This window comes from Thamnophis sirtalis, unplaced genomic scaffold, assembly GCF_051295495.1.
Source record: "Thamnophis sirtalis isolate CommonGarterSnake01/CBP01778 unplaced genomic scaffold, rThaSir2_p1.2 scaffold_5, whole genome shotgun sequence".
NCBI lineage: Eukaryota > Metazoa > Chordata > Lepidosauria > Squamata > Natricidae > Thamnophis > Thamnophis sirtalis.
In genome coordinates, this window is record NW_028261385.1 from 68,557,600 (window position 1) to 68,845,957 (window position 288,358).

The following is a 288,358-nucleotide window of genomic DNA, read 5'->3' on the forward strand; positions in this document are numbered from 1 at the left end:
TCTGGCTTTCCTATTGACTTTGCTTGCGAAAAGGTCACAAAATGTAGTCACATGGCTCTGCGACCCTGCAACCGTTATAAATATGAGTCAGTTGCCAAGTGTCTGAATTTTGCTCACCTGACCATGGGGATGCTGCAACAGTTATAAGTGTGAAAAACAGCCTTAAGTCACTTTCCGTGCTGTTATAACATTGAATGGTCACTAAATGAACTGTTGTAAGTCAAGGACTATCTACACAGGTAGTTCTCACTTAGTGATCCTAATTGGAAATTGAATTTCCTAAGCGAAACTGCCCAAACTTCACATGATCACAGTGCTTACCAATGGCAGTTTCAGAGGTTCCAGTTATGATATTTAGGCAAGGGCTGTGTGATTGTTAGTCCAGGAGCTCACACTTCTCCTTCAGTCACTTCTTGCTGCTGGCTTTCTGAAAGCTTTCCGGAAAGCTTTCAGGGGACTTTTCTCTGCCTTGTCGTGGGGAAGTGAGTCGTGAGTTGCTCCATCAGTGGGCAAGACAAGACAGATCGTAGCTCCCTGGGCAAAGGTGGAGGCTGTGAGGAAGAGGCTGTTCAGGGTAGTTGCAGAACTAAAGAAAATGGAGGATGAGGGCTTCTCGGAAGCGTAGTGCATGCTCTACAACTCACATTGGAAGCAGTCCTGGAGAGCCAGCCTTCAGGGCCAGCAGTGGGTTGGAGGCGAGCCCAGCACTGACTGAACCTATTCACATACACGGCTTGTTCTTGCCCTAACCTGCCTCTTGCCCTAACCTGCAAAATGTGGACAGGCTACAAAACATCCATATTTTGATTATGTGACCACAGGATCACATGCAACAGCAAGAACTTTGAGGACCAGGCATAAAATCATATGTTCAGTACTGTCCTAACCTAGAACGGTGGCTGAATGATCATTAAGCAAGAACTATCTGTATTCTGTATAGAAATCAATAGTTGTTTTGGTTTTACTCATATTTAAAACTTCTAAAAATAAGTACGTATTTTTCGGAGTATAAGACGTACCTTTTTCCCTCAAAAAAGAGGCTGAAAATCTGGGTGCGTCTTATATACTGAATACATCATGTTTTTTGTCTCCCAAAACCCCACCCTCTTTACCAAAATGGCCGTGCAGAGCTTTAGGAGGCTTTCAGAGTGCTCTTGGGGGCTGGGGAGGGCAGAAATGAGAGAAAAATGACCCAGTTTTTTGCTCATTCCCCCCCCCCCCCCAGCAGCACTCTATAAGCCTCCTAAAGGCTATGCATGTCCTTTTTTTTTGGACAAAAAACAGGCCCATTTTTGCAAAAAAAAACCAGGCCTTTTTTTGCTCATTTGTTCCCCTCTTTACCCCCCCCCCCCCAGGAGCACTCTAAAAGCCTCCTAAAGGCTATTCATGCCTTTAAAAAAAGGGCCAGTTTTCACAAAAAACTTTTCTTTTCACAAGGTCTGCAGAGTGTAAAAGCTTTTTTTAAAATTTGCGTCTTCAAAATCATGGTACACCTTATACTTATACATTGCGTCTTATACTCCGAAAAATACAGTATATCTTTATTTCAGTGCTTTAATATATACACAGACATGCTATGATTTTTTTTTTAAGGAAACACACGTCATTCACCCCTTCAAGGAAGACTTTTATGGGGAAGTCCTCAGCATAATCATTGTTGGTTATATAAGACCAGAACAGAACTTTGATTCTTTAGGTAAGTCTTGAGTATTTGAGTATTTGTTTGACAAATGATAATGACTACTCATAAGAACAGGTATTCAATATCATTACTCTACAACAGGAGTTCTTAAAATTTAGGTTGCTGATGCAAAGAATATTAAAGAATGTTATATCTGTATTAGTTTGGATGAAATTGTAGATCAGAAATCTTTTCTTCTTGAAGAAAATTTACATTTTCAACATCTGCATATGGTGCACATTACATACAATTGGAAAAGTATGGATAATTGCAATTATCTGGATGTAAAAAGTACTATCCAACTGATCAATCTCAGTTTGAGTGATAATTGCATTGTACTGGAAACAAGAAGCTGGAAGCTAACATCTCTCAGCCCAATCTACTTCACAGGGGTTGTTGATGTGCTACAAAATCCATCTTGACTTTCTGGAGAAAATATATAAATTGTGTTTATAATAACACAATGTCATGATTTGACATTATGTGAATAAGACTCATGACATTTTCTTTGCTCTGTTTCTACTTCCTCTTTGGCAACATATGAGTTATGCAAACTATAATTGGAAGCTACATTGTTTTGAATTCTTTTAACTATTTCCTCAATTCTCACCTTTTCTCCATAGAAAAAGCAACAAACATAGAGGCACTCTCACTCTGTTTAGGTCAGTGGTTCTCAACCTGTGGGTAGGGACCCTTTGACCCTTTCACAGGAGTTGCCTAAGACCATCGGAAAATACATATTTTCGATGTTCTTAGGAACTGAGACACCAATTTTATGGTTGGGGGTCACCACAACATGAGGAACTGTATTAAAGGGTGCAGCATTGGGAAGGTAGAGAACCACTGGTTTAAGTGGTATGAAAGAAACTTGTAGACAGCAGATACTTAAATGTTTCATCTCGAATCAGTCATTTATCAGTATTATATACTTTGGAATTTTACTGCCTGTGGGCCTCATTTGATTCACAGGCGATCCGGGTTTTGCCCATGACGCGTGAGACAATAACAATGTTGGGGCAGGGCATTGGCAATGGGGTAGCAGTGACAGCCTCGGGGGTTGGGCAGTGGCATCATTGGGCAACTCTGTGACCTTCCGCAACAATCCCAGTTTATCATGTGGTCCCTTGAGAAAATCAAATGCCCAACCCTGCTTTAGGAGTAGTTAATGTTTTATTTTTCCCCCTCTACAGATGCACTTATAGCTGCTATTCAACATGACATTGATGAAGCTAAAAATCTACTTGATTTGCCAGAACACCAGAAGTTTAAAGATGACAACTTCTTTCATAGAGCAAATGTCAACAGTATGACTAATGGTCATTAAATATTTCCCTTTCTTTATTTTCACTGCAGTTATTTAAATTGAACTGCTCTTAGCCGGTTTCTTTTTAATAGGGAAGGCTGCTCTGCTCTTTAGGATTGTTATTCGGTTAGCATTACATTAAAATGGTTAGTGATTCTCTCAAAGTAACACTATTTTTGTTTTTTCAAAAAAAGGGGGCAATGTAACTTGACAATAGAAAGTGCAATCTGTCACATGTTGTTGGTGGCGTCTAACTGCAGACAAAAGTTTGTTTCCTAAATGTTTCTAAATATTTCTAATGATTGCTATTTATTTAATTAATAATGCCCATCCTGGATATTTTTATAGTGAAAGATTTCCAATGGAAAAGTAGAAATGGTATCAGTAATTTTACTGCCTGAATTGTTGTCCTAGGGGTTTTTAATTGTTCATTTGAAACATTAGCTGGATTCATTTGAAGCCTTTTTAATCCCTTTAAACTAGGATTTAAGCCCTCTGTGAATGAATTATGCTATTAATTTCAATGGGAATGAAAGCATAACTTAATTTTTTCTGCCTTCAATTGAGAATTCCTAGATATTTATAGAGCTTATTTATTTCACTATTTTATAGTACAGAATAGAATGGAAAGCCTTGATCTTAAGAGAGGCATCTGAACCTGGAACGGAACAAACCTTTATTTTTGCAAAAATCTCCTTTACTTTTGATGCAACTTTGTTGTTACAAAGCAGCCTTTCATTTGATTAAATGCTCCTTTAATTTACTTGGGAAAAACTGTGATGAATTTGGGTCTTTGTGTATATGTCCAGGTAGGCTTGACTGAGAAACATGATTGGGACCAGAATACGTCATTGAGCAGAGTGGTTGTCATGTGACTGCTTCATTTAACCACTGTAATTGTAGCATTCCCAGTCATGGTCATTAAGCGATCTCATGGGTGGTTAGGTGGACTGAGTCACAAGGAGCATGGGGGTATCTCGGGGTAACAGAGGCCCTAGGAGGCTTTGAACAGGCAGTGGATGAATTGGCTGATGCTGCAGGGCAATGTATAGCCAGAGGTAGAAGCTGTAGTCACCATTGGAAGACACAACTGTTAAATGCTTGCAAAGTTGCAAGACAGCCACCCCTCATACATGAACGGCTGAATACACAGTGGTGTACAAAGCAGTCAACCTGTGGAAAGTGCCCATTAGAGGGAGCTAGGTTGGTAGTTGGAGTTGCAATGCCCCTGCAGTCATAAGTACCAATAAGTTGTCAGGTGTCCACAAGGACAGTGCAATACCTGTAACTTCAGGCACAGGTCACAAGTCCCTTTATTCAGTGCTATTGTAATTTCGAATGGTTGCTGAACAAATGGTTGTAGGTCGGGGACTACCTGTATGTATATGTTATATATCTGTGTATGCACACATACACATATATGTATCTACAGTCAATTCTTGTTATTCACAGAAGTTACATTCTAAAAGTAATAAATGCTGATTTACTAAATATTGAGCTATTGCTCTATTCCCCAAAAGCAAAGTACTTTTATAGTATGGGAGTTGAAATAAAAAGGCAAAGTATCACTTTATCAGCCTCAGTGGGAACATGCATGTCAGCTGACACACATTTTTCACTGCTCTGAGCCTGTCTCCAAATGATTGCAAAACTGCATTTGACATTACATACACATTTCAATGTGTAGGTGAAATTGTAAATACGAAATCCGCAAATAATGAGAATAAACTGTGCACATATATGTATTTGTGTCTGTATGCATGGCTTATCAGCTGCTATAAAATGTATATGTCTATATGCAGATATGTGCGTTAGGATGTAACTAGCATTCCTAACGTTTCTATCGTTGCAGCTTTCATAGCATCTCTGTCAATATAGGGATTTTTTTGTCCGAGGACATTTATATGCTCGGAAAAACAAAACACCAAAAGCTTATTACCAAATTATGTTTCTTTCTGCTTATATTTTTCATTTTGATACATGTTTATATGTAAATGCAACAAAAATTCTTTAATTAAATGTTATTTGGATTGGTAAATATGATAATTACATGTGCATTTAATCGAAAAGTCTAGTCTGGAAATGTGTACACTATGTTATGCAGAATGAAGTGGGAAATTCAGTTGATTGTATTTTGATAATTTTATAAATGCACTAATGGGTACAAGCTTCTAGGGATTGTGTAGAACATTTGAATCTTATTTATCTGTAGGAAAAAGCTCACATTGAATATATGTAAATAAATGCATTGGGAATGATCACCCCAATTATATGTTCGCTGCAGGAATATCATGAATTGGAAGTCTTGTGTCCTTCATTTCAGAGGCCCCAGATTGTTCATTTGCAAGGAATCCCGAGTTCTGGTTTTCATGGTTTAAATGTTTATTATTTCATACTTTATGTTACCATTAATTTTTAAAAACCTGGATTTCACTTATTTTTATCTTGGTAAAGTGCCCATGTTTTCTCTCTTTACCCACTCTGCATATGCAGTCCTAGCAGTACCAAGGCTTTATAGATAGTCCTCAATTTATGACCATTTGTTTGAGGTTACAATGAAAAAAATGACTTAATTTGCTCTTCTTTGAACTTAGAAAGCATTGCAGTTCCCCCACAGTCATGTGATCAAAATTTGGATGCTTGCCCACCGGTTTGGATTTGTAATGGTTGCAACATTCTGTGGCCACATGATCACCATTGCTTAAATATTTGCTTAATGACTAGCAGAAAAAGGTAAAATGTGGTGTGACTCATTTATGACCACATCGCTTAGCAACAAAAGTTCTGGTCCCAAATGTAATCGAGGGCTACCTGTGAATATTTCTTTGTAGCTTAATACAATCTAGGACTGCCATTCATTTCAACTTGTGTGCCAAAAAAATGTCTTTTTCAGACTGCTGATGGGCTATGTACATACAGGTGGTCCTCAATTTACAACAGTTCATTTAGTGACCGTTCAAAGGTACAACAGCACTGAAAAAAGTGACATGACCATTTTTCACAATTGTGCCGTTGCAGCATCCACATGGTCACATGATTAAAGTTCAGATGCTTGGCAACTGACTCATATTTGTGACGGTTGCAGTGTCCCAGAATCATGTCATTGCCTTTCTCAACTTTCTGACAAGCAAACTCGATGGGAGAACCTGATTTGCTTACCAACCATACTACATAACAACTGCAGTGATTTGCTTAACAATTGGGGCAAGAAAGGTCATAAAATGGGACAAAACTCACTTAACAAATGTGTTGCTTAGCAACAGAAATGTTGGGATCAAATGTGATCAGAAGTCGAGGACTACCTGTATAGCCACTAGGCCTCATGCTGTTACGGCCATCTCGAAAATGTTTCAGTGCAAATAGAAATCTTTTTAGCTGGATGGGATGTCTTTGTGTAACATTTTGAATCTTGAAACTCTTGCAGCACTTTTGTTCAGTAATGAGTAGAACAGGGGGAGGGATTTCTTGCATAAGCAAAAAAATTGAAGTTGTTGTCTTGTAAGCAATTTGGGACCACAATAATTGATAATAAAGTTAACAGATTTTCAGCACTGTTGTTTTTCCCTTTTCCTCTTCGTGCTCAGCACTACTAGCTCCATAAATACGAATTTTAAGAGATCCCAGACATAATAGCATATACTGTTGGCAGTGTATATTTGTCAATTGTTTTGTTACTTTAAAAAGTGCCTTCTGACAGGGTTACTTTGTGAGATAAATGGCTAACCTATCAATCATGACATGTATATACAGTACATTATTGTTAAAAAGAATGTGTCACTGACAAAACAGGAGCCAAGGTGGCGCAGTGGTTAAATGCAGCACTGCAGGCTACTTCAGCTGACTGCAGTTCTGCAGTTCGGCTATTCAAATCTCACCGGCTCAGGGTTGACTCAGCCTTCCATCCTTCCGAGGTGGGTAAAATGAGGACCCAGATTGTTGTTGGGGGAAATATGCTGACTCTGTGAACCGCTTAGAGAGGCTGAAAGCCCTATGAAGTGGTATATAAGTCTAATTGCTATTGCTAAAACAGAGGGTTTTGGAAGCAGCGAGTACAAACCAGAAATTGAATATATTAAACGGTCCTGGTTTTTAAACAGCATATGGAATCGAATGAATATGTATTGAATTTTGCCTTTTTATATATAGAGATAAGATTTTAAATTTATCATTGTGATTTTATTAAGTTTTATTTTTCTATTAATTTCAACAAATAAAAAGAAAAAAAAGCTATATGTTTTCTATTTATTTTTTTCACTCCACACAAATCTGAAAAATATCAAATACCATTCTGTTGTAATAAAACCAGAAGCAACTTTTGGATGACTGCCAATTTAAGGTTGTTGGTTGTTTTTTTTTTAAAGGTAAAAAGAATATGATAGAACCAGTTCGTTGTAATAATTAAGGTAGCAGATTAGAAACTTAGAAACTTGTTTTAGTCATAACTTTGACACAAAGCCAATTAGGCATTCTTGGACCTGTTACTGTCATTCAGATTTGCTCACAGCCCTCTCCTAGAAAGGAGGCCAAAGCAAACTATTGCAAAATCTTACCAAGAAAACTTCAAGGACTAGTTCAGGCAATTGCCAGGAATCATTGCAGATTTGGAGAGCCTCATTGTACTTAAGAGACCTCTCAGAATTTGAATTCCTATTTTCTTAGTTTCCTCATAAATTACATGGAAAATCCCCATTGGGCTGGAAATCCAGTCAGGGTTAAGGTTAGAAATCAAGTTAGGCTTAGAGTTTGGCATAGCAATCCAGTTAGATTTGGATTTAGGATTTAAATTAAGAGTAAGGATTAGGCTTGAGGTTAGGGTTACACTTTGCGTGAAAGAGTTTGGATTAGGGTTAGGATAAGGGTTAGTATTAACGTTCTGGTTACTTTTAGGATTAGCATTAGTGATGGGATCCAAAAAAGGTTTGCGTTAATCCATTGTGAACTTGGAGTATAAAACCATGATGAGTTTATTCAGAGACTTGTTATGCTTAAGAGGCCTCATATTTCCAATCCCTCTTATTTTCAATTCATTATAAAGCCTACAATAAAATCTTATTGGGATGTTGGTGCACTTTGGTTTGGGGTTAGACATTCATGAACTCAGAACATCCCTAAAACATTAGTAGTTTCAAAAGCCTTAATATGCTTAAGAGGTCACTAACAATTCTAGTTCCATTTGTATTTTTCTTGAAAAGTATAAAAGGTTAGGGTTAGCAGATTGAATTGGAGTGTAAAAGAAGTTTCTTGTTTCTAATCACCCTTATTTTTGCTTTGTTATGAAAAGTACAGTAACATGGATCAACACACACTTTGGGTTAGGCTTAGGCATCCGTGAACTCCGAGAGTAAAAATAATGTCACTAGTAGCATAATGAGTAGAGCCTCATTATGCTTAAGAGCTGCTAGCGATTCTAATCCTTATGGATAGGAATAGAAGGGATAGAAATCATGTTTGGGTTAGGGTTAGAATGGTAATCCAGTATGGGGAAGATTTAGGGTGGAAATCCAATTAGGGTTATGGTTTATATTAAGTTGAGGGTTAGATTTTGCATTATGGTTAGGATTGGGTGCTTGGGGATATGTTTAGGATTAGGGTTAGAGATGGAAATTCAATTAGGGTGAGGATTAGGTTTAAGGTCAGGGTTAAAGATGGATATCCAGTTAGGTTTAGGATTAGATTAGGGTGGTGGTTAGTGTTATGGATGGAAATGCATTTAGGGTTAAGGTTAGGATTATTCTTAGATACTGAATGGAAATCTGGTTATGGTTTGGCTTTCTTCCATTCCATTCCATTTATTAGACTTGTATGCTGCCCTATTCCCCGTAGGGACTCAGGGCGGCGAACAGACATATGGGGAAGGGGACAATACAAAAATGAATGAAACAAGACAGGATACAAAGACAAATTAAAAACTACACAACAATCAGCAATTCGAGAGGGGCTGGGAACTCATCAGCCCCAGGCCTGCTGGAACAGCCAGGTCTTAGCGGCTTTGCGGAAAGCTTGAAGGGTGGTGAGGGTCCAAATCTCCACGGGGAGATCGTTCCAAAGGGCCGGAGCAACCACAGAAAAGGCCATCCCCTGGGGAGTCGCCAGTCGACATTGGCTGGCTGATGGTATCCGGAGGAGGCCTAATCTGTGGGATCTGATTGGTCGAAGGGAGGTAATTGGCAGGAGGCGGTTTCTCAAGTACCCAGGTCCTATACCATGTAGGGCTTTGAAAGTAACGACTAGCACCTTGAAACGCATCCGGAGTCCAATAGGCAGCCAGTGCAGCTCGTGGAGGATAGGTGTAACGTGGGTGTACCGGGGTGCACCACAATCGCTCGCGCGGCTGCATTCTGGACAAGCTGAAGTCTCCGAATGGTCTTCAAGGGCTGCCCATGTAGAGCGCATTACAGTAGTCCAGTCTTGAGGTCACAAGGCCGTGAGTGACTGTTCTGAGGGCCTCCCAGTTCAGGTAGGACGCAATTGGTGCACCAGGCGGACCGGGGCAAATGTCCCCCTGGTCACAGCCGACAAATGGTGTTATAAAGTCAGCTGTGGGTCCAGGAGGACTCCCAAATTGCGAACCCTGTCTGAGGGGCGTATAATTTCACCCCCAGCCTGAGAGATGGAATACAAGGCCAATTTTGATGTCAGGGCTTCTAAAGTCAGGGTTAGATTCACAGAGTCTTTTTCAACACAAAGGTAAGATTTTAAAGCAATTTGCACTTATCATATGCCTGCATTGAAATATAATTCAAAATGTTATTTCTTTGGAATTATATAGAGCAACCAAGGTCTTTGTTTCTATGTTGGACTAAACAATCTGTAGTTAGTTTCATGGAAGCAAAATCATCAATAAGGCAAAGGTCCCCCTCACACATATGTGCTAGTCGTTCCTGACTCTAGTGGGCAGTACTCATCTCCGTTTCAAAGCTGAAGAGCCAGTGCTGTCCAAAGATCTCTCTGTGGTCACATGACTGGCATGACTAAATGCCGAAGGTGCACGGAACGCTGTTACCTTCCCAACAAAGGTGGTTCCTATTTTTCTACTTGCATTTTTACATCCTTCGAACTGCTAGGTTGGCAGAAGCTGGGACAAGCAACTCACCATGTTATGCAGCGCTAGGGATTCAAACTGCCGAACTTTTGATCAACAAGCTTATCGTCTGTCACTGAGCCATTGTGTGCCTTTTTAAAATCTTCAATGTGTTTTATTAATTTTTTTCAGCTAATATTAGGATATTAGGCTAAATCATTGCATAATTACAATTGGAATTGTAAATTGACAAGCCCTAAATAACTGAATTTAGAAAGTGGAAATAGAAAGTTTCAACTGATCCCAGGGTTCATTGCAGTTCAGTCTTGCAATACTAAACCAGGTTTTATTGATGTGTGCAAACCAGATATTTCTCATTGTTTGATAAATTGGTCCTACTTATTTCACTAGAAAAACAAAAAACCCATGAAATTACTTAAGAGCTTTCTCTATTCATTTGTGCTGCAAAACAGACTCCTAATCCACCAAGTTAGAAATATGTATGGTATATTCTTACCAAATAGACAAATTCCTTGTGTGTCCAATCATACTTGGCCAATAAAGAATTCTATTCTATTCTATTCTAAATATATATTTTGCCATGGGAAGAAGTTTCGGAAGACTGGATTATATAATAACCCCAAACATTTCTTTGAGAATTACCAAACCAGTGAGGTGAACAAATGACACTCTCCACATAATAGGCAGCTTTTTCCTTTTATTACATTCAGTTGTTCATATTCATGGGTTAGGCTGTTGCATTTATTCATTTTTCAGTTCTACATAGTCTGAACCCATATTATTCCTTATTTCATCACTGTATTGGTACGCAACACAAGAGGAAGTTAAAACAGCCCTGCATCAATGGTGCTATTTTGTCCAATGTTTGAAAAGTGGTGGGCAATTTAATTCAAGAAATTTCAATTTTATTAGAAACATTTTGTCTCAGACAAGTGCTTCATGATTTGAATGATATAATTTTAATATAAAAATGCAGGAAGAAACATACTTGAAACATGAATGAGTGAATACAGACAACCATTTACTAAAAGTGATACTCTACCATGGTTTGCGTATGATGGAAGGATGATTGCGTTGTTCAACCAAATAGTGAGGAAACACGATACCACAGTATTTGCAGATATACATTAAGTGGTTATTTTTTATCATTTAAGTGAGATTCTGAACTTGTACTAAATTTGCATACATCTTCTGGTAACTTATTCAGCAAAGCATTACAAGTGCAATGACACTTGTACAAACACTAGGTTATGTAAAGGAGTAACTTTCATCATCATATTCCAGCTCATCTATGTCATCCTCTTCCAGAAGTCCATATTTAAATTTACGATAGACAGTGCCATCACGGCTCATATAGACAATATCGTTGTCATCTTCATCGTCGTCATCATCATCATCCTCCCGATCCTTGTATTCATTCACTTGATTTTCTGGGTAGCTGGTGCTCTGGTAGTGATTGCTCTTGAAAGAACTGAGGGCCTTTGCATTGTCTGCCAACTTTTTATATCCAGCCTGGTAAACAGAGATAGGCCTGGCTCGCAGTCTTCTCCATATGAAAACAGAGGCCCCAATGAAGACACTCAACAAAATGAATAATGCCACTGTCAAAGCCACAGCTTTGCCTCTGATATTCTCTGGCAAATGAGGAATGACCAATATACACTCATCTAAAAAAGAATTACAAACACATTTGTGATATATTAATGGTCGTGGGAAAACCAAACATAGCCTGTTCTCTACATATTGCATAATGTGGCTGAAGATGCTGCACACTATCTCTGTGCCAATTTTCTCTCCGATACTTGCATTCTCCCCATTTCCCCATCTACATATTGGCAGAGAATTTCCCATAGTGCCCTCTTCCTTGTAGTCTGGCAGCATTTCGGAAATTACCATTGTCCTATGATCAGAAGATCTGGCTTTGCCACAAGTCATTTGAAACAACTTTTCTACCTTACTGCCACCATTATCATGACTATGATGATCATTATCATCGTCACCACCACCACCACCACCATCATCACCACTATCAGCGGCAGCAACAGCAGCCACCATTGCTCTTATGGGACAGCACTAATCCTGCTGGTTTTATGGAGTCATGGTGAGAAGAACATTACGGTAACAGTGGTTTTAAGATCAACCTACTTTGCTTACAATCTTATCCCTGTGATGTGGAGTTAGCAGCAAGGCAAAGGGTTCTCCACAAAATTTTGCCAAATAACAAAACTGTCTAATTATTTAGACATATTTAGACATAAATATCAACACTAAACTATAAAGTTGGGTGACTGCCTGTCTAACTTTATAATTATAGTTGTTGCACAGTGAACCAATTTCTTCGATTTGGTATTTTTATATTCACATATCGAGTCCGTCTCAAGAACCAGAAATAAGCAGATGTCGTGGTTTGATGGTCTGAAAGGTATCGTCCCAGGATATAGGTTGTTCCAGGTAAAGCTGCTTTTTGAAATTGACTGATTTTGTCAATGCTTTCAAGTGGTGCTCCAGTTGTTTTGAGATTGCACCCAAGATGTCTATTACTAGTTGTACTATCTTGACTTTCATTGTCTATTGGCATATGCTATGCACTGCCAAGCCAAAGATAGAGATTGAAATACTGTCAAGAAATCAGATTAGAAAAATTTCTTGGAAGAGATATATAAAATAATGATGAGATTATTACCTGATGTTAAAGTGCAGTTACAACATTCCTGAGTTTCCATCAAACCAGCAACCTTACAGCATGGCACACATCGATATTCATCAACATATAGTTGTGTGTTAAGATGACATGAAGTACAGTTGAAGGGACCGGGTCCCTTGCACTGCATACAGGAATCATGGCATTTCTCACATTTTGATGGTTTTACCTTGCATTCAACAAAGAACAGACAGAAAGGTGAGCTTTGGTTAATGTTTTCAGGGGAAATAGACAATGCTATTGCTGAATTAGCATATTGCATAAAGTTATAGGATTTATTTAATTTTGTCTTAGCAGCTTGTATATATCTGCTCATTGTGAGCTGTAAATTGTAATTTATGGCTTAGTTGTATGTATGAATCAATTATGGCTTAATTTTTTAAAAAGCAATTTAATAAACATTGTCATAGCACAGGGTTAAAACCAGGGGTGGATTCCTGCCAGTTCTAACCTCTTTTATAGAAGAGGTTCCACAAATCTACAGTGCCGTTTAGAACTGGTTCCAGCTCCCTCGCCCCACCCGTTTGCACATCATCAAGATGAAGAGCGAGAGGAGGAATTCTGGGAATTGAAGTCCACAAGTCTTAAAGCTATCAACTTTGAATACCCCTGGGGTTTTTTTCTAATGGGTTAGGGATGCAAGGGTCTTGTAACTTGACAGCTTTAAGACTTGCGTGCTTCAAATGCCAGAGTTTCTGAGCCAACATTTTGGTTGCTAAGCAAGAGCATTGCTAAGTGAGTTTCACCACATTTTACAAGTTGGCCATGCCCACCCAGTCACATGGCTGGCAAGCCACTCCCACCCTGGTCACATGGCTGGCAAGCCACTCCCACCCGATCACATGGCCAGCAAGCCACTCCCACCCGATCACATGGGCCACAAGCCACTCCCACAAAGCAGGCCATACCTATAGAAGAGGTTCTAAAAATTTTTGAAACCCACCACTGGTTAAAACCCAGCCTAGCTGCCCAAAATATGCAACACTGGATATCTTTGTGTACATAAAGCCCTTCCTATTATTTTTAAAAAACAGCCTTATAGTAGGAAAAAATGAAAGCAAACACCATCTTCATCACCAGCTATCATATTAGGACCTATTTATTAAAGTCTGTGCAACTATGACTCATAAGTGTTATTTATTTTATTTATATCCCGCCTTCATTATTTTTATAAATAGCTCAAGGTGGCAAATGCATACAATACACCTTCCACCACCATTTTTCTCCATGCCAACAACCCTGTGAGGTGTCACAGGGTTATCGTCATGGAGAAAATTGGTAGTGGAAGGAATATTGTATGCATTTGCCACTTTGAGCTATTTATAAAAATAATGAGGGCGGGATATAAATAAAATAAGTTGGGATAAGAGAGAATGACTGGCCTAAAGACACCCAGCCGCTTTCAGATCTAAGGCAGGACTAGAATTTATGGTCTCCAGCCTTAACCACTAAACTAAAACCTGGATCTTAATTCTATTTTTAACACCAGGGATACTCACAGGAGTGTGAGCACATATTTCTGTGTCAAATGTTACCTGTTTTTTGGGGGGGGATATTTTCCCCACTTAAAAGCGGTCTTACAATATTGACTAATGCTGCAATTTTTCTCAAAGTGACATATGAAAATGTATAAACTGCTCTGTTTTTCTAATAATAAAGACCCCAACACCTGAAAATAGGAACACGATGCCATTTTGTTCAATGATGCACTGTTTTTTCCCCAGAAACTTACATCTGTTTGGAATAGCATAATTAATTTTGTCAGAAGGAGCTAAAAGATGTTGCCTGCTCAAACTATTGTAGAAATATGCAGACATCATTCTTTTCTATTATTAACTTTGTGCTAAAGGTGGAGAAAGATACCTATGAAAGCAGAAAAGTTGAATGATCTTCATGCTACATTGCAACAATAATTGGAAGCTAAATTCTACCTCTTCTTAAATCTAATTTCAATTTCTCAGTTTGTCATTTTATATATTAAGAAGCAGAAATATGAAAGTTGAAAATAATTCAAAGAATGTAGAATACTTTTTATAATGTTTCAGAATGAATGCTAAAATTCATGTTTATATTATTGTATTAAATCAAAGTTTGCATTTAAAAAAAAATCTGTGTAGAAAGTACCTCTGAGTCTTGATACTCTCCAAGTAAGCAGACCGAGTTGCACAATCCAGCTATGAAATGATAACTTGTTACGCAGGTTGTGCATTCAAATTCTCCCTTCCCTTAAAAATAATAACATCATTAAGAAATACAGTTTGTAGAAAATTGTCTAATTCATACTGGAAATTCCTTTCATTTAGAAACTTTTGACCTTTGCAAGTGTGGAATCCTTCTACTCCAAACGTGTTTGATATCCTGGACTATATAAAATTTGTGGGGGTTGCAGTCCCACTGGAGTAGGAAAACATTAGTTTGGGGAAGCCTGGACCCTAACATTCATCTTTTGGTTGAAAACCAGTGGCTCAATCTCTCCATTAAAACAAATGGCATTGATCGTTTCAATTCTGAATATGCTAAAAATAATGATGGTAATAATAGGATTATGATGCAGTGGATTTAAACTGTGATGCTAAAGACAAAAGGTTTATGGAATTGATAGAAGAAAATATTTATAGTCCAGGATTAAACTGTGGGGCCCTAGGTGTTCTCTGAGCTTGGTGGTTTTCTTGCAGACATTTCATTACCAAACTAGGTAACATCATCAATGCAAATGTCTGCAAGAAAGCCACCAAGTTCAGAGGCTGCCAAAGACCCCAGTTTAAGGAATTTCAGAATGCTAAACATTTGAAGATATGCACAAATAATTATACAGATGATTGACTACTTGGGACTAATCACTAACTAAATAATTGGTGTGTGATTTCATTTGTTTGGATATCTACAAGGCAACAAATGCCAATTGTTGTACTGCATTCTAATTCAATAGAGGGAGTTCTTTCCTGTTTGTATTGTTCTCAAGGAAATTATTTTAAGAATTAAAATAAAGTATGACTTCAGCCTTTATATGGCTCTGACCCCAAACTTACCTGTGCAAGTGTGACAAATTGGATGGCACCGTTTACAAGTCTGAGTATCAAGATCTGCATAGTAATATTCAGGGCAGGAAGAGACACATTGGCCAGAAGAGTGCAGCAGGAAGAAATTGTCCATGCAGGATAAGCATTCTTTAGGTGCAGGTCCCAAACATTTCTGGCAGCTTGTGTGACATGTCTCACAGGTCCTGGTGACACTATTGACATAATACCTGTACCAATAAAATAGTAAAGTCAAGCTGAGTTGAGAACAATTATATTGTAAATAAAGAGATAATTTATTTCAGAGCATTTTGTACTTTGCAAATCTTTGTTGTTAGGTAATGGGATGGGTCGGAGGTGGGTTCCTACCAGTTCGCACCTATTCGGTAGAACCGGTTCGTCAAATCTACTGAACCGGTTAGAAGAGGTTCCACCAGTGGACCCAGAAAGCAGGCCACACCTACAGAAGAGGTTCCAAAAATTTTTGAAACCCACCACTGGTCCTTGGATATGATTATTCTACACTATCATGCTCATATTTATAAAACTCAGTGCCTCCGTGAAAGGTAAGGATGACTACTGCATTTATGGTGCAATCAGAACATTGCGTGTGTTGAAGTTGTTTTAACGCAAACCAAAGATGCCTTTGAAAAAACAAGTTTACATCATATTCTTATGCATGCTAGTGCTGTGTGTGAGGTAATTTAAGGTGGTTCTGACAAGTGTCATCAGCATCTTCATATCCGGTCACATGGGTGGCAAGCCACTCCCATCCAGTCACAGGGGTGGCAAGCCACTCCCACAAAGGAGGCCACATCCACAGAGTAGGTTCAAACAATTTTTGAAACCCACCACTGGGATGGGTTGAGAAGATGGAGGTTGCATCTGATGCCCATCTTAGTAAGGAGTCCTCCAAGCTTAAGAATTGTTTGTATGTAGCTTGCCTGAGCCCTGTCCTCAGCTGATATTCTAACCCCTTTCGGATAGCTGTCTGTCAAAGCCTTAATCTCTTCGCTGTTTTGTATCTCTTTCTTACTCCATGCCATTTTGTTCATCTCTTCCACGATACTTGTCCCTTTTCAGGATCTTACCCAGCTGTACAGTTCTGGACACACCGCTCTTCTTGCTTGTACCGGTTTGGAGGGCAGAGAAGGCAATGGGTGCTGTGTTGCCCATTGCAGGTTTTACAGGTTCTGTGACAAGGGTGGCAGTGGGAGTTAGTATCTTCATGGTACCCATCAGGACAGGAACCGACACAGGTTGTATCTATAGCAAAATAGCAAAAGACAACCTAATGTTTGGGATGACAAAGATTTAATACAATCTGTAGTAGGGACATGGGGAAAATCCAAGCAACCTTTCTACATTTGATCAATGACTGAGTTGTCACCTGCTCTTCTGAATGTGAATAATCAGATTCCTTGAAAGGAGCAATGCTTTAATTCTATAAGATATTCTACTACTGGACCTTTGTAAGATGAAATCTAGAATTGTGCAAGTCAACTTCACACAAAATAATCCCCTTCTCTCTAGCAGATTTTGAGAATGCAGGAGAAGCTATAGAAAGAAGGGTATTTCTTCATCATATTGTGTCTGGGTTTATACTATTGAGTGTTGCTGTGTTTATTTGTGTCTATGTGAATTCATTCAATGTGATCTCTAAACTATTATAGTTGGACACATTGTATGAACCTGTAAACTCTGCCTATTCAATATGTTAAGGAAACCATGTTTACAATAGTATGTTGTATATACATGGCTTATGAATGGAAATTGCTTTGAGACATGGCAATTTACGCTTTCTCTATAGAAATTCTGAGATCTTGGATTCACACATTGTGCTAAGCAGTCGTCCTGGGCCAAGAACAAGATTGACAAATACTGGATGGAGTATTCACCCTGCCCCTTAGGAACATGCACAAAATGACACCAAACATACAGAAGGGTGTGCATGGCAACACCCCATCTTCTGCATTACTGATCTGATACCGCTGGTTTTAAGCCCTTATTTTTTGTTTAGTGTGGTGGGTGAATCCAGTAACTGTAATGTGTGAACCATGTTTTATGACTTCATTTTATGTGTTTCTCAGCTTTTGTGTCTGTTTAAGAAAGCAAAGTTAAAATTAACTACTGCTTAGCAAGATGTGTAACCCCAGCTATCAAACAATGGCAGGTATTCATCGACAGCAGGGGTGTCAAACTCACACCATCACGAGATGTATCAGGACTCCCCCCCTTCCCTAAACCGAGAGTGGGCATGGCCAATACGTAACACATCTGGCCCATGTGCCGGGAGTTTGACAGCCCTGATCTACAGAGATTTTTTAAAAAAACCAAGGCAAATACTTACTGAGAAGATGCAAACCACTTGGGCAGCTGAGACACTGAAAGTTGCCTGGTCCTTTGCAATGGAGACAGTTCTTATGGCAAGGCCTACATGCTCTACTCTCTTTGTCATAGTACTGATTGGGCAAGCAGTACTGAGGGATTACACAGAGGCCACTGCTGGTCATCAACAGGCCTTCTTGGCAGGAAATGCACCTTGTGCCAGATGAACAAGTTCCACAGGTCTCGTTGCAGGCTAAAAAGTACCAAAGCAAAAAGGTGCCACCATTTATTTTTTTTGAGTGTTTTCTTCTCAATGGAAATTCATATCTGCAGAATACGATTTATGCAAAAGGAATATGCCACTCAAATGAGTTTCATGCCATGTGAGGCCCCAGTTACTGCTGTCATCAACAGGTGACTGAAGCACATTTCTTAATAAACTCTTCCTCTGTATTTAGCTTAGCTTTGAAAATAGATGTGTTCCATAAATCAGAAGGTGGAAGGTAATCTAATTAAGCTTAAACTTCAAAGTTACATGTTTTTCACAGACTAGCAGCAATATCGACACAAATATTAATCACACTTATGATCTTTACCTATGCTTTTCTCTATCTTTATTCAGAAAGTATTTGGTTTGATAACCTCTTGCTTTTCTGAAAAGTCTGACTAATCAGATGACCATCGAATATTGTTCTCTGCTGGTCATGAAATCCTATTAACAAGAACTGCATCTAAAGCCTAGTTATTTCTTTCTGAATTATTATAGGAAGTATGCAGAATCCATCCCACATATATTTTGAAAAATAGTTTTGGAATAGTTTTGGAAAAGGTAATTTATTTTTGAGATTTAAGGGTACATAAAATATATATATATACAAAGATTTTGATGCAACTTAATATTCCAACTTGTAGCATGTCATAAGCATTTAATAAAATATAAAATGGCACTGATCAGCCTGAAGCCTGGGGAATGCAAATATCCACATCAGAACTGAGCAAGCATTCTAGGAAGAGCCCCCAGAATTACCTGCTATCAAAAATGTGAAAGTCCCACATTGTTGCAAAGTTAAAGCAAGAGATCTTGGACAGCGCACATGATTCTGTAAAACTGGTTTAGGATTAAAGGAATGTACCAGCTAGCCACACCCAAGCTAGACTTATGGTGAGAACAAAAGACAAGGCCAGATCAGATAACCACTTGAACAGCATGACACACATAAGAAGAAACTCATTACTAGGAGAAAAAGGACAAAAAAGATGATGTGCATTAAATATGTATGTCCTGTTATATACTTGCCCAAGCAAAGAAAGGAATACTCTGATTTAAATGGAAATGCATCTTCCTTTTGTAGGAAAGTTTGTGTCTGGAGAACCTTGGAAATGTTCAGTTATAACTTCAAAGCTCCTTTCTCTTCTTACAATTGTTTATTATTAAACTGATCAGCTCTTTAAATGAAGGACATCTTTAGGTAGAGAGCAGTCCTATGAAAGGCAGAGAATTGGTGACTCCAACAATTTACATTGCAGGAGTTCTTGGGGGTTCAAAGGATCATTTCACTATTGACCACAGTTTTCTGATTAACTGACAGCTATATTTGGATCTTCTGGAATCTCTGACCAAAATTGGCTGGGATGTCTAGAAGACTCATTTTCAATACATCTGTAGAATCTCTCAGTGGCTTTCAATATCATTGAACATGGCACCCTTCTAAACCCTTTGTGGGATTGCCTGGATCTGAGGATTACCTTTTGTTCTGGATGGTTTACCCTTTTGTACATGGGGCTGATGGATAATGTGGAAGGGTCCTCCTAAAAGAAGATCACTGCAAAGATTGATGGTGGACCAGTTATGCCCTCCTCACATCCCTTATGCCTTGGCCATCTTGTGTGTGGATTATTGCAACACTTCCCACATACCAGTACTCCTGAAGAATTTTGGTTTGGAATGTTGCCCTTTATAACAATTTTCCCATAAGCATTTAAATAGCTCATTTTCTGTCCTTCTTCAAGCAAATCTTAAAGATCTGTCTCTCAACCCAGGGCAAAAGCTAAGGCTTCTTTGGGATGATTGTGGGTTGTTCTTTATTAACTATTTCTTGATTAATTTTTTATGGAGAGTCTCAATCATCCAGGTCATGGTTGTCCCTAAGGTGCTGCTCAAAAGCCAACTGGACTTTCTTGGTTTTTTCCCTGAAAGTGTTTTATTTCTCATCCAAGAAGCTTTGACGGGAAATAAAGAAAAAAAAATTCTGCATGAGAAGTGAAACATTTCCAAGGAAAAAGAAACAAAGTTAAGTTTTGAATAGCACCTTTGGGACATTCTTGATTAATTATTTTTATACTTGGTTTTTATTGTTCACCACTCAAGAGTCATCTGAACTCCAGTGGCTTTATAAATCTGATTTAGCTAAACAGGCAAATAAATGTGCTGAAGACGAGTGTCTCATGTATGGCAGATTCTTATATTACGGGAGAGGATTAAAAGAACATGTCTAAAACATAGAGCTGCAGGGAAATTTTAATTTAAATGTCATTTGACTGAAGTGTCTGAATCAAATGGACTTTCTGAATCTGGATAACCAAATGAACTGAAAAAGGAATACCTTTGCAGCTGCTGGTCTCTTTTTCATAGTAAGTGCCATCTGGGCAGTATTCAAAACATCTGCCTTTGAATAATGCATAGGAAGTCTCAGGACAGGCAGTGCAGTCATCATCTTCTGGACCTTCACATTCTCTGCAGTGCTCATGGCAGGAGAGGCAGTGGGTGGAGAGAGAGTAAAAACCAGAGGGACAATTCTGCAAACACTGGCCATTGTGCAGATGGAAGGGAGGAACACACCCTTTCAAGAAAAAAAAAGATAGAGCCAATCAACATATGCAAAAGAACACAACTACCTTGGTTTGTATATAATAGGTAGACACAATCCTCCTTCTCCCTTGGACATATGGTGGGTCTTATTTAGATGTACAGTAGATGGGATTTGATGTCGAGTTTCACTTTGTGGAAAAACTCTACTCTTTATCTACTCTAAAAATAGATGGAGGTTATATGGTCTGATTCTGGAACAGTTACGTTAAACCAGTTACTTTGCAATGATGATTTTAAAGGATTTTCAACAACTTCTGAAAAAGTTGTCTTAACCTAACATGTTCTCAGTGGCGTTACAATCAACTCAAGCATGTTTTGAGTGTGATAAAGAGCGGTACTGGAGCAGTGGTTAGAATGCAGTAGTGCAGACTACTTCTGCTAACTGCTGGCAATTTGGTAGTTTGAATGTCATCAGGCTCAAGGTTCACCCTTCCATCCTTTCAAGGTTGGGAAAATGAGGACCAAGATTGTTGCAGGCAATACGCTGAGTCTGGAATCACTTAGAGAGGACTGTAAAGCACTGTGAAGCGGTATAGAAGTCTAAGTGCTATTGCTATCCAGATGCCCCCCCCCTCACTTTCTATGAAATCTGTTTATGAAATCAAACCAATGTCAAAATGAAAAAAACCTGAATATTTAAATTTGAAATTGCTGGTATTCCTTATTTATAGAATAAAGAATGAGAATAACAGAATGAAACATCATAAAAATTGTGAAGTTTGCTTCTTTGGAGTTAAAGTTAATTGATTAACATATTTTATTCTGAGTTTATTGGATTCCTTAAAGAATGAATTGGGAAGAACAGATTCTAGATTTTCACTGTAATAAATGAAATATGAGTCTATATCAATGAATACTATTTAGTCATATCTGGCTTGATGTGGAGAGTTGGAAAAATATTACAAAAATATTAGCAATATTATATATTTATTTGTTTATATGATTTATATAGTGACATCAACAGTGACTCTTAGTGTTACAAAGTTTAAACCCTAACCGTCTAAAAATCACAATGCCTGGATTTGATCGATATAGGGAAAAATATTTTCAAGTTTAAAACATGAATGTAGTATTGAACTATAACTCCAAAATCATGGAATCCAATCATTTTGAGAAATATTGCTTGTATCAAACATGGGGAACACTTAAGATAATCATTTGAGAAATTAGAAAAGTACTAATCAAGTTACACATATCAAGTTTGAATTCAAGAAATGTGTAATTATTCATTTTGAAAGAAACTATTTTTCTCACTAATAAAAATAGCATATTAGCATTTGGCATACATTTAATAATATATTACAAGAAGAAATAAAGATTAATGTGAAGTTTTATATATTGCTCTTAAACAATTAAATGAATATGCAGTGTGTTTAGGTGGTTTATATTGTGTTTTATTGCTTCTTTCTACTTGCTTGCTTGTTTTAATTTATTTTTATTGTATTTTTGTTTGTCTTGGTATTATCACTGTGTAACTAATTCATTGGTTGAATATGTATATACCAGAGGTGGGTTCCTAACCAGTTTACTACATCCGGAGAGAGGATGTTTTGTGCACATGCAGTTGCTGCGCATACTCAGTTTACTAAAAACTGATCTGCGCATGTGCAGAAACATGCTGGCGATGGGAGAAGAGACCGGGTAACTGGTTCGGGGGCGTGGCAGGCCTGGGTCACTGCCTGTTCCAGCGACCCAGCCCAGAAAACCACTACCGGTTTGGCTGAACCAGTCCGAACCGGTAGGACCCACTTCTGGTATATATCACTGTTCTTTGTTTCTGGATATTGTTTTCCTGGTATTTATTTTTATAAAATACAATAACATGATAGAAAAACAGAAGAAGATGATGTATCTCCACCTATACAGATGTGCAAAAACAAAGCATCTCTCCCTTCTTTGGCTTCAGCTGGCTGGCAATGGCTTTCAGATTGGGATGTTTGTCAAGATATTTTCATCATTAACTTCTGGATTTTGAGTGACTGGGTCTCATTGCTTTGCTTCTAACTGAAACTTATTAAACAGTCACTTGGGAAGTTGTTTTATTTTCTATGCTTAAAAGATAAAGATGCCAAGATGAGCTTTGAAGGACAGAACTGAGCTTGATGCATTCGGAAGAAGTTTCTACAATTTAGACGAATGGAAAGGTTGAAATTCTGCATGGCTCACTGGATTCTTGGCTTACCTTTGCATTTGCTTTGATTAATACATTCCTGACACATCTGAGGACAAGCTTCACAGCCTCCATCGGCAGCAAAATGCCCCTTGGAACATTTAGATTTGCATCTGAAGCCCTCTAGCAGTAAGGGACTTTCACAGGAGAGGCATGTGGTGGCATTTTTTCTGCATGTTTTGCAAGGCGGGCTGCATTCCCCGCACTTCTCATCTTTAGCAAAAAAGCCCCTGCAGCAAGAGAGGGGGAAAAAAAACCCCATCAAATGAAAGATTACATTATAATTCTCAGCAAAAGTACTCCATAGCTTTCCCCTTCTAACAGCACCCCTCAAATTTCCTTTTTCCCTGCTCCTTTCTCCTTTTACCTCTTAATTTTTCTGTTCTTGATGTTTTATATGTTATAGCCTTTTGAAATTTAATAAAGTTCTATTTAAAAAAATATTGAGAGGATGAGTTTAAAAGTATTTACAGTGGTACTTCACTACTCATCATTAATTGGTTCCGGGAGGTGCAATGAGTACCAAAAATGATGATCATCAAACAAATTTTTCCCTTAAGGAATAATGTAGTGAGTCACAAGGCAGCTGATAAGGTATATTGAGTACCAAACAATAAGTACGGGGACAAAATGTTTGTGTCAAAATGCATTGGGTATCAAATTTGATGAGTTTCAAGGAGGATGAGTACCAAGGTATTGTAATTATGTACTTGTTCATTACTGATCTTTGATTCTGAAATGGTAAGTTTCCTATCACATTACTCTACTAAAATCCAGTTTTTTTGATAATTTTCTTTTCAAGGTAAAACTTAGAAATTCTATTTTATTTTCTCATTCTAAAGAATAAAATTTGCTGGAGTTTATGAGCTAACTTTATGATTGCAATAAGGTGAAAAATATTGCTGTTGTTGTTTCCTGGGACATTTTTCTCCAACATTCTGGAGTCTTCTTGTTTGCCTACATTTCTTGATCTAAAAAATAATAATAGACCTTAGGATGATTTTCCTCTAGGTCTGTTTCCTCGGAATTTATCTGAAAGTAAAAGCCTGGATGGTTGAAGACCACCAGACTCACACAATCCCTTTGCCAAGGATCCTGGATTTCATTCAAGATAATTATACCACCAATTTCTTCTTTGAAGAACAATGGCAAAGCAATTTCATTCCCACCACACTGAAGAACATAACACCAGATCCATGTATTTCCTTATTAAACTATGAAAGCTCAGGTCCTCCAGAAGAACCCCATTTTTTTTTGCATATTTCTCACTTTCTTTGGAAACAATTATACTCCTTATAGATATAAGTTCAATTAATATTAATTCCATTATGTTTTTTTCAAGCTTTTGATACCCTGAATAAAGCAAAAGCAAGCAATACAAGGAATTTGCTCAGAAAGTTTAACAGGTGATTTGAAAGGATCAAAGCAGCAACTTTCATCTCAGTGTTTTTGATCTGGGAAGACAGACTCTATTGGATATGAGGCTATGATTGTAATATGGACTACTTGGCCAATATTGCAGCTGAGTGTCCTTAGATCCCAGTTTTAATGATTGTACAACCTTTAGATAGTCATATATTAGGCACAATCAGCCTTTTGTAACTGCCAAACAGTTCTGAGAAAGAGACAACTGCTTTAAAGCAGGTGCAGACAAGTGGGTTTGCATATTTTTTTTCATATCCTCCTTTCCCATGCACTTCAAAGCCCTTTTTGGAACTGAAACTGAGGCTCTGCGCAAACAAAATATTTTAGAAATAAAATATTAAAATGAATGCCAATAACTCAGTCTTTCTTTGCCCAGTTGCTCATCTGATTCTAAAGTCTCTGAAAAAAGAAGAAAGGAAAATGCTTCAGCAAACAGTATTAGATCCTGTAGGGCCCTCTTTCTGATCAGATGCATCAGATGCTCACCCTGATTCTCATTGTCCTTCTACTTTCTGGCTCTTCATTAGGGAAACCCTGACCTCCGACCAAGGCATCCACCCAGCTGTGTCACTATTTTCTAATCTGTTTTAAATCTTAACATAAGTTTATGCATTTTTGATATTACACATTCATTATTTCTACATACTGGTAGTTAAATTTCAAATTCCATTTCCTGTTTTTCCAATTCTAATTAGCTTCATATCCATATTCAATCTTTCTTTTAACTAAGCATATGAAAATCATTGTTAACTAAAGCCTTCTTCTGTCAGTCGATCTCTTGACTTTATCCTATTTTTCTCCCTCCTGCTGTATTATAATACATTCTCAATAAGTTCTCTGCTCACATTCTTAGAATGTTGGAATGGGAATCTGACTAGGAAACCCACCAGAGAAAGCCAGAGGAATGTATATGTATCTTTGCAAACATTCTGAAGAAGCCCAGGGACCTCATAGCCTTTTCCAAGGAGAAGGTTACAAGTATTGCAATGTAGAAAATGGGGAAGGGGAAATGCTGTACTGAAATGAGAAGACAACCTAGGAGTTTGCAGGAATGAATATAAATGGGTACATACATGGGGCACTCCTGTAAGCATTCGCCTCTGTGCAAGTAGCGTGGTGTGTTTGTACTGGACAAACATTTCAGACAGTGTTGATTTGCTATGCATTCTTCGCAGTCCTTGGTGCAGTTCTCGCATTGTTTTGTCTTTGTATTGCGAAATGTTTGAGGAGGGCAATCGTGGCGACAGGTCCCAGCAAAAAGAAATTGGCCTGAAAAAGAATGGTATAGGTCAGTGGTTCTCAACCTTGGTCCGTGGACTTCTGGGGGAGCCATGATGTGGTCACAGGGGATCCATGAAGGCTTGGAGAAATGTTATGATTTAAATCTTGAGTTAAGTCTTGGGAGTCCTTAGCCATGGTCCATGGCCACAAAAGGTATTTAAAAGGGTTCTATGGTGAAGAAAAGGTTGAGAAACACTGGAATGGTATAAGTTGTGTACCGTATTTTCACGACCAAAAGCCGCACCGGATTAAAAGCCGCAGTATCAATTAACGTTAGTTTTTCAAACTTTTTCCACATATAAAGCGCACCGGGTTATAAGCCGCACTTTTTTTTGCAACATTTCCCCCCACTGCCTGCATTCCGTTTCCTAGCCTGGCTGGCCACTCGTTCATTTCGTTTCCCTCCCTGCCTGCATTCCGTTTCCTAGACTGGCCACTCATTCATTTCGTTTCCCCCACTGCCTGCATTCCGTTTCCTAGCCTGGCTGGCCACTCGTTCATTTCGTTTCCCTCCCTGCCTGCATTCCGTTTCCTAGACTGGCCACTCATTCATTTCGTTTTCCCCACTGCCTGCATTCCGTTTCCTAGCCTGGCTGGCCACTCGTTCATTTCGTTTCCCTCCCTGCCTGCATTCCGTTTCCTAGACTGGCCACTCATTCATTTCGTTTTCCCCACTGCCTGCATTCCGTTTCCTAGCCTGGCTGGCCACTCGTTCATTTCGTTTCCCTCCCTGCCTGCATTCCGTTTCCTAGACTGGCCACTCATTCATTTCGTTTCCCCCACTGCCTGCATTCCGTTTCCTAGCCTGGCTGGCCACTCGTTCATTTCGTTTCCTAACCTGTCTGCCTGTAAGATAATAAATGACAGTAAAAATATAAAGCATAATTATTCTTTTTCTTTGCCATTCTTATATTATTATTATTCCATTTGGAAGGTTATAAGGTATAGTTTAAAATGCTTTGAAATCCCCATTCCCTCCCCACTCCAGGGGTAGGATACTATGAAATCCCCATTCCCTCCTCACTCCAGGGGTAGGATACTATGAAATCCCCATTCCCTCCTCACTCCAGGGGAAGGATACTATGAAATCCCCATTCCCTCCTCACTCCAGGGGTAGGATACTATGAAATCCCCATTCCCTCCTCACTCCAGGGGAAGGATACTATGAAATCCCCATTCCCTCCTCACTCCAGGGGAAGGATACTATGAAATCCCCATTCCCTCCCCACTCCAGGGGAAGGATACTATGAAATCCCCATTCCCTCCCCACTCCAGGGGAAGGATACTATGAAATCCACATTTCCTCCCCACTCCAGGGGTAGGATACTGCAAAATCCGCCTGTGGAGAGAGGGAAAAAGAGGAGGTGTGGGACAGATCGTGGGATCACTGGTTTCTGAGCTTGATGGGCAAAGATCCCCCACCCCACCACCTCTTAGGGAAAGAGGAGGTGTGGGACAGATCGTGGGATCGCTGTTTTCTGAGCTTGATGGGCAAGGATTTCCCACCCCACCACCTCTTAGGGAAAGAGGAGGTGTGGGACAGATCGTGGGATCGCTGGTTTCTGAGCTTGATGGGCAAAGATCCCCCACCCCACCACCTCTTAGGGAAAGAGGAGGTGTGGGACAGATCGTGGGATCGCTGGTTTCTGAGCTTGATGGGCAAAGATCCCCCACCCCACCACCTCTTAGGGAAAGAGGAGGTGTGGGACAGATCGTGGGATCCCTGTTTTCTGAGCTTGATGGGCAAGGATTTCCCACCCCACCACCTCTTAGGGAAAGAGGAGGTGTGGGACAGATCGTGGGATCGCTGTTTTCTAAGCTTGATGGGCAAGGATTTTCCACCCCACCACCTCTTAGGGAAAGAGGAGGTGTGGGACAGATCGTGGGATCGCTGGTTTCTGAGCTTGATGGGCAAGGATTTCCCACCCCACCACCTCTTAGGGAAAGAGGAGGTGTGGGACAGATCGTGGGATCGCTGTTTTCTAAGCTTGATGGGCAAGGATTTCCCACCCCACCACCTCTTAGGGAAAGAGGAGGTGTGGGACAGATCGTGGGATCGCTGGTTTCTGAGCTTGATGGGCAAAGATCCCCCACCCCACCACCTCTTAGGGAAAGAGGAGGTGTGGGACAGATCGTGGGATCCCTGTTTTCTGAGCTTGATGGGCAAGGATTTCCCACCCCACCACCTCTTAGGGAAAGAGGAGGTGTGGGACAGATCGTGGGATCGCTGGTTTCTGAGCTTGATGGGCAAAGATCCCCCACCCCACCACCTCTTAGGGAAAGAGGAGGTGTGGGACAGATCGTGGGATCGCTGTTTTCTAAGCTTGATGGGCAAGGATTTCCCACCCCACCACCTCTTAGGGAAAGAGGAGGTGTGGGACAGATCGTGGGATCGCTGTTTTCTGAGCTTGATGGGCAAGGATTTCCCACCCCACCACCTCTTAGGGAAAGAGGAGGTGTGGGACAGATCGTGGGATCGCTGTTTTCTAAGCTTGATGGGCAAGGATTTTCCACCCCACCACCTCTTAGGGAAAGAGGAGGTGTGGGACAGATCGTGGGATCGCTGGTTTCTGAGCTTGATGGGCAAGGATTTCCCACCCCACCACCTCTTAGGGAAAGAGGAGGTGTGGGACAGATCGTGGGATCGCTGTTTTCTAAGCTTGATGGGCAAGGATTTCCCACCCCACCACCTCTTAGGGAAAGAGGAGGTGTGGGACAGATCGTGGGATCGCTGTTTTCTAAGCTTGATGGGCAAGGATTTCCCACCCCACCACCTCTTAGGGAAAGAGGAGGTGTGGGACAGATCGTGGGATCCCTGTTTTCTGAGCTTGATGGGCAAGGATTTCCCACCCCACCACCTCTTAGGGAAAGAGGAGGTGTGGGACAGATCGTGGGATCGCTGGTTTCTGAGCTTGATGGGCAAAGATCCCCCACCCCACCACCTCTTAGGGAAAGAGGAGGTGTGGGACAGATCGTGGGATCGCTGGTTTCTGAGCTTGATGGGCAAGGATTTCCCACCCCACCACCTCTTAGGGAAAGAGGAGGTGTGGGACAGATCGTGGGATCCCTGTTTTCTGAGCTTGATGGGCAAGGATTTCCCACCCCACCACCTCTTAGGGAAAGAGGAGGTGTGGGACAGATCGTGGGATCGCTGTTTTCTGAGCTTGATGGGCAAGGATTTCCCACCCCACCACCTCTTAGGGAAAGAGGAGGTGTGGGACAGATCGTGGGATCCCTGTTTTCTGAGCTTGATGGGGAAGGATCCCACTATCTTACTATTTTATTTTTCTTTATGTACACTGGTCACCTTACCCAAGGGACTTCAAGTTTGAGCGTAAAATCGGGAGGGAGAGATTTTCGATCTTTTTCCATACATAAAGCGCACCGGGTTATAAGCCGCACTGCCGGTTTTTTGTCAAATTTTAGGATTTTCAGTGCGGCTTATGGTCGTGAAAATACGGTATTTGAAGACAATCAAATGGTACTGTTGCAAATATTGTCTACCTATTATTATTAAGACTTTTCCATCTCTGTTCTCTGGTGCCCATTTTGAAGAATTATAGTTTAAACATCCATTGGGCCCATCATTAAGATCTTCTGGGATATACCATTTATTACATATCCACGGATGTTTAAAGGGTGTTCTTCTTCTAATAGCAGTGCATAGGGACTTACCAAATGATTTTATGCTCTTTTTTAATTCATAGCTTATTGAGTCATTATTAAGGCCAAACTATTGTCAATATATACAGTAAACAGCCTTAGAATGGATAAAGAAGATAATAATGTGGTAGATAGTTTTTGCCTTCAGGGTTTACCTTCAGAGTAAAGTAACCAGAAGTCAAAATATACTGCATATTAGAACTTGGTAGTGTAGTATTGAAAGCTTTGGAAAAGAGACAAGGGAATTCCATGTGACATTTTATGGAAGCAAAAACAGGACTTTGAACAAGCCATAGAGTAAGTGTATTGATGCTTTTGAACTTTGGGACTCTTGACAATATCACGAACCCTCAAGAAAACAAACAAATGGCTTGCCAAATAAATCAACTCAAGAGTTTTCACTTGAGGAACAAATGACCAAGCACAAATAATCCTACTTGAACGTTATATGAAGACCTAGTTCCCTGGAAAGGCTGTAATGCTGGTAAAGTTAGAAGGAAAGAGAATAAGAGTGTTACCAACAGCAAGGGGGATGGACTCAATTAGAGTAGCTATGGGTGAATTGTGGAAAGACCTGAAGAACCAGTTTTGGGACAAATTATTATGGACACAAATCAATTAACAGTCAACATAGACTTGCTGGAAGGTCAATCATCAGTCCAATACTAGTGGATAAAAGGTCTATTATTGTTTTCTGTTGCCTATATTGATTTGAACTGACATACCCTGAAGATAAAGATGGAAGGATAACAATACTTTCTTCCATAAATAAAAATAAATAATATGGAATTATATTTTAACACAATGCCTCTGGGCTCTGTATCAGCCCATAGACATATTTATAAAATGAAAATAGCAGGTCACTGCAATTCAGTGCTTCATTTTGAATTTGTGCAGGGGGAAAAAAGGGATAAGTTATTATAACAAATGTGAAACTTGTCATTTTGTATTTAAGCCAGCTTCTTATGATCAGCATTTTGTGCAAGAATCTTGCTTTCCAAATTCCCAATGTGTCTGCTAACTTGACAAATGACAACTACCCTATCTAGTAGTTTTCCCAAAGAATCTCTCAGTTGTACCTTACTTCAGAGGTGGGTTCCTACCAGTTCAGACTGGTTTGGCTAAACTAGTAGTGGTTTTCCAGCCTGGGTTGCTGGAACCAGCAGCGATCCAGGTCTGGAATGACCCTGAACGGTTCCCTGGTCTCTTCTCCTGTCGCCAACATGTTACTGCGCATGCGCAGAACAGTTTTTATTAAAGTGGCCGGCATACACACAAATGAAGTGAGTAGCACGCATGCAAAATTTTTGCGCAGGCGCAAAACGCCCTCTCTCAGTGAACCGGTAGTAAACCGGTTAGGAACCCACCACTGCCTCACTTTTATAAGGTGAAATTTATGGAAGCGAGAACCTATTCTTAAAACTACACTTTATTCCATCTATTACATAATTGTGGCACTCTTTCAAATGGGCAATTCTATGATTAATATGTTGTTCCCACCATTAATAGTAATAGTAATATTTAATTCTTAAATTTTTAAAATTCCTATGTTTGTGTCTACCTTCTATTTTTTTTTTACGAAGTATCCTTTGTACAAATTGTTGATTGTATTTTTATTTATTTAGAAAATTTATATGGCCACCCAATTCACTCATAGTGACTCTGGTCAACTTACAAAGATAAAACCCCAGTACAAAAAAACAATAAACCCTTACTCCTGGGCCAACCATAATCAATCACCTATTGGGGTCCATATCACTCTGGGGTCACAGGCCCACTGTCAGAACCATGTCTTCACAATCTTGCAAAATAGTGTTAGAGTCAGGACTAATCTCTGCAGGGATGATGTTCCACAGGGAGGAAGCTACCTGGAGAAGGCCCTTTTCTTGATCCACTAGATGGACTTAATCCCATATTGTAGATGCTTTATTGTTGATTGTTACTGTAAAATGCTGAGAGTCTGGAGTTGATTATATGGTATCTTAGTGCAGTGTTTTTCAACCACTGTGCCGCGGCACATTAGTGTGCCGTGACATAGTGTAAGGTGTGCCGTGGGAAAATTACTTTATATATAGTCAATATAGGCACAGAGTTAAATTTTTTTAACATTTTCTAATGGTGGTGTGCCTCGTGATTTTTTTCATGAAAAAAGTGTGCCTTTGCACAAAAAAGGTTGAAAAACACTGTCTTAGTGGAATAAATAAATACCTGCAGGGCATGAAGTACATCTATCCGCAGCTGTTTCACATGTTTTGCAGGAAGGAGCACATGGCTGAAAATCAGTAGCTGTTGCTGCATTAGAAAGAGAGAGAAAAGAAACTAGTTAGTAACACTGGACATCTCTTGATATCCTGGCTGAGTACTTGATTCCAAATATGATTATGATATAGTGTCATTTAGTATCTTCCACAACAAAGGGACAGATGTTCAAGTGATGAAATCCTTCCTGCTACTGTAGGACATTGCAATGCAGATAAAAGAGAAACAGGGCCTGCTTACCCCAAAAAGCATTTCCAAGCTAAATTTATCTATTATTATTTGTCCAGATAATTATCTACAATTGGCACTCTGATTTCAATATGTTCACCCAGTGTCGAAAGGACCAACGCATGCTACCCATTGCACTTCTTTTTCAGAAGCTCAGTTTACAAGAATACAATTATCATAGTTTTGGATTGGGAGAAATGGTGAAAGTCAGACATTATGAAGAAATGGTTAAGTGGGATATTCATACTTTTGTTCTCTCCGTTACCTTGACCAGCTTCTGAGATGCCTAATAAGCTTTGTCTTAGATCATAATGTATTTTCAGCATTCTCTGCAGGATGATGAAGAAGATGCAGTGATATCCAACCCATTACCTACAGTACATCTATCAATAAACAACCAATATTAACTAGCAGCAGAAGCAGAAGCTTTCAAAAACTCAAAGCAGTTACCGACAGACAGTCCTGGTGAATTGGTGTCTTGGATCAGGAAGAGGTAAATAGACATCAACCACCAATTAGTGGAGTGGATGTAGGCATTTTCCAACTTGTTGTTTAATCTTTAATACAACATCTGAAGGTTCTCAATTAAGTGCTTTAAGAACTCTTGCTGAGCTTCCAATTTTAAGTGCTACTACTGTAATACTTCTGAAGTTCCAGCAGAGGGAAACATGTATCAGGAATTGGGAAGCAGATGGCACATTAAATACCGGTAGTTACCAGCTGATAATTCAAACTATCTCAGGCAAATGTAAATTTTTATTAATAGATGCTTCAGAACTGAATTTGACATTGTTCATTGTCAAACTTGCCTTCAAATATTATACAGTTGCCTATTTGCTTTGCTTTTCCTGGGAAAATTTGAAAAACTCCAGGTTGCAAAATTCTTCTAACAGAATGGCATGTACTTTGATGTGCTCAAATATGCATTTGTTTCTTTGTTTAATTACATAGCTATGCTTTACTTGTATCTCACTAAATGCCATATCAGGTCTTCAAAAGCCTGGCAACAATATACACAAAACAGCCCCACACATAGCTTCCAAGGCAGTTTGAATTCTGCAAACAGGTGCTGTAGCCTCAGAGATGGCAAATTGTTAGGATATAATGATAGCTAATGTCTGAACCCTAGCTGTCTTTCTGGATGGTAAATTTGCTGATCAAGAGTTAAATTACAAGTGCAACTGTATTGAAGGACTAACATTATGTATTATATTACATAATATTACATTACATTATGCATATTAAGAGCATTATTAATGTTTGTCTACTTTTTGGTTCTTAAGCAAACATATTCAATTCAACTAAAATAATTATAATTATTATGTTATATTATATTATTATTATGTATCAATTAAAGTAGGGATGATATATTCATTGTATAAATTATAAATTCACTCTTAACTACATAGTACAGTATCTTTACATTTCCACACGCTGTATCAAAATGATAAAATTTATATTCTTGATAAAATTCTATGTTTGCTTACTGAGTGCTACAGGTGTGGGAAGGTTATAGCAGGGGTGGGTTCCTACCAGTTCAGCCCGGTTCAGCCAAACTAGTAGTGGCATGCTGTCCTGGGTCACAAAACTGACCCAGGCTGACCATGCCTCTGAACAACTTCCCCGCAGTCACCGCCACCATCTTGTTTTTGAGTTCTACGTATGTGCAGAACAATTTCTATTGAACTGTGCATGCGCAACCAGCGCTCATCCAGCGTGCTCACAAACGAACCGGCAGCAACGCTGGCTAGAACCCACCCCTGGGTTTTAGCTATTGCTTTGTGCATGAATAACATTTCTCCTACATTTTTTCCTATACTTAAAGCATTTCTTTTTGTTTCCTAAGGCCAAAGAAGGCCTTCTTTTTTTATGAAGCTTAATCATTTATGGTTCTTCAAGATGAATGAACAACCAAAAGTGGTTGTTCATCTATCATCAACAGCTTGTACCTTGCACTTATTAAAGGAAAATAAATGGAACAGTCTCACAGAACCATATTCCAGAATCACTGTAAATATAACGTTATTCCTTTTTTAAAAAATTCAGAAAAAATGTATTGATAAATGAGGGACTGCACAGCAAAGAGATTGTATCGTATAATTTGCAATAATATAACAATAATTTGTGTGGTGAGAATAGCATAAATAAACTTTGCTTTTACATCCACAGGTGGAGTTAGTTTCTTAATCTGTTAATTTTGCAGAACTAGAGTCACCCAGGCCAAGCACTGAACAAGCCTCACACATGTAATATTGTAGTTTTATAATACAGTTTAGTAGAAATAGAAATAGACATGGTATAAATCCTAGAAATTGTGTACTTTTTGGATTCAAGAGATTGATAAAGGTAAGAGTTGTGGAGTAACCCAGACACGTACATCTTTAAATACCTCCCCCGACTTCTACAAATGTAAAGTGTTCATAGCAAAGGCATTTAAAGTTTATCACCTTTTTATGTTAAATGTTCTGCAGAATTCCCATTTTCTATATAGTGTCAGCCCTCAGGCTGCCATTCAGGGGGGAGCCCGTCAATCGCCACGCCCGCTCGGCTGTGCTTACACGCCACCAACACTGCCATGTTGATGTTGACTTTGTGGTGTTGGCGGAGCCTGTAGCTGCATGTGGCTCTGTAAGCTTCCCTCACTGTTCTGCAGAGTAACTCTTCTACTTGGGTGCAACTGCCTCCTCAGAAGTAACTCTTCTACTCGGGTGCAACTGCCTACTCTGGCGTAACTCTTCTGCTTAGATGCGGCTAACCAGGAAGGAGGCTACAATGACACTGAGTGGGGGTGTGGCTGAGGGTGTGGGTCATGGTGATTGGTGATGGTGGTTGGTTTACAATATACAATATACTACAATATAGTTTACAAATCATTGAGAAGCTTAGCTGGCTTCAGAGAGTCTAGCTCAGGGATGGCCAAGAGACCACATGAAAAAGTGGAATTTTTGTGGAAGGCTGAACCACTAGAGTTGTGAAGGTGCACAGCTATGCATGTACGCACAAATGTAAATTGAAACAACAACAACAACCAGACAGCTTCAAAATAAAAGCAATCCACTTGGGCCTGACAGAGACAACTAAAAGTCCAGATGTGGTCCAGGGTCTGTAAAATGCTGGGCTCTCACCTACCTATATAATCAGTCACCATCATTGAATTGGGAGGCTTTGTGGGGTATTTCCATTGGCCTTCAACATACTACTAATCCAAGGGCATCATGATGGTACAGAGCATAGGAAGTGCATGGCAAATATATCAAGAGTTGGAAATAGGCAATGAAAGCACCAATAATTCTCCCTTGCCGTTTCCTAAAGAAACTTGGGCCTATAGAAAACCTAAATGAACCAAATGGAACCAAACCAAACACTTCATCTGAAAATCTGGTGGCTCTCTTTTTCTCATTCTGCATGGAGACAACATTAGAGACCAAGAGTTTGAATCCGAGCCAGATAATTTCCTGCACTCTGAATGCCTGAGAAGAGGACCTGAGCCAATGTCTCTTGTTCCAGATCCTTCTGAACTTGTTTGTGAAGGCATGGTGACTATATATATTTAAAACCTATCAGTTGTGAACAAAACCCAACAATATGAAACAAAATTGGTACTGACACAAAATATGGTTTCAAATTCCATGTTGGGTTTAAAAAAAGTCTTTAAAACATCCCCAGCTGAACACATTGGCACAATGTATTCACCTTATTTTCTTTTGTTTAACTACCCATTTTTATGTGTCTGTGGATTGACGAAAGAATGTAAAAGTTTGGTATTTAACATGTTAGTAATCTGCCTGTTCATACTTCTTAAATCATTCTTCCAGCTGAATTGCTGTGTTAACATGCAGTGAATCAAGGCCCTCATTATTGCCTCTCCTGGCTCCCCAATAACATCATCTGGTACACAAGATAAAATACAGATGTTCAGAGCAACACTTACTGACCCAGACATTTTTTCCTTTTGGATAGAAAAGAAAGAGAAGCTTGATCATTTCAAGTTCATTATTTTAGACTCTGTCACAGTTTATTTGGATTAGCCTTGCTAAGAACTGATTTACTAAAACCGTCCTCTTACTAGTTAGTACATATGAAAATCTGGCATCCCATGCAAAGTGTATGCATGTATGTATATGTGAATTTGTGTGAGTACATCTGTGTGTATGTAAGTATGTGTGGGTTTGTGTGGGCTTGTGTGGGGAAGAGGGGGGGAGTAGACTGAGAGAGAGTTCCAGTCTTGCATCTTCTAGTTTACTATTTTCTGCTTTTCCAGTTGGAAACAGACATTGGAAAAACTATATTCTATGGGGGAAGCAGTTTGCAGGAGATGATCCAACTTTGGTTAAGGAACACTATGGGTTCTTTTTTTTTCTGCACACAACAATTTACAAGTAGGAAAATTATCTGTCTGAAGAAATCATTTGTTTCTTAGGTCTTCACTCTATCAAAAAATGACACCTGCCTGAAATCACGTTTTGAAAAATTGCCAGATTGAGACTAATAGCAAGCCATATCCAAATCATTTGAAATTTATTTCTGTCACAATGTGAATCAGACCCAGCCTGTAAGCAAATGGATTCAATTCATTGGATCATTCAGAATACAGAATAACAGAGTTGGAAGGGTCTTCTAGTCCAAGCCCTGGTCAATGCAGGAGTTCTGTACCATTCTGGACAAATGTCTATCAAATGTCTTCCCAACCTCCTGTGACAGCACATCCCCAATTTCTGGAGACAAGCAGTTCCACTGATTAATTGCTGTCACTATCAGGACGTTTCTCCTTAGTTCAAGATTGAATCTCCTTATTTAGCAAAGAGAAGTGTGTTGGGATATGCCCACCTCTTAATCTGTTTTGGGGAGATTTTAGAGAAGATTTCTTGGTTCACTAAACCACTACTGCATCCCAACTGGGAAACTAAGAACAGATTACTTGGTTTTGATTCAACAAGGAAGCCAAAAACAGTATTGGAATTTGTTACTTGTTTGTCTTCCAATAAATCATAGTATTTGACACTGGATCTGCTATATCTGAACTAGGCCATTCTTTGAAGAGGCTAGAGATGGGGATACTTAACATAATACAAACTTTGGATATGAATATATCTTGCTAATGGGTCCCTGCCTCTATTCTTCCTACTGTCACGGCATATAATCAACCATATGATTAACCATGTAATGGGATTGGTACAGTGGTGGGATTCAAATTTTTTTACTACCAGTTCTGTGGACATGGCCTGGTGGGTGTGACATGGCTTGGTGAGCGTGGCAGGGAAGGAATACTGTAAATTCTGCATTCCCTACCCACTCCAGGGGAAGGTTACTACAAAATCCCCATTCCCTCCTGATCAGCTGGGACTCCGGAGGCAGAGAATAGATGGGGGCAGGGCCAGTCACAGGTGGTAGTTACCTGTTCTCCGAACTTCTCAAAATATCCGCTACCGTTTCTCCAGAACTGGTCAGAACCTTCTGAATACCACCTCTGGATTGGTAATATTTTGAGACTGCAGATAACAGTTGAATTCTCAGTGAAATACCTTTCTAACCATCCTCCTAAGGCACCATCTCCATCGTTTGGGCACAAGAAAGAGAACAATCAATATTTGTGTGCCACATGGCCAGGATTACACTGAGCATGGCTCAGTGGCATATTTAGGAAAACCTAAATATTTTGCAGAATGTAAAATCATTATGGATTGAGTTAGGGACACTTTCATACAATCAGGAGTAAATTTGGACTAATTAATCTGTCATTGCTAAAAATCACATTGGAAAAGTCTCCCAATTTATCACTTTTTAAAAAGAAAGCCTGTATTTTTTTATTGAAATCAACATAGTGTATTAATACCTTCTCCTAAAATCTGCCACCACCACAGCCATTTCGGTTTGTTGAAACGGAAGGATTACTACAGAGGATTTTTGTTTCTTGGGATTATCCAGATGTGTCTACAGGACATGGTCCATGAAATCAAGATGGTGGCAACAATGGAACTTCCACTCATATTTATTTGCACCAGGCATGCAGTTTATGTTAAAACAGGCAGAACTTTGAGCATACCATTGTGACTGCCATCTTGGCTTTTTGGACCATGCCCTATGAACACCTGAGGCTCTTTCACATTGCTGAGATGATATGGTCCCACCATCCTTGGTTAGAAGAAAACTATATTAGCATGGAAGTCGTTGTTCCCATTGCTGTATCTTTCCTTCACCTGTGTGGCCCATGATTGCCAATAACCTGACTTCCCTCTAAGAAGTGGGAGAAACCCTAAAGGTGAACTCACCTTGAGATTCCTGGATGGAAAGAGCCTACTTAACATCATTAGAGCAAAGCATGGAACAACATTTTTTTTTTAAAAGCTGCCAGGATATATTTGTGCCATGTTTAGGCAGGGGGGAAGAAATGGCCTTTAGAAAGGAAACATTTCTCCAGCATCTGTTTGTCCCTCAAGAGGCAAATCAAATGAACAGTACTTCTGTTTGGTGTAAAAAAGATGACAGGCAAATTGAGGGTTCCCCTGTTCCAATTTCCTGATTTTATTTACTTCATCAGAGTACCTGTAACCCAATCTGGATAAGGAGATCCTCCTCCTTCTCAGAAGGAAATGGAATTCTAATATCTTTTTCTAGCTCAATTATTTAGGAATAAAACTTTTGCTTTTTGGGCTATTGGAGCTGGGTTGAAGAAAATGCTTTGCATTAATTGTAAGCACTCAATGGTATTTTTAAAAATCCATGCTTGCTTTGAGATATTCATTCAGACATTTCCCCCCTGTCCCCATATATAAACATACAGAATGCCAAATTATTAGGGGAAAATACAAGTAGTCCTTGACTTATGACCACAATTGGGACCAGAATTTCCATTGCTAAGCAAGTTGTCTGTTAAATAAGTCGCACCCAATTTTATGCCTTTTTGTAGTGGTTGTTAAATGGAACATTGCAATTGTTAAGTGAATCACATGGTCATTAAGTGAATCTGGCTTCCCCCATTGACTTTGCTGGGGAGGAAGCTGGCTGGGGAGCTCACAAACGGTGATCACATGTCCTGGGGATACCGCAATGGTTGTAAATACATGCTGGCTGACGAACACTTGAGTTTTGATCATGGGACTGTGATGGTTGCATGTGTGAGGTCAAAGACACCTTTTCAGTGCCCTTGTAACTTCACACATTCACAATATGAGTGGTTGTAAGTTGAGGACCACCTGTACTAAATCTGCTTGTTGTCCTAATGCAGGCAGGCCATGTGTGCTTACATTTAATTAAATAAGTATCAAAATAGGAGAAGTGAAACACTGTTTAAGTACTGTTTCATTAGTTTGAATGCTGCATTGTGCCAGGATCCTGAGGTAACGATTCTTGGCCATAGGAATTGCTACTCCTTGGACTGATGACTATTACTTCATACCAAATAAGTTTAGCACCAGGATGACTGTCAAATTAAATACTGGATTATTCTCCTCACCCACATATTAACTTCCATATTGGGGTTCTTAGGGAAGGCCCACCTTATCTTACATAGTGAAAAATGAAGTCCTGTCCTTCCCATTTTGGATAGCAATATTTAGAAAAAAAAGATTTGTTTTAGTCTTACATCGCTTCCGGATAACGCTCAGGCTTGGATTTTGGTGAGCCTTGAAGGGAAAAGCCTTCGGCAGCACCTGGGCATTCTCCAAGAATGCCTCTTTAAGTGCTCTTTCCATCTCAATTTGATGCCTGGAGGACACCGAGAAGGGATCGATCTCAGCCGACCGCAAGGATCGCGACAGGACATAAGGGAAGAAGCGGCCCTTCAGGAATGCGGAGCCCAAATCGTCTGAGGAGTGCAGCTTCAGCTTCTCTATCAGTAAAACAGGACGAACAATAACCATGTGGCCTAGTCTTGATGTCTTCTTCACATTGGGTACGACTGAGTACATTGCTAGTAAACATATTACAGTAAACAATAGATGAAATTTTGGGTAAAAATATCTTGCTCATACTAGTCTAAAACTGTGCATTTGTCAATAATACTATGAGTGTAAATAAAGAATTTACTCTTGGTTTTGGGCATCCTGACAAAATTGTCCCTTCTCAGAGAAGTTTCTTGACCAGCCCGCCCACCATTTTTACTGGGCACAAGACCCCTGAGAGTTTAACTGTGTAGAAGAAAGGATGAACCTGGGGGTGAAGTGAAAAGGGGAATTATCCTAGAATCCCTACATAGCCACAAAAGAATTAAGTCCAGCCCGCTTGGGTGCCCTTGATCCCTATCTAACTCAAACCAGGTAGTTAGTTGAGAAGATTCCTCTGTTTAGGCTTTTAATAAAAATATCATATGAGAATCTTCACATATGGACCTGGTCTTTGCACCTGACAAACTGTGGGGTATTGCAAGTCAAGCAGCCCCATATCAGGTTCCGGTCAAATGTCAGTCATAACTCCATTTCCAAGTCTGCCAATAACATCATTTCTTCTTCTATAAGCCCAATTTGCTTTGAGCGTTTGCTAAAGAGCAGATTCCTTCCTCTTTGAAGAGTTCCTAGTGCTAACAGTGAAAGCAATGCAGCAAAACGAAAACAGCTCACCGTTCCAAAATTTCCCATGCTTTCCCTTGTGTTGGGAATTTACACACTTCCCATGCAGCAGCTGTAAATTTCCTTGGCAGCTTGTACATTCATTGTAGTTGACCCCTCTGCATGTTTTGCATGTCCTGTAGCATGGTTCACACTCTTCTGTAATTTTGTCTTTGTAAAAGCCAGCTCCACAATCTCTCACACATGTCCCACCTGAAGCATAAACACATAGTCACATAATCGTGCCACTATTGGGGAAATCTGACAATCCAAAATACCTTATCAGGTATTGACGATGGATAATGGGAATTAGAGTTGCACCAATCACTAACACTATAACAAATGCATATAATTCTGAAATGAATTACTGGCTACCTAGCCTCTTTTAGAGGACGTGCCCGTAGCTTTCTCAAAAATGGACTTCAAGTACAGACGGATAATTAGAGCTGCCAATGTAACTCTCTGCTGTATTAAATCAGTGTTTCTCAGCCTTGGCTACTTTAAGAGAGGTACTCTTCAACTCCTAGAATTGCCAGGTTGATAAACATGGCATTGAATGAATTAAGTGATTATGCAGCACTGAAAGATGAGAGGATATTTGAATCCCGCACAAATGGAAGTATCCTAGGGTATTAGAAGAAACCTACTGTTTGCACGATTCTATTAGTGTACTCTTTCTTTGGATAAAGGTGAGTTATCCATATGGAGCAGATCCATAAAGTGAAATTGTAGGCACAAGTTCACCTTTGAAGGCCTGACTCTTATTTACATGTGACATAATACATGCAAAAAGAAGGCATGGAGCCTTGGTCATGCTAGCACAGCTTCCATCTTCCCTTTTTTGACACCTGCTCCCCCACACTTCATGGGCATTTTTGAGACCACATTCTAATTGGATACTACAAGATTCTTCTAAAGCAGCTCAGAACTGAATATAGATTCTTTTCTTTGTAAGTAATCTGAAACTTTACTTCCATTGGTGAAATATCTTTAAAAGAAAAGATATTGCTTATGTAATTGCTTATATTTTAAGCAATATCAGTTTTCAGATATGCTTTATATGAAAGTAATTAAAAATACCAATAACCCTGAAGTGGTTGGTTTATTATGTTTCAGAACATATTGATCTGAGTGCTCAGTACAAAATTTGATTTCTTTGGTAAGAATCTGTACTAAGAGAACAACAGTTCACAATCAAATAGAAATGAACAGATATTGAGGCATGCAGTTCTTAAGGTAACAATAAAAGGGAGCTTCCCAAATAGGACTCCAAGCTTGTTTGCATACAAATGGTTCTGTTGTTGTCTTACTTCAAAAAAGGAATATATTTAAAACATGTTATGTATAGAAATTACGTAGGGACCCAATTGGATCACAAGAGGAGTTTTGCCTTTTCCTGCACTTCCAATGGATGCTAGTCTTGGAAATACTCTGGATATGCTAGATGTGCACAATATTTGCTGGCCAAGTTCCATATTCCTAATTTGGAAGTTGGGTGCTCCTATACCAACAATTTAAAGATGTGCTTATTTATGGATTTGATTTAATTCTCACCTTTGATACAAGAACTTAAATTGGCATGTGAAGTAGATTGGGCTGAGAGAGTTTCCATGACTGAAGGTGACTGAAAACCTGGGTCTCCCAAATTTAGTCACCATCTTAACCATTACCCCATACATCAGCATTTTTAAAATAACATGCAGTGAAGGAATCTTCTCAGAGGGGTGTCTGTGTGTGTGTATGTGATATTTCAAAACGTCCCTATGAGTTGCTAGATATTCTGACTAAAATTATTCATGTTCATCCTGCTTTTCTTGTGATATAATTCATATTATTTTTTACATATATAATCACTCATTTGGAGGATTATTTATTTATTTTATTTATATAAGTTTTATATGGCCATCCATCTCACAAGTGTGTCTCTTGGTGATTAACCGGAATTAAAATTCTGTTCCAACCAACTCACATAAAGTGGTTCACCAAACCATCATTCACAAATAGGATAGGCTTGATTATTCTCCTCTTATGTCTGGTTAAAAAAAAAAGCTAGGTCTTCATGCATTTCTGAATTTCTTAATAAGAAGATGTGTTTGCATTAGTTGAATTTATTTAGATGCATCATGAAAAGTCTAGGATCAAATGACTCCATGAAAAGTTGAAGAAATACTACTCAGTTATTCTTACATTTTTCTATGTAGCACACTGAAGTACCATATTTGTGAACCTTTATTCAAGTATTTAATTAAAGAAATGAATTTTGAACTGAAGCAATTGGGATCATGGATAATGTTTTATTACCATCTTTTATGGAGGTCAACATGCCACACCAAATTCTCCTCTCCTAAAGGACTAAGTACAGAAAATGAGATAAGCATTTTACTTATTGTGTTAGACTTCTGGCCTGTTATACAATGTGAGCCAAATTTTGTGCTGCAGCTACAAAGATTTTCTCAGAGATAACATCCAGCACTCTGGGGAATTTACCAAATCCATATTATCTTCCAGACTGTTAATTGTCTGGGTTTGCTGCCTTCATGAGAATCAAAGATAAATGGGCTTATATTTGATTACATAAGCATCACTAAGCATTCCCTTGATGGTAACTAGAATTTCATTTTAGTGTGCTTTAAGATAGGTAATAGCGATTTGATTTTAGACTTTGACATGTTTTAGCATATGTGGTCCTTACAACTTCTAATTTGATTGTGTCTGGTGTCTGTAATAACAAATGAAATAATTAAACATCTCACGCCTTTGATTTTCTATTTGTTACACTGATTGTGTTCACAACCTATATTCAAGAAATTTGAACTGGGGTCCTTATTTTCTCGTTTTTTGATGTCATCCATTGTCTGCCCAAATAGACAGATCCTATTCTGTCATCAGTATCAAATCATGGATATTAACTCTCAATGAAAGGCCTTTATGTTCCTGGGCATTTTTGCATGCAGGTCTGGCTGTTTCACTTACCTAGAAGGAAAAAACCTTCTTCACACCAATAACATTGATATCTGTCACAGCTTTGACAATTGGGTTGACACTCAATGCATATGGGAGAATTGTCATCTGGGACAGTAGTTTGAGGACATGTTCTATAACACTGCTGATTGTACCTACCCAAAAACAAAAGTGAAGGGGGGAGAAAATAGTTATTTGTTACTGGCATTCTTCAATTGGCAAAAATGGAAGAAGTTGATAATGCTAAATAGAAAGGAATATAAAGAACACTAAACAAAAAAACCCCCAACTGAGTATACAGGTAGTCCTCACTTACTGAATGCAATAGAGATGAGCAGTTCTAAATTGCTAAATGACACGGTTATTAAGCACAATGTCATTTGACCATACCAATTTATGACATTGATTCTGGCTGCAGTTGTGAAGCGATTAACCTGCTGTCGTTAAGACTAATATCTCATGAGCATGGCTTCCAACTTCCTCTTGGCTTCCCCATTGACTTTGCTTATGAGAAGCTGGCTGTGAAGGTTGCAAATGGCAGTCATGGGACCATGGGATGCTACACCCATCATAAATGCACAATAGTTTGCAATCAGATGACCCTGAGGACACGGGGATGGTTGCAGCATTATTTTTCAGGGCTATCGTAACTTTGAATGGTTGCTAAATGCATGCTCACTAAGAGATGACTACCTGTATTCAAAATAAACCTTATTCATATCATGATCTGATAACCACAACCATAATCAATTTACTTGGGAGTTAGCATTAAATGGCCCTTAAGTGAATCACCTAGAGAAGGGGTTCAAACTCAAGGCTGGATCGGATCCACGGGGTGCTTAGATCTGGCTCGCAAGACCATCCTGGAAACAGCAAAGGACTGGCCCAGGGTGCCTCTGCCAGTGAAAACAGAGCTTAGGAGGACTGCATGCAGCCTCCCTGAGCTCTGTTTTAGCTGGCCAAGGGTTGCAGAAAGCCTGGGGGAGCCTTTTTTGCTGGTAGAGGGCTGCAGGAGGTGTCATTAAAAACAGGGCCGGGGGGGGGGGGGGATGCACACAGCTCTCCAGGCTCCGTTTGCACTGACAGAGGGCTAGCAAAACAAACTAAAAGCAAAACCAAAGAAAAAGAGAAATGTTTCCCTTTTTTTGCATTGGAGCATCCAAGAAGTGACAGGAAAGGAAAATGGGAAAGAGAAAAGAAAAAGATGGGAAGAAAGCAAGCAAGGAAAAATAAGGAAAGGGGGGAAGGAAAAAGAAAGGAGAATGAAGAGGAAAGGAAAAAGAAGAGAGGATGGAGGAATGGATGCATAGAAGGAAGAAAGGAAGGAAGGTAGGAAGGAAAAAAAGATTATAATGAGAGGGAGGGAAGGTCTGAGGAAAGTCCTGCATTAGCACTTGGCCATCATGGGTATCGCCGACATGAGTGATGTTGAGCTGGCCATGCCCCCGGCCATGTCCCCACCCCCACCCCAAGGTCACATACAACCCCAAATGCGGCCCTCAATTAAATTGAGTTTGACACCCCTGACCTAGAGTCACATACATGAGACAGGCAGTTATATAAAAGGAATGAGTAAATAAACACATGCAACAGAAACATTTTCCTATGAGTTACAACAGAATCTCTTTTCTGTGCTTAAATATTCAAAAACCATTTATAGGCACTTGAACAGCCTTCCCCAAGTGGCGCCTTCCTGATGTGCGGGAGTTTAGCTCTGACATCTCCAAAATCTGTTAACATGTCTGAAGGACATTCAGTTGGGGAAAGCTGGCCTAGCTCCATCTGCTGTAATGGAAAGCCCTGCTTTCATTTAGAAAAGAAAATGAATCACAAATAAAGAAAGAAATAAGAATGATAAACTTACATATAATAATTATGGATACATGATGTACAGGTTTCTGGGTTACCTGGAATAAATAAGTAATGAGAATGAGAATCAAATACTTTCTCAAACCAAATTAGGACCATGTAGGCTTTGGATTCAAACACAAAATGAATACTTCTGTTATCATCATCATCATCATCATCATCATCATCATCATCATCATCATCGTCGTCGTCGTCGTCATCTCATCATTAAAATCAAAATGATATTATCACACATTGCAAGATTTATATGCTATCTCATGGGAACTGCAGTGGATGGGAATCATATTAAAGCCACTTGAACTTCTTGAATCCAAACAAATCAATAGTGATGATCCCGGTTTAAGATTTTACCAAAATTAGTGTAAAATGCTTCTAGAATATCAGATATTTCCCTTTCTTTTCAAAGTTAAGTAAGGGAAATGATGATGCATAATAATAATTAGATTTGTATCATGTCATTTTCTTGAAAGAAATTAAGAAGATTTATCATTGTTTTCAAATGTCACTGCTAGACTTATTGCTTTGAAAAGTTATTCCTGAACAGTAATATTTTAAAAAAACTTAAAGCACCATAAAAATACAAAGGTGTCCTCAAATCAGACTTTACTCCTGAAGATTGATTGACTTAAAACTATTTATACAGCCCATCTCATAGTGATGATTAAAAAGCTTTTTACTTCTCAATCTAGTGAACAGCTTTGGCATCTGATGGTTTCCCATCCAAATCCTAAATGCAGTTATTGGATCTTGCTTAGCACTTTCAAGGTCAGGCAAGGTGAGGGTTATCGGATGCCTGGCCAAAAGAGGACATGCCCTTATTTTTATCACCACGACCTCCTTTCAAGAATCTTAAAATCAAATTTTCTTTTCAGTATCTAACAAGCTTTCTCATTAAAAACAATCTGTGGTATTGGGTTACTGCTCTTTTGTGAATGGGTGATTCACCTTGTAGGCCCAATTGGCTCTACTATAATTGGATTTCAATGGCTCACAAAATAGACAACTATCATGGATGCCATTTTGAATGTTTCACAGCACTCTGCAGACAATTCTGAATCATACAAAAACAGAATTCTGTCTTCTTTGGCCAAAGAAAAGAGCAATGTAATTGGCACACACACACACACACACACACACACACACACACACACACACACACACACAGAGGGGGGGGAGAGGGAGAGGGAGAGGGAGGAAACAATATCATCAGCGAAAGAATAAACATTGCTTTCCACATGCTATGACTTTCATTCAAAAATATCATGTTCCTGAGTAAAACCAGCATTTCCCAGCACCCAGATTTTGGCCTCTGGTTTTCCTCCCCTTCAATTCTATTTTTGCCTCCCAGTACAGCTTTCAACATTCAACTCATCTTTTAGAAGACTATTAGAAACAGGTCAATAATAATCTACCATATGGTGTTTGACTTTATTAAATCAACTTTTAGGCCTGCTTCAGCCTGAGAATTTCTCTTTTGAACCAGCTAAGCTGCATCCTGGATCCTCTGCCTTGCCACCGACATTTTATCTTTCAGGAACCAGCAATTGTAGCTGGAGATATTTTTGTGAATCTCCCATCTGGAATTTTTTCTGTGTAGTATCAGTATTTAATAAATCAAAGAGTACCTCTGACCATTAAACACTGTGATTTTTCTGGGTCAACTTGATCTGATTTAATCCTAAAGTCCTAGCTCCCACCAATATATTTTTGCCAAGATTTCTGAGAACAAAAGTAATTAAACTAAAGAATTAGTTAAACTTCAGCATGTCTTTTAAAGGTTAGTGTATAGAGATCAACTTAGGTGTAATTAAGAAAGACATTCAATAGGGATCTGAAATATAGGCAGCCCCTGAGTTATGAGTTATGAGTACAGTGGAACCTGCCCATCACCACTGTAACTCATAACGGTAGTAAAATTTGTCAATCGCACAACCAACCTGAGTTTATGATCTTTTTTGCAGTGGTAATTAAGTGAATGCCATGGTTGTTAGGCAAACTAATGATTCCTTATGGGTGCAGTTTTGTCAAAAACCAGAAATAAATGCTGCGTTTTGGCACAACCTTTGTAAAATGTGGTCATGTGACTTTGTAAAATGTGGCCAGATGACTGGGGAACACTGCAAATGGTTGTTAATGCAACCCATTGCCAACTTCAAATCTGAATCATAAGTTCTCCCCAGGTCGATCCTTCAGAACTTCAAATGGTCACTAAGCAACCAGTCATAACTTGAGAACCTCCAGTAATCATACTGCAATTCGACTAAAAGCTGTGTTGCCAACCATCCAAGTTTAAACATTTAATCTCTTCTTTCCTCTAAGCATTATTTAGCTGACAACTATTAAAACTAATACAAAACATATGAAGCATGGGGAGTATTCTTTTTTGTCATGGAAACAAATATACCACTAATATATTTTAAGATAGTAAAACATCAAACATTCAGCTTGTCCTGCAGTAGAATTTATAATTGTTCGCTGCAATGTAATATATCTTCTTTAATGTTTTAAAACATAGAAAAAGTGCAAACATAACTAAGGAAGACAAAATTCGTGATGTAAATTATCTGCAATCAAATAGTTTGAAGGATTTTGATTAATTTAAAACAGCTGTTCTGGAAGGCTGTAGTGGAACAGACTCACAGCATTTAGTTCAAGATTTTTCTCTGAAAAACCCCACTGGTCTTCACAGAGATATTGCCGTTATACTCAGGAAGTAGGCAGAGCCCAAGATTTTAAAAACATCAAGAACAAAATAGAATTACTCTTCATGGATTTAATAACTTCCCTTTCTGTACTGTTTAACAGGAGAATCCCAAGAGTATTGGGATTCCCCCATGGCCCTTTGACGATCTGTGAACTTCACGTTCCAGAATTCCTCAGCCATGCTGTCTCAGGAATTCTGGGAGTTGAAGTTCACCGATGGTCAAAGGGCCATGGTTCCCCACCCCTCCACTAAAGCAATCCCTCAGATTTCCCCCCCCCCCACTAAAAAAATTTGCTGAGATAATACCACCCTAAATAGACAGAAAGAAAAAGGAGTGAACCAAATTTTTAAAATGCAACATACCCGAGTTGCAGTTGAGGCAGCCTTCAGGGCAAGGAATGCAATCTTCCGAATTGAGACCTTTGATTTCCCCTGGATGGACAATGGAATCAGAGCTTCATTTTCTTCAGAAAAGGCACATGCGAATGCACGCACACAACACACACAAAAGGAGCACCACACTTTGGATTCAAAATTTTATAAACTGCTTTGGAGCACATGGCAACAACTCCTAGTTGCATTGCTTCCTCAGATTTCAGCACAGACGTTTGATCCTGTTTCTGAAATGCTATTTATTTTATTTATTTTTATTTATTTATTAAATATATTTATATGCCGCCCAATCCCGAAGGACTCTATATATTGGTGGGATTCAATTTTTTTTACTACTAGTTCTGTGGATGTGGCTTGGTGGGTGTGGCAGGGGAAGGATACTGTAAAATCTCCATTCCCTCCCCACTCCAGGGGAAGGTTACTGCAAAATCCCCATTTCATCCAGATCAGCTGGAACTCGGGAGGCAGAGAATAGATGGGGATGAGGCCAGTCAGAGGTGGTATTTACCGGTTGTCTGAACTACTCAAAATTTCCACTACCAGTTCTCCAGAACTGCTCAGAACCTGCTGAATACCACCTCTGCTATATATGCTTGCCACATGCTCTGAACCCCCTTTAGTGCTTCAGAGAGCTGTCTTGTAAAGCAAGAGTTGCTCTCATAAGTGAGGCGTAAGTATGTTTTGATGCTCTGAAATATTCCAGGTTCATTGAGATGAGGAAAGGGAAGGTTGCCATCAGAAGAATGATTTGGGGTTCCAACTTGAACCGGGTTTGCACAAGAATAAATAAAAATGAGATCCAGGCAGCTGTGAGAAAGAAGAAATATTTCTTCCCAAAAGCAAGCAGTTTGCCTTGAGAGGCAGCTGTGGAGATATGGGTTACAGTGGCAATTTTTTATAGAAGGGGTTTGTCCAGGATGTGGAAGTGTCTAGTGCTGATTCTAGGGTGACATTTGAGGGGTGTGTGTGTGTGTGTGTGTGTGTGTGTGCGCGTGTGTGTTTGTGTGTGTATTTTCTTGAGAACATGCAGCTCCTCTGAGAAACTTAATTTAATTAACTCTATTTGTGTTTGCAGGCCTTATCCTTTGATATTTGGATTAGTTCCACGTAAGCTATTGAGAGGTTTGAGGAAGTTTGGGAAAAATATTTCCCCATTTGCTATTTTTACTTGATTAATTTAGTTTCTAGTGGAGACGCTGATTTCTCAGATCATTATGGATTCTGTTAATGTTTTAAGGGAAGATAGAAAAAAATATAAAGAATAAATATTTGATATAAAACTTCTCACATTGCATTGTAAGCAGCTGTACCTTTTTTGCATTTGTGTTCTTGGCAGCTGTTATTAATGAGAGAGTATCCCTCTAAGCACCTCTCACAGCTGGTTTGATTCAGGCATTCTTGACAGTGCTCAAAGCAGGGGGCGCACGTAGTGTCCACCTCAGAAGGATAGAAGCCCAAGGGACAGCTCTTCCTGCATTCTCCCAGGTAGAGGAAACGCATGTGGCCTTTCTTATCTGGAAGAGGAAAAGCCAGATTAAACTTAACAAAACACCCAGAAGCATTGTTTTAAAGACCCAGGATTGTGCTGGAAGGAGTCTGAAAACATCCTGTGATGACATAGTAAGAGAACAGTTCAAAAGACTGTAAACACTACAGAGTAACCCATATCTAACTTAGTGGGAATCACCTCTTTGTTATCTGTAATTTTCAGGCCAATCATTCATTGTTATCTTCCTTTTTGCTTACATTTCAGATACTTTGCATCAGGAATTGGTGAAACCTGATAAATTGCATCGCCATCGTGAGGACAGCTCTCAGAAAACAGTAACAATTATCACGGAATGATCCTTCCTTCCTTCCTTCCTTCCTTCCTTCCTTCCTTCCTTCCTTCCTTCCTTCCTTCCTTCCTTCCTCTCTCCCTCCCTCGCTCCCTCGCTTCCTTTCTCCCTTCCTTCCTCCCTTCCCTTCTGAAGGAGTATATGAATCAATATTGGCTTCTGGTTATATTATTGTATACTGTCATAAATTAGTTATTTTCTAGCCTAGCAAATTGTAACCTTAATACTGGATGGCATTACTGCAAATGTTATCTCACTGCTACGTCTTGCTTCTATTCTTGGCTTCAAAGCTAGGGACATTCTTGAAAACATAGAAGAAATTGTTACACGGGAATAGCACATAGATAAAGGAACCAAACTAGGGAGTTTTCTTGGCTCATAAATCCTTAAAACATTCTGCCGAAATAGCTAATAGCAATAGCAATAGCAGTGGACTTATATACCGCTTCATAGGCCTTTCAGGCCTCTCTAAGCGGTTTACAGAGAGTCAGCATATTGCCCCCAACAATCTGGGTCCTCATTTTACCCACCTCGGAAGGATGGAAGGCTGAGTCAACCCTGAGCCGGTGAGATTTGAACCGCTGACCTGCTGATCTAGCAGTAGCCTGCAGTGCTGCATTTAACCACTGTGCCACCTTGGCTAAGGGGGGCTGCCACCCACTACACAAGGCTATAGGAATCCTCTATAGATAAGGTGGAAAGAGACAGAAGCTTGAACAAAAGAACACTTTAAAGATCACATTGGTAACGAATCTTTGTCTCTGATGGGATAAACTTTGTTTCTATCTGCCAAAAATGTATATAATACTCTGAGCCACTCTTGCAGGGTATTGCTATTCCTTACATGCATTTGTTTTGTATGTTTTGGACATAGTTTTGTCACTCAGCTTTTGCTATAGCCATAAATAAAAGCTGACATTTTTGCAAGCCTTGTCTCGAGTCTTATTCTCTTTGGCATTTTAGTGGCTTGGGGAAACTGCTGGAACCTTACACTTCCTTCCTTCCTTTTACTTCTGCATGCATGATTTCTGTCAGACACTCTTTAAATAAGATAAAGTTGTTACATGCATAATATGGAATGGTGATCAAAGAAATAGCATGCAGGTTTTTTCCCCTGTTCTCATTCCTAATCCTTGAACATAAAATCACAGTTTATGTAATTTGATTCAGAACTTTCTATGTCAATCTGAAAAGAAATGCCTTTTTTCAGCCATAGCAACTGTTAATAATTAAAGTACAATTAAATGGCTGCCTTAGGCTTTATTGCCCTTCCACCCAGCTATTTCTAAAAGACTGGAGGAAATAAAAGACTTGGCCCCATTCTGTCTCCTAACTGGTGGCCATGATGGTTTGTTTCTGACACTGGTCTTTAAAAAGATGGGATTGCTTATTATCTTTGGAACAATGGACATTCTGCTGATAGTCAGTACCGAATAGCTGAGATTTAGTACTACGGTATTTGGCTTTTAGGATGTGGAAAGAAGAGATCAAGTAAATTTCACCCAGACCACTTGGAAGCTAATGTTATATGAGTCTATTCACATGTTGGAATTTTCTTTTTTTCCTAAATTCTTTTGCATACCCTCCTCTATTAAATATACTCTGGAGGATTATTTGGGTGTTCAAACTGGAGAGAGGATGAAACAGGTTAGAAGAATTCTTTCTACCTCATGTTAATGAGTAGAAGAACATTAGATTCCAACCACACAATATAAATAAATTCCCACTGTTGCAGCAAAATCCTACGGTTATTTCATTCTCTAGACGTTGCAGTACAATTAGCAGAAAATAAATGGGAGGAAAAAAGAGAATGCCTTACCTTTAGCACAGCTAGTACATTCATTAGGTTCATTTCCACTGCATTCCGTACAGGACTCATGGCAAGAATGACACTGCTTGTTAAATTCAAATTTCCCTCGAGGGCATTGAACAACGCAGCGCCCGTCATCCAAAACTCTACTGCAAAAGAAAAGTGAGGAACATAACATTAGAATTAAGTAGCTGAAGAATAATTTCCTTTTAAAGAATAAACTTAAACCTATCTGGAGACCGGCTTCCATATTCAATTATATTCCACATATTCTTTGTACTTTGCTCTATTTTCAGTTTGAAAACTATTTACGACACGCAACAAGCTAAACTTTGAACTTCAAATTGATCTGACTAATTTCTCAAACCTTTTATAAAGCTCCTTGATATTGTTTCCCCAAGAGGTGAGGATTATTTTCTCTTTCCAGACTTAGGGAGCATAAGTGGTTAGATCAGACGCTGTAATGTATTATGTCAAGCCATTTTTAATTTATGTTGAGCTATTGTTTATTTTTTATGTTTTTATGCTCACACCATGGTCCTTATATTTTCATGTCATATGTTACACTGATGCTTGTGAATTGGGAAATCATTTACATTTGTGAAAATCATTCAGGTTTACAACATTCTCCAATATCACCATGGATATTTCTTATCTATTTATCCATTAATAACCCAGGGGACATCACACATCCTCCTTTACTCCTTGTTCTATGATGAGCCCTTTACTAAACATTTATTTATCCTCCTGCATACTTTATTTCCATTATATTGTTCTTATCTCATTCAGCAAACAAAGTCAATTCCACCTTCATAGGAAATTAATTCAAAACCTTTCACTGTATACAAATCAATAAGATACAATCAATTTTTTTATATGAAAGTCCTGTTTGTATTTATATGTTTTACGGAAGGTTCATATAACTTATTACTGTTTTACTTAGATCCTTATTGTAACTCAGTTCCGATTCTGAACTTGGGCTCTGTCTGACAGTGGAATCCAAATTGTGAGACAGATTTTTCTGCAGGAAATTTTGTAATACCATTATGTTAAGGTCTAGAGTTCTTCCAAATTTCCATTGACAATGCTAGGGATTCAGAGGAAAAAATTGGCATGCAAGGGATGGAATGATTTATTACTGTGTATTCCAAAATTCTTTTTTTAATCAACTTGCAGAGACGTGCACCAGTGTAAATATAGATTCTGAATTTCCTCAGGTTTTTCAATATCCCTTTTTTCTCATATATATATTAAGAAACAAGATATTTCACTCCTTTCAGTATGAGAAGTACAGGGCATATGCAGTAGGGGCAACATAAAATGATTCATTCCAATCAGTTAGGGATTATAAACTCAGATAATACTTGTTTTACATCAGTTCGCAAAATAGCAAATTGATGGTATTGTAACTCCTACATGGATAGAAATTATTTAATGAGAATGGCTTACTTTGCATATGTACAACCAATGCAGTCCTTCAAAGTTGGTCCTATGCATTTAGAACAGGAAATGTCACAGAACTGGCAGTGACCAAGAAAATCAATATATTCTCCTATGAAATAAAGAGTTCATTTAGTACTAAATTTCTGGTTAAGTTAAAGCCACAAACCACCAACAAAACAGAAAAGTATGGTTATTTGCTGAAAATTGCAAATGAATGTGGTATTACAAATATTTCCTGGAAAAGCGGCTTTCAAAAGAAGTTAGCTTATTTAAGTGTTAGTATAGAACAGGGGTGTCAAATTCGCGCTGCCCATTCCCACACCTGGTTAGCAAAGGGGGGGGGAAGGCATGATACGTCACATGACGATGCCGTGATGATGCAAGTTTGACTTCCCTGGTATAGAACATGTTTCAAGCAAAAACATACAGCATCTGCCACACAATACTCTAGACTTAACAAGAGTGTTACACTTTAGACTTTCTTGTTGGTAACAAAGACAAAAAAAGTTTGAATAGTGGAGATTGCAATACTGGGAGATATCAGAAGCGAAGAGAAAAATTTGGAGAAATTACAAAAATATAAAGACCTGCAAATAGAAGTAAAATTGTGGCAAAAGAAAGGAAAATTAGTGGCAATAGTAATAGGTGCTTTGGTGCAATTCCAAAATAGCTGAAGAACTACTTGGAGTCCATTGGCATTGACAAAATCACCATCAGTCAACTGCAAAGGCAGCTTTACTTGGAATTGCTTATATTCTGGGATGATACCGGGGTGAAATTCAGCAGGTTCTGACTGGTTCTGGAGAAAAGTTAGCGGAAATTTTGAGTAGTTTGGAGAACTGGCAAATACCACCTCTGACTGGCCCAGAGTGGGGCGGAAATGAAGATTTTGAAGATTTTTGTGGGGAGGGAATGGGGATTTTGAAGTATCCTTTCCCTGTCATGCCCACCAAGCCACGCACACAGAACCTGTAGTAAAAAAAAAAATTGAATTTCACCACTGGATAATACCTTCAACACCACCAAACAACAGTATCTGCTATCCCTTGAGAAGGACTTGATAGGTGGGGGGGGGGAGCCAAATCCAGTTTATAAACCAGCTGACAATGTGACCAATCATAATAATTTAATAGCGGGAATAATCACATGGATACATTCTTTCTTGGTATGAGAAGATGTTGTTTATGGTGCACAGCTGAAAAATGCTGCACATGGAATGCAGCTCACAAATTTGGATTATGTTTCAATTCGTCAGAAAGATTTGTCCAATACTGGGCATCAGAAGAACAATCAAAAGCATTCTTTCAAATGGTAAATAATAAGTTTTGGATGTAGGTCACTTTTTCTAATGTAGGAACAAGTAAGGTATTTCTCTGTGGGTAAAGATTACCCTTCCATTCATATATTACCTAGTACAGATAGTCCTTGACTTACAACTACAGTTGAGCCCCAAATTTATGTTGCTAAGTGAGACATTTGTTTGGTGAGTTTTGGCCCATTTGATGATCTTTCTTGACACAGTTGTTAAGTGAATCATTGCAGTTGTTATGTTTGTAGCATGGTTGTTAAGTGAATCTGGATTCCCACTGACTTTGCTTGTGAGAAGTTTCCAAAAGCTGACTTCAGGACATGGCAACTGTTATAGTTGCCAAGTACCTGAAATTTGATCACATGACAATGGGGATGCTACAACGGTTGTGTAAAAATGGTCATAAGTGTCAGTGCCATTGTAAATTTGAACTATCACTAAATGAGCTGTTGTAAGTTGAGGACTGCCTTTATTGTAAAAACAAGAAAATCTTATATAGAACTTGGTAAAATTTTAGAACGCTTGTAAAACTATTGGAATGGTTCATATAACTTTTAAAAACTTTACATACAGGTTTCTTACAAATTAGTATGAAAAGTTTTCTGAAACATGAATAAGAATTTAAATGAGTTTGTGTATAGTTTGGAAGATTTTATTATAACTGCTTATGCCAATAAGCCATTCACAGGACCTGAAAGAGAAAACAAAGTAAGAGTCAATGATGACTTACCTGATGTAGGAGGGATGAAATAACTAATATAATGATAGAGGAGGTTGAAGAATCTTATATTAAGTTATAAGGCAGTTGGTATAGAAAGTTGAGAGTGAGGAAAATGGAATATATTATTTATGTTGATAAAATGCTAGCATTTATCATCTAGAAAAATATTAAGCACACATAGAAAGCCTGTTAGGTCTATTGGTTAAGGCACCAGAAAGCAAAGACCATGAGTTCAAGTTCTGCCTTAGCCCGCTAGGTGACTTTGGGTCCAGTCATTCTCTCCAGCCCAACCCATCTCACAGTGTTGTTTATTTGGATGCGTTGTGTTCAATATGTTTGCTCCCTTGAGTTATTTGTAATAATAATAAAGGTAGGATATAAACAAACAAACAAACAAACAAACAAATAAATATACAATTCAAATATACAATAGCTGATGGCAAATAAAATATTCCAAAAATAGAGGTTTATATTAATGCAATTTTGAGAGTATAAGAAAAACCCAAATATATATTGCACAAAAAATGTCTGATTCAGCATAAATAAAAGTGTAGATTGGCAAACCTATTGGAGATAGATAAATGACACATGGTTGGAGAATTTCCTGTACAAAGTTGGCTTCAAACACAGTTGGAATTCTCTGTAACAAATGAACTGCTCTGCATTGGGGATTTGCAAATATTCACTGAATTCCAGGAATCATTAGCACATTTGTGTCTGGCAAGGGGAAAAATAAAACCCCTGAATCTTTCCACCTTGCTTATCTTTTGGCACACAATATTTTTGTTTTCTTTTTTTATACTGTACCATAATGACTAAGAAAAACATTCAGGAAGAAATGAAGATATTTATTCATTTCCACCCTGGACAAAGCAAGCAGGTTTTGATTTGTTCCAAGCTTGGATGTATCTTAAAAACCTGGATATAACTTAAAAAAAAAAAAACTCCTTTCCCATACATTTGTATGTCAGGCTGCCTCCATTCATTTAATATGCAATGGTGCAATGTTGGTAGAGTGGATATGTCAATCAGATACAATCAAATTCAAAGTTAAATTGGTTATTTTGTAGTGATTTAGTCACTTTGTAGAGTAAAGTAGGATTCTTTCAAAATAATTGGAACTGAATTTGTTTCAGCTCCAGTGGAATGTTTAACTTATATAATAGTATGTGAAAGAAAGAAAGAAAGAAAGAAAGAAAGAAAGAAAGAAAGAAAGAAAGAAAGAAAGAAAGAAAGAGGGGAAGGGTGTGAGTGAGTGAGTGAAGGAAGAAAGGAAGGAGGAAGGAAGGAAGGAAGGAAGGAAGGAATGAAGGAAGGAAGGAAGGAAGGACATCATAGCGTCTATTAGTGGGATATTTCAGGAACTGAAAAAAGGTGGAAATGAAAAAAACCAGATGAGAAAATAAGACAGAACTTTGCATGAAGCGATGAAGCTCAAAATGTTGATCTGCAAATTGTCCTGTCAGTGGGATGTATTCTTAAATTTCCTAAATATTGGTGGTTAACTGGTATCTGACCTTTTTAAATTAGAAGCGAAGTCCAGATAGATCTCATACTAAGTACACCACACAACCACAGGGGCCAAGACAACCTTTGTAATTCTATAGTAACAGGAGTAGCAGACCAAGCATGCTGATAGTGAAGGTGCCCAGGACAAAAAGCAGAAACTGAAAAAAATAATAATTCATGCCTTCTTAAAGCAGCTCCAATAACAGCTGCACTACTGAATAGCCATAATAGAGAAGATCGCATAGGAAATTGGAGTTGAGGGAACAGATTGAGCAAAGAGGCAATCAAGCCAACTAGAAGAAGATAGTCAGGCTTCATTGGTGTGATTTTTCTGGATTACCTATGACACTTCTTTGAATATCTAGCAGCTTCCATTTGGGGTGATAGAGCGATTACAATTGCCCCAAAGATGCATGCCCACCTACCAATCTTGTTGCAATTGTCTGAATGCCAAGCTTGAGGAGCTGTTAATATTCCTAAAATCCAGCATCTGTTCTTTGGGTTCCTTACCCCTGAAAACTACGTCACGTGGTTCACTGTTGCCATTTATGGTCCTTGAATCTTTCTTTAGTTTTTCATTTTGTCTTTACTTTGAAATCAGGATTTCTCCAGCACTATACTTTATCTGGATTTACAAGAGCAGCTTTGTCAGGGCAACTGCTCCCCAAAACTTTGTTCATATTTTTTTGTATCGATGTGATATCTGGGATCACTGGGTTGTCTACATTTCTGTTTGTTTTCTTAAGAGAAAAGAGCAAAACATGATTGATAGCTGGATCAGTATCATCTGAACATGCCAACTCTGAGGCCAATGATACAGGATAAAAATATTCTGCTGTTGGCTATTGTTGCCATTCTCATGATTTCCTAGTTTGATTAGAAGAATATGCCTACTTCTTATTTAATGACACTGTGAAAACCTTATAAAAATAATGATGATTCACTAGTATTTGACACTATCATTGTATTTGCAGAAGCTAACTGAACTGCGAAACCTGAGGATGAAAAATTATACTTAAATCTATTTCTGTTAATGTATGAGAAAGCTTTTCTTTGAAAAGAAGCCAAATTCTGTGAATAATTTTGCAAGTTTATCCACATAAAACAAAGCTCAGATGGTGTGCATAAATGAGCTACATAGGTGTGAGCAAACTGTTTCCCTGAAAGGTATTTATATTTCTGCATCTTCTTTACACACACACATTTCTCCAAAGCATGATACAAAAATTTAGTATTCTACCATGCAGTAGTAAAAGTACATTTTATTGCCAATTTTTGATGGCGAATGAAGGAAAGAGATATGTTACATTTAAAAAAATCTTACTATAGGTACAAAACTTAATCTCACTGAAGCCTGTCCCCTAATATAGAAAAACAAGTTAAAAAAAATTCAACCTTCATGTTACGGGTTTTTATTTGTTTGTATTTATGGTTATTTCTCATATTTCGTCTGCATCCTCAAAACAGTTTATAAAGGAATGACCTTTTGTGTGATGTCCACAACAGCAACATGTGAGGTATGCTATGCATTTTCCATCTTTGGTGACTTTAGGATGTGTGGACTTCAACTTCCAGAATTCCCCAACCAACCATGCTGGCTGGCAAATTCTGGGACTGAAGTTCACACATCTTAAAATCACCAAGTTTGAGAAACACTGTGTTAGAGAATGACTACTCCAATTTCTTCTAGTGAGTTTCTATGGCAGAGGTTGGCCTTGAACTTGGGTCTCCCCTGTCCTAGACCAACACTTTTGCCATAAAGATCATTCTTACTGCTTATCCTACATGATCTTTGTTTTACATTGTCCCCATCATTGTATTAAATTAAGATTCTTTGAAAAAAGAATGTAGTCCAGGATCCATAACTGACTGAAAAATACTTCTATATGATACCACGTGTTTGCCTAGGGCTAGAATGAATTTGTGGGACTTGAAGTGTCTCTAATGCCACACCTATAAATAGAGGTATGGCATAACTGAACTTAAACCCATTGTTTCTTTTATAATTGCCAGTCTTTCTCCAATATCATCACTTCATATATTTTCTGCCTGTCTACATAGTGTCAACATGCAAAACCAGAGCATGTTTGAGAGCCTTGTTAAAGCTGAAATTTACAAAATAGTTAAAAATAATACCAAGGGATATTGTCTTTTTAACAAGAAGAATGGAACCTGTGCTTTGCTGCAAAGTGACATGTACTTTATTAATACTGCTGCAAAAGCAGAGAGTGAAAAATATCTTTTATTTTCTGTTGGTTGCTCACTCAGCTCACCTTATCTATCCCAAACATAGCTTAAAATCAGTGATATGTATTAAAATACAAACTGTAGCAGTACTGCACAATGATCTTGATCTTCATTGGTTTCATACTAATATGAACTATAAACAGTTATCTTTTTCAATATACATTTCATATATCTTTACTCCTGGCATGAAATGGATCTGCGTAATTGTGATGGACAGAAAATATTTTACTATTCTATACCACTCTGCTACTTTACTACATTGATTCTACTACACCACAGGGTGCTATAAGAATATAATTATGCTATAATTAAATTGGCATGTAATTTTGCCAGCAGTATGTTGTGCAAGAGTTTCACAGAGCGATAAAAGTTGACAGCAGTGTATTACAAAATAATTTTTCTCTGAAAGTTTATTTGGGGCTCAACTCTAATAATTTACGTGACTATACAATCTGACAATAGAATTGTGACTTCATATTAAACCATATTTTATCCACTAGCAAAGTTTTGTTTATAAACTACAATTATATGTATGCTTTTTTAGAGAATCAGTTTGTTCTAGTGGTTAAGGAGACCCAGAAGCTGTGAACTCTAGTCATTCTTAGGTATGTAAGCTGGCTAGGTAACTTTGGACCAGTCACACTTCTCAGCCTTCAAGTCTCTGGTGAGGAGCTGGTCAGTCAATTCCTGTTATAACCAGTGGATCAACACTTGATTAATCTGAAAAGAGTGGATCCTGCAATTGTGGGAAAATGCTAGGAAGAAAAAAGTACATTCAGCTTTCTGTTGTTTTCTTTGGTAGGTTCATTACACTGAATAGTGAGTGATTACTTTTCTAACCAGATAATAAAATAAAAGTATAGCATTGTACTTCTCAAATTATTCACGTAAAAAGTATATCCTCATACTTGTTGCTTCAATATTTAAAGTACAGAGCACAAATAAATTATTATTTCCTTGGATTATTTCCTATCTTTGTATGAAATATTTAGTTGACTGTAAATACTCATGGCGAAGTTGTATATCTGCAACATTGGGAAAACTTTTAAGAAATTCTTTTAGTAAAACGTTCATTTATCATTTTGAAATATTTGTCCAATATTAAGCTTGGCTGAGAAAGGTAGATCTGGATATTTTTCATGGTTGCTTTTAATGTTAGCTAAATGCCAAAACCTTGCAAGAAGGGTGATCTGATAGACTGGGGAATTTTAATAGCTGTTTAATAGCATCAATGACTTGAGCAAATCTATCTGTCATGAGATAAGGGATGTTCTCTTATCAGTTTGTAGCATATTAAAGTACAGGATCCAAACTAAATTGACAGCATCATGAAGTGATGTAAATGCCGTAGTCTCTGAAACTAATATTTTTCAACTTCTTCGTAATAGATCTAGAATTTAGAAGTGACTTGAGATGTGGTGGAGATAATTTATTGTATATAATTTTTTTTAAAAATAGCGAAGAGATCATTTTAAAGTAGTGGTGAAACGGTTGATGCAACTTAGTTGAAAAATTTGGATACACATTCCTACATACGGGTAAAAAAATAGAATGGCAGCAATTTAGAACGGTTGAAGAAATCTGTGAAATCTGTATGTGAAAAACATCTGAATGTCCTTGAAGACCAGAAGATAAACATAAACAGGGAATGAGATGTAGCTGCTAAAAGCCAATGCTACTTTGGAGCCCAGGATCTAGGTCACAGGAAGTGATTATTCTACTCCACTTCCTGATCAGATGCCAGTAGACATACTGTATCCAGTTTGGGCACCACAGTTCAGAAAGCTAGAGACAAAATGAAAAAAGTTTAGACAAGGACTACCAAGATGGAAAGATGTCTGGAAATCAAGTCCTATGAGCAATGGTGGAAATATATTTATATGTTTACCTTGCAAAAGAGACCAATGTGGTAAGATATGGTGTCAATCAAATATCCGAAAGGTTATCATCAAGAAGAGGGAGCAGATAACCATTTCAAAACCATTTGTTTAAAAATACTCAGAAATAGGATTAGGAGGAAATTCTTGATTGTATGATATTTTATCCAGTTAAACAAGCTGCCCCATGATGCAGTAAGATCTCCTTCATGGGAGATCTTCAATCAGAGATTAGACAATCATCTATCAGAAATGCTCTAATTAATCCTGTACTGAGTAGGAGACCAGATGAGATTTGCTGTAAGGTCACTTCCAATTCAATGATTTTATGATTCTTGAAATTGGTGTTATCTGTGAATGAAGGTTAGCTTAGATCCACACTATAAATCAGAAACATTCACAGTATCTTTTCATTGCTGCTGCAAAGCTTCCTTTTGGGGCCAGAGTTTTCCTGGCAAGTTCTGGACTATTACTCAGAATCTTTAAGACTTTTTCTAGAGAAATCAGCTGAGAACACATGACATCTTGCAGACAGATCTATCCTTCTGCTGTTCTCTGAAATACCAATTGGGTTAAATGGCATCGGATTTTTAGCGAAGAATAAAAAACCTTCAAGATTTCAATCATGACCATTCAATTTAAACAATATTTCATTTACGTTTTATAAAAGGTAAAAAAAATGTGTGGTTAAGACAACCATCTTTTTTGATGACCTCCCACCTTCCTGGGATGACCCGTCAGGTTGGTCCATTATACCATGCACAATCATGGATTCTGTTTTTACCCCAATTCCTAGTATAGTGTTACCCACCTCTGTGCATTAGCTGAGCCATTTGTTTTCCAATAACTTTTATAATGATACATTTCATTTTTATTCTTTGGATTGATAACACTGTATATTTATGTCACCTATATGACTCTCCTTTTACCACAATCTTTGAGATCTTATCAGTCTGATCTTTGGACTCTGCTTCTGATAGAGAGTGGAAGAAAAGACATAGTAGGCTGCAATAAGGAAAGGAAACACAGTCAAGGACATTTCTAGGAGTGAGTCATAAGCAGAGTTTTCCTCCTCCCTGATAAACTACAATCCTTTGGGAGAATGACTTAGTAAAATAAACAATAATAATAATGCAATAATAGCGATTATTCCTAGGTTTTAGAAATGAGGTCATAAATGCTTTGGTTTGCATTGCTAATTGAGCAGAAGATTGTGCTCTTTGGCCCAAATCTCATTGAAATTGACCATCGATTGTGTAGCTGCAGGAGGACTTTTTAGTTTATGCTGATGAACTAGATCATTCTTCTTTGGTCTTCCATAAAGAAAGAATGGCTTCACTAAATTATCTTCCTGATAAAATCAGTGGTACTGACAAATACACCCACTTTCATTGTAGCACTGGAAGCAACTCAAAATTCCAGGATATCTCAAAAAAGAAGAGAGGAGACAGAGGACACAGCAAAGACAAGAGTCATACTTTTTCTGATTCAGTTCTCATTTCATTTAAAAAAAAGTAATTCCCCACCTACATCAAATCTATAAATGTTACACTGTTACCTGCCCAAGGGAGGCAGGTGCTTCCTAAATCTATGTTGCTCAGAGTAAAGTACCAACTGAGAGATTGTAAAGTATGCTTATATTTTGTTAAAATATATTTTCATAACTTCTCAATATAAATTGGAGCTGTCTCTTTCTCTCTGCCTCTGTCCCTCACTCTGCTTTGGGGAGATAAAGTTACTTAGCAATTACAATTATTTAGGGCTCTATAAAATGAAGGAAACCAGGAAGAGGATTCAAGGTTTCAGCTGTGGGTAAAAAGACATAATAAGAATGCCAGGTCAATCTTCTGCAGAATTGCTCAGAGGCCAGATATACTCACTAGCAGGCCAAATGTTTAGTCACCAGCTTTTACAGAAGACTGTTTTTTTAATGATAGATTTGTTCATTCCATGCTGAACCTAGAAAAAAACCCACCTCTCATTGTCTCTCTGTCAACATTTTTGTTATTGTTAAAATACGTAAACCACTTAGATCTTCTCTTTCTGATTCATGCTGTTGACATCTTAGCTAATAGGTATATAATTCCACCTGGAAGCTATATTTATATATTTATTTAGCTGGTGGTTTGTGAGGCTGCAGTAGATTAAAGTGATGCTGTGAAGCAGATAGGGCTGTTTCACTTACAACCATGGAGCATGGACTTTATTCATTGTCATGGTGAAGGATATTCACTCTCCAATTAAAAAGAGGTATGACATTTGATATAAACTTTCATTGCTTATTTAATGCTAAAAGAATTTCATCAATTTGAAGTAGAGTTTTGAGGTCAATTCACACATGCAATTAATTTCTGTGTATGTTAGACTAAGCACTGAGTTTTAAAACTTATTAACACCTGGCCCTTGCTCAGGTTACCCCATAATCGTTTAAATCCTACTGTGGCATAAACATTACAGCAGAACTTTGAAGAACCATACTTTTGTATGTTCATGAGTTGATCCTTTCTATGAAGTATTGAACACTTCATGGATAAATTCTATTCTGCCACTGGAAGAAAATGACACTCGGACACAAATTCAAAATAAGGTGACAAAGACTACAGCATTATATTAAGTTGCAAATTTGATGAATGACCATAGCTTCCTCAAAATTGATTCTATGTCCTGTACAAAATTTTATAAAATCATTTGTAACTCTTGGTGCTTGAGTCCCTTTGGAAATAAATAAGAAATATGAATATTCTTCTACCCCAAGACCAATAGTTCAATATAAAATATTCTTTCAGTTTATTTAAGCAATTTCTGTTTAGTACCAAATTACTTGTTTAAAAAAATGAGGGAAGGGAAAAACACAGAAAAAGTAACATCTAAGCAAAAGAATATTTATGTCATATGCTTATGACATATATATGTCATAAATGTGCTTTACTAGGCTGATGGAGAAAAGGTTAATTTAATAGAAAAAATAAAATGTAGAATAACATTGATTTTGGCGAATAACAATTACAATACTATCTGTTTTTACAAATAACAGCTGGATGTTTTACAATGTACAGTATTTTTCAGTAAAATGTATCTGGATTTAACAATGTCAGTATTTTAAAAAATTAAATTCTCCACTATATTAGTTTAAAAGCATTTTAAAGTATCCAAATAAAATCTTTACAACTCAATATATTATATCACAATTTGGAGACACACAAGCACACATATGGATGTGTTTGCATGTGTGTATGTGTTGCGTAATATTTACTTATATAATATATATATTCCATTAACTTAAATCGTGGAAGCATTATTTTATAGTTTTTGTCATGAAAAAATGAGGCAGTCCAGACAGTAGTAATACAACTAGAACAGAGTTATGAGAATTTTTGAAAATTGGGCATCAGTGGCATTAACCATATCACACTTACGGTGTCTTCTCAGAGTACAAGCCATCGCCCAACTTACATAAAGTTACATCAAACTTAATTACTTTTGAAAAAGAATAGACAATGAGTGATTAATTGAAACACTATTAATCTCATGGAAATTCATACACAGCTAGAACAAAAATATCTGACTTTTTCCCATTTTCACCAATCATTTCCAAGTCAAAAATATTCCACCTCAGCTGTAGGATATTACTAGGCAAGACCTTTGTCTTTTCATGGATTGTTTTTCACTCCAGCCAATTTCTTTGAACCTCCTTTTTCTCCTTATTGAAGCCATCTCTTTAAGATCTTAGTTTAAGTTTTAGAATAAGAGAGATGGTAAAAAGAAATATGTTTTTAAAATATTGTCTAGAATTTACTTTGGACAAATGCCTTTGTCATATTGTGCTGATCTTTAGTATATTTAAGAAAAGTTTTTTTCTCCATTTGAAGTTTTGCTAAAACAGCATAGGATTGTGTACTTTGTAACTATGTTACACACACTAGAATTTCTCTTACATCTACCTTTTTTCTAGAATATAAATAAAAAAAAGATAGCTAGATTTTGTGCAAATCATAAAAAATAGTGAAAATATTCTTGAGACTATGAATGGCAGTATCAAAACACCTTTTTGCTGGTCTGTTAAATGTTTCAAGTTATAATAATAAATACTGAGGATTTTAAATGAAATGAGTTTTCAAGGTGATAATTATTCATTTTAATCTTAAAATAAATTTATTTCTAAATAATTTGATGGTGAGCAAGATGATTCTTCTGCATATTTATTTATATTGAAAAAAGATTAATTTCTATATAATTTGTAATGTTTAGGAAGCCCTATTTTTTCAGGATAAATAAAAACATTATTATTTCATATAGATCTGTGCTATATACAATGAAAACAATTAAGAATGGCAGAATTATCTTATATTTTCTGCTACATGAATGTTTTGAAAATTAATTAAAATGCACAAATTATATTTTAATACTATTTTCAGTATTAAAATAGAATATAGAAAATACTATGAAATTTGAAATTTATTTTTGGGATTTTCTCAACATATTATATGGTAGCAGAAAGCTTTATGTTTAGGACTTTATGTTTTCTACTATTGCACAATAATAACAAATTATTTCACTCTTGATGGAATACTGATAATGCATGCACATTAAGAGTAAAATTTGGCTTAGTATATTAATTCCAGTTATAGGTATAGATCACACTGCTTCTGGATTTCATATCTATTCATTTTTAGCAATTGCTGAAATCCAGAGAATTTACTTTGTTCAGAAAGCAATATATCATGAATGTATTGAGCATACTACATATAAAATAACCTATGCATGAGCCAATGCATATTTACTTGCTGAAGGGATATTGAAATCCATACATGGATATGTGCTAATTTTGTTCACTTTTATGTAAAAAAAAACACCTTACAAGCTCTGTTCATATACCTTATTTTATCGCATAAACTAAACATGATATTATTTAGTGGAGTATTTGACATATTCATGTATGCATCACACTTTAATAAATGTATGAAATATTTGGTAGGAAAATTCGAGTTTCAAAAAGTATTAATAAAAGGATCTAATGTTAGCTAAAGGAAAATAAATGATAAACATAAAGGTACGTAAAAGTAAATATGCAAAAAGAAATATCAATAGACTTTTGGAAAGTTCTTTTTAAAAAACTAATGTATGATATGTATTTTTGTTAAGATTGAAATTAATTTGGTCTACTCATAGTCTTCTATGTATATTATATGAACTGATATTTGATTGCTTCTTACTGCTTTTTGATATTTGATAGACTATTTCACAGGTGTCAAATTCGCAGCATCATGTCGTCATGTGACACGATGTTTTTCCCCTTTGTGGAGTTAGGGTGGGCATGACCAGTGTATGATCCATCTGGCCCATGGGCTGCGAGTTTGACACCCTGGATTATTTGGTTCAGTTAAATTAGATTTTATTTAAAATTATTTCCTTTAATTTTTATGTTTAACTTGCCTGATCTGAAGTCATGGCCCACATCCAAAGAAATATATTGGTATCAAAGTTTTAAAAGTTCACACTCTACCTTATGGATATTGGTGGATTCCAGTTCAAGTATAAAAGCTACACTTAAAAAGGGAGGGGTTCTTGCATCTTTCAGAGTTTATTCATACCAGAATGAAGCCTAAAACATTGAAATTTATCTTTAAAAAACATATGTTTGATCTGGCCAGAATTCTGAAAAGCTTTTGGAGAATTTAGCAACGTGATAAAATGAATCCAAGCAAATGCTACCCAACATACAATCACACTAAAAAATAATGCAGACACCACCATAATGCACACAGAGCATGAGCTTCCAACAAGAAAAATGTTATTTCTTTTCAGAGTTCTTCTCGTTCTTATTACATGAGGACAAAAAAGAAAAGACTAATGCGAGTATGTTTTTTGTTTTGTTTTAATCCATTGTAAACTTGTGCTGTATTGTTGGCGCACTCTACACATCTTCAAGGGAAACAAGCAGAAAAAAAAAAGAAAAGCAGATTTTTGTTAAAAAAAATATATCCAGGCATGTCCTTAAATTGACAGGAAGTCAAATGACTTTAATTTGGCATCAAATGCTTTGGTCACACCCTACTGACACTGTGATCCCAGATGTTTTTTTTTCTGAACACCCAGTAATGAAAGGTAGGCTCGTTGTAGTTTTATATTTTAAGTTCCAATATACAGTTCACTGCCTCCCCAAAGGGGAGAAAGAGAAAGAGGAGGAAAAAAGGTGGTTTTAGGGGGGTTTCCCCATTTTTAATAATATGGATTAATCTATAAGTCTACCGGAACAAGAATGCCTGGAGAGGAGCCAAATCAACCTTTTAGTGTACATGTTCTGCAGCAAAGTTGCTGAAGTACTTTCCGCTGGCAAAGATTATTCTTTTTCACTAGCATACAGAAGCCGCCTTCTGCCCAAGACTCTTCCGTTGCTTCAGGAGGTCATAGAGAGTGGAAGGAGGTTGAGGTTTGAACAGCATGGTGTCAAGTAGAGGGAGATTTAATTGGTCAGACAGGCAAATTTGATAGAAGAGATCATTCAGGAGCAGGTAGCAAATAGGAAATTGGGTTTCCATCAAAAGGAATTTCAGTCACAACAGCATTTGTTTTCAGGAAAATACATTGTGTTGTAGCAGGGAGTGATTTGTATCCATTTATATAAGAAGAATAAAAAAAGATCAGAAAAAGAAATATTAGAAAACAGTGAAAAATGCACAGAGATATCTTATTGAGTATTATGAATTTAAAAAAAGAGTACTAAACAGAAACACACAAGAATGTACACATAATTTTAAATCATATAGAATTTAATAGAATATTCTGATTTTTTTTTGGTGTACTCCCCAAAATTGTTACGGTGAAGATTCCTTTGCTCACTGTGCAATTGCAAAGCATGATTTATTATAATGTGCATCACAATCATTTTTTAAAAGCTCATTCACTTGTTACTTTATGGAGAAAAATCTTAGTCTGATTCAGAGCCTAATGCATAATTTTCCTACAATTTAAGAGAAAAAGCTATAAATAAATTGGGTGGACTGTATTCTTTGATCATCCACTTTGGGGAAAATTCAGAGATAAGCAGCTGCCAATGGAAGAGCATTTGCCAGTGGAAATAGATTTTCTCTACCTAGCAGCTCCTTCTGACCAATTCCACCCCACCCCACCCCCTACGATAGAGCAATTGAAGGCTGCAGTCAGGAGGATTCAAAGGGCAAATTGAATATCATCCTGTCTTTGTGAAGAACATGAGTTTTCAATCTGATTTTAAATTCAATCCCACATTCAGATAAATCTGCCAGTGTCCCGTTTATCACAATCCAAGCTGCTAAGCACTTTTTCCAGTCAGTCAGTTAAAGGCATATTGCAATATTTGGTTGGTTTAGCAATTTTACTGTGTACAAAAGCATGTTATTTTATACATGCTTTTAAAGGAGAACTATGAAATAATGAGATGGAAAAAAATGAAATCATCCTCGAAGCTAATATGTGCATGAAAAATATTTCTCACTGGAGTTTTGTTTTCTTAAATTCATTGTTGGTGGCAAATGCTGTAAAACTCATTGAACATAAGATGTTCTTGATAGCACTTGCATATATTGTCATTGATATTGAAATCATTATGTTGTTAAGAATCTTGCAACACTTTGAATGCTACTTAAACCAAAAGGGATCACAAGCAGAGGCCTAATGTTATGTGGACATTAATTCAATGAGTTTTACAGCATTTGCCACTAACAATGAATTTAGGAAAACAAACCTCCAGTGAGAAATATTTTTCATGCACATATTAGTTTCAAGGAGGATTTTAATTTTTTCCATCTCATTATTTCATAGTTTTCCTTTAAAAGCATGTATAAAATGACATGCCTTTGTATGTTCTCTGTAAATTCAGAGTTCTCCATATATTACTGTGATCATAAAAAATCTTGCAGTTGCACACTAAACTCCTGATTTAGTGGAAAATGGGGTTGTCATGAAAGCAGACATCCATTAAATTCAAATGTCCTTTATGCAAGCATAAATTCATTTATTTTATGCATATTATAGTTTAATAAGTGGCAGAAGGCATTTTATCCATGTACAGAAATTTAAAGTTTATGGACAAATTTTGTCTGTTGCCTTTAAGATCTCCTAAAGGGTTTTAATTGAAGGTTTAAAGGTAAATATAAAGGTTTCCCTCGTACATATGTGGTAGTCGTTCCTGACTCTAGGGAGCGCTACTCATCTCTGTTTCAAAGCCGAAGAGTCAGTGCTGTCCAAAGACACCTCCGTGGTCATGTGGCCGGCATGACTAAATGCCAAAGGCACATGGAATGCTGTTACCTTCCCACCTAAGGTGGTTCCTATTTTTCTACTTGCATTTTTATATGCTTTTGAACTGCTAGGTTGGCAGATGTTGGGACAAGTAACAGGAGTTCACTCCATTACGTGGCGCTAGGGATTTGAACCGCTGAGTTGCCAACCTTTCTAATCGACAAGCTCATCATTTAGCCACTGAGCCACTGAGTCCCTTAATTGAGAGTTTACTGTGGCTTAAATAATTTGATTTCCAAGTCATAGGTCCCTTAAGTATCAGGAATTTCTTCACTTCGCCCCCAAATGTAGTTTAAAATTATTCTGAGAATGTCAAGAGAAGCAATAGCCAGGATGTGAGTTAGACATCTTAGAATGGAGTATTTCAGTTTGGAGGAAATTGTGGTTGGATACAAATCATGAAGGGAACACCTGGACAGGATATAAAATAATCAGAACAGGAACAGAGGTTAAAAAAAAAAACAGATCACACACTCCATTGATAAGTTGTCAAAAACCATTCAATGAAAGGAACAAGAAGAAAAGCTAGTAGCATACAGTAGTAGGTAATATGAAAAACTGAGTGTAGCATCAATTGTAATTACAGATGAGAAATAAAAACATTTGAAATGAAAGGAGCAATGTAAACTTTACATATCATTAAAACAAGCTGAGATGTTGTACCGTTTAAGCTGAAAGTAGCGTGCTTCTTTAATCTACTAGATTAAACCTAGAACCCCAAGGTTCTTGCTGACTTTTGAACAATGCAAAATTAAGACTCTTTTAGTAAACTTGCAGTGTTTGCTGATTAGCCTGTATGAATTCATTCAACAAAAGGGTTTAACAAGATGCACTATGGTTTGCTACACCACTGTGTATCTTTATTACAGCTGACTCACTCTGGATACTAATGAAACCAACTAGAAGTTATTGCTTGTTCCACTATCTCAGCATATCTTTACAAGATAAAGAAAAAGTAGAGAGCATGACTTTCCCCCATTTTCTTAACAACAATTTTGCTTTAATCATCTGACCAGAAGAGAAAAGTCAAGAAATTTAAGTTGATAGAATTTTTTTTTTGGATTTTTCCATTGGTTAGATCTGGCACATTTACAAATATTTATTTATTTATTTAGTCAACTTCTCCCCCAAATCCAAATTTGGCCACATTCTGTTCTATTTTCAGATTGATAGACAATACAATTTCTTCAAATTTCTTCAAAGAAAAATGATAATAATTTTTAAAAAAATACAACTTATGCATAGATACTTATGGTGATCATTTTCTAGGAATAGAAATAGGGATTTTCCCTTGTTAAATACATGGTTGGTTACATCTACCTATCCCTGTAGAAAAATCCTAATATTCATTCCCAAACCTGCTTCTGTTTTCTTCTATGTATTCCAGTACATAGAAGCACATTGGTCACATCTGACCACATAATTAGTCTAGTTGGAGCCAGAGGTGGGTTGCTACCAATTCACACCAGTTCGGGTGAACCGGTAGTGGCATTTTGACCTTGGTCGCAGAATCAGCAGCGACCCCAGCTGGCCACGCCCCTGAACCAGTTCCTAGTCACTACTACCAATGCCAGCTTTTTTTTTTAGTATTTTTTTTTCATGTTCTGGCACGCATGCACAAAGGAACCAACAATGCCAACAGCAACCCATCCCTGGTTGGGGTCTCCAAATATTAGCTACTCATACATCCAAGTCCTTCTAATACATCAGGAGGACACCAGGATTAAGGTAGCTGACCTTTGAGAATGAGTATTCAGCTATAACTGTGAAGTCTTGAAAAGAACCCAATTGTTTCTGGTTGAGGATACTAATTTTTCTTCCAAGGAGTTGATACATATACTCACACACTATAGCAAAAGTGCAACTCCCATAATAAATAACAATTCTTTTATATTTTGAATTTGCAAAATTAAAATTTCCAGTATTTCACATTTGGGGGATAATTTCAACAGCTGATTTATTCTATCTTTGTTCAGGGCCTCTTTCTGCAGTTTTTTTTTAAAAAAATATTTTATTTTTTCATTCATGCAGTCTTAGATCTTTTAATACTGTTTGTACATTCAATTTATTCCCAGAAGCTTTTAAGCAAATATATGAAAATAGACTACTCTTTTATGATAAATGATGAGAATACTAAGCTGGCTTTTCCTATTGGGAATAAAAACAATAAAGGAGTTCAACTTTCTGGAGGTTATTTTTTAAAGTCTAAACAATATTAAACAGAAGAAAAATCAGAAATTTAGTTGGAGAAATGCACTCACCATCTTTACAGACAAGACCAACTACACAAAGACCTGTATCTAAGATGTAGCCATTTGGACAACTTGTACAGTTTCTTTCTCCTGGACCACTGCACCCAAAGCAGCTGACATCACATCTGAATGGAAAAACAACAACAGCAAGTTATACATAGGATCAAGATCGATCATCTCTCTTGTAATCAAATACTGCTTAATTTGATTCATGTTTGAATTACTACAAGATTCTAAAATGTAGACGCTAACACAGAAAATAACAGCAGGAACGTTTAAATCACATAAGCCAACCTATCTTTGTTCCTTCTTTTACACCTCTGAGATCTTGAAGGCTAATCACACACAAAGAAAACTATATTTCTCCAACATTTCCACATAGTTAACGATAATCTAGAGGCCATGCCAAATAATCTGGCTGCTCAGAATTTTCAGTTAATCAATTTCCCTTTTATATGTCTGTTTTGGGACTAGAAAACATTTACATATATTAGTCTCATTTTTCCCCTTTTTAGCTAGACAACTAATTCCATGATGCCTCTAAACCCATGGTTTCTGGATGGGAAAAAAAAAATGAAATCGATGGGGAAGAATTCTCACCTGTGAATGACTAATTATATATGGTAAGGCTGTAGGTCATTGTACAATTTCACCACAGAACATAATCACTTTTTCACACCTCACAAAATTGTGCATAACTCTCTGCCAGCATCTTAACTTTGATTTGGAAGGATTTGGCTTAAATATGTCCTAGAAATATTTCAAAGGATTCTGGATACCCAGAAGCTTCATTAATACAGCTTGAGTGGAAATTGCTACTAATGCTAGGGATAAGTTTGGATAATTAAAAAGTTTAGTAATAGGAATTATTTTTAGAAAATAGAATTCCTTTTCAGCGGGGCAGTTTGTTTCTTAGTTATGGCTCACATTGGATTTTATTCTGCTAGTCATTGGTGACTATATTGGCAGTGCTCATCTCTGTTTCAAGGCCATTTAGTCAGCACTGTCCAAAGACATTTCCATTGTGGCCAGAGTGCTGTTACCATCCCTGCAAAATGGTACCTATTTATCTACTCACATTTGCATACATTCTAATTGCTCAGTAGGCAAGAGCTGGGGTAAGGACAGGAGCTTACCTTAATGCATGGTGCTCAAGTGTCGAACCTGGACAACTGGCTTTCCAGCCAACAAGCCCAAATGTCTTAACCACTGAGTCATCTTTATGGTTCTTATATAGTTCACATATAAAATGGGTCAATTTTTGCATCTGATTTAAAATGAGACATAGTTTATAATGACCACTTACCTTTTGCAAGTTTTATGTCCATTTTCTAATGAGTGATCCAAATAGTAGCCATTCCTACAAGCTACCACACATTTCCCATTCTCCATGAAATACTCTTCTGTGCAATTGATGCAAGCATCTGCTCCTGGGCCTCAAAAGCCAACAAAACAAAAATGATAACACAGTGCTGTATCCTCAATAAAGCATAGATAATGAATATTCACTAAACAATTTAGTAGTGTGATTACTAATTTGGTGGGATGAGAAGTGGTATTCTTCCATGTAAACAAGAATGTTAAAAAGACATTCAAGCTCATCCAATTATACTGCCAGTCCCTCCTCATAGTCTCACTGATTTGTTAGAACTACTATTGGTTTGTTTTAGAATGGTTTCTATTATTAATGTTGACAATAGTTCTATTATCCCAGAGGGAGAAGCTACCATACTGTACATATTGAAGCTGTCCACACTGTGATCAATGGGTATTATCTAAGTATGGCCTAATGACAATCTGCGGTTCATATTTATAATAGTATTCTGCTTAGTGTTCTACAAAGCTTAGTACTTATTCTATTTTGTTGCAAGGAAGGCATAAATTATTTAGTTAACAAAAATAATATTAGAAGTACCTTCACAAGAAGCACAGGAATGATGGCATGGCTCACAGTCTCTGCCATTATAATATTTGCCTGCTTCACAGCGTATAACACATCTTGTTCCTTGTAAACTACATAAAAAAACACAAGGATATTTAGATAATTTCTGCTAATATCTAAGAGGAAGAGAAAATACATTTATGGATTATAGTGAGTTCCATTTATGCCATTTATTAAAGCCTCATGTTTATAACTGATGTATTGAACCTCAGCCTCAAACATAATACTGCAGAAAATATTTGCATTTTTGAGAGCAAACAGACTACTCAGCTGCTATGCTTAGATATGAAGTGCTTTTGTTGATTTTGGTTTTGTTGTTAGTCTATAGGTTTTTTTAGATCCATGTCCATTGTGCTTGCTAATTTAATATGGCTATTTTAATAAATAATTATTATGCTGTTGTAACTTTAATTTTCTTTCTCTCCTGATATGTGTACTGTAAGGAATACACATGTGCCTTAAAGAACATAACATATATAATTAAAATATTACATTATAATGAGATAATTACATCACAGTTAGATTATAGTATCAATTTTATATATGTGTTTTCTTTATCAGTACAAGCAAGTATATACAGTATATACAAGAAAAGTAAAGTAACACAATTCTTCAGATGGAATGGAATTGAATGCGTCTTTTCAATTTTTTTAAAAAAGTTGTTTCATTATTGCTTCTTGTACCTGCAACATCTAGTGATAGCTAATTCATTCAGATTACAAGTTCCATGAAAAATAAGTACTGTTATAAGTTTCAGACTCTAAAATTACAAATTTTAGCCCTTTAAAGAAATCTTTTCTATTTTGTCTTCCAACCATTGATTTTTGTATTATTTAGCCTGATTATGAGCCCAAAAAGCTCAGAAGCTTTTGGGCCAATAAAACCAACAAAGACACATTTTAATTGTGGATTTAAATGAAGTTATGGAAATAGTTACAAAAACAAATTATTAATATTGTTTTTATATATTTTATATTTTTTATAATTCTTAAATTATTAGACATATTGCAGAATGAGAACACAGTGCTTTGGTTTTTATATTGTACATACTAAAGGTTTTCTTAATGCATGATTAATCAAGTCAATACATATATTTGCAAAAAGCTAAATATAATGTGAAATATTTTTTTCTTCTGGAATGTTAGAAACTGCTTTCCCTATCAGAACAGAATAACAGAGTTGGAAGGGACCTTGGAAGTCTTCTAGTCCAACTCTCTGCTCAAGCAGTAAACCCTACACCACTTCAGACAAATGGTTATACAATCTCTTCTTAAAAACTTCCAGTATTGCAGCATTTACGACTTACAACTTCTGAAGGCAAGTTGTTCCACTGATTAATTGTTCTATCAGGAAATTTCTCCTTAGTTCTTCCTTGATTAGTTTCCATTGCTTCTTGTCCTACCCTCAAGTGCTTTGGAGAATAGCTTGACTCCCTCTTCTTTGTGGCCTCCCCTGAGATATTGGAACACTGCTATCATGTCTCCCCTAGTCCTTCTTTTCATCAGACTAGACATACCCAGTTCCAGCAACCATTTTTTATATCTTTCACCTTCCAGTCCCCTAATCATCTTTAATTGCTCTTCTCTGCACTCTTTCTAGAGCAGTGTTTCTCAACCTTGGAGACTTTAAGTCCTGTGGACTTCAACTCCCAGAATCCCCTAGCCAGCTGGATGCAGTATTCCAAGTGTGGCTTTACCAAGGCATTATAAAGTGGTGTGAACAGTTCGCGTGATCTTGATTCTATCCCTCAGTTTATGCAGCATAGAACTGCATTGGCTTTTTTGGCAGCAGCAGCACACTGCTGGCTCATATTTAAATGATTGTCCACTAAGACTCCAAGATCCCTGTCCAGTTACTACTATTAAGTGATGTACCACATGTACTGTACCTGTGCTTTTCGTTTTTCTTGCCTAAATGTAGAACCTTACTTTTTTACCATTGAAATTCATTTTGTTAGATAGCGCCCAATGTTCAAGTCTGTCAAGATCCTTCTGTATCTTAAGCCTATCTTCTGCAGTGTTGGCTATTCCTGCTAGCTTGGTGTTGTGTGCAAATTTGATGAGTTCCCCATCTATCCCTTCATCCAAATCATTGATTTGCGCCTAAAACAGAGTCTTGGGGTACCCCACTGCATACTTCTCTCCATGTAGATGCAGGTCCATTGAGGACTACATCTTGAGCGTGGCTGGTCAGCCAGCTACGAATCATGTTAATTAAAGTCAAACATTTCCTTACCTTAGACCAGGTCTGCATTCTGTGCATGTATGAAATTCAGTGCATGACCTACAATTTTCACTGCATTTACGGCAAACAATATTATCTAGAAACAAATAGAATGCCGAGAAAAATTAAGATTAATCATATTCAGAGTTACATTAAATTAACACTTAAATAATTTACATATGACTTTTTCAAATTATTTGTAATTATAAATATATTTCCAAAGTATCGTTACATCTGGAAAATTACTGTTTTGCTTTGTTTTACTTATAGAAAGCCTCCTTAGTAGTGTCAAAAGATAATCTTTTTTAAAAATAGGATATATAAATTACATGAATATGGATATATTGCAGATAGTCCTTGACTTACAGCAGTTCGCTTAACAACCGTTTGAAGTTACAACGGCAATGTAAAAAGTGACTTATGGCAATTATGACCATTGCAGCATCCCAATGGTTATGTGTTTTACATTTGGATGCCTGATAACTGACTCATATTTATGATGGTTGCAGTATCCTGGGATCATGCGATCACCTTTTGTGACCTTCTGACAAGCAAAATCAATGGAGAAAACCAGATTCACCTAACATCCATTTTACCTATTTGACAACTGCAGTGATTCATTTAACAAATGTTGCAAGAAAAGATGTAAAAGGGGGCAAAACTCACTTAATAAATTTCTTTCTTAGCAACATAACTTTTTGGCTCATTTTGGCTCATAAGTTGAGGAATACCTGTATTCTAAATTATATAACAATTATACAGCAGAGTAAATAATGCTTTGTAGAATGAAGCACATATAGACATATACTATTCCCTAATGATTACGGTGTGGGTAATGAAAATGGATGAAGACAAATTTTTTTTCCTAATGATTTTTTTCCAATTTGAAATAGTAAATTATCTTTAGAACCAGAGTACTGCAATGTTGCAGGAATAAACAGTGCCCTGCAGTATTGCACTCCTGGAGCATCTAGTCCAGCAGTTTGTTCTCATTACGGCCATCCAATTGCATAAGGCTAATGGCTATTGATCCCCATTATTTCCACTAATTGGCCCAACTTTGTTTTGAAGCCAGCCAAGCTTGTACATGGCACCATAGCTCATGGTAAGGAAAGTAGAATTACATGCTGTGTAAAATAAAAATATTTTCTTTGTCCTGATTCTTCCAGGATTCAGTTCCATAGGGTGATCTTTGTTTCTAGCGTTTGAGGAAAGGGAAACAGCTTCTTCTTGTCCACTTTATGCACACTGGGCATAATTCTATACTCATCAATCAGGTTCCTAACTCATTTGCTTCCTTTCTGCCCTAAAAAGCCACACAAAAAGCAACCTTGTTTTCACGAGGAAGCTACTTGATCATATTAGTTCCTCTACTCTGAACCTTCTCTAGTTCTTCTAAATCTTTTTTAGTGTTTCACACAATATTCCAGATGCAGTTGCATCATTGATTTAGATATGGACATTTGAGTACAGTATTGCCATTTCTATTTTCAAAATGATTTCTTATTATTCCTAACATGTTGTTGGCCCTGTTTTTACAACAGATGTCCACTGCTGGCACCTTCAGTGAATTCCTTGCCATACCATACCAAAATTTCCACACCATATCATACAGTACCATATCTTTTCCCTGCCTCCATTTCAGAAACTTGGCAATAATATTATATAAAGATTATCTTAAACTACTTAGAAATTAAAACCCAATTTTTCTACTGTGTCACAACAAGCAAAATAATTTGTGCTATAGTTATGATATGACTTTATTTTCTGCTTGCCTATAAATATGGAATGATCAGCTATGGAGATCTTTCTTACCCCCATCTGACTTAATATTTCAAAAACTACACAGTCTTCTTTGTTTCATCAAGCTTTGAATAAAAGTTTATCTGTTTGCTTATGTATTTACAGTATTTGATTTGATTTTCAAGGCTGTCTATTCAACCAACATTTGAGTTATTTGGTATATAATTCTAAAGTTCTGACTAAAATTTCACAGAGTTCAAACTGAAATGAACAGCAGTGTATTGAATGTTTTGCATATAGGAATTTGATTTTATAGTTCCTTCCAATATTGTAACAACTGAACAATGTAAAAAAAATCTTACTATTATCCAGGTAAAAGTCCTCTGGGCAGGAGGTAATACAGTTTCTAGATTCTTCATTGATAAAGTAACCAGGTTTACAGGTATTACATTGATCACTATGACTTCCAAAACATGTTTCACAGTTGGGTGAACACTTTTTACAACGTTTCTTGTCCGCACTATAGTGACCAGGTGGACAGTTGGGAACACAGATTCTTTATTGTAAAAAAAAAACAATAAGAGACAGAGATGGCATTAAGCTGGACTATGATCAATCAGTTAACAAATAATTTTGTTTGAGTAACAAAAGCAGAACAATGGTTTCCCGATACTAGAACCAGATACTGTATGATATAAATCAAACACTTCTTTTTGTCTAAATAAACACCTCAATTCACTTCCAATCTTAATTGGACAGAACACTATAACTGTAAATATATAATATTTAAGATAAAAATTGCATTTTATATGAACATGATTTACGAAAATTAAAGATGCAAATCTTTTAGTAAATGTATCATTGGTCCAAATGATTTAAAAAAGCACATCATCCACGACAAAGTTTCAAGTGTGTATTTCTAACCTTGTTGAACTCTTTCTCATTCTTGAACAAAGTTCAAGTTATTTTTCCAATGTTCAAGTTATTTTTTTAAAGTGGCATAAAGTAGAATTTAGATAAATATATGGGTAGACAAAAAATATTCCAAAGAATGTAGTCCCAAGTCATGATTACAATCAGAGGAAAAAGACAAAATGCAGAATTATTTTGATTGAAATAAAATGTTTTAGAAGTAGGTGAGGAGTGGTAAATAAGGAGCTTCCAACTGAGCAAATAGATGTGAAAGTAAGTGATGAAATGATTTGGCATGAAACTAAGAGGGAATGCTGGAGGGATCATTTTACATATTTTTATGGGAATTAAGATATATGTCAAAGTGTGGAAGTGAAACAAATGCTATAAATGTTACTGTCCAAGAAAAACATAAAAATGAACTAATAAATAAGTAAGAATGTTAAGAAATAATAAGGCTGCTGTGTAGATGGTGTAACTGTTAACATATGTGATTTTCTAATGGAATCTCTACACAATGTGATGAATATGGGGGTGAAGACTACATCTGTCTCAAAAACTGGACACAAAATCTCTAGGGAATTTATCAAGTATGCCTTTGAAGGTCATTGGCAGAATTCTGGCACCGATTTGTAAAGTCAGAGGGCTACAACGGAGTATTCTTTCGTTGCGGGTGTTACTTGGAACCCTGACCCAGTAATATATAGTGAATGCTGTCTTAAGTCATGCTTTTAATGTCTTTGGCTTACTATTTCTTCCTTCCTTTGTGTGCAGATAGCTATGTTAATGTGTCATTTAGATAGGCTTTCAAAATTCTGCTGTTATTTCCTACAACAACAAAGCAGCATTCCTAGAAACCCTTCATGTTTCTTTCTTGACTGGGACTACCTCAAAAGGTGACGTCACTCTTGAAAGTCTCTCCAAGTTTCTTTCTGTCCTATCTTATTTTAAACAAAATCTAGGTGGGGTTATTTTGAATTTAATTCTCATGTCTGGACTATATAATCTCTTGTCCAGATTTTTCCATGAAAGCTCTTTCATACTTTCCCAAAGGTCAGCTCTAAATTCCTCAACAATAACATATATTTAACCCCTGTATGGACATTCCAACTTCAGCAACCTTTCACAGTACAGCAATGATGAAAAAATGGTTTTATGATTAGTTCTCACATTTACAACTTTGCAGATGTTAAGCAAAAGAAATCCAAAGTAAGAATGTAAATACAGCTGCTGATTCACTTATCAACTGCTTCACTTAACAACCAAGTTGCCAGGTTAAGATAGGTTGCCAATTAAGATAGCTAAATGAGGACTACTTATAATTAGATGATAGTATAATGCTAAATACTATGCTAAATGGGATAATACTAAAAATGAAGCCATCTTGTATGATCTAATAAAAGTTGTCTAAATAGGAATTCTGACTAGTTTCACACTGGCTTATTGCATGCATATTGTATGAGAAGTAATAACTGTTTCATACCGTGTATTGTTTTTAGATTTATAGTAATAGTGTAGGCAATCATTGCAATGGTCTGGCCCTGGTCCACCACATCCAACCTTACTGCACTCTGCATTGCAGGGACCTTTGAAAAAAGGCAAACAATCCTTGTAATTTTATTTTTATAGGAATTACTTCAAGTCTATTTCGTAACAAATAGCTCGGGTTCCATTCACACAACTGATTTGGAAGTTAAAAAAAAATCACTGAAAATATTGACTAGAATTAGATATATAATTTTTATTCTAAAAATTTAACTAAAGGTAAAAGCTAACACAAACCAATAGAAAGGAAAAAAGTAAAAAGCAAAGTACAAGAAAGGAAATAAAAGTTGAAGGAAAATAGAAAAGAAAGTATAAAGTAGCTTGTAAAATATTCTTCACAGCAGTTATAAATACAAATATTCAAAATACCTATAAGAACGTAAGTTATAAGAAAAAGTATTGAATAGAATTAGAAGTTTCTATATTAGAAAAAGAAGTTTCTAGAGACCGGTTTTCTGGCTTGGTTGAGGAAAACCAAAGAGCAAGAAAAAAAACTTTTTATATTAATAGTTATATTATTTCAAATATAATAATTAATGTTACCTGAATAGTCATCTACTCCATAATCTTCCGTAGGGTCTTCAATTGCACTCATGCGTACTCGTTCGCCTTTTAAAAAATCATTTCTTGGGGAGTAAGGCTGGATAGATGTCCCATAAAGTACTAAGGACCATTCTTTCAATTTACCTAGATGAATCATATTGGGAAGACAGGAAATTCCATAAGGAAATGTATTCTCTTTGATATTTATGGTAGCATATTTCAAAGAACTGTCAACTTTACCTGTTGCTGTTGAAACTATCTGGCTCAGGACACGAGGGATGAACTGCCCAATGAAGAAGAGAAGAGAAGGAACACTCTACTCACTGTTGCAATTGGGGGAGCTCTTCCTCCCTCTTCATAGAACCTATTGAGGTGAACTGCCCTGTGAGGAAGTGCAGGAGGATCAACTGTTCTGGAAGTGGTACGGTCATCTGGCTCTCCCTACAAAGGATTCACTACAGCTGTGTTTGCGTGCTATCTCTTGCTCTTATTCCTTCCCCCCCCTCTGCTGTGGCTTTTTAGGTGTCAAGCCTAAAATGTTTCATTATTCTGCATGGGGTGGTTAATATTGTTGTAAATATAATGAAAGCAAAGGTGGCAGTGACAATGAGCCCATAAGCAGAGGCGATCTAGATTCCGAATACCACCACTTCCTTGTTCCTCAATTTTAATACCTAACCTGATGGCACAGATTAAATAGCTTCAGTTCACTCACCATTGGGGGCCAGTTCTGTTTTGGGACCCATATAGCTATATAAGATGTATAAATGTGCATGAACATGCTTAAAAAAATGTATTGATACAAAACATTACATTTTATTTTCTTGCATCTCTACAAAGCTACCAATATGAATTTGCAATTTTAGTATTAAGAGGAAGACAGGAAAGTGAGTTTTGAAGTACTGTAATAAATAAAACATTATAATAAAATAACACACTTATTCAAATAGCTGATTTAAAATTATGTATATTATTTTTATATGGAACTGGAAAGATGGGCATATTAAAAGATCAAGGTTTCCTTGACTTGATATCAACTCCTGGTGATTATATACACCTGTTTTACAGTTTTCTTGGCAATAGTATGGAATGGTTTGTCACTGCTTTATTCTTAAGTTTTGTTTTTTTGTTTTTGCTTAATCACTCTAGTCTTCTGCTCTAGTTTTTTGGCATTCTCCTATCCAAGTACTTATTAGATTCAATCTGCTTAGCATTTTGAAGATAAGCAAAAGTTGTCTAGGCCTAACATGGAATATGAGAATATGCAATATTGCTGCTTATGCGCAGCCTTTCTAACTCCACAAATTATTATTAAACATAATTTCCAGGTAGAGTTTTCTTTAGTGTGAATAAATTAGAGATGATAAAATATGAGAAAACTATAGCAAAGCCATAGTCCTTCATACAACTATGCCACTTCATTGTTGTGTGGGAATTCATATGATTGAAACACATTATTCCATTGGAAGAGTTTCATATTTCATCAGTTATAATGCTGTTCAAAGCAAACAACACATTCATTTTCAAATGATGAAATGCTGAACAAATAACAATACCAGATCAAATGATGAATGTGTATGTGCGAATTGGATCCCAACCCAATACTTAACTAAGAGAATTTGCAGCAAAAATGAAAAATGAGATGATTCAGATGGTAAAATTATTGGTGATTATAATTCTGTAATTTTGGGCATGAAAAAAAGATATTTTTATCCATATTTTTAGCATGGAATTTAGGAATTCCTGTGCAGCCAATCAATATTACAACCAATATCAGTGAAGAGTTGATAAACAAATATTCACTTCTACCGTGTTTCCCTGAAAATAAGACAGGGTCTTACTTTTTTTGACCTCTGAAATAAGCACTTGGCCTTATTTTCGGGGAGGTCTTATTATTTTTGAGGTGCAGGAGGCGGCGAGGGTGGTCACCTCATGGCTGCTGCTGTGTTGCAATATTTTCAGGGAGGGCTTATTTTTGGGGGAGGGCTTATTTTAGTGCGTGCACTCAAAAGCCCGATTGGACATTATCCATGGAGGTCATATTTTGGGGGAAACAGGATATTAATATCAGCAACCTATGTCTGCACAAAATAGCTATAGCAGTACAATCCAGTAAGCCCTTTGAGGTAGTGCAGACAAGAAGAATAAACCATGAGTACTGGCATTCTCATTATAATAAGGAAGCAATAGCAATAGCACTTAGACTTACCATGTTTCCCCGAAAATACGACAGGGTCTTATTTTCTTTTGCCCCATGAAATAGGGCCTTGGGCTTATTATCAGGGAGGGCTTATTGCTTTGGAGTTGCTGGGTGGCTGCTCCCTTGCAAGCAGACTCCTGAAGAGCCGGGCACAGCCTCAGGGATGAAGCAGCCATGAGGTAACCACGCTCATGAGCAGCCGTCTGGCAAATCCCCTCTCCAGCCAGGCAGAGCGCCATTCACTGACCTAGGGGGTATCACTAAGGCATCAAGCCACATGGTACTCTATCCGCCCCCAGTTCCCATGGCTTGGCACATTCAGGATACCCCCTAGGTCATTGCATGGAGCTCTGCCTGGCTGGAGAGGGGGGGTTGCGTTAGTGCCTGTTCTGCCCCCAGCCTCACCAAGTCCTTGAACAGCTCTCCCAGGGCACCGCCGCTGCTGCCCGCCGCTACCACGCTCCGAGCATAACTTCCAAACTCCAAAACTCGGCTGCCAAGTCTTCCAGCATCGGCTGCCCTAGGAGTGCTCTCCATGGTGGGCCGGCAGCTGGACAGAGAGTCTCCTGGACAGAGAGTCTTCCGGACAGAGAGTCTTCCAGCAGCCGGCCCACCATAGAGGGAACTCCTAGAACGGTTCCACCACAAAACCGCGGACGACAAAATCGCGGTCGATGAAAGCGCGCATTTGACGTCATCACAGCGTGATGAAAACATTGCGCTGGGATCGAAAAATGTAAAAATAAAGCGAAAACCTTACCCTAACCCCTCCAAACCTAACCCTAAACCTAACCCTTAACCTAACCCTAAATCTAACCCTAAACCTAACCGTTAACGTAACGCTAAACCTAACGCTAACCCTTAACCTAACGCTAAACGTAACCCTAACGCTCTAACTCTAACCCTAACCCTTAACCTAACCCTAACCCTAAACCTAACCCTTATCTTTATGTGAATCGGCTTGCTTTAATTTAATTTTTATTTGAATTTTTAATTTTTTTTGTCGCGCTGTGATGACGTCAAATGCGTGCTTTCGGCGATCACGCTTTTGTGGACCGCGGTTTTGACGGGTCACGCCTAGAACGGACGATGCTGGAAGACTTGGCAGTGGAGTTTTGGGGTTTGGAAGTTATGCTCGGAATGTGGTGGCAGCGGTGGGCGGTGGCAGGCGGCGGCAGTGCCCTGGGAGAGCTGCGCAAGGGCTTGGTGAGGCTGGGGGTGGAACAGGCGCTCGTGCAACCCTCCTCTCCAGCCAGGCAGAGCTCCCTGCACTGACCTAGAGGGATATCCCGAATGTGCCAAGCCGCAGGAGCTGGGGGGTGGGCAGAGCGCCACATGTCTTGGTGCCTTAGTGATACCCCCTAGGTCAGTGAATGCACTCTACCCAGCTGGAGAGGGGATTTGCCGGGTGGTTGCATGGTCACCTCATGGCTGCTTCACCCCTGAGGCTGTGCCCAGCTCTTCGGGAGTTTAAATAAACCCAGGGGGTTTATTTTGGGGGGGTGGACTTATATTTTTGCCCATGCGGAAAATGTGGCAAGGCGTTAGTTTCTGGACAGGTCACATTTTCGGGGAAACATGGTATATACCACTTCATGGTGCTTTACAACCCTCTCTAAGAAATTTGCAGAGTCAGCATGTTGCCCCGAACATTTAAGTCCCACAGCAATCGAAAATCTTATTCTTTAAAGGAAGAGGCGGAAAATCAAAACTTCTCCATGCTTTTCTTATTATTCTCTTCTGATGCTGAAGAGGCTGACAAAAAAATCATTCTTCTGCTCATTTTCTCTGAGCAGAATAGAAAGGGTTTCAAAATCTTACAGCTTGCACTTACTGTAACCTGAATCTCAGGTTCTAGAAGTGAGTCTCTTAACTTCACAGCAATCTCAATTATACTACAGCTGAACTAAACAGCTGAGTTATCTAATGTTATTACATCATAGAAACACAGAGATCTGAAACTGCTCTATAAGTGACTCAGAATCCTCTAGTTGAAGTGCTGTTGTTAAATCTCTGTGAAAAAGCATTTTATGGCATCAAAATTGGAGGTTAATACTTCCTCTGTCATCTCCATAGCTGGAGTTATCCCCCAATCTTCCCAGCAGATGTCGTGGCTAAGTGTGTAAAAGTCATTTGATGATTAATACCAGGGTTCCCTAGCTTTGATAAATAGCAAAATACTTTTCACTTTTTGATTCTAAACAATATTTTATCTTTATAAATCAACTCAGCAACTACACTATGCTATATTACGTTAAATATACAAAAGGTAAAGTGAATAACCAGCAGACTAATGTGTTCATACCTGGAGTCTTTACATTTCTTAGTTGAGATGGAGTATCATAGATTTCTAAAATCCAGTCACCAGCTGCTTTTTCACCCCAGCAGTGAGTTGTCATGAACTCCCAGTTTTTAAAACCTTCCATAGAATGGTCAAATAACCTTTTAAAGAAAAGCACAACAATGTATGTATAAACACAGAAAGAAAATATATTTAATAAAAATTTCATTTAATGCAATTGGATATAATCTATAGGGATTTGTGTCAGGCTCCAATATCTTCAAGGGAAGAATATAGGGATGCTTCATAAGGATTCTGGAAGTAATGCTGCATTTTGGAACCACTAGTTATGACCCTACTTTTATGAGTATATATGCTGATATAAATGGTCAAATTGCACAAATATGCTGTTATTAAATTTAACAATAATAAAGTACAAACATTAAAAAAGTTTAGAAGTTTGTGAACTATAAGTGACATTATTCATATGGTCTGACATTTTTTAATATATCTAACCTACGTGTGTCATAATTGTGAAATAAAGTGAACATTAACTCTTAGCTATCATTGCCAAATTATTAATCATATACTTCTTACTATGTCTAATAAGTGCAGTAAATATGGGCCAAGTGTAACACTATTTATATGTTTTAGTTTCTTCTGAATTAATAAATCACTGAATTACAATTGATTGTGAAGACAGGTTTTCAGAGCTTTGAGTTAAATATTTTTTGTACAGCCACTCTTCATATGAGTCCATGAAAATACAAGTCAAATAGTCATAGTAAGCTTTTAGAAAAGATACAAAACATGAGGAATCTTTCTATAATTCTCACATTAAAGGGATATTCCATAAGAAATCTTATTGAAGATTTGGACCATGCTTGGTTCAAAGTTCTGGACCCCACGACTAGAATACTAAACTGAACAGATAGGAGCATACAGTTTGTGTCAAGCTTAAGAGAGGTCAAGCCTTAGTAGTATTTAGAGAAATGAACTCTTGGGAATTGCAGGCTTACTGGTGAGATTGGGAAATGGAAAAAGGTAATGTTAATTCAGTTCCATAGGACTGTCAAGAAAAGTGCATGGATGCAGTCACTAGGAGTTGACTAGTGTCATTTTGGCAGAACCTCCACTCGTTTATAATGGGCATCACAATGTTGCACAACATTTACTGCAATCATAACTTTTATCATAACAAATAACATGAAAGGGCCTGCAAGTGACAGCAATTAAGCAAACAGCTACAACGAACACTATTTTTTATACTTTTTTTTTTTTATAAAACATGAAATCAACATTATCCATTGAATTAACAATTTACCTCTAGTCAATTGTTGCTTGCAAATGCTACAGGTAAAGGTTAATTCAAACCAGAATTACATTTTCAAAAACCCAACATCTGATATTCTGCTGATAATGAAATGTCAATCTGCTTGATTTAAAAATCTATATTGGCAAAGCAATCAGCCCTAAACTTAGGATAGTCCAAAGTACCCTTGTATCTGTTTGCAGGCTCTCTAGAATAGCATATTCTATAGAGGGATTCAGGAGGAAGAAAGAACCAATAAGGGGAGAGCGGAGAGTCATTTTACTCAATTGGAAGTATCTTCTATTTACAGAATAGCCAGTTTTAATCTAAAGTGCATTTAAATAAAGGAATAGATAAGAGAAAGACTTCCTTATCTTTCTAATAACAACCAAAATTGTTTATCATAATTCTTGAATCTAATTTAGATTCAGATAATCTTAGATAATCTAAGTAATTAGATTATATACTACATTCCAGGCACACTTTCAACAGATAACATTTTTAGGGATCAACTAGTATTATTATCTTTTTTTAAGAATGCTTCCCCCAACCCCTGAGTCCTGTTATGGCCAGAATATACTCCAGAATGAAATATCCTTTTGTGAGCATCAGGAAAAAATTCAAGACAAAAAATCACAAATGCAATTCAGAGTCATGTTAGGATCACATATCAGACAGGCCAGACTATATTTTGGTTTGGCACCATTCTTTTTTCAGAACAGTGGGGAGATTCATTAAGATTTATTTCTTCCTTCAACTGTTTTCTTGAAGTACTGTTCTTACTCTACTCTTTTGTAATTTGCAATTATCATTCACAGTATCAGACAAAAAAAAATTGCAGAAGATTTTAGTTATTCTTGCCCTGCTAATGCTCATGACAAAATTTGAGATTTCCACTTGATGTGTTCATTATCTCAGAGTGGTTCCTCAATTTATCTTTTCTAAACGTTCATACATTTTTAAGTGCACCCAATTTGGAAAGTGAGTTTCCATAAAACTGAAAGTTAAATACCTGTTAGCCAATAGCTGAGATCTTGTTCCAGAAGGAGAAGTTAAATAAATTGCCAGATCACCTCTTCGAGGGTGTGTAATAGTGATTCGTACCACCACATGTTCTAGATATATTACATGGTGATTGGTATTATCTGCACATCCTGTGGCTTTGTATATTGAACGAACTCCATTATCTGGTCCATTACGAATATTATCTGGTCGTATTGTTCTGTTTGAAAAATACACGCCAAATTAAATATCCAGGGTATATGATAAATTTATCATATCTAAAACATCTCTGAAATACAGCTAGTCCTCAACCTAAAACAGTTCATTTAGTGACTGTTTGAAATTACCTCGGCATTGAAAAAAGTGACTCATGACCAGTTTTCATGTTTACAACTGTTGCAGCATGGTCACATGATCAAAATTTGGCAACTGGCACATACCGTATTTTTCGGAGTATAAGACGCACCTTTTCTCTCAAAAAAGAGGCTGAAAATCTGGCTGTATCTTATACACTAAATACAGCATTTTTTGCCTCCAAAACCCCACTTTCTTCACCAAAATGGCTGTGCGTAGCTTTTAGGAGGCTTTCAGAGAGCTTCTGGGGGCTGGAGAGGGCAGAAATTAGTGGAAGACGGGCCGTTTTTTGCTCAATTTTGACCCCCCACCGGAGCACTCTGCAAGCCTTCTAAAGGCTATTCATGCCCTTTTTTTGAAAAAAAAATGGGCCCATTTTCACGAAAAAATGGGCCATTTTTGGGAGGTTTGCCGAGTGTAAAAACTTTTTTTAAAATTTGCCTCTTCAAAACCTACTCTGGTGTGTCTTATACTCCAAAAAATATGGTATTTACAATTGTTGTACTAACCCAGGGTTATGTGATCACCATTTGTAACCTTCCCAGCTGGCTTATGAAAAGCAAAGTCAATTGGGAAAAGCTGAATTAGCTTATCAAAGGCATGATTCAATTATTCACTTAACAATTATGGCAAAAGGTTTTTAAAATAGAGCACAACTCACTTGACCACTGCCTTGCTTAGCAATGAAAATTTAGGCTCAATTGTGGTCATATGTTGAGAACTACTTGTAAATTTTTTCTTCTGACTGTGCAGGGCTGTGAGAACCATTTGGAGAGGTGCTTGGTGAATCTATTGAAGCTTATGAACCTATTATCTGAACTGTTAATTGTTACTCCTTTGAAAAGTGGCACAAATAACTCAAAGGCTCCCTTACATTGTCTGAGTATCCATAGACTGAGCATGCATAAAACATGCACAAACAGCAATAACAACTCTTACTGAGCATAACAATAACAACTCTTATTGAGCATAATTTGCACTAAGCTTTTTTTCAGCAAAGGAGCAAAGAAAATCCTGTTTAACAACTAGTTTATAAAAACATTCATGTAAAAAAAAATCTCAGTAAATATATTGGTCAATATCTTTAATAAATGTTACTTGATTTGTCGATCTGTGTTCTCAATGCAGACATGCTGTGGGGGGACTGTTGTCCACTTTTCTGCTTCTACCACCATGGCTTCAGCATCCATCAATCCAAATCCGTATAAGTGGCTAACTACAAAACATAAAACATTATTACAATCTTGGAATAGCTATTTTCATTTTCGTACAACACAAACGTCTATACTGTATTTAATTCCTTTTTCTCAAAAAATACATTGTTTCATAATATTACATGTATCCTAAATTTTTAAAACTGCCACTTAGAGCTGTAATAATTGGTCCTATAATATTAATTATAAATGTAGGTTTTGGGTTTGATGATTACATATATGATCAATTCATTTCCTCCTCCTCCTCCTCCTCCTCCTCCTCCTCCTCCTCCTCCTCCTCCTCCTCCTCCTCCTCCTCCACCACCACCACCACCACCACCACCACCACCACCACCACCAGCAGCAGCAGCAGCAGCAGCAGCACCACCCTTATATTTTGCAATCAGGACAAAATAGTGAAAGACACCAGTATCAGTTTAATGGAATGCGGAGAAAGCTATAGGAAATGAGATAAATAAAGAATGAAAAAAGGTGTTGGGAAATAATTATTCGAAGCAAAGCATATATATGTTTTAATATATCCCATGCTTTAACAAATACATCATGAGTTTTGTTGGTTAAATTTATGAGTTATAATTCCCACCAGCCCTCACCTTTGTATTGCTGGGTTTATCCAATAACACATAATTTAGCAAATCCAGCTAATAATTTGTCAAAGTATTAAATAAGAAATAAGAATTACATCTTTAATAACCATCATTAATCAATGATATACAAATATCATGATACAGACTAAAGTGTTGTAGCCAAAGCAGGGTGAATTCTGGACCTAAAGGAATACTCCATAAAAAATTTACATTGTAAGTTTTCAGAATAAAACTTTGACTACTCTCTATGTTACAGAAATAAATTGCAATACTTTTGACGAGTGATATCTATAAATTTGATGGATTAATTGGAGAAATACACATTACTTTTAAAAAACCAAGTTCTTTGTATTACTCCCATCAAAAAAATATAGCCAAAATCTATTCAAATGGTCACTTTTTAAAAATTTCATTTTTTCATTCTTGAGAAAAGATTATCACCCAATATTATAATATCTAGTTTAATTTGTCATGAATGGCACTACTCTTAATGTTTCAAACTGGTTTTGATGATAAATAATGAAAAGAGACCGATGTACCCTGCCATTTAAAAAATTGCGCACATAATATATATTTAAACATAATCCCTCCTCAATCCAATTCAAGAAGGATCACGCTGAGCAGTTATTAAAGTTTCCATATGGAAATGTTCCAGAAAGCTGATGGATGGCTGTCTGAAATGCATTGTACTTTAAAGTTTCTGATAAAATGGATTGGTCCAAGCAGCTGCCAGAATCAAGACAAGCCCATCATTTTCACAGACTAAATAATAACAATTTTGGGAAAACATTACAGGGTTGCTAAAACTTGCCGATCCTCTGCATCTTGAAGGGGAATAAAACCCCATCCATTCAATCTCACATGGTAAAATTATCCTTTTATATGTGTATAAATTAAAGCTATGAAGGTTATTAAAACTGATATTAACCAATCCTAGAACCTCTTGAAGGTATTGTGTCATGTCTTGGAAATGACTTTTAAATAATACTTAAGATTGTAATTGTCATTTTTCGGCCTGAAAAATGTAACTCTGGGGCATATCATTTTTGAAAATACGTGTCGTAGACTGGAAAAGTTGTTCTTGCATATGAATAATATACACAAAAATTGCTAACCTTTCCATATGAATCCCAGCAAAGTCTTCCTCATTAAAGGGAATCAATACTGGTAAAGTACTATCCAATTCTATCATTGTATTTTTTTGGAGACAATTTTCTCTTTTAAAAATAAAAAAAGATGAAGTACTTAGCCTTAAACCCCTGCATATACTGGTATTTATTTATTATTTGACATGCATTATTCCCCATGTGAATTCTACTGAAAAAGAAAACAAGTTAAAATTTGTTGATTTCCAAAAATAATGCGATATATGGTGATCTGAAACAGTTTTTTGGAGGTTTTTTGGAGGTTTTTTGGTGCTCTCTGAGTTGGTTATTGTCTTACAGATATTTAATTACCTGCCTAGGTTATCAGTGCTAATGGGTGTAAGGTTTTCTCCCTGGTTATATACAGGTAATCCTCAACTTAAGATCACAACAGGGATTGGACTTTTGGTCAAAAGCTGCGGTTGTAAATTAAGGCACCCATATTTTGATTCAATTGTTTTACCATTTTTTTAATACTTGATTTTTATAAAACAGATCTGTCATCACTTTGAGATTAGAAGAACTGCTTGCAGTTAAGATTCATTTTCTTCTTTAAATGTCTTTCAATGATTATGGCACAGAGTATCATCATCATCATTCTTCTTCTTCTCTTCTTACCAAATATTGCAGTGAACTGATAAAGAATATTCTAGAAGAATAGTTCCTCAAAAACAATGTATTATTGGAGTTGCTATATGGATACAAATTTCTATATTTTATATTAAATATTAAAAACTACAGTATATGTTACAGGTATATAGGCATACTCAATGAGAATAAGAATAATTGGTTCTAATGCAGATATGGAACTTGAAGACTGGGAGTTTTTATTCATTCATTCATTCCCCTTAAATAGTTTCATTTACCTACTGTATGAAAATTTCTGAAATTATCTTTTACCATTTTGGATAGCCAACAGTAGATAGCAGAAACAAAGATTTTTCAAATCACCTTGACTTTGAGCAACTTTCAGAAGTGAATTATTGATACCTGGAATTCATTTATTTAAAAGCAATTTAAGCAAAACCAGGTATTTAATGTCTATTCCTCAAATCCATGGGTAAGAAAAGGCCAAAAAACATCACTAGTTTAACCAATTTATTTTAACTTATCCCTCTGGGGATCAATGGCTACATTTTTACTTTAAAAAAACAACAACTGATGATTTAAAACTCCATAGTAATAAAAGTGCTTAAATCTGAGATCGCCAAACAAACGAGTCAAGCAGTTCAAGGAAACAACATGCTAACCCACCTCTGAATACACGTTTTCAGTGATTTTTGAGCAAGAAATTTATAAACGTTTTATAAAACATTTATAAAACATTTAGAAATTCATAAGCGTTTAATCTATTTTCTCCTTTGTGTTTTCTTTTATTTCTAAAGTAATATCCTCACAAATGTGCCATTCGGCTATTTGTTTATACAATATCTTGTGGAGGAAAAATTTTAAAAAATCTCATTGTTCCCCATGCTGTTTTCAAATAGTGTAGTTTATTTGATAAAAGTGTGTAGGCTAGCATTATAATTTTAGCCAGTAAAGCTAAAGTTAAAGCTAAAGTAGGATAAGATTGCAGCCAAGGCTAGTTTTAGAACACCGCTTGGTTCGTTTTTCCTCATACACCTTATTATGATACTGTCATTGAAGAAATATGTTCCAGCCATAAAGAGAATTATAGTACATTTCCAAAGGGATTCAGTCGGATCGGTGTAATTCATTCTATGAAAAACAGGTTTTTAATTATTATTTTTGGCTGCAGCTGGGGACAATAGTGAAATATTACACTAAATAATGCCACGTGCAATAGTAAAATAGAGTTCCATTTTTGCCAGAAGCAGTATACTGTGCGCACATATATACTCCCCGCATCAAATTAAACAATGGAGGTTGCTATTTAATCTAAATCATTTGCTTTTGCTTCATCCAAAACTAACAAGAGGTTGAAAGGGAGTTATAGTTTTATTGAAACCATTTGCTCAGCTTACATTGCCAAGATAATTGACTTAAAACTATTCACCTTAATTAGGTTAAAGTTGATTCTTCAGTTCCATAGTGAATAGGGATTATTTTGTTCTTTTCTTCCTATTTTTATAATTTAGTATGAGGTAGTGTATACCTATATTGCACTATATGGGATATTAATTTGCAACTGTTACAAAATGCAGCGGGATAGATTTCATGAATAGCTTTCATGACAGAAAATAGATTTCATGACAGAAAATAAGGTAAATAATGTTTCTAAATATTGGTTTAATGCACTCACTTCCTAGATGTTTTGTTATATTCATGCAATGGATAACATTTCAAGCAACATGGCACAATAATATTTATTAATTGTATCCCAGTGATATTTATCAATTTTTCCTGCTATCTTATGCACTAATTGGTTTTCATAAGTTGAATACATAAAACAGAAATATAAAATGTTCCCAGAGAAAAGTAGCAAATAAATTAAGCTGCATAAAAATAAACCAGCATTCAATTATTTTAACAATATTTCTGCAATTATTGTAGCATTTGGAATCATGCCCAGATATTCTGTTGTTATTTTGACACTGTGGTTAGAAATATTTTATAGCTAATACGCTCCTTCAGAAATATGAAATAATTAAATAATAAAACAATGATTAACATACAATATGAATAATTTTTCAGTTTATGCTATCACACAAAATATAATAATTTTTAAATACATAAGAACAACATAAAAGATAAAAAAAACATTAAACTTCCAACTGAAATTTATGGCTTAGAATTTGTTATGTCCTACATGGGCACCTGCATTTATATTCTGTATGTCATGAATCTTTTTCTTATACACATTAAATTGAAATCAGTATCATTTATTTGATGCATATGTATAAGGTTCAAATGTCTCATTATTTTAAACTACTTATTTATATGAAGGAGTTGTTAGAAACATCTTTTCTAAAAGAAAAAAGAAATTATAATATTGCAGGTACTATTTGAAAATCTAAAGTTTAAATTCAGAAATAATTTTGTCAGTACATAAGCAAGAAATACTCAGTATTAATTTTGCTTAATATCCCACTTTTTTAGATGACATGTTCCTTCATCTTTATGTCAGTTTACATGCATATTTATTCAATGTTATCATTTATATATTCCATTTTCCATAATATATTCATATTCATTGTATTTTATAATACAATTATTTTTGCAAGATCTTTCTCCAAATGCATATTTTTATCTATTCCTTAATATGCATATTTTTGTTTACTATTTTCAATAATATTCAGAAATACATATTGTTTACATTTATATTATTTAGCTATGAATAATATATAACTAACAGATTTCTCCAATCAACCCATATAAGAGGTAGCTGTGAATCATTTTTACTTTCAAGAATAATATTTTCTTTGTAATGAGGATTCCTTATTTTATCTAAAACACAGTTATATGTAAGAGGCATAATTCTTGATTTTGTGACCTCATTTACTTTATTAGTGTAAACAAAAGAAGCTGCATGAACTATACCTGGTAGAAAAACACTTGGGACTAAGAAATAAAGGGATAATTATAAAGGGAAATTTAGAAATAAAGGAATATTAGGGACTTTATTGAATAAGGCCTGAAATGTTGACTATGAAATGACAACTTACCCTTGTAACCAGCTGCATTGGTTTTCCAGTCATTGGCAATTAGATGTCCAGCTCCTGAAGTCCTTACAATAATATGTTGAATATCCCTCCATGTTAGTAAACGACTAGAAAAAGACAATACAAATGTGATTTTCTAAAAGGAAAGAAGTATAGATGCAGAGGTGGTTATCTAAAAGAAAGGAAAATGTCAAAAATGTTCAGAGCAAGAATAAATTATGGGCTAAATTAGTCCTTTTTCATAATTAATATTTTGAGGCAATATTTTAGCATACAGAAAACTATTTCATTTGCATGAAAAAATAGTTAATTGTTATGTGATATTTAAACAACAGTTTTTGCACATGTATAGCCTCATTGTGAAGTGAGGCTGCTTGTCAGTGTGGCTAGGCCTTGCCTTGACACTTGGAAAGAGAGACTGCACCAGGAGTCCTTGGTGTTCCCTGAGCGTGCTTGTTTTGTTGCAGACGTTTTATTGCCCAAACTAGGTAACATAATCAGTGCCCTGATAATGTTACCTAGTTTGGGCAATGAAATGGCTGCAAGAAAACAAGCAAGCTCAGAGAGCACCAAAGACTCCTCATTTCAACCCTGAGCTACAAATATTCTCCTTTATTAGGACTCTGTCACTCCTATGCTAAGCTGCTGGTTATGTTCATACCAGGAGTGGATTTATGCCAATGTTACTGCTGGTTCATTGCGTGCGCGATTTGCGTGCGCACCTTCACTCATGTGCTTGACACATGCTCCGTGCGCATGCACAGTTGCCTGTAAATAGGTCTGTGCATGCGCAGAACATTAAAAATGTAAAAAAAAATTCATGCTGCAGCAAAGGGGGAAATGGTTCGGGGGCGTGGTGAGCCTGCCGCCCTACCGGCTTGGCAACCGAGTCGCAATTTCCACTATTGGTTTGCCCAAACCAGTGCGAACAGGTAGCAACCCACCTCTGGTTCATACTCAATCCATGCTCTAGCAACTTTGGCTACAATGAGAAAAACATTAAAATAAAATATCCTTGTAGGTTGTGCTTATAATGATTATTTCATGCTTGGCTTGCAAGGACCAGATGCTACACTGTGGCTTAAGATCAAGAGATCTTGTTGGAGAAAGGAAAGCATTGGGAAGATTTCCAATTCTGATTCTGATCTTTGTGCTGGTAGAGATTCCAAAATTTGCTAGATGTCCCCACATTTTATTTATTTAAATTTATATGCCTGCCTATCTCAGTGACTATGGGTAGTATACAAAGATTAAAAACCCAACAATTAAAAACAAACACAATGATACCACACAATTATAAAATCACACCAACCACAGATCAAAGATGTAAGCTTTTGTGGCCTATGTATGCACATATGCCTGTGCTTGTACGAGGGTGCTTGTAAAGAAGGACCCTCCTAGCAACCAGTAGCAAACAAGATCACCCCAAACAAGTTATGACTCATAGTGTTAGATATCAGGACAGATTTTGTATAACAAGGACATTGAATCTACCCTTCGAGTTTAGTTGGTTTTTAAAATTTTCTTTCAATTTATTTATCTATTTGTTTTTAATCATTTTTTGTATTTTAGTCATTTTTATTTAATTTTTAATTTTTGTTGGCTGAGGGACATGTTTATCTCAAGCAGGTTTAAAATCAGATACTTATGCTGTTCTTATTGTTCTAAGCATATTATGTTCTATTTGTTCTAATAAAATTGTGTGAATATGTTCTAAGAATATTCTTCTTCTGAAGATAAAAGACATATTTTTGCTGCTTGCCATGAGCATTTGTGTTCTAGCACTAAAATTAAGCAAAGAAAAAAAAGAATGAATGGAAAAAATCCAATTTATATTAAAATTTATAAAGATGGAATTAAACCCCACTTAATTACATAGCATCACCTACATACTTGCTACTGTAATCTGTTGATTCTGTTGTGTACCTAATCATGTACAAATGCTTTCAAAGTCCCAGTTATAGAAATAATGGTGTAATATTTGTAACAGTTTGAAATCAAATAATAAGGAAGTTTTCTTCTCTATAAAACCATACAGAGAAATAAAAACAAGAAAAAGTGAGTCCGACCATGTATATCTGTGCAATGTCAATTTATATATCCTTGCAGTAAACAAGCAGCATGAATACCAAAAGCCTTCAATTTGGTCTTAAGACTTAATCAGCAAAGAACTACAGTATATCAAATTTATGTCTGCCCTACTGCACAATTCCTTTGATATACTGCATGTTTCCCAATCGTTTTTCCTTTAATTCAGCTACTGTATATATTCAGTTTGCACAGCCACCTGCTTAATGGAGGAAAATACTTTTCTAGCACTGGTTTAGCAAAATACTTTGCTAAACCAGTGATACAGCCAGGAGATTAAAAGTAAAAAATCCAGTTTAATGATGCAAAACGTATGTGTTCAGCCTTATGCAGACTCTGTACCTTTAGAAAAGAAAGAAAGAAAATCTTGGCTATAAAAATTTGGGAATGATATCTTCTGGAAGTATATCATTGAGACACAGAATGGCCTTTGGGGTCTACCACAAGGTTGCCCTGAACTGCATTAATAAGGACAGCTCTCAAACTTTTTCTCTGATGCATTTTATAGGATTAAACTGGGTTATATTTAGGAACAAACCAGCCATATAATCACTGAGAATTTATGGGGAATATAGTAGAGAAATTTTTATTTGCCCAAAATTCTTCAGGTTTGCAGTTTGTTTTTATTTTAAAGCTATATGTTTATAGTTACAATTCTTCAAAATTCATGTCACAAAAACTTATCTGTGTGTACTTTGCTTTGTTGTCACTAGGAGACACTGTAATGCCTGTTAATCTACACACAAAAATGTCATGTTTTAACAATTGTTCCTAAATTTAATTAACAGGAATATCTTGATTAAAACTTCCAGTATTAACTATTTTTCTAACTTAGCAAATTCTTCCAACTTCTAGTTAATACTGTATTTCTTAATCCAAATATCTAAAATATTTAGTTCTGTGCTTGAGCATTGTAAGATTACTTCTCGATAATTTCTTTGGGTTTTGCCTATTTTGCAAAGTTAAGCAATGCAGGAATATTGAATTAAACATTTAATTTCTTTCTATTTGTCTTTGTAAAGGTCTACCAGATAAAGTAGTAGAAGAAAACTGAAAAAGTAAAATAAAAAATATCAAAACATTGATATACATCCCTCCCCCACAGACACATTCCTGCTATAGTCTCCACATCATTCAAAACAAACACAAGGCAAAAATTCTAAAATACCATTATTTAAAATGATCGATTCTAATATAAGGGATACAATACATAGGTATGTATTTTGTTTGTACACAAGTTTGTGAAGGATGAACATGACAATGTAAACTCCTGGCTGGAGTTTATGAACTCTAGTTCATAGAGTTTATGATTTTTAAAGTAGGAATGCTTTTCTCTTAAAAAAATTTGCTAGCTGCTACAGCAGACAAGAAGCAGTATCATAATAACATCTGTTGGATTGAAAAAGACGTGGAAATAAAAGGAATGACTTCAGAATATCTCTGCTAGATTAAATGTTGAATTGATATCCTAAAGTAGTTGGGTGGTGTTGGTGTTCCAACCAATTTAAACATGCTGGCTGAGGATTTTAGAGAGTTGAAGCCCACAAGCCTTAAAGTCCAATGAAGAGACAGACTCTGGTAGCATCTTCTCTAACTAACAAATTTTCATTAAGCAGCATAAGCTTTCATGTGTTATCGTTCACTTTGCCAGACACACATAGTGGCTAGAAGATGTAGGATTTACTGTGGTGATGAAAAAGGGCAAAAGAGGGGGAAATTTTAGGAACAATTATTTTTTAAAAATGACATTTAAAACCTGCTGATCTTTATGTCCTTAAAAAAACCTGGACTTAGTGGCCAAGTATGTGCAGGGAAGTCTACTGAGATTCTCAAATCATCCAGGTGATGGTTTTCCATTATTGCTATCTATTTTAATTTTTATAACAGTTTAGGTTTTTTAAATTTTGTTTTAATTTTGTTTGCCATCCAGATTCACTTGTTTAGATGGGGAGAGCATATAAATGGAATAAATAAAGAGATAAATCTTTGTAACAATACTATTTTAATATTTTAATAATATCATCAGGAGCATCATCACTGATGTAAAAACAGCAAGCCTTGCTATCAGACTGTGTGACTTTGTAGTCATCTATAATTGCTTTACACTTGACAATAATATGTACTGCAAATTAGTGGCATCACTATGGCACATTCATGCTCAATATGGCAAGATTTTCATGGCTGACTTGGAACATTTTGTTAAATCCTACCCTCTGAAGCCTCTTTTTAAATTCATTTGTGACATTTTCATCATCAGGATGCATGGAAATGAATCTCTCAGGAAATTCCACCGTAATTTCAACAACTTTTACCCTAACTTAGCCTAGACCTATCTATAGAACAGAGGTGGTATTCAGCAGATTATGACCAATTCTGGAGAACCAGTAGCGGAAATTTGAGTGGTTCAGAGAACCAGTAAATACCACCTGTGACTGGCCCCGGCCCCATCAATTTTCTACCTCCCGAGTCCCAGCTAATCGGGAGGAAATGGGGATTTTGCAGTAACCTTCCCCTGCAATGCCCACCAAACCACACCCACCAAACCATGCCACGCCCACCAAGCCACAACCATAGAACTGATAGTAAAATTTTTTGAATCCCACTACTGCTATAGAACAAGCCTACTTCTTTGATGTAAAAAGTATACAATGGACACATACTTTATATAGGAATTTATCATTCCTACACTTTCTACTCAGAACACGAAACCAAATCTATCATTTATAGCCTGGCCCCATGGTACAATTATAGTTGTTCTGATCTACTTGACAGAGATGTTGGACTGATGGAATTTAACCACCCACCCAGTTAGATTAATAAATAATTCGGTAGAACTAGATCAATTCCCAGGAAGGATTTATTAAAAGACAGATCACAGAAGCAGATACTGTAAACAAAACATCATGCTTGCAACCTACAATGGACAGCTCAATATTGACAACTGCCCAGCCAGAACCAGATTGTCACAACAAGAAACAGCAACAGATGATGACGCTAACATGGAAACCAGACCCTGCAATAAACCAAGATGTCTACTCTGGCCAAACATATATTACAACAGTGCAATCATAGGTCCCAAGAAGTCTTCACTTGTTCTTCCTTTTAGTGTCATACATGCCATCATTTGCAAGCAATACCCATTATTTGCAAGTAGATCAATCAGGAGTGACAGAATGTCAAAACTAGCATATATCAGAAGCTTTGTCTGATGGGAGCAGTTAATTAAAAAAAGAACAAAGCAAACCAACCAGTGAATTAATATATTAAATTAACATGAGAGCCTACTGGGTGACATTTTTTACTAATATCAAAAGAGTATTTTCATACATTGATCAGTTACAGGTTTCTTGAATCTAGCCCCTAATGTCTAGAAGAGCAGCACCTTATCAGTCTTTCAATATAATTCTCTAAATATTGCCCACCCCAAATATAACCAAATTATGAAAATTTGGTATATAACGCAAAATAACATTCATTTATTTCACATAAAAAATTACCCATAAATCTATGCATATGCATTACAATATTATTTGAAAAAAAACCTATAATGCTAACCCATGTTTTATCTATAAAATGCCCAGAGATACACAAGTGTGATGAGAAATACAGAAATCTGATAGATAAATAAATAAAATAAATATGGAATAATGTACTTCAAATTTCTCATATCACCAACAAAGAGAAATTATGTTCATTCTTTCTGATGCATTGTTTGGAGTATCCAATAAACTCATAATAACATATTTTGGTGGATTAGTTTCATAATTTTACCCTTCAAGTTTGTCACAAAAGAGGTATATAACATTAATATTATTCTTGTAACATATGTAACATTTCCAGCTCTCAAATATAATTTTATTATAGACATATGGTAAAAGGATGTCAGCCCTTCAGACTAAGGAACAGGTGTTTGAAACTCTATTTTTGGGAATATAACAACACAACCTTAAAAGTTTGTTGGAATTTGAGCCATACAGAATTGTACCATACAGAGCTTCCACCTTTCTCAGGGCTTTAATGTAATTTACAATCTCTCTTATCTGCTAACTGTTCTGACAAACCTTCACTGACTTTTCTTCTGTAGAAGGAAGCTTGTTTTAATATCACTTAGTTGAAGTATCTAACTAATCTTGGCTGACTCTGAAAAAAGTAAAGGATCAGACATTGTATTTGGATGCAAAACTTCCAAATTGGGAAGTTGAAAAACTATCATGGAAGGCAGTGACAAATTATTTCTATACTATTTTCAAGAAAGCTGCCTAGTGGCATCCATGTAGCGATTAACACTTGTATTTGACTTCAGTCTTGTTTGCTTAAAATAGAGTATGAAAAACCTATCAAAATTGCTATTTTTTTTGTCTGGGTGAGTCACCAAGTAAGTGCTCATTAATTTTAATTGACAACTTGAATCTCCTGAAGGATAATTATTACCCTTTTGCTAAACCTTTTCAAGGCTGAAAAATATATTTAAGGCTGTACCCAATGCTAAGTAGAAAATTGGCTACATTTTAAAACTACCTGCTTATAAGAACCCACAAAGGATTACCTTAATATATTTGGACTATGCTGGTCACATAAATTAGAATATAATTTAGAATGAAAAGGGATAGCCACCCTGAATAAGAACCTAATAAAACATAAGGCTTATCTTACATATAGGAATAATGGTTTCTCTCATTCTCAAAAGTACATTTGAAGTGGAAAAAGAAAACATATAATTATTAGACTGGAGCAATTATAATTACTAATTAGTCTATAATTATCATTAGTAAATGCACTTTTCTACTGAAATTAATGGCAAAAATCCAGTTGCTTATCATATTTACTACTTATTTGGCATATATTTTAATAATGATTTAATTTTAACTCAATTATATTTGCATTTATAATCCTGTAGTTATATTTCATGATAGAAAACAGGAGTTGCTTGTATAATTGAATTAAAGAAGATAGAAACTAATAAATATTAGTATAAAATGAAATGAGGAGAAGAAGAGGAAAAGGAAGAGGGAGGAGAAGTCAAAGAAAAAGCTAAAAGTGCAATTAAGGAAAAGAGTAAAAGAAATATAGAAAAGAACAGATAACAGATACCAAGAAGTAACTTCTAATGTTCTTTATAGCAGTTATTAAGTACAATTATAATCTTACCTTTTAGTCTATAGTTACAATATAACTCTGTAATTTCTCTAATCTGTTCTGTCGAATTATCAAAACATAGATCATATGTTCATTTTTTTCTGTTTCACAAAAAAGTCCATAATGGGTTTCCAGTAATAAATACATGTAGATATTGTCTTTTTACTCAAAGAAGTCAATTTAGCTGTCTCAGCAATTTCTATCATATTAACCAACAATTCCTCGATTATGGATAGTGCCAAAACTTTCCATCTTTATGCATACAATTTGGGCATTTTCACAGTAGTCATCATGTAGAAAAACAAATTTCCATCTGTCTAAAGTTTTTTCCACCAACTGTTCGATCCAAAAGAAAGGCATCTGGTTTCAATTGCACATTAATATTTAAAATCCTTTGAATCACTATGTGTAATAGAATCCAAATTTTCTAGCTTTTTAAAATGTCCATCAAACATAATAAAATATCCTTTCTTGTAGCTGACTATTTCAACATAAATTTAAAGTGCCTTTGTAACTTCGGGACAATTACTTTGGTGACTCATACTATTGATACATAATTTTTATTTAAAAAAATCTTTAAAATTATAACATAATATAAATTTCAGTCCTTTCAGATGCATATTTTCTTATTGTTCCATCTATACACTATAATTATAGTTTTAGTTCACTTTCACTTGTTTGTCTTCTGTTTCAAATTTCAATAACTTTACACATTTTTAGTAATTACATGCTCATCATTTGTCCACAATTCTGTTTCAAACTCAGTCTTGAAATGTTCACATCTGTTTTGCAGAGCTTTCCATCTTCTTAATTTTCATTTCCTCTTTTATCTTTATAATCTTTCATTCTTTTTCAAAAGCTGTTAATTTAGTATCAAGTGATTCCAATTTATTATCCATACACAGAAATAATTTTTGAAGCAAATCTGATGTAATTCTTTTCTTTACAGTTTGCTCTAAGAGTTATTTTCCTCTCTTTCTTTCTTGCATGTTTCTGGCAGTTCCTATTGTGGTATTATAAGCCAATACTGTCTCAGGTAATGGAAAAGTTATATTTTTCCTATTTTAGCTTCCTATTCCTTAATACATTTGTCTCTATTAGCACTCTGTAATTTCAATTAGCATCAGTCTGGCTCATATTTATCTTTTGTTTTAAAATCTACCAATTGTCGTACTCCTACTTCAGGAAACAGATGGGCCATCTTTATTTTATAATCTGATTGTCAGCTCCAATGTCTTTAATACCTTCCTTGTTACTAAACTTTTATTTTCACCCAACCTATTTTTTTAAGATTCTTTTCATTAAAAAGAACAAACAAATGAATGGAAAAATAATATACTAATAGCAAAACCAATAGCAGATCCCTGCATCAACTGTCATAACTGTAAGAATGCTTCTGAACTTCTCATGGGTCCCAAAAACTGTTATTATAAAACAGAAATGCTTGGTCAGCAGTGGAAGATTTTTTTAAAAAATTCCCAGTGTACCCAGAAAAAAATGGAAAACAAGCACAGAAGGTAACATTCTGAGTTAGCAAGCGGATGGATGTGTGTGTGTGTGTGTGTGTGTGTATCTCTATATCTATCTATCTATCTATCTATCTATCTATCTATCTATCTATCTGTCATCTATCTATCTATCTATCTATCTATCTATCTATCTATCTATCTATTTATCTATCATCTAGCTATCTAGCTATCTATCTATCTATGTCATCTATCTATCTATCTATCTATCTGTCATCTATCTATCTATCTATTTATCTATCTATCTATCATCTATCTATCTATCTATCTATCTATCTATCTATCTATCTATTTATCTATCATCTATCTATCTATCTGTCATCTATCTATCTATCTATCTATCTATCTATCTATCTATCTATCTATCTATCTATCTATCTATCTGCAATTGCATCATTATCAGAAAATAAAGATACTTCTCACTAAACATGGTTACCTTCAGGTTACACATATTCATCAAATCCAGTAATATCACTTTTATTGAATTAAAATATTGCTGGTGAAATATTTCCCCTGATTTTGTAGGGTTTAAAAGTCTCTTCTGGAGAACCAGAGGAACTTTGTTATGGGGGAAATGCCAGGTTTATAGGAGAGAGAAGAAGAAGATCCACTGCCAAAACAGCTGTTTCCAGACGTCAGTAACTGTAGCCCTAAACATATTTGTTGTTTTTGTTGTTCAGTAAGTTTCAACTCTTCATGACCTAATGGACATCATTTATCAGAATTGGATATAACTTCTATTTTAAGAAAAACAATGTAGATTGTTGATAATCACTGTGTACAAGTATTTGTTTACATATTTTGAGAAAAAGAGTCCTGGCAACAAACCAACATTTTCTTTCTTTTCTTTTTGGGTTACCGTAGTTTAACCAATTCAGTACAAAATATTTCTAGCTTAGAAGAGGGATCCCCATGGCTTTAACATAACATTTTATTGTTAACTGTTATAACTATTGTTTTATCCTTAAAACCATTTGGTTATATATGGAATTTGATCACATGTTCATTGCAAGTGATAGAGCCATTATCTGCCATTATTTATGATGCACCACACAAATCTGGAATCCTGATTTAGGATTAAGCTCTAAATATACTTTAAAGGAGGGAAATGCCACTACAATGTAGCTATGATACATATCTGTTACATTTATTTATTTATTTAGCTATTAATTAATTAATTAATTAATTCATTCATCCATTCACTTCTATAGCTGCCCTCTCAATCAATGACTCTAGGTCCCTACAATTCCAAAACTAAAAAAACAAACCAATAAAAACATTTAAAACCAATAGAAACTTCCAAAATAAATATACACAGCAGCCATTAGCCAATTAACTGTAAAGTTAAGAAATGGGCCCTTAACATATTTAGTGCATCAGGCTCAGGAACATAGCCAAGTTTCTAAAATCTTACGAAAGGCTAACAGAGTTGGGAGTATTCTAATCTCCCAGAGGTGGATATTCCAGAGAGCAGGGGCCACTGTAGAGAAGGTCCATCTTCTAACCTCTGCCATGGTTGATCGCTATGGTTGATCCACATGATGCTCAATCTGCTAGTTTGAGATTCCTAGAAAAAGGCATTCCTAATACATGAATATGGATAGATGCACAAGCATTTTTAAGTGAAAGTAACATTTTATAACAATAAGGGGAAGAACATATAGAATCTTATGTCTTAATTATTTTTCACTCGAAAACAAAAACAAAGGTACTTACTTGGCTTCCAGTGCCAGTGCGATGATTCCTGCAGCCATAGGTGCAGAAGCTGATGTCCCTGTATGACTGTCTGTACAACGCTGTCTGAGGTCTGTAGTGATCTGGGGAGGGGGAATGTAAAATTAAGAATAACATTACTGCAGACAACAGAAAGTTTCTTTTGTTGAAATAACTTATATGCATTTGAAACTTTATCATTCAATAGGATAACTTTTTTTAATGCTGGTTTTAGCTTTCTAAAGCATATGGATATCCAAAAGTCATTTGCCTCCCAGAGTACTGTAGTAATGAAATGTCTGGCAACAGTCCTATATTACCTTCATGAGACACTTGTTAGATGATTTGACACTTGAACATTTTATGGTAGTGCTGCAAGCAAAATTAAATTCCAACCTAATTCAAATTTTATTTTTTCAGTGGCAAGAGTAGCAGCCCATTTTTATCCCTTTGAATAACACAAGCAGACACTCGGAATACATTTCTGACTCAACCGAGCTGCTTATACGATAGCAGTTTCTGCAGACTCTCACAACTGTGGAGAAATGTACAGTTGTACATACATTGGCTTCTACTTGAGTTGACATAATCAGGGTCCTTTCTCACGTAGGAGCTCACACAGTTTCTGCCCTGTGGCTATTTATGCTGTAGGTCTAGAGGAATCCAAGTTACATGTGCAATGTCAATGGGGCATCTTTGAAGTGCTCGAGTATTAACATGATGAGGGTTTTGGATATCTGAAACTTGATTTTCAACAAAATCCATATAAATAATTTCTGAGGAAATGGGACCATATCTAGCATTTCAAAGTTATGCCAGAATCCTCATTCTGAAAACAGATGGGGCAAGGATAAATGCTTGGTTTAGGGCAGAAAAAAAGGAAAGCTTTATATTAAATATATTTACTCTGATTATTCCCCGTTATTTATTTTCTTAAAATTTCCATATATATTCTATTAAAAAGTACATTCATTATGTAATACAAATTGTTTTTAAAATCATAAATGCGCCTCGTTTTAAAATAGTATTTTTAATGAATATGTAATTGTTTTATCTTCAACGCTACTACTGCTACAGCTACATATAGAAAGTATTAAAATATACATTATAAATTACTATTAAAGGTTTCCTCCCTTATTAATTCTAATTCCAATTAGCATTGGAAATTAAATATTAATTGGAAATTAGGTGTGAAATATTGAAATTTTATATAAGCCATCATCCAGTTTAAATAAAAATATAATCTGAATATGTAAAACTTTGTAAACATATCCAAACTGATTTACACTTTGTAAACATAGGCAATCTTAATAAACATATCAAAACTACCATTATGTAGTTATACCATTAGAAAATAAATATTAAATTACAATTATCAAAATATAATTAATAAAAGAAGCATACATTAGAACTGAAGGTACTTCATCCATAGAAAAGTACATCAGAGATCAACATAAGAAAAAAGAATAATCATTTTTTATAAGTATAGCCTCAGGACACAATCTACAAAGCTGCTAAAACATGGAATATACATTCGTGGAATATAAATTGCAACAATAAAGGCCACTGCCAGTAAATGATAAATATAACTGCCAGTAAAAGTGTTAACAGAAAGCCAAAAAGGTGACATACATAGGCACTTAGTTATGTTTGTGCTGTAACTTTGAAACCAGCAACAGTATTCTGGGCAGAGGATAGGGGTGGGTGGGTGGGAAATAATGGAAAAAAACAAATTCTTGCTTTCCTAACAATTGTTAAACTACTTATCATGTGCCAAACTTGATAATTTTGTATTCAGGTCTATACAAGTTGTAAATCAAGTATCAGTAACAGTATCACTTCTGTAAATTTCTCAGTGACTTGGCATTAAATAGTATGGTATATGTTAAAACTTTGTCAATTTGTGTACATTGTATTTCTTAAAATTTGGTCCTAGGGTCTCTGGACATTCACAAAACCCTTTCAGGGGTCTGCAAAGTCAAACGTATTTGCTAGTTTATGCTGAAAAATAATACACTATTAAAATCCCATCAAAAAAACTGTGATAAGCAGCAATGGCAGTGAATGTGTCAGTTGTAATATAAATGTTAACGATAATCTATATTCTTTTGGGATCCTATGTTATTTTCAAAAGTGGGAAGGGGTCCTGAAAGAAAAAAAGTTTGAGAAACAATGTAAACAACATGAAAGAAAATTTATATAAAAGGATGTATTGTTGGTATTTAATCCCTGATAAACTGTCAAAGATGTACATGGGAATGTCAAGTAAGTGTCGGAAATGCAACCTATATCTTTTATCACTTCTGGTGATAAATATCAAATATCAACAAATATTGGAACATTTATGTAATTGATTGCTTGCTTTTCCTTTTTAAAAAATTAAATACAAATAATGTCAAGTATTTTTTAGTCATTTAATCTATACAAAGCAGAGTCACTTGGAAATATAAAAAGGGAAAATGGAAATTTGTAGAAGCAATATCTTGCTTTTGAGGTATCAACATTTAGTTTAAGAATAGTTCCATTATTTCAGCTAACAAAGTAAATAAACTATTATGATAGAGATCAAGGCACGAAACAAACTTCACATCAATCTATTGTATTACTTAAGCTCCACCTAAAGAAGTCTCCAATGAAAATCTTCAAAAAATATATCCTAGACTTACAACTCCTCTGTATGAAGCAAAAGGTTATTGTGCTTCTCCTTATGAAGTGGCTGTCACTGAAGATGACCCAGAAACTACAGCTGGCATAGAATGTAATTGTCTGAAAGTAGAAGCCAATATAGTAGAGAGGTGTTGTTTGTTGCACTATTACTTTCAAACAGCATTCTCACTGAGGTTAGTTAAAATTGTGCTTTTCCACAGAGATTTTGAAGAAGAGGATTCTTATTGGGTTAACAGCAATACTAGGAGGTCATTCGATTATTTTCCCTGTCTGAGGTTGGTTATACTTTTATGTTGGCTTTATTTATTTTCTTAATATGCTGTGACTGTAAGCATCCTGGACTATGAAACTGATGGCATACATCATATTATTTATAAATAATAAATAAATGTAGACCACAGATTAATAAGAACAGTAATATCCAGAATTAGTTTTGAAGAAAACAGCAAAATTTGTCAATAGCACAATTATTTGTAATTTCCTTTCCTAATAAGGTTCAAATAAATTTTTTAAAGTTGTCAAATCTTCAGGAGAAGTGTTTTGGACTATAGAGGTTTAAGAAGCAGGAGGGCAAGACATTCTTAGTGACTCAACAGATTTTATTTATATTAACTCTGGATTCAAATTATATTTCTTGTTAGATTGTTAGTTTTAGCTGAAGGCTTCATTACAACATTATTAATAGAGTTATAAACATAATAAGATTAGGCATAATTAGATATAGGCTGGATTAAGGCCATAGACACTGAATTATTATTCACATATTAATCCCATCATCATTTATTTCAATTATTTAAAGAGGCATTTAACTCAGAAAAGGGTAACAAAAATGCATTGAATGGAAATTCTACTCGAGCCATGTAAAATGTTTTGATGTAAACTGGCTGAACTGATTTTTCTTCTTTAAATCAAGGTTGATTAAATATATCTGTTTTGTATATTATTCCAATTACCACCTAATATTTTTTAAAATGATGACAACCCAGAAGTTGCCTTGTTTGATTCAATACCTGCTCTCCTCCCTCATATTTAAGTGTTCTCTGCTCTGTTTTCCTTCATGAGCCTTGAAGATCTTTCCCCAGTCCTTGCATGGAAAATTTGGAATTATTTACAGGTAAAGTTGTTTTATGGCTTTTCCCTCCAGATTAATCATTCTGTTTTTATACTTGGTTCACCATTCTAGCCATCTTTAGTCAAATGGACTTATAATTAGGGATTCTGGAGTCAGGTGGCCTCATAATTAGGCATGTGCAAACTATTCTGCCATTTTTTTTTCAACTTGAAGTGGCAACTCCAAGTGTTCTAAGTATAAAACAAAACATGAAAATTTTCTTGTAAAATGAAATCTCAAAATAAATATGACCCTTTTGAGCAGTGTCCTCCATTTGGGGGGGGGTACGGGACTATCCCAGGTGATGTGGTTTTGTAGATTATGACTGAATTGCTTTTTCCCCCTCCAAATCTTTTTCAGTCAATTAGCAGAAACTATGAAGTTTCTGTTGTTACTGATTCAGATTGGAGGAAGCAAAATGAAGTGGCATATGAAGAAAAAAAAATCAAAGATCAAGAAATTTGGGTAGGATCATCAAATTACATTATATTACAAATTGTATGATCTCAAGTTCTATACAAATAATCTGGAGAAATTATACAGTGGAGTCAATTCTGTTATTGCCTGGGACTAGCCAAATTCTTCTCATAACTAATAGGCTTCCTTGAAAGAATCTGAGTTCCTGAATTGAAAAGGGGCATTTTGGAAGAAGCTATTTCTTTGAGGCAGATAAGTGGCTGTCTGAAAATGCATGTAGATTTATAATAGACAGATGCAGTTGTAAATTACAACTGCCAGATTACCCAGAATTACGATTAAAACTGGATGCTGTTATCACTCCATCACTAAGTAGCAATTTGAAGCTGTCAAGATTTCAAGAAACCTTTAAAATAAAACTGCCCCAACAGTTGCTTGCATGACTTTGAATTCATTTATCAAATAGATAGCATAGGGTGACTGGACAGGTTTAAAGGCATGGTGCTACTCAGTCCAATAGTTTAACTGCACTATTTGAGATAAAGACAAATAAAGCAGAATCATGTTTTTTGCTATTGTTGCTCTTATATCAGAGAAATTTGAATAAAGCTTGATAGGGTATTATCCCCTTCTTGAACACTAGAAGCCAAAGCTAGTCTAGAACACTAGATTAGCACTGATGACATTATCTAGTTTGGGTAATGAAACATCTTCAAGAAGAAAATTTCAGAGAGCCCCAAGTACACCTTATTTCAACCCTGAGCTACAACTATTCTCCTTTATTAGGACTAGAAGCCAAAATATTTTTTATACATTTTGCATGTAGCATGCTGTAATCTGTGACTAAAGGTCATTCAAAGTTGTCTTTGGAATCCTTGCATTTTTAGAAATCAGTAATTACATTTTAAGTGCTTGGAGTCTTTAGTCTTATTTTATTTAATTAATTTGAAACACAAAAATGACCCTAGGCCAAATTATTTATGGCTTCCGCACGGAATGTTTAAGAAAACCTTATCTAGAAATATTTGAACTGATGTGTTTTACACTATATCACTTTAATGGGAATTAAAGGATTGTACAAGAGTAGATTATCAATTAAAACCAATATTACCAAAATACTCTTGAATTCAAGATGGTAAATTTCATCATGGGAATATTTTTTTGCTAGAAAAATGAATGAGTTATTCCTTATTTTATCATTTTTTGAAGAAATTATAGAAAAAACCCTCAAATATATAAAATTTATCAAAAGAAGAATAAGTAGGAGAAAGCAGATGATAACAGAATAATTACTGGAATGAAGAGTTACCTCAGAATTTGTCTTTAAAATTAATCATCTGAAAACAGCAAGGTTTCCAGGAGAGATGGCTAATATCCCAGATTATTAGAAGAAACGATATATTTTGAAAAATAGCCGATCTTAACTCCTTATTAGCAGCAAGAGACTGAAAAGGAGAAAACATTAAACAAATTTGTATTCATGATGGAAAACTAGGATTGAGAGAGAGAACAAATGTGTTTTCCCCTCCCTTCAGTTGGAAGATTTTCTGTGTTTGTTTCTTGTGCAAATCAGTTTTTGGTTGAGGATGAAAAAGATGGTTTTTAAAGGAGCAAATCCTTTAAAATATACAAAAAAAATTGTCAAGTAACTTTAGGATAAATAAAACCTAGAATATATTTACAAAAATAAGTTGTCAATTTTATTTTCAATTGAACTTCAATCATGGTGAAAAGACCACATACTATTTTCCTGTCATAGGATTCTCCGCTGCTGTAGGTTGTAGCTAATGTTGATGCACATTCTTCTAGATACCAAGGTTTCCTTCCACTTTCAGCTGTGCTACTGATGGAGATGGTATAGATGCTATTGGTGTAGCCATCACACGAGCAATGATCCTTACTTCTTCCACCATTTCCAGATGCCCACACATAAATGGAGCCCAAGTTGTTTCTGCCCTATTTGAAATAAATTAAAATATATTGAAATTAGAAGTAGATAATAAGTTGTAATAGTCCTTTTTTTAAATTTTATTTGAATAAAATGTTTTATTTGTAATTTAAATCCATCCTATAAAATAGCAAATAGAGATTATAGTACTCTTCCATTTTAAGTACTTGTTGTTAATACTTGTTATCCCAAAAAGGTTATGAAATCACCAGTGAATAAATTAATAAATTAAAGGACTAAAGGACTTATTTATTTTATTTATTTATTTATTTATTTCATACATGAAATTTATTTTTCTTATTTAATCTTGTAAAAATAATATTCTATTCTGATAGCATCAGAGAATGAATATACTTGCTATCCCAAAAAGGTTATGAAATTACCAGTGAATAAATTAATAAATTAAAGGACTAAAGGACATTATTATTATATTTATTTATTTATTTATTACATCAAATTTATTTTTCTTATTTAATATTGTAAAAAGAGTATTCTATCCTGATGGCATCAGAGAATGAATATACATTAGTTCTTTCCACTTCCATCATAACTTATTCTCCAATAAATGAGTGATCTTTTCCTCATTATAATATTGTTTTTATTAACTATTTTACATTTTAGATTCTGTTTCTTATAAAGCTTAATTGAATTACCGTATATACTCGAGTATAAGCCAAGTTTTTCAGCCCACTTTTTGGGCTGAAAAAAGCCGCCTCGGCTTATACTCGAGTCAGTGAAAAATGTGCCCGAAATGGAGGAGAAAAAGGGGCGGGGCCATGCCGCTGGGTGACGCTTGTGAATGGCCCGGCGCCCCTGTGAGTTTCCCCTCCCTCTGTGTCAGTTTGCCGCGCAGCGCGCACCACACCATCCCCCCTCCTCACGTTCTAATGTAATGCAGGGCTGCCTTACGATTCCCCTTCCTCCCCCTCCTGCCGCTCTGCAACGATGCCCCACCTCCTCCTTGTTATGGCAAGCAGCCACATAGTGATGTCCCACCTCCTCTGGTACAGTGATCCAATGATAGGAATCACTGTGCCGTGTGTCATAGGAGGCGGGACATCGCTCCCGCGGCTGCATGGGACATCAGCATCATGAGGTGAGTGAAGTATTTCATTGAATACACCGCTAGTTTACTGTTTTTCTTTGAAATAAATATTCAAAAACATTATTGGTATCTATTTTTATTTTTGAAATTTACCGGTAGCTGCTGCATTTCCCACCCTAGGCTTATACTCGAGTCAATAACTTTTCCAGTTTTTTGTGGTAAAATTAGGTGCCTCGGCTTATATTCGGGTCGGCCTATACTCGAGTATATACGGTAGATTTATCATTATTATTCATATTTCATAGACTATATGTATTATACCATTTAATAATTTAATATCATTACAAATGTATAAACCATTTCTTATAAAGACTATCTACCTAGAGATAATTATGGATTTTAATTAAGATGAGATAGGGCAATAAGTTTTTGACATTTATATCAACTTAGCCTGCAGCTTTGAGGCTATCTAGTCATCAAGTATTTATCAGGTGATCCGTGCACAGACTTTCTTCTGGTATCAATCTAGAGTACTCCTTAATTTAATAAGAAGCTCCAGGACATGAAGTGCAATATAAAGTATCTGGAGCAGTGTTGATAGGTGATGAGGAATGGCAATACCCAAAGTTCAGTACAATCCCATGTTCAGACCTATACTGTGGCAGTAAAAGCAGTGGAAGATCAATACTTGTTTTGTACACATCAGTGTGGATGCTCTAGTACTCAGCCCCCCCCACATTTTAATTAAAATATGGTGGATAATCATCCATTGATTGGATATTAGACATCACCAATATGCTGAGGATATCATTTTTGCCAGGCTGCCTATTATACCAAATCCTTTCCCAAATCAGGAAGCAAGCACTGAAGACTCACTTTTACATATGGCTTTATTTTGCATGAAGCTGCCCTTGAAGATGACTCAGAAACAGCAGCTGTTACAAAATGCAGTAACGTGTTTTATTGACTTTAGGATAATATTCTGTAGGGAGAATATGTCTGGTCCATATTGTGTAGCATTGTCTAGAAAATGATCTAGGTGTCCAGCCTGAGGAAAAACATGGGTGTTCAGGACACAGATAATCACATTTCCAAGGTACGCTATATATTGTGTGAAATTTGTACATACCTTTCCAAAAATATTTTGTTTACTCAATATATATTGGTTTTGTAAATTTTGGCAGGAATCTTCAAATCCAAAGATACTATTGAAAAAGACGCAATTGGCATGTATGTATGTATGTATGTATATATGTATGTATGTATCAGGCGTGCATTCCTGCCAGTTCTTACCTCTTCTATAGAAGAGGTAAGAACCACAAATCCACCGTGCCATTTAGAACAGGTTCCAGCTCCCCCCCGCCTGTCCGCACCACACTTGCCCCACCCGCTGCTCACTGATTGGCTGGCTCACCAATCGCTCCGCCCACCTCTAAGAGTCCTATCTAAACTTTAAAGTCTTAAACAACATTTTCATCTCTAAGTTAACTAAGTTATTAGATGGGATTCTGAGTCCAAAAAGTCAACAGTTTTTATAAATACCAATTATTCATATATCAATTTGATCTGTTAATTGATAAGAAATATGAGACCCACATTTTGGCTTTAAAATGTTTAAACTTCAATACTAACAATACTCCAACACCTTGTTGGAGCTTATACAACAAAATTTTGCAATTTATTGAAACTCATGGCATTTGTACAGAAGAATAAATAATTGTATTATTGGACATGCAGCTAAAGTAACATTTATGATTGTTAAATCATAAGTTTTTGCAGTGTTCTAAAATTACTATTTTATAGTAAGAAATATAATAATTAGATATATTAATCTGACTTTGAAACAATCAAAGTAATATTTTCAGATGCACATAATTTATTGAATTATATAACCACAACATAAAGGTTGACTGCTAGTCAATGGTAATAGATTTTTGTGTCTTTATTATTGCCATGAGATTAATTTTCAACATTGGAAATATAAATTTATGGATCTAATTACCCAGTAGGCTCCATATCATATATGCATTACTTGCCTCCTACAAACAAGCTGCTTATAGACATAGATTATGAACATGAAAAAGCCCTGCCTTCACCTATGCATTCACTAATTGAATGCCTTTGCAATGCCTTGGAGTCATGTGATCAGCTTCTGCAAGCAAAGTCTATGGGGAAACCAGATTCATTTAACAACAGTATTAATAACTTAACAACTGCAGTGATTCACCTAGGAATTATGGCAAGAAAATCGTAATATGTGGCAAAAATCACTTAACAACTGTGTCCCATCTGTGGCAAGAAAGGTCATAAAATGGGGCAAAATTCACTTAACAAATGTTTCACTTAACAACAGAAATGTTGGGCTTAATTGTGATCATAAATGAGTACTACCTGCACATTGTTCTGCCTTTTTCAACAAAATTTTGTTTCATCCTTGTCAGCTCTATTGAGTCTGATCCCTAAGATTTAAACTTAGATAGCATGCATTGAATCAAAATTCTTTAGTTATAGTTATTCCAAAGTTAGTCATTACTTGCAAAATATGGGTTTTTTTCCAGAGGTGGGATTCAGCCGGTTGGGACTGGTTCGGGCAAACTTCAACTTAAATGCCATCTTTAACTTTTCTTTACAAACATAGCATTAAACATAGCATTACAGTGATAAATGAAATATAATTTTCAAAATTTTGACTTCCATTATGTTTAATATTTATGGTTAATCTCTATGGATTACACTTTTGTTACTATCAAATGTGGTTACTATCTGTGGTTGCCCATTGCTGTTTCATTCTAATCTGTCTGGATCACTGCTTTTGTTTTCCTATATATTTTGTGCCACATAAAATTAATATCCTTTCTTCCAACTAATTTTATCTTTTTTGAACCAATTAAAGCAAAGCAGAGAAAAACAACGGAAGAAAGATTCATTAATTAAATTCATTTTCAACTTGTCTTTCAGTCACATAAATGTTGGTGCTGACTTAGGAAAGACTTTAATTTTATTCAGAGAAATTTAATAAAAAGCAAATACTTTTGAAGAAAATAATCTGTATTTTTCTGTCATTAATATATAAAGCTTTGTATAACTGTTTCAAACTAATCTCTCAATGGGCTACAACTGTTCGCGGGATCAGTCTTAAGCATATATTATAAGCCTTTGACATTAGATTTTTTTTCATTTATTAATAATTTTTTTAACTCTGTGTTTGGTCTAACTTTTTAGAAGAGAGAGAGAGACAATATGAGAGAGAACAGATCTTTTCTATTGTTTCACTTCTGTACAAAATTCTTGGGAATCAGTTTACCCAATATAGTCTATTTTTCTTTTCTTTTTCATCTCTCAACAACAATTTGCTTCTAACTATTAATGTTTGGAACAGCTGGAATGAATCTTCTAGGGATTCTGAATTAGATACCTCATAAGTCATATAAAACTCAGACTATTAGTCCTGTCTAAACTTAGTCTCTATTACTTGCACAGCATAATTGTTTTTTAAACCTGACCTCAGTGTTATTTGCCTCCAGATATTTGTAGTTGGGTGGGGGGTAGGCTTTGGAACTTCGTAGATCAAGTTTCAAAGGGACTGCAGGAATTCTTATATTTAAGATGCAATTTTATTTATATTTTTTAAACAAACTTCAGAGTAAAAAAAGCTTAACATTTAAAAACTATTCAAATTATATAAGCCATTTCTTGTCTGGATTTTCAAATGAATAATAAATAATCATAACTGATTGCATCATTTGGAACAGACAAAATAGCTTCAAGCTATTCCCTAAACTATAATTAGTATTTAATTTGTAAGTATAGCAAAAACAAAGCAAAACAATGAAGACTGCTGGCTAAAGCAAAAGTCAGTGCATGTATAGCATTTTCACTTTTCAAGTTATTTTAGTTGTCTAATCTCCATCCTTCAAGGAGACATATTCTAAACGCTTCTACCACCATAAATATATTTTGAAATCCTGAAAATGATAAAATGATTGGCAATGTCTATCCTGCTCACCTGAATCCTAACCTAAATCCTAACCCAGCCAGAGAAATGCCACCTCAAGCCCTGGGTTGTAGCCAGCTAACCCGTGCCACAGTAGGAAGCAGCAGCTACCACCACCACAGCCCAGCACTAGGACAAAAACCTGTTCCAACCCAGCACTATGCATGAAGACCCAGCTGCTTCTGCCATCTTCACTTCACAGCCCCTTCCACCATGTGGTGCACCATTCCCGCTACTCCTGCCCTATATTGTCCTGGCCCTTCCTTCTGAGGTCACACACATCAGGAGCAAGCAACTCATAGATAGGCCCAAGCAGATATTTTACTGTTGATTACCAATATTACAAGAATTTTTTCCAGATTGTCTGCTTCCTCTTGGGAAATGGCTTATATAGACTGAAAGGTTTGGTCTCAGATGTTTCCTCCCCAGAATGAAGTCTAACTTGGATTGTTTTTTTCTCTCTGGCTTAGCCTCCTCCCCTTCAGCTGGGGATTCAACTACACACAACCTCTTTCCCAACAAAGCCTTGGAAAATGTCCAGCCTTCCTGAGGCCTCACAAGGTTTTAGAAGACCACATGTGACTACATGAGATCTTGGGAAAAAGGCCTCACATGTCCAGCAGCATTTTCACAAGGCCTCAGGAATCCATTCCAAAATCTTGTGAGGCCGCAGGAAAGACCCATGCAACCTTGGGAAGAAGGCCGTGTATAATCACAGGAAGAAAGGCCAGGCCAAATATGCTTTATTGACAGTGGAGCCAAAGAAGAAGATGAAAACCAGCAATAGGCAGCAGAATGCTGGGACAGGGATGGCAAAACAAAGAGTTCAGAGGTGAGTTCCTACTGGTTTGGCTGAGTAGGTAGTAACTCGACCTTCCATGCCCCTGAATAGGTTCTCTCAGTGGTGCCTGTGGTGCCACCATCTTGTTTTTTGCTTCTGTGCATGCGTGCGTAGCACACATCAGGCATGCACATGTGCAAAGCATGTCCCTGAGCGAACCGGCAGCAGTTGGAACCCATCCCTGAAAGGGTGGCATAGTGTCGTGAGCCAAAATGGTAGAGATGGGGAAGAGGGAAACAGTGAATGCGGGCAGTTGAAGCAATCCTGCAATCATATATTTGGGCAGGTAGCCAGGCACCTAAATGTTGAATATGTTATTGCAGGGATGCATAGTAATAGCTGTACGTTCAAGGACTGTATGTAAGTACTATTCATTCAGCACCACCATAACTTTGAACAGTCACTGAATGAATTGTCATTAACTGAGGACTATCCTGTTTGGCAATGCTAAGAGAACTTTCAATTCCTGTCAACACTATCAATGCCAAAATTGGTGAAGCAAGATAGATGAAAAAGACTGCATGGATGAAAAGGGACGCATTAATGAGGGTTCTCACAACAGGTTCAACTGCACAACACTTCATCATTAATGCCCAACAAACTTTCGGGCTTTTATCCAGATAACTAAAGAGAAGGATACACTGGGTACAAAAGGATAGTGAATGTGCCAATCAGGAAAAATAATCAAATATCTAATTTTGCTTATTGAATTTATCCTCCCTTCTTTATATTACTGAAAAGGATTTGCCATGAGAAATATGTGCAATATTTCACAATGATGCATACCTAACATTTTCCCTGTGAGATCCTCTGTTCAACCTGATTTTGAAAACTCACTGAAGTATTTCAGAACTGTTTTAGATTCCCAGAATCTGATGGATTTTATTTTATACAGTATATTTGATTTGGCTAAATGTAAAAAAAACAGGATATTCTTCAATAAATCTTTTACTATTAAATTATCATGCATAGGATTTTACAGAATTTTACAGGATTTCCGAACATTGTGTACATGTTTCAAACTGCTTATTTCGTTTTCTCTTTCCACAAAAAATCCATTACAGAGGAAATGGCAATATCTGCATAAACAATGCATTTAGATGATAGCACTAGGCACTGTTTATCCGAAAACTCCTAATATAAAATTATCTTGCAAAAAGAATGGCAAATGAAACCAACACCCACACTTATTAGGAATATTTTCATAATATATTTGAACTAATCATTAAGATATTTCAATGCAATCTACCTCCTACATTTGGTTCCTTTTGTTCTAATTCATTTATACATCTTTAGATATACAAGTTTGCTCCTTTCTCCAGTAAAAATTAAATAATGTATAATGCCTGGATGAATAAAAAACAATTTAGCTCAGTGCCAAATTTCCAACAATGCCAGATTGCCAGAGGTCACCACATGCCTCAGAAAACCCACATGATGATTTAAGTTTATACCTTTTGATTTACAGTTTAGTGACCATTCAAAGTTACAACAGTACCATTTTATAACAATTTTTCACACTTACAACCAATGCAGCATTCTCCATGGCCAGGCGATCAAAATTCAGATGCTTGACAACTGGCTCATATTTATGATGGTTGCAATGTCCTGGAATCATGTAATCATCATTTTGCAACCTTCTGACAAGCAAAGTCAATGAGGAAACCAGATTCACTTAACAACTATATTTCTAATTTAACAACTGTAGTAATTCACTTAAGAATCATGGCAAGAAAATCGTAATATATGGCAAAAACAACTTAACAACTCAATTGTGGTTGAAAGTCGAGGAATACCTGTATAATTGGAAACACCCTTTCAGAACTGAATTTAAAGCATTGCGCAGCTCCATTTTACTTGTGAAAACAAAATGTATTGTAAAAAATATTTTCTTTTTCTATAACTCTGGAAATATTTATTTAATAAACAACTGTTTCACATTCTTTTAATTTGGATCAGGATTTGCCAAAGTAGCAACACTGACTGATTATGAAAATGATGTTCATTCTTAGCAACCGCATGGCAACATATATATGATTTATTGCGTGTCATGTGTACGAAAAAAAATCAGGATTGTTTTTGCTAGTGACTTTCCATTTCTTCCTTGCATACTTTTCAAACTCAGTATAATACAGTAACATTTTTTGGGATATTTTCTGTTAAAAAGTTAATGTAGATTGATGATATAACTTCATCAAATGTGAACAACTAATTAGACTTGATGTCATTTTTTTTAAAATGAAGTCTCTGGGCAAGGAAAATGTAAAGATACAATTAACAACTTTTTCCAAGTAATAGAAATGGACCACACCCAAATTATGAACAATCTGCTGGCCGAGTGCTCAATTTAATTTACCAGGCCTTAATTAGATGCACAATTGATAGAAGCTTGAAATTCTATTGCCAAAAGTTTTTGATAAATAAAGTGCTGGCTCAATTGCAATTATCAAGAATTCATTAAGTGAAAATTATGCCAATTCTTAAAAACAAAACTTCCCTATAAATAGTTATATTTATAGTTATATTATTGCATTCCTGGGGAATGTGCTACAAATTATACTCTCCAGTTCATTACCTTGCAGAGAACAATTGTGATTTCACTTTATTTACGCTAATTATAAGTAGATGTTACATGAACCTTTATCATTTATAAAAGTAATAACGTTTTCTCTTTACATAACTGAAAACTTATTTTTTTTCTGCCGGATTATTATAGACATTTGCAACTTTAATTAAACAGAAGTCTAGTGCTATTTACAGAATACAACTACAGGTGATGTTCACTTAACAATAAAAATTGCTAAATTGAGACCAACTACTTCTCTAAGCTGTAAGTTCATTAAGTGAGACATCACATCGTGGTAACTTCCAATTTTACTGATAGATTCTTCATTGTTTCTGCTTGTGCAAAGCCAGCTTTGAAGCATGCAAATAGCGTGCATGTGAGTGCAGGAAGTCGCAAAGTTGTAAATTCCTGCTGGTTGCAAAGACCTGAAATTCTATCACATTAACTGTCATAACTAAAAACAGTGGCTAAACAGGGCAGTCATTATAGGTGGACCACCTGGTATAATGGTTAAAGCATCAGGGTATAAATTGGGCAACCATGAATTCTAGTTCTATTTTAGATGGAAAGCCAGCTGGGTGACCTTTCTCTCAGTCTAGGAAGAAGGCAATGGCAAACCACCTCCCAAAAATCTTTTCAAGAAAACTGCAGGCAGTCTTAGAAAATTGGATATGAGTGAATGGAGGGATGGACTCAGATCTGGCATTTATATCTTGCTGTTCAAAATTATTGGATTATTTCTTGTTTGAGCTTAATTTACCAGAGTTCTAAAGGTGTGGCTAAAACAGTTTTTATCAGAAACACTATTGGATTCACTCAGGAGTTTCCAGGTCTTATCCATACTCACAATATTATCATTGAACAATAGTCAGCAGATTTTTTTCACTTGTTTTCTCCCAAGTACCAAAGAGTTTGGGATGTTTCTTTTTACTACTGCTATTAAGTATATTGTTCTTTATCTATCTGGCCCAATAATTGAAGTATGGAATGCTAGTGGTATCACCATATCTGTTTTCACCATAATTTTATTGAAGTAACATTCAAACTGGTCTGGTCTGTCTAGACCAGGAGTGTCAAACTTAATTTCATTGAGATCTGCATCAGGGTTGTGTTTTACTTTGGGGGCTGGAGTGGGTGTGGCTAGTGTGGCCATGGCCCGCTTGATGTCACTCGCTCCAAGCTCCATTTTCACTGGCAGAAGGTGACAGGAGGCCTTCACACCTGAAAATGGAGCCTGAGAGGACCGGACACAGTCCTCCCAAATGGCGTTTTCTCTGGCAGAGGCACCTCGGGTTGGTCCTTTGCTGTTTCTAGGGTGACCCGGCAAGCCATATCTAAGCACTCCAGATCTGGCCCCCAGGAGCTGAGTTTGATAACCCTGGTCTAGACTATTTGTTGTAAATGTACATGTGTATGTATGTATGTTTGTATGTATGAATCTTGAAAAATGATTTTATATATGTGTATGTATGTATGTATGTATGTATGTGTGTGTGTGTGTGTGTGTGTGTTTATTTGTGCTATAACAAAGGCAACAGTAAAAGTGTTGGGTTTCTGTCATGATGGACTCTTGTGACGAGCCGATAGACAGATGATGGAAGCAGTTGGCTTCCTCCCATAATTGGGGCTTACCAGGGGTTGTAAAAACCCCTGGTAAGGTTTTTTATTTATTTATTTGTGCTGATAAATAAATAAAGGGAGACTAGTATAGATCTATTTCAAGCTATTTAGCTCTCATCAGCTAGCCATACCCTTACTGGGATTTGAACCTGGGCTATATTGCATACTAGGCAGAAATCTTAGCCATTAGGCCACAGGCTCTTATCCGTTATCAGCGATAGTGTATGTATGTATGTATGTATGTGTGTGTGTGTGTGTGTGTGTGTGTGTGTGTGTGTGTATATATATATATATATATATATATATATATATATATATATATATATATATATATATATATATATATATATATATATACACACACACACACACACATACACATACATACATACATACATACATACATACATACATACATACATATAAAAAACAAAATAAAAAATCATGCACATGCCCATATGCCCATATGTCCAATCATAATTGAAAAATGCTTTTCACATTAAGAGGAAAGAAGAAAGTTGCAGTGATCTTCAGAAGAGCTGGTGGATTCCAGGATCTCTGTGTTGATGCAGATGGCATTTTTGCTGCTGTTATTTTCAGTTGGTCTGTAATTTTGGGGAATCCTTATTTGGATCCTGGATTTCAATCCTGACAACCTGCCCTAGAAGCTTTCTTTAGGGCCAGTGATTTATTTTTAATATCAATATGCTTCTATTACCTTTTTAATGCTAATGATTATTATTATTATTGTTGTTGTTGTTGTTATTGTTATTATTATTTATGCAGAGATGTGTGTATAACATACCGTTCTGACTCCATTCTCAAAGGCCTGGCGTGTTAAAGAAGCTGGTCCATCAACTGTTTTTCCATCATCATCAGGACCCCAGCTAGCGCTGTAGATATGTATATGTTGTGGATTGAGGCTCAATGATTTTGCTTCTACCATGTCTGTAACATCACCATCTAACATCCGCACTCCTTGGTGGGGGAAAAAAGAAACCTTTGATTTGATATAATGCATTTATATGTCCACTTGGCAACAAATAATCTTATAAGAAACCAACATAAAATATTCACAATATATGTCCCCCAATTAAAAATAGCAGTAGTAAAAAGCAGTACCCCAAACTTTCCTTTTAACTGTGATAGCATAAAACAAATAATAAGTCTCTCTAAATAAATATTCTCAGTTCCGAATGCTGCTTAAGAGACTGGGTTGAATCCAATGAGTCTCTCCGGATATCTTGTTTCATAACTGAGATGTTACCATGAAGATGGTCCTCTCTTTAGTAACCACTCACTTTCATTTCACTAGCAGGAATATCTTGAGCACACTATTTGTTTAGGAAAGCTACTTCCAAGATATTAAAGGCTCTATGAATAAGAACCAAAAGTTCAAATTAAATCAGGAAATGAACTGAGACAAAGTGTAGTTAGGAAATGCACTGGCATAACAACATAGGAAAGTAAAAATAAACTTTCCCATATTTATATTCACCCACAAAATTTGCAGTACTTTGATCACTTAAGACTTTTATTCATTATGTACCATTCTTTCTCTCAACTTTCTATCTATTGTATCTGCAAATACATAAAATAAACCTAAAAGTAATTACTACACTACATAGTAATTCAATGAAACATTAACCAGGAAAGTTTAAAAAATAATTACTAAATCAGAGATTTCCAGATATTCTCAGGTTGTGGTGCACCTATTAGTTCTAAAATTGTATGTGCCCCAGTAAATTTACTAAGTTAATAAGAGTTACATTCATTAGTAGGAAAAAAATTCCTACAGTGCTCCTGTCAATTTATTGCAACACCATGGGTTCCATGGAGCAGTTTGGGTATTAGGTATTAGGTTGTAATTAGTATTAGGTTGCTATTTAGTTAAAATACTTGCTAAAATAGAAATATTCTGATATGCTGGACAGGAATGGAATCAATCATCAATCATCAATCATGCTGGCAAATTTAGAAAGACAGCACTGAAAAGGCCATTTAATCTTAGTTTAATTCAGATAGGAATGGATTGCAGAATCAACAGGCAGACAGTAGCACTGCTACTTCATATGTTCTACTCAGCAAGAAAAGAGCAATTGGAGATGTCACTGAAGAGATGTCATAATCAAAGAATGAGGTGACATCAGGGAAGCCTCAGAAATGATTCCTTCTTGCCATTGGTAAAGGACCCAGTGCTTGAAGGCTTTTGTGATAAGCTGCTGGAACTCTTGCCTTGTATCAGTGATGGCGAACCTTTCTGTAAAGGCGTGCCAAAATTGTGTGCGTCCGCCCACACCCACAATGCAATGCATCGATGCATGCATGGAACACCCCCCCCCCCAATGGAAGGGAGTTTTCATCCTCCCCAGGCTTCAAGAAAGTCTCTGGAGCCATTTTTGCCCTCCCCAGGTTCCGGAGGCTTTCCTGAACCCTGGGTAGGATGAAAAATGATCTTCTCTGGTCCTCTGGATGGCCAAAAATCAGCTGGCTGTGTGTGTATGCACTCTGGAGATGACATTTTGCGTGCCAGCAGATATGGCTAAGAATGCCATCTGTGGTAAGTGTGCCATAGGTTCGCCATCATGGCCTTATACCTTAATATAGACTGTTTGCATCCAGATTCAATAGTTCCCTGACTTCCTCTTCTCTTTCTTGCTACCTCAGTTGACTGCTGGACTTTGGTTGGGCAATACTTTGCCTCAATTGTAGTCTGGCTAGAAGGAAGTAAGCCCTACTTGACTCTCACTCTTTTCAGGAAAAGACAGTAATTGCCTGTAAACAAAGCTCAACACAATTACATGCCTTTGGGAATGTGTGACACGCAAACAAAGTGGCTAAATAAAACAAAAGAAATATATGCTGAACAAGACTAGCATGATTCTTCATGATAAATCAGCAGTTTGAGTCAAACGTTGTTCACTTCTCAAGCTCTACAGGAGGACTGACCCCAAATACCTGGAAAAAGGACCTGTTGTTCCTCCCAGAACTGGAGCCAAAGTGCTAGGTACAGCCATTTTAATCTATAAAATCCTGTCAGAGGTTTTGTGTTGGAGGTATTAAATTGACACATAATAGTACCAGTACTGACTAATGTTTTATTTTTGCAAGTGATGTAGCCACTTGCAAGCACAAGTTAAGAACAAAATGTATGATTGCTGTCACCAATTTTTTTGGAAAAATTTAATTAAGCTATTTATAATTTGGAAATATTATTTCAATTAATTTCTAATCTAAAATACATTTTCATTCGAAAATGACATATAATTCTATCTCAGATCTAGATGACAACAGTGATTAATATGATTATGCTCTCTGATGCCCAACAAATGTGGGCATTTCAGAAGGAAAAAAATATTTTAAAAGCATAATAAGAGACACAAACAAAAGAATTAAAAAGGCATAGATGACAAGAACTGTACAAGATGACAAGAACTAAAAAGGAGCAAACCCATACAATCCAAGCAGATTGGGCAAAGCAATGTAATTTCTATTATTTAATTAGAAATAATAGTTTCAAAGCGCATGCTCAGTGAATTGGTTGTCAGACCAGTTGAATCACATCACTGATCTAATGCTTTATATTAGAATAAAATAGGTAAAAATAAAAAGAACCACCAGCATTTAAGATACAACTTCGGTTAATTTAAGGAGCCTCCATAACTAATTATCTAAACTGGGATTGAGAACTTAAAATCCATTAGGCTGCATAAAATCAACAAGGTGTGTTGTTATGATCCCTGAACATTCAGAGATTGTACCACTTATAGGCAATTTTAAAAATATTTCCCCCCTAAAAGACTAAAGAAGATGAATTAAATTCCACTAAGATTAACTCTTTGTTTTATTTTTTAAAGCATCCCAGTTCATAAGAAACATAGGGAATCTGATCACATTTTGGTGATCTGAATGCATCACTAATGTGCCATTTACAACTTTAAGATAATCCCCACAAATTCCCTACTTCTGATCTAAAATTAGATGGAAGAGGGGGTGCAAGTACCACAATCTGGCCTCACCTTTTCTGGCAGCCAAACTAAGGTTAATAGGGCTTCACAAGAACCCCCAGTTCTGTCAGGTTAGTGCTTAACTAATGCATTGCAGTGCTTAAGGCAGGAGTGTCCAAACTTGGGAACTTTAAGACTTGTGGACATCAACTCCCAGAAGTCTTAAAGTTCACAAGTTTGGACACCCCTGGCTTAAGGTATTGGTCAGGACTTGAAAGTCTGAAATTCAATCTTTGAAAGCTTACTGAATGATAATGGCCCAGTCACTACATTTTAATAACACAGATCTTTTCTTCTGGGGAAAGATTGAAGATGGAATGCTAGATATAAGTTACTGCACTATTGGAAAAAAGGCAGAATACAAATCTAATAATGAAATGTACAAAATACTAAGAGCTTCAGTAAGGCATTTTTCTCTTTTTTTCTTTAAAGTATTATCATGCTTAATATACTATGGTTGAACTAATCCTATCCATAAAATTGCATATTTTGCTCAACCTTTTGTACTTTGAAATGCCTTTTTCATCTGATATTTGGAGAATGACATCAAAAGAAAAATCTGAATTTTCCTAAAGCTGTGATTATTTTACTTTTAAGGAAACCAATTGCAATGTCTCATCTAAATTTATACATTTCACTGTTCTTTGAAAAAGTTCTGTGATGTTGTTTGAATAAATGGATATTTGTCTAGTTTGAATGCAAACTGTTTACCCAGTTTAGATGACAAAAGAAGCCAAAATGAATCATAAATATCTATATACACAATAGCAATGGGAATAAATAATATTATGTATTACATATGTATTGATTGTATGTCATCATGTCCAAATGACTACAAAGATACATCTAATAACATTAATGCCTTCATCTATTGTTCAAGTTAAAAAGTTCACATATTAATAATTAATAAAACTTATTCCACATGGTTAGAAAATAAGCATTCAAAATCATTCTCTTCTCTGTCTCCGTCTGTCTCTGTCTCTCTCTCTCCACTGTTTGTATTAGCAGGTTTATATGGGCAATAATATCATCATGTACATCTTGCTTTATTTTCCTTAGGTAGATTTGGCAGATTGATTTGGCTCATACTAGTTCTGAATCATAAATCGATTCCAATAAAATAATAGAAAAACAAAGAAGAAAATAAATTAATTTAGAGTTTTTATTCTATTTTTACATATGTATATTGGTTTCTAGCCTGATACCTTAACAAATATACAAACTGGCTCTTAGGATAGCTGATGCTGAAATATTTAGCCCACAAATAAAGTAAAAAAGAATCAATTTTTCTGGACTTCTCTAGTATTCACTACTTTTTAATGAATAGAAAGGACATGCAACCTGAAGCACATTTAAATGTATATATGGTGTGTGATCCATAATCAGTATATATATTGGTACTAAGATAAAAATTCACATTTTATATACCTCCCCCCTCACCCCTTCTGTTCAGTTGTATATGATTATCAAAGGCTACCTAGAAAAGTCCCTGCAATTTTCTTGGCAAGATTGCCTAAGTAACTGTCCATTGCCTCCTTCCTAAGGCTGAGAGAAAGTGACTAGCCCAAGGTCACCCAGCTGGCTTTGTGCCTAAGACAGGACTAGAACTCACCATTTCCCATGTCGATTAAGTTTGTCATCCGGATAGAATTGTCTGGAAGTTGAGTCATGGAAAGTCAAAAACTCAACTCATAAAAAGAAAGTGAAGGAAAGGGTAGGGCAGGACAGGGCAGGGCAGGGCAGAGCAGGGCAGGGCAGGGCAGGGCAGGGCAGGGCAGGGCAGGGCAGGGCAGAGCAGAGCAGAGCAGAGCAGAGCAGAGCAGAGAAGTCTAGTTGTGATGACTCAACTTCCAGTCAACGTCTCCCAGTTTCTACTATTATGCCTTAATCGCTATATTAAGTTCCAAAATGTGTATGTTCTGATGCAAATGTTCATTCTTACATTTGTTGCACATGTAAAATGATATCAACTTTTGACAGCTTCCTTCCATAGGTATGTAAAATTTAATACAGACTACAATAAAGCTTATTGCTGTGAAATGTTATTAAGACTGTGTGAGGTAGGTGAGATTTGCCTTGAAGTGACACTTCGTTTTCAAAGGCAATGCATTTTATATTGTTTAGGAAAAGAATGAACTCAATTTGCTTCAGGTCAACAAGCACCATTTGGTCTGAACTTTTAGTAAATCAAACAGTTATTTTGAGGGGGAGGAGGATTCCTTTTAGCACATGAAAATTAGAAGAGGCTTTTATACATGCAGAGAAGATATCAGCTATTTTAAATGCCAGAGAAAACTGCAGAGAAGTCTTCAAAGTAGAGTGAATCACTTTATTATTGGAAGAGACCATATTATTTAATGAACTTTCTTATGAACTTTTGTTGAAGCCATTCATCCCCTCAAAGATTTACAAAGTACTAAAAGTTGTAGAAGGGAGATAAAAGTAACATAGCATAGATAGTAATTTTACTAGCTATAGTAATTGCTTCATTATTACTGCAGTAAAGTAATAGTGAAGGTATTTTTTTTCTCAAAGAATGTATGCCATCATAAAAATAAGGCTTATCAGTCATGCTTAAGCATCTTTAAGTTATAGTTAAATGCAAAAATAACACATAAAAGAATAAATTTAACACTATAACTGTACATACATTTACCAGGGATATCTGCCTTGCTTACTGAACAAAGTGACTTCCTTTGACTTATGTACTGCTTTATTAATTTTTAAGTATTATTTTTTAAATAATAATTACACTTACCTCCAATTCTGGCATTAAATGCAATTCCTACTATACAATGTGAGTTATTTGCTGTAGCTGCCACTTCTCCAGCACAACGGGTTCCATGTCTAGGAAGAAAAGGAAATATTTTAAATTAGGTGACATTATTGCAAACAGAAGTATTTTTTAAAAAATATTTTAACAAGTCAAATATGAGCAACCTAAATTTACTTCAGAAAAATTACTTGCACTGTGGAGATGAAATAGTTGATTAGGTAAAGCAATGATTCAGTTTGCCTCACTGGAACAATTCTGGTGGCTTCCATCTTGGCCTCTTCAGACCAGTGCTACAACTTCCAATTTCCGAAAGGTGCTTTTTCAAAAGGAAACTGGACTTTGTTTTTCCTTGAATACCATTCACTTCACACCCAAGAAGCTTCTTAACTTCAAGGAAAAACAAAGAATGTTGCTTCTTGAAAAAGCATCTTTGGGACAACCATGATCTGGATGACTGAGAGTCTCCATAGACAAATAACTTCCAATGCATTCCAGTGGTAGGTTGGGCATAGTTTGGAAGCACTCATTGAAGACTCATTGAAGAAGGTTCCTCTCACTTTTTTTGATAGTGTGAACTCTGCAGGAAAAAGCTGGGTTTGGGCTCTGAAAAGGTGAGATATAGTCATTTTACTTTGCTCTTAGAATAAGAGTTTCTCAAGAACTTCTTTAGAAAAAAGTCTTTCTTTCTCCAGGAATCAAGACTAGACTAATGGTCAGGCATATTAATGCCAAATAAGACAACTGAACAGTATTGATTTATAGTAAAGCATCTTTATATATAACCAGAATTTATATATGACAATAGTTTAATCCATAAATGTCTGCTTAAATGTAGCAGAAACACAACATAAGAATTGGGAACATAACACTGGGAATTGATGAGGTAAAGAACCATTATCAAGCAATTTAAGAAATTGCTTTTATGCAGTTCAGGTGGTAATTAAAGCTCATAGATAATCTGTAAAAATGCTTTAGTTTATGATATAAGGCTGTGCAATAGTTTTAATATCTTTTTGTTGCACATGAACAAAATTCTGGTGGCTGGAAAGAAATCAAGGGCCATATCTTATTGACTACGTGATCTACTTCAGTTTTAATATTTTTTATAAAGCTAGTCTTCGTACAAGAAAAACACCCAGGAACTTAGAACTACACAGAGACATAATGAACTGGACAGGTTGGCCCAGGTATTATTGGCTGGCAACATTATAACAATATAATTATCTAGTAACTATCTGCTGCAGGTATATAATTCTTCTTTGAACTTTTAATAAATAAAAACCGGAGAATCGTATCTGCCATTTTTGCTCTCTTTGGTGGTGGATTTTGGATAAAACCTTGAATACTATGTACGGTAGTATTTTTCTTTGTCTTAAAATGTATTTTAGTTCATCGCATTTATTTTGCTTATTTACTCCCCCCTTTTATTTATTAGCATAAACATAAATGGAAGAAATAGCAGATGTATATTGAAATGTAATGATGACATTTAAAAAAACAGATCTGAAAAAGATAGGGAGTATACAAGATTTGCACACTTCCTCATTAAATCAGTTATATCCATTTTGTAGCTATGCCTCATCACCAGTTAAAATGGATGTAATATAGAATTATACATCCATTATTAATGTATCCAAATAGTAAACAAAATCACTTTTTCTATATGAAAAATATGTAGAAACAATCAATACAATCTTTTTGTAGTAATAAAACTTTGTCCATTTCAAATGTGCATAATCAAAACTTTGAGCCTGCACAGTGAAATATACACACTTCAATAAAACAAGCTGAGGAACTCAAAGGCTATCAAAAGGCTATTTAAATGGATATTTAAAAGGATATTCAAACTTTACAAAGTAATTACCGATAATCCTTTTGCTTGTTTATATGTTGTAGGAATTTAGAAGAAATCACAGTATACCATAGACTACCAATAAACTAATTCTTGAAGTATTGGGAAAAGACATTATCTATGTTTTTTTAAAGAATTGTAATTATCAAGAAAGTTATAATTTATATAATAACAATATAAAATCAAATCTGTCAGATGTGTTCCGCCATAAATCTGAACATAGTAATAACATTCTCAATAGAGATTTCTAATCTGTTTTCAATGTACATATACAAACACGCAAACACTTATAACAATTTCCTCACAGGATATTATTGTTGTTTCAATGCTGCTCACTATATTCTATCCCTCATATTATTTTCCTGAGATTTACATTGAATATCTCTTTCTTCTTCCACAATCTTTCCTCAATTGCAGTTCTACAGCTCTTGATATCTGACACTCCACTGTCTTTTGAAAGTTAAAAAAATACAAAACAAAATACAGCTTTATTCAATTTCTCTATGTCCCTGAAATTTGCTAGTGAGTTTAAGCCTCTTCAATATAGGAAACCTCAGGTGAGAAATCAGAAAGGAAAATGAAGAGTAAAAATGAATGTAATGATGAAAGATTAGATTGTAGAGGCAAGAATTTCCTATTAGATAAACCAAAAAACTAGTGATTTTGTTGGCAATATAAATAAAGCTCATAATAATGTGATCAACTTAGTCAATAGCAAAGATCAATATTTTCTTATGCTGATGTGATTATTTTTCAAGTTCTTTCTGCAATGAGGATATTCCCACATTATACACTAAACAAGACACTAAAATGTGATGCTTTTTATACTGTGAAAGTTAAAGAATGCTGGCAAAACGAAGTCACAAATGTTCGTGTTATTAGCCATTTACCCCATGTACGTCAGCAATGTTTGTGCAGCTGTGTTGAAAGAATTTCAGGGGATTATATGTTATTTTCTTCTGTCTTCTCTGCTCATCTACTGATCCACCTGCTGCTTTGGATGATAACTTCCTTGGAAGTAGCAACAGCTCACAATAAAAAGAATAAGATTTTATTTACAGTTTATGAAAAATATGCTACCATAGCTTTTAAGAATATAGTAATAAAGTTATTTCAAACAAGATTGAAATGAAAAAAGTGGGCATGTATGTTGAAAGAAGAAGTGTTGCTTATGATGAACAAATAAAGACTTTTTATAATTAGATACTAATATTTTAAAGTTTCTAAATATTCATTTCCCTATTTTGAATTCAGCATTCATGCTGAATCCTGGTTACATTTTCTTTGCTAAATAGAAAAAGGAAGAGATAAAATGTTTTATTTACAAATAGACTGTAAATAGACTGACCAAGTCTAGTTAAGGGAACCAGAAAAATGTACACATTTCTCTAAAATTGCACAATGAATAAACAGACATAGCAAACTGTTGTTTTTAACTCTCTACACATACTTTTCCACATTCAGTAGTAATAAAGCAATCTTAGCTTCCTGTAAGACATGTTGTGAAGCAGTTAAGTACACATTAAAGTCCACTGTCGTTAATGACAAAATAAAGAGTGTAGAGCAATAGAAAGCTTCAGATGATGCTTCCACACAGCTGATTTTTGTTGTTGTTATTTAATAGGCAAGAATAATGTAACAACCGCTAAGTGAATTAAAGGCTTTGTGTGAATTACAGTTCCAATTCTTTGCAGTAAGAAATCCAACTAAATAGCATGCATATAATCTTTCCCAATGCTTTTTCAAAAGAGGTGGGGGGGGGGCGAAATCACGTATTGCAGTCATCTGTATCAGTGAAAAGAGATATTTCTCATCTCTGGCACTGACCCTGATATTTTATAAAATAAGCTGAAGATATTTTGTTACCCTGTTGCAAGAGTATGCAAGAGTAAATAGGAGAAATGCCTTTTTTCAAAATTCTGAAATTCTAATTTATTGAGAAGCTTAATAGTGCTATAAAACTTTGATTCAGGATATCTTGTGCTGTATCACTTATATGGTGTGCATATATTTCACATCTTGTTACAGATTCCATTTGTTCTTCTAATAGAGTTTTAGAGTTTTAATGGCTGTTATGTTGGGTGAAAAATGAATTGATTCACATTAAGGGAATAGATTCAATCTATCTCGATTAAAGGAATGCATTATATTAAATGGTATTTTTAATTTAAAAAAAGCCTAAGAATCAACTGTGAGTTCTCAGATATACAGAATGCAAGAGAATGTAATATATGTAGCTCATGATTGAACTGTTAAGGGCTTGGTGTTCTGTGAGCTTGATTGAATTCCATACACTGAATGGTCAGGATAGAATTTGGAATAAATAAATGGAAATCAGATTCATTGGTAAAATTAAATGATTTATAAAGTGAATATATGCATTTTTCCCCAACTATCATTGAAATATTAATATTGAAATAATAAAACAATATGTGAGCTTAAGTATGAATGAAAATTTCCTTGCTGTAAAAGAAGATATATTAAGAAGATATATTAATGTAATAATATAGGGAAGAAGATATATTAATGTAATAATATAGGAAAGAAGATATATTAATGTAATACTAACACCAAGTAACCACATCTTTTTTTCTCATGAAAATATAAGAAATAAATTGAATCTATTTCTGATAGTTAAATGTATATTCTGTCATCTTGGAACTTAATTTTAACTCTGGTCAAATAAATTCATTTTATCTTTCTTCCATTTACTTTAATACCGTTAAGTTGATTTCAAAGTTAATTCCACAAGTTGATTTCTTGTCCTTTTTATCTTTGTCTCCCTTCAGGAACAACTTGAAGAAACTATTCTTGTAGAAGGTCTTAAATTGATGAAGTAAAGCATGGTTATTGTGTCCCATGCTTGCATTAAGGGTCCACTGATTATTATTGATGCTGCTGGATATTTATATAAACAAGTGAAGATAAAAATTTATATATGTACTTAAGTAAGCATACTTTTTAAAAGGGAGAATATAAACATTAAAAGCAAAATTTCAACTTGGTTGGATGAAAGCAAAGAGGCTTCGTGTCATGGCTTCAAAGAAGGCAGTGCAACACATTTAAATTACAAAGCTGAACAAAGCTGACACAATACCATCCTCAAGTCTCCTTCCTGCATTAGTTGGGTTGGCCGAAACTGACTTGACCCATCCATCTCAACTTCTGATGCAGCCTGGAGGAAAAGGATATAACAATTCTGATAGATAACAAAAGGTTGGTCTTTTGATGGTGCTGACCAGCCTGGAAGATTCCAGGTTAAAAAGAAGATTACATTATCATTTGAGGGCAGTTATGTAGCTTGATTTTGATTTTGGCAAGCCAATGATGTAAGATAGTTGTGCTGGACTGAAAAATCAATGGCAAGCAACCAGGCCTCTTCTAGGGGTTGGCTTGTCTCATGCAAATTCTGTAACTGCTTTTGGGCATCTTGCTCTGAGAAAATGAAATAATCACAGTCCAATCGAGTGTGAATTACAGGGACTCCAATCAATAACACTGGGCACAAGGTTTTGCTCTACATGATTGAATTGGCAAAAAGTCTGTCTCCTGATCCCTGCTTAGTAGTTACAGATATAATTGGATATCTCACTGTGTAAGAAAACTTCTCATCAGCTATAATGGTGATCTGGGTTGGTCCTCCAGGATTGCTTACTGACTCATAAGGATGATCTAGGGAGCTTTAGTATGGAGGACGCTATCCAGCTGTTCCATTCTCCACTGAGAGAGTAAGCAATTTTCTATCAGCAATTGGAGAAACAAGGTCTAACAGTGACTGTGCTGTAACCATCATAACCAGTAGAGTTGTCCTCAAATTTTAAAACTTATGTAGTATATTATCTTGTTCATCCCTTGGTAGAGAATAAAAAGCACCAATGAAGGCAGGTTCAGCTGGGTGTGAAGAGTTTTCATCTAGTAAATGTAACTGACTCCAACAGCTTCGCTTTGTCAAATCTGGAGGTGGTGCAGCAGGAGCCTTGGAGACATCTGGGAATGACTTAAAGTGTTTTTTTTTTGACATAGCTGATATAGAGTCAAATAAAAGTTTGATCTTTTCATCACAAAGTCTCAACAAAAGATTCAAAAAAGCAAACAAAGCTAGATAGGCTCTCATCTTAAATAACATCAGTGGGGTGGTAGGTTGTTTCAAAGGTAGAAGAATCCAGAGCCTTTTTATGACATTTCGGTGCATTCAACAGCATATAGATCTATTAGCTGTATTGGCAATTAAGAAGTTATCCTAGAGAAATTACTATTGTTCTCCTGAAATTAGCAACTGATTATTATAACTATGCCCCCCCCCAAATGCTGAGTGTGATCTGTTATGTCTGTAATAAATGATTTTAATGAGAAAAAAAACTTCTGCAGCATCTGAAGGAGCTTTAATATGTGTGAAGAGCATCCCTTTTGTCTTATCATGAGTGACAGATTAGAACAAGTATTTGGATATTGTAGCATGTGTCAGATTGTTTTACTTTTTCTTTAATTGCTTTCTCTTTGACAATACATTTGACCAGGATAGGAAGACTAGGTGGATCAGATGCATCAGTCTTGATAGGCATAAAAAGTCCAGTTTCATGCTTTTGAATATATGTATCACCTTTTACCACGTCCACTTAGTATTTTATGTTGAGAGCTACTCAAATATCAAAATCATAATTTGCACCATGAACAGCATGTTTTCCCATTAACTAACTAACAAACTTTCTTTCTTTCTTTCTTTCTTTCTTTCTTTCTTTCTTTCTTTCTTTCTTTCTCTTTCTCTCCCTTTTCTTTCTTTCTTTCTCTCTCTCTTTCCTTCCGTCCTTCCTTTTTTTCTTTTGTCTTTAAGCTTATTTTCAATTCCCCTGAAGCTAGTATAATTAGTTGCAATGGTGACACACAATGAAAGCCAACGAAGGACCCGACTCTTATTTAGTAGTTCATCCCTGACAGATAAGGAGAGCTCTGACAGCTTTTGCTTTTTCAGTTCTGTTTGAAGATCCTATTCTAATGAATTACATTTGTTTAAAGGAGCATTTGATTTACTTATTGATCCTTTTTGTGTTCTTCTGTCTTTTGGTTGTTTCTTCTTCTATATCTGTTAAATCCATGCCTATATTATCAGATAGGCTTGTAAGTAATTTTTGAGCTTATTGTTTCCAAACAGCCTTAATGTCTTCTATAGACAAATAGTACTGCTCCGTTGTATCCATGGGTCTCTCTTCCCCTCCAATTGTAATCCTTAGTTTTCTCTGGTTTCCTTTGATCAACCCCCAAAGTCCCTTGTTATGTTTATCTCCTGATTAGCAAAACTTTCCCTAAGGGGGATTTCTTATAGTTAATTTCAAATTTTTCACATAGTCTTTTACAAAATTTTAAGCATTTCATAAAATATTATTTCAAGTGCATCTAGCCCTTTTATTTAGTCTTTAACCTTCAAAGTCACCATTCCAGTGCTCCTCTTGTTTTCCAAAATATATATTTTTTAATGCTTAAACTTATACAAACTTTTTTCATCCAGGATAAAAAGAAATTATTCCTGCATGATGAAACTTGTCCTTCAGAAGGTTCCTAATAATCAATAAATCAATAACAAGCAAATTCCTAAGTAGGTAAGAGATAAAGCAGCTGAGCACAGGATCTGTTTTGAAAGTGCTGAACCATGACTTAGGCAAGTTAATTTTCAAATGGCTTCCAGAGTTCTCAAACCTTTCAGAGATTGCTATTTTGTGATCACTGTGTAGGCAAATTCTGTATGGAGGAAATTTGTTGGTGGTCCTAGTCCTCTCCTCCATATGGGGAGAACTTCAAGGAAGTTGATTAGTTCACCAGCAATTCTTATTGCAGTGGTCATCCATCATTGCTTTCCTAGAAGCCAACATGTGTTCATTATCAAAATAAGTTGTGGTTGGGATATTTCAAGAATAAAGAAATATTTCTGATGCTGATGTCTTGCAACAGGCAGATAAAACTTGCTAGAAATCATACTAAATACTAATCTTACAGAAATAGATATAGAATGTGGTCATTTTCTAAACATGGTTCCAGTCATTATAAATTACCTGCATGTAGGCATGGAACTTATGTTCCACCTTTTGTCCAAAATAGCACAAATTGTGTTTCCTCTTCCTACTTTATCCATAAAAGAACTTGTGAATTAGGTTGGGGAGAGAGTGAAGGAAACCTAAATGTGAATTTCCTCATTGCCAGTTCAACAGTATTTTTAGAAGTTTTCATTCATCACAACAGAAAACTGATACAATTTGTTGCTCAATATTACAATGAGAAAGAATGATTAGTCTACTATTTAAGTCATGTCTATCTCCACGTAAATTAAGTTAGCTAAACTGAGATAATACAACACAAAAATACACATATTGGTCATCCATCAATATTTTGATGATTTATGATCCAACTCCCAAATTTTATGACATAAGCTTATATTCATATATGAAGCAGCTACATCAGCACAAAATCCTAAATGATAATATTATTCTGGCTCTTCAGAACTGTCATCATGATAAGATTATTTGCAGTAGGTTTTATTGCTTCATTTTTGAACAACAATTCTGGCAAAAGCCTGATAAACCAACCATCTTTTTGCATGTGAATATATAAATATGTACAAAAACAGGAGGGAAATATTCATCCTAACAAAAAGTAACAACTGACCCTTCAGAAAGTAATACAGATTCTCATCTCAGCCTATATGAAGCAGTTTAGTGAAAGAATCTATTAAAAATGTTAAGATCAGAGTTCTATTTCTGCGATAGTTTTCATTCTACCTGTTTAGCTGATAACCCACCAATCCAAATGCTGTCACCATTTATTTGTTTGACAACTTTTCTATTCCTACAATGGCAGGCATACTTCATAACAGGAATATTACAAACCTTTTGAAAAGTAATTATTTGTGACTGGTGGAAAAGTGGCAACCATACAGAGAAGCAGTAAGATGCAATTTTTATAATCCTATTTTCTCTCTATAACTCACTATGCAAATCTGCTCAGAAAGGTCCCTGATTTTTCAGAATAAATTTAATGGGAAGATGTAAATGTTCTTCTACCCGTGGAGGTTCTACCATTGGATAATCTTTAAAATCATTAGCAAAAATTAAAAAAAATATTGCCAGGGGAGTTATGCTGAAAATAAATATTTTAATGTTTTCATCTTTAAGTTATTTAACATCTTCTCAGGCAATTCATTCTGTAGATTAAGTATATCATTCTAAAAATAAAGTATATATAACTTAATTTACCCATAAGCACATTTTAATTTAAAACCAACAGACTTAACATCTACCTTCTGTAACTATACAATGGACTTACTTGTTTTCATTGCTGGCATCATACCGAGGCATGGGGTCAATATCATTACCATTGACATCAAAACTGGCGTCTGGATCCTGTAACCAACAGTGAAGTAAGATGGAAAGAGAAGGGACAGCAGAACCTCATTAATTAGCTATTAATTCATCTAAATTCATAAACCTCAGCAGGTTTTTACAGGCATGTAATTAGGTTAACTAAGATTCCTGTGGTTTTGTATGGGATGCTTGACCAAAACTAACAGTTTAATTGTATTTAGGATATAGAATTGTTCTTAAAGCATGGATCTTATGAGAGCTAGATGAGAACAAATTCATAATCTGAGGACTGCGAGACTGAAGGTATGTCATACATTAATATAGAATCTATTTTTAATAATTACATTTTAAGTTATATTGTGTATAACTTGCTTGTGGTATATTGCACTCCCAGAAATTTCAAAAAAAGATGGCCAAGGATAATAGATGCTGAGATCATTAGAAGCATTTTAGAAGCATTCTAGAAGCATTCTAGAAGCATTCTAGAAGCATTCTAGAAGCATTCTAGAAGCATTAGACTTCGTTTTTAAATCATTAGAAAGACTGTAGGTTGACTGTAGTTACCGACAATATATGTTTTAGAGGGAATCTCATTTCGTAATACAAACATATTTATTCCTCTTCCCTACCCATTCACCCTGGTCAAATTTCCAAGTGTTTTGCTCCTAGAAGCAAAAGTGGAACAAGCTCAGAATTTTGCACTTATTTCACCCTTCACGAGGTCCTTACAGTTTACTTTTGCTTCCTTGGTGCTAATGGTAGCCCCAAAGAGGATTTTTCCAGTTTTTGCCTTGCAGGATCAATCTTTTCTGCAAAAAGCTGCTAAGCTACATTTCTTACAGAAAGCTGCTAAGCTTACACCAAGACAACTATCTAGTCCCTTCTCACCTCATCGACCAACTCACACTGTGGGAAGGCTGTTGGGATGGTACCTCACATTTCCTTCTCTGATTATGCTTCCCCCCTCCTTTTTGGAATATAGGAACTTTTTTGTATCACAGCTTTATTCCCCCAAAACCCAAGTCAAGGAAGGTATACAAAGAGGGGCACACTTTGCTCCTCTTCCCAGCTGTTTTGTTTTGTTGTCAGGGAAGAGATGAAAAAGAACCCAAAGAGAGGTACCTATCTGAGATACCCATAACTACCAATCTAGTAATGAGGTAATGTTTAGTCCTGGCAGCCTCATTGTAACTTCATCTCCACCCCTTTTGGGATAAACAAATGGGCAAGCTGCAGCCATTGTTTTTGCTTTCTTCAGCAGCTACAATGTAAGACTGTAGAATAAATCAATGGTGGCAATCTCAACTCTCTCTCTGCCGGACAGTCCTTCTTTAGTTCTATAAAGAAGCACAACTAAACCTTTAGATGGTAATTCTAGGTAGTCCAACTTTTCCACCTTCCATCTTGTCCCTAGTGCCCTTTGCTAGGTGGGCTGAGAGAAGTAGATCAAGGGAGATTCTTCATGTTTGTGATCCATGACTATCTGCTCATCCCCTCTGTAGAAAGTCATACATGTTTGGAAGGAAAAGTTATGAATGAAGTGCTGGGGACAAGTGAGTGCATGCCAGCTTTTGGCTGCAGCATGGCATGGTTGATAAATAGCAATAGCAATAGCAGTTAGACTTATATACCACTTCATAGGGCTTTCAGCCCCCTCTAAGCAGTTTACAGAGTCAGCATATATTGCCCCCACAATCTGGGTCCTCATTTTACCCACCTCGGAAGGATGGAAGGCTGAGTCAACCCTGAGCCAGTGAGATTTGAACCGCCGAGCTGCAGAACTAGCAGTCATCTGAAGTGGCTGCAGTACTGCACCCTAACCACTGCATATTCAGGCTACAGAGAATAAGATGTCGGAGGGCTGCATAATGCCCATTTGTTGCAACTCCTGTACTTAGCAATTATTTCTGATTTATGAAAAATAATTGTCTTAATTAAAATAATTTTCATGTGATTCTAAGTTTCTTCATATAAATCATTTTCAACACATATTTATTTCCAACCTGGATTACCTTCATTCTGGGTAAAAGACCTAGCTATTTAAGTGACTCTAAGAGAACATCACTTGCCTAAAGGAAATATCTCCATGTGTTGATAAAGGATTTGCAAACACAACTTCAATTATAAGCCTATTTTGAAAATGATACTAAACATACATCAATTACTCTTTTTCATATCTTTAAGGGGTGTAATAGGTGTAAAATGTGATTTTATTTTCTCCACTTTTCCTGTAGAAAACAGCTGTTTTTTAGTCCAAATGATACAGATAAATGAGAGGGCAATTTGTATGCATGTGCAGTTCAGGCCTGATTTGACTTGTATTGACGATCTGAGATTCAAGGGGAACATGATTTGATTTGAGTTTGTGACTCAATAGTTGAAGGCAAACCAATTCAATTCAAAAGTTTGAAATTCAATTTTTACAAATGTCATGGGTTATAATGAGAAAGCATCAAAATGTCTGTAAGTGAAATCTTACAACTGGCCAGATTAAAAATTCTGAGAGATGAGAATGTGAATAAAGCACAAAGCACTGTCATTTCAAAAGCGTTCCAATACATACAGTATAATAAGATGATGCAATTCAGTGATTAGGAAAGAGAAGAAGACAGTTAGCTGCAAAGCGGCTGGAATTCAATTACAGTGGGGATGAGTGCAAGTTGGGAGACTTTAAAAAAAAGGTTTAGGAATAGATCATCATGTAGAATATCTATGTGAGCACTAAGGGATGGAAACAACTTGATGACAGATAATGTCAAATGTCAGAAAGGCTATCATATCATTCAGCATGGAAACAAAGTTGCAATATTGTCTATTGTTTATAACAGTTCATAACTAGAAGAAATGCCATTGGATATGTAGCAAGTTTTGACAGTATTTCATAGCCATTTGGTTTGCTTGGTTGTTTCAAAGGACAACCCTGTTTCAATTCACAAATTTGTTTTGATTTGGTTTGACAGATGCTTGATCAAACTGAGGCACTCCTTTGAAAATCTGTGCACACATACTTTAAAAAAAATCACTTACATTATGACAATATCATTTTTTTTAGTTCAAATAATTCTGGATATAATAAAAACTACAATGATGATGTCATGTGCATTTTGATGTCTTTTCAAAAATGATGAAAATTAGGTCATGATGCACATCCACTTTATCTTCCCTGGAAATCCTTGATACTGGGTGAAATTGAAAACATTTTTCTGCTGATAGATCATATCCTGTCTCCTCTCCCTTTGCTATCTTTTTCATGCTCTCATATTCTATGCTAGAATGTGAATGGATTGTGTAAAACAGAAGTTAAGGGTATGCAGTGGGTAAACCATGAGAAATAATATTTTTCCTAAATATTGTCAGAATATTCAGTTTAAAGTGAATTTATCTTTATCAGCTTAATTTATCTTTCAATATCCCCCTTCCATCTTTTTAAAAATAAGTAGCAGAAAAGAGAGAGGGGAATATAACAGCTTTTAAATTAATCAGTAAAAATCCTGAGTTGTACTGAACCAATGCAGCAAATGTCCTGCTCTAAGTTAAAAATAATTTTCATGAACTGCTTACAAAATAAGTTGTTCTTTTTCATCTTGCTTTTTGTAGGATGACAGGCTTAGAATGACACTGAAGAATGCTCAGTGACTTGGCTTGTTGAGAGACTGTGGTCTGTTATGTATGATCATTGGATCTGTGGATATCTGAAGGGCTGGCATCGTTAATTGGCAAACTTGGACTACTCTGGGAAGGAGCTCTCATCAATGGCAGATTGTGACTTGCAGGAGCAGCTAGTTATTAAGCAGAAGCAACAGAAGAAGCTGGCATGATGAGATACATTACCACGGAGACTGGCAAACCACAGAAAAACCCTAACCCTAACTGTCAGCTTGGTATTTGTTTATTCACTGCTGAGAACCTTCTGCTTGTTCAAATCATGTGAACTTTAAAAGTAACGCTTGAGCTAAGAGAGTATATTCTAAGTGCTACGAACTGAATTTAAAATCAGTTACGTTGCTAGTATTTGCATGGCCACATGTAATTCTATTAGAAAAAGCAAGAATGAAGCTAGGTCACATTCAAGAAACTAAGAGAGGGAAAGAGACCCAAAGCAATGCTTGTTTTGCCCGACAATATTGTTGTGATAGGCAGAATTAAATGAAGTGATAAAACTGATTGGTCAGTTACTTGGATAAGTGTTGGAGATTGTAACATATCATTCAAATTTCATTAGTATTCTCCATACATAGAAATGAAGTTACAACATTGTGTATTGACTATAACAAGCATGAATGCTATCCAGTTGGTTTGGATAAACCAATTATACAACTTTCTTGGCTTGACTTGGGTCAGGAAGCTGAGTCTACATGCCAGTTCCATGTAGCCCAAGCATGGTGCTTTCTGCTCCTCTTCTATTTTCTGCAAAGTGCCCTTCATAACAAGAGACGACTGTGAAATTCAGTTTACATTGTATTTTTATTAGGTTGCAAGAAGCTTTAACTTACCCCTAGTTGAATGGTGTGTGTGCGGGGGGTGGGGGATGGGGTGGGGTGTGTACTGAATAAACACTGCAACTTATCTTCTGTGCTTGGAGGTTGGGAAAAAGAAAGAATGGGAGCAGGAGCTTTTAATATATATATTGTGGAAAAGAAGTAACTATTCAAGGAATTAAACTAGTTGCTGCCTTATTTGTTTATATAACACCCCCAGAATTGGAGCAATGAAAAAAACCCACTGATATGCTTCAAAGCCACAGTTGAGCTTACTGATTTAAAGAAGGTCTTCTGGTTTCTGATTTCTGGTTGTTTATTGAATTCTATGTGTGTCATGACTAATACGTTCTGGTAACAAAAGTCAACCATTCTTCAACTGAACACATACCAAGAAAGAACTTCTAACTTGCTCGTAAATATAATTTCTAAAAATCTTATATGCGTAAAACAATTCTTTAATATTCAATATGTTAGAATAGAGTTGGGAAATATTTTTTTTTGGCTTGTTTTCAAGGACATCCAGGAGAAATGAGTTACTTTAGAAGGGTGTGTGGCATAAGTGTGACTTAAACCTTATAAGTTACCTAATTTTTATTACAAGCATCTATGGCACATTAAATCTATAATATTTTACTTCTTCCTATTCTTTCTTCTTATTTATCTATATATACACCTATAGGTATAGTGCTTGTAAAAACATAAGTTTCACAGAACCAATCATTTCTCTAGACACTTTTAGGAATCTGATGTCAAATCATTTCAAAAGCATTCATTGTAGTAAATTATCGTAGTGATATGGTTAGCTTGCCTGTGGCTTAATGTGCTATATGAACCCACCATTATGGTTTTAAAACCCATGATTTATACCTAATATCTAAACACCCTGCCAAAGCTGTTTTCTAAAAATAGCATGATTGATGTGAGTTTAAGAGGAACCTATATCTTCATTATAAAGATTACAGTTGAGAATTTGATAGGCAGGAAGTTATCGTAAGTTATCATAACTATATCAGAAAATGCTAGTAATAAAAATCTAAACAAAATGGTAAAATTGAAATATTCATTGGCAATGCGTATTAATGCATCATATGATTTAGCTCATCAAATGTAAATTGATAAATTCATGATGAAATATATATAACTTTCTAGTAAATATACTTTCAAGTGTATTCTAAATCTAAGATATATTCAGTAGATAGGTAAGAGGAATGTTAATATTTATAAGCTTGAGAATAAATTGAAGTCAACTAGTTTATAAAACAAGACATTGTTGCACAAAGTACAGTATGTGCTAATAAGAGAGATATTAATAGTTAAGAACTCAGTGTACAAAGAATATAAACAATTGATCACTTCACTGGGTTGCTCATTCCTGACCTTGCTTATAGTTCAGTTATTTATAATTTCATAGTAACTTCCCCAGAGTACTACATGAATTACACCTTGGTCTACAGATACAGTTTGATTGGATTCTTGGATTTCAACCTCTGCCTTTGAATCCACTTGTTTCTCTAAAGATTCTATCATCATTCATATACAGTATATATCTGTGTGTGTGTGTGTGTGTGTGTGTGTGTGTGTGTGTGTGTTCCAGCACAACTCTGAAACCCCTCGAGTAATTTCAACCAAACTTGGTACACATATTACTTACTCTCTGAAAAAAATACTGTGGGGGGTAAGATACCCCTAACACCCCTTGGGGTGTATGTTCTTTTAAGGTACAGCCTGTAGGCCCTTAAAATGGCTTCTACTGTACTGCTGTAAATGGCTTCTATTGTACAGTGCAGTGGAATCGCCATGATAACGGCTTCAAAGTACTCCACAAGTGGACTCCCTCCAGTAAAGGGAAAAATCCATTAGAAATTAGAAATTATGTTTGGTCTAGACATTTTCCCCCTATAAATAAAACCCGGGCAATGCTGGGTTATCGGCTAGTTTTGTATAAATACACAGGCATGTTTCGTGTTTTATTACTGCCTTTGGAACACGGATCGGAGGCAGTGTATTATTAATTAGGAACAGGTTCTGCAGTCTTAAGCAACATGTACACTCACATAATTCTGCATCAAGTCTGGATGGTTTCTCTCAATGCCATCGTCCAAAATGGTGATCACAATATTCTTTCCAGTGTAGCCTCTCCTCCAGGCACCAACAATATTCATATCTGACTGACAAAGATGTGTATTATCACTGCAATGCTAAAAAAAAGGGAGGGAACAAAACAAAGATTGTATGTAAGTGATTAGTTCACAAATGCAAGGTAAATAAATATTAACCTTTTCATTAGCATAATCAAATAAATTATCAATATTTAACTATACTAATTTATTAAACAGGAGATTGAAAAATTAATCTCCTAATGAACAAGCAGCAAGGTAACTTTAATGAATGACAAATGAAATGAAAATGACTCAAACTCATTAATTCTTTTGAGAATCCTTTTTATATGGATAAATAGTTATACATTCCTAGAAATCATCCCAACAGTTATAAAGGTCTTTTCTGAGTATTCCTTACCCTTCTGGGAATGCATTTGAATTTTTCAGTATTCAACATGGCAAAAGTAGACCATGCCTGTACAAAATAGCATGGGAACACATACACACATGGACACAACCTCATGGACAAATGCTTATGTGTGGTATAAATGGGAGAGTATGGATAGTTATGTACTACATCATCTATGAAATAGTTACATAAAATCTTATTTAAATTCTCTTATATTTGCAAAAGGAAGGAAAAAAGCTTTTGGCGTGTTTAGTGCAGCAGCAGCAAGAGATGAATCTGTAACCAAAACAATTTTTGTGTAAAACTTCAGCTTAAATAGTTTGTTGAATTGAAGCGGACTATAACAGCAAAAGTTATTGAAGATTACTTTAGGATAAATGAAAATTGAACCATTTGTATTTTATTTTGTATGGTGCTCAGTTACAAAGTAATGAACAGACAACTGTGCATTTATTATCCCCACCCTATCACTTAACCCTGCAGAGAAAGTGGCTCCTTTTAATGAGTATCCCATCGAGGCTCTCGGTGGTCGTGCTTTGTTTCAGCTTCCCTGGACTCAAGGGGAATAAGCAGGAAAAGGAAAAAAATAAATTCTTAGAACTAGTATCATAGCAACACATACTAGCTACAAGAGTTCTCAGAGTTCCTTCATTCTTGTTTTCCTATCCCCTTTCATTCTTCCACTCACAGCTCTATATAGTACAGTAGAATATGCTAGTATTTTGAAATGTGTAAAGGTGGCCAATAGGCACCTTTAGGCAATTCTTTCTTTCCTCTCTACAACTTCACACAATCAATACATTTATTTACTTAATGTTGTTGAAAATGTCTCTGAATAATGTATATGTAATTGTATTGTATTAATTGTTTGCCAAATTAAAAATGAGCTAGCTAAATGAATTGTTTCTCTGATTTCTCTTTCCATGAAATCTCCCTGTTCCTTAAAAAAAACACTTACATAGGGGGTAAGGAGGCTAATTGTTTTCAGTTCTGATTTAGAGGGAAAATAGTTTAAAGGAATACAGTTATCATACATTTTGTGAGATCAATAATTAAGACCATAGTTGTGAAGGTTCTTAGAGACAGATTAGGTGAGGCCATTGCTAAATCCATGATTATTTAAGATATTAAACCATGGTATACTGAACACCTTCCTTCCTTCCTTCCTTCCTTCCTTCCTTCCTTCCTTCCTTCCATCCATCCATCCATCCATCCATCCATCCATCCATCCATCCATCCATCCATCCGGAAGCAATCTTTTGCATTGGCCCTTCAGGCCTGCCACATTTAATGATATGGGAAACTGGGAGGGGGGGATTATATGGAGTATGGGAAGTATAGTCAAAATAACATTCCTTTCTCAGAGAGTCAAGGACACTTTCCCTGCACCTAGAGTGGTGTGACTGGGAGGTATCTCCAGTTGGGATGGTACCTGATTGGGCCATGTGATGGACATGTGGATGCTGGGCAGGGACTTTCATTTGGGTGGGGAAAACCTGGAAGCTTTCAGATTTGGGTTTTCCCAGATGTGCCAATGGGACATCTCTAATAAAATGGAACTTTGAGGAAACTCAAGCCTTGGGATCTTCTTTTGTTAGGGGTGTTACTTGGAACTCTGACACTTTCCTCCCTCCCTCCATTCAATTTGATGCAAAACAATTGAAGATGTAGTTCGATAGTTAGAGAAATCTTTCATAGTGGCTATTCCATGGAGGTAAGCATTAAAATAAATGGATCTCTGTTTCTGTTAAAACAATCCCCCCCATGTTCTTTTGCATCCTCATTTTTCATAGAAATTGATTCCCAAATTGATCCTACTCCCCAAAGAAAGAAATCCATGCTCAGTTTCCAATCCATGAATATGACTCCCATACCTAAAATAGGCAGAAAATCCTCCTTTGTTTTTTCACCCCCAAATTCATGGGCCTTGGCTTCCAAGTTTTATTTACACTGGGTGATAGAAAACTCTGCCTATAGGAGCTCACTGAGAAAAATGACACTTTTGCTCTTTTGCCTCAGACAGGCCCTGTGCTTTGATTTGTAGAGAAGGGTGTGAGATTATAAACCCTGTTTCCTTGAAAGGATTTGGAAACTTGCCAGAAGACAGTTTCTCTTTTCTTTTGTGATGTCAGCAGGCTGTCCTTGCCTGAACCTTTTCTTCTTCAGCAATAGCTTTACTGCCACTAGCAAGCTTTCCTTAACATACTTGCAAACAGGCAAAATACATCCACGCTAATCAAATATCCATGAATCTATTCAATTTTTTAAAAGTTCACTTTGACACAAGAAACAAGCTTAAGAAAATAATAAACGGACGGTCTATATTAGTATTTTCAGAAAATATTGACTAACTTCACATATCCAGTGAGCAAGGGCACAGCCATAGATGGACTTTTGACCCAGAAGCGAACTGGAAATTAGTGCAGGTCTCAGAACAGAAGTGCAACATTGGCCACTGTAGGGAACCCAAGAATTGTCCACACAGCTGCTTTCTGTGCCAGCTGCAGCTTCTAAATACATTTTGCGGGTAACCCTATGTATTCCTATATTTCAGATTGGTGGTAGAAGGCTAGTGCATGGAAGATGCAGCCCTATTTGGGATACAGACAGTATTATAGCATCATTAGCATAAGGGAGAAAGGAGAGTGGTTTCCTGGCCAAGGGAAAAGAGTTGAATTCAGCTTGAACAATATCTTTGACAATAATAACAATAACAACAACAACAACAACAACAACAACAACTCCGCCGGATAAGAAAGGAGGAGGATTGGGGTCAGGTTGGCAACTGGTCCCATTAAAAAACCCCGCCAACCCATACAATATGGTGAAAGAAACGAATAAAAATTTTATACCGCATCGGTCATTGCGCGGGTTAACAAGGGCCGTGGCGGATGTTGGGGTCCCTGGACATCCGTCAACAAGTGGGCTACAAGTGGACCAGCCAACAAAACGACAAAAATATAGTGCAGATGAAAACCGTGACATCACCACCACTAGAACCAGTTATCACTGAACCAACTGATGAACTAACTCAAAAACAAAAAGAATTGAAGAATAAGATCATGGAGCATTTTCTGCTTAATGAGGAAAGGCAACGTTTACCATCACTAAAAACTGTGCCTAAGAAAATTTTGGCCCCTATCATGAAAATGGTTAATGCAGTGTTTTCAACAATTGAACCGGGATCCATCTTGGAAACAAACCAGTTAATGTAAAGCGCAGCTGTAATAGTCACCAGTGAACTAGGCATTAAAATTAAAGTACCTAGTCACACAACAGAAAAAGCATCAAAGCCAAAGTGGAAAATCCGTTTAGAACAAAAAATCAAAAAATTAAGGGCAGATGCCAGTAACTTAAAGAACATGCATGAGCAATGGCTTAAAAACAACAAAATCATAGATCGGCTAATCAGAAGATATAGATTGGATACAAGAAACATCAATGAAGCTGTAGAGATGGTAAAACAGCAGATAACAGCAACAGCTAGAAAAATTGAAAGATATGAGGCACGAATCATCCAATATAAACAAAATCAGCAATTTCGATCAGACCAACAGCGTTTTTATCAAAGTCTTAATGTGAATGGTGACACCAAAAGTGAAAAACCAGAAAAACAGGCCACAGTTAAATTCTGGAAAGAATTGTGGGAAAATGCAAAGGACTACAACAAGCACTGCTTGGATCTGCACGCATATTACGAAAATACGTTACGACGTCCTAGGCCCCTGGGTGGGGCCCGACTAGTAACCAATGCCAAATCCGGCGAAACAACTGGCCGCTGTGATACAATTGTATAATAATAATAATAATAATAATAATAATAATAATAATAATAATAATAATAATAATGGGAAGGATACATCTCTGTTTATCTCTCCTAGAAACTGGAATTGGGCCAGTTACTTTTACAGTTTTTAATAACTGTACCTACATTGTAATCAATTGATGAAACATCATGTTTAATATCAGGAGCTTGTAATTAACAGAAGAAGCTGTTAATTTTTGCTATAGTTCTCTGAATCTATTCTATGAAAGCAAGTTAAAGATCACCTCAGGTGGTTTAGCATTTTTTTTTGCAAAGAAAAGATGCAAATTGTCTATTTATTGCAGGATGAAGGCCTCTTCCACTTGTTTCCACACTATACGGTCCTGAGCTTTCTCTTGCTAATTGGGCTCGCAATACTTGCTGATGTTGTTGATCCATCTTGTTTTAGGTCTCTTTCATGGACGCTTTTTATCAAGTGAAATCCATTTTATAAGTGCCTTTGTCCACCTGCCATCAGTCCTTCTTGCTATGTGACCAACCCTTTTCCATTTCAATTCTTTTACTCTCTTGATAGCAATAGCACTTAGACTTATATACTGCTTTACAGTGCTTTATAGCCCTCTCTAAGCGGTTTATAAAGTCAGCATATTGCCTCCAACAATATGGGTCCTATAATACACCAGACATCACACTGGTTGAGAAAAATAAGGTCACAATCATAGACATCGCAATACCAGGTGATAGCAGGGTCGCCGAGAAGGAACATGAAAAAATCGCGAAATACCAGGATTTAAAAATTGAAATTCAACGACTATGGCACAAACCAGCAGTGGTAATTCCAGTGGTAATTGGCACACTGGGTGCTATTCCAAAAGCACTGGAATTACATTTAAAACAGTTAAAAATTGACAAAATCACCATCAGTCAAATGCAAAAAGCCGCACTGCTTGGATCTGCACGCATATTACGAAAATACGTTACGACGTCCTAGGCCCCTGGGTGGGGCCCGACTAGTAACCAATGCCAAATCCGGCGAAACAACTGGCCGCTGTGATACAATTGTGTAATAATAATAATAATAATGGGAAGGATACATCTCTGTTTATCTCTCCTAGAAACTGGAATTGGGCCAGTTACTTTTACAGTTTTTAATAACTGTACCTACATTGTAATCAATTGATGAAACATCATGTTTAATATCAGGAGCTTGTAATTAACAGAAGAAGCTGTTAATTTTTGCTATAGTTCTCTGAATCTATTCTATGAAAGCAAGTTAAAGATCACCTCAGATGGTTTAGCATTTTTTTTTGCAAAGAAAAGATGCAAATTGTCTATTTATTGCAGGATGAAGGCCTCTTCCACTTGTTTCCACACTATACGGTCCTGAGCTTTCTCTTGCTAATTGGGCTCGCAATACTTGCTGATGTTGTTGATCCATCTTGTTTTAGGTCTCTTTCATGGACGCTTTTTATCAAGTGAAATCCATTTTATAAGTGCCTTTGTCCACCTGCCATCAGTCCTTCTTGCTATGTGACCAACCCTTTTCCATTTCAATTCTTTTACTCTCTTGATAGCAATAGCACTTAGACTTATATACTGCTTTACAGTGCTTTATAGCCCTCTCTAAGCGGTTTATAAAGTCAGCATATTGCCTCCAACAATATGGGTCCTCAATATACTGACTTCAGAAGGATGGAAGCTGAGTCAATTTTGAGCTGGTGAGAATCGAACTGCTGCAATACTGCATTCTAACCACTTCACCACCATGGCTCTTAAAGATCACCTCAGATGGGTAATGTTTTTTGCAAAGAAAAGATAAAACACAGATACTTTCATGTACTTTTGTTTGTTTTCTAATTCATGTGTGGGTCTTTCTATCTTGTCTTGTAATGCCAAGCATGTATCTTTCCATGGCTCTTTGCACCAGTCATAACTTTTCTATCAATTGTGATTCTATCCATGTTTCACCAACATATGTTAGAGTAGGCAGTACACACTGATGGAAAACTTTTCTCTTCAGGCCTAGGGAGAGGTTCTTCTTGAAAATTATGCTTAGCTTTCCGAATGCCTGTCAACCACATTTAACACCCCATTCAATTTCCTTTGTTGTAGCACCTTCCATTGAGATCTGTTGGCCAAGGAATATGTAGTGGTCTACTATGTCTAGTTCTTCTCCAGATATCCCCCCCTTTCTCTAGTAAATTATTAAACATAACTTGGCTCTTTATTTTAAGTCAAATTATGCATAACAATCTGGACAGTAGTTGACTTTTGCCTGGTTGCCAGTATAAAGTGCCTTTCTGGAGCTAAAACTGACTGAATCACTCTGCCCATTGACACTCACATTTCTTCTGTTTCAGGAGTGCTAAATTCTGAGGCATCAATGATTTTGGCAACTTATGGTCAAGAATGCAATTTCTTCATACCTTTTTTGTTAGCACTAGAGGTTGGTGTCAAATTATCCAGATCAGATTTGAGATGAAAGTAATAAAAACTGTTTTAGGATAACCAATTACCCTAAAATCCTAAAACTAAAATAGTTAATTTTCCATGATCTATTATTTCTTGAGAGTTATAAAAAAGATTTCTCTCCTCCAATGTTTCTTCTGGTTAGTCTGGGGTTCTTTAATTGAGACGTGCTTATTTATGCTTCAAGGGTGCCTTTTCAGTAGGGGAGGTACTCTGCAGTTGCTATGTAGTTACATATCTTGGTTGTGCCAGTTTACAGAACTAGGAAGCCAAACTTGACAGACAAGTCAGGAAATATTCATTTTGGATAATTTTGGCACAGAACAGGATGCTTCTTCATTTTAAGTAACATAAGCAAGATAATTAAAACGAGGAATTTAATGTAATTCTGCAGCTGCCCTGAAGGGCAGGAAATCAGTCCGCTGCTTTGAGATCTACCTGACAAAAACAAAAATTGGCTCAAAAAGAAAGTGGCTGATTTGGGTGAAGTTTGTCTACACTTGTTCAATAAGAAGAAATGAATCTGTTTGAAGTATATATGAGAATGTAAGACTCATCTTAAGAGACATAGTAAGATTCTGAGTACTGGTAGATGAAATTATTTCTGGCTTTTCTAGGTGCATCCTAGCTGGCATTCATGATGCCTTATAGAGACTGAGACAGATTATAGATGTAAAGCTCTAAGTAGCAAATCCGTTTTTATTGGTAGAATAATTCTGTTAATAATTCTATCAGTTCTACAAATTTTTCAGCTTGAAACAGTGCTGCTGGGAAGGTCTGATATCAATCTGATTTTCCATACTGTTTGCATGCCCGAACAGATATGAAACTTTTGTGACTGGTGGAAGAAGTAACTCATAATCAAATAGTGGGAATTCAGGTCCAATTTCAGCAGAGTTTAGGGGATCGAAACAATGACTTAGAAAATTGCCCCCGCTTACTGAAATTACTGTTTTGCTTTACAAAGGAAGGGCTAATTCATTGATATTCAGTGGTTGGATTATCTGAATTTGACTCTGCTGGTCTTCTGTCTGTCTGTCCTAGATAGTGGTTGTAGGAGGCTCCTTTTGCTCATTGAAGATGTTTTGGAGGCCTTTAACTGGTTTTTTTTTCACTTCCTAAAAAATCTTCTGCAAGAAATTAAATGCTTCTCACTTCCAGCCATCAAAATGGTATCATCAGCACTTCTTAGTAATTTTAATTCCAATCTGATTCCCTCTAATCCAGCATTTCTCTGGATATTTTCTGCATTTGTTAGATGAAGAAGATGACTTTATAAAACTCGGAACACTTCTTTGTTCATTTTGAACAATTTAGTTGGTCCATATTCTGTTCCATCATTTTGCTCATCATACCAAACATTAACAGATATATCAGGTGTCTTGGTATCCACCTGTTTTGCACATTTATTACGGTCTATATAATCAAAAGACTTTGCATCACCAGAAAAGCAAAAAAAAAAAAGATGAAAAATTAGGTATGTCAAGATTGCTGAATTTCTCTTGCCTTTACCATCATCCAGTAGACATTATCAATGTGTGGCTGGAGCTTCTGCCTTTTCTGAACCCAGCATGTATCTTTGGCAGTTGTCATTCTTCTACTGAATACTTCTACCTATCATTTTTATTTTAAGAAATGGGCATTCAGAATATTTAGTCTCTCTTTAAAACAGCTGAATAAAATTCCTTAGCAGTTTTCTTTTCAACAGCTTTGCTAGGGCAGAAAGTTCACCTGTGAAAGCATAATATTTTTATTGTCTGACATCCCACCTTCTTCCAGGAGGCTGCCAACAGAGCAGCCTGGAAGAATGGTGCAACAATCAGCTTCACACCCGTGAATATATTGGCATATCCAAACAGACTGGAAACCATGAACTCAGAATCAGATATTTCTTTTGTTTGTGTTGTACAAGATCCTAAAGATGATTGAAATAAGTTCTGCTGTAGATTTTAGGCATGATATGACACTGTTTAGAGATTATAGTGCACAAAGTTATGATGACCTATAGTTGTTAGGTCTTTTGAAAGCTATACAATTTAACTGGTTTTAGGAACAATTGGTTCATGTATTTCATATTTTATTTGAAAATATTCCATTTTACATTTTATGATAGGAAGCTTGAATTTATCAATGTTTGAATACTAATAAGCAGAATTTAAGGGAATTAAATATATATTTAACTAGATTTTTTAATAAAAAGTACAGGAGTGTTAATTTTAATAACTGTTTTTGTTGTTGTTTTATAACTAATAAAATTATGAAATAAATATATTATAATACTAAGTGGAATAAAAGTTCATCTAAGGTCTTAATTCTGGTAAGCATAGGAGGAAGCATATCAAGTCATAGCTATTGATTAAATTAATATATTGTTAATAATGTATTAATATAATAATGTATTAGCTTCTTTACCACAGGTAAAACATTGGGAAATTATGCACACATATACATTATTTCTTACAGTACCTTTAAAATAGTATTTTAATATAATTTTCACGTCTTAATATAGCTCTGTCACATTTGGATCCTTTTTAGGTGTCTACATTCTTTTCATGTACAATTAAGGCCATAAACAATCAAATGAAATAATATATATCTAATGCTGAACAGAAGAGTCCTATTGTTATAACAGTAAGAGGAAACATGCAACTGATGAGAATAAAGAAGTTAAGAATGTTGCAATATTTAAACACTTAAAAAGCACTTTCTCTTTATGGGGTTATTTTGAGTTACATAATATAAGCAAGAAAATTGTGTTAATGTACAATCTTCCAGTTGGCTGCAGCCATAATGAGTACATAAGGATCTGTTGGACTTTAAAAAATACAGTGTTTAAATGACGAAACTAAGATGGTTACTGAGAAAGTATACTTATCATGAACCAAACCAAACCAAACCAACAAATAACTCTATGTGCTGGATTTATTCTTTGGAATATGGACTATGAAAATTAAATATAGCAGCCATTTGCTTTAAAAAAAAGCTTCCCCACTCAAGTTTCATGACAAACAGCTTTTGAAGCAGGTTTATGATAAGCTTCTTCTGTGAATTCAAGCAAGCTCTTTCAATTTTAGCCCACAGTTTTCATTACAGAACTATATATAGTACCAAAAGAATCACTGGTAATCCATACTGTATTCTGATCCTATGATAAGCCATAAATCTATCATCCCAGTCAGGTTTTTTTCCACCATACAAAATTTGTTTTGCTTAAGGCATTTCTCAAAGGTCATGTACCCTGCAAATCCAGCTTCTGGCAGATTTCTGCAACAATTTACCTTCCGTGAATGTAAAACACAATAATTCAAATTAAAAGACACGCTCATTGTTACTAGTGATGCTTTTGTGTGAAAATGATCATTTATTACAAAACAGATATGGTTTATGGGCAGACAAGAAAACATGTTAAACCACCACCTTCGTCTATGGCTCAGAAAGATGTCACTCTGAAATACTGGATATCCATCACTAATCTGTACAGACAAAAAAGGGGGAACTTTTTTAAATTGAAGGATCAAATTCCAAATCTGAGAAAAGGCAATTCCAGGGGCAGAAATGACAAAACCTAAAGTTAGCTAGTGCTACTAAGTCAAACATGAGCCCCAGGTGAGTGAATGGATATACCTTAAAGTTTTAATTTATCCTTGATCACATTCACAGCTTGGGAGAGCATATTCCAGTGATATCTTTGATTCTAATTGTTTTATCTATTGTTTTGCCTTTAGTATTCTTTTCCCCTTAATACAGGGGTGTCAAATTCATGTTATCACACGTCATTATGTGACATGTTGGGACTTTCCCCCCTTCACTAAACTGGGCATGGGCATGGCCAGTATGTGATGCATCCAGCCTGTGGGCTGGAAGTTTGACAGTCCTGCCTTAATATCATCAAGTAGAGTTATTCCATGTGCATCACATACCCAAATAGAGAGCAATTGTTTTCTATTTGGTTGCTGGTGGATTGCTTCCTCATTGCAATTCATGCTACTGTTAGTAACATCTCGAATTCCATAATTTGAAATTATTTGCTTTCTATTCTAATGTCCATCTTACATAACTGAATATTACTACTGGAAAGACTGTAGCTTTGTGTTGTCATGGAAGTAGTCTTATTTTTCATAAACCTGTCTAAATTTACCACTGTTTATTTCTCTGGGAATAATTTCCTCTTTATATTTTATATTTCTACCACATGGTCTAATTAAATACAACAAAGCTACCTTCTCTTCCTGCCCATCAACAGTAAATTCATTGACTGACATTATTTTTGCCTTCCTAATATTTAATATTAACACAGGTGTTTTACTCTATATTTTACTTTTATTAAGTCTTCTAACTTTTCCTTTCTTTCATTAATGAAGTGACATTGCCTGTATATCTCAAATTATTAATATTTCTCCTTCCAAGTTTGACTCTATATACCAGGTGTTCGATTAATGTCAATATTAAATTGCATTTTCATACAGATTAAAAGGATAAGAAAACAATAAGCAGCCCTGTTTTATGCTTTTCCTTATTTTGCTTATCCAAGATTAATTCAGATAATAGTTTCTTGTTCATTGTAAACATTCCTCAGAAAAACAATCAGGTATTCTGACATATCCACTTGTCTTAGTATATTCCACATTGAGGCATGAACTACTGAACATAATCAAAAGCCTTGCTGTAGTTGATAAAATATAGACTAACCTACCACATGAATTCATTTGCTGTCTGCATTATCCATCTTATGCTCACCATATTTCATATCTCTTAAACCTAAGAGTTTTCTGAAACCAGGCTGTTCATTTAACTTTCCTCTCTCTTACGACTGTTTTTTTCATCATTACATCTTAAGCAAAACTTTGCTTCTAATTACTACATAATTAGTACATAATTCTACATAAGTAAATAAAACTAAATTTTCCAGGTTTTAAGTCATACAGTCTTGTTCTGTATTTTGTAAAATTAAGTTTTTGACACTTTACCCCTTCTCTGTACCTTTCAATAGTTCAGTGGATATGTCATCACTTCCTGGTACTTTCCTATTTGACAGATGGCCAGTTTCCTCCAGTTTCTAGTATTTTCTTCATGAATGTATTCTCTATCTACAAATGTTTCTATAATCCACTTGTAAAGAGTTTCTGAATTTTTCCATCTTCTTTGAAAGTTATTTGGCCCTCCCCCATAATTACTCTTGAGTAATCCACCATACCTATATATTTTTCTCTTATTTTTTCCACTCATTTTCTTCTATTTGGTGACTTTCCACATTGAGATATCTTTCTTTGACCTTTCTTATCTGTGGTTAGAATATGCATTCATTTCTCATAAAGCTTTGTCCTCTATCCTTTTCTTGAACTGCTAAATTCAGGCAACCCTTTGAGATAGGCCAGGTCAAAAAAACAGACATTGCAGACTTCAGGAATGTTTCTTCCTTCTGGTAAGATGGTTTAACAGCAGAATGTTGAGAGTCTGTTCAATTTCTGTCTCATCTCTTACTAAACTATCTTCCCCATCTCTAAATTCCTTTACAATAACCAGACTTCATAGCATCTTTATTTTGGTCACATAATTGTCTTCAGTTTTACTTTGCAGGTTTAAGGATTTGGCATCCATATTTGTCTAAATGCTTTAGTCATTGCAAGAGAGTTTGAGGTAGAATTTGTTTGGCATTGTCTTATGCTGTCTTTGACTTTAAAGTTCCATCTATCAGCTGGTGGGCTTTGGTCATAGCTGAAGAGCAACAAATGCTTTAATCACTATAATAGATAATAGATTCGGGACCCTCCCCCCCATTTTTAACCTTACTGGCAAAAGTGACACTACCTGGATGAACATAAAGCTTGCATGTCAACTTCATATATACATCATTTTGTAAGTAAACAGCATTGTCTCTATGGAAAGCCCTATTACTCATTAAATAAGTTCCATAATTCGGTTGCTTTTTGTTTGGGAAAATCACTGAAATATTCTGTCTTTCTTTCAAATTTTAATTGAGATTTTAAAGATCTTCATTAACAATTCTGGAAAAAGAGATTGCCTACATATTTTTTTATTCTTATTAGTGAAATATAACCAATAAAAAGCACTATAATTGTGATAATAAAAAAATATACATAACTGTGATAAAAATAAACAAAAATAAATAGATAAAAATAAAAAAGTAACAATAATGGAACTCTCATTTTAAATTTCCTGCATACTAAAGAATCACTTTATTATCTTCCCTGTCTTTAAACCATAAGGGTTTAAAGATAAAAGTACTGGCCCAGAAACTGGAAAATAAAATTCTAGTTCACGCTCTGCCATGGGATTTCATTGGATGAATTTGGGCCAGTCACTCTCTTTCACCCATGTCATAGGATTGTTGTGTGGAAAAACAGAAGGAGAAAACATTTTGTATGCCATTGGAGAAGTAGATGATCAACAATAGAACATTAAGAACATTTACATCCCATTCAGATAGCAGTTATTTTCAATCCATAGTAAATGTCTCATTTACAGTGACATTGCATATGACATGATTTCAAAATGAATGGTTATTTATTGATTTATTTGACTGATAGGTTGCCCATCTCAAACAAATAATTCTAGGCAGATAATATTAAAAATAAATAAAAATTACTACATATAAAACAAATTAAAATACAGAGCATCCAGGAAAAAAATCACAGCCATTAAATCAGCTAGAAAACAGGTTCATTCCCACACCTAGAGCCCAGGACTCAAACACAAAACTAGGTTTTTAAGGCCAGCAAGGTTGGGGTCCATCTAATCCAGTGGTTCCCAATGTGGAGCCCACGCCCCACAGGGGGGGCAATTTGATTTTTAATGGGGCAATTTGAACCTTGTTTAAACCAAGTTAATGGCCTTTTGGGCTTTGTCTGCTTGAGTAGAGTTCATTTTTTGAGTAAAGTATGAATTATATGTCACAGAGAGAGGCATCAGTATTTTAGAGATGCTTAGATGGGGCACAAAAAAGGTTGGAAACCTCTGGAGGGAGGAAAAGGCTCTCCTTCTGAGTCCCATCTGATATGCTTCTTGGCCAACAGTATTAGCCTATTGCATATACTGTGACACATAGAAAATTGACAGTATCTGGAATGTAACATAAACTCTCATATTTCTATAGTAGGAAATATTTTATATTTTAGAATGTACCGTAAATGGTCACACATCTATAATAGTAATATCAATCTCTTTTTTTACAAATCTCATTGCATACTAAAGAAAATGATAAACATATTTTTGCTGTTGCTTTTGGAAATTTAAGATATTATATATGTATGATTCTTATTTGTTAGAGACACACATGAACCTACCGGGTATTGATGTCCGACATAAAAAATATAAAGATGAAAAAACTCCCGGCAAATTCTGCATTGCCTACCAATGCAGAATAAACAAGTTATTTTATAAAGTATAAATGAATTATTTTGCTGTAACAAAATAAACATTAGTAAGCAAACAATATATGTATGTATGTATGTATGTATGTATGTATGTATGTATGTATGTATGTATGTATTGGGAGAAAGGAGTCCTTGGGGAGGTGATGTTATCCTTGAGAAGCAAAAAAAATCATATACTATAATTGCTAGATTATAAATCCTAATATCTAGGGTCAATGAAAATTATTTACTTTGCAGTTGTGGGATATTACCGAATGCAACTCCATATGAAAAGACATGAACTGTCTTTACAGTTATTTATAGAACATTAATAAATAAAATGCAAGCAATATTGCCAATTAACAAAAAAGATAGCACATCTTTGTTTTAATATGTTACTTTAGATGTGCTTTTGAATAGTAAAACAAAGCTTCTTACGTTTTGTTATAAAAAATTCAGAAGTTTCTTTTAAAATAATTTAAGAAATCCATACAATACAATTGAAAACTAGAGATGTACAATATACCAATAAGATTTAGAAAGTGAGTAACCCTGAATTGGACCAAATGATACAAGATATAAAATCAGAAGCAACATTCAGGAAATTAAAGCTTTTTGTCACCAATTAACTAGCACCTAAAACTCCTTTTGTTGCTCTCTACTGAATGAAAGCTAAAACAAAATAGATGCTTCAGAGAAGCTGTAACCTGCCCATTCTCAAATAATTATATTAAACTCAGGTAAAGGGATGCATAGATTAATTATTTTGTTTTTTGATTAATTAGATAATGTATGTAATATATAATTACTTCATCAAAGAGATCAAGCTTAATTTCTAGTAAAGGACATAATACTTTCCCTTAAAATATCATGATTAAAAATTCCTTGTGATCCAAAAAAATGTTTCGTTACAAAAAAAGAAAAGAAAACTGAAAGACACTATTGATGGTTCACACTTTTTGATTTTGACTTAATATATGACCCAGATTACAGTAGAACCTTCATCATTTTGTGTGAATCAGATTACAATGATTAAATAACCATGGTACAATAAACTATGGCTCAGTATAGCAATCTACTCTGTCTACTTTTGGGCACCTCTTAAAAGCACTGAAACATACACAAAAGTATATGACTATGTGTTCTGGGTGATGCTTCACCTCAGGGAACATAGAATTTGTACAAATTGGGCCACTGAACTGGGATTCAGTCAATTTAATACAGTTACTTGCTGAAAGCTTGTATTTGCTCAAAATTGATTCTGATAATAATAATACTTCTTGAATATTATGATTACCATATTTTCGGAATATAAAACGCATCGAAGTATAAGATGCAGCAAGATTCTGAAGAGGAAATTTTAAAAAGTTTTTGCACTCTGCAAACCTCCCAAAAACGGGCTCATTTTTTTTTCAAAAAAAGGACATTAATAGCTCTTAGATTTTTAGAGTGCTCATGGTGGGTGGGGGGCAAAAATGAACAAAAAATGGCCTGTTTTTCACAAAAATGGGCCCATTTTTTATCACAAGGGCATGAATAGCCTTTAGGAAGCTTATAGAGTGCTCTGGGGGCTGGGGGGCAAAAAACAGGCCATTTTTCGCTCATTTCTGCCCTGCCCAGCCCTCAGGAGCTCTCTGAAAGCCTTCTACAGGATATGCACAGCCATTTTGGTGAAGGTGCGGAGTTTCAGGAGGCAAAAAATGCTGTATTCAGTGTATACGATGCACCTAGATTTTCAACCTCTTTTTTGAGGGAAAAAGGTGCGTCTTATACTCCGAAAAATATGGTAAATATTAAATTTTGCATAATAGTGATAATTAATGATACCGGGTAACAAACATTCTGATCCTTTAATATTTAATACCGGGTAACAAACATTCTGATCCTTTCATATTTAATATTATATTTTCTACGAAGAAACCTATAAATCCTATGTAACACAATCATGTCCTTTACTCTTTGCCAGTTGGCTAGTTGGATAATTAGATATATTTACTCTGCACTATCCATAACCAACTGCAATGACATCAAAATGCCAATGTGTGTGAATTATGTTATAATGCAAATACCATTCTTGTGCTTATATCCAGATGTCTGATTAAATATGTTAGTTGTAACATTTCTGATGATGTTCTGATTTACATTTTGTCAATACACATATTTGTTTGCAATTCTGAATTTCACCTATTTCATTTTATCCTCAAAAATGAATAATGGTGTATGGGTAGAGGGGTAGCTAATAGGATATGGTTAATTCCAGTCAATTATTTCTATACCTATAACTAATTAGCTTATTTTGCAACATATTTAAACTTAGTTCAGCAATTAATTATTTTTCATTATATATTAGTAGTAACTAAATGGTATATAGTAGTAGTAGTGTTTAAAACTATCCATTACTTCCCATTGGAAGTTTTGATGCAGTATGACTTGTTGAACATAATAAGATGTATAAGCAGACAAATCTTGCTTTTAAGAACTTTCAACCAAACTCACTTGACAAGTTTGTAAAGTCAAGATATTTGTACATTGAAATAAAGTGAAGTGGCCTCGTTTGGGGACACCCTTCCTCTAGCAATTAAACTTTCTTCAGGTCTTCCCTTGATTTTATTATCTACCACTAATTATGGTTTCATTTTGAAACTGCTGAATAATTGAAATATTATTTTTACATTACATTATTTCAATGTGTTTTATTTATTTATTCAAGTTCTATAGTCATCCATTTCAACCAATGACTTTGACTGGCTTACAATTAAAACATGTTTTTACTGTTTTCATTGTACAGGTAGTCTTTGATTTAAGATCACAATTGAGGCCAAAATTTCCATTGATAAGTTCTTAAGAAAGTTTTGCTCAATTTTACCACCTGTAGCTGTTAAGTTAGTAATGTGATTGTTACTTTGATGTTACTTGTCAGAAGGAGGCAAAGCAGAGGTGGTATTCAGCAGCTTGTGACAAGTTCTGGAGAACCAATAGTGGAAATTTTGAGTAGTTCGGAGAACCAGTAAATACCACCTCTGACTGACCCCGCCCTCATCTATTCTCTGCCTCCCAAGTCCCAGCTGATCAGGAGGGAATGGAGATTTTACTGTATCATTCCCCTGGGGTGGGCTGGGAATGGAGATTTTACAGTATCCTTCCCCTGCCATGCTCACCAAGCCACACCATGCCCACGGAAGCGGTAGTAAAAAAAATTGAATCCCACCACTGCTGCAAATGATGATCACATGACCCTTGGGACACTTCATATCATATGCCAGTTGCTAATTTTCTGAATTTTGATTGTGTGACCGTGGGGATGCTGCAGTGGTTGTGTGAAAAACTGTCATAAGTCAATTGTTTTAGTGTCGTTGTAACTTTGTATGGTTGTAAGTCAAAGACTACCTGAACAATCAAAGCAATAAAAATAGTTTAGAACACTAAACAACATCCAAAAATAAATATACACTGCAGCCGAGATATTTGGTCAGTTGAAAATAAAGTCAGGAAACAGTCTCCTTGACACATTCAACACCCCAGACTTGGGAACACAACCAGGTCTTACTAACTGGGTTGGGGCCATTCTAATCCCCAATGGAAGATATTCCAGAGACCAGGGGCTTTTGTACTCTCTTCTTGTCCCACCCATCTGACCCTCTTTGACCAAACTATAGATTGAATTGGATGGGTAGAGTTGGGAAAAAGGCAGTACTTCAAATAACTCAGTCTCAAGACATATAAGGCTTTAAAGGTGACAACCAGCACCTTGAATTGCATCCAGAAACACACCGGTAACCAATGGAGCCTATCAATGGAGTAGTGGTGTTATTGTGCCATATATCTAGTACAGGGGTGGGTTTCTCGCCCCGTTCCAACCGGTTCGGTTGGAATGAGGCAGGCGGCGTCCTCACGCACGCACGTGGCGCGCGCATGCGTACTAGCGTCTGCGCGATGCACCAGCTGCTCCTGGAGGATCGCGCAGGCGCTGTATGCGTTCTGCGCATGCGTGGAAGCGCAGAATTTGTAAAAACCGGGTAAGGAGCGGGCGCGGGCGGGCGCGGGGGGGGGGCTTCGCTGTTCCCGGAAGTTACTTACTTCCGGGTTCGGCGACCAACCGGATCGCAGGGACCGGTGCGAACCGGTTGAAACCCACCCCTGATCTAGTACTATTTAGTACCCGTGAAGCCATGTTCTGCACCAGTTAAAATTTCTGAATGCTTCTCATGGGTAGCCCCATGTAGAGCATGTTGTAGTATTTTTACTGTATTTTGTTGTATCATTCTAAGATACTTCAGTATTTTCAAGTGAAAAGCAGTATAAAAAGATGATTAATAAAGTTAATCATTGGTTACAAATCAGTTGGAATATCATATTAAATCAAAACCGAGCTAGCATATGATACTCTAATATGATGTGTAAACAATCAGTGACTAGATACAGATATCTTTTTTTACTGATCCTATACCATGATTTATGGAGATTAGGCATAAACTCTATCCTTTACTGTCCCCTATCCCCTTTCCATTAATCTGGGCATATGAGAGATGAAGAAATAATTCCTAATTAGTCTGCTAGATCCAGGATTAGTTTTAGCATGCTAGTACAAGCTTTTGCTTTGGGGATATTTTGTTAGTTGTCCAGAGGAAATGGAAAGATTAAAAATAAAGAGACTGAAAAAGTAAAAGGGACAATGATAAAACAAAAGTGGGAGAATGCAGGCAGCAGATGGGTTGCAAAGTACATGGTGAAAATGGAGATTATGAGAGATCGGGAAGAGGATGAGAATGAGGACAAGGACATAATGCTGTAGAGCTCCATGGAATCAATCTGGGATTTAATACAGTTTTCACAGAGATGTCCCTGAAAAGAGCACTGTGTTCTTAAAATGCCAGGGAAATACAGAGGTGGGAGGGGGGAATTGCATTGCTGCTGCAAGGCATATGCCAGGAAATCCAATGCAGCTCCTTGGTTTACTAAGCAGTAGAAGGATATGAAGCAATTTAAAAGAAGCAAAGCCAAACAAAAATAGTAGAAACAACTGATGATTGTTAAGAGCTCGTGTCTAAAGACCAGGAAAACATTTGTTCTACTATTATTGTAGTAGGTGGTTCTAATCAGTGGTCATGGGCTTTCAACACTCAATCCCCTAGGAAATTCAGTGTCGAATGCCTTGAGAGCTCATTCCCATGTTATATAATATGATAGCACTAGTGGTTAGGATTGTAGCCTGATGACATCTGTTTATCTACTGCTCCCTCAAGAAAATGTATAGAGATGTTGGTTTCTAATTGTATTACTTTAACTATGTGGATGCAACTTTTATTTTTGTTTTTGTCTTTTAACCTGACTTAAATTGTCAGATTTTGTTAGAACTAAGGCAGATTATAAACATTAATGAAGGAAAGAATTCAGGATCCACATAAACTTGCATTCAAAAACCGCTTTAAAATTTCTTTATTTGAATGAGGAACTTATTTCATGTTTGATCCTAAAAATATTCAAATGAATAAGATTTGTTTAAAAATAAAAATAAAATGTATGATATAGCTACTTGATATTGATTACAATAATCAGAATAAGAAGCAAGAAAAAAGATAAAACTCTAATAATGATAATTTTTCAAAGTTTTTAAGCATTTCAGGTCACTGGATGGCAGAAAAAATATAAAGGTAGCATAAAGGATCTAATTATAAAGAGAGAAGAATTTGAAAGTGTGGATTTTTTAAAATCAGAATTCAGCAGTAAATGTAGAGCTGTTCTGATGTTAAAAGTAATAGTTTATCATCATTGCCAAGTTATTCATAAATCTAGATAAAAAAAGATCCATTGTCATATTTTTCTACTTATTTTCATCCACAACTGCTTTTTGTTATGGAATAAGTATTAATTCTTTCAAGGTTATTTCATTATTGTTCATACAAGAAAAACCACTACTTTTTATTTGTTATTTGGTTTCAGTTCTTCCTGATAGTGTGTGTGTGTGTGTGTGTGTATGTGTGTATGTGTATGAATAAATAAATAATATATTAAAGAGTGTTAATAAAAGATTTTAATTAATTATATTTGTAAATCTATCAGTCATTCATCAGGCGCTAAAGATGATGGAACTTAAAAGTATCAAGACTTAAGAACAAAAACAATGGGAAAAATTGAATGTATACAAATTAGAAAGGAATTTTTATAGAGCAATTAAAATCATAACTGAACTGGTTATGAATGTAAGAATATCGTGGAACAACATGTAAAGAAATGATTTTACTTTTATTCTAGTTTCCCACAGAAGCACACAGCTGGAGAACCATATGAAGGCACATCATATCTTCATGAAGACATACATGTAAATGAAATCTTTAGTTGCCATTGTTGCGTATCATCCATAACTAAATATAAAAGCATCCCTCAAATGACATATTCTATTTTTCATAAATAGTGCTAACTTCAAACCAGGATTAGGTTCCACACTTAAAAATATAACTTCTCTCTTATTAGCACAGGGTTTTTGTTTTGTTTTTTGCTCTCCTTCTTCCAATTCCTTTTTGTATCCAAGCAATATTCCACATTAGGGATTTGAGGACAGTTGATAAAAATAACATAAAGTGCAAGAATTAATCAAACAGTGCTGGACCAAATAAAGCCCAGTTTTAGATTTGTTTGTTTGAGAAATTTTCTTAATTCATCTGCAAAGCTATAATCAAATGGCAATACTTGTATTCAAAAGAATGGCATTGAGTTTAAGATAATATCTGCAAAATGAAAGAATGGGACTCCCCCCACAAAAAAATCCTATATAATTCCCAGTTTTCTCATCCTGTCAACTTAGGGTTGTCAACTGTAGCTTAAACCAGTCTGGAGACTCCTTATCCCTGTTTAGTAAGTGCAGCATTCATATAAATTTGTCAATGTATATGTGTGTGTGCATGCCTGAACATACACTTGTAAACCAGCACACCGCTTTCCAAAATAAGGGAATTCAGGCCAAGATAAAAGGTATTTTTAATACATTGAATCAGTAACTACTAAATACAATTAACTCTCTGAAAAATAAGACATCCTATTTACAAAATTAATTGATCCACATGTTCATATATCTTCCACTCATTACACACAAGCCATCAGGCACATAAACATAAAGTAGATACGGGCATTCCCCCATTTTCTTTCCAGTACTCTCTCTCCACTCAAATGAAGAAAATCAGGATGGAGAATGGAGTAATCATATTTGGACAGCAGATAGTGTTAAGGAATGGAAAAGGAAACAATTAGGAAAATAACTTTTATAATGAAGTTCTCCTGAGGCTGGTTACTTGCACAAAAGAATACACAGATAAGAGTTAGAAAATAACATTAAGTTTATATTGTAGGCTACTCTCATATATTTAGAACATTAAATGTACAAATCATTCAGAAGAGAAAGAGGACTGAATTGATGTCTGGAAGAAGTGATAAAAATACTTGTACTTGTACTTCACGCTACTTTTTTCAGCAGCCTTTTTAATCTGATCAGCAAGTGTAAGATCACCCAATTCTCCCAAACCACACATAATTTTGGAAAGAAAAAAAGCCCTTATCTAGTATAATCTATTAATTCACATGATGCACATTTTGTTACTCATTTTCATTTAGAGGTTTTTGAGGAAATTGTAAAAATTACATAATGATATCTAATATTTAATTTAATTTCATTATTTAATATTTAATTTAATATATTTACATATATCATAGGATGTAAAAGTATTGTAATATAAGAAACAAATTCAGTTTTGATCTTTAGCTGCCAAATTTACTATAGAAAAACACTTGGTAAATTAAGTATATTCCTTTTTGAGATAAGCAGTACTTAAATGTATTATAACAAATACATGCATTTTTGGTCTGAAATATTAAATAGATATTCAAAATGCAATTACTATGATAACATTTAATTTATAGGACTATAAGAGTACATTTAACTTAGCAACATCAAACATTTTGGTTTCAAATATTTATTATTGTTACTAAACAAGTTGCATGAAGACAAGTGTGTTTAATATGCCAGATTTCTGTGCAAATATTAACCTATATGAACTTACCATGTACCACATACTTTGCCATTTAGGATCATTAAAATACATGGACTGGATGCTACCCGGTTTGTAATCTCTCTTTTTCCTTATTTTCACAATTTGTTGTTCTATCCATTCTACCTGTAAAAAAAAACAACCACATATCAAAACAATATCTTGTATATTTAAAAACACAGTGAATAGATACTATGATTCTGAACATAAACAACATCTGAAGACAGGGATCACCGGTTTAGTTGACATATTTTTAAAAATAGTCCCGTATAATTATCATAGCAACTTAAAACATTCTGCAAAAATGCTTTCCAAGAATATTTGTTTTTTATGCATGCTTATTACATATACATGATAAAACATAAAGGAAATAAAATAAAATAAAATGAGAGAAGAAAAAATACCTAAATAACAATTATCTACCATTAAAAGAACAAACTTTTTTTATGAATTTATTTTATCCCACTTAGGTTTCATAGATTTTAAAAGGTTTGGTTTCTCAATGCTGTTATTCTATATTAAAAAATGCTAAGCCTGAAACGCTCCAGAAAAGGACAGTGGGAATGATTAGGAAAATGATCAATTAATCTGTCAATCTTTATTTAAGCCAAAGCCAATATTAAATATATAGCATGAAAACCATTCCAGGAATAAGAATTTATGGGATGACAAAAAGGGGGAAAAAGATAGAGGAAGGAGATCAAGTCCTCTTTTTATTGACAAAATCATCGTATAATCATATCGTTGGGCTCTAATCAAATTACCCCCTGGAGTGATGTTAATCATGCAGGGTTAAAGAAAAATTAGTTTTTATAAGGTTTGGAAATTATGCTAGTGACAACCAGAAAAATAGATTAAGAAACTGAAATGTTTAGGATGGGATTGCATTTCCCTCTCAACAGCATATTTAAATCTGAGGTATTCCTGGAATTTGGTTTGAAAATTGTAACTATGATGTCTTTGTACCAGAGTTCAGCATAGGCTGTGACTCTTCCTAAACTGGTTAGTATTATTCATGCCTTAATGACATAAAAGAAATAACAATGGAAAAGTGTCCTGAAATTATATACAATGGAAATATCAACATCCAAGAAGATTTTCTCTGCTTAGAAAAACCTCTAGTATTAGAAGATAAAGCCTTCTAATTCTGGTCATTAATAGTTTGGAAAGTTACAGAATTTTATAGAATTATCCATGGAAATATGGCAAGCAACAGAAGATGAATCAGTAAAAGTTCCAGCCAAGCTATACCAGAAAATCTGAAAAATAACACAATGGCCAACAGATTGGAAAATATCAATCTACATACCAATACCAAAGAAAAGAGATACTGTATAATTGAGTATGAAAACATTGTACAATATTCTTAATTTCACATTCTACCAAAATAATGTTTAGGATCATTCAGTGCTGTCGGTATATGATTTATTAAACAGAGAGCATATTCCAGAATGCTCATGCAAAACATTTGATGGTTTGTTTGTTAGTTTATTTATCATTTACAGGGTGGGAGAAAGTGGGATCTGTTGTTACTTGATCAACCACCTCCATAATATGGTACCCCCTATTGGGGACTCCGAGCCAGGTCGTTAGGCCCTTAAGAAAGGATAGGAGGGTTGGGACCAACTTCACATTGGGAGGCAAGATATTCCAGAGGGCAGGAGCAAAAGCCTAAGCCCCACAAGCAAAAATAATTGGGATCTACAGCATGCCTCTTGTGTCAACATGAGTGGTATGGGTCAAACCAATATAGTCAAAACATAGTGAACAGACAACCCAGATATTGGGGTTGGCAAAGAGGTGAGCCGAGACTCTATATCAGGAGTGAACAGACAACCCAGATATTGGGGTTGGCAAAGAGGTGAGACGAGACTCTATATCAGGAGTGTCAATCTTGTGGCTCGCGGGCTGGATGCATCACGCACTGGCTACACCCACCTGTTTTAATGAAAGGGAAAAAAGTTGTGATAAGTCACGTGATGACAACGTGATGCCATGAGTTTGTCACCCCTGATCTATACTGTCACTTTACTTAATCTATATGCAGAACATATATGGAAGAAAGCTATGTGGGGTTTTAAAATTAAGAGGAAGGAATATCAATAATTTGTGCTATACTGAGTACAATGTAGTGATCTCAATGGAACTCAGTGGAAGATTAAATGTAAAGAAGATTAAAGTAATGACAACAGATACAGCAGTCAGTCTTAGGAATTGACAATCAAGATATTGAAGTAATAGATAGCTTCTGCATTTTAGGGTCAACTATCAAGAGTAAAGGAACCAGCCCTCAAGAAATACACCATGAAGGCCTCACAACAGATCACAGATGTCAAACTTGATCAAGACACGTGATGTATCCTGTGCATAATGCATCTGGCCTATGGGCTGCCAGTTTGACACCCCTGCAATAGATATTTAAATGTTGGCATATGACACTCTATGGAAGTGAAATTGGACTTAGAAGAAGCAGCGTAGAAAGAATATTGATGCTTTTAAACTACTCTGAGAAAATCTATCTAAATGGCCAGTCAGAATTGAACATCAACTTGATGGCACCTAGTAATTTAATTTAGATATCTCCAATTGAAATACTCAAATGCTTCTTGAAGACAAGGCGGCTCATTAGGCTCAAGAGCACAATACTATGTTATACATCGATAAAAAAGTGTTTAGAAAGTAAAACAAATGAAGAAAATGGAGAGTATCATGGTATGCCATTGAACATAGATGTATTAAGTTAAAAATAACAATGTAAAACATTGCAAATCAGAGATACAAAAAATCAATTTTATTTTAGTTATTTATAGCAGTCAAATTTAGAGCATCAATATTTGGTTTATTAATTATAAATATATTTTATAATTATAATCTATTTATTGTAGAACGTTTCTAACCCATTTTAGTTCTGATAGATTTAGGGTACAACAAAATAACAAAGACTAACAAACAAAGAAATTAAAATGCCATTATCAATTATCAAATAAACCCGGTAAGCATTCAAGCACCTAATAAACTAATATAAACTACGGGCAGACAAATACTGGAGCAAAACTACAGTGGCTCTTTGGGCCAAAATACTTCCAGATTACAGCATAAATCATTGAGTCTTTCTTTATAGCAGGCTCTGCTCAAGTGGCATCCAAGCTTCCTTCCTACTTTAGGCAACCAGTGCTTCCAGAATATATCCCCTGGCCCATTCTTGACTCTTTGCTACATCTGCCAAAGTACTGCATCAAAAACAGTACCTCATAGAATGTGAGAATGAGTGAAGGTTCCCAGAATAAGGGACTCCTCAAAATGAGAAACTTCAAGATCACACCAATGGAATACCTATCAGGTTCACTGATAAGCTGCCAGGCTACTGATACTTTTTCCAATGCCGCACTCAATGTCCTGCCTTACTGGGCATTTATGCCTACCGGCAAAATACTATTATTTGCCAGAGAAAATTATGTGGAATCTGCACATGGGCCATAACTTTGAAAACTTTGACTTAAGGGATTACAAAGCTGTGCAGATGTCCTTATTTGCTAGAGAAACTTTTAGAATATGTCCCTTCTGCTGATGCCTCACTTTCTGGCATATTAGAGAGCCTCCTTTGTTCCCAGCTAATAGAACACCCTGCTTTGTAAGTTGAATTTGGCTTTAACTCCTTCAATATTTAGGAAATCTGTCAAGACTCCCCTCTTTCACCAGGCTTTAATTATTAAAATATATTAGTATGTATTATAGTGTTAATTTTGACCTCTGTTTTTAACTTTTTGTATCTGCTTTTTGGTTTCTATACTTTATTAGGTTGCTTGAATACTCACCTACTGAAAGGCAAAATATAATTTTTAAAAAATACAAAACATATTTTGATCTAGAGTGGTTCTGATTTAATGTTATATTATGGCTAAGCAGTCGTTTGGGTTATATCAAGAATTTATTGACTTAAATAGGTTTTGGGATAGTCTAAATCTGAATGAAAAAGATCCAGTACTACACAAAAGTACTTCCCTTTCAAATTATGCATACTTCCTATTACATATTCCCTGAAGGATATTTTATGATAAGTAAAGAAAATGAAGCTGAAAAGAGTTGGAAGTTTGGATGCTTCACCACAATGTTGATCTGAAAGATACCTCCAAATCAAACCATTAAACATTTAAGAAAAGATAAAGATTTTGGAGTAGCCACCCCATTCCCCAGACTTGAATGTTATCTCTGAAATCTCAAACAGCAGGGACAACTAGGAATATGACTGAGCCAGAAGATATCTTCAAGGAGGAGTAGAGAAAAATATACAAATAAATATACAAAGTATCCTAATTCGATATTTGAAACATTTGAAAAGATTCTCAAAATAATTATTTTACCAAGTTCAGCAACTTTCCAGTAACTGTTCTTTTCAGTTCTTTTTCTATTATTTTTCATAAAGATAATGGGTCCTGTTCCCAAAGATCCCAATATAAAAATATTTTGCTTTATTGGGAAAGATCTAATAGCATATCATATTTTACTTCACTGGTGGAATAAATTATTACATCTTAAATTCTGGAAACCACAGGTTTAATCATAATAAGAGTGATTAAAAACGGTTACGTACAGTACTATTAAGCCCGAGAGTATCCAAGTAGGGTACAAAATTTGTTCAAACAATAGTAAAGGTAGAGGTAAAAGTAAAGTTTCCCCTTGCACATATGTGCTAGTCGTTCCCAACTGTAGGGGGCGGTGCTCATCTCTGTTTCAAAGCAGAAGAGCCAGTGCTCTCCGAACATGTCTCCGTGGTCCTGTGGGTGGCATGACTAAATGCCAAAGATGCACAGAGTGCTGTTACCTTCCCACCAAAGGTGGTTCCTATTTTTCTACTTGCATTTTTACATGCTTTTGAACTGCTAGGTTGGCAGAAGCTAGGATGACTAATGTGAGCTCACTCCGTTATGTGGCTCTAGGGATTCGAACCACTGAACTGCTGACCTTTCTGATTGACAAGCTCAGCGTTTTAGTCACTGAGCCAGCACTGCCTCCCTTCAAACAATAGTAGATAGGACTAAATCACACAGGTTCTTTACATTCTTCGAAGACCTTATGATTATCTGGAGAAATACTGGACAATATTAATCCTTTATGTAGAATTTAAAAATTCAAGAAAGAAAAAAATATATGAGTTACATAGTAGCTAGCTATAAATAAACTTGAAATCCTGTTTAGGTTGCATTCTAAATTACATAAAATAAATTCTGCTTTATCTTCTGTACAGGTTTGGTTTATGTGCCCCCTTTTCCCATTGATCAGAATTTTGATGTGTAAACTTGCAGTTATATCATGAAAGAAAATGTAACCTTCTCAGAAATGTAATTTTTATTTTCTATTTAAACTGTGAGAACAGCTCCCTCTAGAATAGTTTATAATAAGGAGTCACGTTTTAAAAATTGTAAGTCAAACATCAAGCATTCTAAGAAAATTCATTAGCTTAGAAACCTACCTTAAATTAAAGATGTCAAAGAAATTTTAGACAGATGTATAGACTATTTTTTAAATTTCATATGCAGTTCAGTACATATATTAAATTTATACTGCAACAATTTCCAGTTCATTGATTAATGATGTAGAAATGTATTTTCTACTTTAAATAAAAAATAAAACAGTTTGCTCAGATCTAACACATTTAGGCTTTTTTCAACAACCCTGGATGAATAATGTTGAAAATTTAGTCTTTGAAGTAATAATTGTTTTGTTTAATCTGAATCAGTACTTCAGTGAGTCAAACATATGCATGGCCAAATCATGAAAAATAAAGGCACTGAATTCATACAACAGATAGGCAGAAAAAAATAGCTATTGTTATATTTCCAAGTATGAATTCTCTAGTCCTTTCTTTTTACTTTTTCATTTTCCATGGCTCAAAACCATGGAAAGTGATTTTAAAATTAAAGTTATTAAGAGCCAAGGTGGCGCAGTGGTTAAATGCAGCACTGCAGGCTACTGCTAGATCAGCAGTTCAGCGGTTCAAATCTCACCGGCTCAGGGTTGACTCAGCCTTCCATCCTTCCGAGGTGGGTAAAATGAGGACCCAGATTGTTGGGGGCAATATGCTGACTCTCTGTAAACCGCTTAGAGAGGCCTGAAAGGCCTATGAAGCGGTATATAAGTCTACTGCTATTGCTATTATTGCTTTTGAAGTGAGTATTTTCTTCCTCTGAATATTAGCCTTGTGTATTATCACTAATAAACTGGCAGTTTTTGTTGTTCCGAATTTCCTGTTGCTTAGCAGAGGAGCTGCAAAATTGCTATCACATCTAATTAAAGCTCTTTAACAAGGTAAACAATGCCCAGTTTTCCTAGGCCAGCAAAGCTTTATCCTCATTTGATTTTCTTGACCTGTTACACATTATTTCCTTTTGAACTCCTGGTTCCCTGATGTGAGTAAGGTCGGTGCTATCAAAACATAGAACTAAAAAGCTTTCATTTAACCTTCCATGAGAGAGGCATAGGAAAGGGGTCAACCCCCAGGAACAAACTACATGGTGACTTTTTAAAAACTTTTTTTCTGAACAGAAGTACACCAATGTACCTAGAAAATAATTAACAACTGGATTGGAATTCTTCTGTAAATAAAAGATGTAGCAACATTAATTAGATTACAGTGTTATGTTTTTTAAGGGTTGAAATGGGCCTTTTCTGGATGACATGAGCTCCCAGGGATGAACAATTTGTTGATTTAGCCTGCTTGTTAGAAAAAAGAACTTTGGAATCAAGTGGATCCTATGAAGATTTTACACTGCAAAAAATTGTGAAAAGCAACCCATGCTAATTTTTAAGCTCTTTACTGTTAAAGTAATTCCATTGACTCTTAACTATGTTGGGGTGGTATGAAGTATGCTTAGAATATGCAGGAAATCCTTGACCTATGACCATGAAAGAAATGATTATTGACCAACTGGCCTGCACTTACAATTGGTTGCAGCATCCCACAATCACATGCAGTTGCAATCTTCCCTGCCAGCGTCTCCAAAAGATCATTGGGGAAGCTGACAGGAAAGATCAGAAATAGCTGGACTAACTTCTCCTTTGCACACCCTCCCCAACCCATGCTGCATCTCCCCCATAGGCTTTTGTATCATGTCACAGCCTCCCCGATCCTTACGGTGCATCTCTCACCATGCCTTCTCCCGATACCACCAGCAACTTACTTGCCTGCTGCCTCCCTCTCACACTTTTTTTTTAAATCTAGCAACTTCCTGATGGCTTCCCCACTGATTCATTGTTAGAAAATGGCAGGAATTTGCCTTGTTTAATGACCCTGAAATTTGGTTAACAATGGTAACTGCCATTGTGAAGCAATCCAGACTACATCACCTAGCAATCGAAATTCTGATCCCAATTTTGTCATAAGTCAAAGACTGGCTGTGATGAAAATGGCTTTTTAGAAGTTGTTCAATTGTTATAACTTTTAAGTTAGGAAAAGAAAATTAAGACAAATACTATGCACAGAGTACAGTTTTTAACAAGTAAATAATATAAAAGCAATAATTAGAAACAAATTCAATCTTTATAAATGTGTTGATGTAATCAACAGTAGGGAAGAAATGTGAAACTATTTAGTTTTTCAATTTTTCTTTTTTTTCTTTTCTTTCTCTCTTGCTTCATTTCCATCCCTTTCCCTTTGTTTTCCACACAATTATGTATTATTTTTGAAAGAATAACAAACACTGCTGACATAAATATTAATATATTTATTGAGATTTCTAGTTATTTCTTAAGATTACAATTAATGTGATTCTACACACTGAATTAATTATATAATAATGTGAATTTATGATAATTGCAAACTCTGTTTATTTTCTCATATTTTATTTTTTATCCACTATATGTCTTTCTGTCTTCTTTTTTATATGGATATTGATCATGTTCTTTTACATTTTTTAATAAATAATTTATAACTAAGGAGAAAAAACATAATGCCAACCTGAACTTTATAGATAAATATAGTTTACACGAAAATCAGAACTGCAATAAATATGAATGATATCAAGTATATTATATAAATGGAATTTAGCATGCAATATTTTATTTTAATTAAAATGGAAGTGTAGCCTTTCATAAACTATCCTGCAATATAAATGGAATACTTTTAATTAATGTGGTTTAAATTGCTTAATATTAATTATTCCATAGCATCTGTACACATCTTTCATAAAATAAAAATGTTAAGCACAATTATCTACATTTATTCCTCAGTCATAAAATGATAATATAGTTGTGCATAATAAGTGACACATGCATAAATATGCATCCATTGTGTACCAATATACATGGCATATCATCCAATACCATTCTTTCTTACAGTTCACTATATAATTCAAAGGGCAGAAAGAAAGTAGGCTAGTAAAGTAATAGCAATTACAACCAATGTTTTGTGAACTGATCCTCATTCATGCTCTCTCTAAGACCAAGCCACCTCAAAGCTTTCTTATTTGTCACTTTCATATTCAATCCACGCTCCTTCAGTAGCCGTTTGCTCTATTCTTATATTACAGGTAGTCTCCAGTTTACAAATGAGTTCCATCCGTAAGGTGGAATCTCCCCAAGCACAGGAGACATTGCCTATAGGATCAATTAAGTCAAATTTGTGTGTAAGACGGAACAGTATTATTATGTAATACTGTATAAGTATTGTATAAAGAACTTGAATCGTTATGTATTTAACTTGAATCATGCATTTAATTCAAATAATGCTCTATTCTTAACTAGCGGTCATCCTTAACTTGTTATATTTGTTTTGCGGTTTTATCCTCATTCATTCTCTCCACTTGACCAAAACAATTTAAAGTATTTCCTCTTTAGAGTAATCTCTCATTAGATTCTTATATTTAATCCACATACATTCAGCACTCATTCATTATTGATCTTGGTTATGTAGACAGAAAAACACAGGGTCAATCAAAATGGACTCAAATGTCTATACACCAATGAACAGGGTATGAGGAATAAACAAGGTGAATTAGAAATTCAAGTAAAAGAGGGCTGATACGATATTGCTGCCATTACAGAAACATGGTGGGATGAAACCGACAAATGAAACATACAGCTAGAAGGATTTAAATTATTTAAAAGAAATAGACCAAATAAAAGAGGAGTTGCACTATATATAAGAAATAATTACCTCTCTACAAAAATAGAGCACAACAATGATGAGAACTATCTTGAGTGCATTTGGGTCAATATTAAAGGTTGGGGAGGAAATGACATTGCCATAGATCTATACTACGGGCCACCCAACCAAGCAGAGGAAGTAGATGAACTTTTTGCTAGTCAGCTAACTAAGGTATGTAGAAAGTACACCACAATAGTAATGGGGGATTTTAACTACCCTGACATCAACTGGGAAACAAACTCTGCACCAAGTGGAAGATCCAACAGGTTCCTAACAAACCTAGAAGACAACTTTGTTTCCCAAAAAGTAGAGAAGGGAACAAGGGGATCAGCAATATTGGACTTAATTCTCACTAACAGAGAGGAAATGATATAAGGTGTTGAAGCCACGGGAACCCTGGGGTCAAGTGTCCATGCAATATTGGAATTCAACATTATGCAAACACAAGTAGTAGAACAAAGTGAAACTAGAGTCTTGGACTTTAAGAGTCCAATTTCAATAAACTTAGAGAGAGCTTGGGAAAAATTCCATGGATGAGAATCCTCAAGGGGAAAACAACTCAAAAAGGTTGGGAAATTTTGAAAAATGAGATTACAAAAGCCCAGGCTAGCACAATACCAATGAAGAAGAAAAATAACAGCTCCCAAAGGAAAGCAGCATGGCTGCATAAAGAACTCTCTGACAAATTGAAAGACAAAAAAGATAAGTATAAAAAGTGGAAAGGGGGGACATAACTAAGGAAGAATATCAGCAAATAGCCCGAGCATGTAAAGATGAAGTGAGGAAAGCTAAGGCTCACAATGAATAAAGGCTTGCCACAAAAGTAAAAAATAACAAAAAAAGCTTCTTATAACATGTTAAAAACAAGAAAAAGGTTAAGGAAACAATTGGTTTATTGCTGGGAGAAAATGGCAAGAAGGTGACAAGCAACAGGGAGAAAGCAGATGCAAAACTCATGTTTTGCATCTGTCTTTACACAAAGGGATAAAACAGTCCAAGCTATCAAAAACAGCACCACAAAAATCAGATTAGGAACACAAGTTGAAATAAGGAAGAAAATGGTAAGTGAGCACCTGTCTACCCTGGACAAGTTCAAATCACCAGGACCTGACGGATTACACCCCAGGGTTCTGAAGGAACTGGCAGATGAGATCTCAGAACCACTGAAACTATATCTTTCAGAGATCCGGGGAACTACCCGAGGACTGGAAAAGAGCTGATGTGGTTCCCATCTTCAAAAAAGGGAAAAAAACAAATCCAGGAAACTACAGACCTATCAGCCTGACCTCAATATCAGGAAAGATTCTGGAAAAGATAATCAAGCAACGAATTAGCAAACACCTAGAAGCAAACAAAGTAATAGCCAAAAGCCAACATGGGTTTGTCAAAAACAGATCATGCCAGAGTAATCTTATTGAATTCTTTGATAATGTGACAAAATTAGTGGACCAGAGGAATGCCATTGATATAGTTTTCTTGGACTTCAGTAAGGCATTGGATAAGACAGACCATAACCTACTACTAGATAAAGTAGAAGAATATGGGTTAGACAGATCACCACCAGATGGATTTGTAACTGGCTGACCAAGCACATTCAATGTGTCGTCCTCAATGAAACTGCATCTACATGGAGGGAAGTATGCAGTGGAGTATCCCAAGTCTCTGTTTTGGGCCCAGTACTCTTCAACATCTTCATCAATGATTTGGATGATGGAATAAATGGGGAACTCATCAAATTTGCAGATGACACCAAGCTGGCAGGAATAGCCAACACTTCAGAAGATAGGCTAAAGAAACAGAAGGATCTTGACAAACTTGAACATTGGGCACTATCTAATAAAATGAAATTCAATGGTGAAAAGAGTAAGGTTCTATATTTAGGCAAGAAAAATGAAACGCACAGGTACAGTATAGGTAGTACCTTGCTCAACAGTAGTAACTGTGAAAGGGATCTTGGAGTCCTAGTGGACAACCATTTAAATATGAGCCAGCAGTGTGCAGCAGCTGCCCAAAAATCCAACACAGTTCTAGGCTGCATAAACAGAGGGATAGAATCAAGATCACGTGAAGTGTTAATACCACTTTATAATGCCTTGGTAAGGCCGCACTTGGAATATTGCATTCAGTTTTGGTCACCACAATGTAGAAAAGATGTGGAGACTCTAGAAAGAGTACAGAGAAGAGCAACAAAGATGATTAGAGGACTGGAGACTAAAACATATGAAGAACGGTTGCAGGAACTGGGTATGTCTAGTTTAATAGAAAGAGGGACTAGGGGAAACATGATAGCAGTGTTCCAATATCTCAGGGGTTGCCACAAAGAAGAGGGAGTCAAACTATTTTCCAAGACACCTGAGGGTAGAACAAGAAGCAATGTGTGGAAACTAATCAAGGAGAGAAGTGACTTAGAACTGAGGAGAAATTTCCTGACAGTTAGAACAATTAATCAGTGGAACAGCTTGCCTCCAGAAGTTGTGAATGCCCCAACACTGGAAGTCTTAAGAAGATATTGGATAGCCATTTGTCTGAAATGGTATAGGGTTTCCTGCCTAGGCAGGGGGTTGGACTAAGATCCCTCCCAACTCTGCTATTGTATTGTATTGTTTGAGTAGACACAATTCTTATATTATCTATTACAATCACATGCAAATTACTTCTAGGTTCCTCATGACATGCGCAAATCTCATGTCCATATAATAAAAAGGTTGAAATGAGCTTACATGAAGCAGTATTTTCTTCTACTGGCAAATGTTTACTCCTCACAATATGCTATCCACTACACTAGGATTTGATTTTTTAAAAAGCCTTTCTCTGTCCATTTACCTTTTCTAATAGTTAGCATTCTGCCATGATACACTCTCTCCTGGCTTAGTTTTTTTCCCAACTTTCACCTGTCAAACACAATTCTGGATTTTGCCACATTAATTTTCAGACCCATCCTCATTGCTGCAAAATTACAATATACTCAAGAATTGAAATGGGTAGCAACCAACATGAGAAACAAACATACATGATCAAGGTATACAAATTTGTAAGTCAGGAGAAGCTCATTTAACTTCTTGGCCCCATTGCTTTTCATTGGAAAGGAAGGAATTACAGGAAAGTAAGCAGTCACATAGTGGGGAATACACACTGAAACAACGCACTGGCAGATGTGACTGCACTCAGCAAACAGTTTAGTGTATTCCCCATTGTGTGCTTACTCATTGTGTTGTAATCTCTTCCTCTTCAATTTTTGTGCTTTGTGGGGTGGGGTTGGGGGAGAGAGTGGTCAAACACAGGAGAGGAGAGGAAGAGACAGGGGTGAGAGCACTGTGGATGTTTTTCTCTTGTTTTGCAGACCTGGACAGGAGAATGCAGTTGAATGCTTGATGAGGTGAGAAGAGGTGACTTCCAGTCATGTATACAGTCAATATGCAAGACAATTGGCTCTTCCTTGTTTTCTGCCTTATCTTTCTTTGCCTGTCATCATTCTAATAGGACTGCACATTCCACACTACCAATCCCCTCCTGACCTAGGCTGCTCCACACCTAGGCCTCAAACTCAGCATCTCTAAGATCAAGTATCAGCTACCCCACTCTCCTTTCTTAAACAACACATCACCAACCATCCTCTCTCTGCAATCCATTCCACCCTCACCACTCTAATCTCACCAAAGAACATGGCAGGAATGACTCAGGGTCTCTGCCAAATTTGTTTCTTGCCCAGGGAGAAAACAGTAACCGTGCCTCAGAAAGACATCCTTACAACCCTGATAAAAAAAAAACTTCAATCCAATGACAATACCTATACGTACATACTTTTCAAACAATGAGGAAAGGAAAGTCCTGGAGTTAGTTATAATTAAAGTTCAGTAAGCTCACTTTAACAGCACCAACATGAATGAAACTGGCAAAGAATGTGAATGTGACAAAATGTGTGGCATGGGTCCAGGTTACCTGAGTAACCATCTCACCCCAATGGGATTGTTTTGACCCATTCATGTCAGCAGAAGGGGCATGCTGAGGAGCCCATTGGCCAAGGAATTTTGGCTGCCAGTCAATGAAAAGATCCTTTTCTGCCATCTCTCTAACCTTCTGAAAAACTGAACCCCTTAAGGTGAACTCCACTCCCACCCAACCCATAAGGGCCTTGAAACCTGGCTCTGCCAATTGGCCTGGGATCATGATGAGGATATGTCATCCTAGAGGTGGATTAAATAGAAGATTCACATGTCCATACCACTGTATTTCCTCCCCTGCCATCTAAATTATTTCTCTTAATATTATATTTGTTGTACTATTTTAATCTTTCATAACAGTGTTTTATCAGATTCTAAGCCACCTGGAGTCACATGAAGTGAGATGTGTGGCATATAAATTTAAACAAACAAATAAATGAATAGGTTGCTGCTCCATATGGCCAATCCAATGGTAGCCACAGGACATTGGTTGATTATGAAGCTTCCTGCTTGCTCCTGTGCCCTCTGCCATCCCATGCCCTGAACCAGGAGACTGAGTCAGGTAGAGTCTCATCTAGTTTCTAATATGATCCTGCTGCTGCCCAAAAGCCCATTCACCACCTTCTACTGTATGGGAAAGCCACACCAGAATTGATATTGTTGCTGCTGCCACAATATAAAATACATTATGTTGAAGGTGTTATCATATTGATGTCCTTGTGGTTAGGAATGTATTCCTTTATCTTGTTCAAATCCAGTAACTAATTGGTTCAAGAAGCAGTTGTAATGCAACAATAACATAAATACTGCCCATTACAAAGCTTCCAAGAATAACAAGTTTTGGCAAGCAGTGATCATTATTCATCTGTTTGGCTTAGGCACTATATTACCAAGAGTGAGAAGCCTATGTGTTATGCTAGATTGGATTGGATTGAAGAACATCTCAAGGAACCCTGCAATGCTATGCTCCCTGGAAAAACACCACCCCCTCATCTAGCAGTCCTAAAAGCAACAGTAAGTTACTGTATTATACATATTATCTTCTACAAACTATCATTAAAACCCAATTCAGGTTGTTTTTCAGTCGTCTCTACGTGAAATGATATGCGATCCTTGCCAGTATGATCTCTTCTTTGGTTATCTTTGAAGTCCAGTTTAAGAACATTCTGGCCATATGAAAGCTATCAAAATGTAGTTATGCATCTTATACTATGAAGACTTTCTGCTTATGTTCTGGCCTGTATAGCGGGCCCAAACAAAACAGCTACTGTTATGCTACATTGATATGGAGTAAAAAGCCTTTTAAAAGTTACATTGCATGTATGGCTCAGGAATTCTTTTACAATGTCCATATGGTAACTATAACGCTTGAATCAACATTCAGGGTTTAATTTATTAGTTTTATTATGTTGGTCTATCGCCTTTAATGCATAATTCTATTAACTCAGTAGATGGAATACACAGTAATGAGTGTCCTGTATATTGAACTTGACTTCTACTGACTTCAGGAATCTAAGTAGTTTTCTTTGAGATAATATGAAGTGGTTTGTCATTGCTTTCTCCTATGATATTTTTCAACTTCTCTATTGAGAATTCTTTGTCTCTCTCTCCCTGGAACATCATATCTGCACTACATTCGATACTGTCTGTTTTGTCCTACTACAAGGCCAGGCAGTACCTCTCCATGTTTCTTTGTCCCCTTGAAGACTCTTCTTTTGAATATGTTATCTCCCTTTCATTAACCAACAACAATGAAATTATTATGCCAAGCTTTAATTAAAAATCAAATGTAACCCATGCTAATAAAAATATTAACCTTCAGAACATAAAGCTTTATAAAAAAAATATCTGGGGAATATAAGCTTTGAACCAAAGCCTCTGCTTATTTCTTTCACAAAAAATATTCAATCCTAGTAGGCTTTGCCAACTGTCATTATTATAACTGTAACTGTTTTAGTTATCATAGTTTTGCTATCCACACTCCTACAGTCAATTGTACTACAAATGCCATTTGCACACTGTTCATTTGTACAAGTATAGATAGCTCATTTCAAATGTTTGTATCTAATGTGCAGATGACAGGAAAAAAATGCAAATAGAGCAAGGCCATCCCTTGAATTAATCTTTCTTTGTATATTGAAGGTCCCAGTTCTTTCTAGTAGGGATTGTGTGCTTAGTTAGGAAATGTAGAAAATGATAACAATAGTCTTATTATGAGGAAAAAAATCCAGTATTCTTGTACATAGTGTTGCCGTTTTAAAAGAAAGTATTATTTCTAAGAAATAGAGTTTGTTATAAATGTACTAAATGTACGCTCAGCATACACTATAGGAATCTCTAGAGGTAGGTACTCTTTCTAGAAAATGTCAGGTTATCCAATTAGTCTTAAGCAGTTTTCAGCAACAATAAGGTAAAAGGTAAAGGTTACCCTTGCACATATGTGCTAGTCGTTCCTGGCTCTAGGAAGCGGTGTTCATCTCCATTTCAAAGCCAAAGAGCCAGTGCTGTCTGAAGATGGTCATTGGCCGGCATGACTAAACACCCAAGGCGCACAGAACACTGTTACCTTCCCACGAAAGTTGGTTCCTATTTTTCTATTTGCATTTTTATATGCTTTTGAACTGCTAGGTTGGCAGAAGCTGGGACAAGTAACAGGAGCTCACTCCATTATGCGGCACTAGGGATTTGAACCACCTAACTGCTGACCTTTCTGATCAACAAGCTCAGCGATCACTGAGCCACTGCGTCCCAGCAACAATGCACATGTGTTAATAAGATTTTAATGCTCACTTCCCAGAACACTTTGTTTGACTCCCCTGCATTTCATTCCCTTGCAAGACTCTAAAGGGACTTTCATTCTCAAATATCAACAGATATTTTCTCCTAGCAAAAGTTTCTCCAAAGGGTGCTCATGTAGAATATGTTGCAGCAGCCCAACCAAATTGCAACCAAAGGTTGTAAAAATACAACTTCTTCAGAGGAAATACAATCCCATCTTCAGTAATCCAGACTGATGTTACTGTTGTTTATTGCAAAAAAAAAGAAGCAATTTGGTATTTGTAAGATTTAATTTGGGGTTGTTTCACCTGATTCCAGACCCTGATAGCTCTCAGACATTGGTTGAGGGTTTCCATTGCATCATGTCTGCCTAGGCTAGTTATGTATAATTGGTGTAATCATCATACCGATGACTCCTCATTCTGAACTGACAGATGATGTCTTCCAGCAGCTTCAACCGCCAAACTTTTATAAAAACTTTCCAAGCAGTCTCTGAAATCTCTGAATTCATTCATCGTCAAGGTCCCTCTAGCGATTCACCTACAATGTGTAAGTTGATAAGTGATCTGACCACAGCAAAAACAAATTCCAATGTCCTTGTACGTTCCAAAATAAAAAAAATGTGTCAAGCATATGCCAGGCGTTATTATTTGTAACAAGTCAGTGGTCACCATGGAGGCTCTGAACTGAAGAGCCATATCACTAAAGTACCTTTAGGAACTTTGTAGTAATCATGACTCATGAGACAATATACATGTAAAAGGCAGCTGCTAAATGGTCAGGTAGTCAATGCTAACAGCATTGCAGCTTATTTTCCAGCCCAATACATACAAAGGCACTTACACCAACCACCTTAAGGACAATATGTTAGCTGTTCAAAGTAGGCCAGACAAGAAACAAATCAGTATAAATACAGAATCTTCCTGCTTTCTTTTACTCACCAGAAAACTAGGGAAGATCTGATTTTAAATGCTTCCCATTTGCTTCTGTGGCCTGAAATATCCTTTGAAAGATAGTTGTCTAATCTGTCTTCCAAGGTCATTTCCACATACCATTACACAATGCTCCTTGCCATTGCAAGTCTTCTACGTAAATTTATGTTATGTTGCTGCAGGACCCGAAACATAGATACAAAATCTGAGAGCTACACCTCCATTACTCCCAGTCAGTAATATCCAACAGGTTACATGCTCATCAACAACCATGTTGATACTGATACAGGTTACATGCTCATCAACAACCATGTTGATACTGCACCCCCTTCCCTTGTGATTGTAAGCCGCCCTGAGTCCCCTCAGGGAAAAGGGCGGCCTATAAATTTTAATAAATGAAATGAAATGAAATGAAATGTTGTAGATGGATATAATCTAAATGCCATAGACCTGACATTTACCAGCATCTTAGAGCCCAAGACACTGATAATGTTTCTACCTGGGGAACTAGGATTGGGGAAGCTGACTTAGAAGAGACATGAATATCTGGATCTCCTACAAGAGCTTATTTAGTGGCCTCCCACTATTCGTGACCCTGCCCATCATGATCCTAATTTGGGAACCATTGCATCATCTCAACCAACAATTATTTCTGCATTTTCATTCTCACATTTTTCCAAACTCAGCACATACTCCACTAATCTCAGCCATCATGTGCATTTTCCTCATCCAGAGCCCAATTACCCCAGACTAGAAGCTGATATCTAGTCTCCAATTTCATGCTCCTGCTCAGCTTCTAAGGATGGTGATAACAGCTCTACTTCAAAGCTCCACAATTGCTGTTGCTAGCACTACTTTTCATAGTATTCCTCACAGTACTAGTAGCATTTTTCATAGCAACACACAACTAGAGACAAGGGCAAAGCAGGTACCAGATCTTTCTAAATCCTTCCCCTGAACCTTCTCAGGTCTGCCATCAACAGATCCAATTTCTTTCTCCCTTTTTTCGAGACCTCCAAAACAGAATGCAACATTCCAAAATTATGATGCAGTCTATGTTTGTTCACATCTACTTTATCTTCTGACAAAGTGTAAGCTAAATCCAAATGCTCATTAAAAATAAGTAGCTGCAGAAATGTGCACCACTTAGAAATAATTTTTGATACTGATTTTAATTAATTAAAAGCAGTTTTTGGATGTTGAGGAGAATACTAGTGTATAAGGTGCTTGATTTTCCTCTCATTACCCTTTCTCTGGTACAAACTGTCTTTCAAAGTTTTGTTTTCAGATTTTGGCAGAGGTTTCCTCACTGTACGTTCTCACTGAACACTTTTTATCCACTACTTCAATCCTCAAAACTGACCCTACCAAGTATTATGGTCATTAGGAAACAAAAACAATTCAGACTCTATTATGTGTGTTTTGTGGATAATAAGCTATAATAACAGGAATCAGGATTTTCCTAAAATATAATTTTAAATAAGTCCATGCAAAGATTAAAACATCTTTGCATCTGGAGAAAGACATCCAACAGCTAAGAAGCCAGTCTTGAACTTTTAAGTATATAACATTTTCAATTTTGAGTGGCCAATATTTGGCTGTTTTCCTTCTTCAATGAGACATTTCCTTTTTTCTAAATTAAGAGTTTCAAAAAATATGATGTTTGTCTTATATTATTCATTCTGGATGGATTCACATATTGTGCTAAATCATAATATAGTCGCTTTGGTTTTAGTTCAGTGTGATGTGTGAAAATAGTCACTGTATGTTGTAAATCATGATTTAAATTTTAGAGCTAAGTGTAAATAATGATTATGACTTGCTCAACAAGCCATTGTTAAAATTAAGCATAGCACTGCATCATATGTAAACATACATATGATATGAGCAGTATATCTTTATTAAAACAAGTCAAAATATGAATTTCTTATTCAAAAACTATTTTAGTTGTAAATTCCTAGATGTCAATACGTTCTGCTTGAATACTATAATATATAAAATGTGTAAGAAGTAATACTTATGTTTAGCTAAGTTTGCAGATCCATTACAAAGATAGACATAACATCAATGAAGTGATTTCAAGTTTGAGGACTCGATGAAGATGATATATAAATACTTTCTTATCTTCATGCTGAAATATAGCAAAAGTGAGGTAATTTTTTTTTTGCCTTTTGAAGTTGGGTATACTGAGTGAAATCCAGTTGACAAAGCAAAATAAAATAGTTCAACATCTGTGTCTTAAATGTTTCTATTCCATCAGGATACTATTATGTTTGTTCAAGCCAGTGGAAGAATAAATTGTTTTCCTTCAGCTTAAAGTGCAAATACCTTAATCTGCCATCAGTACCGCTGCTTTCAACACTGTAATGTGTGATAACATGATACTTGCTTATTTTCTAGGGCTTAGGTTTCTAAGATGGTCTGTTAATAAGGATAAAGTGGACAAGAAGGTATCATTACTACTTTTTCCACAACAAGAAGCAGCTGTATGAATTTTGTCAATCTAAAAATGATATCCAGGCCAATGAGCAGCATGAGGGAAGGGGGAAGGAGAAAAGGAAGGGGAAGGAGAAGAGGAAGGGGAAGGGGAAAGGGAAAGAGAAAAGAAAGTTTCCAGCTTCACAGATTGCATTTTACATGCCAATCAGGTTGTTATACTAATATGGACAGAATAAGTATAAAGTTTCTTGCTCAGTAAAACAAAATATCATTTTTAATATAATAAATCATTGCAAAGAGGTAGGAAAGGTGGTAGGATTTTCTAACATACCATTTAAGTAAATCAATGTGCAATTGATTTGTGTGTTTTGATCATTGTGAACCATCCAGAGTTATTAAAATATTGGGGAATGTAAATGCTACATTAATTCAAAGTATGATAGCTTCAACCTTTAGAAATATGTTGATCAGAAAATTATAAAGACAATGAAGTATAAATATGAGGAGTCACATTATTTTTAATATAAAGCAACTTTTATTTTTCTAAAGATTTGTCTGATTTATTCCTGTCACATTCCTATCTTGCCAATAACATTTCTCATAAGAAATTATCCTGACTGTATTTCTAGTTCACAGCAATTTGTTTATAATCAAAATGAAAACACCCAAGTAAAATTTAAAGATGCACAAAGTGTCAGTTATCCATATCTTACTTAAATTAATTTTTAAATTAATTTTTGTGGGAAGCTTTTAAGATATTCTATGAAATGTAGCCCGACCAAGATTACGTGATTATTAATTAATGTTTCTATCACATTATATACAACATATAGAAAAATTATCAAAAAGCAATATCCATAAAACAAATGACCAACTTACTCATATATTATCAAAAAAAGAGAGGCTATTCCTCTCACATTTATTACATCAAATAACATAAAAGTGTTTTAACATTTATTTGTTGAACAAGAAATAATACACAGCCAACTTTATACCCAGTTAATATTTGCAATGCACCAATAAATCTTCTTCAATCACCTTCATCAGTATATGATTATCATAAGCAGATACATCATACTGGCATACCAATAGAATTAAGATGCAAATTAAGTTTTTTATGTTGATATATTTTAAATAATATTATAATATAATTGTTGCCATGAGAAGAATTCCAGTGATGATAAATCCTTGTTATACTCACATCTTTTTGTTTCACTACAATAAAAAGAAGCATGATTCTTTATATACAAAAAGCAGCATTTTTAAAAAGCTTTATTGTGGGAAAGTTAGAAATGAAAAACAAAAATTATAAACCATTAACATGAGACATGCAGTAATTTAATAAAAGCAGTTTAAAAATAATTATTATTAATAATAGCAATTAAGCTAAATAATATATGTGAAAAGATAATTTTGTAAAAAAAATCCTTGTTCAACAACATAAATCAATAGTGAATTTTTGGGTTAGAAACTACACTCAAACTACCTTCTTCATTTTAAGAAAGGGTCACTGCTTAGACGTAATAAAACAAGCTGCAATATTATATACCATTGACATGCAAATCACTGCAGCATTAATATAATATTCTATAAATAATGATGGCACACTATTCTTAAAACTTTAGAATACTACCTTCTTTTCTTATATGAAATGGAATCGTAATGAGAAAATGACAATCAATTCATGTAATTGTAGATGTTATCCAGGTAAACATCTCCTGGCATAAAGTTTCAAATTAAAAATGCAAAGGCTTGCGTCAAACACGATTGACTAATTAGATTAGCTTACCTTTGGCTCCATGGAAATGAAGTTGTGAGTACCTCTACTTGTGACAACAGACCTTTTAAATGTTTTACTATGGTAAAAATGGTAATAATCCTTCAGTGCCCCAATCTGTAAGAGAAAAAAGATTTTGGGGTAAGGGAAGAGGAGAAAAGAAACAGAAAATGCATAAAAGCAGTGTACCTCTTTTTGAAAAGGTCTATAAATTATGCAATTACTACTTGGGCTGAAATGTTACTTGAACCAAAGTACTCATCTTTCAGAAAGATACAATATAGAATGGTTGAATGTCCTTGATGTTGTAACTATATAACTGGAGATAACAACTGAACTGGCTGTTTTGTCTGTATCCACCTTTTTAATGTTTAATTTATATGCAACATTTTATGTACCAATCAAGATCCACATTAGCTTTTCAAACCCACTAATATAGTACTAAAATCATTCAGCTTAAGGGTATTTATTGTAAAACTATAAATATTTAATTCATGAGAAAAAATCATCTCAACTTTGATAAGAAAAGCTTATTAGAACATTTGATCTTTGAAAGCAGATTAAATTATTTAAAGACTTGTTATTGTTTGGTTTGCAGTCCATTGCATTCATAGGGATCAGCAGGGCAAGGGAGAAGAGGCAAAAGATACATCATGTCCCAACACAAAATCTATAACTTGCATCAGCAAGACAATATGAAAGAGTAGTTTGGGTCTTGATCTGACCAAGTATAGGCACTCCTCAATTTAAAACAGCACAGAAAAAGGTTATTCATGACCATTTTCCCCATGGCCCAGGGTGATTTACCTTCAGATGCTTAACAATTTGACTCACATTTACATTGGTTGCAGTATCTCAGATTTATGTGATCCCATTTTGCGACCTTCTGACAAGTCGATGGGGAAGCCAGATTCCCTTAACAACCGTTACTAATTTAAGAACTGTAGTAATTCACTTATCATATGTGACAAAAAAAGTTGTAAAATGGAGCAAAAATCACTTCATAAATTTCTCCTTTAGCAACATAAATTTTGGGCTCAATTGTGGTTGTAATTGAGTGCTAGCCTACTACAGAAATAACTGCTTGATATTCTACCAACAGGATGTATTTTTAATAAAAGGACTGTTGTATTAAATAAAAGGAAAGACAAGAAATGGGGAAGCAGATATGCTTGGATCATATATGCTTTTCATTGACTTCTTCCAATACATATTTCAATATTTTATGAAGGTCATTGATCTTAAGTCCTAACCAGACTATTCGATAATTCTAAACCTTACAGTAAAAAAGAAAACTTCTTTAAACCTGAATTATTCAATTCAATATTATCCTTATGACAGTTGCATTATCTCAGGGTCATGTGATCACCTTTTGTGACCTTCTGATAAGCAAAGTCAATGGAAAGGCCATATTTACTTTACAACTGTGCTACTAACTGAACAACTATGGTGATTCACAACAACTGTGGCAAAAAAGGATGAAAAGCAGGGCAAAATTTACTTAACAAATGTCTTACTTAGCAACAGGAATTTTGGACTCAGTTGAGGAAATAAGTTGAGGACTAAGTGTATTTGCATGTCAAACAAGCTTATAGCACTCATTGTAATTGATAAAGTAGGCTACAAAAACAATCCTTTTAAAATGGAACACTTTACCAATAATATCAACAGACCATCAATAAATGTTTTATGTAATGCTTTTATCTTGCCTTTATTTTTTTATAGATAACCCAAGGCAGGGGACATACCTAATACTCCTATTTTCCCCATAACAGCAACCTTGTGAGGCTTGGGCTGACAGAGAGTGACTGGTCCAAAGTCACCTAGACAGCTTTCATAACTAAAAAGGGACTAGAATTCACAGTCTCTAGGTTCTAGCCTGATGTTTTAACCACTAGACCAAACTGGCTTCCTATAACTCCAAATGCCTAGTCAGAATAAATGCAATATTTTCCTTTTATTAACCTCAGAAGAAAATTTAAGTAAACAATTTACGTAGATAATTACCCAATAAAATTAATGAGAAGCATTTATTCATTAAAGTTGTACACTGCCACAATATCTACCTGCAATAGCCACAAATCCATACAGTGGACTTACTTCCTTGGGACAATGTCACCCCAAGAGTTCAAGCCTGGGACAACTGCAATGAACAAAATGTGATTACGTCTTGCTTGGATTCAACTTTAGATTGCATCATCCCATCCACAACATGGATCACTGGGACACTGGACAGAATGTTGAGACATTTTCCTGGTGGGCCTTGTGGGGGAAAGAAGTTGCAGTACAAAGCTGAGTATAATCAGCATATAATGGTATCACACCCTGAATATTTGGATGATTTCCTACAGCAATTTTATGCTGAATAACAAGGGAGAAGGAAATAACCCCTGTGACCCATTACTGTAGGGGGAAAACAGGCAGAACCTGGGGGCAGAGTCAAGTGAGTAGTTAACCCAGAGTTGTTATATTTCCACAAACAGTCTAAGTCTAATTCTTCTTGCATTTGTTGACTCTTATCTAAAACCAATTTAGTGTTGACCATTAGTTGTCTAGATTCTTGTGAACAGGTATGATTAATAAATCATCTTAACTGGAACCTGGAGTATCATCCTGATTCTTCATGCCTGACTACAAGGAAGTGACCATGGGTCAAATTGCCTGACTGCTACTGACTAGAACTGCCCGTTGAGGTAGGAACAGATAGTCCCTAGGAATGCCATAGTTAATGGTCTAATAAGCAACAGGAGATTCAAAGATCTCCATAAAGATCACAACAAAGTTTATTGACTATAGCAACTAAAATCATAACCATTCTGAACTCGGGCCTTGAAAGAAGCCAAATAATCTATTTTATTCAGGATGCATCAGTTACTAAATATTTAACTACCTTCACCTCAAAGTGAAGATTGGGATAAATAGTCTTCCTTTAAGGAGTGAGTGCTCAGAACGTCGTTCAAGGAAGCTGGAATCATCTTTTCCCACAGAGAGTATTAACCACCTCTTGGATCAATCAAGTCACCTTTCCATCTCCATATAAGAACTACGAAGGGTATGGTTCAACACTGTTAAGTGGTAAAGGTCATATCAGAGAGACCCAATGTAGACCTCAGATTATGCAAGCCATAATGAGTCCATATAATAGAGCTAGGATTCCCCAAACACCACATTAAACTCTGCCTATCTTTGGCAAATCTAAGTGACTTTGTTAGCAAAATGCATTCAAAATGAGTGGCCATTATGCCCGTTCTTTTCTAAAGCAAGGCTGTTGACCCACCTTATTAACTCAATCAGATAAGAATAATGATGCTCTCGGCTAGGACAGTGATGGCGAACCTTTTAGACACCAAGTGACCAAACTGTGTGTGCACACATGCCCAAACTGAAAGGCATGAATGCATGGACATGCACATAGTTATGCACATGCATGGGCATGCGTGCATGCACAGCAGAGACCCGATCACCAACTGGCCTGCGGGAGGCAGGGCATCCCAACACCGGCAGCGTGACAAAAAGTAAGATCTTTTTCTTTCGTGAGCTTCTGTTTCATCATTTGTAGGGAAACAGAAGCTCATGAAAGAAACACCATGAAGATCTGAACCTAGGGTGATGGCACACATGCCTGCAGAAAGGGCTCTGCGTGCCACCTCTGGCATGCGTGCCATAGGTTCATCATCACAGAACTAGGATTTGAATTTGTACTTGTGCTTGGTCACATTTTCTTTTGATCTTTAGATATTATTTCTGGTGGTTCAGTTCCCATAACTGCTCAGAGAACTAAAGCGTTCCTCAGGATCAGGACACCAAAGGGGAGCACCTCGGAGAACATTCATTGAGAGCTTGGGTTACAGGAAAACAAAGCCATTGGTGAATTCATCTCTGATACAACTGGGAAATTCCTCAAGTACTTCCAATAAACCATCTGAATTCATGCATTTAAGACACATTCTAACCTAACTGATCCTATTCTGCAGAGATCTTCATAGCAGTTAATCTTGGATCAGAATTGGACCAGAAAGAGATCCAATTTGACAATGAGGCAGATCTAATCTTGTCACATTCTATGCAATTGCTCCGAGCATTGTCAGACTTGAGAAGACAAGTCCATGATCACCAAAACATAACCGACCCAGACCTCTGACATGGCAACACCCTAAAGTGGTGTTTCTAAACCTCAAAATTTTAAGATGTGTGAGCAATTGCAAGAATTTCACAGACAATATGCTAGCAGTTCAGAAAAATACCCACCTACTCTCTAAAGCCCAACTTAACACAAGGTTCCTCACATTTCCACTACCTCAAGAAGTATATCCCTTGTCACATAACTTCCAGTAAGATCAGAATACTTACATCCCAACTCTTAGCTCAAGATTGCTACAGGACTTAAAACATAGAGGGCAAATGTTTAAAAGTATCACCACTCTCAACCAGATCTTAATAATAAATGTTTGGTCCATCATCTTATCCAGAAACAAGTCATAGATTAAGCATGGCCTTGGACCTGGCATTTAACCAGCAACTTAAATCCAAAGTTATGAATGATTCAACCATCAGGATTCGACTGGGACTGCCAAGCTGGAAATGGATGTTCACAATAAATTCTGATCTTTCTTCCCTGGAATTACCAAGCACACCCTACCATATTTTCTATGTACCTGGGATACGTGACCATAATTAGGATCGTGCTATCTATGCCCTTTAAATTGTGGACTCATAATAAATCTAACTAGGTAAAGGTAAAAGGCAAAGATTCCCCTTGCACATATGTGCTAGTCATTCCTGACTCTAGGGGGCAGTGCTCATCTCCGTTTCAAAGCCCAAGAGCCTGCATTGTCCAAAGACGTCTCCGTGGTCATGTGGCCAGCATCACTAAACTCTGAAGGTGCATGGAAAGCTGTTACCGTCCCACCAAAGTGGTCTCTATTTTTCTACTTGCATTTTTACATGCTTTCAAATTGTTAGGTTGGCAGAAACTGGGACAAGTAACAGGAGCTCACTCTGTTACACGACACTAGGGATTTGAATCGCCAAACTGTCAACCTTTTTGATCAACAAGTTCAGCATCTTAACCACTGAGCCACTCCATCCGTAAATCTAACTAACCACCTTCTAATTAAAATAAAAGAACTACATTAAGAATCACAACATTAAATCACACAGTAACTCAATCACAACTATATACAACTCATACCGACAACCTCATTCAACCCACAGCACCCAAAACTTCTATAAACATCTTACCCCCAACTATTACTTACTACTCATATTCAAAATTGTCAGCCATTTTACCAGAACTCTGCCAGACTGACATCAACAACAAATCCCCACCTATCTGACATTAACAAATGCTACTGTGCTCAATGCTTTCCCCCAATTTACCATATCTGATCAATCAATGCATTATTCATTAGGAAACCAGCTCTGATCAGTCTCCCTGAATGAAGTCGAGACCACTAACTGTTCTCTTATTGACAGAGGGTTTCCTAACTCCCTTTGAGTATGATTTGATATACAGCTTTTTTTCTTTTCTCTCTCTTTTATCCTGCACTCCCTTCTTTTTTCTTTATTTAAATTGAATTTTATGTTATAATAAATCTCAATAAAAGTCTTTTAAAACTTCTAGGACTTCAGATGCCTTAGGATGTTTGTTTGATCAATAGTGAACTAGTTTGTAAAAAAAATCACTTACAATTCAGTGTTTAGCCTCCTCATACTATCAATATTCTGCAGTTTTCTTCATTTATTCTTTATTCTTTACTGTCTTATTATATTTTTATTGGAGCTGGTGTGAGACATTGGAAATAGTACTTGATAGAAAAGAAACTACAGGTAGTCCTTATCTTATAATAGTTCATTTACTGACTGTTCGAGGACACAATGACATTGAAAAAAGTGACTGTTGACTGTTTTTCACACTTACAACCATTGCAGCATCCCCATGGTCATGTGATCACAATTCAAATTCTTGACAATTGGCTCATATTTATGCAGTTGCAATGTCCCAGGATTATGTAATCATCTTTTGCAACTTCCCTACAGAGCCAAGGTGGCGCAGTGGTTAAATGCAGCACTGCAGGCTACTGCTAGATCAGCAGGTCAGCGGTTCAAATCTCACCGGCTCAGGGTTGACTCAGCCTTCCATCCTTCCGAGGTGGGTAAAATGAGGACCCAGATTGTTGGGGGCAATATGCTGACTCTCTGTAAACCGCTTAGAGAGGCCTGAAAGGCCTATGAAGCGGTATATAAGTCTACTGCTATTACAGGCAAAATCAACGGGGAAACTAGATTCATTTAACAACTGTGTTACCAACTTTACAATTACTCTGATTCACTTAACAACTGTGGCAAGAAAGGTCATAAAATAGGGAATACTCACTTAACTGTCTCATTCAGAGATAGAAATTTGGGGGTCAATTGTGGTCATAAGTAGAGGACTACCTATAAGGCATAGACATTTTAAAACAATAATAAACTAGTGCTTTGTCTCTATGTCTTTTTTCCCTAAAAGGAGATTCTGGAGCTCAGCCTCTAAGTCCTCACCAAAATACCAAATCCTGAGCAAATTTCACATATAAATAATGTATATGCCCATTGCTATTAATCCAGTCAACTTCACCTCCAAACATCCTCAGTGATGATTAGTTATCTGATTAAAAATAGGGGCTTCTTTTGCTTTTGTGCATGCTCTTTGATCTTACAACATCAGAGCCTAACAACAGGACACACCAGCAAAAAGTTAAGTGTGGCTCAGCTGTTTCTGTGCTGTCCTGGGCAATGGCATCTTTCAGAACCCTGGAAATCCTCTTTTATTATATCTATAATCTGGGTATTGATTCTCACCATTCCTTGACTGCCTTGGATTTTAACTTCTTGTGCAGAATAGCTCAAAAGCTGATCTTAATGTGGGGGAGGGGGGTGAAGGGGAGCAGTTAATGATTATGGATGGGTGGATACTATCAGCAGCAGCTGCCACTAATAGAACCCCTTCTCTCTATTGTGTGCTTTCTTTATTAATAAATAAATAATATCGTGAGAAAAATATAGCTAAATTATGGGCTTGTGTATCTTTATTAGTTTATCAGTGTAAAAATTTGGGCAACACATTTAATGCATCCAGAATGGTGAATAAAAGAGAACAAGGATCTAGGAACTGAAAGTCAACAAAATATAATATTTCTAGCATGTGTCTATGTTTTACATGTGGTCATGTGTGTACAAGAAATGAATGGAAAAGGGAGGTTAAACAAATTTTAACATGGGTCATGTCTGTTTTATATAAAAACATGTAAGCTGAAAATTTTTTAAAGATCATTTTGCTTGCTTTAAACAAAAATAAACAAACATTACTGCTTAAATTAGGGAAAATGACACTGTATTAAATTTGAAGAAAAGTAATTTGTTTTACTTTGCCCTTTGTCTGACAATAGATTATTGCTGCAGAGTAGAAAAATGTGAGCTTAAAGGATTACATCTGATCTTTTCTATGCTCTGGACTCCTGCTGTGGTGCAGACAAATTCAGGTTCAAGGCACTGTTATTGTTTTGTAGCTCAGATTTCATAAATACCCCTTTGCTTTGCATTCACAAGGGTCCTTAACTTGCCTCAGTAGAGTCTTCTTTCTGTTTTCTAGGCTCCTGCTGGGAGATGGACAAATGTGTGTGCAAAGCAACATTTTAAGAGTGAGACATCACTCTCCACCAAAAACCAAAATAAAAAAAACACCAACCTCAAAACAAAGTAAAACCTTACTGTTACTTTTCACTTGTTAAAAAAATTCAGCCTGCCTTTTTAAAAAACTATTACCATTAAATCCTGTAACAGTTAGTTGGACAGGAAAATGTGTATTCCATGAATTTACATGGTGTTCATAGTGTCTGAAGTTATTCCTCAGAACTCTCAGCAATTTGTTGTTGCTGTAGTGGATTAATGTGTAACATGTTCTCATGTGTGATGCTATCTCATAGATATATGGGCTGCCCCACAGCCTCAGTTGTCAGTGACTATCACTCTTTAAGAGGTAACATACAGTAGACATGAGACCTATTTCCTGATAAAGATATACAGTATAGAACTTCACCAAGTAGCAAGGATCTTTGCTAATTATACTAATATGATGTGAAAAATCATAGGATATTTTAGTAAGTAGCAAAATATTTGAAAACAGCATTAAACCATTCCTGTTTTCTGAACTTTCTGCTCATTGGTACTGCGGTACAGTCAAAACACCTTTCATGAAACCTTAATCCAAGCTTTCTGCTGAATATCTTGCAGGCAGGCATACATGAACATATGCTCACATAGTTTTAGCAATGAGAGTTCTGTAACTTAAAAATTCTACTGGCAGCACAGAATTTTCTTCAAAGCTCAGTAGAAAATTCAATCACACGACTGAAGCAGCTTACAAGCACTCAAACAGCCAATACACATGTAGATGGTCTTCATTTTCTATGAGATTTGTCGAGTTGAAAGAGAGAGAAAGAACTCTTTGCCTTTATGTCATATGAACATGGGAAGTGAAGCAGAATCTTTCATGCGATACTCACATTGGCAACAGCAGAATTTTAGCCCATTTGCCTCAGTGAGTGCCTGCTTAATTGCATTTATTAAGATGAGTTGCTTTACATTCTCCCAAATAATGTAGCCATGGATGTTTGTGGTGGTGGGTGGGTACAGTAGTTAAATTATAAATATGCATGATGATGTCATTACACAAACACTGTAATTTATGGGCTTAAGATAGGACAAGTTATATAATTGCAGCATTTATGTGATACCTGTTGGAAAATTAATGTGGGTAATTTCTAGTTTAGTGTGCGCTCTGCAGACTTCCAATCAAACCCTATACCAAGGTCAGATCAAACCCTCATGCTACTCAGTATAGCTAGCAAAAAAATAGCTTGAAATGCATGTATTAAATATCAGCAAACACTAAAAAAAATGTAACTTTCAAAGCGGAACAAATGCAAAAGCAGGAAGAGAAAGACGCATTGTCAAGAATTTACATTATCTATACATCATCTCTCTGTATATCCAAAGACACATAATTTTCCAGACTTACTGAAAACAATACCATGGGTAAGAAGCATGCAGAGTGCCAATGGAGTTGTCTTTTCTAACTTTAACCCATTTATGTACATAATAGCAGCAGATTAGAGATGATTCTTCCTCTATTCTGCACCATGAAGGAAACAATTTAGCAGTAGGGAGGATGCATTTAGGCTTCTTGGGTGTCTGTTTGACATCCTTGCAGTTTGTTGCAGATGCCACTGGGGGCAGCGAACATTGTTTTACAGTAGGGGAGAACCAGATAGACTTTCAGTCACAGAGCGTTTAATGCAAGACTAGCGCTGGTCTTAGATTACATTACAGTACTCTTAACTTACAACTATCAGTAGAAGCAAGCCTACCAGTAAGACTACTAGTGTAGATAAATACATGCCTAAAACAAGGACTTAATTCTCATTCTTCATTTTAATACATCAGTCTCCAAAATAATTTAATTTTTGAAAAGAAAATATATTGATATATTATATAATATATTAGCTAATTATATCCCTTCCTGATTTGTGAAACATTATAGTGGTATTAATGTAATGTTCCTTAATTAAATTGTTCTGCAATGTGCTATGTATCAAAAAGCTTTCTTTTAAAGACCCAAATGTATTTCTGGCACAAAACAATGTTTACAGGAAATGAGGGAAGCCACAGGACTTAAGGATACATCAATATACTGTAATTTTCATGGATGCATTCCAATACCTCTACAGTTGCAATATTTCTGTGAATTTAAATTTAAGTGGCAAGACGGTTTTGAAAGACAAACTTTAATGAATTTCTTCAAAAGGTAGCAGTTTTAAGATATACATTACTAAAACAGATTTTTCATTGTGGCAAGTAAAAGCCAGCTATCTTACCCTATCCCCCCCCAAAAAATAAGAGTTAGAATTTCATGCCTTCTTCTTCACTGGTGTGTGTGGTTGTCACCACTCAGAGATGTCCTATGAGGAAGATGGATGATTTCTAAATATGATATGTAATATTTACATACAATATGTTTATATATGTATGTATGTACAGTATGTATGTTATTTCCAGCTTAGAAGTTATTTATTTATATAAATTGTTTGCTGCCCATCTATTGACAAGGTGACTCTGGGCAGCTTACAAGATTAAAGGCAGTAAAACCATTAAAAATTATATAATAATAATAATAATAATAATAATAATAATAATAATAATAATAATAACAACAACAACAACAACAACAACAACAATACGTTACGACGTCCTAGGCCCCTGGGTGGGGCCCGACTAGTAACCAATGCCAAATCCGGCGAAACAACTGGCCGCTGTGATACAATTGTATAATAATAATAATAATAATAATAATAATAACAACAACAACAACAACTACTACTACTACTACTACTACTACTATTACTACTACTACTACTACTACTACTACTACTACTACTACTTTTTATACTCTCAATGCTACCACTGACAATCATTTTGAAGAAGATGAACTATGGATACAACTTGCAAAGAAAGGACTGAAAATCTCGCACTTGGTGTACATGGATGATTTGAAGCTGTTTGGTAAAACAAAAGCTGAACTGTATTTATTAATTGAAAGCACAAAAGAATTTAGCCAAGACATTGGTATGCAGTTTGGAATTGACAAATGTGCAACAATGGCAACCAAAGCAGGCAAGGTGAAGATGATGGAATACAACTTGAGAATGAAGAAATGATAAAGGCAGTAAAACCAGAAGAAGGCTACAAGTACTTGGGGATTTCAGAGGCCTCTGACTTAATGCATAATAAACTCAAGGAATTAACTTCAGCCAAGTACATTTGACGAATTCGCAAGATATTAAAGTCCAAATTGAGTGGAGGAAACATCATAAAAGCCATAAATACCTGGACTATACCTGTGATCCAATACTCTGCAAGAATAATTGACTGGACCCAGATGGAGTTGGAGAATTTGGACAAAAAAAAAACAACAAGGAAGCTTATGACAATGAATCATGCTTTGCACCCTAAAAGTGGTGTTGACCAATTATATCTACCAAGAGCACAGGCTGGTCGAGGACTCCTGCAAGTAAAACAGACTGTGGAAGAAGAAAAACACAGCTTGAATGATTACATCCAGAAAAGTGAAGAACCAATGATTAAGGAAGTAAATAAAGGAGGCCTTTTAAAGACAACTAAGTCAAAAGCTGAATATAGGAAATAAGTAATTGAGAAGCGAGCTGAAAATTGGAAAAACAAAGCTATGCATAGCCAATACTTGAAAAGTATTGAAGGCAAAGCTGACCAAAAGCTAACTTGGAACTGGTTAAGATCAGGAGCACTGAAAAAAGAAACAGAAGGCTTTATTTTGGAAGCTCAAGAACCAGACTTAGCCACAAACTACATGAAGGCAAAAATTCAACATGTTACCACCAACAGCAAATGTCGCCTCTGTAACGAGAAAGACGAGACAGTCGACCACTTGATCAGTGGGTGCAGCAAAATTTCACAAACTGACTACCTACAATGCCATGACCGCATTGCTAAGATCATTCACTGGAAATTGTGCCAAAAAGTTTGGATTTGAGTACAGCAAAAACCACTGGGAACATCAGGTTCAGAAGGTTTTAGAGAATGAGAAAGTCAAGATCTTGTGGGACTTCAGAATTCAGACTGACAGGCACTTGGCCCACAACACACATGACATAACAATAGTTGAAATAAAAAAAGTATGGTTCATTGACATTGCAATACCTGGAGATGCACGAATTGAAAATAAACAGCAAGAAAAAATCACAAAGTACCGGGACTTGCAAATTGAAGTTGAGCGACTGTGGAAAAAGAAATGACGATTGTAATTGTAGCCCTTGGAGCAATACCCAAAGGGCTACTTCGCTATTTGGAAATTTTAAATTTATCAGACTTGAACATTCTGATTCTACAAAAAACCATCCTACTTGGAACAGCTTATATCCTCCGACCTTACCTTAACAGTTCCTAGGTCCTTGGTTAGGACTTGAGCTGTTGAGCTACCAACCAGCCCCAAAGGCTGTGAATCTCACCAAAGATTAACATAATAATAATAATAATAATAATAATAATAATAATAATAATAATAATAATATATTACGAAAATACGTTACAACGTCCTAGGCCCCTGGGTGGGGCCCGACTAGTAACCAATGCCAAATCCGGCGAAACAACTGGCCGCTGTGATACAATTGTATAATAACTATAATAATAATAATAATAATAATAATAATAATAATAATAATAATAATAATAATAATAATGCGACAAAAATACTGGCGCATAATACACCAGACATCACACTGGTTGAGAAAAATAAGGTCACAATCATAGACATCGCAATACCAGGTGATAGCAGGGTCGCCGAGAAGGAACATGAAAAAATCGCAAGATACCAGGACTTAAAAATTGAACTTCAACGACTATGGCACAAACCAGCAGTGATAATTCCAGTGGTAATTGGCACACTGGGTGCTATTCCAAAAGCACTGGAATTACATTTAAAACAGTTAAAAATTGACAAAATCACCATCAGTCAAATGCAAAAAGCCGCACTGCTTGGATCTGCACGCATATTACGAAAATACGTTACGACGTCCTAGGCCCCTGGGTGGGGCCCGACTAGTAACCAATACCAAATCCGGCGAAACAACTGGCCGCTGTGATACAATTGTGTAATAATAATAATAATAATAATAATAATAATAATAATAATAATAATAATAATAATAATAATCCGGCGAAACAACTGGCCGCTGTGATACAATTGTATAATAATAATAATAATAATGATAATAATAATAATAATAATAATAATAATAATAACAACTCCGCCATTGCCGGTCCCAAGCCCGGATGAGAAAGGAGGAAGGTTGGGATCAGGTTGGCATCTGGTCCCGTAAAAAAACCCCCGCCAACCCATACAATATGGTGAAAAAAACAAATAAGAATTCCATACCGCATCGGTCGTCGCGCGGGTTAACAAGGGCCGCGGCGGATGTTGGGGTCCCTGGACATCTGTCGACAAGTGGGCTACAAGTGGACCAGCCAACAAAACGACAAAAATATAGTGCAGATGAAAACCGTGCCATAATGGCCTGTTACTACAACTCAGAGCCAGAAAAAAGAGGATATTTAAAGTGAATGTATGAATTATGGAAACAACAATATCCAGATTCAAATGTTAGTGAACAACGACTAGCAGATCAAAGGTGATTTATTATACGGAATAAAGTGTTTAGTGAAGTTGAACATGAGGAAATTCAGGCAAATTGCAAAACCCAAAAAACAATATCACAAGCGGAAATAACTGATATTCAAGACACAACTAAAGACATTATAGTAGAACTCCCAGAAGAAGCTCTTGGGGAGGAAATAACATCACCACCACTAGAACCAGTTATCACTGAACCAACTGATGAACTAACTCAAAAACAAAAAGAATTGAAGGATAAGATCATGGAGCATTTTCTGCTTAATGAGGAAAGGCAACGTTTACCATCACTAAAAACTGTGCCGAAGAAAATTTTGGCCCCTATCATGAAAATAGTTAATGCAGTGTTTTCAACAATTGAACCAGGATCCATCTTGGAAACAAACCAGTTAATGTACAGCGCAGCTGTAATAGTCACTAATGAACTAGGCATTAAAATTAAAGTACCTAGTCATACAACAGAAAAAGCATCAAAGCCAAAGTGGAAAATCCGTTTAGAACAAAAAATAAAAAAAATTAAGGGCAGATGCTAGTAACTTAAAGAACATGCATGAGCAACGGCTTAAAAACAACAAAATCATAGATCGGCTAATCAGGAGATATAGATTGGATACAAGAAACATCAATGAAGCTGTAGAGATTGTAAAACAGCAGATAACAGCAACAGCTAGAAAAATTGAAAGATATGAGGCACGAATCATCCAATATAAACAAAATCAGCAATTTCGATCAGACCAACGGCGTTTTTATCAAAGTCTTAATTCAGTAGCACAAATGATCCATTGGAATTTGTGCAAAAATTATAATATTAAAACAGCAACAAACTGGTGGGAACATCAGCCTGAAAAAGTCACCGAAAATCAGATGGTCAAGATCTTGTGGGATTTCCGTATACAAACCGACAAAATACTGGCGCATAATACACCAGACATCACACAGGTTGAGAAAAATAAGGTCACAATCATAGACATCGCAATACCAGGTGATAGCAGGGTCGCCGAGAAGGAACATGAAAAAATCGCAAGATACCAGGACTTAAAAATCGAAATTCAACGACTATGGCACAAACCAGCAGTGATAATTCCAGTGGTAATTGGCACACTGGGTGCTATTCCAAAAGCACATTACATTTAAAACAGTTAAAAATTGACAAAATCACCATCAGTCAAACGCAAAAAGCCGCACTGCTTGGATCTGCACGCATATTACGAAAATACGTTATGACGTCCTAGGCCCCTGGGTGGGGCCCGACTAGTAACCAATGCCAAATCTGGCTAAACAACTGGCCGCTGTGATACAATTGTATAATAAATTATGATTAAAAGTGAGAGGACAGGGAGGTGGATGTATTTGGGCAAGGGGAAGGTGGGTTCTATTATTGTCCCATCAACCACCTGCAGAGTGGCTTCATGTAGGTGTTAAAAAGAAGTGGAGAGAGTACCAGGACCCTGCAGCATGTCACAAAAGAGCAGCCACGGACTGGATCTTTCACTCCCTATTAACACCAATTGGAGAAAGAAGCCAAACCAAAACAAAACTGTGCTGCCCAGCCTCAGAACCACTAGCCAACTCCAAAAAGATACCATGATTGATGGTATCAAAAGGCTGCTAAGAGGTTGAGAGCAAAGATAGTTGCAGTACCTGCTTCCCATTCTCACTGGAGATCATCCACAAGTGTGATCAATGCTATTTCTGTCTCATAACAGGGCCTGAATCTTAACTGGAAACAGTCCAGATAACCCTCTGAAGCTGTCAAGCAGTCACTTTTTCTACCACCTTTCTTAAAAAGGGAAGAGTAGTAACTGCATGAAAATTGCCCAGGCAGGTGGAATCAAGCCATGTTTTTTTTAAGAAGGGTTTGAACCAGGGTCTCCTTAAAAGGTCCTGGGAATGAATGTCCCCTCCTTCAATAAGGAATTTATCACTGCCTAAACTGACCTGCTAGTCGCTGTCCTGGAGGCTTTCACCAATCAGGATGGATCAGGATCTAATTGACAGGTGATTGCACTGAGTGGGTTGAGGATTTACAGCCTCAAGTGCTCTGATAACCCTGGGACCACTTTGACCAAGAGAGAGGGGGAGGGGGAGGGAAGGGAAGAAAAGAAGAGAAGAGGAAAAAACAGAAAGAAAAGGAGGAGCAGAAGGAGGAGGGACAATGAGGAAGATGAAGGAGAGGGTACAATTCCCATCATAGATGGGGAATCCTGAGTACTGTAGTTTCAACATATCTGGAGAGTGCCAGATTGGAGAATTGCTCTGTAATGTGATTATAGATCAATGTAGATCAGCATTATCTATATCAAGGTTATGCAATCTGTCTTATTGTAGATGTTCCTGAGCTATACTTACCACCATTCCTACAGTGAAATATGCTAGAAATTTTTATTCAGCAGCATTTGTGAACTATAGGTTGGCTACTCCAGATCTACAATGACTAGTAGCAGTTGCGAACAGTTTTAAGCAAGAGATTTTTACTAGATCATCTTTAAAATGTCAGACATTAAACTGAATCACAGTTCAATGATAGTTAACAGTTTAAAATATAAAATTAACTTTTTTTTCTTCGAGAGAAGTCTAAGAAAGGAATATTTTAAATTAATGTCACACTGGTCATACTCCAGTGAATACTTTTGATACCAATTACGCATAAATAAATAAATCTGTTAACTCTCATTTATACTTGTCTCATGTAACTTTATTTAGACTCTATTCCACAAAATAAAACAGACCAATTCCCAGGAACGTGAACAGGTTAGTAAGTAAATGAAAAAAATCACTGACTGGTTTAGAGTGTATGGTGATCCCCAATTAAATTCTTTTTGTAGAATATAATGTCATATAGTTTCCAGCAATCACAGATAAGACTACATAGCAATAGCAATAGCAGTAGACTTATATACCGCTTCATAGGCCTTTCAGGCCTCTCTAAGCGGTTTACAGAGAGTCAGCATATTGCCCCCAACAATCTGGGTCCTCATTTTACCCACCTCGGAAGGATGGAAGGCTGAGTCAACCCTGAGCCGGTGAGATTTGAACCGCTGACTTGCTGATCTAGCAGTAGCCTGCAGTGCTGCATTTTAACCACTGCGCCACCTTGGCTCTTTTAACATGAATGCTCTTAATACAGGAATATAAACATGGATATACCCAGAGAAACTAAACTCTATTTTGGGTACCAAAAGTACAAGATCCTTTCCTAGGTCTTGCTACGGTTGCATTCAGTGAAGACGTATCAAGGGAGAGGCAGATATGGCGGGGACCTTAGGGCTGGCCATTACCGGGGAAGGAGGGTTCGCTACATTACAGAGATCCCTCCTTCCGGCCCTAGGAGTCCCACTCCAAGACCAGATGGCGCGAGCAGTCAGGACCCTGGTCTCAGGCTGTTGTCGCTAAATGCCAGGTCTGTTGTTCACAAAGCTCCCCTCGTCCGGGACTTAATTGCTGACGAGAGGGCAGACCTGGCATGTATTACTGAAACCTGGCTGGGCACAGAAGGAGGAGTCCCCCTTGTAGAGATGTGCCCAGAGGGATTTCAGGTGCTTCATCAGCCGAGAGCCCAGGGAAGGGGTGGCGGTGTGGCTATTGTAATCCGGGAGTCTCTGTTACCTCGTAGGGTCCCTGCTCCGGAGCTTGTCGGGTGTGAGTCTCTGCTGATAAAGTTGGACCTCAAGGGTCAAGTGGGCTTGCTGCTAACGTACCTGCCTCCCAACTGCGTTGCAGCATCCCTCCCTTCGCTCCTCGAGTCAGTAGCCGAGCTGGCGGTTGAGTTCCCCAGGCTTATAGTTCTGGGGGATTTCAACTTGCCATCGCTCGGTGAACGCTCTGATGGGGCGCAGGAGTTCATGGCTTCCATGACAGCCATGGGCTTGACCCAAGTAATTCGGGGCCCAACCCACGCAGCGGGTCACATGCTCGACCTCGTATTCCTCTCGGAGCAGTGGATGTGTGATCTTGGTCTGAAGGGTAATGAGATCATACCCCTGTCGTGGTCAGACCATTGCCTACTGAGGCTTGACTTCCGGAGGCCATACCCCCACCGTAGGGAGGAGGAACCGACCAGGTGGTTCCGCCCCAGGCGACTTATGGACCCTTTGAGGTTCCAGACGGAGCTTGGGGTTATTCCTGATACTCTCGCCCACAGTTCGGCGGAGACTCTGGCTGCCGCCTGGTACTCGGCAGCGTCGGAGTCTCTCGACCGGATTGCGCCACTACGGCCCCTCCGGGTCAGTGGATCCTGGAGAGCTCCCTGGTTTACCGAGGAACTCCGGGAGAAGAAACGCCGGAGGAGATGCCTAGAGCACCAGTGGAGGTCCGATAGGTCCGAGGCGAACCGAGCACTCTTAACTACCTGCACCAAGGACTATGTCCGAGCATTAAGAACCGCAAAAAGATCATATATTTCTGCCTTGGTTGCGTCCGCCGAGTCGCGCCCAGCCGCCCTGTTTAGGATAACCCGCTCCCTCCTCAATAGGAGGGATGCGGGAGACCCCTTGCAGGGTAGGGCTGAGGATTATGCTCAATTCTTGGCGGACAAAGTAGCTCGGTTTCGATCGGACTTGGACTCCACCGCAGTAGGTCCAGCTGAGTCACAGGAGGATCATTTGTTACATCAGCTCTGGGTTGAGTTCCAGGAAGTTGCCTCTGGGGATGTGGACAAGGCCATTCGAGCTGTAAGTGCCTCCACTTGTATTTTGGACCCGTGTCCCTCCTGGCTGGTGGCTAACAGCAGGGAGGTGACACATGGCTGGATCCAGGCGGTTGTCACCGCCTCCCTTCGGGGGAGACGGTGGTGAGACCCCTCCTGAACGGCGGTGGTGAGACCCCTCCTGAAGAAACCATCGTTAGATCCAGCCATCTTAAACAACTTTCGTCCTGTCTCCAACCTTCCCTTTATTGGGAAGGTTGTTGAGAAGGTGGTGGCCTTTCAGCTTCAACGGGCCTTGGAGGAAGCTAGCTATCTTGACCCCTTCCAGTCCGGCTTCAGACCTGGTTACAGCACAGAAACCGCTTTGGTCGCATTGACCGATGATCTCTGGAGGGCCAGAGATGGAGGCTATGCGTCCATCCTGGTTCTCCTTGACCTCTCAGCGGCTTTCGATACCATCGACCATGGTATCCTTCTGCGACGACTGCGGGAGGTGGGAGTGGGAGGCACTGTTCTGCGGTGGTTCTCCTCCTACCTCTCGGACAGGTCGCAGTCGGTGTTGGTCGGGGGGCAGAGATCGTCCCTGAGGCCCCTAACATGTGGGGTACCTCAGGGTTCGGTCCTATCCCCCCTACTATTTAACATATACATGAAACCGCTGGGCGAGATCATTCGGAGGCACGGGATAAAATACCATCAATATGCGGACGATACGCAATTGTATCTGTCCGCCCCGTGCCAACTCAATGAAGCAGTGGACGTGATGAACCAGGGTTTGGAGGCCGTTAAGAACTGGATGAGTGCTAACAAACTGGTACTCAACCCGGATAAGACCGAGTGGCTATTGTGTTTCCCCCCCAATAATTTGGCTAATACACCAACGCTTAGGCTGGGGGGTCAAATTTTATACCCCTCAGATAGGGTCCGCAACTTAGGAGTCCTCCTGGACCCACAGCTGACTTTTGATCACCAGCTGTCAGCTGTGACCAGGGGGGCGTTTGCCCAGGTTCGCCTGGTCCGCCAGTTGCGGCCCTACCTAGACCGGGGGGCTCTCACAACAGTCACTCGAGCCCTTGTGATCTCTAGACTGGAATACTGCAATGGGCTCTACATGGGGTTGCCCTTGAGGTGCATCCGGCGACTACAGCTAGTCCAAAATGCAGCCGCGCGAGTGATAGTGGGCGCACCGCGGTTCGCCCACGTTACACCTGTCCTCCGCGAGCTGCACTGGCTACCTGTTGGTCTCCGGGTGCGCTTCAGGATACTGATGACCATCTTTAAAGCACTCCATGGTAGTGGATCTGGGTACTTGAGAGACCGCCTTCTGCCGATTACCTCCCTAAATCGACCAATTAGATCGCACAGACTGGGCCTCCTCCGAATCCCATCTGCCAGTCAATGTCGACTGGCGACTACACGGAGGAGAGCCTTTTCTGTTGCTGCCCCGACCCTATGGAACGAGCTCCCCATGGAGATCCGTACCCTCACCACTATCCAGACCTTCCGCGCAGCCCTCAAGATCTGGCTCTCCCAGCAGGCCTGGGGATAGGCTTCCAATTACCCGCCCGAGTGTTTGATTGCTGAATGAAAGTTGTGTTTTATTATTTTTTTCTTTGTGCACATATTGTTTTGTTTTTGACCTTGCACCCCCCTCCCCTGTGGTTGTAAGCCGCCCTGAGTCCCCCCAGGGAAAAGGGCGGCATATAAATCCCAATAAACCTCAAACCTCATCAAGCTCAGCACATGGATACATCTTTCTATTAGGATGTTATTTCAGATGGCCAATTGGTATGCAGTGTTAAATCATACTTTAGTATTAAATGAATGAGCATTAGACTCTTCAGTTTTGCTTTCCCCTCTCATTTTCTGTTTAGTCATAGGAGGAACTTTTAAAATTACTAGAGTTCCACATTACATTCATAATATTATGGTTAAAGACGTAAATCAGGAAGATGTTTGGAAAAAACTAAAGGTAATAAGATCACTTTTAAAGCTAATCCATATGCATTTTGTCATTACAGGGAATTCGTATTCAATTAAAAACAGAAGCGAAAACTTCAATTAAGTCAGAAAAAAGCTATATTCACTTTCATAACGAATGCTTATCACTCTACGGTAGTCCTCAAGTTATAACTATTCATTTGGTGACTGTTCAAAGTTACAATGACACTGAAAAAAAGTGACTTGTCACCAGTCCTCATACTTATGATCGTTGCAGCATCCTTAGGGTCAGATGATCAAAATTTGGGTGCTTTAAAACCAAGATGTATTTGCAACAACCGCAATTGGTCCCAAATTGCGGTTGTAAATCGAGAATTACCTGTAGCCCTTAAAAATCCATTCAAGAGGATTTCTTTTGGGCTCTCTAAACATTCAGTTTTTTCATGGGCGTAGGTATGCTGGTCTTGTTGTGTTTGGGTCTTTTCCCGTGTAAGATTGTTACACGGGAAAAGACCTAAATACAACAAGACCAGCATACCTACGCCCATGAAATACACACACACACATCAGAAAACATATGTAAGATGTAACATTCAGTCTAATGGAAACAGTCTGTCTGTCTGTCTATCTGTCTGTCTGCTGTCTGTCTGTCTCTCTCTCTCTCTCCCTCACTCACTCCCTCTTTTTTTTGAAAGGAATTCAATGTATATATAACATTTGTAGGAAATATAGTGTTATTCCAATTTCTTGCTTATTGGCTTACAAACGTAAAAGAGAGAAAGCATTAATATCAGAAGAATGTAACACAGGTTGTGGAAAGAAAGCTTTCAACATATAGAAAGATGGCAGTCTTTACATTTGTTATGGTCTTTTGCATGCTCTTGGTTCCATAGAATAAACATAACAAATTATTACAATGCTATTTTTTTTAACAATATGCTTTAACAGTATGAAAAATTTCAATTTATAAGGCAACCTTAATTTGCCGAAAATAAATAGCCCTGACAAGAGAGAAAAATAGCTACAGGTTTTGTTGTAAATGATTACACTACATCAATGTATCCAATTAGGTATATAAAAAAAGTCCCAGCATTTCCTGTACTAAATGGACACAATGCTAATTGATATGCACTTTCTGAGTACAGCTCTACAGAAAAATGATTACTAAGAAGAATTTGTTATCTATGAAGGAGAAATCCTAACAATATAATTGCTCTTTTTCTAGGCTCTCATTTTGTCCAAAAAGTAAATGAGTCAAAATATATCCTTGGGAGGGTAGTTGCTGTTCTGCAGAATACAAAGAACAGATATCTTGGGACAATAGGCTGTGGAACAATTCTATAATCTTCTATCCATCAAAAAGTATTATGTTCTAAACTCTAGAGCATTCATTATAACTTTGGACTTCAATCCATATTAGTTATTATATAATTGAATCTTTTTACATAACCATTATTTCTAATTTTAAAAATTCTTAACAAGTATTGCAAATTATTTTTATCTTTAAAAAAGAGAGAGATGAGGTATATGCACAAATCACAATAAAACAAAACAATCAAAAGGCAATCCAGATGTCCAAAACAATATTTTCTAGAAATATTTTATTAATATTAGAAATGTTATAAAATATGTAGTACTAGTATAATAGGAACTGTCATTAAATTCTTCAAATTGCTTGAGCAAGTAATGCAAGATACATCTGCACATGGAAAGTTTAATAATTTTTTTATTTAGTAGTTTTGGGTCTAACAAATCCAGGTGTGTGTTGACATCTGCGGATTCTACAACTTCAGGTGTTTCTAAACTAGCTAGTATGGCTCAGACCAGATCACTGTCAAATTATTTAGCTGATTTGAACTAAAGCCAAATTTAAATCTCCCAAATACACTTGCATTAGACAGACTTAATCCACTCCTTTATATAGAATTAAAACAGTACAATACCACTAAGTGCTTTTTCCAAAACACTTATGCTTATTCACTAATAAATATAGTTCAAAACATTTCCTATCAACTCAGAACATTTTCTTTTCTATTACTTTCCTTTCACCTCAACAATTTTTTTTTAAATTTCAACATGTTCTTTAGCAGAACGTATTTCCTCAATTCGCTGAACTTCTGTTCAGGAGAAGTTAATAAGTTAACATTAACAATTGGCATAAGAAAGTATGTTGTAACAAAAATAGGCAACTAAAAAGCTATCAATAACCATTAGTTATTATGAGTATTGTCTCCAGTTTTTTTAAAAAAATATTTCTAAACATTAGGGGTCTGTGGCACTGATGTTATGTTTGATGATTTATTTGATGTTTCTAATTGGACACATCAGGACTCAAAATATTAGACTGATGAAGAATTTTATTTGATGCAGTAAGAACTATTTTTGTTCTCATGAACTTTACAATTTCTCTTTTTCTTCTGCTTACCTTTCTGTCAGATAAGTTCCTATTTTGCCATTTATGAAAGGAAAGAGTGATGGATTAAACCTGTCAGCTTCCCAAAGGTTCTGCATCAACTCTAGCAAGAGAGCAAAGTTAGGTGTAGATGGAGATTCTCAATCATCCAGGAGGTGGTTGTCCTAAAGGTGCTTTTCCAAAAAGCAATTGGACTTCCTTGGTTTTTTTTTCTTTGAAAACATTTTGCTTATCATCCAAGAAGCAAACTGAACTGAAGAAGTTTCTTGGATGAGGAATGAAACATTTTCAAAGAAAAATAACCAAGAAAGTCCAATTGCCTTTTGGAAAAGCACCTTTGGAAGAGCAATGTTGGGGTTCCCATGTCTTCTCCAAGGGGAAAAAAACCTGAATCAGCCTTCACTTTCTACTTTCACTGCTTTCCTTTCTACTTCATGTTCTCTGTTTACCTGAAATGAAGTTTAGTTCCTTAATGTCGCCTCTCCCATATATCAGTCTTAAAATGGGAACGTATATGAAAGCATTAACCTCTTTTAGGAGTGTCCTCTTAAATCCAAGGTTGCCTTCCTTTTAGAAAGGGCCAATCTCAGCAGTAAAATGTTCTTCTCTTGGCCCTGATGAGCTATGTTACAAATTAATCCCTCTCTCCTCCCTTTCTCTGTTATGCTGGCAAAGGCTCAGGCAAAATCTTGGCCCTTCCATGAGGAGGGACACACTCCATCTGCTTGTTTGAAAACTTGGTTTCCATTTGCTGGGCTCAAAGTTCACTGTGGAAAGAGTAAGGGAAGAGTTCAAGACATGGGGAGGAGCCAAGTCAATATGGCTGGGGATGTTGGGCATTTTATTCCAATTCATGACAAGGATTTGAGATTGGGGGATATCTGAGACAGACAGTAAATTTTAACCTGTTGTTTATTAAATGCAGTTAGTTTTCCAAATCTTTTATCTTCTTGATTAATATGCCACAATTATAAGGGGGGGGGAGACACACAAATACCAAAATAAGTGCAGTACACTAAATTCCTGCAGCAAGGAGGGGGCCAAGGTTTCCAAGCACAAGGAAATCCATCCGGTCATCTTTTGCAATCAAGGAAACTCCACAAAATATGCCGTCTTTTCCATTTATACATCTCCAGCCCAAAAAGTATCTGCAAATCCTAATGCTACCTTGCTCAAGTGGCATGAGGCAAAAAGCAAGGGGGAAAAAAGTTCATAGCACACATATATGTTTAACGAAGCAAAAGGGGAGAAAAAAGGGGGGTTTGCTAGAAATCCTAGAAATTCTCAAATGGAGACTGAGCTCAAGCAGACTCATCTAAACCTAGCAATTAGGAAGTAATGAGTGTTTTTGAACATGCACAAAGGAGGTTCGCCACAGCCACAGGGCTTCCAAGTCAACAACAGCGCCAGGTAGTTTGCTTGCTGAAAGAAACCCAAAGTAGCAGGGGTGTGCGCCTTTTCGGCTCCCCCCCCCCCAAAAAAACCCCGGGAAGTTTGGAAACGTCTCCCTTTCACTTTCCTGCAAGCCTCAGCTTGCCTAAAAATATGTCTTTCCCTCCCCTCCCCTCCCCCGGTTCGGGTCTCGTCAGCAACCTCCAACAGGTTCTTGCTCGGCTGCCTGAAAGCTCCTTAAGCGGCGGCCGAGCAATTCCCCCCCCCCCCTCTTCCCGCCTCTCTCCCTGCGGGCTCGGAAGCATCAAAACTATGTCGTCGTCCCAGGACGTGCGCTGCCTTTCATTGCAACCGCTCTCTCGTTGCAGCCCGGCTGCTTTTCGGCTGCTCTCCTTCTTCCCAAGTCCTAGCCGTCCGACCTCGTCAGCAAGCTCAGTTCTCGGCTGGGAGAGCCAGGAACTCGAGGAGGACGTGACCCAGGCAGTTTACTACCTGCCCTTCGCGCCGCCTGCTTCCATAAGCTCCGCGTCTGCCCGCGGGAGATGACAGGGAAGGGAGGGAGAGAGACAGACAGACAGACAGACAGAGAGAGGGGGGGAGAGGGAGGGAGAGAGAGGGAGAGGGGAAGAGAAGGGCGCCCACCGCCTCCCTTTCCCGCGCCTGCCGCAGCACCAGCACTTTGCAGCCGCTCGCCCGCCCGCGCGCCCCTCGCCCGCGCTGGCTGCAGGGCGAAAGCGCGTGGCCTTCCGCCCGAGGAGGTTACCTGTCCTATATTGATGTAGCCGTACTTGCTCGCTATCCGGTTGGCTTCTTGGAGCCCGCCACTTATCCTCACAGCCCAGTGGTTGGTGTACAAGCGAGTCCTGCAGGCGGGCAATAAGAAACCCATCAAGAGAAGGAGCAGGCAGAGAAAATCTCCTCCGCTTCGGACACCTCCGCAGCAGCAGTTGCCCTTCCAGATCATCTTCTCGGCGCTTTATCTACCCTCTCCACTAACACAGGCAGATGGAGGGGAAGAAAGGAGAGAGAGAGAGAGAGAAATCTCCGGCGGGTTTTTTTAGGCGAAACTTTCTCCCTTCTTTTCTTCTCCTTCAGGACTTCTTCCAAGGCTCTCTCTCCCCGTTCTCCTCCGGGCGTTTCTACCAACGGCGGTAGCGGCGAGACTTCCCAAAAGTTACCTCAAGAAGGAAAGCCAGAAAGAGTCCGGAATCAGCGCATTGAATCTCCCGAAGCACTGAAGTGACCGGAGCATGGAAGGAGGCAGATTTCTTCCTCCCAGCTTCTCAAACGGGTTCGAGGCGTCGGAAAGTTACGAATCGGTCTCCCTCCCCAGCGCGCCTCACACTTTCCTCGGCTTCAGCCTCTTTCCTTCAGCCATGGAGAAGGAGAAGAGCGGATTCTTCCCTTCTTTCTCGGGGCTTCCCCCTCTCCTCCTTCAAGCTTGAGTTCCCCTCTGCCTTTCTCCTCCTTCCTTCCCCCCCGCCCTCCTCGCTCTGCTTTCCACACTTGTCCAGAGCAGGAACAGCAGCAGCAGAAACAGCGGCGGGCAGTGGGAGTCCTTGGCAGTCCAGCGCTTGAGTTCAGTCAGCCTCGGTAACCTCCCTCTCCCCTCCTTTTCTCTCTCTCTCTCTCTCTCTAAGCGGGGAACGCGAGGAGAAATGGCAGCGGCAGCGGCGGCAGCAACCACTCTGCACAGAAGAGATTCCAGCGGTCTCTTCGAGCATGCTCGGTCCTAGCGCTTCCCGATTCCCCTTCTTTGGGGAAGATGTCAGCAAGTCGAAGGGAGAGAAAGAGGGAGGGAAGGTAGCCAATCACTTAATCCAGGGGGTGGGTCAGAGCAAGGACCTAGAGCCCAACCGTGCTGACGACCATTTACCTCGGGATTCCGTGGGGGAAGCGTCGCCACCATCGACCTATCAACTGTAGCATTTATTTATTTATTTCACTTATTTTTAATGCACTGGATTTTTGTCCTGCTTTTATTACTTTACCAGGTAACGCAAGAACACAAACATTCGCGATGCTCTTCCTCGTTTTTTTCTCCCACAACAACTCTGTGAGGGAGATTGGCCAAAGTCATTCAGCTGGCTTTCATGCCTAAAGCTGGACTAGAACTCTGAGCCTCCTAATTTCTAAACCAGCATGTTAACCATTACACCAAACTAGCTCTTAATTATTTTTAGTGGGACTAACTAAGAATCAGTCTTTTTAGATGACTTAAATATTCTCATCTATCAATCCTCTGAGATGGATGGATGGATGGATGGATGGATGGATGGATGGATGGATAGATAGATAGATAGATAGATGATTGATAGATAGATAGATAGATAGATAGATAGATAGATAGATAGATAGATAGATAGATAGATAGATAGATAGATAGATAGGTGGATGCTTGCTTCATAGTGTCCAGATAGTGGTTCTTGCAGTAAAGCAACAAATTTAACTGATGGCTCTTGTTTGTTTATCATATTTTTAACGTCCTGCTATTAGAATACCAATAAAGAAATGTCTTAGGAAAAAGCAATATAACAAAATTAACAAAAGCCACTTGCTTTCTTAATTTTTTTCAACTAAATTATATCAAAATTAGCTAGATGTTGGGATATCAGAAGGCAGCATGAATCAAAGAAGTTATTAATGAATTTGATGCTTAGATCAGCATCTTGTTTAAAAATGTTTGAAAATATCTACTCATGTAATCAACTGACATGCCAATATTTTCATAATTGGCTTAAGCATATTTTCCCTTATTTAGATAATACCTTTAAATGCCATTGTAGATAGTATGGTATGGTATGGTATTGAGCCACTGAGCTCTAGTGGCTCAATCATTCAAACGCAATACTGCAGTTTAACTTTGTCCACAGTCTGGGGTTTGATTCTGACAGGGCTTGAGGTTGAACACTTCCATCCTTTGAAATTGGTAAAATGAGGACCCAGATTGTTGGGGACAATATGCTGACATTGTAAACTGCTCAGAGAGTGCTGTAAAGCACTGTGAAATGGTATATAACTCTAAGTGCTATTGCTGTTGCTATTGTTCCTTCCAGTTCTAATCAGCATGGGATTTTTTTCTAAGAAACTCTTGATGTTTTAGAATAACCCTAGATCCAAATGATAATCTGAAATGAAATATTCATTCACATTTTAAGTAACATAACAGAACTCTATTCATACTGTTACCATTTTCTTCAAGGTATTAAAAATGAAAATGAAATGAAATAAAGAAAACATTGAAAATACTATGGATATTTTAATGATCTACCTATGGCTGACTAGCATTATATCACTCAACTTGGAGCAAAGTGACTTCAGCTGAATTTCTAAACTGTGGATTTGGGCTAGCAGGATTTCTTCCTTTGAACGTGGTTTGACTGGTTTTTCCCTTATTTTCCTTCTGAAAGTGTAATAAATATAATGGGTATAGTGGTGAACTTTATTCAATTAGGAGACTCAACAGATTTTTGTTTTGCTTTGATCTCCCAGCACTTGCAGGGCTCTTTCTTTAATGAAGAGCCAGAGGAGCTTCCTCCCTAATTTGCCTCATTAATATGGAAAAGCAGGGTGGGTCCCTACTTCTTTTAGCCAGGATGTGGGTGATGTTTTTAAACCTGATGCAGCCATCTTTTCTACATTTCGCTGTGCTGTTCCTAAATAGCCAATGAGTCCTGGGCAGCAGCCTGTGGTTGGAGAGAGGGCAGGAACATTAACCACAAACAGGGCAAGATTTTTAAAAACTTCCTAAAATTCCTTTCTCTTCCATCTACAGTACAGATTTCATCTGCTGTCATTTGAGTAGCAAAAGCAAACCAAACCCCCAATCGATTATCAATCCTTTCCCCCCCTCAAAAAAGTGGGATGGGCTTTATTCCAGAATAGCATTTATATAGTGATGTAGTTTCTAACATCTGTTTTTTTTTTTACCTGATAGTGTCTAGTACATAATAATAATGCATTGGTTTACCTGAGAACCTTCCTCCTCTGATGCTACCGTTTCACCTTCTACTTTAAAAAAAAACTCTGTAACTTTCCCACAAACTGTTGGGCTCCCTATTTCCCAAGCAAGTTACCGCAGTACATTCCCAGACATCATAATACCTTAGTTCCATAGACACAGCTCCAGAAACCCTTTCACCAAAACCCTTGTTCCTACTTTTCTGTTGTTTTTAATCATTCTCCAGTTCTTGCTCAACTGTGAGAGAGTGCCTCTCTTCAGGGAATTCTTTTACTGTAAAAACACATTTCACATCTATGTTACCATGCCAATTTTAAAGAGAAAAACATTCACTTTGAACCCATAATTGTTCAGAACTATATTGGGGGGAGGGGGTGTTGTCAATTTTTTGCATCCTTCTAGCAGCTGGTAGGGGAGAAAGAGGTAGCTGAGCCCAGTGGGGCCTTTTATAGATTTATATAGCTTCTGTGGTAAGACAAAGACTAGTCCTGAGTTCATATGCTGATTTACCATAAAGAATCTTCAAATACGCTTTTTACAGCATTTATAGCATGTATTCCCATCCACCCTTCCATCATCAAGGAGGTTCTAAGAGGTGATTCCTTTTCTTTAGGAGAATCCAATAAGAAAACATATCACACCTCCAGAGGTCAATGTTAATCTCATGAATAGTAGCGTACAAATAGATTATAACCTCAAACATCTAAAAAATATTGAATTCAATTGGAATGAATTCTTCAATTTTTACTGTGGGGAAATTCTGAACTGAACAATGTCCCTAAAAGCGTAGTACATTTCAGTAGTAAATCAATTCCCCTCTTCTCTTGCAAATACTCTCACTGTACAAGTAATCCTCAATTAACAACAATTTGTTTAGTGATCATTTGAAGTTACAGTGCTGCTAGAAAAATACTGACTTATGACGTGTCCTTGCACTTATGATCATTGCAGCATTGTCTTAGTCGCTATCCGAGCTCTTGGTAACCAGCATGTATTTACAATGATTGCAGTGTCCCAGGGTCATGTGATTGCCATTTGTGTCCCAGACAGCGTCTGACAAGCAAAGTCCCTGGGGGAACCTAGATTCACATAACAACCATGTGGTTGTCTTAATGACTGTGTGAAAAATATAAAATCATAAACAGCTACAAGGTGACTCACTTAGCAACCACCTTGCTTAGTGATGGAAGTTCCAATCCAATTATGATTCTAGGTTGAGCATTACCTGTAATTTGTATAATGTCACTTGACAGGTCTTCTTTCAGGCTCCCTCCTGAATTAAATCTCCAATCTAGTTCTGGTAAACCTCCAAACCACAACAGAATTACTGGGCAATTCCATAAGAAGTGGAACTTCCATCTCCTCATGCTCCTCATTTGCCAAGCTGCCAAGTCACAATCCAGAATTTTTTTTTGCACAAAGCCTCTTGCCTTGTTTCCTTTACGTCTTGCTCATGGATAGCCTTTGCCAACAGGGAGGAAGGATTGTCCCAGTTCTGTTAGCTCTAAACACCCTTACTATGTTCTTTCTCTCTCCTGTCTCACCTGCCTCACCCTAACCAAAGCTTGCATATATCATACATATTTCAAAGTATATGTGTGCGTATTTTTGAGCAAATGCTTTGTCTTGCCCAAATCAGCTTATTTTTCCACCATTTTATCCCCTTTTCACTACCTGACCTACTTATGGCTAGTTAAACAATAACCAGAAGCCAACAGGTCTCACAAGAAAGGCAATCCAGTTCTTATTTCTACATTCTGCATTTTATCTTTTGTTTTCTTAAATTTATTTTTTCTTGGCCTGTACCACCTATACTTCAAACACTCAATGCAAATGTATAGATTAAATGTATACTCAAAATGATGAAGGTTTAAGAAACCAGAGATCACTTTCTAGAGACTACTGTCTAAAACAGGAAGCAGATAGTCTTTAGGTGATGGGGATTATATTATTACTATTGTCATTGTTGCATCTACAAATGTACTTACAAAATAGAAAATAGAATGCAATTCATAATTAAAAGAATAATGTTCGACTGCCAACCATGTCAAAAAGACCAAGATGGCAGTTGCAATAATGTGATCAAAGCCCAGCTTGATTTTACATATTTTATAAAAATACATCAAGGAATTGATAGTGGCATAATAACAGGCAATCATACTCTGCACAAACATTATTTTGGAGAAGTTGTATGTAGATGTATTAAAAAAATAAAGATGCTCCTTTGCCTGAATGCTGTCCTGTTGATTATGTGAAGTTGTGTGTGCAGTTTTGGGGATAATGATATAGAATTGGGTTGCTACTGCTGGTTTTTGGGACCCCCCCCCCAAACTTTTAATTTTTCTTATGGGCTGGAATTCCTATTCCACTTTTAATGAGTCATGATCCTTATTTATTTCTGAGCCCTGATAGCAATTGAAAAGAGGGTTCTCTTTTGAATTGCTATCAGGGCTCAGAAATAAATAAGGAATATTTATGTATTGGAATATGTATTGGAATAATCTAACCTGTAAACCTGATCCTTTCAGAAAAGTGTGTTCTTGAAAATGTAACATAATCTAACAACAACTGGATTCCAAATCCATATGTCTTAAGAGTTATATGAGGCCAAGCTCTAGTCCTGTTTCCCTCCTTCCATTGTGGTGTTGTAGTGCATTTGCACCCAGAAAAATATCGCATACTTCACTTAATCCTCCAGGGAAAAATTGAAGGAAAATGTGGTCCAGGAAGAAGAAGAACATCATGACTTCAAAACCTAAGGGACTGGTTTCGACAAAGCTCAGCAGCACTTTTTCGTGTGCCTGTTGACAAAAATATGATTGCCGACATGATCACTAATGTCTGATATGGATATGGAACAAGAAGCAGAAGCAGAAGGAGAAGCAGAAGGAGGAGGAGGAGGAGGAGGAGGAGGAGGAGGAGGAGAAGAAGAAGAAGAAGAAGAAGAAGAAGAAGAAGAAGAAGAAGAAGAAGAAGAAGAAGAAGAAGAAGAAGAAGAAGAAGAAGAAGAAGAAGAAAAAGAAGAAAAATACAGTTGCCTTTAGGACCGATATCTGACCAGAACCCCTAATATAAATAATTCTTTCAGATGCTCGGGTAAATGTTTCTAATTTAAACATCTGAAAAAGGACAAGTATTACATTTTTAATTGATAATATAAGAATTCAGATGTATCTAGATTCAATCTGACACACCTTTTAAATTTAAGAACAGTGATTTGGACGGAGAGACAGCTTGGACTGAAATATATGTTGAGATCTGCATTTGCATGTTAGGTTTTCCTGGAAAATATTAAGTATTCTTGAGGTAAAGTTATTGATTGTTCTGTATAGGTTAAAAGAACACTCAAATTTTCATGTATCTGTAGGTTTTCATTTATAGAAAAAATAGTAGCTGCCTGGCAGATTTTCAAGGAGAAACTGTTGAGCATACATAATTGTCCCACATCTCAACCCCATGGCTTACACTAATGTGAGATCACACATTATGTCAAGTCTCATGTACAGCTTGATCTTTGTTTAACCTTGTTCCAACCATTACTGACTTTGGATTTTAGGGATTTGCTGATATGATGGGAAGACTAAGTGAACTTTCAAGGGTCTGATGTAGCTTTGATGTAATGAGAAAACTAAGTGACTATAATCAACATATAGATAGCAAACATGCCACAAATGATTGACTAGTCTCATCCAGCAGATGAAAAGAAAAGCAATAACCAAGTAGAAGGCAACACACACCCCCAAGCCCCTCTTAGAAGACCACTGTTTTTCTGAGTCATGTTTTCTCTGCAAATGTCTACACAGAAACATCTACAATGAGATTGCAGAGCCTCACATATGATCAAAACAAGGTTCAGTACAGCAAACAGATAAACTGGAATACCACAGGATTTACAGCTACTTCTAAGTAATCACAAATGTTTTTAATTAATCTGGGTTGTTAATGATTAAACAGTTGTTTCTTTCAGTTCCTTATAGTCCTATTACATTTAAGGCTCTATCAACAGAGTTTTCAGTCTAGAAGCAATACAAATTGGCTTAGGTTAAACAAAACAGCAAACCATGATTTCTTAATCTAAGGAAAAAAACTGCCACGTTTGTGCACATTCTCTTCTCTTAATTTAAAAGGGAAGGAAATTTAAAGCTTCTTGACATGTGTTATAGTGTTTATACTTTTGTCTGGTACAATGTGATTTTTAGAAATATTTGTAGCTTTATTTGCAATTTATAAATCACACTTTTCTAAAGTAAATGAAATACAATATTAGAGATGAAAATATTCAATGAATGGAAACTTTAAATTTCTATGTGACTACATCAATTTAAAATTTTATTTCTGTTTTTCAAATGATACTTACTAAGCAAGCTATGGTTCATTGTCCCATGTAATTAGTATCTCTTGCACTAAACAGAACTATTAGACTTATCTGCTATGTTTCCCTGGATAGTTTATATAGCTTTTTGTGCATATGATTGATTTTGGACTTTCATAGATTCAGATGAAATAATTGTCTATTGACAATTACTTTGTCATGGATTATTGTCCAATAATACTGTATGCACTACTGATTGTATAGTGGAATTCCTATGCTGTTATCACACTGACCATCTGTATCCATTAGAGAAATAAGACAATTAATTGAGCAACTGAAGCCCAATAACACCCCTGTTGGTGATCTTATTCCCAGTGAGATTTTCAAAAATAACATTGATTATTGGGATCCAGTTTTTCCCCCCAGTATTTTGCATTTTTTTGGCAATAACACTCATATCCCAGAAGACTGGAGCCCAGCTATAACAATCCCAATCGATTAAAAAGGATAAAAGTAAAATTCAGCAAACTACCATGTAATCAGTCTGGTGAAAGTAATCAGCAAAATCTATGCTAAATGTCTACTTGAGACATTATATGGATTGAAGATAACGGTATCCTAACTGAAGAACAGGTAGGATTTAAACTAGGGAGACCTATTACAGACTAAATGATCATAGCAGAATACCTCCTATGAGATGGGTGTCAAACTCGCAGTGTCACATTAGTGTTACATGATGTTTTGCAACATTTTTCCCTTTCGCAGAGCTGGGGTGGGCATCACGGGTGAAATACACTTACGTTTGCTACTAGTTCAGTAGCAATGTAAGCATGCACACAAACTGCTGTGCATGTACAGAGCATCAAAAACAGATGTGATGACGTCCAGGTGGGTGGGCGGAGCCCGCTACCAAGTGCCTGCGAAGGTAAGCAAACAGCAAGGGGGCAGAGAATCCAGTGTGCCACATTGTTCAGATAATATAAATCATGCATCACAGTTGATTGTCAGAAAAACCAGTTTGCCTGAACCGGTTTCATTTTTTGACTACCAGTTTGGGTGAACTAGTAGAATTTTTACAATGAGTTTGGGCGAACTGATCCGAACTAGTAGCATTTCACCCCTGTTGGGCGTGGCCTGCGCATGACACATCCATCCCACCAATTTGACACCCTGTCCTAGGTGAAGAATATTCTTATTGCTCCAAACAGCAGCTGTTATAGAACTTAGATCTCTGTGTGATTCCATATTGAGAAAGCTACTGTGGAAGAAGCTGCTGCCTACCAAAACAACAATTACTTTTAGTGATATATAAATTCTATAGTAATACTCAGCGTTAGACATGGTCCAGAAGGCAGTTAACTAACTCAATCATTACAGCATGAGGAAAGAAAGGATATACCTTTGCTCCATTACTTTTTAAACTTTTACATAAATTCAGTTACAGACCAGCTCAGCAAAGCAACTTTTATCCTCCAATGCTAGCCAACACTTTCAATTCTCCTGTATTCTAACAATGTCATTATTCTGTCACTTTCTGTGGTAAGGATGATAGGAGTTCTTGGAAGCTTTGCTCAATACTGTGGAAAAGAAAAATAGATGATAAAACAGAGGGTTTCATAATTTGAGTTTTTAAAATTGGTCATGCAAATCCTCCAATGCATTTCAAATGCAGCTTTAAGATTAGAAGCAGGAATTACAAAGATAGAGGCCAAGATTTAGATTGTTATATTCAGCTGTGAGCTGAAACTATTGATTTACTGAACCAGCCTGACATTTCTGGTTAATAGAAGTAACTTCCAATATCCCAGGAAGATATCCATCATAGAAAAACTGGAGGCCTATGGCCTTATTCTCTAATGAGGCAATACAAACACAGGGTATGTTTAGGCAAAAAAGATCACAAAAGGAAAGGATCCTTTCACACAGGGTGTCAACAAGATATTAGCTCAGCACCAAGGTAACATAGGTCTTGGAGATTGTTTTTACCACAAGGAAGCTCATTATTGCCAAACCCTAGTAAATCAGATATCATAGAACATTTGTTCTGGCTAAAATATTCCTTTCAGCAATCATTGATGGTAAATACAAGGAAATCTTTTCTACAAACAAATTTTGCCCTGTGATTCCAATGCCATTGAGGATGTACAGCATGTTCTGTTGTATTGTGATTTCAAACTTGCATGATGTACTAATTCAGCCCTCATAAAAGAACTTCTAGGAAGAGGTGATCGTTGATATGTCTCTGTTATTTATAATGTAGCCATTTTTGTCCTCATTGCCATTAAGTTGAGGCAGAAAACATTATCTAATAAAATTGTGTGTGTGTGTGTGTAGACAGATAGACAGACACACTGTGCGCATGTGCTGGTCACAGATAGCAATAAATTTACCCTCCCACCCATCCACCTGTATGCTGATTAACAGTAGTGGAGTTTAACAGATTAACAGAAGTGGAGTTTAGCAATTAGGAGTTTAAACCATAGAGTTAGTAGAATTAGCAGAGCCATGAAATATAGTGAGTCTAACCCTTTGCATGTTGGAGGAATTGCAGAGTTACTGTGGGGAAAATGGAGGAGGGAATATTAGGTATCTTCACCATATTGAATTATTTATAAAAATAATGAAGATAAATACATAAATATCTAGCAGTCTACTTCAATATAATTACAAATGAAGCTCACGCCATACTAAGTAATTGAAACATCTCAATGTTCTGTAGTTTTACTTCAGAGGGCTATTTTCCTGTCCCCCAATCCTTGTTCCTCATCTCAAAACTCATTTCAGTTTGTCTGAATACTTCAAGTATAGTCTCTGAAGCTAAGCATAGTTCTATGGCTGTGCAAACCTTCAAATAAATGATTCATTTTGAAGAAAATTATTCAATCCTTTTGAACTGGATCCTTGAATCACATCTTCAAACCAAGAGATTGAATCAAATCAAGGAACTTTTTAATGATGACATAAAAATGATGCTAGCCAAGTCACGAAGTCTCAAAAACTGTTACAGATTTCTTTCCTTACAAGGATAACACAAACAGTTGAGAATTGAGTGGTATGATAGGTTCTCTGATACTTATTTAGTCATTGGCTAGTAAGTTTTATGTCCTCTGGAAATCCTTCCCATAAGAGTATGCTGTTCATCTCTTAATGTGTCCGAGATTTTTTTGATACTTTATTCAGTCAACTTTATTATACGTATAATAGACTTTGTTTATATCGTGATTGCTGAGAGCTGTTTACATCATTGTCTTTGATGTACATAGTATGTAATAGTGATAATATATTTCTCAATTTAAAAAATAATAAATGTGCATAAGCAGCTTAAAATGCTTTAATTCCAAGAGAATTTTAAATCTCAAATTGTGTTGTATTTCAATGTCAGATTTAAACTAAATCATGCCAGACTTAAATTGAATTGTGCTAAATCTTAGATGGTTAATACAGATCAAGTTCTTCTCAAATATTTTTCTGAAAAGAGGATTTATTATTCCAATGGGAGTCTTATTATCTACTATGGAAGCAACCCAATAACAATAGCCTAAATTAATTTTGTTAACTTTCTTAACTAGCCCACTTTCTGATAAATGCATTATTTCTAGCTCCATAGATATTTCTTTTTCCTGTTTTTGATAACATTTGTTCTCCTTCATCATTATCTACATTCCAAGATCCAATAATGGATAGATATTAGGACAAATTATCTTTTTTTTCCTCCCTTGCCACAGGATGTAGCTCAGTTGACCAAAGACATTTAAATTTATTCATGTAGCAGACTTCAACTATATATCTCTATTCAACTTTCATTGCAATTCTGCTGCCACTTTTTACATTTACCATGAGAAATCTTACTATCTTATTGGAAAAGATTGACCCAAAATAAGAATGAAGTTCTGTTTTTTTTTCCAAAAAATGGTAACCTCATTTAGCAGCTAGTGTACTTCTCCATTTATATTTATGGTACAGAAATAATCCTACATGCCATGCTTTTATCAACAATTGTCTCTATTAGGCTCTTAAGATCATGTTCCAATTGACCATAAGATTTTAATGAACCTGAAAATTTATAAAACCATGATATTCCTGCAGATAATATGCAGATGATTACTAGCATAAGTTCACTGAACATATAAAGGTAACTTTCTGTCAATTTGCTGTTCTTGTTGAGTTTTCTGGATCATTTGGGCGATACAGCTGTCTTCCTCAGGAACCTCTGTTGTATTAAAGCATTGAGTGTAATTCTACAAATGTAGAATCCATCTAAATTAATGAACTGTGCAATTCTACTGTTTTCTTAATGGCGGTTGAATTATTTATATAAAAAGGAAAAAATATCGCCAAGCTATTTCCCGAGGGAATTTTCAGGTGTTCTTTATTGCCACCCATTCTTTCAGAATAAGAAAGAACTAGTTTGATGAACTTTACCTCTTTAATGGTACAGCCCCATCCATTATGATTTAAAAGTAAATCTGACTATGTTTAAGAGAGTTTGCTCCAAAAAAATTAAATTTAGCTTTTGAAACATTCATTACATATCATTAAGATAACTATGTTAAATGGAACTAAAAGGGTAAGAGAAGCCCTCATATAAAGGCCACAAAGAAAACAGTCATAAAAAAGTATTTAATAAAGAAAGCTTGGGTTACTGATTCTATGTCTTTGGATTTTGTGGTTAGATTATGTAATCTGCACTGATGACTTTTTCTTTTACATTCCATGATGATTTATCCCTTTATTTGGTTTAGTTTGAAACACTATGTGAAAAACTTCAGTTTGAAAATATCACTATAACATAGTTTTCTTTTAAAAGGAGAACTGGTTTTCAACTCCATTCACCAACATGACAAGTTTCATCTTTAGACCATTTTGCCTGAGGCTGTAGTGACTTGTTTTCTTCTAAAATAAAAAGGACTTTTGTATTGCTCTGGAATAGAATTGTAATATCTGGGCCTTGGTAATTCTAAGGTAGCAATCCTATGCACAACTTTGTAAAGTAAGGGAAACTGAAAAACAGTACTTTGCCCCAAATAATACATACATGATTGTTCCATGGGAGTTTGGAGAAACAAAGGATCTTTTATTAAACTTACTTCTTGGATGCCTTATGTGGCTTGTGTGATGCCAGTGCACCTAGTGTTGTCTCTCTTGTTGCCCACTCAGTTCTTCTTTTAATTATAAAATAATTGTTATTTAACTAACACATACCAGAGCAAAGCGCAGGGTCCACTATTTGCAGTCAAAGGTTTGTGCTCCAAATAGACTCAGGTGCATTCTTAGAAAATAAAATAACAGATGGCTGCAGCCCAGTACTTTGGCAATATGCCCAGAATTTTCCCAGGAAAAAAAAATGAAAGTAAACTACTGTAGGTGATAGAGAAATTCCTGGAAAGCTAGAGCAGGCTGCAGAGAGCAGACTCACCAGGTTACCTTTAAGCTACCTGGATACTGTGTTATTAAAACCTGAAACCATAGAAGAAATTTTATTGACATGCATGCAGCATGTTTTCAAAATCCCAATTCTCTTCGCCAGTTCCCCCAAATATAGGGACATCTGACTTGATGTTTTTGACAACAAATGTGCTTTTTCCCTAAGAGGTAATTGGATTTCTGATTTTTCTCTTAAGGCATTTCACACCCCATCCAAGAAGCCTCTTCAGCTCTGATTGGATGGTGGGGAATGGAAAGATTTATAGTCCTTGAAGACAGCTGGTAATTTGCATTCTTTTAGCAAGTTGTTAAGGCCATCGGGAGGTTTATCTTTGTCATCAGGGTCACCTGAGTGATGCAAATAGGTGTGGGGCAGAGGTGGGCTGCACTTACTTTAACAATGGGTTCGCTAGTTGTGAGCGTATGCTCCTTACTTATAAGAAAGAAGCAAGTACTAATATCTAATCACTGAATGAATAAATATTATTTTTCTAAGAGAAACGGGAAAAAGATAAGAAACAATTCATATTTACTGGAGAAACTTTTCTTCCCTGTTTTCTCTCTTCTACCATAGTCAAAAGCCTTAATTTGATTTAATTAATCAATAGGCTACCAGGACAATTCCACATATCAAATTTATCCTTCTGAACTTGTAGATTTTAAAGGGAAGAGATACTGGTAGTTTGATGAGAAGCTTAAAGCTTTATTGAATCTTTTTTTTTTTCATTACTCTCTGGCAGTATTTCTATCAGTTGGATGCATTTTTTAATTACTCTCTGCAGTATTCCTAGTAACTGGATGTATTTTCTGCTCGCAAATAGTGGGACTGTTACGATTTGATGACAGTTTGTTGTTTCACATTCTGAAGTAGGAAAGAAAGAATTAGTCCTTTACCATATCATTGCACCTGTGGCAATAGTCTCAGACTAAAATATATTTACAGTGAGATTGCTTTTATAATAGAATAGCTGTCTTTCCTGGACAAGGTAATGTTAGTTTTATTTACCCATTAAGCAAAGAAATCTTCCTGGGCTCTGTACCAGAGTGAAGAAGGGAAAATATATTGTTTATGTCAGAGAGAAATTATCAGTTTCTAAGCCACTGATTTTTTTTAATGGCATGATCGTTATTCTTGACCCTAATCAAACAATGTCATATTTTAAGAGTTTTATTTTGTCTGAATGCGTATGCTTTTCAGGATAGAACTGATGTACTAAGAAATAAATATAAGGCATGTGAGACCAAAACCATTTTTTTTACAAACCAAGAATATATTGTAAACGATTTGCCCATTGCAGTCTGCTTTGTGCTAAGTTTAATAGCCATATAGAAGATATAAATAGAGTAGGACAGAAGCACCAAGGGGGATTTTAACAAATTTTAGTAGGAAAAAGTTTTGCTCCAGGATACAGTCAAGTTGTGTCGATATGTTATTAGAGAGCTTTTTCCATCATCCCAAATCTAGCAGAGGAAATAAGAAATACTAATCATTAAGTGGATCAGTTATAGTAGAAATGTGAGAGCAATTTGTCATGATGCTGAGCTATGAGATAACAGGATGCTGGAGGGGTACAACTGGAAGTAAAAAGTGAAAGTTAGCTAGGGAGAGGGGGCTAAGGGAAAAGGGGGGAGCAGCAAGAATACGGTGTGTACTTTCTTTTGTGTATATTGATCTCTACATAAGGATTGCAGGGAAAGGGGAAAACTAGCCAGAACAACAAATCAATTCCAGGAAATGGGAAAGGAGAAAGGTCAGTGCTACTTTGGCTAGAAAATCATTGCCATAAAACTATGGTCCATTGACAAGGTTGGAAAGGTCCTAGTTAATTATGTTGTCCATTCCCTACCCAGGGCAGGTATCTGATCTCCAGCCTCCTGACAGATAGTCTGATTCTATTTAAATATCTGCAGCAAAGGAGAATCCACCACTGCGAAAGGCATTTTGTTCCACTGTTGAATCAAACAACTCTTTGTTTTAAAAAAAACCTTTCCTGGAAACCAAGCTAAATCTTTTTTTTTATAATTTAAACCTGTTGTTTTGTCTCCTGCCTCTGCCCCATCTTTTACAAACAGACCCTGAAATACTCCATGAACGCTATGAAGTCTCCTTGAAATCTTTTCTTTTTCATGCTAATGAAAAAAAATTGCAACTGTTCCTTATGTTTTTCTTTCTCAGATCTTGATCAATTTCCTCTAGATCTGTCCCAGTTTGTTATGGCCCACAGTGAGCAGCACAGACCCAATGCTTTATTTTTCATTTTCAAAAACAAAAGATTAATAATAACTTAAAAATCCCACCCTGATTCTAGGACAGTTGGAGGCCATTTTCAGTCTTTCTCCCAATGTTTATGGATGGAAATTCCCCTCAGCAGGTACCAATTCTACAAAGGAATAAGTTACCTCTTTGTCTTTCTCTCTGCTTTTATTTTGAGTCCCACCACATAGAAGGGTTAATAATAGAGCTTCTGATGAAGGGGCAATTTTGATGGTGTCGCATTTATTTTGGCTCTAACCTACTGTTTGTTTTAACTCTGTTTGGTTGATATAATATTTTGAATATATGGTCTGGGGAAGAACCTTAACTAGTTTTAGAGGTGAATATGCATTTTCCTGTATATTTCTTTATATTGAGGCCATCACCTATTCTGCAGCTGGAAAATTAAATTTCTACAGTTCAGTTAGAAATCAAATTAATCATAGAAATGTTTCACTTATTCTGGGTGAAAACCAAAGAAGCAATCCTATAACTCAGTAATCCTTATTTAACTTCTTGAGCATATAAGTAGGCAAGGAGAGAGACACAAATAAATACACATATGAGCATAAATGCATAGAAATTAATGCACAATCACATAATCATGCTTTGCTTCTTGCATAGTTTAAATTTGTTGTTTCCTCAATTCTTAGCATTTTATTGTAGTAAAGAACAAGGAAGGAGGTAAATTAATATTATTAGTCGAAAGCTCCTTCCTTCCTTCCCTCCCTCCTTCCTTCCTTCTTTCCTTCCTTCCTCTCCCCTCCTTTCCCCCTTCCTTCCCCTCTCTTCTTCTCCCCTTCCCATCCTCATAAGCTTACAATTTTATATTTTTCCTTTGACAGATACATTTTGCAATGAATACCTCATAGTGCCAAATAAAAAGTTATATTTTTCCATCACAAAATAATAATCTATTCAAATGGATGACATAAAATTACATAGGTTGTAGTTTTTCTTATTCTTTAACACCATTGCACACAATTTTGCAGGGTTGCTATTTTGCAGCCTGTTTTCAGATTTAGAAAGGCAGGAAGAAAGCCGAGGCACTTGTAAGAATTTCACTTGTAGTTTTTAGTACCCTAATTTAAGGCTGGCCTTTCAAATTAAAGATTCTGCAGAGACGCTGATATCAAAGTAAACCATCAGCTGAGTGAAATTATAAGACACTGGAGCAATGAATGATAGTAAATGAAATGTTCTGAGTCCCATGTCTGGAGCTCAGTTAGATTTTTTTTGCTGTGTTATGTTCCAAGAGAATGGTTCCAGAGGTGGGTTGCTGCCGGTTCAGCTCAGTTCAGCCGAACCAGTAGTGGAATTCATGTCTAGGTCACAGAACCGGCAGTGACCCAGGCCCGACACGCCCGTGAACCAGTTCTCTGGTATCTTCTGCCATTGCCAGCATGGTTCTGCACATGCGCAGAGCAATTTTTAGTCAAATATGCATGTGCAAACAACACACAGCTGGCAAAGTGCAAAGTGTGCGTGCAGCGAACCAGTACTAACCGGTTCAGGAACCCACCCCTGAATGGTTCTATATATTTCTTAGAGCTTGATTTTCTCAGGAAAGCTACACTTTTAAAGAATGTGCTTTTCATGTTTTTTTAAGACTTGGTTTTTGCTGCTCAGGAACAGTGTTTGATGACAAAAGGGCAGAGTACCTGAGAGATCCTATGAAGGATGAAACAACAGATATGGAATTCCAAAAGTTGAAACAGTTGGAAACAACATGCCTAAGTAAGTTGCATCCAGTCAGGCTCAAGTAGAGACAAAGAAGCAACTCTCAGAGAAACCAAGGACAAAGTTCAATAAAAGATATGGAAGAATGTAAGTTAGTGACCCAGCAGGGGGCAGCACTTGGCCAGCAAGACAAGGAAGCCCAGGACATTCCAAGTTGGATGGGTGAATGAAGCAGGACTAAGAGCTTATAAAGACATACAACTTGATTGTTTCACAAAGGCCTCAACTTCAGCTGAGACTGGGATTTATTTCTAGAGCATTTTATTTATTGTTGTATAACTCTATGACCTTTTTTGTGTTTTATATTCTCAATAACAATCCTGTCAGGAAGGAGAAGAGGGACATTATAAAGGCTGGGATACTATGCTGACATTACTAGCAGTTGATTCATCATACTGAAGAAAGCAATCCAGGATACTAAACTTAATAAGTATTCTACAATGTGGGTTTGGATTCCCAAATCACTTTCTGAAGGCTTAATACAAAATAAATTTAATAAAATACATGCATAATACATTAACTTTAATTAAATAGGTTGTAACATCAATCACAAAAAATGTTATTCCTAATATTTCTAGAGGTTTCGATTAGAGTTAGAATTAAATATTCTAAATAGTTTTATCTGTATTTGAGGTCATTGAGATCATCAGATTTATTTATGTTCAACTAAATTTATGTTTAAAAAGACTTTTGTGATCCCTTAGCTCTGTGATGGTGAACCTATGGCACATGTGCCACAGGTGGCAAGCGGAATCCATGAGGGCATGCAAGGCATTGCCCTATCATGTCCAGTGCGCTGGCCAGCTGATTTTTGGGCTTGATTTTCGGACATTTTTCACCCTCTGGAGGCTTCAGGGAAATCTCCTGAAGCCTCCGGAGGGAGAAAACGACCCAACGGGCAACCCGGAAGTCCATCCCCAAACTTCTGGTTTCCGTATTGGGCCATTTTTCACCCTCCCCAGGCTTCTAGAAAGCCTCTTGAGCCTGGGGAGGGTGAAAAATGGACCTACCAGGTCTACTGGAAGTCAGATAATGGGCCATTTCCGGTCTGAGAGAGCCTCCGGTGGGCGGTGTGTGTGTGTCATACACGGATGTGCAGGGTGCATAGTGTGGGGGGACATTATATTATGGGGTGGGCATGCAAGTGCGTGTGATAGCACACATGTGCTTTTGGCACCCAAGGCGGAAAAGGTTCGCCATCACTTCCTTAGCTGCTTCAGATGCATCATGGCATATTACAACTTAAAACAATTCAATGGGACTGTAAAAAGTTACCTCTGAGTAATTATCCTTAGGAATTGTGCTAAAATTGGAACTAGAAGAATCTATAGTGACTCATTGGGTGTTTCCATTAATCATTGAAGTATAGTCCAAGGAAATGACCTTTTTCATCAAATTATGACCTGTTCAGAAATATTTGCTTTTATAAAGTACTGAGTCTAACCCCAGGACCATTATTTTATAGGAAATTATATTTGACTGGAAGACTCCTCTGTCTACCAAAGACAGCATAGTCTGCACTGAAAGTCAATAATGGTACTTTCTTCTTCTGAAGAAGAAGAATAGAAGTAGCCAGTGTATATGCTTTAAAAATGTTTAATGTAATATTTGATTTGGCCTCAGTTCTGAAGCAGTGATCTTCTCTAAACAATAAAAAGTTGAATTGTTACTGTAGTTCTACACGGCTGCTAATATAATACATCTAACATTTTAATGGGCAAAAATCATTTCAATTGGCTCCAGGCCTGGCTATGGAGTGCTACTTTGGTAACCTTGACAGTCTTCTAAGCCAAACAACGTAAAAGCAAGCATTGTGGTACTAGATGACAAAAATATGCTCTCATGCGGTAACAGAAACATGTTACAGGCATGTTTACATGGGGAAATGTGCCTGCGATTTCCAATAGTTCAAAATGATGCCAAAGTCAACTCTTTATTAGACATCACCATGAACTGCCAAAAGGTTGACCGAAAGCACTAAGATATAATACGGTTTGTTCATTTTTGGTTTGGTTTTATGTCGGAGTTTGGTAAGCCATAGTTTATTTCTTGCAAGGAAATACAGAATCATGGAAATGGTTCCATATTAATATAAGGCATATAATAAAGGCTTAGTAATTTAATACTGTCAGCTAACTCTAACTCTGAACTTTCCAGAGAGTAATGAATATAAGCTGATCTGGAAATGCCTAGCGTTATGTAATTTTTATATTTTGCCACCACAAATTAATGCAATTAAATTAGTATTCCAGGCATGCAGCTAAAATCCATTGACGTGATGATGAAATTTGATATGAAAAGCAGGCTGCAAACTATTTTCTGCTGTACAATACCATGAATCAACTCATTTGTTTCTGGCTTTGTGTTTCAAAGTTTCCAATTTTGTAGAGGTTACAAGAAGGATTGAAACACTATTTATGTCTAGAATAATTAACAGCGTCTGAGGTGAGCAGAGAAAAGACACACAAAGACATTGATGTATTAATCACAAAAAGTATGAATTAAAAGTCTGTGTTCATGCTTGAAAATGACTAGGAAGAAGCAACCATTTCACCTTGCAGGAAGAAAAGATGTTGCTACTTTAGGGAATCTATTCATTAAAGTTAATATGATTCTAAAAGTAGCACCTTTTTCAATCCCACATGGAAATCTGAAAAAGTAGATTCTTTAATGAACAACAGAAAAACAGAGGATGCTATGCTTAACTGAGGTTCAAAGCACTATTTCTGAAAGGTGCATATCACTAGTTAATTATGCTTAATGTCATTTCTTTTTATTCAAAATTTGCCATAAGTGGAGACTCTACTACAAGGGACTTTAGTCATTCTCACCCTCAGTTGACTTCAATAACTAGCCTCATGTAACCAAAGTAAACAAGAACCAAAATGGGATTTCACTTGCTTCTGATATAATTTTCGTGCTCTTATCCCTTGATCTATCATCTTTCCAGTATGTGGAATCCTCAGATACAGTAGAGGCAATGTCACTGTCCAGTTGAAAATAATTTGCTTTGCTTACTAACTGATCCTTTCCATATGCAGAGATGTTTTCTTCATATCTCAACACAAACAGGTGGATGGTGACACCATAAATCAATCTGGAAAGGATGCATCATGGAATGTAGTCTGGAGTGAAAGGAAGGGACGGTATTTTTTCCAGACAGCGAAGAGACAGCAGAGTTTGGAATGTCTGGTAGGCAGGAAGAGGGCGAAGGTGGACCTCCCTAGCAATTCAGAGTATTGTTCTGACCTAGGCTTCCCCACAGTGGTGGGTTTCAAATTTTTTAGAACTTCTTCTGTAGGTGTGGCCTGCTTTGTGGGAGTGACTTGCTGGCCATGTGACTGGGTGGGAGTGGCTTGCTGGCCATGTGACCGGGTGGGAGTGGCTTGCCAGCCATGTGACTGAGTGCGACTGGCTTGGCAGTCATGTGACTGGGTGGGCGTGGCCAACTTGTAATATGTGGTGAAATTCACTTAACAATGCTCTTGCTTAGCAACCAAAATGTTGGCTCAGAAACTCTGGCATTTGAAGCACGCAAGTCTTAAAGCTATCAAGTTACAAGACTCTTATACCCCTAACCCTTTAGAAAGAAAACCCAGGGGCGTTCAAACTTGACAGCTTTAAGACTTGTGGACTTCAACTCCCAGAATTCTTCCTCTCGCTCTTCATCTTGATGATGTGCAGATGGCGGGGGGAGGGAACTGGAACCGGTTCTAAATGGCACTGTAGATTTGTGGAACCTCTTCTATAGAAGAGGTTAGAACTGGCAGGAACCCACCCCTGTTTCTCCAGCAGCAAGAAGCCAAGTTCTCATCCCAACAAACCCCTTTTATTTAATTTATAGTGAATTCCTCTCCACAAAGTCCCAGCCTACAGTCTTTCAAGATAGTTTACAATTACCAATCTTTATCAGGTTTGGAGAGTGGCCAGGCCTATATCTTTCAGATGCTGCAATGCTCAGCAAGAATGCAGGAATGAATTAATTTTCTCCTGCAAGCAACCCTTCCCTTTCGCTCCTCTTTTATTCCCTATGAGAGGAGCCACTTCACCATCCACCTGGCATTACTCCCAAATTGACCTTTGTTCCTTAGCTATTCTCTTTGTCTGGCAACTCTGTGCATGCGCATACTGAGAACAGGCTCCAGCTGTTCATCTGCCTCACTGATGTCTGAATCCAAAGGCAGCTGATAACTGTCAGATGGCCGTGGCCCCATCTCTGCCTCTGATGCAGAGCACTCATCAGAGCCTTCCCCAGAGTCCAGGACTGGCCCATGTTCCTCCCCAACCTCCTCACTATCCGAATCTGCTGCCAGCTCCATTGGCTGCTAGCAGGCCACAAAAAATATATCTATAATTAATACACATAATTGCCTATATAATAAAGGACTACTCAGAAGTAATTTCACATGTCATTATTGATTCTTTGGCCATGACAGGGTGTGTTCCAGTGATATGTCAAACAAGTGAAGATGATACTTGTTATGTGATCAGAGCCTTCTGCTTTTCCCTGATTGCTGATATCACACTCAAGTACTTTGAAACTTTGATCATGGAAGTAGAACTGCCTTTTTGACTTTTTTGACACTGTCTCTTTCTCTCACCCCACTAATATCACTATTATTATTAGTAATAGCAGACCTGCCATCTAACCAAGAAAAAAACATGGTCAGAATTCATTCGAAGATGAATGATGGAATGCAAATAATGAATGAAATATGATATCCTTGCTAGATATCCTAGTGTTAATAATATCAGAAACGTGAAATCATGTTATCAAAGTTTCAATGAATTAATATTCTGAAGCCAACAATGCTCACATTTAGTAAATTTAAAATATTGTTAAGCAATTGTGATACTATTAAAGTGTTTGTTTTTATTGTGAACAAGAGGGAATGAAATTCCTTTATTAACCCAAGCAGCAGTTCCACAAAATCTTGCTTGGAAAGAGTTGTGATTTGAATAGAATACTTTATTGTCATTGTACGTACATACACAGTATACCCATACAATGAAATTCACATAACACCTAGAGACCAGGACCAGCACACATGACAATCCCCAAACACATCCCCACCCACCAAAAATTACCTGTCCCTAAACCACCCAAGCATCCAGACAACAGACCAGGTAATGCTGCCCAATGGCTCACTGATGGTGGCCCTTTCGTTCATTTGGGATTTTATCATTACATATTTTTCTTCACTGATTGGATATGATTCCAGCTACAGACTTATGGGAACTCATATGCTGTCAGATTTAAAAACTTGAAACTAAGTATTTAATGACTGATGCCATGAGATATCAATGTTGTTGAGAGGCAAATCATTTTCTTTATTACGACATTGATTTTCCTTTGGTTGTAATAGATTAAAAATAGGTGCAAATATGATATGTAGCACCTGTAGGGTGCGTCAAATTTTTCAACTTTCAATTGAAATGAGATGCTCAAAGGTTTTGACATACCTTGGGGATTGTAAAGATATTTTGGTTGCTTTAATATAATTTAGATGTGCTTAGTAAGTAACTACCTAAATATCATAACTTTTTAACATTTTGTTTGTTTCTTTTGAAATGAAGCAAACAAAATAACACATAAAGCCCCAAAGAATATTAAAATGATGGTATCAAAATGCCTTACGGTATTTGGATTCATACTTTTTGCCAATCTGGCTCAATACTATCTAAGTATTGAAAGGAAAGGAACAGTTTTTCAGATTGAAAATACTGAGAATTAAATTTGGGACCCCGGCATATAAAATCTGCACTCTGCCACTTCTCTATCTTTCTGTTCTCAGTAGGAACTGACCAGGATGTGGTTGGACCATTTGTTTATTACAATGAAAGCCCTGTAGGCTGTTTGCAGGGTGTTTTCCCCTGCATTTTTCAAATTCTTTCTTATCTACTGAGATAAATAGAAATCACCCAAGAAAAAGCATCCAGCAAGAACATATCAAGCAGAATGTGTGATATGCAAAAGCATTTCACTTACAGGCAACCTTACTGGGATTAGATCAGTGACACGGGGCAAGAAATAACTCATTGTCTTTCTTGTAAAATAAAACTAATGCAAACTATTATGATCACATTCATTTTTCTTTTGTACTTTTAAAAATATGTTGCACAATTCATGATGGAATCATCTTATCCTGGAGAATGTTTATAAAACACCTTAGGAGAATAAATGAAATAAATGGGGGGAAAAAATAAGTTATACATCCACGCATTAGAAAGGTATCAACTGGATTACATTTATACACAGCATTAGGTACAGGTTTATTTCTCCTTAAAATGCCATTAACACCTTTAAAACTGTGTCAGAAATACCAGTCATAGAAATAAGGCTACTTATATTCAAACTGATTCATATTCTGGATTGATGTCAGACTGCACCAAAAAGTATACTGTACTTAGTTAGAGAGAAAATTGGCAAATACACCCAACAGGGCCTATATCTGGCATCCGATTCCATCTCCATATTCCCAGTTTCACATGATGAAGTTGTAAAAATAATAATAATTTAAATTTCTCACAATGTCTCATAGAGGCCAGTATATATCAGCTATAATATTGTGGGAAGTTTAGAGGGATAAGTCCATGAAGACACATTAACAGTAGATTACTCTTAGCAGAAAATGCCAGTTACACCACAACCCACAAGCCTTTAATATCAGACCTGAGAAACACAAAGCAAGGTGTCCATTAACACATGGAAAAGAAATGATGCATTTAAACTACTACAGTAAACATAAGTGGACTTCATATTCTCCCACTGACAGGTGACAATGAGCTGCTTAAAGTGGTTTTTATCTCAGTGCTTGAAGAAGTGCAGACTTCAACTCCCAGAATTCCCCAGCGAGTCAGCCTAAAACACATTCTGATCTAGCTGAAAGTGCCATGATAAGTGTCTGAGCTACTTCTGTTAAACTTTGGCTGGGAAGTCTGACTGCTCCATTAGGCTAGTGCAGAATATTTAAGGCAGCTACAGAAAAGGCTGGAGCAGGGATTCTGGAGATCAGGCATGATATTATATCCTGTCAGTTTCTCCAAGGGCCCAAATGAGATACCTGTCAGAACTTGATGGACACAGTTTGATTGCAAAATTCGCAAAAGAACTAGAATTCAACTCAAACATATCTTAGTCACTTCAACATCCTCTACTAGTTCTTCATTTTCTTGCCTCCAGATACTTTTGACCTGCTAATTCAATCATCCCTGACCATTGATTGTGCTTATATTATTAAATTTCAGATAAAATAAGGTGAAGAAGCATTTTTGTCAAGCTTTCTGATTTATTCCTAATTTGTAAATAAGGCAAAGAGATTATAAGATTCTCTTTACACTGAAGTCATTCCTAAATTCAAATTTATCTACAAAAACTTTGAAAACCTATCATTTAATTTCAACCAGGACTTACACCATAGTGAGAAAGCGTAGGTGTGCTTTAAGATGGGTTTTGTCAGATGCTAAGTTTTCTCCATGGATACCTCCATTTTTTCCTGTTGCAATTTTATATTCCACAAGCCAGCCTAAAATAAGTTGTGTTGTGTTTAGATGCAGTACAAAAATAGGAAAGAATGTGCTCAAAATATATTTTTGAAGCTGTGTATGTACGTGTGTGAATATAATATGTGTCATCAAAATCCAGTGATAGCAAGGGATTCGATTCTACAAGTCCCTCAATTCTGACAGCTTTCCAGGTACTAAGAAATAACAGCACAAGCAATCTTTACGATCAGCTTGAAAAATGTAGCAAATCCTAGCCAGTGCTGACAATGTTTGATTCAAACAAAGCTTCAAGGACATTTTTAGTCTTTTGAGATGTTATTTTTCACCTCCAAAATTCTTTGATAGCCTGAGAACTCATATTTTCCTTTGATAGTGTTTGTTTATGATCTGAAGAACAGTATCAGATCAGAACCTTTTGATGTTCAGCCCAGTGAATACCAAAAAAAGATAGCTTTGAGAATGAAAAATGAAAAATGAAGACTCAAATGAAGTTCTCAAGATTCTTTGCAGTGTACAAGAAAAGTAGAATGAAGCAAAGTAGTCTTCATCTATGTCAGTGTTTCCCAAACTTGGCAACTTTAAGATTTGTGGACTTCAACTCCCAGAATTCTCCAGCCAGTTGCCAAGTTTGAGAAACACTGATCTATGTTGACTTGCATTTTCCCAGTCTGAAACTAAGTTGAGGAACTGTCCAGCAAAGAACAACATTTTTCAACTGAAGCTGTCTGTGCAGTAAAAAATGAAAATTAAAATATTATGGGTTAGCTCCTAATGACAGGACATTGGTAATACACAGTAGTCCTCAATTTACAACAGTTCATTTAGTGACTGTTCAAAATTACAATGGCACTGAAAAAAATGACTGTATGACACTTGGCAACTGAGTCATATTTATGACAATTGCAAGGTCTCTTCTAACAAGCCAAGTCAATGGGCAAACCAGATTCACACATGTTACTAACTTAACAATTGCAGTGATTCATTTAACAACTGTGAAAAGAAAGGTCACAAAATCGGGCAAAATTCACTTAACAAGCATCTCACTTAGCAACATAAATTTTGGGCTCAGTTATGTTCATAAGTTAAGGACTACCCACATTTAGACATCCTCACATGTTTCTCTGGCATTTGTTGAAGCAGTAAATATGAACAATGTTTTTCTTACTAATAATATTTAGTTTTAGTGATTAGGATTTCTTTTTTTAGATTTTTATTCTACCTTTCTTCCAAGGTACAACTCAAGCAGTGAATGTACCAACAATCCTTATTACAATACTAACAGAATAACAGAGTTGGAAGCAACCTTGGGGGTCTTCTAGTCCAACCACTGATCATGCAGCAAACCCTATTCCATTTCAGACAAATGGTGTCCAAAAAAACCCTTCCAGTGTTGTAGAAATCACAACTTCTGGAGGCAAGTTGTTCCACTGATTAATTTATTTGTCAGGAAATTTCTCCTTAGTTCTAGGTTGATTCTCTCCTTGATTAATTTCCATCCATTGCTTCTTGTTCTGCCTTGTTCTGTGCTTTGGAGAATAGGTTGATCCCCTGTCTTTGGTAATATTTCTTCTATTTTCTTCCCAACAACCCTGTTGAAAGACAGTAGCGTTTCCAAAGTCACTCAGCTGTTTTAAAGCAGGACTAGCATGCACAGTTTCCTGGTTTCTATGCCAGCCCCTTAATCACTGCATCCTGCTGATTCTATTTTTTAGAACTTTAGAAAATTTTACAACTTCTCATTCCAAATCCAAAGTTTAGCACAGTATAGCAAAATGTATCTTTCCAATTTGTCTTAAGAACCAATACCTGAGAAATTTTATAGATGATATTAATTTAATGGTATGCTCAATTTAATTTTTTAAAGGGCCACCAACATTACTGTTTTCAAGTACTCCATAATCAAATGGAAAATCAAATCAGTTTCCATATACCTCGATTATCTTCTCACAATTGTAGTAGGATACAATTCTTTCCACCCAGGACAAGGCATGAAGGTTACACAGCCATCTTAGAGTTGAAACTCTCTTTTAATGCTCCAAATTTCCCCTCAAAAATTTCCACATTTTTGGCAACGCATGCACACACAAACACACACACACACCAGAGCAAAGCACATGTGCACACACCCCTCTAGCAGCCTCTGACTGCAAGTAATCCAGCAAATGCTGTTAGCACAACAGCTGCAAAGCAAAAAAATCCAATGGTGCAAGGGAATAAGTCAATGAGTCCAGGAAGCAAAGGAACAAGGCAATGATTTCAGGAAGCAAGGAATAAAGCAAGATGTCCTGCAAACTCCAAATGTCTGTACTGGCCCATCAAACTCTACCAATTCAGCATTTGTTCCTGACAAATGCCCCTCCCCACAGCATCTTCTTAAATCTCAGTCCCCATGTGTGCCTTGTGAAGAGAGATGGGGTTCTCTCCTCCTGAGTTGTTGGGTTCCCACCTTCTCTCCACTCTCCATGCTTGGGGATTAGGAGAGGGCTGTCCCTGCTCATCACCTGAGCTCTGTCACTCTTCATTTCCATTGCTTGCCCTCTCTAGGTTCTCTTGACCTAGTTCCTCCCTGCTGGCAAGCCGTCCCAATCCTGAGGGGGCCTAGAATGTCTCATCCTGCTCCCCTCCACATTCTTCTGAAGCCAACGAAGCTGTCCCCTCAATTTCTCTTGGCTCCAGCTTGTCCTCCTCTGCAGATTCAGGCTCCACACAATTATCAGATGCTTTTTTGATTCTTCTCTTCTGCCTTTCATTTCATCCATCAATCTGTTTTCCTACTTCGGCCAACCCTCCAGTACTTTGCTGGATGATGATAGCACTTGAAGAAAAATCAATCCAGGTCCATTAAGCAGGTGATTAAAGAATCACGTAGAATATTAATTGGAATTAGAGGTAGCTGAAAAGAGATAGAAATTTGGATTCTTCTACTTGCTAAAACTCAGATCCAGTGAGTAGGAATTGAGGAAATTTTAATTCTTGGTATTTTAATTCATTGTCCTAGACCTAGAGCTCATTCTGTACTTGTTATTGTACAGAAATATTAGAAGGAAGTTAATTAAAATGGAGCTTTTCCAGAGAGGATTAAATTGGAATGATGCTATATATGTTTATTGCTTTTGCTGAATTCTGAATTATTTTGTATCGTGAATGTTTTAATTAATTAATTAATTAATTAATCATTATTAATGTTAAGCACTAGAAGTATTTGAAGATTATACTGTGTAATACACACACGACATACAATACAGAATTACACACTATAATGAGAGCCAGTTTGCTCTGTGGTTAAGACACCAAGCCACAAAGTGGGTGGGACCACTATGACAGCCAGCTGGGTGACTTTGGATCAGTTACTGCCTCTCAGTCCAACCCACCTCACAGGAAAATGTGAAAAATAGGAGTATTAGGTATGTTTGCACTCTTGAGTTATTTGCAAAAATAAAGGTGGAATATAAACATACATACATACATACATACATACAAAGCATACATACATATGGCTCTCTCTCTCTCTGTGAATGTATGTTCCAACAAACTTTCAACCAAATTTAGTACACAAATGACTCTCTGGAAACAAATACTTTGGGGGTAAGACACTCATTACACCCTTGGGGGGTGTTCTGTTATGATGTAGCCTGTTGTTCCTTAAAATGGCTTCTACTGTACTGCTGTAAAATGGCTTCTACTGTACAGCACAGTGGAGTTGCCATGGTAACAGCTTCACAGTACTCCACACGGGGGCTCCCTCTGGTAAGAGGAAAATGCAACATTAGAAAATATGTTTGGTCAGACTTTCCCCCCTATAAATAAATACCCTGGCAATCCCGGGTTATCAGCACTAGTAATACACAAACAAACAAAATATAAGAGTAGGCAGACAGGTGCTGTGTTTGCCCCTGGTTTAAAGAAAGGATATGAATTTAATGACTAAATAAGATATATAACTGTAAGAAATAAAGGAGTTACAATAAAGGATTCAAATCCTATATTAATTGTTTTCATAGACGTCTCCAAATGTTGTAATTTGCTATAGATTCAAACACATTTACTGTAATGCCTACTCTGTCATGGTGAATCTAAGTGATTTATTTCTGTCTTTAAGCTTCATCAGTTAAAATCAATCTTGTTTACACATATTTTCCAGTTGGAAAATCCAAATAATGTTTGCTATATTTTATTAAGCTACATGATTCTGAATCACACCATTGAAACATATAGCAGTTAAGTTCTCCTCCCCAAGGTCTCAGCAAAGAGCAATTAATCTGCCTCAGATCTTTGCCAGTAGGAGTGATGGGAACTGAATCTGGGGTTTCCTGCAAGCAATTTTAAATTTCTGCTCCTGAATCCTATTCCTTCTCAGATACGTTGCTACTAACACCAATCATATAATTGGAAACATGGAGCAATTCCAGCAGTGAAATCAGCAAAAAAAATGCTGATTATGTGTTGTACTTTTTAAAAAACGCCTTTTTAAAATAATAATAATAAAATTAAAAAGTCTCTTATTGGCGAGATAAGTAGCAAACAGCCTAATAAAAAAAAATCATCTCTTTTGTGATTCATCTACATTTCCTGCTGAGTATTTATTCCTATGGTTCATTGTGCAATCAGCCAGATTTGCACATTGGATTTGATATTTTTCTTTACCTATTGAGTCCTTCTGGAGGATTTGGGATAGACAGATGTTGATGTTTAATAGTGTTAGATATGTTATTGCAAGATGTAAACTGTTCCCAGAAAAGCTGCCTTTTGCAATTGGCTGATGGTGAATTTGTCAATGCCAATAGTATTCAAGTGGAGCTCCAGTTGTTTTGGGATTTCAATTACTATTGAGTGCAATCCCAAAACAGTATTATTATTGTTATTATTATTACTACCACAACAAAGCTGTGGTTGTTTTGCCAGACATGAATGAATTAACTTTCCATCACCAGGTGTCTTCTAGATACATTGGACTTCCTATAATACTGCTGTTGAAATCTGGTGGAAAAGACTGTTAGCTATAGAATTATCCATTATGATCACAATGATATTATGGTAACATGCACTTCAAATAATAAGAAAATATAATAGCACAATCTGGTTATGAATTTATTCTGAATACAATTACATTGCCTATTTATGAAGTATTATTAATTTTATTTTCTCCTTGAGACCCAGTTGATAGCACTAATAGTTAGAAAGAACTTAGATTTGGTTCAATTTGTAGTTTTTCATGTTTTCTTTAAGAGGGATTTCATTCATTCTCTGAAGTGGTTTAAAACTCTAGAAAAGTGGAATGAAGTGCAACCAGGATGATTTGGGGACTGCAGACTAAAACAAATGAAGAATGGTTACAGGAACTGGGCATGGCTAGTCTAGTGAAGAGAAGAACCAGGGGAGACATGATAGAAGTGTTTCAATATTTGAGGGGCTGCCACAGAGAGGACAGGGTCAAGATATTTTCCAAAGCACCAGAAGGCCAAACAAAGAATAATGGATGACTAAGGAGAGATTCAATCTAGAAATAAGGAGAAACTTTCTGACAGTGAGAACAACCAACCAATGGAACAGCTTGCCTTCAAAAGTTGTGGGGGCTTCAACACTTGAGACTTTCAAGAAGAGATTGGACTGCCATTTGTCAGAAATGGTGTAGGGTTTCCTACTTCAGTGGGGGGTTGGACTAAATGATCTATAAGATCCTTTCCAACTCTGTTAAAGTTGAACTCTGTTCAATCTGTTCAATCTATTAAACTTGGGGCAATTTCAGAATTCCTTTCCAATTTGACAGAGGTTTAAAAATATTTGTTCAAAAGCCTGAAGATGAAAAAGCAACCATTACATAATGGAATATCTTAAGATCTTCATGTGTGGTTTAATATATGTTAATCTCAGAGTTGAATTAGTTTAGTACATTAAACAATTATTTTAACATGTACATATTTACTGACTATCTCACTTTTTAATGTACAGAGAGTTTTGAAATGTCATTTGTTCACATATTAACCATATTAGGATGGACCTTATAGGGAAATTAATGTACATTTTGAAGTCAAGAATTATGAAACATAGCACCAGGTCATTTACTGGCAGGAAAATTCCAGAATATATACTGTGTTGGGACTAAGAACAGTGCAATATTATCCAGTGTGCTCATTAGCAATATAATGACTCTAAATTCAAAAATGAACATAGTAGCTATGATTGCTGTTCCCGCAGTGCTCTAGTCACACTATCATTAGTGGAGATGACATAATTCGGAGATACTGTCACCACTGAGAATCAATCAATACAAAGCAGTAAGTGAACTCTCTTTATCTAATTTAATCCAGTATACAATGTATCATCAGGCTACCTTGGAAATACTTAATTTTGCAGTTGAATTTAAGTCTAAGATAAGAGTGTGCTATCGATACCTCTGTTTTTACACATTGATGTTGCTGGTTCTAGGAGAAGAAATGGAATTTTCCAGGGAAAGAGAAAAGCTGTAACATCTGGTGCTACAAGCATATTCTTAAATGTTTAATGAGCATTCTACTTATTTATTTACATTGTTTGCTGTACACAAATATCTTTATTCTTCAGTTTCCATCTTAAGTGAAACCTTTGGGATGTAAATGATAAGAAATAACAGCAGCCATACAAATATGAACAAATACATACACCAGACAAGTGGTACTCAAACAATAACTCAAATATGAGTATAATGCTTGCTATATGTAGCCCTACTAGGATTTGTTTTGGAGTTCACTCTTAATGATATTTGAAAATTACCTAATTTTGCAAGTACTAAGTGTTTTGACATAAAATAATGGAATAGGCTATTTTAAGGCATGATTTACTTATAGAATCACACAAATCCAATCTGAAATGAATACTCTTCCTGTGTGATGAAATGTTCATTATAACATTGGACAGTTAAGCATTGAAAGAACTACTGAACTTATGAGCATATATCATTATTTACCATGCTTAGTATATGATACAAGGGTTGAATCTGACGAAGTATAAACCAGTATTTAGAGATAACAATTCCATTAATACGTCTGAGCCATCCAAGGCCTCCAAGCAGACCAGTATGTATCTGTTCTCAGAAAAGTGGAATGAAAATGCCTGAAGTTTAAACTTTGTAGTACAGAGTACCTATATTAAGGGCTTGACTTTTCTGGGAATAAATCAAACTCCACAGCTCAACTGTAAAATTTGACTTTCCAACATTTAACTCCTTATTCAGCAATTGGCTTACTTGACTTTAAATTTTCAGACATAACTTGGCTAAATTTAGTCCACCCGTATCTCTACTTTCCAGAAACTAAATCATTGGTTCCTACATTTTCAGTCCTTACATTGAATAAAAGTATATTTGTCAGTTCTCTTGGATGATTTAGAAAAGCTTATATATTGTCCCTTTTAGCCTTGTTACTGCTTGCCAAATGTGACACACGATGTCTAAAGAATTATGAGAAATGTATTCAGTGTAAACTGTTATTTCAGAAAACAGCATCACTTATTACCATGTTTCCCTAAAAATAAGACAGGGTCTTATTTTCTTTTGACCCCCCCCCAAATAAGTGTTTGGCCTTATTTTAGGGGGAGGGCTTATTTTAGTGCATGTGCTCAAAAGCCTGATTGGGCTTATTATCTGGGGAGGGCTTATTTTTGTGGAAATGGTAATATGTCTAATGGTAAATTATTGCATTTAATTGAATATAGATCACATCGCTTTGAAACCTGATACTAGGATTATTGGCAATAACATGTTGTTACAGATTTCCATACACGTTAAAACCAAGATTTTGTCCACAAAAAATGAAAAAGCTACCTAAAAGTTTCTAAAATTCAAAGAAAAAAGATATTTTATGTATTTAGTCACTGGATTTATATGCCAGCCCAATCGTTTTGGATGTTGAGTAACTGATATCAGTATTCTGTAAGTAAAGTGAATCATATATATATATATATATATATACATATATATATACACATACACATACATACATATATGTTATATTTATGCTGATAAATAAATAAAGGGAGACTAGTATAGATCTATTTCAAGCTATTTAGCTCTCATCAGCTAGCCATACCCAAGTTTTTGGGAATCGAACATATATATGATTTTATATGTTATATATGCATATCTTTCTCACATATTTAGTATTTTGCTAGGAAAGATAGTGCTAAGTGAGTAGCAGCCCTATTCATTTGGTTTCATTGGCATTATGAGTGATTGTATTACATAAAAGCAATTTCTATTCTAAAAGTACTATAGCATAGCGAGAAAGAAAATGTGTAAAAACAAGAAATAATCTTTACATGTTCCTCCAATACAAGCTTCTGCTTTGGGACTTCAGAGGTTTGACAGCCTTTTTTCAACAATTATCACTGCAATTTTTTCAATTATTTATGGACTAGAAATGCATAAGTTTCAAAAGCTGGGATTTTTGATTTTTTAATGGCATGCTTAACATGAAAGTGCTCCCAGGACTTTGAATAATTCCAAAGACTGTCATCTCTAACAAATACAATTCTATTACCTTTCTAGTTCCAATTTTGAAAACTGTTTAAAGTAAGTGAAACTATAGTCTATATATCACTTTTTAAACAATACGTCAAGAAATTTTCAGCAGTGTTATACTCATTTAGGGTTAACAACTTTATCACTTATTTACATTACTATTATTGTCCATTAGGAACACAGTGAACAAAATATGAATTGAGTCAAATGGGTAATAGATGGGTATTTGTTCATTTGTGCCATTTTATTGCAGTTCATTATATACCTCAAAGGATCCTAATTACTCAAAAATTCACCTTCTAGAAATGCGTGGGCAAACCAATAGCTTCCAAATATTCCTCTGTATTGTAATAATAAACATCTTCTACTTTGCCACACAAATTATGGCTCTTACATTTCCATCCATGCTCATATTTAATCAATGTTTTCAAAAGTCTTATGTAGCCCATTAGTGTCAATTGCTCTACTCTTCCTTTTAAAATTGTGTATGCTTTGAATGCTCAGCATTGAAGCATGTAATTCAGATTTAACCCAATGTCCGGGAACTGGTAGCAACAATATTTGAAATGAAACAAACATTCTGTTTTTCAATGAATATAAACAGCTGATTGATTTCAGTTATAAATTTGGGGGAAATCATAAAAAAGGACATTTCTAAATAAGGTTGATAATTTATTCATTCCTTTAATCTGATTTGGATTGACATCAGATATCATTCAGTCTGTTTTCTTTCTCCTCCATGTATATTTTGATTATTGGGGCATTTTTAAAAAGTGTTTCAAATGAGTGATGAGAACGTACAATTGCAAGATACAAGTAGCACTTTCTGATACAAGGAAAACAGAAGCATGCATTAGTAAGAGTATAAGTTTGTACAGTAGAAATATGGTATAAGATCTGCTTTACTAATTTAGATTAAATTGCTTACAACTAACATGATTACAGCATTTTCTTCTTTTGCTTGAAATAATTAGAATAATATTTCAATTATATTGCCACAATATATCATTTGTTCACTGGAATGTAACTTGCCACTATCAACAATAGGTATTCACAGTAATCTAAATGTCACCCATTCATAATTTCTGATAAACATTTTACGCCTTTCTTGCTAAGCTTACCCCTTCACTTTCCTGCATTTTAAAGAAATCCACAGTACAAATTTGGGGCACCTTAATAATACCTTTCTCCTTTTTTCCCCCCCCCTTCATTTATTTTTCTGTCAGCCAAGTCTCAATGCCATATATTATAATCATCACCAGAGAGACTCACACATACTGACCTCAACTACTCATCGCAATGGTGTTCAACTGTGGATATCACCAGGGGTTGGCTGCTGGGGGTTTGCACGGGTTCAGGCAATCATCTAGCTAGGATTCTGCCCAGTTTGGTGAACCCCCAAATGCCACCCCGGTTGGCCATGCCTGCCCCACCCTACCCCGCCCTGCCCCTTCCCTCCCAGGAGTCTCCATCATACCAGGTAAGTGCAGGGCCTGCACAGAGGCTCGGGAAGAGGGGAAAACAGGCCTACCGGAGGTTCCCGAAGTCCAGAAACAGGCTGTTTCCGGCCTCCAGGGGGCCTCCAGAGCCCAGGGGAAGCATTTTTCACCCTTCCAGAGGCTCAAGGAAAGCCTTTGGAGCCTGGGGAGGATGAACCCTCCCCCTGTCATGGTGCAGGAGGTTGACTATGCCATAGCCACTATGGCCATGCCCTCCCTGAAATGGGGCAACGAACCTGTTGCTGCAATTTTTGAATCTGATTCATGCTGGCAGAGAGGGCTATTGAGGATCCCATGAGTCAAAGAACTATCCCCAACTGCCTCTTGCTATTCATTGCTGTTTCTTTTTCTAAGCTGGCAGATCAGATGATAGGGAAAGCATATTAAATATCTTCTTTGTATTGCAGTTTCATTTTTTATATTAAATTAAAATGTTGCCATGTAATTAGCTAAAATAATCTATAATGGGGATGGGGCGATGGCTTGGTGGTTAAAGATGCTGAGCTTATCAGCTAATAAGCTGACAGCTTGGGTTTGACATCTGATCTCCACGCAACAGGGTGAGCTCCCATTACTTGCCCCATTGCTGCCCATCTAGCAGTTTGAAAGCATCCAAATGTAAGTAGATTAATGGGCATCATTTCGGTGGGAAGATAACAGCAGTCCATGCACCTTTGACATATAGCCATGCTGGCCACATGACCATGGAAATTGTCTTCGGATAATGCTGGATCCCTTGGCTAAAAAACTGAAATGAATACTGTGCCCTAGAGTCAGACACAACTGGACAGGGAAAACCTTTACCTTTTAACTTCTACTGGTATTCATGAGATTGGTATTTGCCATCGGTCTTATTCTATAAATGTCATTTTAACAGAGACCACCGATTTTTCCCTTTCATTTTTTTAATCCATTTATTTCTTAGTTCAATTAATAACCTGATTTTCATTCAAAAAAGGCAGAAAGCAGAGTGCTCCCCTCTACCTTTTTTATTGTGGTAATAATCCTGTGAGCAAGACTAGGTTGGAAGAGAATAATCAGCACAGAAACCTAATAAGTTTAGATGACTGGGAGTGAAGTAAAACCTATAATAATAATTGATAGATGGACAAAAATGCTAAATCCAGTCTGAACGTCTGACTGTATGACAAAAAAACATAGTATCAATAGTAATAGGCACCATGGTTCAAATCCCAAAACATCTGGAGCACCTCTTGAACACCCTGAGCATTGTCAAAATTGCCATGTCAATTGCAAAAGGCAACTTTACTTTTGAACAGCTTACATCCTTTTATGATATCTTTAATTCAAGAATGTCTGCCTATTCCAGGTCCTTGGGAAGAACTGGATAGGTGGATAAACCTGACTGATGTGCAACCAACCATAATAATAATGTGGCTTTTTAATATTCTGCATTCCCCTTGTTCTGGTCTTTTTCTTTACTTGTCCCATCAGTTTGTAATTCTGACCTATGCGGTATACTTTAATAAAATGACATGATGTCTCTCATGCAGACTCTTTTCCCCACTCCCATTTCCTTCATCCTAGTATAAAAAATTCAGATTAATAGAAACTCCCATAATGCAAATTCTATAATTCAGATAAAAAGATGTATAATGCTATGCTGCACGGAAAGAAATTTAAAGGACTGAGAGAGGTTCTTTTTAATTTAAAGAGCAAGGGGTAAACTTCATAGATTGAATTATCTGATACAGTCTTTTTGTTTGATGTTGCCGTGGAATATAGTTTTCTGTATTAAGGAGCTAAGTACTGTATAAAAAGGCCCAGGGTGAAATTGCAGTTCAAGCTAGTGACTGCTAGAAGAAATCTTTCTAAGTACATGTAGAAGAAGGACAAATATATAGAGAAATTAATAACAAGATCATCCATTCTTCGTTCTTAATATCTTCTCTCTGCATGCAGTCAATTAAGGCAGATGCAGAGTGAAAGCCACAAACTGTAATCCATCTCTTGTTAATGCAAGGATTTTATGGCTACACAACAGCTTCTCTGGGAGTGTCTATAAAGGCTAGAGCCTGTGAGGAAGGAAAACAGACCCTGTATGAGGCAATCTAGCTCATAATTTCCCCTATTTGTTACTAATATTTCATTAACATCTGCTTTCATTTAATTTGAACATAAAAACCTATTGTTTGACACTGAACCATAAATGCCATAAATGATCATGTCAGAATGTAATTTGGGATGAAGCAGGATCATGAGCAGTACAGAATCTGGTAGATTCCAGCTATTATGGAGCCTGCTATATTGGCATATGTGCATTATATGAAGTTTGGATTATACATCTTATTGTAGAGATATAGCCAACAGACAAGTGAGGTGCATTATGTAGTGCACAACTACTTGGATAGACTCAAAAGGCAACTCAATTACTGTAGAGCTGTTAGAACTGAGGCAGGGAATTAAAAGCTGCATTAGAAATGCTCTTTGTGGAATTTTATTAAGAGTGGATTTGCACAATCATATTTTTGTCAAGTCCTTGCAATCAGGTTATTTATTTCAAATTAGGTACTGGCCAACTCAAAGTGTTTCTAGGCAGCTCACATTATATTACTATATTATCATAAAAATCCAATAAAAACCCAAACAAGCTGTAATCAGGTCATCATATAAAGGCAGAAACAAAAATAACATGTCATGGAATTGTGCAGCCAGTGTCCAAATTGAGTCAGCGTTGCTGACAAGAACTTGTGATTTTATATAAATAAATATATTTACAGTAAATAAGAGAGGCAAACAGGAGCATAATCAGACAAATCAACACAGCAGGAACATTTTCAGATAAATCACAGAGAGCTTACAGGGCACACAGGGCAAAAAGGAGAGAAACATTAAACTCTCCCTTTACTCTAACAGCAATTACAGCTCAGATTCCCTTGTGCAATGGCCAGCTCTCTTTAACCAATTAGCTATAACTGTGTGTTCTTACTCGTCGTCCAATCCTTCACTGTTCCAGCTGTTAAATTTTAAATAACTTAATGTAACAAAACACATCAACCAGGGGCTCTGTTCATCTCAACCCAAAGTTTGGCAGAACATCTGGGTCTTCAGAGCTTTTAGACAACTAAAGCGGGGGAATCTGTGGATTTCTGGGGGGATCTCATTCCAAATGGCCAATGTCACAACTGAGGTTCATTTCTGGGTCCAAATAAATGACATTGTTGAAACCAAAGTACTTACAGCGTACTTATTTACATCACGGAGCTGTGATGACACAGTGGTTAAAATACAGTATTGCAGGCTATTTCTGCTGACTTCAGGCCAGCAGTTCAATTCTCACTGGCTCAGGGTTGAGTCAGCCTTTCAAGGTTGGGTAAAATAGGGACCCAAATTGTTGGGGGCAATATGATGACTCTGTAAACTGCTTAGAGAAGGCTGTAAAGCACTGTTAAGTGGTATATAAGTCTAAGTGCTATTGCTATTGCTTTCTCTGCTGGCACATACCAGCTGGGCAGAAACTATGTAGCCATCCCTGACTATCTGTCAATTTAATTGCTTGCTTCATATTTGCCTTAATGACTTTTTAAAAAGCCGCATGCAATATGTTTTCATCCCTGATCTCTTCTCATGAGTAAATGCATTCCTTTAGCCTAGTGAAGTTGCTAACCATTTTTCGGTACAAGTGCATTTGTGTTTGACATTTCCACAGGAAAGAAATTCAACATGTGTATTGTTTTTCAGGTGGAACTCAGCAAAGATAAACTTGTTCTTTATTATGGAGACATTAAAGGTCATGAACATTTATTAGAGAAATTGGTTTCAATGCAAACATACTACCAAAGAACTTCCCTACTCACCAGCCTCCTCTTATAACTCTTCTCACACTTGACTCATATCCTTCCATTAGGGAACATATTTTATATTGAAAAACAGCTGCTTTTGCTTATCCTGATATGGACAGACTACTATGCAATATTGTTATTCATCCTGTCAATCTGCTGTACATTTTTCTTTGATTACTAAACATCCAATATCTTTGTTGAAGTACAGTCTCACCTGAAAAAGGGGGTGGGAGGGGGAAAGGAATCAAACAGTCTAAATAACAATTCAGTTTTTTCCAAAGCTGTGGAGTTGCATTGCAAACATCAGTCATCATCAGAGCATCTCACAGTCTCATCATCTTCAGCTTTGGAGATGTTTTGGCAGCACCTGGGGCTGCAGCAACAGCATCACTATTAGCTTGATTGATGCCGATCTTTCAGCATCTCCCTGCCTGCAGACCTCTTTGTCGTTCAGTGCCAGAATTAGCCCAGAGTGATAAATAATTTCTCAGCATGATCACATAGTCACATTGTAGAATGTCAACAAGAGATCACTTTTTTCTAGGTCCAAAGCTGAAAAGCATTAATCTCCCTGATAATTTATCTTCTGATCTTTCAATTTTGTACTTGTTTTCCATATATTTTGGGATAGTTGGGTGATTGGTGTTCTTGCTTTCTTTAATGAAAGACAGTAAAGGAGTAGACTGAAGACAAGAATGTGTGTGTGTGTGTGTGTGTGTGTGTGTGTGTATGTATGTATGTTGTATTTATGCTGATAAATAAATAAAGGGAGACTAGTATAGATTTCAAGCTATTTAGCTCTCATCAGCTAGCCATACCCTTACTGGGATTTGAACCTGTGGTGTATTACATATTAGGCAGTTGTGTTAGCCACTAAGCCACAGGTTCTCCTCCTTTATCAACTGAGCCAGGGAAATAGCACAAATCAGCACAAATACAACACAAATGTAATAAAGGCAACAGTAAAAATAATGGCTTTCTGTCTGGATGGTCTCTTGGGATGAGCCGATAGGCAGAGAAAGGAAGCAGTATGCATATTTGGGCATACCAGGGGTTGTGACACAAAATACACACACACACATACACACACACACACACACACTATTGCCAAAAATATTCGCTCACCAATTCAAATAATCAGAATCAGGTGTTCCAATCACTTCCATGGCCACAGGTGTATAAAATCAAGTACCTAGCATGCAGACTGTTTTGACAAACATTTGTGAAAGGAAGGGTCCCTCTCAGGAGCTCAGTGAATTCCAGCATGGAATTGTGATAGGATGCCACCTATGCAACAAATCCAGTTGTGAAATTTCCACAGTCAACTGTCAGCTGTATTATAATAACATGGAAGTGTTTGGGAATGACAGCAATTCAGCCACGAAGTGGTAGGCCATGTAAACTCGTCCAACATCAGTTGTGATCTCACAAATGCGCTTCTGGAAGAATGGTCAAAAATTCCCATAAACACACTTCTAAATCTTGTGGACAGCCTTCCCAGAAGAGTTGAAGCTGTTATAGCTGCAAAGGATGGACCGACGTCATATTGAACCCTATGGATTAGGAATGGAATGTCAATTACAGTAAGTTCATATGGGAGTAAAGGCAGGTGAGCGAATACTTTTGGCAATATAGTGTGTGTGTGTGTGTATACATACATACATACATACATACATACATACATACATACATACATACATACGTACGTATATAGATATAGATGTATGTATTGTTTCACAAACCCTGGTATGCCCAAATATGGGAGGGAGCATACTGCTTCTCATACTTATTCCCATATTTATCAGCACAAATGCAACACACACACACACACACACACACTTACACAGACGAGACTGCAATTTTCTACCAATGGTTTTATGTTGCTTAGGAACAATTCTTTATAGTGATATCAAGATCAGTTGATATTATTACCTTATTTGAGTTAACTTGGGGGTACAAACAGATGAACATAATGAGAGTTTTAGTAGTATATAGATAGTGCAGGTGTAAGTTTTCAATAATCAACCTACACACTTATATGGTAGAACAACCTTTCTCTGTGAGGTAGATTCACAGACTCTATTGCAGAAACACAGTTGAATTAAACAAACGACATGTCCCCATAATGAGAGCCATACATGCAGTAATTAAACAATAGTTCAACTCAAAACTTTTTTCCTGCAAAATAGTGTCATAGACATCACATCTCAAATCATGAGACAAAACAAAGACTTTCAACTTCTTCAACTTTCAGGACAATGACTTGAGTTCACAGCTAGCAAATGGAACGTATTTGAACTATATTTCACCAAAGCTCCAGAAAAGGTGGTTCTCGTAACGATTCATTGGACATGTAGTCTAATGCATCTGAAAGGCACCAAGATGGGAAAATCTAATACTGACCCCTGCTATCAAAGTCAGGATTCCAGAATATGACAAAGTAAGCATGCCAGAAGTATGTCTTAAGTAGGTCATTGCTTGTCAGAACTATCTTCAATGTTTGGCAGATATAATGTGAAAATATTCATTTAAATACATACATTATTTTTTATCCATGCCCATTATATAAGGCACTATTTTAGCTAGAGCACTTTGGCCATATCCCTCCATATTTTTACCTATTCATTAACAATGTCGTATTGCTTGCTATTTTCTTCTTCCTCCTCCTCTTCTAAGCTAAGGAATGAGCTACAGGAATTAGCCATGATTGTGATTTATTCATAGCTTACTCAAATGAGTATCTAATTAGTAATTATTAATACTAAGAATAGAAAATACTCATTTTGGGAGGCAAACTTATTTCTATAGAAATAGCACCATTCAGCAAATCTTAGTCTTCATCCATTGATATGAATCAATCTGTTGCAAATCCCGTTGTTTTCAGGAAACTAAGAACTTTATGTTCTTAAACATGCTTATCCCATTCAATGGCATCCATAACAAACAACAATGATGACCTGGGCAAGGTAATATCATTACACAGGTGCTGCTGTCCTGATGTACTTGTACCCTGCTGATTGAATGAACTGTGTAAAAGGTGAAATTTGCAAAATGACGTGATCACACTTGTTTGGAATTATGGAAAGTCCTTTGACTGATGTAAATCTTCATCCAAGTCCTGTTACACTAGTACATGAGAGTTGTGTTGATTCAATCAATCAGAGTCCCTAGGAGTGGGCGGCATACAAATGTCAATAAACTTCCAAACTTGTGTTGACCAGACTGAGGGGTTTGTACTGATTCCATTTTATCCAGGCTTTTTTTTACTTTTTGTAAGAACAAAACAAGTGTTTGCTGAAACAGATGAGGAAAGTACTTTGTATCTTATCAGTTCAGATGTTTAAAACTTGGGTGTCATTCACACTTGATGCATATTTATCAAAAAATAATGCTTAAAAAATAAGGGTATCTTGGGCAATTATTGCCTTGCAAAAAATCTGAGTGATGTTAGTTCCTACTGATGCAATTGAAAACAGAAGAATGTTATGTTCTGGGCATCTGTACTGAAAAGGATATCAAATGCTTTTCTTATTACAGAATTGTGGAATTATTAAGTTGGAAGGGACTACAAGAATCATTTAGTCCAACTCTCATCTGAGAATTACTTAACTCAGTTGTTTGATATGGCATCCATATGCACAAATTTCATATGACAATGTAAGATAAATTTAAAATCAAACTCTGTTAATGTAGCAACTTCTCATTTTCCATCCTTTTTTGTTGGAATGCTTTAAGTATTCTGTAGTATTGGGAATAAAAGCATACTATTTATTGTTATAAAGATTTAGATAACTAAGATTATTTATCAGAATGTTCAATGATATATGTAAATTTAGAGAACAGCGTTGCCTCTATCTTGATTGTCAGAACTCCCAAATAAATAACATTTTTTTCCTATTTGACCTTGTTCATGTTGATGAGTTTAATATTAGAACTTTGATCTGATCTTAATATTAGCCCCCTCTAGTGGCAAATGTATTAAGTATATGTACAAGATTGATATACCCACTTATAATGACTGTCAGAATATTTACTAATGCCATAAAGTGCACTTCTTTTTTCATATTACTTTCTATATTCATGCTAAAAAACCCTGAGATTCCAAATCTGAATTATCAGAATTAATTTTTCAGATTAATAAATTGTGACAAGGAAAGATATTCTCATTTCCCTTATTCCAATGTAAAAAACACTTACTGAGCAGAAAAATAAAACCATAATAACCTTTAGTATATTTTTTTCCTACTGGCAGTTTATTCCAACAGAATGCCATAAAGAGTTAAGGTAAGGGGAACATTGAGGGTTTATGGATTATTGAAACAACATTTTAACTTTAAAAACTCTTATCCATTTCCAATTTTATAAGACTAAAGGCAGGGTTTTCTTTGTGTTCAGGATCAGCTAAATAATTACCTGAGTATTTTTGACTAAAAGTTGGGTTAAATAGTTTAATTATCTAATAATTCCAATTTTTACTTTTGGATTGTGGTTGCTCTGGGGTAGGAATAAATAATTTTAAAAGTATGATCATATAGTGCAAATTGTACCCTTTAGACACTTGATTCAGCTAGCAGGATGCAAGTGCATAAGAATAGTACCTGTGTAATGACACCACCATGCCTAAGTTGTTATTGTGATTTACTATGGATGCCATTGAATGAGATAAATATACTGAAGAACAGAAAGTTAGTTCTCCTGAAAACAAAGAGGAGTGGTAACAAATCAATTTGTATCAATGGATGAAGGTTAATGTTTTCTGAATAGTTCTACTTTTATAGAAGTAAATCCCCCCCCAATAAGAATTCTGTTTTCTTAGTATTAATAATTACTAAATAGATATACATTTGAGCAAACTATGATTAATGAGAATAATCATGGCTTATAAGAATGGTTGATTTTAGCAAAGTGATAGGATTCAGATAACACACTCCACTCATGCAAGGCATGGGCATTTAGCCAACTACTCTCCCACTGATACGTCTGGTGGAAAAGATTATATTCATGTCTACATGGGAAACAAGCGAAGGAGCTCTGTGGACATAGAAATGTAGGAAGTGTGCATGCAAAGGGGATATTGATCTAAACAAGCTCCCTCTCATGGAGACTGTCTTAGATAATGTGAAGAGGCATAAGGCCCAATATACCGTAGGCAGGGAAACAAGACTAGACTGTCCATGCTTGAATGTGTACAGGAATGATTTGATTATAACCTTATTCTGTTTATTTTATCCCACTAAAACAATAAGCTATTTTAAAAATAACCATATTTCTCATTATTTTAATTTCTCATTAAAATTCTGAGGCTATGCCATGTACAAAGTGTGACCTATTCATTGTTCAATGGAAAAAGAATAACAACATCTGGAATTAGATTGTGCAATGCCCAACCTGCCTAAGGCTAAATTGAGAGATTTCACTTAATATATTTTGTCTGCAAGGTTGTACCCTATAGTTGACATTCTTTATTCAACAAAAATCATTAAAAAAGGGAAAAGGTTAAATGTGAGAATTAGATAGAAACATTCCTGTCACCAATGGCCTGAACTACATTAGTTCCAGTGTTTGACAGAACTGACCTTGGAGAAAAGCCACCAGAGGTTGGTCAAATGGCTGTTTTCTCTCTTTTGTTCTGCTTAAAGGTTCAAAGCATTGTGATCTTTCCTGTGTTTTGCCAGGACAAGAGCAGTGCCTCAGTCTGAAAGCTCTCGGACTAATGAAGGCAAAGAATGACACAAATGATTTTAGCAGATGTCTCCTAATGAACAATTATTTGAGAAAAAGTCATAGGTTCAGATTCTTTTATATCTTTGTTCTCACCTTCCCTCTCAAAGCAAAACTACTGAATGATAGAGGTGAGACACCTGTATGCTCCATCATCTCGTAATCATTGTATGTGTATATTTACTGTATATTTCAGATTGGTGGCAGTGGCACTCTTTACTATCCCAAAACATTTCCCCCCCTCTTCTACATCATGCCTAAGGATTTATATTTAAAAGTGAATCTTTCTGATTCAAAGCAAAGCAAAGCATAGCAAAACAGAACAAAACAAAACAAAAGGCAGCAAATAGCAGGAGAAATTTTATTCCTACATATTATTTGAAAAGAAGTATTTATGTTACTTTTTAAATTATTTTCAGTGAAAAAGATATACTTTGGTAGATGAAAATTATAAGACCAAAGAACCTCTAAACATAAGCAACTGAAAAATAAAATGGTTAAAGTTTTAAACTGTGTATAAAAGTTAACTTACTGCATATAATAAAATGTATAGAAACTATAAGTAACTTCTATGGAATTTAAGGACTATTTTATATATGGAGTCCCTAACATGGCAATTATGAACATTGGTGTCCTCACAGATACTTTCCACAGCATCAGCCAGTATCTTTGTTTTCACAAATTATTTTACTTTAAAGAAGAGAAACTGAGCATGCTACAAAGCAAAATGCCAACTTGTAGTTTCATCTTGATTTACTTCTGGACACCAATAAAAATGGTGCCTAGCCTTATCTAGGTCATTTATTTGGACTATAAATATATAGCTCAGCCTTTACCATATTAGCATGCTACACCTATCATCCCAAGCATGTTGATGACTTAAACATCTGAATGGTTTCAGCAACTTAGGATCCCTCCATAGCCATAGATTTTGACTTACTGAAGCTCAGTTACTTTATGTCTGGAACAGAAAAAAAATCGAGTTCCATTCCTTTCTTTTCAGTCAATTGGTAGGATTTTCTTGGTAGTTAGAGATTTCCAGGTAGCAATGTGGACAATGTAAACAAGTAATGGTCAATTTACAAGCAGGTGTGAGATACCCAAAGCCAATTTATTGTTACAGAAAAAAAAATTGCAAGAAGAGCCTTACGCTTCCACTCCATTAATTCTCACCAACTGCCTCTACTTCAGAGTGACACAACATTGTTCTGTGGTATCTGCAAAGGCGAGTAGACAAAGGGTTAGATCTATCAGCAGCATTCTTATGTAACAATGCAATTAAATACAATTTTTGTGTGTTGTGAAATCGCATCTGTATCCAAAAGGCAGAATTTGCAGGGTAACATTACTGATTTCATCATTCTGATAAAGGCAGTTAAGAGCCACCTGACACTAGTGAAATTGTCCTATCATGTTAGTCAGCCTTATTGTGAGTTTCTCAAGTATTATAAAGAAGCAATTATGTATCTATTCAATATGAGCTGCAAAAGAAGACTAATACAAAATAACCATATTGCATTTATCCTATACCATACTTAAAGCAATGTGGGTATGCATACACAGTCAAATTGAGCCTAGAAGATTTTAAAGTAATTGCAAAGCCTGGAAAAAGATACAGCCTTTCAAAATAAGTGTTTAATATGTTTTTTCACATGTTCTAAAGAATCTTATTTAAAACATTCATAATAAAGCTTAATAGTGTTTAGTAGTAATAATAGTAGTATATCTTTCTGTTTCTTTCTCTCAATTTCTCTCTTGCTCAATTGTCACAGTTTTATTGACAGGATTTCAGAAGGAATTTGTCATTGCCTCCTTCCTAGGGCTGAGACAGATTGACTAGCCATGTCATCCAGCTGGCTTTGGGCCTAAAGTGGAACTAGAACTCACAGTGTCCTGGTTTAGAGCTTAATGTTTTTAAAGCAAAGTGGCCCTTAGTAGTACAAATGTCCCACAAGTCAGGTCCATAGGGTAATCTCAATGTATTTTATTAATTTTATTGATTAATATGCTTTTCAGAAGATATTACTGAACTCAGAATGCTCAAAGGTCAGGCATCAAATGACTAGGGATGAATTTAGATGATAATGGCATCCAATTAAAAATGTAATATAATTTATATAATAAATTGTTTATGAGGTGTGACCAGTGGTTTTTTTCTGGATCCCGTTGTAACTGGTACAGTGCACACATGCGTCTTATCTTGCAGCGATGCCTTTGCAAGCCTCCGTGATGCTCCAGCTGCTTGGCGGAGCATCGTGCAGGTGCTGTACGCGCCATGCACGTGCGCAAGCCCCGAAGGGTTTAAAGACAGATAAGGAGCAGGGGTGGATGGGTGCTCCGGGCAGGCTCCGGTATACTCCAGGGCATACCGCCTGCAACCCACCACAGGGCCTGACTCTCAAAATACCCTGTATGTTGGTATTTTACCAAGGCACAAAAGAAAAATATTAAAACACAGCATTTTCTTTTTCCTTAAACATCTGGTTTCTCTGCCACTTGTTTCCCAAACCTTTGTACTTATAGCAATATAGCAATAGCAGTAGACTTATATACCGCTTCATAGGCCTTTCAGGTCTCTCTAAGCGGTTTACAGAGAGTCAGCATATTGCCCCCAACAATCTGGGTCCTCATTTTACCCACCTCGGAAGGATGGAAGGCTGAGTCAACCCTGAGCCGGTGAGATTTGAACCGCTGACCTGCTGATCTAGCAGTAGCCTGCAGTGCTGCATTTAACCACTGAGCCACCTTGGCTCTTATATATGTGTATACGTCTCTATGTGTTTATGTGGGTGAAATATGTTCCTTTTACTCTTCATTGTTCAATTCCTTTTGGCAAAATTCTTCATCTCTGTCAGAAATAGAGGGTATAAAAATACGTCTTTCTCCCCTGTCTTTTTTGCACTGACACACCAATTGCTGTACTAAATCTTGTGTGGGTGTGTGAAGATTGCCCTCTACCTGAATAAAAATAAACAAAGGGCCTGACACTTGCACTAATGTCAAAGGTGAAAGATCAACACTTGCTCCATTAAGTTGTCCAAATCAAGGCCCATGATTTGTTTATCCCTCCTTTCTAAGAATGCTTTCAAAGGCCAGGAAACCACTCTCATACTATCGAGGTCACAGCCTGCAATTCAAGCCACCACAAGATTTCTGAGGTTTCCTCCACATGCCAGATGTAGGTGGTCCAAAACTGGCTATTTTGTGGTATCTGGCTTAATATTTGATACTCTACTACAGAGATACACTCTAGAGGAGGATGAGAGTTCCTGGTTTGGGGCAAATTACTTCGCTGCAGGCTGTCTAAACAACCCAGAGTAACAAATTTGACTGGGGATTTACGTCTTAGTCCAGATGTGCACTACAACCGCAAAACGCCAGAAACATCTGTCTGTGAATTTAGGCCAGACAGCTAGTTGTTTTGACTATTCTTTTCTCCATATAAAATGTGAACTTCTGAGTTGTATTGGCATGCTGCAGCCCGAAGTCCCCCCCCCCAGATAAAAATGAAATTGCATAGTATGCTGTGTACTGAAAGCTTTGTTTTCTTTCCGACTTCTTTTATCACTTTCATAAATAAAATAAGGCCTCAGGCTGAGCAATGGATATATAAATATGTAACTAAAAACACCACAGAATTGCATTGTAACTTAATGTTTGGGTATTTTTAATAATAGATAATTTCTAGTTCTCAAATGTACTGTCTGGAATTTTTATATTTACCTCAGGTGTGATTTTCTTACTCTTTAACAGTACTTTGGATGCACAGAGAGAAAGATATGATGTGTATCTCACTTTTTATCCACAGAGATCCCTCCCGCCTTTCATTTTCCCCACAACAAACACCCTGTGGGCTGACAGAGAATTGAAGCTGCTGTGAGTTTAATGGCTGAATTAGAACCCATATCAGAGGTGGATTTTAGCCAGTTCTGTCCGGTATGCACATACTGTTTGAAAGAATTTAGCGTGCCTTCCTGTACCAGGGCTTCTGGGGGCCTGGTACCGGAAAGGTCCCTCCCCTGGCCTGCCCCTCCCCCCTGCTCGCCCGCCAGCAGAAGCCATCTGGGAGGTTTTGGCTGGCACACGCGCAGAGGAAGGGCCGGGAATCCATGCAGAGGTAGAAAATCACATGGATTCCCCTTCATTGGAAACAAGGCAGCTGTCAAAGGAGAGAGCAGCATGTGCTGTTGGCAGGTCTGTTGGCTTGTCCAACGAATCCTCCCTTCCTGTTAATTCTTCTTCTGTTTGAATAAGTCACATGTGCTCCCTTGCTTTGACAGCCGCCTCGTTTCCAATTGGGACGGAGGAAGAAATCCATCTTTTCCATTCCTCTCCATGGATTCATGGATCCCCCCCCCATTGGAAATGAGGCAGCTATGAAAGATAAGGCAGCACCCTCCACATGGTGTGTTCAAACAGCAAAAGGAACAGGAGAGGAGTTCCACGCGGGGCTCCTGTTCCTCAGGCAGGTTGGATTGGGAGTGCACGCCAGGCTGCTGCTCCTTCTGCTGTCAGCGCAACTCTCATGAGGGGAAGAGAAAAAAATAATAAAAGGCTCCCGCCATGGAGTGACCCACCCCGCTCCCCCAGCCAGCAGAGCTTTTCCCCCCCTCAGCTCAGCTCTTCTTCGCCCACCAAAGCACTGCCCCCGCTCAGCTGCCCTTGCTGTTGCCACACCCCCTCTGTGTGCCCGGCCGACGGCCTGAGGGGGAGTGAGTGATGGCAGCACTGGGTGGCTGGCAGTGGTGGCTACTACTCTTGGGATCGCTGTGGGTGGTGGACAGTGCCCTGACTCCCCCGCCACCACTGCTGCGCCACCTCCCGCCTGCAGAACTGAGGCAGGGAAGAAGATCAAAAGACATGGAGTCACAGAGTCCTCCCTTGCCCCTGCCTCACAGCTCGCCTCCTTGGGTGGGACCAGGGCGCATGCAGGGTGAGTGGAGTTTGCGACCAACTTTAAAGTGAATGGACTGTTTGTGACTAAATGGGACAGAGAACATAGAGGAATGCAAGGAAACATGGAGGTAATCTAGTCCAATCTCTGCCCAAGGCTGGAGTCCTTCCTTCTCTTTGAGAGCTGTCAGTGGCAGACATCAGGGAAATGGTGTGTGTGTGTGAATGAGAGAGAGAGAGAGAGAAAGAAAGAATGAGAAAGAGAAAGAAAAGAGAGAGACAAGAAAGAAGGAAGGAAGGGAAAGAAAGAAAATAAGTGGGGGAGAGAAACACAAGAAAAAAGGAAGGGAGGGAGGGAGGGAGGGAGGGAGAGCGGGAGAGAACTTATGATCACAATTAAACCCAAAATTTTTGTAAAATTTTGCTAAGCAAGAGCATTGTTATGTGAGCTTCACCACATTTTCCAACTTGGCCACGCCCACCCAGGCACATGATCACCAAGCCACACCCACAAAACAGGCTACACATACAGAATAGGTTCTAAAAAATTTTGAAACCCACCACTGACCCATATCTTCCTCTTCCTAAACCAACCAAGCACATTTTTGCAGTTTTTATGATATCATTTATGACAGTTAGAAGCCAAAACAAATGGCTTTTCAATGATGATGTACTAGTAAACCAGTGGTGGGTTGCAGGTGGTACGCCCTGGTACGGGTGTACTAGAGCCTGCCCGGAGCACTGAATACTGTTCTGGTACGGTGCTCTGGAGGGCCCACACGTTCGCCCTCCTGAGCTCCTTACCTATCTTTTAAGGCTTCTGCACTTCTGCGCACGTGCATGGCGCGTACAGCGCCTGCATGATGCTCTGCTGAGCAACTGCTATGTGCATGTGTGTGTGAGCACGCACTGTGTACGTCAATGTGGACGCCGCCGGGCCCATTCCAACTGTAATGGTTGGAACGGGATCCGGAACCCACCACTGTAGTAAGCCCAAATGTAACTTTCTTAGAAATAGATTAACTATGCTAAATATATCATGAAAGATAAAAAGAATAATAGGATGAGGAATAGTTTAACTTTATTCCTATTTTGATAAGAGTGGACTAAATATACAAGAAAAAGAGACAAGTGTCACGTTCCGGCCGAGCAGGCGTGGCAATGGACGGGCTCTCCCTTGAACGGCAGCCTGAGGGCTGACAACAAGTTACCAATACAAAAATAAATGAATATTCCAATAGAATGATAGGTTCTTGGGGTAGCCCAGTGATGGCTAACCTTTTTGCCATCACGTGCCAAAAGTATGGGGAGCGTGGGAGGTCATGCCTGCATGTTTCCCCCCACCGCGCATGCGTGTGCAAACCCCCTGCCCTCCCTGCATTGCTTTTGGCTCACGATGGCATAGTGGACCCGTTTTGTGCCCTCCACATGCTCCAGAGAGTTTCTAGGAGGCTGGGGAGGGCAAAAATGGCTTCCACCCCCCACCCCCTCACAGGCTCTCCAGAGGCCAGAAATGGTCCATTTTCCAACTTCATGGTTGCCTGTAGGGCCGTTTTTCTCCCTCAGGAGGCTTCCCTGAAGCCTTCGGTGGGCGAAAAATAGGCTAAAACACAAACAGGAAATCTGTTCCTGAACTTCCAGTTTGTGCGTTGGGTTGTTTTTCACCCTCCGGAGGCTTCAGGTAAGTGTCTGGATGGCAAAACATGGCTGAAACTAAAGGCCAAAATCATCTGGCCAGCCCATGCATGTATGCTGGAGCTGACAGGGCAACACCTCGCGTGCCCTAAGAAATGGCTCCGCATGCCACCTGTGGCACATGTGACACGGATTCACCATCACGGGGGTAGCCACTCTTTTCAAAATTTTGTAATGCTGTCCCTCCAAAGACAGATGCATCACACCACCCTAAAGTGGATATTGTGTATACATAATTTTATTATATGATACCCTTCAGCTTCCATATTCAGAACTAGGGCCAGCTCTTGACATTTTGGTGGCCTAGTTAAAGTCATCTTCTAGTGCCTCTAGTCTCCCAGCTTCTCCATCAAGGTGATGGGTGGAGTACTTTATGGCCTGATTGGCTTCGTGACAATATAAACACTATTTTCAGCATATTAATTAAAACTGACCCCACACCAACAACCTGCCTTTCCCAGCAGCAGTTTATTGTAGATATTAAACAGAAGACAGAGGAGTCAAACCTATGGCCTCCCACATTAAAAAAAGTGGGAGCCCCTCCTGTCATAACCACCAACTCTGGAAGGAGCAGAGCTTCAGCAGAGGAATAGTCCCATCTCCTAACCATAGCAGGAGTCGAAAATGAGACTGTGGTAAATTATATTAAAGGCTGCTGAGAGTTCAAACAACAACTCCCAGAAGATCACATCTCTACTGTCTAAGTCTCAGTTCATCTGATTTCTGTCCATATGCTTAAGCCTGGAGGTCATCTGCAAAATTCACTTTTATAACATTTTGGCAATTCAAAATTAGCCTAGTTTGGCTCCAGAGTTAATTTTTTTCTAGCAATTTTTGCTTTATGCCGTATCAGTTACATACTCCCCCTCCCCCTTCCCAAACAAAATATTATGGTATAATTTCAGCAACAAAAAGTTAACATTAATTTTACTTACTTTGCTTACTTGTACTTACTTTACGTATATTTCTTCACTAAACAAATTTGTATGGCCACCCAACTCATACATGGTGACTCTAGGAGGCTTACAACATTGAAAATTGCAACATAAAATTTTCTTCCCTCCATCCATTCCATTTCTATAGCTGCCCAACTCAACAAATGAACCAAAAATTCCATCTCATCCATCCATGGCAACAGTAGCAAAATCAAATCAATCACTTGGGGTCCCCAGGCCCACTGACACAAATATGTTTTTAGGGCCTTACAAAAACAGAGTATGGGCCATCCTATCTTTATTGGAGTGTTGTTTCGTAGAGAAGGGGTCACCACTAAGAAGACCATTTTTGTGGTCTGACCAGATGTACAATTCTATTGATAAGATCCTTAACATTCCTTGCTTTCCAGGCTTGGTGAGTGGGTGGACATAATGGGGATAGGTGATCCTTTAAATGGCCTGTTCCCAAGTGATGTAGGGTTTTAAAGGTGATAACCAGAATCTTGAATTATACTAAAAGCAGATTGGCAGTATAGACTTGCACAAAACTTTTTGGACCCCTGTATTCCAAACCAATGGAAGCTTCCAGTTACTCTTCAAGGGCAACCCCATGTAGAGTGCATTGCAATAGTTTAGAAGGGAAGTGACTAGGATATGGATGACTGTGGGAATGGCATGTTGGTTCAGGAATGGGCATAACCGTCACACAACTCCTAGTTGTGCAAAGGCCCTCCTGGCCATGATGGTCACCTGCTCCTTGAGCAGGTGTTACAAATCCAGGAAAACCCTTAGATTAGTCACTGGATAAGTCTGAAGCAGTCCAGCTCCACCCAAGAAGTAATGAAATAGTACTAAACTTTTGTTACTTTTTCCAAATAATCCACACACAAAAAATGTCCCCAATGTTATTGGAGGTTTTGGAAGGAAAAGAATAAGCATTTTTTCCTTGATAAAATATAATTGAAATTTAGTTTAATGTTTTTGTCTCATTTGATTGATTTTTTTTCTGCTTCAAAAAAATAAATAAAAGTAATGTGTCACTAAGCATTAACTTTGATTTATACAATTCTATTCACTTGGAAGTTAGTAGGCCTCTGTACATAGTCCTTATGCATAGCCTGCAAAAGGAAATACAGATGTCCTGAGAAATGAATTTTTTTTAAAAAAACTTCTAATTGCACGTGTCTACTTTGCTATTTTTTTCCATTTGTCTGGGCTTTAATTACAAGCCCATATTTCCAAGTCTCTTCACAATCAAAGAGTTCATTTCATTAAAAAAAACACTTTTATTTCTTAAAGTTCACAGAACAAAACTATATTGGTTCTCACTCTGATACTCTTCTATAAACAAGCACAAAAATGTGCCTTCCAAATAGTTCCAATGGGAAAAAAAACCTTTAACAATCCATGCAGTATTGATTTGCACCAGGAAATCTCTTCCTTTTCTTGGATATAATCCACATGTAAGAAACTAAGTAACTCCACTGACAAGAACATCCAATGAAGTATTATGCAAGCATGGATTCTATTTATTTGAATATTTAATGTAATCAATTTCTATTAGTTAAAAATGCTCTAGAATTTATTTATTTTTTAAAAAGCCTAACATGGGTGAAACAAGAATAAGGCAACCAAGACTCTCTAGATCAGGGGTGTCAAACTTGTGTTGTCACGGTGGTGTCGTGTGACGTATTGGGACTTCCCCCCTTTGCTAAACTGTGCATGGATATGGCCAGCATGTGACATATCTGGTCCATGGGCCGCGAGTTTGACAGCCCTGCTCTAACCTCAGACTGTGGCTGGGTTTACTAGGACTTTGCAAATTTCCTGAACTCTTTCCAAAACTCTATTGATTACAGGTAGTCCTTGACTTAATAGTCATTCATTAAGTGACTGTTTAAAGTTACAGTGGCCCTGAAATAAGTGACTTATGATCTTTTTCACACTTACAGCCATTGCAGCAGTCCCATGGTCATGTGATCAAAATTTGGATGCTTGGCAATTGGCATGCATTCATGACACTTATAGTGTGTTGGGCTCATGTGATCACTTTTTGAAACCTTCTGACAAGCAAAGTTAATGGAGAAGCCAGATTCACTTACCAACCATATTATTGACTTAACAATTGTAGTGATTTACTTAACAACTGTGGCAAAAGGTCATCAAGTTAAACTCATTTAACAGCTCACCAATGGAAATTTTGGACTCAATTGTTGTTATAAGGTGAGGACTACCTGTATTTCCTAGTAGAAGTGGCTTTTACTTTGCATGAAGTCTCACTGAAATTTAATGATTTGCTATGAGTTATGTAAAGTCTAGTTCAATTCAGACTTAACTGACGAATTCTTGAACACATTAATATAGCTTTTCCTGAAAACAAAACAAAAGTAGTTTGCCATTTCTTTTTCAGGGATATTTTAGGGTCTTTTTTAGTTCCAAGTCTATCCTGCAATCCCCATATTCTTTGCTACTGGTAAATAGCCTCCCCTTTGTTAGATTTCAAGTTCAGACAAAATTGGCCAGGTGTTTTCATCTGCTGAGATGCTTAGGATTAGTGTTCCATAAATTATAATACTGATCAATAGTTCAGCTGGATTATACAATTGAAAAAAAATGACACAGAAGATAAATTGTCTCACATGTATTTTGTTCTCTCTATTTTATTCTAATTTGCTGGCCTGTATATGATACAACCCAGTATATTTCAAGCGGGTGTCCATCAGTTGTATTGTGATCATCTGGAAACCAGATGTTCTTAGTATTTCTAGTCAGCATGACCAACACTTGTCAGTGAGGAAGCGTAAATACCCTACGCTTAAGAGACTGGCTTTGAATTTCAATGGCTAAATTTACAAACTTACACTTTTATCTAGAACTCTGTGTGTGTGTGCTTATATACATGCACCTATGGAGCTCATTGTATCAGTAGCTTATTTTTATGTCTGGATTTATCTATGCAAATCCATGGGATAATGAACAAGAAATTCCCATTCATTCAGGTAGAATTGTTTGGAAGTTGAGTCATGGCAACTGGATTTATTTTCTTGTTGGTCTCCAATAAGTGTAAGTCCAGTTGCTGTGACTCAACTTCTTGACAATTCTACCTAGATGAATGAGAATCTTCATCAAGATATTGCCACAACTTTGGGGAAGAAATCCTGTGGTTGCTGTGGGAATACCCGTAAGAATTTTAGGAGTAGGCACATTCCAGTGAGTTTCTGCCTACTCAGATTCCCCTAACCAACTTGTTCATATTGAAGAAGCTGCTTGGATGGGCACTGAAACATCTCCAACCAACAATAAAATAAGTCCAGTTGCTGTGACTCAACTTCCAGGCAGTCTCAAATTATCTTACTTCAGACACAGAAGATTCTAATGTTGGGAAAGGTGGAAGAGGAACAAGAGAACACCAGCAGTAAGGTAGATGGGCTCAGTTACAATGGCAAAGGGTACACCAGACCTAAGATATTTAAATTACCAAGTTAGGGAGATATTTTTTGTGAAGAAAATCTATCTTGGTGGTCACTAAGAGTCAAATTAACTTGATGTCAATCAATCAATCAATCAATCCATTTTTTTCAGTTAAACACAGAAAATATGATTCCTTGTTTCTGCCTACTTGTATACCCTTGCAAAAAAGTTTGGAATTTTTGATAAAGTTTTCAAATAAATATTTTGTTCTCTTGGTTTGTGGAAGATGGGAAAGGTCTTAGTTTTATGGGTGCCCATTTATGGTTTTCTTTGGAGCAGTTTATTCATGTTGCAGTATAGCAGGCTGTCTTTCATTAAATTCTGGGACTACCTATCTACTTTGTACCTTCTTAGTGAATATGTGAAGCATGAGTGTGCATAGAGGGAAAAGCAAGGGGTAGCATTGTGTGGTTTGCATGTTTGTGTCACAGGCTGGGATATAAGTATTAGTTTTTGCCCTGTGTGAAATATCATGATGCAAGTGACTCCTTTTAACAGCACTGAAGCTTTTTTCAGATCACTGAGTTATATATCCATTTTGAACAACAATGGCTTTCCTGGAATAATCTATTAGTTCTAAAGTTTACTTGTTGATTTGCTTTACTGTAATGAGTTTGATATTATTTTATTGTGCTTTTAAAGATTCGCTGTTTTTAAACTTACTGAAAAGGCCTATTATCCCTTCAATGTTAAGTGAATTTAATATTAATGTTAATGATGGAAACTCTAGCATTTTGAAAGCCCTGTTTGGATACACTGAGCAGACAGAAATGGGGAGGAAAAATATTTGCACTTTCCCTCCCATTTTGAGCCATTAAAAAGAAAAAGAGAAAGAGGTTGTTCCCCAGAGTACAAACATTGCAAATATTTATTTACTCAAGCACTTTGAGCTAATTCTGCTTCGTAATACACAGAAATTGAGCTATTTTTTTAAGAAATGAACTTTCTTCTTTAGTCATCAGCTGAGCATGAGATAAACAGTACTAGGAAACATTATTTCCTAATGCTGAATGGAGACTTTTTTTTAATACCAAAGAAGGCAAAATGTAGGAGTCCTTCATCCTCCATGGATTGGCTTTCTCACCATACAGGGACATATAGCAGTTATTACTCTTTGCCTCTCCCCTATGCAGAGAAAAAGAATCCGAAAGAAGTAGAATTGGCTCAGGAAATTCAGCTGAAAGAGAAAGAAAGGGTTTCCATCCTCCTGAACGGATGTTATCTGTCTCATCAACAAAGGGAGGATAATGTAACATTTTCAATTGTATTCTGTTCTAGCTAACATCAATTTTTCCACCTTTGCACAATTTTAACGCAGTGCTTTATTAGGGATTCATCTAGAATTCCTGAGAATAAGACTGCTTTTGAAATTTTAAATAGAATGCACCAAGTGCAATAGAGCAAATGCAGGCCCTTCAAAAATTAAGGCCCAGGAGAAGGTTGCTAAGGCAACCAATACAAAAGAAGCGTGCAACTTTGGACAACAAAAACCATGTTAGGATTTATCTGCCATATCAGGAGCCATGCCTTAAATTGGGGTGGGTCATTTGCGAAGGGGAAGTTCAGAAGTTTTAAAAGGCAACTGGATAACTTTAGCTTCTGCCATTTTCCCTTCAGGTGTGAAAAAAGAAGTGTACAAAATTGTGGTTGCTAGACTATATGTATGTGATGGCGAACCTATGTCACACGTGCCTCATGGTGCCACTTTGGGCATTCGCTCTGGAAAAGGTTAGCCATCCCTGCTATATATGCTTCCTAGCTTTTGCACCACTGCAGTAGATATTGTGAAACACCTGGCGTGTGTTTTTCCCCCCAACCTAGTATCCTTCAAAACTAAGTATTTTAGAATGTCCCCAATTCCCAATTTCATAGAATCTTTGGTATATAATGCCACTATTCTAAGTGAAATTACACTAGGAAATAAAAGATAATTCTAATCCAAGAAAGATATTTATTCAAAACAGTGGTGGGTTTCAAAAAATTGTAGAACCTCATCTGTAGGTGTGGCCTGCTTTGTGGAAGTGGCTTGCGGGCCATGTGACTGGGTAGTCATGGCCAAGTTGTAAAATGTGGTGAAACTCACTTAACAATGCCCTTGCTTAGCAACCAAAATGTTGGCTTAGAAACTCTGGCATTTGAAGCATGCAAGTCTTAAAGCTGTCAAGTTACAAGACCCTTGCACCCCTACCCCTTTAGAAAAAAAACCCTCAGGGGTACTCAAACTTGACAGAATTTAAGAATTGTGGACTTCAACTCCCAGAATTCCTTCTCTCGCTCTTCATCTTGATGATGTGCGGATGAGCGGGGGGGGGAGGGAGGAGCTGGAACCAGTTCTAAACGGCACTGTAGATTTGTGGAACCTCTTCTATAGAAGAGGTTAGAACTGGCAGGAACCCACCCCTGATTCAAAAGTATGATTATAATATATAACTGTAACATGGCATTTTCTTGATATTTCAGAGTAAATAATCATATAATTAAGTATAAGAAGAAGAATATAATTATGTTTAAGCATATAATATTTGCTAAGAATATTATTATGAAGCCTGTCTGATAATTTGGCAGGATAATTTTGGCTGAGTCTTAAATATCACAAAACTCTGCAGTGTTTGAATAACTGTATCAATATTTTTATATACAAACTATTATTCACTTAAAATACTATGAAATCATCCATTTTCACTAATACAAAGAAATACCAAAGAAAGTGTAAAAAGAAGAAAATTGGATCTGGGTACTTGAGAGACCGCCTTCTGCCGATTACCTCCCTTCGACCGATTAGATCGCACAGATTGGGCCTCCTCCGGATTCAGTCAATGTCGACTGGCGACTACGCGGAGGAGAGCCTTTTCTGTTGCAGCTCCGACCCTGTGGAACGATCTCCCCGTCGAGATTCGTACCCTCACCACCATCCAGACCTTCCGCACGGCCCTTAAGACCTGGCTCTCCCAGCAGGCCTGGGGATAGGTTCTTAACTTACCCGCCCGAGTGTTGACTGTTGAATGCAAGTTGTGTTTTATTATTTTATTTTGTTCACTCATTGTTTGTCTTTTGGTATTGCACCCCCTTCCCTGTGATTGTAAGCCGCCCTGAGTCCCCTCAGGGAGAAGGGCGGCCTATAAATCTTAATAAAATGTCAAAATGTCAAAAATGTCAAAAAATTTATTAAAAATTATAAAGAGATAATTTTGCCTTCTGCTAATGGTAAACCTTTGCTTCTCCATTGAAAGTAATAATTGTAGATTGAAGAGAGCTAAGGAAGACTATTTCATCCATCAGTTCTTTTTCTTTTTGTACTGGTGTTGTAATGATGAAAAGAAGAAGAAATTGATGAAATGATTCCATCTTACATAGGATTGGCAGATTTTGAAAATAATATTTATATTAGACAAGGAAATATTACAATATCATGAGCAAAGTTTACCTTAACCTAATACTGAGTTTCAAATGCTTGATAGATGGTTGCAGGAGCCTTGGTGGCAAAGTGGTAATAATGCAGAATTGTAGGCAAACTCTGCCCACAGCCTGCAGTTTGATCCTAACAGGTTCAAGGTTGACTCAGCCTTCCCTCCTTCTGAGGTCAGTAAAATGGGGACCAAGATTATTAAGGGTAATATGCTGACATTGTAAACATCCTAGATAATGTTATAAAGTATCATCAAGGGTAATTAAGCCTAAGGGCTGTTGCTATTGTATTTTTAATGTAAATAATTATTCTAACAGAAAATTTCAATTTGTAATAGTTACTGTACAGTTTATTAATCAATGTAAAGGGGCATATTAAAGAGAATCTTGGGGGGGAGAAACAGATTCATCAGTATTCTATTTTTGGGGGGGGACTTCTTAAATTAAATACACATATTCATTAATATTTTGTGGTGAATCATGAACGCTCCTAATTTTACAGTCTAACAGCCTTGATATTCTTTAAATATTTGTGAAGTGACTACATTTTGCCTCAGTGAGATTAGTATATAGTGAGGAGCTGTTTAGTTCATTGCATCATTTTGCGTCACCTCTGAAGCTGCCTCCAACACTGCCAGTAACTCTTTCCAATTGCTGAATATGCTGCTGAAGGCTTTAGAAACAAATGGCAAGTTTGTTCAACCTTTCAGAGGCATTTTATGTATGAAAATATGTCACAACAAGGCTATTTAAATGTAAAGATATTAGAAAACTACAATTCTGGTGGTAATCATTTCTAAAAATGCATTTGTTTATGGATCTTAAATAGTATTATCAGTTTACACAGGGGAAAAGTTTGTGTCCTAAATATGCTAAATAGAATTTTATATAACTACAACATAATACTTCATAGAATTAATCATACACACACACACACACACACACACACACACACACACACACACACACACAAACACACTGTCAGTGTTCCAAGTATCATGTAGAATTAAATCAGAGTCCAAGGAAAATGATCCTTAAAGTTCCAATTTAATAAAGCAGACATCTTAGCACATCTGTGTTAATCCCAATTCTGGAAATGACATCAGAATTCCACCCAGTTAAAAGTTCATGATCTTGTCCCATACCCACAATCCATCACATGGTCCAATCTTCTTCCACGCTGCCATCCACACCCAGCTGCTTCCAGTCAGGTGTAAAAGTGCGGAGACAAAAGATGACCTTGGCTTCTAGAAAAGAATGACAATAATACATTCCACAATCCTACTCCTGTCTATTCCCCCCTCCCATCAACTATACTAATGAAACAGCATAATGAAATAAGGGAAAGTGTGGCAGGCCAAAATTCTAAAAGGAATATAATTGCAGGCCTGACACACACACTCTATACAATAGTTTGAGAACAATGATAATGTCTTACCTTATTTGTTTAATCTCAGAACATCTCATTTTTATTATTCATGCTTTTCCTTTCCATTTTCTCAATTTTATTTTTGCCAATGTTGTCTGGTCTTCACTTTGTCTCCACATTTTATCCTTGCTTTGTGTCATTTTTCTTCCATTGGTGTCTTCATTGCATGTTGTCATTTATTTTTTTTCCAAGAGTTTCATTTGAAAAAGGAAAGAAACATTCATTTTCAATACTGTCTCAATTTCTATCTTTTTTAATTTCTATCTTTTAAAATTAAATATATACAATCCACTAGTATATAAAAAGCCCATTCCCTTCTAGCACTGAAGATGCTATCTAGTTTGGTAAAGAAATATCTGCAAGAAAGTAACCAAACTCAAAGAGCACCAGGGACCCCACAAAACCATATATTTAGTGAACAGATTTAGTCTTGAAAAGCTTTGATAATTGAATGTTTCTGTTCTGTTATGCGACTTAATAAAATACTTTAAAACAGAGTTCATCCAGATATATTGAAGTAGAATATCCGATCAAAGTCCATACTGAATTATAGTTCACCATTTAGAAGATAATAGGCTAATGGTGGCTACAGTATTCTATACTTCACACTGATTCATGTATGTGCAGTAGGCAGAACCTGCTACTGGGATGATAACTTTTTTCTGCTCGATTAAAAAAAAACATTTACAAAGGACCTGCATGCTTTATAGAGGAATTATGAGGTTTATGTCTTTAGACAGCAGTTATTAAGGAAATTAAAATATCCTTCCTTTCTTCTTTCCCTCCCTCTCTCTTCCCCTCCCTCCTTCGTTCCCTCATATGGTAATGTAATATAGTATGGTGATTTTAAACATTTAATTTCACTTTGGTAAGATATCCTGTGGCCTTAAATTAAGTGAGTTGAAGAAAGTGGAAAGCTTTCTTTAGAAATCTCACTTGGACTTGTTTTTTTGTGAAATTTATTTCTCATTTAAAAACAAAAACAAAAGTAATCCCAATTTTAAACATTTCCAGTCACTGTATATGCCATTTTTGTCTGGTTTTTAAATTACCTGCTTTGGCAAGAGTAGTATGAAAAACAAGTCAATTGAATGTTTTGGAGAGTTTTCTTTTACTTGCCTTCAGTGATAATGTTATTGTAAATCTCATGCAAATGAATAACGTATTCCCAAGGGTCACCCTGAAATAAGATCTACCAGCATGTGATCCATACTAAAACAAATGAGCTTTGCAGAATGCTGGCGAAGTAAATCACAGTGGGTGGCACCAAAAACAACTCAGCTTTGACATATTTTCCTGAACTGTGACTGGAGATTCCAACTTCATGGAGGAATTAATGATGCTTCCTTGCCATATGGATTGGGCACATTTAAATTGTTGACTTTTTTTCACCACTGATCTCACCATCCCATTCATTAATTTATAGTTCTTGTGATGCTCTGTCTTCCTCCCCCCCCTGCAATTTTTTATTTTTATTCTAAACATTAAAATGCATACCCCAAAATATATATATATATAAACAAAACACAACTAAACAAGAGCACACAAAAAAGACTGCATAAAATTAAAAAAACAAAACAGATATAAAACTAGGTATATACATAAATTGTCCATAAATTTATAATTCCTGTGATATTTAAATGCCAGCTGTTAATGTTTCAATTGCTTCTTTTTTATACTTTCTGCAGTATTTAATCTTTCTACATTTGAAAGGTAAGCTTCAGTCAACCAGTGAGGTGCAATCAGGTAAGGCACAGCCTCACCGCTCATCATGAAAAGAAAAAAAAAATGTAAAAGAAAAAATAAATTAAATGCTTGTATTTTTCTACTGATCTGTACCATAAAGTTATTTTCCATTTAACTTCACCAGTTTTACGTTATTTGGTATTAAAATTGCAGAATTTTCACATTTACCATTGAACTAGTCAGGCGAGAGGTGAAGTGAGGCTGAGCTAGCTGCTGCCTCACAGTGGATGACTCTGCTTAACTGTTTTACATGATCTGTAATGAGACGTATTGCTGTCTCTCTGAATGTCGCTTTTAATAGTTTAGCTGATGGAGTGTTTTTTGTCAACAACTATGTGTGGAATGTGTTTCTTGTGCTGAGCGATCATAAAATGCCTAAAAAGTCAGACTAGGTGAGGTACGCAGTTCTCCTGCCTCATAGTAGAGAACGCTTGTTCTTCCTGTGGGTCAGTGTCGGCTGGCAACCACAAGGAGGAGGGCCTTCTCAGTAGTAGCCCCGACCCTTTGGAACGAACTCCCCGTGGAGATTCGTACCCTCACCACCGTCCAGGCCTTCCGCACAGCCTTGAAGAACTGGCTAGCCCGTCAGGCCTGGGGATGAAGATAGTTGCCCCCCCCCCGAATGATGAATGCATGTTGCCTATTGTTTTTATTATATGTGTCTATGTTACTGTTTGCATTTCCCCTTCCCTGATTTTATGTGAGCCGCCCTGAGTCCCCTCAGGGAAAAGGGCAGCCTACAAATTTCAATAAAATCAAAAAAAAAAAATCAAATCAGTGGCAGCAGAGTAAGTGACAGTCACAGAGCCTGACGACATCAAGGATGACTTTCTTCCCTGGCCGTGATTGCCATCAAGACAGAGAGACTTTTAAAACTAAAAGAAGACAATGAAAAATTCTACCAACAAATTATAGATGCTTTTGTTCAGAAGGAGCGGCGGATGGATTTCATTTATAAGTAAAGGTAAGACCCATAATAACTTCAATTTTTTTCAATTAAATGTGCTTTTTTGTGTGCTACAGTATGTGTAAAAAATGCTGATATGAGACTTTAAACATGACCCGTTAACTTCTGCCAATCAAATATTGGATAAGATAAATTGTAGGATTTTAATGTTTGTAAATCTGATTGTGATGACGTCAATGCCTCACCAGCCATAAACGTCACCGCATGTCACTGCTCAATCAACTATCAGAAGTTTAGATTAGATAGCAAAACTGCAGCAAGTGTTTTATTTATTGAAGTACTTTTGTTTATTACTACATAAAGTTATACGGTATATCAATTGGCAACATGGAAACTAGAAGAACAAAGCAATAGCAAAAGTCATTTTTACTACATTACCTGCTAATAGAAACTGGTCACAGTTAATGTATCTATTGTTCCCATATTATTCATTCTCCATTTATTATTACATATTACATATCACATTTCAACATTGCTTTTTTATCATAATTTTAAGTGTTTATAAGAGTTACCTTTCTCACTGTTCTCACATCTGAAATAGGGTGCAACTTTTTATTTGCTCTTCTATTCTTTGGGTTATGCAATGAATCAAATGCTATAAAAGCACCTGTAAGAAACGGCAAGACAATCATAGATAAGAAAATTGAGAAAACTATGAAGCAGAAAATTGGTATACCTGTACTGAATGCATAAGATAGTGAATTTGATAGAAATGTTTTTACTAGCTACAGAAGTACTAGACCAACTAGTAAACAAAAATAAACAAACAAGTAAATAAACAAAACTAATGAGATGGTTATGTGCTTCCCTGATCAAAAAGGATTTTTCTTGTTTCTTCCACATCTAAAACTTAATTACATTTTTTCTTTGACATCACACAATTTCTTAAATGACACCATAAGGATGGTAAACAACAATGAAAGTTTTAAATCACTTTGAGCCCTATCAGGTATCTCATGAAATCAACTCCATGGAAAGGCTAACATTACTTTCATTGAAAGTGATTATAATTTGGAAATCTTGCATGTACTGTTTGCTAAAAGGAGGAAAAAAAATACAATGTATGAATTTGAAGATTAAGAAATATGTGAATTAAATGAAGGAACTTGTATAATATTCGAGAGGAAGGATGGATTATAAGAGTGTTATTATTGGTTGAAAAGAAGGTCAAAAGTCATATTTCTTACCTTTAGCTTTGTGTATCTTTCGTTCCTTCCTTTGTTCCTTCCTCCTTTGATTTGTGTTTTATTGTATGAAATTATATATATATAATTTATGTGTGTGTGTGCACTTATGTGTGCATTTGTATACACACACACACGCACACACACACACACACATACACACACATTGGTATACACACACACACATATACACCAGTGGTGGGTTTCAATTTTTTTTAAAACCTCTTCTGTAGGTGTGGCCTGTTTTGTGGGAGTGGCTTGGTGGTCATGTGGTTGGGTGGGAGTGGCTTGCCAGCCATGTGACCGAGGGGGAGTGGCTTGGCAGTCATGTGACTGGGTGGGCATGGCCAACTTGTAAAATGTGGTGAAACTCACTTAACAACGCTCTTGCTTAGCAACCAAAATGTTGGCTCAGAAACTCTGGCATTGAAATGTGCAAGTCTTAAAGCTCTCAAGTTACAAGACCCTTGCACCCCTAACCCTTTAGGAAAAAAAACAGCGGTGTTCAAACTTGACAGCTTTAAGACTTGTGGACTTCAACTCCCAGAATTCCTCCTTCCCTCGCTCAGCTGCTATTGCTGTGGTGCCACCAGGACAAGCGAGGTTTTTGGAGGGACCTTCCCTCCCCATCCAGACAGCCCATGCCGGGAGAGAAGATATGGGCTGGTTTGAATGTTGACTAAGGGGTGGTTTAGTGACCAGTGAGTGCCTCCTTCACCCATTTGAGCAGGCAGAGAAAGAAAGGAGGTGCATGTAGCCAAGGGCAAAGAAGCCTGTCGCTTACCTCCTTCATGCATTTGGGCAGTGGGGGTGCTTTCTCATATGCCTTCTTTCTTTCTCCACCTGCCCGAACGTTCAAATCAGGCTGCTTCCTATTTCCCCACATGGGCGCTCTGAAGGGATGAGGGAAGGTCTCTCCCAAGATCTGCTTCCCTTACCTCGCGGCACAGTTCTGGGACAGCAGGATTTGGGGTTTTTTGCCAGTACGGGGGCATAGCCTCGACCCCCATCTTCCTGCTGCCCCCAGTCCAGCTCCGTGCAATTTCCCTGCCAACTCACTGACCTCAGAATACTCTGCTGGATGGCTTATCCTTCGCGTCCTGTTGCCGGCTGCAGCCTTGTCTGGGTAGGTGCTGTGCCCCCAGAGCAGTCACATGGCAGTGGCGCTTGGGCTGCTGACCATCCCAGGGACCACCTAATTTCTTCTGGAGGAGGATGGGCAGCATTCTCCCCCTCCTCGGCCACCTGCAGCCTCAGAGCTTGGCTGCAAAGGAAATGGGTGGGTGGGGCAAGCATGGTGTGGATGGGCGGGGCAAGTGAGCGAGCGAGAGGTGACTGGGTGGGCAGGGGGAGTGAGCAGAGTGGGCAGGCTAGGTGAGACAGCGTTCTGGTATGGGGCCTCCAGAAGAAGGGGTACAGGAAGGCATGCTAAATTTCACAAACCGGTATGCCTGTACCGGTGCGTACCGGCTGAAACCCACCCGATACACAGGCACGCGCACACACACACACACACACACACACACACACACACACACTACAGTCTTGCAAGTTGGATTGTGTTATATTACCTCCCCTCTCTTCTTATCCTGTGAATTAGAGGTATCTGTCTGTGTCTTTTGTAGTTTCTATCTGTTATGAACGTAAGCTATGTTTCATCTCAGCATTGCTTTGGTAACAGAAGTTACTGTATCTCCCTCAAGGTCCTCTTCCTTACTTTCTAAAGTCACTGAATTATAATACAGTACTGTAAAATTTTACTTAGGAAAAACTGTTTACTTATTTGGTAGCTACAGTAAGCATGAACTGAAACAAAGTAGTTTTTATTTTGTTACTGTGGCTATTATATTATCAGTCCAGCTCCATTGGTGTTATATTTAACCAATCTAAATTAGTTAACCAGGACATTTACAGTATAATGAGCTGTCATTTTTAATATGAATAGTATTTCTTTCAAAAACCCTCTTTGACAATTACTTCAAACACAGACTTTCCATTTCTCATGAACTTAGCATTGTGAACAACCTGTAGAAAGGATCCTATAAATCTTCAAATAGATTTTTTGGGATCCCAAATAATTAATTGAATCTCCCTATTTTATGGTTCTTCAATTGGTTCTTGGGACTGTTTAATAAATCCTACTTAAGAGTCACTTTTTGGGAGATGGGAGGCCATATAAAGTTGTAAATAAATGAATAAATATATAAAAATCTCCTGGCCTTCTCAACTTTAGGGGCACCAATGTCCTGGTGTTACTTTTTGATGTTACTTATGCTCTTTTGGTGTCTTAGCAACTGAACCCTTTCAGATGGAATTCTGTAATTGTCCAACTGATGACTTGCAACATCCTAATGAGCTTCTGTTGTGGACCAGACATTTGCCTCATCATTGGATTTGAGACAGAATATAAGGATAGAAAAATAAATATGAGAGGCAATACCTTTATGCTGGATGAAGAATTTTGGAGAACCTGAAACCTCATGCATATGGTAATATGGATCTATGTCGAGGTTTTATTTATTTATTAGTATTTATTGGCTGTCCAACTCAGGTGGACTCAGGGCTCCTTTTGATTAAATATGTAGGTTATTTATGAATAGATTTACAGCAGAGTTGAATGTTTTTTTTGCAATTAAAATAGAAAGAAATAATCACTATTTGATTAATAGATACTTTCCAGCCTTGGAAGCTGGCCCACCAAATTGTGCCTAACCTTCACATTATTATTGCTATAATTGAGAAGTAAATATATATATTAGAAAGTTATGATGTATTTCTAGTGCTTTCTCATTAAAATAAAATGCCCAAATTTCCCACCAGTGAAGGACATGACCACATAACAATTTTTTTTATCAATAGTAATGATATAAATTATTCAGAAGTAGATGAGCCTTAACTAATGTAAACATTATACGGAAATCCTAGTCCAATTCATTTTGTATTGGCTTCCTGGCATTAACCCACCTGCTTCTCAGGTGGGTTTATGTAGGGCTGTACAAACAAATATCAATCTCTTGAATCCCAAGAATCTACCTTCAAAGCAATAGGACAAAACACCAAACATTTCAATTTTTCCCCTTAGCCATAAGAAAATTACTTTTTTGAGCCATGGGATCAACAGCATTCCTTGAAGTATTTACTCTATTGGTACATTTCTACCCCAAAATAAAGCATAATAGCTTTGTCCAACTTGGTACCCTCCAGGGATTCTGGCACTGCAGCTCCCAAAATTGCTAGCCAACACAATAAAGTAATGTTTATGAGGTTGGTCTATGGTTTTAACTAACAAAGTAGCAAGTGTAGCTTAGATTGGCCCTTTGGATTGACCCTACCAAATCCAGGTCTACATGTACAAGAACAAAGTTTTCAATCCGTAATGTTTGCTTCCTGAGAAAGAAAACCAATACCATTGCAAACTTACAAATTTGAAAACTTTACAGAATAAGATGTCACATCAGGGGTGGGTTCCTGCCAGTTCTAACCTCTTCTATAGAAGAGGTTCCACAAATCTACAGTGCCATTTAGAACTGGTTCCAGCTCCCTCCCCCCCGCCCGTCCACACATCATCAAGATGAAGAGAAAGAGGAGGAATTCTGGGAGTTGAAGTCCACAAGTCTTAAAGCTGTCAAGTTTGAACATCCCTGGGTTTTTTTTCTAAAGGGTTAGGGGTGCAAGGGTCTTGTAACTTGACAGCTTTAAGACTTGCACACTTCAATGCCAGAGTTTCTGAGCCAACATTTTGGTTGCTAAGCAAGAGCGTTGTTAAGTGAGTTTCACCACATTTTACAAGTTGGCCACGCCCACCCAGTCACATGACTGCCAAGCCACTCCCCCTCGGTCACATGGCTGGCAAGCCACTCCCACCCAGTCATATGGCTGGCAAGCCAGTCCCACAAAGCAGGCCACACCTACAGAAGAGGTTCTAAAAATTTTTGAAACCTACCACTGTGTCACATTTAGAATTCAAGGAATGGAGAAGTGGAATAAATGTTGCTATCTATATATTCTCTTCTATTGGAAGGATAGGTAGGGACAAAATGATGAATGCAAATGTCCCTTTTTATGTACATGAAATGCTTGCAATGTATATTAAAAAAATAAAATAAAGAGAGGATTTCAGTTGCCCAGTCATGCCTGCAGTTTGGCACTGTTGATTGTGGAGGAGAAGGCTGCTTAGAAAAATTGCAGACATCTGTGCTGTTTCCACCCCTCTTATCTGAGCCTTCTGCCCAGCCGCTGCCAAAAACATTTGACACAGGTGTGGAAGGAAATGGGAAAAGAAAAGATTCATATTTTGGAAGCTCTGCACCCATCAGCACATAGAGTAAAACAGCTAATAAAAAATGGAATTACTTTTCCCTTTCATTGAGACAGGATCAGCCAGAGGAAAATCAAGAGGCCTATCAAACCAAAGCACATTGTGGGAAGGTGCAAATGTTTTATAGGCTGGCTATTAATACAGAAGAAAAAAATTAGGAAAAATCCCAGAAAGAAGAATGAATTAAATTAGAACAGTGTTGGTAAGAGACACTTGCTTGCCCTGCCAATGTTGATAGAATGTTTTTTTTCTCCTTGGTAGTTCCTTGATTAGGGTCATATTTTATGCTTATTTCAATCCTGAAAACAACAACAGCACAGTAAGTTATACAAACGATTTGTATTGCAAACCCCACTCCCTTCCAGCTCTGATGATGTTACTTAGGTGGGTAATGAAGCATTTGCAAAAACAACCAAGCTTAGAGAGCACAATTGTAGTCCGCCGGCGGCCAGCAGAACTGGCAGCAGAGTCAGACAGTGAGGAGGTTGGTGAGAAACATGGGCCAGTCCTGGGTGCTGAGGAAAGCTCAGCTGAGAGCTCTGCATAAGCAGAGAAGGAGCTAGACAGCAGTGAGGCAGAGGAACAGTTGGTGCCTGTTCCCAATGTGCGCATGTGCATAGCTGCCAGAAGACAAGAACACCTAAGAAAGCAGGATCAACTTGGAAGTAAAGCCATACCTTGGGGGGGGGGTAATTGGCCCCTCCCTGAGGAAACAAAAGAGGAATGAATGGGGAGTGGGCTTTTTCAGGAAATAATTCATTCCTTCAGTTGTTTCAAGAGTGGAAAGTTCTATTTGTGACTATAAGAGACTGTGTTGCCTTGTCCTGCGTTTGGAAAGTAGTTATCTGGCAGCTCGCCAAGCGAGATAAGGTTCGTGTTGATAAATATTCCTCTGAAAGACTGTTTGCCAAGCCTTGCTAACTGTGAATGAAAGAAATTCACAGTCGTGTAAATAAAAGAGGTTTTGCTGGGACGCAGACTCTGCTTCATGCTTTTTAAGGAAACCTAGGTCAGAACAACAATTCAATCTAGACCCACATATATACTCCTCTGTTGATACAACTAATGTTTGAATTGGGTTCGGTAGAATAGTTTCTATAGGTTCAGTAAAATCCATGCTTTATAAATACTTGAACATACTGTAATTATTACATGTTTAACAGTTGAAAGAAACATTGAAGTTTCATCTATGCTTGTATTCAACATGTGGTATTAATATAACAATTCCCAAATCCACTGACATTTATTATGCACTTTTTTCTAAAAGTGAGCATAGCTATTACTCTGCGTCTGCAGTTCATTTGTAGACTAACACATCACTATACTGCATATGTATGCAGAGAGGAAAGTTATTTTGTTCAAAAACTCAGTTAATGAGTTTAAGAAGTGATTATAAACTACCACAATTCTCGGTGCACTGTGCTCCACAGTAATAATCCAAATTGTCTGTGACTTATGATTATATTTGGCAACAACTTTGAGCTCCCACTGTAGTGTGAAATTAACACCACAGACTGCAGCAATGCTATTTATTGAACACAAGGGAATAGATTATAGCTTCAAAGGCAACCCTTACTATTACTTAATTAGAATCAGTAGCTATGACTAAGTTAACAGCAGCGTTTGACAAGGATTCCTACAGGAAAGAAACCACCAGGATCCTCAGGATATAATTTATAGACCCCCATCTTTTGATAGGCAAATTCACAACTACTTATTAAAAACAGACTGATATACTTGAAAAAAATAATGCTAAGAGCTTTTTTTTCCTAGGAACTTGAATAGCTGCCTTTAAAATTAAATGAGTTATTTCAACTCAGCGCAAGCTTTAGTTTTTAGATATATTTAATTATGTATTTGTATTCTTTCCCCCTACCCCTCAAAATGCTACACTTCTTATCTTCTACACCAGGGATAGACAACCCAGCCAATGGCAAGACATTATGGTTGGAATTCCCTTGTTCCTCCTCAAATTCTGTGAAAGGAGTTGTTTGCCACATTCTCTCCTATACAATTTATTTTAAATCATTTCACTTATTTCAATTTTTGCTTATGTGAACACTGAGGACAGCTTAAATCAATTACGGTAAAACAATGTAGTGGAAGAGAACAAGTTGAGTAAGGTTAACATAATGGAATATATTTGATAAAACATTGTTGTCCTTTATTTATTTATTGCCTGAATCATTGCTGCCATTTATTTATTGAATTTGTAAGCTATCCCATTCCAGACCACTTTGAGTGGTTTTACAAAATGATTTTACAGCTGTAAATGCAAGGCAGCTCCAACAATACAGCAGTTTCTATTTAAGGAGCAATGCCATCACGCCCTACCTACCACCTTCAAATTCCTCACAACTTCAAAATCCCTTCTATCCAACATGCAAAGGAACCATGTGGAACTCCAGGGGGGATTATTCTAAAGGCCAGGTCCTGCAACAGAGAAGCCCACCTAGGTGACATGGTTAATTAAGGAGACCCAAAGCAAACCAACCCTCTCAGTACAGTGGATGACAGACATCAAGAAGGACTTGTAAGTCAAAGAATGTCCCAGATGGCCCAAACAGGCAGCACATCCACCAGGGGTGGAATTTGCTGTTTCAGATCGGTTTGGGTGAACCAGGAGTTCAGATGAAGCATGCAGTCAACGGACTGGTTTTTACACCAGTTGAGTTCAATCACTGAAGTCCACTCTGTACCTAAGATGAAAGCTCATCATATTAAGAGAATCAAAGAGCCATAACTACTGCTCTTTTAGGGATAAACTTAAACCTATCCTTTACTATTCAGCCTATTCAGATCCTCACAATCTCCAGACTCTGGAACAAGATCTTAGTAATATGAAATGGTCAGGGATCAAGAGATACTGTTAAGTATTATTAACATAATGATGATACCTGACCCAAAACCATGACCCCAAATATTGTATATTTTCCCTTCTTGCTTGCTTTAGCAGCCTATTCAAGGCAAACTATATGATGCTCCTCCCTTTTTTTTGAAGGGTATCCCAAGTATATGATTTCTATACTGTGATCCTACTTGCTTTATTTTATATATATATAGTCTTTATAGGAATCATAAAATAATCTTTGTAATTTAAACTATTTTTATTCAAGCAACATGGTATTATTTATAGGCTCTTTTCCCTTCTAACATTTTTTAATCTTTTCTTACTTTAAAAAATAATACCATGCTGGTTGTTCAGAAGGAAGTCTATCAAAGACCAGTGTTAGAAGGAGGCTGCTGGAAAAATAGATTCCATCTGCCCATTTCATATATCTGCTATGTTTTAGTTGAATAATATTTCTGCCAGTACTCAGTTGATTAGGAAAATTCCCACTGGTGTAATATGGATGTCCACAAATATAAATACATCTTCATGGATCTTCACAGAAGTATAAAGCTTAAGGTCAAATCAAAGTCTATCAAACCTTTTTTAAGAATGAGCAAGTATTATATATTATTTATATGAGGAGGAATGAAAACCTACCTCAGGCTTAAGCAAAAATTTACCACTACCCAATTTATAAAGCAATCTTGTGTTCGCCTCCAATAATGTTTGTCATACCCCAGACACATCTCTTTATACACTGCACATTAAAAACGCTTGTGGCAGATGGAAATCATAGTAATTTGTTTAATAAAACATTTTAGCTGCTTATGCAGCAGAGATTATTCCTGCCTAGTGTCTAATTCTGCAATGTATTTACTGTGGGTAGATGGCACTGAAGAAAATGGGGTCTTGTTTAATTCATTCAAAATAACAATAGCTCATCTTCTTAAACAAAATCTGCTTTGAGGGAGGAAATAAGGATTTTATGCATGCATCTGAATAAAAACTCAATATAAAATTGTATTAAAATTTGAAGATATAAAAATACAACTAGTATTAGACATAATTCATCCAAAATTTTAAAATTCCAGAATAGCTTCATAAAAATCAATAACCCCACAGTCTGACAAATAAATTCATCCCTTGAATTGATGCATATGCACTTATCTTACATATCCTTTTAAAAACTGTAATGGAATATGAAAGTTGTCAATCCCTAGTCATGGTGACACATTTTTGGTAGTACATTCTTGAACACTGTCAAACAATTTCCTGTACGAATAGGAATTTTTCTGGCAGCTAACCATCATGCTATCACTACCCAGTTTCTAGAGAGAATTTGGATTTTGGGCTTCCGAGAAAGACTGCATGGATGACCAGTGAGAAAAGCAGGAAAACCAAGGAAAATACATTTCAATAATCAATATTAATAAAAAACATTAAGTGCCATAAACTCCTGGTAGAATTTACAAATTGCATCATAATATAGTTTGATTATGGTTTAGCACAACATATAAATCCTGTCATGGCAGCTTATAAATTATGCTTTCCAGTTTAGCAAGTTATTAAACAGTATATTAAGACAAATCATGGCACAGCAGGAATAAGAATAGGACAGGACAGCAGCATCCAAATTCTCCATCAAAGAGTAACTTGGGTTGAACTGATTCAGAAAGGGTCATATTTCAACTGCTTAAGATAAGCTTTTAGTTTTCCATATTTTCAGAGTTATCAATTTGGCCATGACACTGAAGAATGACCATCAATTTGTCCGTGACCCGTCAAAAGCGCGGACGGCAAAAGCGCGATCGACAAAATCGCGCCTTTGACGTCATCACAGCGCGACGAAAAAGATCGAAAAATTCAAATAAAAATTAATAAAAATTAAATTAAAGCAAGCCGATTCACATAAAGGTAAGGGTTAGGGTTAGGGTTAGGGTTAGGGTTAGGTTAAGGGTTAGGGTTAGCTTTAGAGCGTTAGCGTTAGGGTTAGGATAAGGGTTAGCGTTACGTTTTTCGTTACTTTAACGGTTAGGTTTAGGGTTAGGTTTAGGGTTAGGTTAAGAGTTAGGGTTAGGGTTAGGTTTAGGGTTAGGTTTGGGGGGGTTAGGGGAAGGTTTTAGCTTTATTTTTACATTTTTTCGATCTTTTTCGTCGCGCTGTGATGACGTCACAGCGCGCTTTTGTCGAGCGCGATTTTGTCCTACGCGCTTTTGTGGTGGAACCAATTTGTCCACATGGGCTGACTCTTCTGTTTATAGGCTTTGTTTTTTTTTAGGGTGTCAAGAGGCTCACCTGCTGGGCTGTTTCTGGACATGGTGCTGAGGCTGTGCCAGGACATATTGGCAAAACTTAGTTTCTCCTGGAGAAAACCCGTAAGAACTTGGTTTTGGGGTGGGCAAACTTTTATGCCTGTGATCATAGGTTTTGCTGCGGTTCCAAAAGAGTTGATATGTCTGGTTAGGATGATTGACTCCTTCTGGAAAGATTCCTCTTCACTGGCAGGTTTTGATTGTGTTAGGGTTTTAGCTTGTGGAGAATGGCTTACTAAAGCCTTGTCAACTGGTTAATGAAGATAGCACAAGATCTTTGACCATGTTTTCCCCAAAATAAGACACGCTCTTATTTTCTTTTAACCCCCGAAATAAACACTTGGCCTTATTTTTGGGGAAGTCTTATTATTTTTGAGGTGCAGGAGGCAGTAAACATGGTCACCTTCTGGTTGCTGCTGCATTGCAGTATTTTCAGGGAGGGCTTATTTTCAGGGGCGGAATTATTTTAGCGTATGCTCTCAAAAGCCCGATTGGGCTCATTATCCGGGGAGGGCTTATTTTCAGGGAAACAGGGTAGTATTATGGGATAATATCACTGAAATAGACATGGCTACCTGCCTCTCCATCTCCCCCAGCAAAGAAATGCCTTAGAAAATGTGTCATTTCAATAAACATGGTCCCTGTAGGTATTTCTTCTTGTATAGATTCAAGCATTGCTGAGACATAAACTTGTCCCAATTGTGTAGAATTCAAGTTAAGGTTTATCCCAAAGTGTGTATCAGATTGGTTGTTTGAATATTCTTTGAATATTCAAAGTCCTAAGAGTTCCAAGTTGTGTTGCAAGATCAATAAAAGTGTTCTACCTATTAACACAAAAAAGCAGAGTTAAGGCTTGTGAAGACCACATTAGTTGAAAATGAGTAACATGAATGAAGCCCTAAGCAATATTAATTTTTCCATCCCAATAAATGCTCTGGTAGGCTGAAAGTTTAATGAGCTGCTAAAATTCACTAGCTTTCTATTCATTTCAGTGTCAGCCCATCATTAACTGCCTATGTTTAAGGGACAAAAACAAAAAAGAAGAGGGGGATTTTTTTAGAGTAGAGATACCTTAAAATGTAAATTGTGATACTAATATGAAAAATGAATGAAATACCACAGAAAGACTAAAACATGTCAATTTGATCATGATAAATGCAAAGGAGCCAAATGACAAATACTGTATATATCCCACAATATGCATTCCACCATATAATTTGTTGCATATTTTATTTACACATATCTTAGCTATCCCTCTGGACTTTTATGATTTTATCTGATACACAAATATGGTATTGTGACTACATTCTGTAAAATCTTGGTAAAAGTGGTCCATTTCAGGCTTGCTGTTTTCTGAAGAGCAGTAAAGGAATATGGATGGAAAATAATTTCAACTGAACAGCAAATACTAGAGACTCTATGGGTCAATTCACATGACCCATTGTGCTGAAATAAAAACCGAATCAGTCTTAAATGCAGATGGCTTTACTGTGTGTTCCAATCTGTGTTCTGAATCGAATGACTGTAATAACATTTGTTCATTTTCTTTATGCTTTGAGGAATGGTGGAACAATCTTGACCATGAAACCAGCTGCTGTAAGGATCAACAAAATCTATGTGTTGGCAAAGCAGACAAAACATATGGAATCTCTCTCTCTCTCTCTTTCTCTCTCTTTGTTTCTCGTTTTCATAATTTGGGAAATGGGCCAGTAAAGTTATATTGAAGTTTATATATATAAGGAAAACAAAATATTTATTTCAGGTGGAATATCAGAAAACCAAAAAAATGGCCTAAAGGAAACCAGGTGCTGCATATGGATCTGAAGGCCTCAGGCTATCCTTTTGCAGAAACACCTAGGAAGTTACTTAGCCCTAGAAAAAAATATTTCAAATTCAAAGGCTTCGATATCAGGATCTCCGATGATTACATTAATATATTATATTATAACTAAAGAAATGCTGAACACATTTATAATGCAGCATCTTATGTGATCATATGGAATGTTCTTTAAATTGGCTTATAAATTCATCTCTAGGGATTCTGAGATTTTACAAAGCCTTGGAGAATTAATATAGATCCACTTCCTAAAGGCAACCCTGCTCCTCTGAAACATCATTCTCTTTCTACTTCTCTCATCCACAATCCCAGACTCAAGATAGGTTTGTTTCTGCTCTCCATTTCTCCTACTCAAGATGATTCCTATCTCAATCCTTTCTTTGGGAGTGGTAGTCCCTTTCATACAAAGTTCATTCGTACCCAAAGACATAAGAAGTTCTAAGATCCACTCTTGGGTCAATCACCAGGACCACAGTGTTACGTATTGAATCTATATGTGGTAGTTGTGTTAAGCCCTGATAAGGAAATTAACCTTTAGTTAGCTACCTAACTGTGAACTCCAACTGTTTGGAGGAAAACTTGATACATTCATATTTGGGCGGGCTTTTTCAAGTACTATGATTGGTTAAGGCCCTGTGGTCCTAGAGTATAAATTACAGGCATTTGCCTGTTGTTCCTCAGTTCCAGTTTTGAATCAATAAATGTTGTAGCTGTGCTGGTCTGCTTCTTGCCTACTGAAGCCTACTACACAACAGACAGGTTTAGTCTTTCAAGCTTTCAGACTTGGGCTGGTGCTCATCCTTAGGGAACGTCTTTCTACTGGAATATGTGCTTTGGCTACTCTGTGCTTCGTATTTAATGTCTGATGCCTTCCTATTGGTTGATTAGTGTGTTGATGGCCAGAGAAAGTTCTGCTCCTTCTCTCCTCCCCTTGTAACAGTCACCCTCAGACTCTCCAACTCTAATTGGATGCTATCTACACATTTCACCCCACCCTCCTTATATCAACTACCACAAGCTGCATGGTTGCCCTGTCTTTCCATCCTGGGATTGAGCTACCTATTCCACTCAGCAACTTTGGGTCTCCTAGTTCATTCCCAGACGTCTCCAAATCTTCAGTAGGCATGTTGACCTTCTCTCCAAAGCATTATACTGGCATTCAAACCCACCAGCTAAACTCAATGTATGTGGTAATTAAAGGAGATGGCTAGAAATCAGCCAGAGGTGGGATTTGAAGGTTCTCCGAACTAGATATAACGTTAGCTACAGGTTCTCCCCAACCCGGGCAAACCCATAGCAGCCCACCCCCGGAGAGATGCTGTACATGCTGTTGTACTAGTGAATTCCTTGCTACCTTTATGCAGCAGTGATCCACAAAACATAGTAGTACCTGGTAGGGATTTAGCATTTCGGGCCTCGATTATTTAGGGATTGCACTGTAACCCAAAGTTAATCATTCTAAGTAAAAGTGACATTGTTTCATCTTGAAATATATTTCATCTTATAGGCCCAAAACTAATATTACTTCAGAAGGTTACTTTATCTATTTCATTACTGCAATTTACTATATATGACACTTAATTCCACAAAGGGTTTGAACAGTTTACAAAGGATAAAAAGATAAAATAAAACTTAAGTCCAGTCCCATTTATTCATAAAGTCACTTGTCGTGAAAAAGCATAGGGTTTTTTTTTGTGAAGATTTCTGGGAAACAAAGCAGTACTCTTATAATTTTTGGTGGCACTAAGGTTAGAAAATAACACTTTTCTCACATGATCATTTTTTGTTTTAAAACTGGCTCTGCCTTAATTCCAAGGTCAGAGAGAGCCACACTGAATACCACATCCTGTTCTTTGGTTTTATTCTAAATTGGCCCAGGGGAACAACAGCACATCATTCATAGGGTTGTTTTCCAAAGCTTTGCTGAGGAAAAAATGATGCCCCTTCACTGGTAAATTGGAAAGCCATCTTTCTCTCTCTTTCTTCCCATTTTCTAAATGTATGAGTTGAACTACAGTATATCATGTCATAGCATTTCTATTGGGATGTGATGTGCTGCGCATTGCAATGTCCAATGCCTGAAACATGACAAAGCTTGTGTAAAAACAAAGAGAAGAAAACCCAAAGACTGGATTCACACAACATACTAAGCTAGACTAAAATGTGCCTAGGTACCTGATGGGTCAGTTGTTAGTTCTCTGTACTCTGCCATTCTTTCAGTGAGAGGCCACAAATGTCCACAACTCATAAATGATAACAAATTTAAGGAGATAAGGTAAATTTATGCCGGTGATCCTTGTTTAACATCCACTCAATT

At 36.8% G+C, this 288,358-nt stretch overlaps 3 protein-coding genes across 5 annotated transcripts in view; 1 reads left to right on the plus strand and 2 right to left on the minus strand.

The window, feature by feature from the left end:
* RFK (riboflavin kinase) overlaps positions 1–3,022 on the plus strand; it is a 5,513-nt gene extending 2,491 nt beyond the window's left edge. For both annotated transcript variants that reach the window (XM_087715976.1, XM_087715977.1), the window contains 2 exons: positions 1,594–1,696; positions 2,872–3,022. In XM_087715976.1, the coding sequence (XP_087572102.1) occupies positions 1,594–1,696; positions 2,872–3,005 (237 nt within the window). In that variant the 3' untranslated portion in view covers positions 3,006–3,022. The remainder of the gene's footprint in view (positions 1–1,593; positions 1,697–2,871) is intronic.
* Positions 3,023–10,710: 7,688 nt separating this feature from the next.
* On the minus strand, positions 10,711–52,399 carry LOC106538314 (proprotein convertase subtilisin/kexin type 5). Its single transcript, XM_087715978.1, has 17 exons — positions 52,095–52,399; positions 49,748–49,951; positions 48,408–48,476; positions 45,336–45,378; positions 43,484–43,626; positions 40,523–40,723; positions 39,550–39,795; positions 31,689–31,772; positions 25,610–25,805; positions 23,124–23,341; positions 20,676–20,912; positions 18,095–18,325; positions 16,836–17,010; positions 15,757–15,974; positions 14,852–14,952; positions 12,710–12,896; positions 10,711–11,693 (listed from the first exon to the last, which is right to left on the minus strand). The coding sequence occupies exons 1-17, from the start codon at positions 52,333–52,335 to the stop codon at positions 11,275–11,277; spliced, it is 3,213 nt and encodes a 1,070-aa protein (XP_087572104.1). The 5' UTR covers positions 52,336–52,399; the 3' UTR covers positions 10,711–11,274.
* A 14,649-nt stretch (positions 52,400–67,048) lies between these two features.
* Positions 67,049–212,478, minus strand: LOC106553532 (proprotein convertase subtilisin/kexin type 5). 2 transcript variants are annotated; one of them, XM_087715979.1, is made up of 21 exons: positions 211,066–212,470; positions 186,663–186,767; positions 165,654–165,767; positions 143,541–143,684; positions 136,968–137,044; positions 127,787–127,875; positions 121,827–121,999; positions 110,751–110,963; positions 104,816–104,916; positions 94,353–94,456; positions 88,879–88,996; positions 87,437–87,646; positions 85,137–85,273; positions 80,632–80,775; positions 80,027–80,129; positions 77,994–78,187; positions 75,901–75,985; positions 73,639–73,736; positions 73,030–73,159; positions 71,733–71,848; positions 67,049–67,586 (listed from the first exon to the last, which is right to left on the minus strand). In XM_087715979.1, the coding sequence occupies exons 1-21, from the start codon at positions 211,264–211,266 to the stop codon at positions 67,471–67,473; spliced, it is 2,772 nt and encodes a 923-aa protein (XP_087572105.1). In that variant the 5' UTR covers positions 211,267–212,470; the 3' UTR covers positions 67,049–67,470. The 2 variants fall into 2 exon arrangements, with proteins under 2 accessions (XP_087572105.1, XP_087572106.1); XM_087715980.1 differs by lacking the exons at positions 67,049–67,586; positions 71,733–71,848; positions 73,030–73,159; ... (3 more) ...; positions 80,027–80,129; positions 80,632–80,775 and adding an exon at positions 80,897–81,013 and having other exon boundaries at positions 211,066–212,478.
* Between the last annotated feature and the right edge of the window lie 75,880 nt (positions 212,479–288,358).

What these genes read in the sequence shown, in the direction of transcription:
- LOC106538314 (XM_087715978.1), bottom strand. Translation starts at nt 52,335, where the DNA reads ATGGAAGCCGGTCTCCAGATAGGTTTAAGTTTATTCTTTAAAAGGAAA. An exon ending in TGCTTACAGGAGTGCCCCAT is followed by an intron (nt 23,342 to 25,609) that starts GTATGTACCCAT and finishes CTCTTGCTGCAG; the next exon opens with GGGCTTTTTTGCTAAAGATG. An exon ending in AAGTGGTTTGCATCTTCTCA is followed by an intron (nt 17,011 to 18,094) that starts GTAAGTATTTGC and finishes ATTTTGCTATAG; the next exon opens with ATACAACCTGTGTCGGTTCC.
- LOC106553532 (XM_087715979.1), bottom strand. Translation starts at nt 211,266, where the DNA reads ATGATCTGGAAGGGCAACTGCTGCTGCGGAGGTGTCCGAAGCGGAGGA. An exon ending in TCATTTCCATGGAGCCAAAG is followed by an intron (nt 165,768 to 186,662) that starts GTAAGCTAATCT and finishes TTTTTTTTACAG; the next exon opens with GTAGAATGGATAGAACAACA. An exon ending in AACACAGATCGACAAATCAA is followed by an intron (nt 87,647 to 88,878) that starts GTAACATTTATT and finishes TTTTTCAAACAG; the next exon opens with AACAATACGACCAGATAATA.